General features: G+C 42.3%; 12 protein-coding genes and 4 long non-coding RNA genes across 59 annotated transcripts; 12 read left to right on the top strand and 4 right to left on the bottom strand.

Moving 5' to 3' along the window:
• The first annotated feature begins 295 nt into the window (after positions 1-295).
• LOC139609450 (abl interactor 2-like) lies at positions 296-18,687 on the top strand. Of its 16 annotated transcripts, none has more exons than XM_071464036.1 (11): positions 296-455; positions 3,888-4,055; positions 4,414-4,590; positions 6,230-6,333; positions 9,482-9,628; positions 10,939-11,060; positions 11,336-11,551; positions 13,205-13,369; positions 14,684-14,770; positions 15,734-15,919; positions 16,116-18,687. In XM_071464036.1, exons 1-11 carry the CDS (start codon positions 339-341, stop codon positions 16,289-16,291), a joined length of 1,665 nt encoding a protein of 554 aa, XP_071320137.1. In that variant the 5' UTR covers positions 296-338; the 3' UTR covers positions 16,292-18,687. The 16 variants fall into 16 exon arrangements, with proteins under 16 accessions (XP_071320137.1, XP_071320135.1, XP_071320134.1 ...); XM_071464034.1 differs by having other exon boundaries at positions 10,936-11,060; positions 14,687-14,770; XM_071464033.1 differs by having other exon boundaries at positions 10,936-11,060.
• Positions 18,688-19,163: 476 nt separating this feature from the next.
• On the top strand, positions 19,164-27,321 carry LOC139609448 (protein starmaker-like). 9 transcript variants are annotated; one of them, XM_071464030.1, is made up of 21 exons: positions 19,164-19,363; positions 20,020-20,169; positions 20,486-20,611; positions 20,703-20,863; positions 21,046-21,142; positions 21,333-21,428; positions 21,710-21,736; positions 22,169-22,195; positions 22,322-22,372; positions 22,463-22,534; positions 22,850-22,972; positions 23,122-23,319; positions 23,410-23,553; positions 23,719-23,916; positions 24,066-24,263; positions 24,354-24,497; positions 24,663-24,860; positions 25,010-25,207; positions 25,298-25,441; positions 25,607-25,804; positions 25,954-27,321. In XM_071464030.1, the coding sequence occupies exons 1-21, from the start codon at positions 19,297-19,299 to the stop codon at positions 26,052-26,054; spliced, it is 2,718 nt and encodes a 905-aa protein (XP_071320131.1). In that variant the 5' UTR covers positions 19,164-19,296; the 3' UTR covers positions 26,055-27,321. The 9 variants fall into 9 exon arrangements, with proteins under 9 accessions (XP_071320131.1, XP_071320133.1, XP_071320126.1 ...); XM_071464025.1 differs by having other exon boundaries at positions 19,165-19,363; positions 22,325-22,372; positions 22,463-22,609; positions 22,775-22,972; XM_071464027.1 differs by having other exon boundaries at positions 19,165-19,363; positions 22,463-22,609; positions 22,790-22,972.
• A 2,119-nt stretch (positions 27,322-29,440) lies between these two features.
• LOC139609466 (collagen alpha-1(XVIII) chain-like) lies at positions 29,441-65,978 on the top strand. 9 transcript variants are annotated; one of them, XM_071464098.1, is made up of 43 exons: positions 29,441-29,714; positions 50,525-51,066; positions 52,020-52,100; positions 52,174-52,233; positions 53,136-53,211; positions 53,721-53,780; positions 54,545-54,687; positions 54,792-54,809; positions 55,028-55,234; positions 55,319-55,345; positions 55,444-55,506; positions 55,590-55,673; positions 55,752-55,802; positions 56,102-56,242; positions 56,379-56,432; positions 56,607-56,651; positions 56,768-56,848; positions 57,182-57,313; positions 57,384-57,449; positions 57,537-57,563; positions 57,800-57,898; positions 58,005-58,040; positions 58,171-58,254; positions 58,452-58,484; positions 58,617-58,652; positions 58,738-58,797; positions 59,470-59,547; positions 59,666-59,701; positions 59,816-59,869; positions 60,023-60,094; positions 60,220-60,285; positions 60,402-60,432; positions 60,932-60,985; positions 61,092-61,126; positions 61,237-61,359; positions 61,453-61,600; positions 61,691-61,755; positions 62,211-62,339; positions 62,437-62,469; positions 62,553-62,966; positions 63,061-63,258; positions 63,519-63,628; positions 63,737-65,978. In XM_071464098.1, the coding sequence occupies exons 1-43, from the start codon at positions 29,612-29,614 to the stop codon at positions 63,945-63,947; spliced, it is 4,266 nt and encodes a 1,421-aa protein (XP_071320199.1). In that variant the 5' UTR covers positions 29,441-29,611; the 3' UTR covers positions 63,948-65,978. The 9 variants fall into 9 exon arrangements, with proteins under 9 accessions (XP_071320199.1, XP_071320200.1, XP_071320197.1 ...); XM_071464099.1 differs by lacking the exon at positions 29,441-29,714 and adding an exon at positions 31,709-31,835; XM_071464096.1 differs by lacking the exon at positions 29,441-29,714 and adding an exon at positions 40,920-41,580.
• Positions 65,979-66,129: 151 nt separating this feature from the next.
• Positions 66,130-76,045, top strand: LOC139609468 (NLR family CARD domain-containing protein 3-like). 2 transcript variants are annotated; one of them, XM_071464101.1, is made up of 17 exons: positions 66,130-67,817; positions 68,395-68,494; positions 68,974-69,087; positions 69,172-69,279; positions 69,571-69,649; positions 69,787-69,991; positions 70,491-72,282; positions 72,432-72,605; positions 72,707-72,880; positions 72,968-73,135; positions 73,380-73,553; positions 73,656-73,829; positions 74,222-74,395; positions 74,518-74,691; positions 74,778-74,951; positions 75,034-75,080; positions 75,162-76,045. In XM_071464101.1, exons 2-17 carry the CDS (start codon positions 68,409-68,411, stop codon positions 75,689-75,691), a joined length of 4,347 nt encoding a protein of 1,448 aa, XP_071320202.1. In that variant the 5' UTR covers positions 66,130-67,817; positions 68,395-68,408; the 3' UTR covers positions 75,692-76,045. The 2 variants fall into 2 exon arrangements, with proteins under 2 accessions (XP_071320202.1, XP_071320204.1); XM_071464103.1 differs by having other exon boundaries at positions 74,786-74,951; positions 75,162-75,303.
• A 33-nt stretch (positions 76,046-76,078) lies between these two features.
• LOC139609469 (PI-PLC X domain-containing protein 1) lies at positions 76,079-78,985 on the bottom strand. Its single transcript, XM_071464104.1, has 7 exons — positions 78,751-78,985; positions 78,439-78,575; positions 77,947-78,069; positions 77,678-77,833; positions 77,430-77,542; positions 77,190-77,260; positions 76,079-76,934 (listed from the first exon to the last, which is right to left on the bottom strand). Exons 1-7 carry the CDS (start codon positions 78,851-78,853, stop codon positions 76,600-76,602), a joined length of 1,038 nt encoding a protein of 345 aa, XP_071320205.1. The 5' UTR covers positions 78,854-78,985; the 3' UTR covers positions 76,079-76,599.
• A 4,525-nt stretch (positions 78,986-83,510) lies between these two features.
• LOC139609898 (four and a half LIM domains protein 2-like) lies at positions 83,511-88,520 on the top strand. Its single transcript, XM_071464940.1, has 6 exons — positions 83,511-83,632; positions 85,498-85,670; positions 85,900-86,074; positions 86,427-86,596; positions 87,357-87,543; positions 87,967-88,520. Exons 2-6 carry the CDS (start codon positions 85,515-85,517, stop codon positions 88,116-88,118), a joined length of 840 nt encoding a protein of 279 aa, XP_071321041.1. The 5' UTR covers positions 83,511-83,632; positions 85,498-85,514; the 3' UTR covers positions 88,119-88,520.
• Positions 88,521-89,233: 713 nt separating this feature from the next.
• Positions 89,234-96,045, top strand: cunh7orf57 (chromosome unknown C7orf57 homolog). 4 transcript variants are annotated; one of them, XM_071464131.1, is made up of 8 exons: positions 89,234-89,389; positions 89,982-90,047; positions 90,419-90,592; positions 90,997-91,084; positions 91,550-91,679; positions 92,544-92,608; positions 92,761-92,861; positions 93,155-96,045. In XM_071464131.1, exons 2-8 carry the CDS (start codon positions 89,990-89,992, stop codon positions 93,211-93,213), a joined length of 675 nt encoding a protein of 224 aa, XP_071320232.1. In that variant the 5' UTR covers positions 89,234-89,389; positions 89,982-89,989; the 3' UTR covers positions 93,214-96,045. The 4 variants fall into 4 exon arrangements, with proteins under 4 accessions (XP_071320232.1, XP_071320230.1, XP_071320231.1 ...); XM_071464129.1 differs by having other exon boundaries at positions 92,761-92,885; XM_071464130.1 differs by having other exon boundaries at positions 89,241-89,389; positions 90,000-90,047; positions 92,761-92,885.
• A 928-nt stretch (positions 96,046-96,973) lies between these two features.
• On the top strand, positions 96,974-131,215 carry LOC139609477 (plakophilin-4-like). 3 transcript variants are annotated; one of them, XM_071464126.1, is made up of 23 exons: positions 96,974-97,242; positions 98,014-98,199; positions 107,084-107,196; positions 108,822-108,856; positions 109,534-109,635; positions 111,614-111,768; positions 113,616-114,087; positions 118,995-119,090; positions 119,308-119,478; positions 120,285-120,486; positions 120,633-120,765; positions 122,556-122,769; positions 123,990-124,173; positions 125,697-125,814; positions 126,015-126,209; positions 126,546-126,719; positions 127,168-127,318; positions 127,769-127,961; positions 128,086-128,170; positions 128,899-129,016; positions 129,126-129,257; positions 129,352-129,425; positions 129,517-131,215. In XM_071464126.1, the coding sequence occupies exons 2-23, from the start codon at positions 98,074-98,076 to the stop codon at positions 129,772-129,774; spliced, it is 3,501 nt and encodes a 1,166-aa protein (XP_071320227.1). In that variant the 5' UTR covers positions 96,974-97,242; positions 98,014-98,073; the 3' UTR covers positions 129,775-131,215. The 3 variants fall into 3 exon arrangements, with proteins under 3 accessions (XP_071320227.1, XP_071320226.1, XP_071320228.1); XM_071464125.1 differs by having other exon boundaries at positions 109,534-109,641; XM_071464127.1 differs by lacking the exon at positions 118,995-119,090 and having other exon boundaries at positions 109,534-109,641.
• Positions 131,216-131,263: 48 nt separating this feature from the next.
• Positions 131,264-169,243, bottom strand: LOC139609478 (kinesin heavy chain-like). Its single transcript, XM_071464128.1, has 26 exons — positions 168,868-169,243; positions 167,031-167,118; positions 166,571-166,644; positions 165,966-166,070; positions 165,838-165,886; positions 165,687-165,742; positions 165,453-165,540; positions 165,150-165,274; positions 164,958-165,062; positions 164,727-164,875; positions 163,518-163,666; positions 162,642-162,823; positions 162,492-162,560; positions 162,159-162,365; positions 161,906-162,061; positions 161,631-161,828; positions 161,369-161,486; positions 161,205-161,275; positions 161,026-161,135; positions 160,821-160,922; positions 160,680-160,740; positions 132,925-132,996; positions 132,730-132,834; positions 132,415-132,631; positions 132,238-132,323; positions 131,264-132,145 (listed from the first exon to the last, which is right to left on the bottom strand). The coding sequence occupies exons 1-25, from the start codon at positions 168,991-168,993 to the stop codon at positions 132,244-132,246; spliced, it is 2,862 nt and encodes a 953-aa protein (XP_071320229.1). The 5' UTR covers positions 168,994-169,243; the 3' UTR covers positions 131,264-132,145; positions 132,238-132,243.
• On the top strand, positions 133,289-134,353 carry LOC139609481 (uncharacterized). Its single transcript, XR_011685231.1, has 3 exons — positions 133,289-133,611; positions 134,091-134,130; positions 134,254-134,353. It is a non-coding gene; the product is annotated as an uncharacterized lncRNA (long non-coding RNA).
• Positions 144,640-151,825, top strand: LOC139609831 (uncharacterized). Its single transcript, XR_011685369.1, has 2 exons — positions 144,640-145,781; positions 151,499-151,825. It is a non-coding gene; the product is annotated as an uncharacterized lncRNA (long non-coding RNA).
• LOC139609832 (uncharacterized) lies at positions 153,812-159,850 on the top strand. 2 transcript variants are annotated; one of them, XR_011685371.1, is made up of 4 exons: positions 153,812-154,162; positions 157,531-157,664; positions 158,530-158,569; positions 158,693-159,850. It is a non-coding gene; the product is annotated as an uncharacterized lncRNA (long non-coding RNA). The 2 variants fall into 2 exon arrangements; XR_011685370.1 differs by lacking the exon at positions 153,812-154,162 and having other exon boundaries at positions 157,373-157,664; positions 158,693-159,847.
• A 1,281-nt stretch (positions 169,244-170,524) lies between the features above and the next one.
• On the bottom strand, positions 170,525-196,742 carry mbd5 (methyl-CpG binding domain protein 5). 3 transcript variants are annotated; one of them, XM_071464789.1, is made up of 10 exons: positions 196,619-196,742; positions 189,149-189,781; positions 186,742-186,844; positions 184,631-184,802; positions 182,012-184,417; positions 178,113-178,333; positions 176,883-178,016; positions 176,261-176,334; positions 175,136-175,211; positions 170,525-175,002 (listed from the first exon to the last, which is right to left on the bottom strand). In XM_071464789.1, exons 2-10 carry the CDS (start codon positions 189,259-189,261, stop codon positions 174,940-174,942), a joined length of 4,362 nt encoding a protein of 1,453 aa, XP_071320890.1. In that variant the 5' UTR covers positions 189,262-189,781; positions 196,619-196,742; the 3' UTR covers positions 170,525-174,939. The 3 variants fall into 3 exon arrangements, with proteins under 3 accessions (XP_071320890.1, XP_071320891.1, XP_071320892.1); XM_071464790.1 differs by lacking the exon at positions 196,619-196,742 and adding an exon at positions 196,476-196,586; XM_071464791.1 differs by lacking the exon at positions 196,619-196,742 and adding an exon at positions 196,239-196,374.
• orc4 (origin recognition complex, subunit 4) lies at positions 196,582-203,557 on the top strand. 4 transcript variants are annotated; one of them, XM_071464796.1, is made up of 15 exons: positions 196,595-196,723; positions 198,864-199,005; positions 199,831-199,899; positions 200,019-200,095; positions 200,617-200,707; positions 200,834-200,909; positions 201,066-201,151; positions 201,237-201,285; positions 201,387-201,538; positions 201,632-201,805; positions 201,995-202,081; positions 202,203-202,311; positions 202,400-202,495; positions 202,753-202,820; positions 203,000-203,557. In XM_071464796.1, the coding sequence occupies exons 3-15, from the start codon at positions 199,843-199,845 to the stop codon at positions 203,180-203,182; spliced, it is 1,305 nt and encodes a 434-aa protein (XP_071320897.1). In that variant the 5' UTR covers positions 196,595-196,723; positions 198,864-199,005; positions 199,831-199,842; the 3' UTR covers positions 203,183-203,557. The 4 variants fall into 4 exon arrangements, with proteins under 4 accessions (XP_071320894.1, XP_071320897.1, XP_071320895.1 ...); XM_071464794.1 differs by having other exon boundaries at positions 198,864-199,009; XM_071464793.1 differs by lacking the exon at positions 198,864-199,005 and having other exon boundaries at positions 196,582-196,723.
• Positions 203,558-204,594: 1,037 nt separating this feature from the next.
• On the bottom strand, positions 204,595-248,278 carry LOC139609811 (activin receptor type-2A). The gene is made up of 11 exons (XM_071464792.1): positions 248,142-248,278; positions 230,159-230,366; positions 228,882-229,015; positions 226,968-227,122; positions 215,898-216,041; positions 215,599-215,742; positions 212,675-212,820; positions 212,448-212,562; positions 211,945-212,083; positions 211,705-211,835; positions 204,595-211,342 (listed from the first exon to the last, which is right to left on the bottom strand). The coding sequence occupies exons 1-11, from the start codon at positions 248,194-248,196 to the stop codon at positions 211,148-211,150; spliced, it is 1,566 nt and encodes a 521-aa protein (XP_071320893.1). The 5' UTR covers positions 248,197-248,278; the 3' UTR covers positions 204,595-211,147.
• A 679-nt stretch (positions 248,279-248,957) lies between these two features.
• Positions 248,958-250,895, top strand: LOC139609813 (uncharacterized). Its single transcript, XR_011685367.1, has 2 exons — positions 248,958-249,097; positions 250,216-250,895. It is a non-coding gene; the product is annotated as an uncharacterized lncRNA (long non-coding RNA).
• Positions 250,896-285,241: the final 34,346 nt, after the last annotated feature.

Raw genomic sequence — 285,241 nt, 5'->3', positions numbered from 1 at the left:
TGGATGAATATAAACATGAAATAAACATTTAGATTATTTTAGTAACCAAGCCTTCCCTGCTGCACTGTAACTGAATAAAAGAGGGATCACCCAAGGCAGATAAAATAAAAATACATAAAAATATGATTTCTGCAAACCACGTAAACTCAAAAGCATTTTACCAGTGGGGAGTCAGCTTTATTGCGTTTCTGGTCTGAGCATGATTCATTCTGGGAACCCCAGCTCTCCTCCAGCTGCTGGGAGAACCCCTGCAGTACCGCGCACGGCCGCGGCGGCGCTAGCGAGCCCCGCCCCCCCACACTCACTCACTCACTCACCGCTCCGCTAAAGATGTGAAAATGGCGGAGCTACAAATGCTTCTGGAAGAGGAGATCCCAGCAGGACGAAGCGCACTACTAGACAGTTTCACTAATTTGGAAAGAGTCGCGGAGTACTGCGAGAGCAACTATGTCCAGGTAAGACGGTGTGGCGTTTTTTTTGTTTGTTTTTTTTATTTTTTTGGTGGCGACGCCGCGGCGGGGCGAACTGATGCTGGGCTAGCTGTTGCTAACGCCGCCGATGTGGCTAGCTAGCCTCGGCTAAAGCGAAAACAACCAACCGTTAGGAGATTTTTTTTCCATCTAACAAAAAAAATCATGTGTCAGTCCCCATCCAGATCATGTCAGGCGGTATCAGCATTTCTTTGGGTCCATATTCCCATCGACATAACGGTGTGTGTGACTTGTACATCCATGGTAGGCTACCGTGCTGGCCAGGTAGCTTGCTAACCAGCTGCTCGGCATCACCCATGGTCTAAATAGCCAAACAGGCACCGTGGAAATCAATTCCTCTGCTCTATGCGGGATCAATCACTGCCACTACAGCAGCCAGCTGATCAGGCACCGGTTGGAGATGCAGGACGAGATACCAAGCCAGATTAATCTCTGCTGAGCTTTGGTTGACAGAAGATAAACCACTGATTTATGATGTTGGGCTCTTAATGCTGCAGCCACACATACATTGACATTATGCCTGTTCAAATGCTGAGGTTTGAGGTTGTTTTTCTTAGCTATGATCACTTATTTCCATTCATACCTTGAGCTTCTGGTTGAATAAGATAAGTGTAAGGTTGCGTCTCTGTGTTAGCATAGTTTAAATTGCTGGTGATTTGCATAGCCATTGGGCTTGTTTGTGAATGAGAGCAAATGCTCAGCCCCATTCAGATCCTTTTATTTGTGATATGCTGCAGGTGCAATCTCACTTTTTCAGCAGTCTTGGCTACCTGAGCTTCCTCTCATCCCAGACTTTACAGGCCTGCGTTGACAGGTGAGAAATTTGGGACTACAGTGTTAACAAGAAGAGGTTTTGACAAGGTGTGATGCTGAAACCTGACATCCTTGATGAACAGGACTGATCAGGTCTGACAGGTTGTCCTGTGAAGGAGGAGGCGGCGGCCACAGCCCTTGGATCTTGGCAGCTTGCTGTCTGGCAAGTTGCCCTGTTTTCTTCTCACCCTGCAAGGTTTACCCAGCTGCTGTCAGATGGGCATTACCACTAATAGATTAGTCAGACAGAAGTATCCATCAGGGGGATATTCAGACGGATACTGCATCTCTCTCTCGGCTCTAGTTCACAGCTTTGCCTGTTTCTATTAGTCATGTAGGGGTGGACACTTGTTGAACCTGTGCTTAAAGAGTGCTTGATAAATTCCTCATGTTTCTTAAACTGCTTTGATCAGGATACTGTAGTTCTTTAATTTTTTACTTTCACCTGTAATTTACATGTTAAAGGTGTGTGAACAAAAATCTCACCCTTATTTCCACAGTGAAGCATTAATCAAGTCAGACCAAGTGGATTTTATTAATATAGTCCAATATCTCAAATCACAAATTTGTGACATTCTGTACAGCGTGCAGCAACTTCTACCTTTAGACTTGTGATTTGGATCATTATTCTGAGTTTGTGAAATGTAGTTCATAGGAAGATGACGGTATCAACCTGTGTTTCCTGGAAACACAAACAAATATAAATAGTTCAAAAATTCCTCCTTTCTGCCCTCCAGGTATCAGCTATAGCTACACTCTTGACTTTTTGCCACATAACCCGTTTGTCCTCATACTTGGGAAATGCTGCACCCTCCACACACCTTTAAATGATGCTGTTTGTTTGCACACTGCCTGGTGATTTGTTAGATTTGACTGCACTTTGTGAATGAATTTTTCTTGCATCACAAGCACCATCTGTTTCCACTTAGGATGCTGCTGTTTCAACTGTCAGCTATATTGCCCTGCTTCTAATTATCTTCTGTCTTTTTCAGTTTCATATTATCTTATATCAGTTCAGCTAAATATTTTATATCAGTATTTATTCTGAATCCACTGACATCTTTATGGTAAAAAAAAAAAGAAAAACATAAAACAGACTGAGTGGCACTGTACACACATTTGACAGGTTATATCTTTATGACTGCAATGGAAACATGGAGAAATCTGTGGGATGCCCTGGATTTTTCTTGGTCTTGCAGCACAGCTATAGATTTAAATTACCAAAACCAAATTAAATCAATCAATCAGTCAATATCCAATCATGACTGAAAAGCTACTGTGTCCTGGAGCGTGTTTACTTTTCATCTAATCAATCTGCTGCTATGCTGTGCACACAGGAGGAAGTGCATGCTGGTTTGAAAACAGATGATTAATGTTTTTTGATTTAGGGTTGCAGATAATTTATTATTTAATCCATGAATTACTCTGCATATTATATATAATGGATTAAGATGTGAGAAAATACTAAAAAAAATGACACCTTGAAACGGGTTGTTTTGTCCAACCACCAGTCTAAAACCCACAGATAATCAGTTTATTGAAATTTAAGACAAGGAAAAGCCGCAAATCCTCATACTTGAGAAGATAGACGCATCAAATGTTTGGTGTTTTGTTATAGATTACTCATATTTAGGGTTTCAGCTAATGATAATATTACTTATAGATTAATTATTTTGGCTATAAAATGTCAGAAAATGGTGAAAAATTCCCTCACTGTTTCCTAAAACCCAACGTGGCACCTTCAGATGTTTCAGATTGTCTGACAGCAGTCTACAACCAGAGATATTCAGTTTACTGTCTCATTAGACAAATAAAATACTTACAGTGATTACAGTGACAATAAATTGATGATCTACATAGTTGCTTTTGCTTAAAGAATTAAGCACTCGTTGTCTGTCACAACCCAACCCTGCCTGCAGTGTCAGTGAGGAGCACAGTTTCCCAGCAGAAACATTAACTGATCCATCTGCTCTTTGATGTTCCTGTTGATGTGCCCACGCTGTGCCCACGGCCCAACCCTCTGCTTCAACAGACTCCTTTCACTCTGGCTGCAGCTGTATTACCTGCCACTCACTCCCTGGCCATTTAGGGTTTTTTGTAATTTCATTAAATTGTTGCTTTTTTGCATTGAAACCATGAAGCAGCAGTTTCCCATCATGTTGCTGCCACATTCAGTTTCCTGTCTGTGTTTAAATGTTTTGCTCTGTGATTGTTCCTTTTGTGTTCTTTACCTTGAGGATGATATTTATTAGTCTAGGTTTTATAAATCAAAGAAAGCACCCAGTGTTTTAGTTTTACATGTAGCATCTTATGTCTGTGTCACGGCAAAGGAAGGAAGTAGTTTTCACCAAGAATACTTTGCAACAGAAAGAAATTGAGGTCTCCAGGAAAGAATTGACTTTCAGCCTTTTTTGATTCTTTCAAAAATCAGTTTGATGGTAAACGTTATATTTTAAAATAACGAGAAACACAAAATGCATTGAAAATATGCAGAATATAATGTCAGGATGACTTTGTGGTGTACAGCGGCAGGTTTGATGTCAGATGTCACTCTTCTTCTCTCTTCTCCTTTCTCTCATTCAGTCTCCAGACAAGCAGAGGGCACTGGAGGAGACCAAGAACTACACTACCCAGTCTCTGGCCAGCGTAGCCTACCTGATCAACACGCTGGCCAACAATGTCCTGCAGATGCTGGACATCCAGGCCTCGCAGCTCCGCCGCATGGAGTCCTCCATCAACCACATCTCACAGGTCAGGAACGGACCTTTTCTTTGGCTTGAAAGTGGCAAAGACTTTGTTTAACCACTCAAAAAATACTTGACAGACTTTTATTCACACAGTTTTTGCAGAAAGTGAACATCATGTGCATCTATAATTCAGTATATCTGCAGTGCAGCCAAATGAGATGTAGTTTGTTGGCTCTCCACACTGTTCATTCAAAAAAAGTATTGAATGAACTTTTTCCTGCTGCATGTCAGTGTTAATTTTTGTTCCTAATTTTGATTTAGTCTTTTGATAAAAATGTGTATTAGTTTTAATTAGAATCCAGTGGTCAAGATGACAACAGAAAATCAAAGAAGATGTCTTGTCCTCTCCTTCTCGTCCTTAGACGGTGGACATCCACAAAGAAAAGGTAGCACGGCGGGAGATTGGCATCCTCACCACCAACAAGAACACATCCCGCACACACAAGATCATCGCCCCAGCCAATCCCGAGAGGCCTGTGCGCTACATCCGCAAGCCCATCGACTACAGCCTGTTAGATGACATGGGCCACGGAGTGAAGGTGGTCATTTTCTTCTTTCCCCTTAATTTTACCAATTAGACTTAATTGTGTGGAAGAATCGCTGCTGCCAGTCCAGAAAGCTCTTAATTAGGTTCCCTTGGCTTTTAGTGAAGATATTTAAAGTGGAACAGATGTGTGTGCACTAGGGTGAGAAGGAAAATTACTAGTGAGGAGGAAACGCTCAACTAAAGCCACTTTGTAAAGCATATTTCCATCTTTAAGATGATTTAAGGGATGGGAAATTGTAAAGAACAAGATTATACTTCACAAGATTTCATTTATTTTTCTTTAAATTTAGCTTTTTTGTACTTTGACCTTTTTCAGGCCCCTAAAATTATTAAAATTTATAATCTCAGAAGATAGATGGGATAAGAAAAGATTTTTTTTTAAGTTTGTTTTTTTTCCAGCCTATTTATTTTTTCATTTATTTTCTGTAAACTTCTGTGTAGCTTTATGTCTTTAGGCTTTGAAAAATGATTCTATTGAATAATCTGAGAAGCAAAACTTCACTCTTAGACTGAAATACTCCTGGCAATGCTCCTGGTGACAAGGGGTTGCAAGTACTTCATATTAAGGGTTCACATGCAAAAAGCTAGAGAATCACTGCTAATGTGATTTTTGCATTTAATTGAGACTTCAAATACAGTCTGGAGTCAAGTGTGGGAGAGGTGTGGCATCAGAAACAGGACTGTCTGTGTTGTGGGATTAATGAAGCCTATTCACTGCACACAATCTAATGGAAAGGGCCTTTAGAGGTCAAACAATCACGACTGGGTTTCAGTGACAAGTAATGTAAGAAAAAATCAATGACTCAGGCTTTTCACCAGTGTGGGAAACTAATGCGATCCAGGGTATAATCTCTGTTAAATATATTCTCTGTTTTTGTAAGTCTGTCACCTGCTACTGCGAACAGGTTCCTGTCCAGTCTGGATTTCATTCAATAAAAAGTTGGAAGTGGCTGATTTTGGAAAGCTAGTTTCCCACTGACTTTGTGAACAAAGACAAGCTTGTTTCCCAGCAAATCAACGGCCAAGCTTCAAACCTTACAAAGCTCTCAAAGAACAAATTCCTCCGATTTTAACACTGAGCCATTGTTGCTTGAATCTTACCAGCTCAGCTCTATGTATCACATGCATGAATAATTGTTGTTTTTCTCTCCTCCGTCACACACTAATCCTCCCATTTCTTCTCTTTCTCTCTTTCTGCTTGCCTAATTTTATCTTTATAATCAACCGTAGTGGTTGCAAAGGTTTAAGGTAAGGCTTTCAAAGTAAGAGCCTCAAACGAGGGAAGTGAGTTTGTGTTTTCTGAATGAGCAGTTTTTTGTTTTGAATTGCTGTGGGAGCAGTCTTTTTGTTTTCTTACACTTTTTTTTTCATTTTAAGGAGTCTTTTGGCTGTTAAAGGAATAGTTAAATACCCTTGTTTGGTACCACTCTCATTTCTGTCTGTTCAATATGAAGTACTGATCTTAACATCTTTGCCAGAAAGTGACTTATATTTCACTTTCCAGCTGGTATAATTCTCAAAATATTAACTGTTCCTTAAAAGACAGTTTTTATTTATATATTTTAAGTCTCTTTCTCAAATCTGCTGTGGTTAACCAACAACTAATTCTCACCTATGTCCTCCTGCCATAGGCCAGCGCTCAGAACATGAAGGCCGGAGGAGGTGGACTCCCTCGCACCAACCCCCCCACACAGAAGCCGCCCAGCCCGCCCATGACAGGCAAAGGGACCCTTGGGTATGTAAACTGCCCCGGCGCTTTGATGCGTGTTCAGATGGACGTGAGGAGGCAGAGTTGTGTCCATCAGAGGCTGAATGTGTGTTTGTGGCTTTGGGAAAGAAGCCACGAGCCCCTCAGATGGGCCTGGTTGCTCCCAAGTTACATCATCACCCCTTTACCTCCATGTTTAATTAGTGTCCTTCAGATGGTTTGAAATGCATTTCAGTGCCAGTTCTCATCACTCTGGTAATCTTTGTTTTGGTTTTTCATCTGTGCTGGGGAGTCAGGATTGGGAGTCTGTTGTTCTTTTTAAAGCTCCTGACTTAATTTGTTCCATTGCCCCTTTCTCTCTTTAATCAGGAGAGATTTTTACATCAAACTTTACCCTGAAATGTGCCTCATTATGGTCTCTAACATACTAACACACTGTACATACCTCTTAAAGCATAATTAGAGACTTTTTTTGAACTGATAGGACCTTTTTTAATTAGATATGTCTGATCTACCAGGCAGCACTAACTCCAGAATGACATGACAACATGTAACAGCGGTAATTAATTCACTCATTATCCATACACGGTTAACTCTCTGGATTAAAGGCTGGGAAAGGGAAATACTCAATGTTTGCCACTTAAAACAAGTTTTTATTGGGAGAAATTGGCCATGAAAAGAAGTGGTAAAGATTTCAAGACAAAGGAAATCAAGTTGTCTGGGCTCGTTGCCTACGAATTGTTTCAAAATCTGCTCCCAGAATTCACTTTTCCTTTATTGTCCTCGGATGGCCTCTTTGATTATGACACAACAGGATGCAAAAGCTCGGGCAGTTTATGGAAAATGCACTGGAGTCATTTTAATGCACGTGGCAATGAAGTCCTTGAATTGTGAAATTGGAAGAAACACGTTTTAGAGCAGATTTTAGTCCAGTGTGAAAGCAGCTGTCGATGCCTTTATATTAGTGGTTATCTCTAGAGGTTCCACCTGACTTGCATGTGTTCAGACTGTGGGAGGAAATAGTATCACCCAGAGGAAACCAACACAAATATGCTGACAACAAGCAAAGTCCTTCCTGCAGTGAGAATGCAGCTACCATTCTGCCATGGGCTAATGTTAAAGCACTGACAAAACTAAAAGGAGCATGAAACACCAGGCTGTAAAAATTTCAGCAGTTTGATTCAGTGTAATTGTGTCAGGAGAGTCTGAGCCAGTGTTTTGGCAGGATGTTGTGCAGGTGGTGAGCTCGCAGATCTCCCAGTCTTCAACCTTTCATTGGCATTTGTCTAATGCCAGGGCACAGGAGGAGCATTATCACAAAGGTCACAGTCAGGAATTCAACTCCTCTCGATGGCAGTACTGATCAGAGCGGGAAATTATCACTAGCCATCAGTCGGATGATGTTAAGTTTTGAGTTCACTTCAAGAGAATTAGAGAAAACTGCTCATTATGAGGAAACAAAATCCCTTAAATCTGCAGGAAATCTTTGAGACATTTGAGAAGCTAGAATTTTTTAATTGGTTCATTAAGCATGTTTTTCTTCTCTGCATTTTTTTTACTGTATTTTTGTTGTTTATGAACTTTCAGTCAAGTTTATAGTTAAAATCTACATTTATATTTACTGTTACTGTTGTTTTTTAACTTTACATATCTTTGTCACAGCTCTTTAATATTTAATGCATCATTTTCTTTTGTTCTTTGAGATTTCGCTCTGTGTTTGCTGCGGAGTATAACCCCTTGAGTGGCCACAGTAGATACAAGAGACAAATGACCAACATCTGACCAATAGTGTGTAGTTATTTCTCAGTGTGTCTGACTCTGTGTTAATAGGTTAGACTAACTGTTGTTGGTTTATGTCGTCTGTAAGAGGTTTTTGATGTTTTTCCTCTTCTGTGTCTGACTGTTGAAGGTATCTCTTATCCCACAGGGACTCTGCTAGTGCAGCGCATTAATGTCGTGTCCATGTCAGTCTTGGGATCTTCCTGGACGTCAAGTGTTGTTTGTGTGTCTCTGTGTATGTGGGGAAAATGTTTGCGTGTCTGTCTGCCCCCTCTCCATAACCTCCAGACTTGTCCGTATCAGAGTTTGTGAGTGATTGCGTCCATCCCTTCATACTGACCTTCAGAAGTGTGTGTGTGTGTGTGTGTGTGTGTGTGTGTGTGTGTGTGTGTGTGTCCCTTCACTATGCATGCCAGTCAACCACTGCTCCAACCCTCCATGATGCACCTCCTGCCGCAGCCTGTGGCTACGGGCCGACATCTTATTGAATTTATTGTTTCTTTTCTGTTGTTCAACTTCCCCTTGGTTTGTTTTTCAAATTTACTTTGAGTTGTGTGTTTGTGACCCAGCCCGCCCACTCCTGGCTGCCCCATATTCCTCATAGCAACGTTTTGCCATAGCAACAGTGCTCAGAGATGGGTCACCCCTCTGTGTCAGCTGGGAAATTCACGTGCCAAAGGATCTCTTCAGGCCCAGATCAATAAATCTCACAGTTTTGTTTTTCTTTTCCCCCATTTTCAAAACCGAGGACGTCATTAGCATAGCGCTGCTGTTGTGTTAAAAATCACTTTCTGTGTTTTTATGAATGAATTTGACCTCAGAATATGTAGGCAGGGATTCCCACTCCTGCTCAGGGACACATGAGAATTTAATTAATTCAATCTTAAACCATTTTTTTAATCTTTTGCCTCTTGAAAAAAAATTTTGTATCATTTCAGGATCACTTGAGCATAGCTTTGTCTGTTTTGTTGTTCTTGTTCCTCTGCTTTACTGACCATATGAAAGTGATACAGCAGTCAGACTGTGCCATGTGTCACTCCAGGATGTAACCTGTATATATATTTATCCTTTGAGTCCTTGGAGTGTATTAGATACTCGATATTAGTTTCACCACAGTAGACTAAGCTCGCAGTGCACATGTTGTGGAAGTGTGGTTTTTAGGCGACAGCAGCGATAGCGTTTTCGTCCTGACTTCGTCTCTGTTGTTTGCCGGACAACACCTGTGGACCCCAGCCAGCCCCCGATGTTCACCACCTGTCATACCCCATTTTTTAAGTTTGCACTTGTTTGTTTCTTGCTCTCCTCCTCCTCCTCCTCCTCCTCTTCCCCCCTCCCCTACACTTCTCTGTGGATCCCTCCCACCCCCTGGACTCCTGTCCTCCTGACCCTCTCGCAGGCGCCACTCCCCCTATAGGACGCTTGAGCCGGTGCGTCCGCCCGTTGTCCCTAACGACTACGTCTCGAGCCCGACGCGCAACATGGCGCACCCCCAGCAGAGCCCTGCACGCACTGCATCCGTTAATCAGAGGAACCGCACGTACAGGTACCCCCCTCCCCCTTCCCAGCATGCCTCTTTACACTTCTTAAACAAGCCCCCTTGTTCCCCTACCTCCACTCCCTTTCTTCTTCTCCTCTCCTACACTTGAAAATGCGAGTCAGCTTCTGAACTTTCCCCCTCTTCTTCTTCTCTGAAATGACTCATTGTGGAAAGTGTAATCATTTTTACTCCCTTCTCCCTTTTTTATTCCACCTGAACAGTTCCAGCTTCTAGGGAAAGCCCAGATTGACCCTTTATTTGGAAACCCCTCACCTGTGTGCGCTCTCCTCACTGCTCAGATAAGGACACAGAAATGAGGACGAGGTAGAGATCCAGAGCCGTATTTAGCACGGCTAGACACAGGTTCCTATGGTGATAGTCATTAAATAGGCAGCGTCGCCCCCACAGTCCTGTCAACCCAGTGTCAGCTTATCTTCCAAGACAAGACTCTTTCATCCCAAACACGGAGAGAGATATTCGTAGATTCCCCTGTCTGCCGTGAGAGAAGTAAAGGCATTGGGTTTGAGAGGTGGGGGACAACAACATGGAAAGTTTCGTCATTGCGCCCCATCTGTTGGCCAAATGTTTTGAATATTCCTGCTCCGGAAATAGACAAGTTAACTTTCCCTGACTCTCCTCTCAGCACAAATCTTTATCTGCGCCGCTCCATGCACAGCTCATTTTCTTCATCTCTCAGCCATGCGCTCTCTTCTGTCTGACAAGAAGTCTGCCCCATGTGTCTCCACGCTTCCTGCCTCTACAGCGTGTCATATCTTTGTCTTTGTCTTGTGTCGCTACTGCGTCACCCGTGTCATGTGTCCTTGGTGAGGCTTCTAGCTGCTTTTTTTTTTTTTTTTTTTATCACTGTGACATAGTCATTTCAAAGGCATAACGGCTCACGCTAACACATCAGCTCATGAGGATGCCACGTTATTAATCTGAGATACTGAGAAGCTAGGAAACACATGCTGAACGCAAATAACCACAACTCCATTCTAGGCTGGTTGTGTGTCTGTTTTTGTGTTGCAGCTGGAATATGCAGCGTTAGTAGTTCCTGATGTAGTTCCTAAATGTAGTTCCTGGGGTTTCATAGTCCCTGAAACTATTTGATCAAAAACAGCTATGTGTTTCAGGTACCGACATTTTGCAAAAAGATATATTTGCATAATATTTTCAAATTTAGGCCTTAATATCTTGATGTAGAGAAGAGTTACGTTAGAGGTGCAGCTTCTACCTGAAGTCTGAATGTGCGACGGCGTGACAGTGTGCGCCTGAGTGTTTGTTGTCTGACGTGTTTGCCACCCTACCACCAGCAGTGGGAGCAGCGGAGGCAGCCACCCCAGCAGCAGTCGCAGCAGCAGCAGAGAGAACAGCGGCAGCGGCAGTGTGGGCGTGCCCATCGCTGTGCCGACCCCAGCACCGCCCACCGCCTTCCCAGGTAATGCCCACTTCCTCTTTCCCCTCTGAGCAGATGACTGCAGGATAAATGAGTGCTTGACACCAACTAACTCCACTAATCTCTGTTCGGTGTTCAGGAGCTCTACATGCTCCAGGTCTGCAGTTAATTGTTTCTAAGTCAAATGAATGTGTGCAACCCTGGATCTGCTGCAGTCCTGTCCCCCCGCCTCACTCTTATCTTGTCTTGACCTCCTTCACCTATCTTTTCTCTCCCTCCTTTTTACCTCTTCAATCCCCTCGCCTTCCACCCCTCAGGTTCAGCCCCTGCCCCATCCAACCCAGCTAAAACTCCCTCCAACACTACCACCTCTTCCACTACCCCTGGCCCACCCACCTCTGCCCTAGACAGCCCCCCACAGGCCCTTAATCCCCCTGTAGAGATCCCGCCTGTCCCCCCGCCCCCTCCCCAGCTCCCCGCCTCTGCAGCCCCCACTGGCACAGGCCCCGCTCCTTACGGCAACCCCGCACAAGGTGAGTGTGACCTGGTGGGACAAGCTCACCCACTCCTCTGCGCACCCTCCATCCCGCCTCCCCTGGCATGCATCCTCCCGCTTGGAGTCCCAGATGTGTTCATCCACTGTCTGACAGCTTGCAACGCCTGTTCGTTATATCTGCTCCAAACCATTTCAGGCTTATCACAGTTACCTCTCAGGAAACATTTGCATCAAGCCAGAGGTTTGGCAGATGTGCTTAAACAAAATCAAGGCCAGTATTATTTAGTGCCAGTTTTATATCTGAGATAAATCAAAAGTTTAAAATTCCTTGAGACCTGCAACTAATGATTTAAAGTCTCAATCATTTGGTCACAGAAAATGTAAGTAAACAAGCTAATGTGGTTTCAAAGGAAAGCCCTCCATTCATCGCAGCCTTGGAAAATGCTCAGCAACGCAGTCTCATTTTGTCACCTACTTTGCTGCTTTGTACAAACAGCTGAGTGCTGAAGGAGAAATTCAACCTTAAAAGGTAATTTTTCAAGCACTTCACTGCAGAAAATGTAACCAAACTGTGGAAAATGAAAAGTCTGGATAACGTACAACCAGAAGTCTGGTTGATGTGCAGCTCCTCTGCCCCCCACCGCCTCAGACTTCTCCGCTCTTCATTTGTCATTCACACTATCTCATCAGCTGTCTGTGTTGTTGATGATGATGATGATGATGATAATGATGTTGTTCTGATCTATAATGCATGAGCTGTGTGGTGAAATGCTTCCACAATGAATTCCTCTTTTCGTGTGTTTTTATTTGGTCTTTTGTTTGTGTGTAAGTTCTGTGGCTGCTGGTTATTGTAATTATCAGTTAATGGTCAGTGCTGCTGTTCAGGGAAGAAGATTAACACTATTAGACAAATGTTAAAAATGATGAATTATGGAAATGGAAAATTATTCTGTCCTGCCACACATTCAGGCAGTTAATCTGTGAGGAATTCTGTAAAAAAAAAACAACAACATATTTTTGCTCAGACTTATCACATTTTATTAACAGTATGTGTGGTTAAAGATATAATTAATAGTTACAGAAATAGAAAATGACATAATTACAGGAGTGTGGTAATGATGTAGTGGTTTCTGTCAGTAAAGCTGGTTTTTAAAATTAAAATTCTAAACATTTCAGACATGACGAGGCTTTGTTTCCCTTGACAGTTGCATTCACAGCCATAAAATATAATGAAGCGCCAGCTGTGAGTCAGTCAGTCAGACTTGATTAGCACGTTTCATTCAGAGCTTTACAAGGCTAATAATAACACAGTACAAATATAAACAGGGAAGCAGCGGGAGAGTAATGTACAAGTTCAATAAAACATTTTAATCAAGTTACAAAAATATGTTTAAGTTATTGTTAACTAATTGTTGTCTTAGTGGCTTAGTTTGAAAATAATAATCTGAACCAAAGGCCTGTTTTTTATGATCTTTAACAAGGGTTAGGATTATTGAGAGACCCATATATCACCCTATTAAAATCAAAGTATATCATTGTAATGAATGTAAACACAAAAATCTTCCTCCAGGCTCAGTTCATTCGACCTTTAAAGTTTAGGACACCAGAGGGGAGACAAATCAAACCCCCTCCTGCTCCCTCGCCTTCGTTGAATGACTCTTTGCTGCCCCCTGGTGTTGTCTCGTCCCAGGTGCTCCTCAGTTCTACAGCATGAACCGCCCGGTGCAGCAGCCCCAAAACCCACAGGTGGGAGGCTCCCTGCCGTACCGCCGACCCTCGTCTGTCACCGGTCAGCCCAACGTGGCCCACAACCAGAGCCAGCTCAACGGTGGACCACACTTCGCCCAGAACCAAGGTACAGCTGCAAATATTCACACATTTATATCTGTGGATTTGTGGGTTATACAAAGCCATGCTCCATAAATAATCCTGAAATTCACTTAATTTACCCTTAAGGAAGTTGTTGATGCTTGTGTCTTAATTAAAAAGACGACAAACTGATTTTTAATGATACTTAATACTTTGATTACCTACACACAAACTAGTTTTGAAAAAAAAATCACATTATCTTCACTGAAACAGGGAAATTATTCCCTGAGAATAGGTGTTTGTTTGTTTTTTCTCTTGTGTTTCAAACCTCGTCGTCTGTTTAATGTAAAGATGAAAATGAGCCGTCTCTGATTCAGAGGGTCCAGCTTCTGTCTGAACCTTTAGATTTCGGAGGGAGCAGATCACCAGAGTCTGACTCTGCCGTCTCCTATCTGCATCTTTTATGAAAAGATGAGTCTCGCTTTGTGGTCTGTCATTTCCCATCAGAATAACCGCCTCCACTAGACTTCACCTCTTTCCCAGCTCTGTCTTCACAGCTCTCTGCAGTCCTTTGATCCTCCATTTGTCTCTTGAACTTGAGCTTTTAGTTTATTTCTGTTTTATAAATATATATTAAAACTGAAATGTCAGTTTGTATTAAAATGATGTCTGCAGTATTTTCTTACGAGTAATTTAGGGCTGCAACTAACAACTTTTCTCATAATTGTAGTATAGTCCACAATTTGTGGACCAAAGGTTCATCTTAACAATAAGATTAAACCATACAGGTCCGGTTCCACAGACAAATATGAAGCCCAGTCCTTAATAATAATTGATTTTGATGTAGCTGAAAGAATCTGGTGATAAATGAATCAACAGACAACTAATTGCATCATCTCTTTTGATAATCAAGTACAAAATGAAATGCTCTGACGTTGCCTTTAGCTCTGCCCCATTGTGACGAATAATTTTCACTATTTTCTGAAGTTTCTAAACTAAATTCATCAGTCAATATTTTGACTTTTTGTTTTTTAATTGATCATGAAACTAGTTGTTTGTTGCAGCCGTAGTGAAGGACTGCCTGACTGTACTGTTTGACATCTGATATTTCTTGTGAGTGATTCTGGACTTCTCAGGCCTGTGCTTTGCTCAAGTCGTTGTCTGAACACTGTAACTGCTGCGTTTATTCTCTGCACTTCTTGTTCCTGTTCTCCAACTTACCTCTCTGCTTCTCTTGTTTATTCTAACCTCATTTTCTCATGTCTTTGCTGTCCTTGTGTCTGTCCCACTGCGACACACCTCCCTCTCTCTCTGGCCCCGTCCTCCTGCGTCTCTGTGTGTTGATTTTGTTCGGTGATAGCAGGCCCGCTCGCGCCCCCTCCCCCCTCCATGCAGATCACCCCTCAGCTGCCTCTGATGGGCTTTGTGGCCCGAGTTCAGGAGACTAGTAAGTGGCTTTTAGCTCCTTGCTCCCTCTGCATGACCACCGTTTGATTTTAGTCCTCTCCCCGACAGTTAGTGTCAGTGATCCATCCTGTTGTGGTGCAATATTTTCTGACTGGATTAAACGAGTGATCGACCACCAACACCAGCTTGGACAGGGATCTGCGGTGTGCACTCTGGACACATTATATCATGATCTGTTTATTCTTCCTCCTGTTGTTTGTATGTCACAGAGCAGCATAAAACAACAGATGAGTGGCCCTACTGATGCCAATCGTTACTTTATAATTTCCTTTTTAGCAAATGTAACTCATACAGGAGCACAGGGAACTACTTTCAGCGGTGTATTAATCCACATTTGGTGCTCTAGTGAGTATTTGGGGTAGCAGGACAAATATGTGGCACTGAGTCCAAATAAACTACACTGTGTTCATGGTTATGAAGGAAAAGATGTATCAGGCTTTGGATACACACTCTGATCCCTTCGGCAGCAAAAGTTGGTGGTTGACTGCTTGTTAACAGCAGTGTGTTTAAGCAAAGAGTGAAAAAGCATGATATGAATAGAGAGGCATGTTTGTGTTTGTTCGTGAGCATGGTGATGATGTTTGTGTGTAATTTGTTTGTGTCCTTTCTGTGATTTTTCTCAACATCAAGTTCCCTCTTAAAGTTCTATAAAAGCACGTTGAATCAGTGTGTGCACCTGTTGTTCCTGTCGCGTCACCTCGTTTGTGTTTGGATTCACTGCTCTTAGAGCTCAGCACCAGTAACGTGCTGTGGTTATAAATATCCAAAGCACTGAGGGTTTAAATGTTGTCGTCCAGCATGGGCTGTTTCTGTCTCTTTCTCAAATGCATGGGAATGTCATTCAGTCATCTGTGTCCCTGACTAGTGATGTCATCTTGGAGCTCCTTCCCTGTCCTCTAATTGGTTTCCTTTTTCTTCCTGCCTGCCTGAATACTACTGTTAGTCTCAGACGTGCCGCCCCCGCCTCCGCCTGCTGAAGAGTCGGTGTTTGAGGAGCCTACACCACCTCCTCCGCCCCCAGAGGACTATGAGGACGACGAGGATGAAGAGGAGTCGGCGGTGGTGGAGTACAGCGACCCCTACGCTGAGGAGGACCCACCCTGGGCTCCACGCACCTACCTGGAGAAAGGTCTGCCATCACTGGTCCTTCTGGTTTTGTAATGACTGGCTGTTTTTGGTTCGCTTTAACTAGGGAAGAAGTCTTGGTAACCAGGTTTAGCATGTAGGAAAAAAAAAACTGCATCCTTATGTTTGGAAGTGGGAATGATTATTTTTAAGTTTGCTTGTTTTATTAATGATCTCCTCTTCCTCCCGCTTTCCCTCAGTGGTGGCCATCTACGACTACACTCGTGACAAAGAAGACGAGCTTTCGTTCCAGGAGGGCGCCATCATCTATGTGATAAAGAAGAACGACGACGGCTGGTTCGAGGGCGTGATGAACGGGACCACGGGCCTCTTCCCCGGCAACTACGTCGAGTCCATCATGCACTACGCCGACTGAACAATCCCCCCTCTGAGCGGAAGAGGAAGAGGAGCGGGAGCAGCGTTTGATGGGGAAGGGGAAGGGGAGGGAGGGGAGCCAAGGGTTTAAGGTCAAAGACTTTGATCAGACAGAGTATGATCACCTCCGGGCGAAGAGAGAAAAGAGAGGCGGGGGGAAGAGGATCAGTTTTTAAAGAATTTGCAATGTGACAAACTGATGCCCAGTCATTCTCTCGACATAGTCGCCATTGTAAAACAACCACTACTCTAGGTATATCCTTCCCTGTAATATTTCTTTCTTTGTTTCTTAATTTGACTGAGGAGGACTGGACGGTGACAGATTTATTGTATTTTGAGATTTTTGTGTTACATTAGAAGGCCACTACATTGATTTTTGTTTTTGTTTTACCATTTTGCCCTTATTTTAAACCATATTTATTTTGATTTTGTAGTGGGATAAATGGCGAGCAGGTAGATGGGGCTGCTGAGAAGGATTTAGTCGGGATTTCCACGCCGCAGCCTCGGAGAAAGGGCTGGAGGAGAATGTCTTCATGTGTAGATTTTCTCCTTAACACTCCAGAGACATTTTAGAGAAAAATACACCTCTCTGTATATTAAGTATAATGCAACAACAATATCCTCAGTGGGAAAAATAGTAGTTTCTGTACTTGACAAGACTTTTAGTTAGGTACCTCAGCAGGGAGTGTGCCAAAGCTGACATTCACTAAGAGAAGCACATCAAATGTCTTAAGGTGACACACACACTAAGCTTGATAAAAGTGGGTCAGAAAAGACGTCTGAAAGCAAACAGAAAGTCCCAAGAGTGCTTTAAATCCAGATTTTTTATTTTTTTTTCAAAGTTTATTTAATTATCTGAAATGTTTTGCGCCATGCAGGTCGGAGGTTTACCTTGAAGGGGCGAGTTTAGTCACTACAGTGCTTCACTTTTCTGGCCAGTGTGCATTTTTCGGTGAAGTAATCGTCCTTCAACCCTGGAATAAGAGAGGAAAGCGAGAGATCCTTAATTGCACAATGACCTGGATTTTGAAGTCTTACTCCTGCAGCTCCTGTCATGAATAATAGAAGAAATATATTAGCTCAGCTGGCGCACTAATCGTTTGCGGTGTTCATTCGAGATGAAGATTCTATTTATTTCTTTTTTTTTTTTGGTGTTATTTTTGGCATTTTACCAAGGGGTCCAGAATCGAGTTTTGCTCGCAGAGCGGCAGACTGCATGTTTCAACGAGGAAAAAAATGAAACTTTTCTTTTCTGCTCTACTGATGATTACTGTCTTAATATTTTTAGATATGGTGTGGTTTGGTTTTTGATATTCACCCACGACGACAACAATGCATTTAGGTCATTTCTAAGATGCTTGTGCCATATTGAAGTGTGTGTTGCTGTCCAGAGGTTATCACTTCATTTGCAATAAATTGGCCAGAGTGGGATGGATTGTCGTTGAACAACAAATCCTTTTTCTTTTTATTTAACTTTCATCAGTTTTCCCAAGTTATTTTAAATCAAAAGCACATACATTTGTAGTAAAAAGGTGTAGAAGAAGAAATAATATAAATGTGAGATGTATTATGTCCTCAAAACAGGACTTATGAATATGAAAAGAAGCCAGCTGTTGTGTTGAAATGGTTTTAACCGTCGCAAGCCCCCGATACTTCTTAACGGCGTCAGTTTAGGCATCGTTCGTCCTCCGTACCGTTTCCAATACGCTTGGCTGTTGGGTGTTTGCGAGGGCTCAGTGCTTGTACTTATGTCAGAATCTTTATTTTCTATTAAAAAAAAGAAATAATAACAAGTGGGTCTGTATGTGAGTCTTGCATGCCATTGTTCTTATCTGTACTGGTGTCCCAAAAACCTACGTGGCGAGATCACCCATTCTTAAAAAGACAAGCAGCCCTGCAGCTCTGACCAGGTACCACCAGCCTCATCCAAAGAGACTGTACAACTTTACTTCAAGCCCGTGTCCGAGGAGTCGCTCTTTGACCTGTGGGGGAGGATGGAGGGGAGGGACCCGGCTTCCTCCCCCAATTCATTGCGTCAGTGGTGAAAAATCCTGTATGTAAGCTGCTAGTGAATCCTGCGGACAAAGAAACCTGAGAGGCGGGAGGGAGATGAATGACTGAATGATGATGATGATAAATGTAAACACTCAAGATTAATTGCAAAGCTTGACTTTTGTTTTATAACACTCATAGAATCACACTGAAAAAAAAAAAAAAAAAAATCCCAAATAAGGCCCTTGTTCTGCAGGATTCACAGCCCCTGGAGTCACAGACGTCCCTCTGGATGTCAAGTTTAACAGTCCATATTGCCATTGTGTTGCACAGTTAAAGTTGAATTGCAGAAGTATCATATTTGTAAAATCATGAGAACAAAGACAATAAAATTATTAAGATTTATGGTGTAGTTATGTCTTGGTTCTTGTTTTTATGTATTTCAGCTGTGTATGAATTACTGAGGAATAATAGTATTAAAGTTAAAATCACATCCACAGGCTTCACAATCTAGGGATTTAGTGCCGTCCTGTGACAAAAATACCATATTTCCCTCTGAAAGTATCATTTAAAGGAAATATTCAGTATAAAATGTAAATGTACTTCAGATTAGTTTTGGAAAATGTATTTATTGGCTTTCTTTCCAACAGTCTGGTGAGAGGATTAATGCCACTTTTGTAATTGTGCATTAGTTAAATGTAAAGACACAGGACCAAGCCATCAGCCATGAAGCTCCAGATTTTTATTTTATTTTTATTTTATTTTTGGATAAATTAAAGGAGATTTTGTAACACTTCTGCTGAAAGAACTTATTCATTTATTTAAACATTGAGGAAGTTTCTGCTTCCTGTTTCTAGCCTCTCCATCATTAAAAAACATGCGTCACACAGCATCTTCCGCTTTCTTTTACTTTCGCTTTCACGTCCTCGTTTTCGAGGTTATCGTCCCTGAAAAGCCTCTAAACATTCAGAACAAACACCGCTGTCGTTTTCAGAGTCGCTTTATGGTTCAGTCATGAAGACGGGGATGTTATTGTCGGGGTTTCTGCTCTTTCTCAGCCGGCTGTGCGCGGCCAGTTCAGGTAAGAGGAGCAGCCTGTGTCGGCCTGTCTACCAAATTATGGGAATAAAGGATAATGTAAAGAGGTGTCCTGTCTGTGCATGTTTCACATTATTGTTTTTCAAACCTGCCCGCTCTTCATTCATATATTATACATTCATCACTGTGAGGATAGTGTGAATGTCCTGTTTGAATCCTATCAGAATAGCTTTATATTCAGATGAACTGCACATAAGGTGTGTGTATAATATCTACATGGACCTGGATACTGTGCTTAAATACAATTTTGAGGTACTAGGAACAGAATGACAGCATAAAAAAGAGAAGACAAACACGGAAATCAGCAAAAGAAAAAAAGAAAGAAAAAAGATTTGCATTCTGGGATATTGAGTCAGACAGGAAATGTTAGGCTCCCAGATACTGAAAAAGTGCATTAAAAAATGAAATGTGTGATTTTAGCTCTAAGGCTGCAACTACTGCTCATGTTCATTATCCATCAATCTTCTGATTATTTTCCCAGCTAATAGTTTTGCCTATAAAATGCTTGCTAGAGTTACCAACAGCCCATAACATTAGAGTGCATATACAAACAAACATAGGAGTGGATATAACAATTAATCATCATCAAAATCATTTCTAATTGTTCCATCGTCCGGTTGTTTTTATTTTGATTTGCAGATGAACCTGTCTACATTAAAGCAGGAGGCACAGCTCATCTCTCAGCGGGCTCTGTGACGAATCCCATCAGAAGCATAACGTGGAAACATGGACCTGACATCGCCATGGAGTGGTTTAAAGGCAACACTGATGCTTACCGACACTTTAAAGGTACGCTCAGACACCTTGACCTGCTGTAAATTAACATTTCACAAACACTTTCACTCACTCAAAAGTTAAACTGTATGCAATCCCCAAATATATTGCAATCCATCCCATTAAAAACCCTCATTACATGATTATGAATAGGTAAAATTAATTAAATTATGATTGTCTTTCATTGTCAATCTAAGGGAAATCAAAACTTGACTTTTATTGTCATTGAAAATATGTTCAATAACTCGTGTTTGGACTGTTTTAAAGTGCAGATTTCTGAGCTGCCAGGTGTTTAGTGCCAAACCCTAAGAATCTCAGCTCATATTTTTAGATCGTGGTTCCCTGAATGGCTCCACTGGAGTGATGACCATCACAGAAACGATTCGAAGCGACAGCGGCACCTACACATCAGAGATCAACGGCAAAGTCACCGGAGAGACTCGGCTCCTGGTAGTCTGTAAGTGGAGGAATTTTCTATGAAGTCTGGCCACAATATAAGAGCTGTTTGTTCAAATGACACGTCTCTCTGTTTGTTCCTTTTCCATCAGCTCCCGTCTCGAAACCCACTCTCTCCAAACGATGCAACGAAGACATGACCTCCTGTGTTTTCACCTGTGAAGGCTCCACCACAGACGCTGAACCAATCACCTATAAGTGGATGTCAGAGGAGCCGATAGGGACCTCAACCAATGAGCTCTTAATAACAAAGGTAAGAACTGGATTATGATGTGGATGGAAATGAGCATTAATTCACATTCGGCCATGTAATTGTTTTGCATCCTGTCGCTGATGCCATTGTTGATAATGTGGACATACTGAACCAAAACAAAGGCATCGGGGAACTTATTTAAGATTGACTGAGCTAATACTGGTTTTTCACCCAATATCTAGGAGGACAAGAGGCCTTGGTTCAGTTGTGCACTGCACAACCCCGTCAGCAACGAAACCAGTGATCAAGTCCAGAACCCCTTCAGCCTCATCAACGACAGTGAGTTGTCACACCAACAAACATCTGCTTTCGTTTAGTTTAGTTCATTCATAGTTGATATAATATGGAGAAAGTAGCATTTAAGATGTAAATGACAAGTAAAGTAAATGAGTGTGTTATTTCTGTGATCACACACAGATCAGCTGACAGCAATGGTTGCTTAATTTATTTTTTGTTTGTTTCTTTGTAGGTGATCGTAATAGGATAGGAATCATCATAGGAGTCATCACTGCCATTTGTGTTTTTCTGTGTATCTGTGCGTTTGCCCTATACATAAGCAGAAGAGGTAAGAAGCCATGAAAGGTTGTGTCTATATCACTGCATTAAATACGTATTGGTGCATTATCATTATCATCGTCATAAACATATTTAACAACAACTGCAGCAGCAACTCACTGAATCCGTGACAACATTATATTTCCTATTTATATCCTCTCAAAGCATTATGGGAATTGTAATACCAATAAACAATAAAACTAATAACAAAAACCAGGATTACAAATCAAAGCATGATGATTAATGATGTATTTCACTGAGTGAACAGACACTTTTTCATCTTTGATACAGGAAAACAGGGTCGTATGAGACTGGAAGGTAAGACACTACATCCTCTGTAAACACTGAATCCATGACAACATTATATTTTCTGTTTACATCTTCCCAAAGCATTATGGGAATTGTAATAATTTAAAAAAAAACAATAAACTAATAACAAAAACCAGAATTACAAATCAAAGCATGATGATTAATGATGTATTTCACTGAGTTAACAGACACTTTTTCATCTTTGATACAGGAAGAGAAGTTGGGGGGGCAGCGCAAAGTAAGACACTACATCCTCTGTAAACACTGAATCCATGACAACATTATATTTTCTGTTTACATCCTCCCAAAGCATTATGGGAATTGTAATAATTTAAAGAATAATGATAAAACTAATAACATAAACAGGAATTACAAATCAAAGCATGATGATTAATGATGTATTTCACTGAGTTAACAGACACTTTTTCATCTTTGATACAGGAAGAGAAGTTGGGGGGGCAGTGCAAGGTAAGACACTACATCCTCTGTAAACACTGAAGATAATTTTACTCATGTCTCTTCTTTAGGCTGTTTAAAATATGAATATTGTAAAATCAATATTCGGTCATGGAATATTTTCTTATTCTGTTGCAGCAGTCGGTTACAGATACAACAAGGACCCAGGAGGTGTCAGCAATGACACTGGTGAGTGAAATGTTATTGTATCCAGTGTTTTAACGACAGTAAACAGGAACTGACACTGTGTCGGATGTAATTCTTTACTTTCTTTGGCAGAGACATCACCATTGATGTCAAATGGCACAGCGACACCAAACCAGGAGCAACTGGTGGATGATCAGGGAGCAGGTTCACCAGATAACAACCAAACACCAGACCAGCCTCAGAAACCTGCTGCGTCTCCAGATACCAACAATTTAACAGGTGAGTAAAACATATTAATACCAAACAGAAGTGATGACCAGAACCATCACACTGAGACCAGAGACTTCACGAAGATCTTGGTAAAATGGCAGATTTCTTTTTAACAGGAATTTGCAGAGTTGACAGAAGAGTTGTGTTCCTGATGATTATTTCAACATTTGACAGAGAGTTTAACTACAGTTGCAGAGGTCCATGAAGTGACATTAAACCAGGAGCAAGTGGCGGATGATCAGGCAGCAGGTTCACAAGATAACAACCAAACACCAGACCAGCTTCAGACACCTGCTGAGTCTCCAGATACCAACATCACAGCCAATCAGGACCCAGGATGTGTTGTGTCCCACAAAAGCACCAATGAAACTGGTGAGTGAAATGTCATCATATCCTACAGGAAAAATAGTAAAACTGTGATGATGTAGAACCTGAGGCCCATTTCACCAAATGTGAACAAGACAGATGTGTGTTTTCCTCACTGAGTGTTTGGATGTGACTTTTATTATGTCATTTGACAGAGAAGTCTGCAGTATCAGTGTCAAGTGACCAAGAAACACCCAACAAGGACCAGCTAGTGGATGATCAGGGAGCAGGTTCACAAGATAACAACCAAACACCAAACCAGCCTCAGACACCTGCTGAGTCTCCAGATACCAACATCACAGCCAATCAGGACCCAGGATGTGTTGTGTCCCACAAAAACACCAATGAAACTGGTGAGTGAAATGTTATTGTATCCAGTGTTTTAACGACAGTAAACAGGAACTGACACTGTGTCGGATGTAATTCTTTACTTTCTTTGGCAGAGACATCACCATTGTCAAATGGTGAAACGACACCAAACCAGGAGCAACTGGTGGATGATCAGGGAGCAGATTCACACGATAACAACCAAACACCAGACCAGCCTCAGACACCTGCTGAGTCTCCAGATACCAACAATTTAACAGGTGAGTAAAACATATTAATACCAAACAGAAGTGATGACCAGAACCATCACACTGAGACCAGAGACTTCACGAAGATCTTGGTAAAATGGCAGATTTCTTTTTAACAGGAATTTGCAGAGTTGACAGAAGAGTTGTGTTCCTGATGATTATTTCAACATTTGACAGAGAGTTTAACTACAGTTGCAGAGGTCCATGAAGTGACATTAAACCAGGAGCAAGTGGCGGATGATCAGGCAGCAGGTTCACAAGATAACAACCAAACACCAGACCAGCTTCAGACACCTGCTGAGTCTCCAGATACCAACATCACAGCCAATCAGGACCCAGGATGTGTTGTGTCCCACAAAAGCACCAATGAAACTGGTGAGTGAAATGTCATCATATCCTACAGGAAAAATAGTAAAACTGTGATGATGTAGAACCTGAGGCCCATTTCACCAAATGTGAACAAGACAGATGTGTGTTTTCCTCACTGAGTGTTTGGATGTGACTTTTATTATGTCATTTGACAGAGAAGTCTGCAGTATCAGTGTCAAGTGACCAAGAAACACCCAACAAGGACCAGCTAGTGGATGATCAGGGAGCAGGTTCACAAGATAACAACCAAACACCAAACCAGCCTCAGACACCTGCTGAGTCTCCAGATACCAACATCACAGCCAATCAGGACCCAGGATGTGTTGTGTCCCACAAAAACACCAATGAAACTGGTGAGTGAAATGTTATTGTATCCAGTGTTTTAACGACAGTAAACAGGAACTGACACTGTGTCGGATGTAATTCTTTACTTTCTTTGGCAGAGACATCACCATTGTCAAATGGTGAAACGACACCAAACCAGGAGCAACTGGTGGATGATCAGGGAGCAGATTCACACGATAACAACCAAACACCAGACCAGCCTCAGACACCTGCTGAGTCTCCAGATACCAACAATTTAACAGGTGAGTAAAACATATTAATACCAAACAGAAGTGATGACCAGAACCATCACACTGAGACCAGAGACTTCACGAAGATCTTGGTAAAATGGCAGATTTCTTTTTAACAGGAATTTGCAGAGTTGACAGAAGAGTTGTGTTCCTGATGATTATTTCAACATTTGACAGAGAGTTTAACTACAGTTGCAGAGGTCCATGAAGTGACATTAAACCAGGAGCAAGTGGCGGATGATCAGGCAGCAGGTTCACAAGATAACAACCAAACACCAGACCAGCTTCAGACACCTGCTGAGTCTCCAGATACCAACATCACAGCCAATCAGGACCCAGGATGTGTTGTGTCCCACAAAAGCACCAATGAAACTGGTGAGTGAAATGTCATCATATCCTACAGGAAAAATAGTAAAACTGTGATGATGTAGAACCTGAGGCCCATTTCACCAAATGTGAACAAGACAGATGTGTGTTTTCCTCACTGAGTGTTTGGATGTGACTTTTATTATGTCATTTGACAGAGAAGTCTGCAGTATCAGTGTCAAGTGACCAAGAAACACCCAACAAGGACCAGCTAGTGGATGATCAGGGAGCAGGTTCACAAGATAACAACCAAACACCAAACCAGCCTCAGACACCTGCTGAGTCTCCAGATACCAACATCACAGCCAATCAGGACCCAGGATGTGTTGTGTCCCACAAAAACACCAATGAAACTGGTGAGTGAAATGTTATTGTATCCAGTGTTTTAACGACAGTAAACAGGAACTGACACTGTGTCGGATGTAATTCTTTACTTTCTTTGGCAGAGACATCACCATTGTCAAATGGTGAAACGACACCAAACCAGGAGCAACTGGTGGATGATCAGGGAGCAGATTCACACGATAACAACCAAACACCAGACCAGCCTCAGACACCTGCTGAGTCTCCAGATACCAACAATTTAACAGGTGAGTAAAACATATTAATACCAAACAGAAGTGATGACCAGAACCATCACACTGAGACCAGAGACTTCACGAAGATCTTGGTAAAATGGCAGATTTCTTTTTAACAGGAATTTGCAGAGTTGACAGAAGAGTTGTGTTCCTGATGATTATTTCAACATTTGACAGAGAGTTTAACTACAGTTGCAGAGGTCCATGAAGTGACATTAAACCAGGAGCAAGTGGCGGATGATCAGGCAGCAGGTTCACAAGATAACAACCAAACACCAGACCAGCTTCAGACACCTGCTGAGTCTCCAGATACCAACATCACAGCCAATCAGGACCCAGGATGTGTTGTGTCCCACAAAAACACCAATGAAACTGGTGAGTGAAATGTCATCATATCCTACAGGAAAAATAGTAAAACTATGATGATGTAGAACCTGAGGCCCATTTCACCAAATGTGAACAAGACAGATGTGTGTTTTCCTCACTGAGTGTTTGGATGTGACTTTTATTATGTCATTTGACAGAGAAGTCTGCAGTATCAGTGTCAAGTGACCAAGAAACACCCAACAAGGACCAGCTAGTGGATGATCAGGCAGCAGGGCCAGAGGTTAAGGACCAAAGCTGAAGAACTCCCTACATGAGTCGACCGAATGTTTTATCACTGGAGGTTAATGCTGTAAGCAGGTGAACTCCATGCAAAGATGCAAAGACAAAAGAAGCAGCATCAAACATTAGCAGAGTTTTTCACACATGGATAAAGGTCATGTTCCAACAAGTAGCCCAAAGGAACAAAACATTTACAAATTGCAACTGTTGTGAACTGAATCTGTTTTAGTGCCAGACACTACGCTGTAAGTGCCTATTTCAACATATCAGTGGTGCAAAATGAACATAGTATCTATGAAACTCTGTGATCTGCTTTTCTCAGCATTCATCACTTCAGTTCTTCCCTTTGTACTGTACTCAGTACTGTAGTATTCAGTACTGCACAGCACTGAAAACATTTTAAAGCTGCTAACATCTTTAAAAAAACACTCAATGGATGAACAGCAAGGGGAAGCTGAAGAGCATTTATTTATTTTATTTAATAGATGTAGAGGATTGTTTGATTTTATATGTTGTGTATAGTGTCCACCAGAGGTCCTCACACATTCAGGCAGTTACTGAGGTGTGTGCTCATTTCATAACGTGTGTGGAAACATTGACTGGATATATAGATTTAAAAACAGTGATGTTCTCATAGACACTTTTGTCATGGATTTATATTTTAAATAGTTATTTTATTTTATATATTTATTGTACCTGCTCCCAGCTTGCTGTTTGAAAATAGGCTTGACTTTTAAAATCACTAAAGATTCACACCACATGCTTATTCTGCCTTGCATGTCCATTAGATAGTGCAGTTTTAAATTGAAATGTTCTTTGTGTGTCTGAACCACTTGCATACCACAGCTCATGAATGTCTTGAGAAGGAATGACTCTCCTGCACTTGGAAAGAAGACTGGTTTTTAGATTGAGTTACCTGGACAATAGGAGGCTGTTCAGCTTGATCTCAGTTTGGGTTATAACATGACAAAAGTGACACCGCAGCCAAAGCACAGGAGTCCTATGGTTCATTGTCACAGCATCACTATCATGTGGCAGCACGTCTCGCTGACAGTATTCGCCTGTGGCAGTTGTTGTGTGTGTTTGCACTGTGAAATCACCTGTTGCTCTTCATTTTTCGAACCAGCTGCTTCTCTGCACATGAAATGTCAATTGTATAGATATTTTTAATTGAATCACTGAAATATGTTTTGGATTGTTGCACCACCTCCTGACATTTCATATGTTTGGTGGCTTCTCCTTCCTCTCCCTCTTGTATCTGACTGTAATAAATACGATACAAAGAAGAAAAAGTGGGTGAATGTTTTCATCTATATTTCTTTGCTGTTTTTCGCTTCCAGCATCTTCTTTGAAATGATCTCACTGTATGTGGTGTGGGAGTGGGTGGATGGGGCAACACAGGGACCATTTTCTGCATAATGAGGACTTTTATTTTGATATATTAGGCCAAAAATTCTATTGAATTTTTACTAAAGTGAGGTTTCCAGTGTCATACTGGCACTTGAAAGCATAAATACTCCTACCACTGCCCAGGTGACCTGCTGGCTGTTCACAGAGTGATTTATTAGCAGCAGGCATGAGTTTACATCTAAAACAAGACGGATCTGGATATTTGTGACTGTTTGGAAACTCACCTTCCTGCCTGGCAGCTGTGAGCACACAGCTCCTGTATTCTACTTGTTGCAGGAGAGAGAGAAACAAGCTTATATTGTGTGTCCAGACAAAAATGACAGACGTTTGTGAGTGTTGCACTCATTTACAGGTCACAACATAAGTGCTACCTTCAGGATGGCTCTTCCTGAGCTTTGACAGCTGAGAGCAGGAGAGAAGATGAATGGAATTTAAATTTGAAGTGTGAGGATGAGGAGGGGGAGGGTGGTGGAGGGGTCTTTGCAACAACACATGCCCTGAGAGAGGATAGAGCCGATGGCGCAGAGATGACAGAGCGGCGGGGGTGAAACCACAATGAAAAGTGGACTAACCTTTACGTGTGCAGACAGGATCGATGCTGAAATGAGGAGTGAGAGATGTGTCAGAGGGATTTTTCTATCCAGTCGTATGGTTCAGGACTCGGGGAGGACATGTTCTGACAAACCCTATTACCCTGCACCGACACTCACTTTCTTTCTGCCCAGTGAGCGATGAGAAGCAGCAGCTTCTTGCCTTTTACTGGGGGTGAAATCCTTGTGAATAAAACTAACTTTGTCTTGACATCATGCAGAAATATTGTGCAGCTTTCTATTAAAGGAAACATGGATGTGTGTGTGTGTGTGTGTTGTTGCAGGTATTTACAGAGCATCTGTCATCATGAGAAGCCTTTCTCTCTTTCAGGAATGCACTTTTCAGTCCGGACCACAGACAGGTGGCACACTGCAGGCAACATGCCTGAACAGAGACTCAGACACATGGAAAACTTATTTCATCCTCTGATGGAGAATTTCTGACTGATTTACTGTTAGAAGACTGGAAGACTTTTCCATGATCAAAACTCTCTACAGGACCTGTGGGTCATTGTATTGGTGGATTTTAGTGTCATGGATTTAACAACACATCCTCCACAGACTCATTGTACTTCTGTGCAAATTATTAATTTTAATGCATTAATTTATTTTATGTATTAATTAATTGATGTTTTTGCTTTCACTAGTGTTGGAGAGCACACCGTGGATTTATACTGTGATATCAATGCATAAAATGTAGTCAAAGACAGATTCACATTCAGTTTCTACTGCAGTGGACAGTAAAGTTGTCTTGTGTTTTCTTTTCCATGTTCTTCCCACATTTTTCTTCAAGAAACTTCATTCTATCTAAGTTTTATTATAGGCTTCTCCTTCTGCCTCTTTCCTATAAAATCCTGTTGCAAATAAACCTTGTTTTTGGCTGATTTGAAGAAACTTACTGATTTTTCTGTAGTTTTGACAGCTACTGGTTATTGATTAGATATAGTCAATTTAACAGCGTTTTGGAGCCTGAGGGGAAGAGTTCAGAAGGTTCAGACCTCAAACACTGATATGAAATGTGGTCTTCAATTCTCAAGGCTGTGGAAATCATTCAGGGAAGAATTGTCAAAATAGTAAGTAATAGGACAAGTAGCTGCTTTCAAAATAAACGTCTTTCCTTTGTCATGGGATAATCAAAATTGTGCCTTAATTTTTGGTAATATATCATAATTTGTCATCTTACATGTTGTGTTTTTAATCTGAATCTGCAAAGTAAGTAGTAACTTAAGTTGTCAAATAAATGTAGCGGGGTAAAAAGTGCAGTATTTGCCTCCAAAATATCCATTTGGATTTAGTGAAGAAAACATTAGTCGGTGGAGCTTTTACTTTGAAAAACAAACGCCGGAAGTTGTGGAGTGACTCTGTGTCACTTGACACCGGCGGCTCTGCACGCTGAGGTGCGCACGTCCCCCACAGGTAGACCGGGGGCCGGGGGAACTGCCCCGACGCTGGTGTGCTTTGCTCCAGAAGCCGCTGAACCAGTGAGCTGGACATGAAAACTCCTCCTCAGAGCCTCTGACGGGATTTTCTTTCTGTCTGTCTCTGCACAAAGTGGTGACCAGCGGGGAGCCGGAGGATGCGTGGAGGCGGCAGGTGCCCGGTGATGAGCCCGCAGAGCTGCGTCCTGCTGCGGCTGCTGCTGCTGCTGCTGGCCGCACACACGGCCCCACTGAGGAGAGGTGACCCTTCCTTTACTCTCTTTAGCAGGTTTATTCCCGGCTGTGTGTTACAGAAAGCCTCCCAGAAAAACCCCCACTTCCTGCAGAAATATTAATACTGCATATTTATTCCTAATAAATGCTGTAAAACTACTGTGACATGTTGTAAAAATGCACAGTTTCAATCCTGACATTTTGCTCCACTGATGCTGAGTTTCTGTGAATAATGTGCTGACACATGATCTCACAGCTTGGTTTTTCAGGCTGGAATGAGGCTGCGGTTGGCATGAATGTCTGGGCTTGTCTGTTGGGAGTTATGAAAAGCTCACAGCATCTTTTCCACTGAGCTGTACTGTGCTTCACTGTCTGATCCCCTTTGTTTGGTTTGTAAAGTGCACTGGAAACAGGAGGAAGTCACATCTGTGTCCTGCACAGACCTGTTCTTCTTCAACAAGATGCTATTTTTCATTTGATGATTTTGTCTGTGTTGTATTTGGGATCTTTTTCTCATGTTGTGTGGAGGCTGAGCTTCATTTTATGGAGACAGAGGGCCCCAGAAGGCCCCCACCCTTCTGCATAAACACAAAAGCACCACAGAAAAAGAGGTGCAAAATGGAAAAATGCACTTTTGTCACCTTGTCTATCTTTGGTGGTCTTTGTAGTTGTGTTGCATCTCTGTGTGGTGATTTCCTGTCGATGTGGTCATTTTGCATCTCCCTGTGCTTGTTTGCAACTCCTCGTGTTCGTTTTCATCTCTTTGTTGTCGCCGTTTCGTTGTAGTTGTAGTTTTGTGTGTCTTTGCAGTCATTTTGACTTTCCACTGAGAAATGTTAAGTTACTTTAAACAGAGGCCCTGGTCCTGGGGCCCCATGACTTGTTGGGCCCCTGAGCCTGTGTCTGGTGGGTCTGTTCAGTAATCCCTCTGTGTGTTTTGTACACGTGTGTGTGTGTGTGTGTGTGTGTGTGTGCGTGTGTGTGCGTGCTGAGGGTAGTGATTTGCGGTCTGCTCAGATTTTCCCTTCTTCAGGGTTCGTCAGTGCCTCCCACAGAAACAGATGCACTTCATTGCCTACCGTTACCTGGCTGTGCTTTCCCTCCTCTCCTGGCTGCGGCCACACACACACACACACACACACACACACACACACACACACACACACACACTTCACACAATGCACAAACAATATGCTGACATTCAGGCATGTCCACATATTCATGTGCAGACATAGTACTGTAGAAATTATCCAACAATCTTCACACCTACCCAGTCTTTTTGTGTATAAAACATCTTTTTCCTTTTGTTGCTCTGGTGATTTTCCTTATTTCTCACATGATATGATGCCGACATATTTGCAGTGCAGAGGAAGAAACTTCTCCTGCAGTCGCTCCCTGTAAACATCCCATTTTAGTGTCAGTCTCTCAGACCTGAAGAATGAAGCTTTATCTCTGCCCTCACAACAATCAGGCAGAGAAATGTAAACGTGAACCTTTAAAAGTCTTACCTTTTAAAGGTTGTACATGCAGCATACAGAAAACACTTGTTATATACTGTATATATACATTCCATAGGTGTGGGTGTAGGCGTGCTTCCTGGCCGTCGGCCAAAACAGTGCAGTGACATCCACAAGACCCAACGTGATCGGTCGGCCTCGTGTTGACAGAAGAGGTGACTGCAGTTACACTGTCAGTATCATAGATATATTTGAGACTGTATGTGATCATCCACACCCCCAGTGAAGTGTTGAGATAAGTGTGGCCATGCTGGACTGTAGTTTGACTAACGAGGTCCCTCCATGGATCGAACGCCCTGCTGCTAGTTCTCCCCCAACGTCAGTTACATTCCTGTTTGGTCAGAGATGTTTGGTTGCGTTCGCAGCCGGTTGTTTGTAGATGTTAGCAGACTCCACGTCTAAACTAACATCAGCTCGTGTCGCACACTGCAGGTGGTGCTGTAGGGGAGCGGAAGAGAGGTGTAGAGGCAAAGCACTCAGAAACATGAACGTCACATCCTTTGTCCCGAGTCCTTTACATAGAAATCAGTCCACACAGCTTCCTGGGAAATGTAGGAAGTAGAAGAGGCTGAAGCAGGATAATGGAAAGTGAATCCACCAAATAAGGAAATTGCAAAACTGCTGTCAAACAGTGAGCATCATAAATTTCTAATTTACTGTCTAACTGTGGGAGGATCTGGGGGTGAATTACTCCTCGGAGCAAATTTACATCCTCCTTGTTTTGTTTCTCTGCGTTGAACAGTTATAACACCTCTCAGATTTACTGTGGTTGTGTTTACATGGCGAGTTCTGTCCTCTGAAGCTACGCTGCAGCACAAACAGCAGACGTTCCTCCTGGGTGGCCAAACCTCCCCATTTCCAAAATATATGAGCCTATATTTTATCAATGCAGGCGACAAATGGGGCAAATAAAACCTGTGAGCTGTAAACGTGACTGCACAGCGAACATGCAGGATGTAAGGGAAATGTAACACAGGGGATCTGATGGTATAATTGCACCAGAGGGATGGTTTCAGGCTGTTTATTTCACATGATTTTACACTTTCTTTCCTGAATGCACAGCTGGTTGAGCCTGTCTGAACAGGAGGCACATTTCTGCCATCGATAATGTCTACGTTGCATTTTACAGGGAAATTTGTTGGCTCTTATTTTCAGCTGTTGATGCCTCGAGCTCAGTAAATGAAACCACGTGTTGAATGTTATAGTCTACTGGAAAAGTTCATCCATCTTATACATAGAGTGACATGATTAGGAATACGTTTCATGTTTTGAATGTGAAAATGAATCTTTTTATCAACCCTAATTTCCCTTCTTGGGATCAGTAAAGTTAATTTTATCCTAACAAGGATTTTGCTAAACAATTCAAGTAGTTTAATCAAGCAAAAAAATCCAAACATTTACTTGTTTATAGCTTCACAAATGTGAAGATTTGCTGCTTTTCTTTGTTTTGTATAATTTGAAATGGAATATCTTTGGATTTTAGACTCTTGGTCGCACAAAAGAAACTATTTGAAGACATATTAAGACACATTATTTGCACTATTTATAGCATTGAATAGACAGTAAGATTACAGATTAATTGATGATGAGATAATCATTAGTTGCAGCCCTACAAGGCGCACCTTATTTCCTGTACTATAGCAAATCTTTCCCACAAATAGCTGCTGAAAACATCACATACAGCTGGATCAAGGTGAAACCGCTGTTTGATTGCTATCAAGTGGGATGAAGCAGACATTTATTTACGTAAAAACAAAGCAGACTGGCACCTTCAGTGACTGTGGTGTCTAATGTGATTTATGAAAACATCACGCTGTGGTTTCTCCTCAGCCGAACCACTAATTACGGCTTAAATCTGGATGTTGTAGTTAAGCTGTGATGAAGACTCACTGTTTGGGTTTGGCTGGAAAACATGTCTGGATCAGCTGCTTTAGATATTGATTGTCCTTTTCTTATTAATTTATCAGTCATCTGTGAAGCACTTTGAACTGCACTAACCTCTATGAAAGGTGCTATACAAATAAAGTTTGATTGATTGATTGATGGATGATAACATGACACAAGTGTTTCATGTACCCACCTAAACCACACTAAGGTGTAGTAAAGGTTTTAATTGCAAGTCTCGAGAGGGAAGGGTGTGTGAAATGAAAGGGGACGGGACACTTTTGTCACCGCCACAGGAGCATCAAAGAGCTTTTTACTGGACAGGCAGTAGGTGGTGGTTCAGTTTGTTCCCAGCACTGTTGTTATCACAATTCTTGTTTTGACTCTACGTTTCTTTTTCACAGAATTTTTGCCTTAGGATTTTATTTTTGTCATATTATACAAAATTATAATTATATATTATAAATTATTTTGCAAAGACAGCTACTTGATTTGATTTGGGGTATTTTTTGGTTCAAAATATAGCAAAATATAGCACAATATTAACTGGTGATCCAGTGGTTTTGTAGATACTAAGGTGTCCTCAGCAGCAGCCTGCCACGGTTTGTTAACACAAGCTCCTCTTTATTTTCTACATCGCCTCGAGGACGCAGGTTACTCCCATTTTTATCTGTAATTACAGCTTTTATCCTGTGTGCAACTCAGAGTCAGCAGCTCTGCCTCAGCCGAGCCCCTCGGACTGACTAGACCTGCAGACTGTAACAAATGAAACATCAAAGCATGTAAATAAGGATGCCTTCCTATAGAAGCCTTTAAAAGCCCCATAAAGGCAGCTGTGGGTGTTTTCCACCTGCTGCCAGCTATTTCAAGGTGACAGCGGAAGTGTGGAGGTGTAGGCATGATCTCATGCTGAGGGGCGAGAGGATGTTTTGCTTCCCATCTTCCATCTCTCTATGCGGCCTATCTCTGTGCCATCTAAAGTGGCCGGTCAGGTGGTGCTCGCTGTGCCTGGGAAACGCTTTGTTTTCCCAGCTGCAGAGCTGGTGGCTTTGAGGTGGTGATGACGGCGGCTGTGGTTTGTTTCTCCCACCTGCTCGCCTCTTTAAGATCTAATCAGCAGTTATCCACAAATAGCATTTATAGATTCAGCTTGATTTCTGCCTTTATTTCTAAATGTAGGAATTAAAATAAAAGAGGCCAGATTTAGATTTAAACCTGCTACATGTCCTGAAGCAAGATATGTAATACCTCCTCACTCGTTGTCAGCCTCTGTGGATAATGACATCAGCTAAAAACATACAGTGAAGCCCAAGATTGTTGTTTTTCCTGATGATAATGACTCTTTGGTGATAAACGGAAAATAATTGTGCAGGTTTGCACTCAAATTGTTTTCCTTATTTAGTCTGGTGGAGACCGTGGCTTCAAATTTGTTGCATATATTCATATATTTAAGCCTAACCAACTGCTGCAGGTTATTTTAAATGTAAAAAAACAAAGATGGGTTGTTGGTTTGCAGCTGTCACAGTAAAAATCTGTGATATAACACCACGGGTTTGTTCAGGCCAAAGAGCTGGTTGTTAGCAGCTTAAGTCAAAGTGTCAGTCTGAAGCTAGTTTCTTGTAAAAGACCTTAAGTATCCTCTGTACACTTGAATGCACAAGCACAACAGAAAAGACATTAATCAGCAGCTTGTTTAGCGGCGCTCTAACCTCTAGCTGCCTCACAGTGAAACCTGACTGAGTGCCGGCTGAACTGCCCTCAACCCGAACCAGGGGTGACGCTCATGGGGCTCCATTGTCATCTTTTCCATTTGGTCATGGATGTGTTTCGCACGGCACATCCCATCAGGCTTGAAAGGCGCAGGGAGAGTGACATGAGGAGGAAGGGCTTTTAATCATGGCTCTATGCCCAGGCTCTATGCCCACATCATCCAGAGGGGCAGGGCCGGCTGCCAACACAGAGGCCGTGAACCTCTTAAGACTGATTCACGCTGCTGTAAATCAGCCAAGACGTGGCACAGACAAAGACCAAGCTCAGAGTTTTATGGATATGCAGATACACTGAGCAGAGGTTGATGACTGAACTTCACTTGTGCATGAAGTTGGTTTATGGTTGTTTGTTGTGCTTTGCATTCCAGCTTCAGGTCGGATCAGGGATGCAAGGGGAGGTGATGAGAGTTGTTGATCTTGATCTTGAACCACGAGCATGATTTTGCATATTGTAATCGTGCAAAGATTTTCTCTGCAGTCAGTCTGAGTCAGACAGATCAGGTGCATACCTGCCACAGTTACAAAGATTCCCATCTTTTGTTACTATTCCTTCACTGCAGCTCAAAATATGGGCACCAACACAAACCACACAAACTTTCCTCAGAGGTAAATCCCTTCTCTTTTGCAGGATGTTGAAATCTGATATTATTCTGGCCTGGTGCAGCTTTAATTTGTGTCTCCACTTTTTTGAGAAATGTCCAACTGTTAACTTTCTTCTGTTCACTGATACAGTAGCAGCTCTGGATGAGTCTCTGTGGTTTTGGATGAGACAGTGTGTGGTTTGCCCTTTTATGACTCACTGTGAGCATTACTGGGGTTATTAACAGTACTTGCTCTCGAGTACAGAATCTGGGATGCAGGAATTCAACCTCTCCTGCAGCACTGAGGCCTCAAGTTACGAGGCCTTTGCACTTGACTTGAATGTCACGTCTCTTCAGGCTCATGCTGGAAAAATGCATGTCTGACAGGTGAGATCAACAGAGGGCTGAGAAGGGACGGTTGTGTGAGGATATGATGCAGGATGAGTCTGTTAAGCAGTTTGAATTTTGTCAACACAGAACTAAAATTACCTTTAATCACTTTAAAAGCTCCATAATTGCTTTTAATTTTCTTCTGTCAATCACTTGATTAGAGGAGGCGTCTGTTCATCTCCTGCTGGAAAAAACTTTTCATTTATTTTGGCTTTTTCTCACATTGAAAAGAAGACACCACATTCACCGCAACACACCCCATTATTTCTTTTAAGAAACGTCCTCATTCAGCGATTAGGATTCTCCACACAAGGAGCCGACTGTCTTGTCCTCAAGCTCCCGTGTTGCTCAATGAATCGAGCATTGACGCCTGATAAGGGACCGTCGTGAACCGTCTCACACCCTCTCGTCTGAAAATGCCCCGCTTTTGTCCATGGCAAAAACCCACTTCAACATACCACAGGGTGTAAGGAATCGAGGAGGGGGAGGGCGGAGGGAGGACTGTCATGGGTGTTGATTTCTGCAGAGCTTCTGCCAAGATGCCCCACGGGGGACTTTTCTTTTTTTTTTTTTCTTGCTTCTTCACTTTGAAGAATTTGAGTTATTTGATAACTGGAGCAGTTGGTGATTTACAGAGCTGACAGGAGGATCTCTAGGTGGTGATACTGTGAAAAATAAACTGTATTTCACAGTTAAACATATGATTTGGTGCAAAGAGGCTCTTTTGTTGTTATCTCAATAGTACTGCAGAATTCAGACAACAGGTGGCACCATTTTATTTTCATTTATTTATTTATTTCGGCGTCTCCACTGCACCACAGACTTCTTCTATCCACTGGCTCAGCAGGAACCAGAAAGTCCAGGTTTTAGCTCAATGTAAAGTGCTTTTTGGAGAGTAATCATTCGCACTTTTTCCCAGTGCCCAAAAAGGTTTTTGCAGCTTCTCACATGAAATGAAACTTGAAATAAAGAGTGCATCAGTTTAAGCTGATTTTCAGTCACATTTTGTGTCTGCAAAGCCTCATGTTGTGTTTCCAGCTGCAAGAAAACACTGTAAACCACACTTAACAATATCAAGGCAATGAAATGAAAGCGTTGATGGTAGGAAGAGGAATGCAGTTTTTATTAGCATTTGACTTCAAGGCGAGAGTGTGAGCAATGATTAAAAATACAGTAACGTGGAGAAGCTCTGACCCCTGTAGCCTCAGTGCTGCTGCCATCTGCTGGTTCATGGAAGTACTGCAAGTATATGGATGAGTAACTACATGGCCAAAACTATGTGGACAAAATGCAAGCCAAAAAAAGTACTCGATAACTTTGTCTCACAGTGTGTTTTGGTATGTTACCAGCAACTACTACCCCAGTGCTGAGAGCATGTGTGTCCCTCCCCAGTGTCTTATGGTTAAGATAGATCTGAGCGTGTGAACCGTGGGGTGTCCCTCTGGGAAACAGAAACTTGATACACCAATTAAAACAGAGACAATGAAGCTGCTGGGCCTGATAAACTCCAGAAGGGACACACACACACATATATGCATACTGAGGTTATCCTACATACATATTTATCAGATAAAAGATGGAAAATGAGAAGAGGAATGTCCCAACCGAAAAGGTTAAACGAGGCAAAGATGTGAAAATGGCTGTAAAAGTCTGTTAACCTTTAAGTTGGTGGTCTGTGCACTTACTGTCTGCATGCAGGAGTTATACAGATGGTGACAGGCATGAACTCTGGGCCTCCTCCTCTGTGTCGGACAGAGACACAGTCCCAAACATGGAGATTTAATCAGTTAAAACAACCGAACAAGAGAATTATCTGAACACAAATACTCAAGTGATTTCTCTCTGTTTTGCATTAGGTCTGACACATGCACTCACATAAGTCTCCTGATGGTCGCACAGCTTGGGAGGGATCTTGTTGCCATGGCGATCAGTTGAGGTTGGGAAGATTTAGACTGGTAATTTAGCACAGCTGCAACTTCTACACTCGTTTTCTTAATTTACCTTTTTTCTTCTCCCACTCTCCCAAAGTTCAGACTTAAACCTCATGCATGGCCACAAGTATGTGGACACCCCTGTAAGTCTAATCCTGTTTCCTAAAACTTTTAATTATTCATTTAAAAGTAGTGTATGCTTTTTCGTTTTTTGGAAATATTCATTTTAAAAAGGAACAGAAAACCTCCTGAGGGCATCCCTCCAAAATAAAACCAGCATGTTCAGACCATGCATTTTCCAGGGGTTGTTGAAAGGCATTCTGTGAAATTTAAACACTCACTTTTTGGGCCTGAGAGAAAGTGAAACATGCAGTAAAAGTGACAAACTGCTTGTATCTAAGGAGGAAATGTTTTCTGACTCTGGAGCTTTAATATGCAGCTGCAGTACAGTAGAAGCCACTGGATGGGCTGCATAGAACTGCGTGTATATGTGCATATATGAGTTCATAGTACTCAACATGGAAAGCACCAGGTGGCTTCATAAACTGACATGCAGTGACTCACTGAAGCATAAAGCTGTGGTGTGTTTACTTACCCTGCTCGTGGCCCTGTGCAGGTCAGAGCAGCTGACAGCTGATAGTGATGAAAAGTGCTGGAAACACAGAGGGAGGGTTAACATGCATGTGGGAGAGTCTGCAGGGCATTTGTGCTGATATATTGACTAGTGTGTTGAACATGAACACAACATCTAGGAAGACCATGTGTGAGGGGAAGAGTCTGTCCACATATCTGTAAAAAAAAAAAAAATAGTTTGTATTTTTTATGCTTCTTTATGTCACAAATATCAACATTTTTCAAAGGAAACTTCGTAAACTGCGATTCCTGCTGTGAAAGAGGAAAGAAAGAAATCTCATGGCAGGATCAGCTTCACTAAAAAAAGAAACACTACCACACAGGAAATCTAGTTAAACAGTGTGTGTGTAATTGCTTTTGGTAATTACTGCAAGACTAAGGCACACGAGCTTTTATTTTATTATTTCTCCCAGAGTGTACGCGAGTGTTTCCTTGTGCTCCACCATATTTCAGAAAGAAATATTGTACTTTTTACTATTGTATAGAATGTAGTTCGATATGATATATAATATAATACCAGTAGTACAGGTAGGTAGTTCAGGTGGAACTGCAATAAGTACCAGTTAAAACTTATTAATGTTCAGTTTTTGTGATAATACATGAACTGAAAATTGTCATTTTTGAGAATGGACTTTGGTTTGGCAGTAAATATAAAAAAATGCCTGAGTCAAGAGTCACTCGACCAAACTATTAACAAGCTTTGAAGAAAAGCATCGACTGTCGTTGCTGATTTCTGAGCCAAAACTCTTAATCTCATTTGCTGTGTCTGTGACCGCTGACTTTCACACAATCAGCTCAGCGTCCGGCAGAACGCGGCGAGCACGTACGCTGACTGCAGTAGCGGTGTTGTATGAATGTAGAAGTGATCGAGAAGTGGCAGTTTCCAAACCTCCAAATGTCAAGCGTGGGCGTGGGAGGTCTGAGGGCTGGAATGTGTAACAGCTGGATGTCCTAGCTTGGCAGATGAGGCGGGTAGCTGGATGATGGGGGCACTCAAGGCCATGTGGAGGAGGCAGCCTGGGAGAAGAGGGGTGTACTGGTGGGTGGGTGAGGGGGGATCCCCTCATCTCGTATCGCCCATCTGTGAGAACCTGGAAGTGGTACATCTTCCGAGGATTTTCTGCGATGAGGCAATGGAGCCGTTCCCCCGGGAGAATCAGATCCTCCTCCCTGGCTGCCTCTCTGTCTCAGCTGCTGTCTTTCATTCATCCCTCACTCTGCTGCTGCTCTCCTCTCTGCCTGTCTCAATTTGACTTTGTCACACTTGTCTTGCTTTGCTCTTTCACCACTAAGCTGTTAATCACCACAAAACTCATCCCAAGGTACCTCAAAGTTGAGTCTGCAGCACTGTAGTTCCACGCAATATCACTTGTCGCTTCTTTGGTTTTCCCACTCTTTGAAACAATAAATCAGACAGACGTGTCCGCAGCATTGTGTAACTCAACACCACTTTTTTCCTGAAGCCCTCTTTTCCTTTTGTTGTTTTCTGAAACAGCAAATGAAATCATTTTTCATCTGCTGCAGCTAATATCTTCATGTCAGTCTCACTTTTAACCTGATATCCTGTCAGCTGCTGTGTTTATTATTCCTGTGGTTTCTACCTGTGTTGATTGTGTCCTCTCAGGTACATGTCCTCCAGTATTTTTCTGGCTGTTACATTCATCTTCCATTATCAACAACCACTTAGGGCTTCAGCTATTGATTAATCTACAGATTATTTTCTTGATTGATCATTTAATCTGTGAAATGTCTAAGAATAGGTCATCCTAACTTCCCAGAGCCCAAGTGACATTATCAAATTTCTTAATTTGTCTGAGCAACCGTTCAAAATCAAATTTACTATCATACATGACAAAGAAAAGGATTAAATCCTCTGGAAACAAGCGCAGGTTTAATATTTTTGCTTAGAAAGTGACAAAAATGATTAATTGATTATCAAAGCAGCTGCCAATCATTTTCTTTTCATTGACTGATGGATAATACGACTCATCAGCACTCTTTTCCCACTCAGTTTAACCTTTATTACTGTTTAGTTCTCCAAATTTTTTTCTGACACTTTCATACAAATTAACCTTCTCTGCAGCTGTTTTCAGAAATGGATCAGGAAAAAAACGTTATGCTGTTCTGTAAACACTTTGTGACGCCTGAGTTTTTTGCAGCTCAGCATTTTGCTCAAGAACATGAGATTGCTGCCCACTACGATGTGCATGACGGCTTGGAATTTCAGACACTGAACAAAAAGAGAACAAAACCTGTTTATTATGGTCAAAGCATATTTAAATACTCCATATTTTTTAGGTTATTTCTGTGCAGGATGGGTGTGTCGTTGTGGTAACAGGAACGTTTGCATGCTTTCTCTCCATGCTGCAGAAAAGGTCTTAGGGGAGCCACTCATCAACTTACACAGGGGAGGAGTTTAAGTGTGTGTTAGGGCATCTGCAAGTAACCAATGACTTCTAGCATCAGTATAACAAGCCTGCCTCCACACTTGGGTCTCCCCCTGTCCATGTACGTTTTTTTTTTTTTTTTTATGAGGGAGTTTGCAGCAGCCATGCACTGGGAGCTCTGGAGGGAGGGTCTCTGAGTGTGAGCAGGGTTTTTATGTCTCTGCTTTCACTCAGCGGATGCTCAGTGGCCCTTAAACAGCTTGGATCTAACTGTTGAGCGGCTGGCTAACAGGTGGCGCTTTGGGGGGAACAGTGAGAGCGCTGTGTGGAGTGCTGCTGCACGCTGAGACACTTGGAGAACTGTTGCAGGAGCCAGCAGCATGTTGGGGATCCAGACGTGGGTGCTTCTCTTGGTTCTCTGTGCTGGGAGCTTGGAGGCCTGGTTTTGGAACACAAATCCACAACCCACCACAGAAATCCCAACAGACACAACCCCAAGAGAGACGACCCCAAGAGAGACGACCCCAAGAGAGACGACCGCAAGAGAGACGACCGCAAGAGTGATGACCTCAGGAGTGACTACCCTAACAGGAACAACAGGTGCCGCCACCACACCCAGTGGCACAAAGAGGACAGAGGCAGTGGTGGAGGATGACAACTTGTCCGGGCTTGGGGAAGAAATCATCAATGTGGCCACAGGAATCCGTAAGTTTGTGGAGGCGTGGGACGCGACCCCAGCCAGCGGGACTACTAACGGAGGCCTGACAGAGAAGGTGGAGAGCGCTAACCCTAACACAACGGGTAATGCAGACAGGTTCAGAGGGGAGAGGGTGGAGGAGGGGTCTGGGGCCTGGGCAGGGGATCAATCTGGGTCAGGATCAGGGTCCATGGCTGATCTTGAGTCAGATGTAGAATCGGTGACAGTCTTGAGGGGTGATGAAGTCCTGCCTAGCAATGTAAGCGGTGATGTTTTTAAAATGAATGGGACTCTTGAGGGTGCTCTGGATTCACAGCTAACCCCCTCTGATAGTCACATCAATGCCTCCGCCCCGCCGTGTCTCCCCATGCCCTCTGATTGGCCCATTTGCTCGGGCAAAGAGCCAAAGTTCCTCACGCTGCCCAACTTCTTCAACCACACATCTGTGGAGGAGGTGGGGGCGGTCCTACAGGAGTGGGTGTGGCTGACGAGGGCGGGGTGTCACCCCGGCACAGAGTGGTTCCTCTGCCTCCTGCTGGCGCCCAGGTGCTCTACGCCCCCCGCTCCCCTGCACCTGCCCTGTCGCAGCTTCTGCCACGTTCTGCGGGACAGCTGCTGGGCGTCCCTGGAAAACGGGCGTCTCCCGGTGGAGTGTCACCTCCTGCCTGAAAGGGTGCAGGAGCCCGGGCATCCTGCATGTGTGTCAGTTAGTAACTGGAAAGGTAACCCCGGCGGGTTGGAATGTATCCAGTGTGCAGATACATTTTGAATCCGATTTCATGTCACTTTTTGTCGTGGATGTTTAAGCGTTTGTGTGCGTCCGTGCAGTGTTTGCTTTGGTAATACACACGTTTCTCTTTCCCCATCACATGATTCACTTTGAACATGATTTTGCATGTTTTTGCTGTTTGCAAACAAATACTTGACACTACAGCTGATCATTCTTTACACCAGACTGCAGTGTTTTCAGTTATCAAAAGTCTACCCAGAGGTGTTCCATCATGGCGAACATCATACCTGCTTTTATTGTTGTCAAAGTCACAGTACACATCAGGAGACCTTTAAGTGAGTGCCACCTCCCCTCCACTGTCTTCAGGACTAACTTCTCTTCCTGTCGTTCCATATCCAACAAGCTTTAAGAATTCACAGGAAATGCAACTGCAAATGAGATGTGAACACAGTAAAGTGAACAGAGAGAAGCAGCTGCAGGAGCAGACAAAGAGACGACAGATCAGTGTAGGATGGAGCATTTACATCAGTAACAGTAGCAACACTATAAATGTAAAATAAATGTAGAAAAATACTGCAGTCCTAGATATCCTGTTTCAGGGAGAAGTACATAAGTATGATTAGCAGAATGTGCTGAAAGTAAGCCAATCAGCAGTGAAAGTACTTGCAATGCAGAATAAAGGCCTCTAGTGTTACACTATTATATGATATTATGGGATTGTTATCACTGATGCATTCACAACACCACTGTGCAGACTGATTTTGTTACCACTCAGAAATGATAAAAGCAAACATGACGTTCACTGTGATGAAAGCTTTACCTCAAGCAGGTGTCAAGTCTCTGCAGAGATTAGGAACAACAGCAGAAACCACAGGACGCCCGCCCGGTGTCCAGTTGGATGGTTGCCAGTAACGCAAAGTCGGCACTCAATGGGTTAAAACATGCAAAAGCACTTGGTATGATGATGGCAGTCGTCGTTGCTCCTGTTGTGTGGTGTCACTTTCTGTCCCCCTGCACGGCCAGAGCAGGTTCATTAGCACGAAGGCGCATGAGTTCACGTCACTGTCCCAGGATGCATGCCACACTCACGTGATTGTCTCATCACAGCACAAAACTGCATCTGCAAAAGCATCGTTTCTGTGTGATAAGTCAGCAATGGTCAGCAATGCTACAGGTTACAGGTTCTCTGAAAGTAGTTGCAGCCAATACATTACACTTACATGATATATTATATTTCCCACATGTAGATAAGCGTTTGCTAGTTAATTTATACTAAGAAAAGCTTATTAAATACATATGATATACACACATTTCCCTGGGAATACACTCAAGACAGGAAGTGCTCCAGAGGCCCTTGTCTAGGCTTTTAGTGACTTCAGTATGAAGTCGTCTTTTGGGGGTTAAAAGTATGAACTCTGCTGCATTAAACCATCTTTATCATGTGTTTTCCCACAGGAATATTTAATGTAAATGTTCTGGGTTTAAGTGGGCAAAAGGTTTGTTTCTTTCCATGTGCCACAAGTAGGGTTCTTGTTTGGATGACCTTTAAACTCGGACATAAACTGTCCTTAAAGCTACAATTCATAGGCCTCTAAGTTGCAGATGTTTAATATTTTACCCCACAGTGGAGTGGACACATTGTACATTTAGTGCGCCTGCAGTACAGGATGTGAAACGTCACTATGCTCGTCATTAGGCTGCTTTTACTGGGTGTGAATTTCCAAGCACCTGTGCAGGTTCCCTCATTCATTAACCCGCACACAAAGGAAAAGAAGGAAGGAGGAATGAGGTGTTTCAGGTCCTGTGAAAATTGTCTCTGGACTACAAAGTTAGATGTATGAGTCCCATGTGTTGCATTTAACAGTTATTCAAGCTTCCCTTGTCATATTGTCTTTATGCTCTGTTCTCTTGGCTGGACAAGAGGATCAGTGCTTTCCCACATGCAGCATCAGTCTGGTTGGGCAATAATCCCTCTGTTGCTCTCGTCACGTCCTCCTCCTGCATGCCGGTCACGCATTTCTGTCCTGGGTTATCTCCTTGTCATCATATTTCATGATTTCTGATCAGCTGTTGTGGAATTCTGTGTGGATATAGAGGCAAATGTCTTAGCATCAAGAGGGGGAAACAATTGGGCCATCTGTGGCTGGGAGGGAGGGCTGAGGGTGGCATTTATGGTAGCTGCTGTGGGTGGGAAAATGGTGTGCTGTAAAAGAGTGTGGCGATTGTGTGCTCGGTTTGGGAGAAAGGGCATCGGTGTCGCACTCGGTAACAAGAGAGCCTTGTGACCGGGATGAGACGGGGAGGCTCAACTCTCTGCCAGGGGTCAGAGGGCACGGCCAGTCGCCTCCACCCTCCAAAACCAGTTAGCCTTGATGGGTGGTAATTGAGTGTCTGGCCAAGCATGAGAAGATACGCAGAGACAGAGAGTGGAACAAAGTGTGAGGGGGACTTTTATGCCAACATGGAATTACCCAGTCAGTGCACAGTATTCTTCAAAATCACTCTTTGCAATTAGCAATTATATGTCATTAACCAGCGTCTAAAACTGAGCCTGAGTCCTTTCTGACTTTGCTTCAGTTGGTGGTGAGCTGGTTGTGGCTCGGTGGAGAACAGTATGAGAGAAAGTGAAGGCAAAAAAGAGCCAAAAGTTTTAAATAAGAGGTCAGTTTATTGTCCATCGGTTGCACTAATAAGCTTGTGAAAATCAAATAGTTGCTTAATGTCCTCTGTGGTATCATATGGATTTATATGCAAATGTTAAATCCTGGAGTTCCAGAGAGGAGGATAGATTTAAAACTGTGAGTCCACAAAGGCAAAAGTGTCAGGTGAAAATGAAGCAGCTGATATCTGTGAGAAATCTGAGGGACCTGTTGCAGCTCATTTTTCTTCTGTCTGCCCAGGTTTAAATTTTTGAATTGGACCGCAGCCAGGACACAGGACTATTTCAGATTTTGATGCTCTAAGAAAAGACAGAAATCTACCTGATGTCACTGATCCCCCATCAGTCAGCATTAATTGGCTCTCAGCTCTCAGCTTATTCAAGCATGGATTAAAGTCTGACTGTGGCAGCTGCATCGCCTCTGTTTGCGTTAACTGATGCCACTCTGCTTCTGAGACGTGTGAAGTCCAGTTGGTGAGGTCCCAGGGGGGCAGAGCTATAGCTGGGAAGGTGGGGGGGGTTATGGTTGTTGAAATATTGAATGTCTCTCATTTGCTCGAGAGACGCTCAAACATTTTCTTCTGAACTTGTTTTAAGGTAAAGCAGCAGACTGTCCAAACTGTGCAAATACCTCAGATTCCTTATGAAGTATCATCGCATACTTTAATTAGTTTGTTATTGCAGCGCTTACTTCTCCAAATAAGGGCTGCAGCTTTCAGATGGAGGTGAAGTAGGCTCTTGTGGAGGCATACTTCGATAATGGTGTCATGATCTTGAACATTTTGCATGCAACAAACTAAAAAGACTAAAACAGAACATGCGTTTTTGTGTAATTATAGACGAGGAATGAGTCGGTATAGATTTTGTGCACAGGGACGTTTCAGGTCAGCAGAAGAGGACGGTTGGTGCAAATGAAATAACTGAGAAGCCAAAAACACCAAAACTCAAGTTTTTCCTGTTTTTTCCTATGTCACAGGCATCATTCTGGTATTGTTTTGCAATGTCATGCACCTGTCTCTGTAAATTTATATTATATTTATAATATATAGATTTTTGAGGCCCACCTTGTACGGTGGCCCCGACAGCTCAACACGCTGCAACTTGAGAAAACACATGCAAATAGACAAAATACAAACAAATCAACAGGGGTGTTTCCAGGGGACACAAAAAAGTGATGAACCCGACTGTGACTCACTGGCATGGATGTATTATAACACAGGTATCACGAGTTGTGTGTCCCAGCTGGTTCATCACTTTTTTGTGTCCCCTGGAAACACTTCCGCTGATGTGTTGCCAAGTTGATGAAGATGTGTTCTGATTTAGTGTGTGTTTGGTCTGTTTGTGTGTGTTTTCTTAAGTCGCAGTGCTGTGAGCCCTCAGGGCCACCGTACTCCTGTCTTAATATTTAGCTTAACCTCTAGTGAAACAGCTTTTCTCACCCCCGGGGAGACGCCTCACCCCCCTAAACCTCTGGAGGAGTCCATTAGTTCCACAATGACATTTCAGCCTGTTTTAGCTGGCATGTTGAGTCCTTGCAGGCTTTTGGGACTGATTCTCCGTCTTTGCGCTTCATCCTATTAGAGTCCCTCATGGTCCACTTTCCCATGGACATCTGACACGCATTTCCTCCCCGCCTCTGTCTGTCCATCTGTCTGTGCCTCTCTTCACTGGCAGTGACTTATTTTTCTTCACACGGTGAATTTCTCCAGGGCTGGAAAATACAGACATGGCACTGCAGTAATCCTCTGTAACAGAATACATGAGGTCATTTTTTTATTTGCCCATGCCATCAGGGCTGCGAGACATTGCTGTATGTTGTTCTTCCATACAATGGGAGCTGTCAGCATGGAGAGAGGGAGTGAGAGAGGAGACAGAAGCAGGGCAAGAAGCCATAAGCAGACATCTGGGTTAATGTGATGGTGGTTTCCCACGTTGGGCTGCTGTGCCAGCTTCCATCTGTCCTCTGGAGTTAACCAAACAGCTGATTATGGACTTGAATGGACAGTGTTGGTGGCAGAATAGTCATATTTATCAGCAGAAATGGTAAGATTGTGACCAAAAGTATACGGACACCCTGCTCCACAGCTCCGACACCATGAACTGGACCAGCGACAGCATCAGTGTCGTACCTCGCTAAAGCTCCTGTGTCTGGATATAGAACAAATCCCTGCATCTTGGTTCCAAACCTGAAGCCAGATCAGTGGAGGTTGTTGCGGCTCCAGATGAACGACCATCGTCTGCGAGGTCTTTCAGAGCGAGAACAGTTCCTTTACGTCCCTGGCTTTGTGCACAGGGGGATTGTCATGTTGAAACAGGAAAAGACTGTCGTGAAGAGTGAACTAGCTCAAAGTTCAGTTCACACAGATTAAAACTGTTCTGTGTGTACTTCTATAGAATAACAGACAGAGAGTTCTTTTAAAAGCCAAGAAAACCACTTAAACTATGTGTCAGAACTCAAAACAGATTGGGTAACGAATGTAATTCAGCTCTATACGTGTTTATTTATTACGCTGAACGTGAAATAAATGATGCTGATGCTGTAGATGCTGTAGACACCTTCAGGTGTGTGAACAGCACTCAGTCACGTTCATGATCCTGTTTGATCAACACGTTCTTTTAGCACATCCATGTAATTGTTACTAAGGGGCCCAAACCATGTGTTTGTGTTGTTGCTGATGCATTCATGTGCAAGCAGGATTTTTAAGTTGCGCCAGGTGGAGATAATATTTGCATAATTCCTTTTTTTCTATAATATCTATCTATCTATAGAATAAACTGAGGATAATCAGACCATGATTTTCTTTTTTTACACATCAAAGTCAGTTTGGAGGTGTTGGAGTCCTGCTGCACATGTGAAATAAGTTGTGAATAAGTGAAAAACTGCCTCTAGAGGTGTCAGTTGACCACATGTTTTAAATGATGAACAAAAGAAATCTAGTACAATTACAATGGTGCATCAGTAGAACATACCTCACCTTACATGCTCATCATCGGTTGTAACCTAAACCTTTTATTTTCAGAGGCCTGAAGAAGTCCAGTCATTTGTTAGCCTAAAAAATAAACATAATTTTGTGCTGCAGAGTTTTTTCTGGTCTGGCTAAGTTTAATATTGTGACCCTGTGTGCTGCCCCCAGGTTGGAACCGCTGGTATTTGTCCCGCGCTTTGCTTTGCAATTAGTTTCACAGGAAAACCATAATTAAATTCAGAGCCTGAGACTGAGATTACAACTCTGATATAGAAATTAGAAAAGTGTGTGTAGTTGTTATGTAACCACGCTGTTCCTGGTTTGGAAGAATAGTTGGCAGACATTGTTCATGTTCATGGGAGTTTACTGTTGCTGCCTGGTTAATGGGAGACCTGTGGTCAGACTGGACGGCTTCCAGATGTGAAAGTGAATGAAATTAAACTTTGAGAAATCAATGTTCAAGAAACTGTCCTTGGATAAAGGTTAGAAACAAATGTTTCCTTATTGTCATTTATCACTATCAATTAAAAAAATAATTCTACATACATAATCTGACCCACCTGATTTTGTGCAACAGCTGCAGCAGCTGTGTCAGTGTGAGATTAACCAATAGCAGGTGCCGTCAGTGGGAAGTTGACCACCCGGCGCGCCCTGCTCCAGCTCCAGCTCCAATTGGACGAAATCCCACAGGATCCAGGCTTAGCTGTGGCAGTGCAGGTCGAGGCAACACAACACCCACCATTCATACAGCAGGGACTGTGTGTTTGTGTGTAAGAACATGTGTTTAGGGTTACTCCCTGCCAGCGTCGGGCTGGCGTGTGCAGATGTGCACTTTGTTATGAACTGATAGTCTCATAAATAACTTTCTGTGGCAGAGTGTTGCTCAACATCATGTGACTTTCCTCTCAGCAGGTAGAAGGTGAGCGACGCGCTGTGTGTTGTTTGAAACAGTAAAAAAAACACATGTAAGGATGAGAAATGTTTCCCAGCTACAAATTATAGAGAAAATGATCCAGTGCCAATTTTGATAATTCATAAATCAAATCATTTTTCAACCTAAATGTTAGAAAGATTTTTTTGCTCTTTTTTGTTTCACATCTTTCTAAATTTAGTATATTTGCATTTTGGACAAAGCCATCAGTCTGAAGACGTCAACTTTGGCTCTGGGAGTTTATGTTTGGCACTTTTTAAATTATTTTCTGACATTTTTTCGGACTATTACTCAATTAATTTGTGGAAATAATCATCAAAATTAATTTATAATACCGATAATAGTGAGTTTATCAATGTAAAACAGCCATAATGTGTTTGGTTCAAGCTGGAAAATGTGTTAACTCAGAGATAAGATTGAGTTTAGCAGCTAATTGTTTTCTGTTTGACACTTGAAGCCACCGTTGTGAATCATGCTGTTTTAACGCTGGTCTTTCTCTGAGTTATCGCTTCCTTTACCCTCTGGACACTTAACAAGCTGCGTTTGATACTTTCACATCATTTAGAAACTCGGGGAAACCCCCATGACCGCTGACCTCAGCGACCCGTCGTTGCATTGACAGCACTTCTTGGTCAGCTCCTCTCATGAATCTGCGTTGACAGGCCATCCTCAGGAGATCGCTGTGCAGAAGCGTCCGCCAACCCAAAACGTTTCCCCCCTTGTGATGGCGATTTATGAGAACGTAACCGTGGGTCTCGAGGCGGCTGCTCCTTTTTCCTTTGGGTAATTTTAGTCTCTGGGAACTGAAATCATTTGACCGACTCCTCCAGTTTCACATACACTGTAGCATAAATGTAGAAACATTGTAAAACTGGAGTCCAGCATTAGTTAAACCACCAAACCAGTCAGTCAGATGTAGTTTCATTTAAAGGCTCATTTCACAAAGAAACTAAATAGGAACAGATTTTCTTATTTAACTTCTAGTGTCATTGATTCATGCAGATAGTTTTGGTGTTTTTGTCCACATACTCCTGCCTCCTCTCCAGCCTAGCATCATGGGAATTAAGGTTCATATCGGGTGATTCTGCACCTTGCTATTCACCTCTAATGCTAATGTAAGGGGCTGGGTGCCCTTCATGTACTGAGGTGTGGTGATTGGATGCCTGCAGGATTTTGCAGACATGCAACTTGAGATATGATCTTTCCTGATCATTAACCGAGTGTTTTAGTTGATTTCATGTATAATATGGAGAGGTGTGGAGGGGGGTTTCAACAGAGCACCAAGTACTTGTATTAGAGTGTGAGGACCTTAAAACCCCCTGCACAGCGGCCACTGACTGAATCTGTGGTTTGCTATTAGACCTGTGGTTGTACAGTGTATTTCTGTAGACTGGTAAAGCTGTCGTCCAGATGTTATGCTCTGCAACACTAAAAGAACTTGTGATTTGCTGATCATTTCTGTGCTTCAAACTGACTCTGTCTTTGATCCTCGTGCTGCCTTCAAGTGCTCCTCCTCAGCTCCTGCATCCGACTCATAAATGTGAAATAAATGTACGCATCAAAGTGATTTTTTTTTTTTTTTTGAATTTGTACCAGAATAAAATTTGTCTTTGGTGGCTGATTGTGATTTTGCTTCTTTGTGCAAATGAAATTCTAGAAAATCAAATTAAATGTGACAGAAAGCTGCAGCTGCACTTGAAGGCAGGGTTTGACTCCAGCTTCAGACTCTAAGTTTTAACTTCCTGTGTCTCTCTTGTTACAGAGGAGAGTGGCATCACCTTGCTCCAGCTGATCGGAGACCCTCCGCCAAGTGACATCACCAGGGTCTACGGGCCGAGGGGTCAGGCCGCCTATGTCTTCACCTCTTCGGCAATGTCGGGCCAGCCAGCTCTGGCCCATGTCCCCAACCCTTTCTACCGCCACTTCTCCCTCCTCTTCCACGTCAAGCCCTCCACTCCCGCTGCCTCCGTCCTCTTCTCCATCACTGACGGGTCCCAGAAGCTCATGTACGTCGGTGTGAAGCTCAGTGCGGTGCAGTCCGGCCGTCAGAGGGTGCAGTTCTTCTACACCGAGCCCGACTCTGAGGCTTCGTATGAGGCGGTCAGCTTCGACGTGCCGAGCATGGTGGACTCCTGGAGTCGCTTCTCGCTGTCTGTCTTTGAGGAGCAGGTGACTTTCTACCACGGCTGCGACTCTGAGCCACAGGTGGTGAGGTTTGAGCGTTCCCCGGACCCCATGGAGTTTGACAAGGGGGCAGGGATCTTCGTGGGTCAAGCAGGAGGAGCCGACACGGACAGGTTCCAGGTAACGTCTGAATTACAAATGTGTGCCTGTGTAGCCTAACATGCATTGTGCACAGTGTGATCACTTTTACACAACACTAGAATCTGGGGGGGGGGGGGGGGGTATTTTCTAACCATAAACTCCAGGGTACCAGCAGAGGAAATGCTCAAGTGCTGAAGAGATGTTTTTTCATCACATCTCTGACAGAAATGAGTGAAAAACAGCAATGAATCCTCCTCCAAATGTCACCCACGGGATCTGGGATTGTCAGAATAATACACTGTGTGCTAAAAGAGCAGGTGTGTGAGTGTGTGTGTGTGTGTGTGTTTCTGTGTGGAAGTGTGACCTCTCTGTGGGATCAGATCTCTCTCTAATATCTCCCTGTGGCACCTCATGGCAGGTTTGTCTCTGGGTCAGTGGCAACAGGAAGGGCAGACTTGACCCTCCTCTTCCTTGTAAATGTATTACTTGACCTCTCTCCCCTTTGACCTCTGACCATTACCCAGTGGGCGACCACATGGGACAGTCACATGGTTTTTGAAGTGGAAAAGTGGAGAAGAAATTGATTTAATTTAATATGTGGTAAACTTCAAATTGTGTCTCATTTTCAGCTGCAGCCTTTGACTTTTTCTGCCTAATTCAACCAAAAAAGTCGTTTTTCAAGGGTACAACTGGTCTCTGTTGTCAGATATTCACCTGTCAAGCATCATAAAGTCCACCTGGACTCGAAACTGTCTGTATCTTGTTTAAAAGCCAGAATCCAGGCTCTTAAAGATCATCTCAAGAGTGGCAAAGGCAGCTGACACAATACTCTGCTCTGCATGAGTCACTTCTCTCATGTTTTCCAGCTCTGGAGGTTTGAGAGGAAGCTGAATTCATGCCTGATTATCATCATGGTGAAATAAAATGCATTCACCTCCGTGTGTGTGTGTGTGTGCGTGTGTGTGTGCGTGCGTGCGTGTGTGTGTTTCTAGGGGGAGATCGCGGAGCTGAAAGTGGTGGGAAACCCTCAGGCAGCTGAGCGCTTGTGTGACGACGAGGACGACTCTGACGCTGTGAGTATCTGAGTTTGAGGACTGTAAGTGTCACGATGCTGTTGTGTTTCATCTTTTTCTCCGCGTCTCTCAGGCCTCTGGCGACTTTGGCAGCGGTGACGGTGAGGGCAGACGGACAGGACACACTGCAAAGGTCAGTTTGTCTTCTGTCATTCACATTCAAAAGCTGCTCATCTGATGTGATGGTGCAGGAGTGACAGTGTAGGGAGGAGTCTGGCAGACAGCTCACACAACAGCTTAGATCAATGTGACTCACTGTTTCTCAATGGTCTCATAGGATAAAAACTGTTGTGGTGATTCATTGGAGGCACTTTACTGATTTTACACATGAAGATCAGTTTACTCATCATGAGGAATCCTGAAAACAGTTACATAAAGTCCTGTGTGGCTCAAGAGGCAGCTCTCCAAAACTCAGCCTGAGACCTACAACAGTGTGACAACCTGCAGTGATGGGGAAGACGAGGGCATAATGTTGTAGAGAATATGTGTTGATCACGTTTAGCATTTTAAATTATAGTCTGAGTGGGTTTCTTATATAACCTGCCACAAAAAGTGGAATTAAAATTTATTTGTCTTTGGTAATTGTCCAGTGAGTGTAGTTTATTTATGTTCACAAGCTCTTTTATTGCTGTTTGTCATCATCTGATTGTGGGAAGCAGTCAGATTGGCTGCTGCAGATGCACCAATGTTTTTTTTAATGCAGCTTTTCAGTTAATTACAGGAGAACATGCACTTTGATGAAATTCAGTCAAATACTTAGATGCATGAAAAGGTTTCCTGTGTTAAGTCTGAAACACTGAATAAATGTCATATATTAACAACAGATGCAGCTTCTGAGCAAAAATATTAGTGGGATTCATCTAAAATTTATGAGAAGTCCGAGTTGCAGCTCGAGTTCAACAACAGTCACAAATGTAGAAATAAATCAGTGAGAAAAGTTTTGATATGGGACATTTAATTTAACTCTGCCACTGGATAAATCCAGGAGATGGTGCCTGCAGATGTTTTCAACTTTTCTACTGTTCTACTTTCCAGACCACCCCAGCCCCCTTCCGTCCAGTACCTGAGCCCCCGCTCACATCCTCACAAGGAACCACAGTGAAGGAAACAGGTAAAATAATAATAGTCTAACAACAGTAGAATCACCTCCGACTGTAAATCTTCAGCGTGCGCCTGCCAAGACGTTGATCACAGTAAACACACTGTGGAAAAGAGTAATGGAAGTTTTTAATCATACAGCAGCCGCAGCCAAAGAAACGTCGTGTAGAAAACTCTGTTTTTATCCAGAAACATGTGCATATAGCTGCTTGTCTGGACCTGAGTGTGTGGGGAGTTTTGCTGCAGGGTTTGAGTTTGCAACAGGAGTGTAACTGGAAACTCTTTAGCTCCCTCAAGTGGGAAAATTCAAGAAGCAAAGCATTTTTGTTTAAGTGGCTCACAAGGCAAAAGAAAACTGGCTTTTGGCTCTAAAAGCAGACGTTAGAAAGTCCTTCATCACCTCTTCCAAAAAATTCAGACAGAAATGAACCGGGCTCTACAGTCCCTGCTCTGCAAGCCAGCGCTCGCAGGCCTCGTGCAGCCGCGGAGCAGCAGGTAAAGTTGTGTTTGTGTTGACTTCAGATGCCAGGCATTGGCAGCCGTCAGTGGACTACAGTCGGCCCGGATCGCCAGGCCCGAGAGGTGGGTCGCTGGGGGCAAAAGGATTCTGATTATGGCTGTCAGAACGCAGATTAGGATTGGATCCTAATTGTCATGTGGCCGTCCTATCACAGCATAGGATGAGCGTGGCGTAGTGATTTCTCATCATGTTGAGGGGGGCCTGGGGCTGTGAGCTGTCGGCATGTTGGTGGAGGTTTGCTGACATCCTGTTGCTCCTGTGGTCTAAACTGTTCAACATGAGAAGATTCAAAGCAAATGTAAATGGCTTTTGTTCGAGGTGATTTGAATATGCTTTGCTTAAACACAAACCTGACATGATGATGGCTTTTAGTTTCCTAAAGATAAGAATCTAACGTAAATGTACGACATCAAACACATGAAACATTAACCAAATTAAATGAAACATAAGGCTCAGTGAAGACTGTCATTGTTTAACAAAGCTGTTATTATTTCTTAATTATTGACTTGGAGCTTCTACATTAAAAAATCACTCAATCACTGATGGGAACATGCAAATATACATGTACAAGTGTCGTCCACCTAAGTTGCATCTGTTGGACACATGGAGTGGATCAGAATTATGCAGCAGCGCCCTCTGCTGCACAGAGGGTTTCACTACAGACGTGTTTTTTGCACTGTCTGACTGTTTCACCTTTTATTCTCCTTCATCAGTCGCTGCTTTCTCACATGTTATAGTTTCAGTCTGAATTTAGCAGTGATGGTGGTACCTCTCAGCTCACAATGTGTCGTCGTTCCTAACTCCTGTCACATGACACATCCTTCAGGTCCTGATGGCGCTAAAGGTGAGAAAGGTGACAGAGGAGAGAAAGGTTCAATGGGGGAAGTCGGCCCCGCAGGACCAAAGGGAGATTCAGGGTCCAGCTTTGGCTCTGGTGTCTCCTCTAGTGGTGGAGAACAAGGACAGAAGGTAAATGACTGTGCATCACCTGCCTCACACACACACACACACACACACACACACACAGTGACATATGATTGACACTATAATTTGTCTCTTTGTATTTTTTTCAGGGTGAAAAAGGTGCAAAGGTATGTTCACTGTCTCATCCTCTACACTACAGTGTTCATCACCTGTGTGACGTAACACAAATACACAGGCTAATATTAGCTTCGTCACAACAATAAAATACAAAAAATACACAGTTTTTCATGAGTTTCAAGGCTTTCCCATGTTATATAAATTAAATTACAATAGCTATAAAAGTAACATTGCTGCATAGTTACTCATATGATTTTTTTCTTACCAGGGGAGCTCTGGTTTTGGATACCCTGGAAATAAAGGAGAACGTGGGGCTCAGGGGCCTCCCGGGCCCCCTGGTCCTCCCGGACCTGCAGCTGAGGTGGTCAGACTCGGGGATGGCTCTGTTGTGCAGCAGGTGGCTGGACCCCCTGGACCTCCCGGACAGCCTGGGGCAGATGGTGCTGCGGGACCTCCAGGAGCTGATGGGGAGCCTGTGAGTGGAGAGAAATCCTGACTTCCTGATTTGTTGAGTGTTTTTAAGGTTCATGTTTCTCACTGACTGTTGACGGTCTTTCAGGGTGACCCAGGAGAGGATGGGAAAGTTGTAAGTGACTTTGATTTTACTGAATAATTCAAATATTTCTGTCCAGATAATAAAAAAAAAAGATCAATCTAATTGTGTTCTTTTACTTCTGTTTCCAGGGTCCTGCTGGTCCACAAGGTCCCCCAGGAAGTCCAGGAACCCCTGGTGCCCAAGGCCAAAAGGTTAAGTAGACAGTGGACACAGATGGAGTATTATTGCATCACTTTGTTTAGTGTCATAATGTGTGGCGTCTGAATCTTTGCAGGGTGACCGTGGAGAGGGGCAACCAGGACCCAGAGGGCCCCCAGGGCCACCAGGACCTCCTGGACCTGGCACTGGTGATCGCCCAGTACGTCCACACTTGGTTTTCTTTCAGTGTTTAACTTTTCAAGACACATTTGTCACTGTGTTTTGTTGATTTCAACAGACCTTTGTTGACATGGAGGGCTCCGGATTTCCAGACCTGGACAAAATCCAGGTATGTTTACTGTGACTTCTAATGTTCGTCTGGTTTTTCTGGGCTTCACTCGCTTTCCCAGAGTTCAGGCTGTTTGGACCCTCACGGTGTTATACAATAGGTTACTAGGCTGTTGCTGGGGAAACGAAGGTCTTCTAGATAAGGATGCAGAGAAAAGCATAAACTCAGAGAATACTGCCCAAACACAGGGGACAGAACCAGACACATGTAATATTAATTAGATAAAAACATGTGACAATGACCAGGTTTACATCACACAGCCTTATTCAGGTCACATCACTTTGTGGTTTATTATCCAGGGGCCCCGCGGTCCTCCTGGTCCCCCAGGTCCTCCTGGACCTCCTGGAATCCCTGGTAATTCAGTTGCACTGGGACCCAATGGTCCCATAGCCTTTGGACCTCCTGGACCACCTGGACAAGACGGAGTCCCTGGTCTGCCAGTGAGTATTTTACTTTGTCTGACTGTGACCGTAACGACTTACAGACCTAAAATATTCTATATTACTTTATTACTTTTGTGAGGTTGTGAAAAGTAAAAACACTGACTGTTTGTGTGCATCGTGTCTGCTGTTTCAGGGCCCTCCTGGTCCTCCTGGTTCACCTGGCCAACCTGGACTCAGAGGAGAGAAGGTGAGAATGAAAACTGCTGAATATTTCTCACAGATTTCAAATAAAATATGTGGCGTCATTTTTTGAGCAGGTTTTTGATAAAAGCAGAAACCTGAGTTAGGAGTCATGGCGGCCCATCGAACTGCTGTTGAGATATTATATGAATGAATTTTTTTAAATCTGTTTTTTCTCCAGGGCGACTGTGGTGAGCTCGGACTTCCAGGACCAGTTGGAGAAAAGGTAAGTTGAGCTGGACTTTTTATCCTTAAAACTCAAATCTGTGATTCATATGAACGAAATGAATCAAGGATGAATTTGTGGCGGGTGCATCCAGATAGATTCTCTCTCTCCTTTAGCAAGAAACACAAGACTCCAGCTTTTTCACCGGCCTCTTCTCTTACTTTACTCCATCCTCTCCGGTGTCTAACGGGTCACAGGTACTGGGGGGGGCTCTGCCTTGGTGATTTCCTGTCCCTTTCCCGCGGTTTCTATTTCAACCTGATGATTTGTGAATGATTCCAGATCCTGATGATTTAACCCGCATCCCTCAGGCTACATGTTCCTAACCTGAGAAGACTTTTGCTCTGTGGTTTGGTTAAATGTTCTGCTGCTTACTTTAACTTTTCCAACAATAACATCGCACTCTATCTAACAATGTTAAGATCACTGAACTCTGCTGATCCTCTGGTTTTCTACCTCTGCATGTGTCTCTTGCATGCCACCTTCTTCTTTAAGTATAACCCATCCACTTTTTTCCCCACCCACCTCAGGGTGCTCAGGGTGACCTGGGACAGACGGGTCAGCCAGGGCAGACTGGGCTTGCAGGGCTTCCAGGCCCCATGGGACCAGTTGGACCTCCAGGACCCCCCGGACCACCGGGACCACCTTACCGCATCGGCCATGTGAGTAGAGGTTTCTTCAAAATCTGGATCATAAAATATGGGACCTTTAAAATCTATTTTCTCCTTTCAGAGTGACGGGGATGGATACGAGGTGATCAATGGCGTACCTGGAGTCAGAGGCCCACCTGGACCACAGGTACACATTTACCCACACATGACATTGCTGTCACTGTCTTCACAGTACAAGTACTAACTCTGTGTTTTCCTGTGTCACGTCTTCCAGGGACCACCTGGAATTGCAGGTCTACCTGTAAGTACAACAAAGACTTATTGTAATTTGTATTAAACCAAAAGGAAAATAAAAATATAAATCTCTGGAGTCCAGGTTTATTTTAGTAAATTTCTATGTGTCTCCTTTTTTCAGCTCAAACTCAGCCACAAGTATAAAGCTGCCAGGAAATATGGCACAGACACCTATAAAAGAATCCCTCAAAATGTTATTATAGAGCAGGACTGTGGTGATATCATTTCAACTTTGATTTCTAGGGTAAGCCAGGTTTGCCAGGTAACCATGGAGACAAAGGAGCAGAGGGACCAAGAGGAGCACCTGGGATCCCAGGCGTGGACGGATTTCCCGGACAGCCGGTGAGTAGCTGGATAAACTGCTTCTTATAGACAACATAACATATAAATAAGACACAACCGCTCTTTGTTTTCATGGTAATAATAATCTGTCGTGTTCAATCTGTAGGGTCAAAAAGGAGACACAGGAGAGAAAGGAGAGATGGTGAGTTATATACAAAACATACAGGCTGTAATATGCACATGTATTTTCATTATTCAAATCATCTTGAAATATTCTCCATGTCAGTTTTTACTTCCTCTTATGGATGATTTTCTTTCTGTTTGTGTTGCAGGGTCTTCCAGGGCGAGACGGTGGACCACCTGGACCTCCAGGGCCTCCCGGATCTCCAGGACAGATCATCTACCAAACAGGCGATGTGAGTCACAGAGAGAGAGAGAGAGACTGATCCTTTAAAATAAAATAACCTGCACATCGCAGCTTGCCAGTTAACTGCTCATTCACTAAATCACTGATTGGAGCTGAGTTGTTTGAGTTTCTCATATCCACTAACAGTCACTGCTCGCTTCGTTTGTTCACCTGCTCACTAACTGACCTAACTTTGTCTTGCTGTAGTATAACGACGTATATTGGAACGAAGGGTGGGAGGTGAGTGGACACACCCTTTGGTCCCGTAACCCATCTTACTACAAACCTTACTAAACTGAAGTCTGAATTTTAACGTGAAAACAATATATATATATATTTTTTTTAAATGCCATATTATTCGCTTTTCTGCAGGGAGGTCCTGGTATTCCAGGTCGAGCAGGATTCCCGGTACGTATCCCTGTCATTATCACGCAGTTCAGCGAGGAAAAATACAAAAATGGAAGTTAATTATGTGTTATGTGTTTTGATCCAGGGGCCCGTGGGACCAAAAGGAGATAAAGGAGATTCTGGTCCTCCAGGATATGCACCTAAAGTAGGATAATCCAGCTTTTAATCAATTCATTTTTCATTTTGCTCACTCAAAGATTAATATTTTTACAAAATTATACACTGTAAAGATATATTTGTCCTACTAATGAGCTATATTTGAAAAAAAAATCTGCATATCCACAAAGAACACAAGGATTTCTTTCAATAGACCATTCTTTTATTTTACTTTGATAATTTCTAATTTAAGATAGATTCTCTTGTTTTTCTTTGCTGTGATCACAATTAAAATATCTTATTATCTCAAGTTAATAAAGTCACAGTTTTGCAGATATCATATGACAGGTATAAAGTGCGAGTCTCTCTGTTTATTAATCTCAACAACATAAATAAGTTTTTGTCAGTTAAAATGAGACGTGTGAGGACTTTAAGGCTGAGCTTGTTGGGACAAACATGAATTTTTTGTTTTCTGGACATTAGCTTTGTCTCCCAGAAAACAATGTTGATATCTTGGCCCTTTCAAAATAAATGCAGCACATCAGTGTAATTCAATACCTAGAGATCACAATCATAGGAAAATAGTTTGATACCTTTAGATAATGAAACAATTACATTTTAATATAAAGGTTATGGGCAGTGGCAGCTGCTCCCAGCTGGCATAAAGCATTTTTCCAGTGTTGGTTGTAAATGTTTGTGTTTAAAACATTGTTTTATTCAGGGACAGAAAGGAGAGCCTGGTATCATCATGGGGGCTGACGGGAGGCCCATGTACCTGGGTGGCCTGGCAGGACAGCCGGTAAAAAGCTTTCTGCATCACACCTTAAATTATATGATATCTAGCACGATTTCTGTCATGTTAATGTTCATAAGCGTCTACAGTACAGTCAGTGTTTACAGTTTGTATGTGTTTACAGGGGGAGATGGGACCTCCTGGCCCTGTGGGACCTCCAGTGCGTACCACATTTTTATTTTCCACATTTAGAGTGTTTTTGCTGATATTATATAACCTCACGGTATCACATCAGTGTAATAAAACCGTATGACCCTTTTTTTTCTACCTCCAGGGTTCACATGGCCCTCCAGGCCAGAAGGGAGAGATCGGGCTCCCGGGCCGACCGGTAAGTGCGTTTCTTGCAAATGTCAAATCACATTTTCACATCAAGTCAGTTTAAAATGGAACAAACAAGCCCACACTACCTCTACACTTAGGGGCCTGTTAATATTTAATGTTATAGGACTTAATTATGGTTGTGGATGTGTGTTTTCTGCAGGGCCGGCCAGGGCTGAATGGCGTGAGAGGAGAGAAGGGAGATTCAGGCAGTGGACCCGGATTCGGATACCCTGTGAGTATCACAGATTTTGGCTTATTTTTCTATTTAGTAAAAGTCATCACAGCCTGAATTCAGTCAGCTTGTATCATCGGTCCATCAACACACACACAGAGTAATCAACATTTGTTGTGTCCCAGGGTGCTCCAGGTCCACCAGGCCCTCCTGGACCTCCTGGACCTCCTGCTCCCGTCGACAGACTCAGAGTGAGTGGAGAAATCTTTACCACAGTGATGCAGCAGTTGTGGGTCCTGTGGGATGAAGGGTGAGATGGGGTATTGATTTATGGATGTGATAGATTATCTCTGTGTTTTCTTTTCAGGGATATGACGATTACTCCAGATATTACCCAGGTGAGATCAGCTCATACTGTCAATGACCATCAGTTTCTTAGCAATACTCAGAGGAGAAGACTGATACCACTCTCATCACAGTAAGGAGAGATCACATGGAAGTGATAACAACAATAACAACAGAGAGATTTGGTGATTAGACTCCATCGATGAAGCATCTTCATTAAACCCAAATGAAGATAAGAGATGGGATAGATCCCCAGGAGTCTAGACCCTGGTGGAGGTGGAGCAGAGCCAGCAGGCGGCTGATAGACGAGAGTCCCCGGCTGGGAGCTTTACAGCTGCTGGTTGGCGGATGTTGTTGCCTTCGGATTGAACCAGGAAACTAAGCTGTTTCCCCTGCTTCCACTCTTTATGCAAAGCTAAGATAACCAGCTGAGAGTGATATCAAACTTCTTCTCTAACCCTCAACAAGAAATCAAAGATGTCAAACTACTCCTGTGAATGTGAAGCTGCTTTGTTTAACTTCATCCATTGCTGCTGTTGCCTTCGTTTGTAGCTGTAAAGGGAGAGAAAGGAGATCGGGGACCACCAGGGATACTTCAAATCCCAGGTAGCACTAAAACCTGCTCATACATGCAGAACAAATGTAAAGTAAAAGTTCTGTATTTTCAGCATTTAGACAATTTTAAAGCAAGGCCTTTTGTTTTCTGATCCAGGTCTGGGGACGACCTATGACATTTACACTTTAAAGGTGATCGTCAGCTTTATTCTTTCATCACACTTTTGATTCTACGGATCAGAGTTTACGGTTAAACTATTAGCACCAGTAAGATTTTTGCTTATCTGTTTGTTTGTGTCCAGAATGAGTTGAAAGGTGAAGTGGGAAGTCCTGGCTTGAAAGGAGAGAAAGGAGAACCCGGAGGAGGATATTATGACCCCCGCTATGGCGGGGGTCATGGAGCCCCAGGAGTGCCTGGACCTCCGGTAACATCAAAAACATAATGCAACTTCAGGATTTGCATAATTATTGAATAGCTACATCTTAAATTATAATCTTCTCTGCCCTTGTCCCATCAGGGCCCTAAAGGTGACTCCATCCCTGGTCCACCAGGCCCTCAGGGGCCACCTGGTCCACCAGGAAGAGGCTATGATGGGCAACCTGGACCACCAGGGCCACCTGGGCCTCCAGGAGCCTCTCTCCCTGGATCCTACCGAGGCACACAGAGTGAGTTGTAATCATAAACACACCCAAATACTCAAGATTAAGTCTGTGTTTAGTCTCATTCGAGCTGATGTGACTGTCTTTAAATGACAGCTATCAGCATCCCTGGGCCACCGGGACCACCTGGAGTGCCCGGACTGCCGGGCTCCTCCTCTGGGGTAAGAAGACCTTTGACTCAGTGATATTTCTGCTTTACTTCCTTATTAGCTTCAAGACAGAAATAACCTGGACTCACTACACTGCTACCAGACTTTGACTCACGAGCACCTGTTGAGTTAGATAAACATCAATTATCGATTAATGTTTAATCTCAGGGAGTAGAAAATCATGATATGCAGTTAGAATCCATTGATAAAACTATTTTTGGGTTGCCAGATTAGCGTTTATCCTCCTTGGGCAGGATGCTACATCTGTTCAGTGTATTTAATTCTTTGATGTAACAGGTGATTGATTAACATCATTGGAGTTGCTTTATTGATGACTTTAGCATTTGTAACTACAGGATGTTGAATGTTGAGATATTTTACACCTGTTGGAGGCAATAGAAGAAAAGTCACCCAAAAATTATCACCCAAATCAAAAAGTGAGTGTATGTTTGTGTTTGTGTTTGTAGGTGACAGTGCTGAGGTCCTACGATACCATGACAGCCACTGCTAGAAGACAACCTGAGGGCTCTCTAGTGTACATTTTAGACCAAACAGATCTCTACTTACGGGTCCGAGATGGTGTTCGACAAGTCCAGGTAAACCTTTATCTGTATGATGAGCCTAACTCAACCAGACTGACACAAAAATAAAGTTTTCCTTGTGTATTAATCCAGCTTCTCCTTTATCTTTCAGCTCGGGGGCTACATTGCTTTGCCCAGTGAGGATGTAAGTGTAATCTAGTCTTTTTTCTCCTCTCCAGAACACACAGCTCGCCCTGTGTTAACACATATCATGTACGTTATCTCCAGGGTAATGAGGTTGCAGCTGTGGAGCCCCCACCAGTCGTCCCCTACACTCCAGACCACCACTCACACACTGACTCCCAAAGCCCACCTGACAGTCACTCACAGCCTGACGCGCATCATCCGACACACGCAGACCCTCGATACCCGCCGAACCCCGATCCCAGATACCCAACCCACCCGGACCCCCGATACCACCCTGACCCACGATATCAGCCGGATCCACGGTACCCGGCACCAACAGATCCAAGGTTTCCAAGTTACACAGACCGCATAAACCAACCAGACGGTAGGTATTCTGTCAATACCGCCCAGGAACGCCCCACGTACCCGGACACTCGCTACCCAGTCACCCCTCAGCGAAGACCACCTCCTCCTGTGCCCCAGACTCCAGTCCACCACCACACTTCAGGTCCAGGGGTATGAGAAGCCACTTCTAACCTGTCACACATCTAAAGCTGCGCTCGGTTTTATCACAGACGTATATAATGTTAGCATGTTGGTGTTTCCACAGCTCCACCTCATCGCCCTCAACACCCCTCAGACCGGCTCCATGAGGGGCATCCGCGGCGCTGACTTCCTGTGCTTCACCCAGGCTCAGGCCATCGGGATGAAGGGAACTTTCCGGGCCTTCCTGTCCGCCAGACTCCAGGATCTGCACAGCATCGTCCGCAAGGCAGACAGGGACCGTCTGCCAATCGTCAACCTGAAGGTGCTGAAGCGAGGTTTTCTAACCAGTGACAGGAAATGTTTGACATTTTGGAGCATGCATGAGTTTGGAAAAGTCAGATCAGTACCATGAGAACAGTGTGTAAAGCTCCAATAAAGGCTGCCAATGCAAATCCAAATCCCTGCTTGGATGTACAAGGAGCTGTCACACTCCAATACTTTAGATTTTTCATTTCAAAAAACACAAAACATAATTGCACTACCAGATTTTTTGAGCTGCTCGTGTTGTCTCATCTCTCTCAGGATGAGGTTCTGTTTGACAGCTGGGACGCCATCTTCAACAACGGCAGAATGAAGGATAACGTACCGATCTACTCCTTCGATGGCAAGAATGTTCTCACTGACAGCACGTGGTGAGCCAGAGTCGCACACATGCAGTGGATGACTTTAAAACACTGTTATACCTTCATTCCGCTCACGAAAAACCGTCTTTCCACTCTACCCTATCTTTGATATCCCAGGCCGGAGAAGATGATGTGGCACGGGTCGACCAGCGAGGGTCAGCAGCACGTCAACGGCTTCTGCGAGACGTGGCGCGTGGGCGAGCGGGCGCTGAACGGCATGGCGTCGGCGCTGCAGAGCGGCAGTCTGCTCCAGCAGAGCTCCAGCAGCTGCTCCAGCTCCTACATTGTGCTGTGCATCGAGAACAGCATCGGCCACTCAAAGAGATAGACACTCACACACACATTTAAACACACAACACTGGACAAAGGGAAACCCAAAGCCAGGCTTTTGTCCACACACGCTCTCGTCTATCTTTGCACTGTCTGTGGTGCTTTGTAAATACGTTTTTTTCTAATTAATAATTAGTTTATGTTTGTTAGCCCCTCTTATATGGTGCTATACAGGATCATCCCACATGTTGAACCTAAGTTAAGCTCAGGTGACCTACAGTAACACACCCTCTGGCAGCCATATTGGAAGTCTGAACCTTTTAGTGTCCTTAAAAGCTGATTGTGTTTCCAAAGGTGCAGCTTTGTCAACACTTTTTAGTGTTTGTGACTTATCAGCTGGTATGTTGATATGAATATTGAGATGAGCATGTTTGGTGCTAGGTAAGGAAGCCATGATTTTATTTTTGATCTCTGCTTTGACCCCAGAACAGTGGAGGTGAATTGGTTCTTGTCTGTGGTTTTCACAGCTTTGGAAATTCAATTTAGAGACTTTAACAGTGCCTTATGTCCTGTTTCCTCTGGGTAACTGACAGAACACACAGACTGAAAAACTGTTTTCACTGGGACTATTGGTTTGGTAGAAAGTAGTTCCAGAGCGGTGGATGGGTTCTCCAAAGTAACAGGGCCACAGATGCCTCTTATTTATCACCATTACATTCAAATTACAGAACTAAGCATTCATTTTTCTAAAAAAGTAAATATCCAGCAACTTTTAAAAAAGGTTTAACAAGACTTTTTGCTACTTCTGAACTCCTCAAAGACTCTTCTGACCATCTGGATGGAAACATGTTCAGTTTGATCCACAATAAAAAAGATTTCTAACCTGTTTTCTAACTCATTTACTAATCAAACAATACAATATGAAGCAAAACTAATGTGTTACATTTGTCCCAGACAGAAAAACACACATTATTGTATTGAAGAGGAGGCAGAAGAATCTTGGAAATGTTATTTTCTGAACACTCTTGTTAAACAACTGTCTGGGTTTTTTAAAGATAGCTGGATGTTTATTTCTAAAGAAAAGTTTATATTATGTGAGTAAATTAATGGTAATATCTCAGAGAGGGGATACACCACTGTGATCATACATGGAAATTATATCCTCACTTCCACAAAATAACCTTGGAGCAAGAACTCGTTTCCTCATCCTTCCTGTCTGCGTTTAACCAAAAATATAATTAAAATATCAACATGACAAATTTACAGCTCAAGCACCTGAAAATCAGTGTTAAAAATCATTTAAACAAGGTATAAATATGACACTTACTTTCATATACAGTATTTGCTGCAGTGGAAAATAGAGAGATTGAAATACTCAGATGATTATAAAACTGTTTATCTGTTCAAACAGTGCAGTCATCAACACATTTCAGCATCCAACAGTGGGATAAACATTGACTATGAATTGTATGTTGTTTTAACTTCTTCTCTGTAACCCACAGCACTTGAGTCATAACCTTTTCATTTGTCTTACATGGGAAGATATTTTCAAAGCATATTTTTAGCAATAACAAAGGGATATTTATTTTTTATAAACTGTGCTTTTTTCTAGTTCAGCTACCACGTGTGATGTGAATGCTCTCACAGAGAACAATAACATTTCCAAATGTATCCAGCAAATGTGCAAAACAAACACAAACATGTTGAATACGTGTTGTTGTGATCCTTAAAAACGCAGGGAGTTTCCCACTGATATAAAGTTAGTTTCAGCAAACAAATAAAATTAATGTAGATATATCTGGAAAGAATTCAGCCATAAATGTTTTATGCACTGTTGCTTGTTAATTGTTTAGCTTCTTATTTGAGAGCAGTACAGTAAATGCACTGCAGCTAGCTTTCTGTGGACACTGGGGTGTCGTTAGTCCGTTTCTGAAGGCTAGAAAGACGTTTTCATGTACTAACAGAGCCATAACTAATGCAGTAAGCTGTGTATTAACCCTGCAGATTGTAACCTGTCTCCTTTTTTGTAATGTGAGCAACATTTCTGAAATGCTGCACCTCATTGAATAAATCTGTGTGGAAATTGTGAGTTATGTTCTCAGCTGATGGTTGTAGGGAAAACATGCGGATGTTACAGTTTTACCAGCTGAAAGCACATTTAGAAGTCTGCTCGATTCCTGCTGAATACTTGCACAGTGTGATGATAAGATCTACTGTGAGGGATTTCTCCTCTGGCCTGAGGTTGGCAGTGGAGGACGAGTTCGGCAGACATCAGATCTCATGATGGACAAAGCTTCGACCTTTGTTCTCATGTGCACACACAAACACAATAAACTCAAATGACCTTTAACCTCATTTGATGACGTTTAACTGCCACAGGGAAATTATTCCACTGTGTAAGGACTCACCTTGGGAGAGAGATAAAGCCATATAATCACAAGTTGAGGGCAATATGATACAAGTTTGTGTATGTTTGACTGTGCAGGACAAAGACATGTGGAGGTCATTAGACAAGTCCACCATCCTGATGGCCTTTTTCGTCTGTGTGTCTGCAGAAGTGTTTTCCTGAGCGAATAAGTTGGTGTAGTCTGTTTGTGGAGTGTTTCATTTAGCTTTCTAAACTCCTGTGATCCAGATAAGGAGCCGTGACTCATGAACATGTGCCATTGTGTGAGACAGCAGCCAGTTAGCTGTTGTTCATATCATGTGACTCAAAGGCAACGATCGTCTTCCAGGAACACAAGTCGCTACCTGCAGGATGCAAAGGGCTCTGGAACATTTAGTTCTTGTACAAGATGACGCAGCAACTTTATATTAAAACGCAACAGACAAAATTAATATAACAGCAGCAACCCATCCCCCGAAAATGGGTTTCAACACAGTGCAAATACGTGGCAATGAATTAGAGAGTGATTAAAGAAGAAACATATCAGTATTCAATAGACAACAGTTCATATTAATGCATTTTTTATCCTTTTTATCCATTTTTATCCTGCTCTTCCCGATCATTAATGGCTGTCACAAAGTGTGTCCAAATATGTTAAAAATCAAAATTAACCTCACAAAAGTATGAGAGGAAAATTTTGATGGATAGTAGTGAAAATTGGTTGGAAAAAAATATATTTATGACCTGATAAGACACTTGAGGGAAGGTCAGGGGTCACCAAAATCGCAAATCATCTTCTGGGGAACTGCAGAAATGCACAACTCAGCATTCAGTTTTGCAGATAGCTGGAAGAAAGGGACAGCAATAAGAAATAAAAGGGGGAAGTTTTCAGTGTGAGGCGTGCAGATAGTTATTTTAGTTATTTTAAGGAATTAAAAAATACAGAAGAAACGACTCTGAAAGCAGAAGACTTCGGTGCTGAATGTCCAAAAATGTCTTCTTCTTTTTTTTATAGGTGGTGGTTTCTATGTACAGTATGTCTGCTCATAGTCTTAATCTCCAGCTGCAGGAAGAGGACAATGTAAACACTGTAACTGCACCTTTCTTAAACAGGTTTCATTAATTCTTCTGTCATGTCTTAGGTCCCGTGTGTTTTTTTGTTTCACCTGTCAGTGAAACTGTACATCATTGTTTCCAGTTCATAGATGTGATGTGTATTTATTTGCCCTTGGCTCTGCCTTGAGATAGACCTCCCTCTTTAAACACAATGTTTAACACATCCTCAAATCATACAAAAGAGTTCTACCTTTATTTTAAGCAGCTGTGAGGGTAAAAATACCATGCGGGTGATTGAGGTACTTCCGCCTCAGGGTAAGGGGAGGACACATCCTGTCTAGCTGCCTGCCAGTGTCAGCTCAGGACACAGCACTCCACTACAAGACTGTAGGTTAAGTAGAACCAGTGGGGTGTGTCGCTGCAATCTGTATCTGGTTGTGCTTGGTGCAGTTTATTTCCCCTGACACTGTCTTCACCATGGAAAAGGTAATGTAACACACAGTTTCATCTCTTTTCATTGCGCTTTATTGACAATTATCATTACAGGTGTAACAGTCAGAAATATCAACCTCATACAGTACAGTGTTTAAGTCAGGACAGCCCTTGGTTGTACTGTTGCTTTACTCTAGTAATTCTACAATATAAAATATATGAATTATATGAATTAATAATAAGGTTTGTAAATCCTAATTTTGCCAACTACTACAGTAGGTTTTTGCACCCATTACCCTTTGACCTGAGCTGTGTATCCAACTGCTCTTGGGTCAAAAAGTTTCAGGTTCCATTTTAAATAGTAAAGAGTAAAAATATAATAATTATTATATTAAAAAACATGAAGTGATATTTCTATCAAATAATATTATGAGGAGCAAGTGTTATTCTTAATATATTATTTTTAGGATGTTATTATTATTCATGATTTATCCAAGATTTTATGTTTGGAGCCGAAACAGACATGACCAAATCAAACCCGCCTTTGTCTCTTTCTGCCTTTATCCAGACTTGACAGAGTAGTTTCATTTTCACTCTGACGCAGTATTTTCTTCCGTATGTTTGTATAAAGGCATAGGCTCGACTATGGATCTACCTGAGGGGGTAGATGAGGGGATCCTCCCCTCAAAGACCTCTGCATGTGGGGAGCATGGCTGCAGCAAAGCTCAGAGGTGAGCAGCATTTACACAAACCTGTACATACAGTCCAGTTTTTCCAGTGTTTTACATGTGGATCACACGCTAATGTCTGGGTAAAGGTCAAATTATCCAGTCATCTTTTGTTTGTCTTGGATTTTTTCCCCGTGTATTGGGAAAACAAAAGAACAAAAAGAAAAGAAATTTGTTTTTCTCGCAGTCTCTTATTAGTATGAAAAGCTTAAAGGGCAAGCCCAGAAAATATGACGGTGATCAGCCATTTTCTTTACCACACCCCCTCCAGAATTCATCTTGTCCTTGATATCCCCCTCTTAGATCAATTTTAATTATAATTATGGATTATATATTATAATTATTATAATATAATTATTATCATTAAAGAAACTCTCACCAGGAGCCTTTTACATATCATTCCCATCCTCTTCAGATATCCCAAGGCCTGGAACTTTTCTTTCCTGAAATGATTATTAAATATTAAACAACTTGTGTTGAAGCCCTGAGCAGCAGCAGGAGAGAGCAGCCTCCCCTGTACCCAGCTGTGTGTCCATGAAGAGCAACGATTCAATGGAGCCACCTCTCGCTTTCCAAAGACACTCTTCTGAAACCAAGTGAGTCAGCACACTCTGTTAGTATTAACAAGGCAATTTTTAGGTTGGAACTACATTTCTTTATCAATTATTTTTCTCTGTTAGGATCCAGGAGAAGAGACCAGACACTCCAGTATCAAGCTGTGTGTCCATGAAGAGCAACGATTCAATGGAGCCACCTCTCGCTTTCCAAAGACACTCTTCTGAAAAAGAGTAAGTCTCTGTGTTATCAATGCAAAGAACAAGTATGTAGTAAAATCTCTTATATTGATCTTTGTAAAGTTATGATTGAAATATCTGCAGAGCATGCAACAAAACGCTTGGTTCAGACTGCATTGGCCCAAACACTGAGCCCTGTGGTGCACAAAGACTCCCGATTAGATGCTGCCAAAAAGATTGAGAGCCAGTACTCTCTCCACAGTGATCGATCATTTTTGTTTCCAGTAAAACCAGAAATAAGCCAGTGTGAAAATGAATGTTCTGTATGCTGGTTCTCCTCCACAGACAACAACAGAAGAGTTCAGAAGATGACAGTGGTCAGTCTGTCCTGGAAGGTCAAACAGACGTGGACTCCATATTTATGGTGTGTACACATATAAGCGCATTAAGAAGCAATCATAAACGACCATTCTTGTGCTAATGCTCTCCATTGTACCTTCTGTAGACAATCAGGCTTTCCCCGTCTGACAGAAAATGTGTTTGTATATCATTGTTTTCCAGCTGCTCGAGCAGAACATTGTTAGTTTTGTGAAGAATGAGCTGAGGAGGATGCAGAGGGACTTAAATTCAGTGTGTTTGGATGATGGGGTGATGATGAGCGAGGAGGAAGAGGATATGAGGAGCGGCAGGGAGGCGTTTCTGAAAATCGCGCTGCTCTTCCTGAGGAGAATGAAGCAGGAGGGACTGGCTGAGTCTCTGCAGAGCAGTAAGAAGAGTGTTATTGCTGTAGCATGGTGGAAAGGGAAATAAGAAATAAGTGGGGAAGAGGAAAAGTACTTTACAGATCCAAAGCTGGAGATGGATGTTTTATATTGAACAGTTCATGTGGGTATAAGATAATAAACAGAATTATAAAAGAAACTGACCACTTGCTAAGCCCCAAACTAACGTAGTCGTGGAAAATTTGGTGTTAAAAAAAAAAACCAAGGTGACAAAGTGCAATGGAAACAGACTTGGCAAATAGATCATGTTTTCATCACCTGTTGGCTGGTGCTCTTTTAATGAGGTCGTCTTGTTGCACCCTCTTCTTCTGCTCATGTTGATGCACTCCACTCCTAATATCCGCAGAATTAGAGTGAATAGAAAAGTCCATTAATTGACATTTTCTTTACTGATTTTTTTTTTTAATTGTGATGGAAACTCTGTTGTTTTATATGCACTTCACATTGATTGTACCTTCGACTTGATGTTTTTTGTTCATGCAGAATCTCCTGCCATGTACCAGGGTAAACTCAAATCTAGTTTAAAGAAGAAGTTCCAGTGTTTGTTCGAGGGGACTGGCAAAACAAACCCGACCCTTCTGAACCAGATCTACACAGAGCTCTACATCACAGAGGGAGGGGCTGGAGAGGTCAATGATGAACATGAGGTCAGGCAGATTGAAACAGCTTCCAGGAAACCGGCCAGACCAGAAACAACCATCAGATGTGAGGATATCTTCCAAACCTTGCCAGGACAAGCTCAACCATGCAGGACAGTGATGACGAAGGGAGTGGCTGGCATCGGGAAAACAGTCCTAACACAGAAGTTCACTCTGGACTGGGCTGAAGACAAAGCCAACCAGGACATACACTTCACATTTCCCTTCACCTTCAGAGAGCTGAATTTGCTCAGAGGCAAAAAGTTCAGCTTGGTGAAACTTGTTCATCACTTCTTCACTGAGACCAAAGAAGCAGGAATCTGCAGGTTTGATCAGTTCCAGGTTGTGTTCATCTTTGACGGTCTGGATGAGTGTCGACTTCCTCTGGACTTCTACAACACTGAGATCCTGACTGATGTCACAGAGTCCACCTCAGTGCACGTGCTGCTGACAAACCTCATCAGGGGGAACCTGCTTCCCTCTGCTCGCCTCTGGATAACCACACGACCTGCAGCAGCCAATCAGATCCCTCCTGAGTGTGTTGATGTGGTGACAGAGGTCAGAGGGTTCACTGACCCACAGAAGGAGGAGTACTTCAGGAAGAGGCTCAGAGATAAGGAGCAGGCCAACAGGATCATCTCCCACATCAAGACATCACGAAGCCTCCACATCATGTGCCACATCCCAGTCTTCTGCTGGATCACTGCTACAGTTCTGGAGGATGTGTTGAAGACCAGAGAGGGAGGAGAGCTGCCCAAGACCCTGACTGAGATGTACATCCACTTCCTGGTGGTTCAAGCCAAACTGTGGAACGTCAAGTATCGTGTAGGAGCTGAGACAGATCCACACTGGAACCCAGGGAGCAGGGAGATGGTTTTGTCTCTGGGTAAACTGGCTTTTGAGCAGCTGCAGAAAGGAAACCTGATCTTCTATGAATCAAACCTGACAGAGTGTGGCATCGATGTCACAGCAGCCTCTGTGTACTCGGGAGTGTTCACACAGATCTTTAAAGAGGAGAGAGGGTTACACGCAGAGAGTGTGTACTGTTTTGTTCATCTGAGCATTCAGGAGTTTCTGGCTGCTCTTTATGTCTTCTTGACTTTCACTGACTCCGGCGTCAATCGGCTGTCTCAACCAAAAACCTGGTGGTCCAATCTCTTAAGGGACAAATCCAAAATATCATACCTCTTCCAGAGTGCTGTGGAAAAGGCTTTACAGAGTCCCAATGGGCACCTGGATTTGTTCCTCCGCTTCCTCCTGGGCCTTTCATTGCAGACAAATCAGACACTTCTAGGAGGGCTGATGACACACACCGGATCAAGCTCACACACCAGTCAGGAAACAGTGGAGTACATCAAGAGCGTGATCAGGAGAAATCTGTCTCCAGAGAGAAGCATCAATCTGTTTCACTGTCTGAACGAGCTGAACGATCGTTCTCTCGTGGAGGAGATCCAGCAGTACCTGAGTTCAGGACGCCTCCTCACAGCCAGCTTCTCTCCTGCTCAGTGGTCAGCTCTGGTCTTCATCCTGCTGTCGTCAGAGAAGGAGCTCCACGTGTTTGACCTGAAGAAATACTCTGCTTCAGAGGAGGCTCTCCTGAGGCTGCTGCCGGTGGTCAAAGCCTCCAATAAGTCTCTGTAAGTAAAGAGGAAATCATTGAATACATTCATGCGCTAATCCTGAAGATTAGAACCATTATCTGCAACACTAATAGAAATATTACATAAGTAGAGTATGAAATGATGAGTATTTAAAATAACACTTGCTTTCATTGTTGTTTGTTCAGGCTGAGTGGCTGTAACCTGTCGGAGAAAAGCGGTGAAGGTCTGGCATCAGTTCTCAGCTCCCAGTCTTCTAGTCTGAGAGAGCTGGACCTGACTAACAACAGTGTGAAGGACTCGGGGGTGAAGGTGCTCTCTGTGGGACTGGAGAATCCACAATGTCGGCTAGAAAAGCTGAGGTTCAATCATATTGTGATGTAATGTTTGTGAGCTGTTTGCTGTATCAGCTGTGGTTTTAGGCACTGATCCAGTTAAATCATGTTTCTGTTCATGTTGCCAGGCTGAACCAAAACAACCTCACTGAGAAATGCTGTCAGGACTTATCTTCAGCTCTCAGCACCGAGTCCTCTTGTCTGAGAGACCTGGACTTGAGTTACAACGACCTGCAGGACTCTGGGGTGAAGCTGCTCGCGGCTGGATTTAAAAGTCCACACTGCAGACTGGAAAAACTCAGGTCAGGATATGTTATGTTGCACAGGTTGTTAATGAATCAGTGGCATGACTCTTACATGCAATTAGACTGATTGAAATTCTTCTTCAGCCTGATTGGCTGTAATCTAACAGAGAGAAGTTGTGACTTTCTGGCTTCAAGTCTCAGCTCCTCCAGTCTGAGGGAGCTGGACCTGAGTAACAACGACCTGCAGGATTCAGGAGCGATGCTCCTCTCTGCTGGACAGGACAGTCAGCACTGTAGACTGGAAACTCTCAGGTAAGACCACATGACACCCTGGTTTAATACTGTGTCCTCATTATAATGTCACATGTGGGGCTTCACTTCTTGTTTTTTTAATTATCTGTTGTCCGGTCTGTGTCGTTCTCACAAATGCTGTTGTTTTATGGAAATTATAATTGTAATTCTAGAGATTGAGAAGTGGTTGTAGTGTATTAAAGCACAGTAGCTCTACAAACACTTGACATACTGTATAATACAAAAATTCTTGTCATTTTATCAGGTTGACTCAAACCAGGCTCACAGAAAAATGCTGTCAGGAGTTCTCACAAGTTCTCAGCTCCCAGTCCTCCAGTCTGAGAGACCTGGACCTGAGCCACAACGACCTGCAGGACTCAGGAGTCAAACTTCTCTTTGCTGGGCTGGCAGGTCCACACTGTAGACTCCAGACTCTCAGGTTAGATACAGCTTTTTGGAAAATGGGCTTATTCGCATTCTTACTTGACTTATTAAATATTATACTGTAAAGGTACTGTAAATGTTTCTGTCTCTTTGTCAGATTAAATCAAACCAACCTGACTGAGAAATGCTGCCAGGAGATCTCATCAGCTCTCAGCTCGCAGTCCTCCAGTCTGAGAGAGCTGGACCTCAGTAACAACCACCTGCAGGATTCAGGAGTCACGCTGATGTCTGCTGGACTTCGAAGTCCACGCTGCTCACTGGCAAGTCTCAGGTCAGGATTTTACAATTTGTAAAGTGTAATACAGCAAATGTGGCCTATTAATGAAAGCAGCCTCCTAAAGGTATTCGCTCTCTTGGTCTATCTCTCTCTCTCGCCCTCCACACATGTCATCTTCATGCATTTTCTCAGTTTCTTGTAATTAGTTAAAATGTAGAAATGACTTCATGAATAATTCAGTTCCCACACTTAGTGCCAAAGTGCCTTCTCATTAGTCCTGATATTAGTCTGTTGTTATTCGGGTTGTGACCAAAAATTTCAAATTTTAATATTTCTTCAATTACTACTAACAACTTCTCACGAATCCAGCATATTCGTTTACTTCAAAACATTCTGGGTTAAATGTTCTTATGCAGTCTGTAAGTTTACGGGTTGAAATCCTTCAGGCTGAGCGGCTGTAAGTTATCAGAGAGAAGCTGTGAAGCTCTGGTCTCAGTTCTCAGCTCCCGGTCGTCCAACCTGAGAGAGCTGGATCTCAGTAACAACCACCTGCAGGACTCAGGAGTGAAACTACTGTCTGCAGCACTGAGGAATCCACACTGTGCTCTGGAGACTCTGAGGTGAGATCTTATTTTCTGAACCCTTTTTTTCACTGACACTTGGGAAAGCTAAAATATAAAGAATAAATATAAAGAATACAAATCTGAACCAAAATATAAAGGGAAATGTTTTCATTTTTCAGGTTGAATGAAACCAGGCTGACAGGAAATTGCTGTCAGGATGTGTCATCAGTTTTAAGCAGCAAGTCGTCCAGACTGAGAGACCTGGACCTGAGCAACAACGAGCTGCAGGATTCAGGAGTGAAGCTGCTTTCCGCTGGACTCAGGAGTCCACACTGTACACTGGAAACATTCAGGTAAGCAGCAGTTGTTAATATTATTCACACCTGTGCTTTTCCTCCTGTTACAAATCAAAATGTTCAAATGTTTTGTATTTGTGGAGGTTGTCAGGCTGCTTGATCACAGAGGAAGGCTGCACCTCTCTGGCCTCCGCTCTGAGGTCCAACCCCTCCCACCTGAGAGAGCTGGACCTGAGCTACAATCATCCAGGAGACTCAGCAGTGAAGCTGCTTTCTGCTGGACCGGAGGACCGACGATGGAGGCTGGACGCTCTCAGGTATGGAGGGGAAATAAAAGAGAGGATGTTTATGAAGGTTAATTGTCTCCATGCTCGTCTGACTTTGTTTTCCTTCTTCCAGTGTGGATCATGCTGGTGCTCAGTGGGTGAAATCTGGTCTGGCAAAGTGTAAGTGTGTGAGGTGAATATTTCATCCATTCAGTCAGAGCCTGCAGACCTGATCTACACATATTGTTTTTTCACCTTCAGATGTGTGTGAACTCACTCTGGACCCAAACACGGCTCACAAGAACGTCGTCCTGACTGAGAACAACAGAAAAGTGATGCTGGCGATAGAGAAGCAGCCGTATCCCGACCACCCGGACAGATTCGACTGGTGCTACCAGCTGCTGTGCACAGCTGGCCTGGCTGGGCGCTGTTACTGGGAGGTGGACTGGGAAGGAGGGGTTGATATCGGAGTGACTTACAGGGGGCTCAGACGGAGAGGAGCCCGTGACGGTAGCAGGCTTGGGTGGAATGAGATGTCGTGGAGTTTGGAGTTGACTGATAAATGTTACTACGCCTGGCACAATAACATAAGGACAGCTCTTCTCACCAAACCCCCCGCTGCCTCTCACAGAGTCGGGGTGTATCTGGACTGGCCTGCTGGCACTTTGTCCTACTACAGTGTCTCGTCTGACTCACCAGTCCACCTGTACACCTTCTACTGTGCTTTCACTGAACCTCTCTACCCAGGATTTGGGTTCTTATCACTGGAGTCATCAGTGTCCTTGTGTTAGAAAACGCATGGAGAAAAATGTCTCCACTCAATGAACAATAATTTCTGTAGTTTGATATCACAGCTGCACAAAATCCTGTAGCCTCAGTTTTCATTGAATTCATTCAAATACACTAAAATTAGTAAAACTGTTTAAATCAGTTTCACAGCAGAATAACTCTTAAGAAACTACAACATAAATCTGATGCTTCCTTTGACAGTTTCCTATAATATTTTGTCACTAAAACTACTCTTCTGTACTGTACTGTTGTACTGATGGCCGTTTTTATTCAGTGTATTCTTTTTGTATTTATTATTATTGACTGTTATCTGTAAGCCAGACTGCCCCTCAGGGCCATTAAAGCTTTACTCTCTGCTGAGACCAAATGATTACTAACAACATGAAACATCATAATACATGAAAAGTATTTATTTACATAATGAATGAAAGTGTATTCCAAATGCAAACATCTTAATAACATGTAGTAAAAATAGGAAAAATAAAAAAATGATGTACAATATGAAAGTATACAAGGAAGAGGAAACACTTTAAGCATTTAATAATTTGATTTGTTTATTAATGTATTTGTCAGCAGCTTCTCCTATGAACACAATAGTGGAAACATAATAAATGACAATATATAAATCAGTTATTATAATAAAAAAATATATCTTCTATATATCTAAACATAACATGCTAAAAGCTGCGTACAACTACAATAAAAACCATTTATTAAATGTTTGTATACTGTTGAAAAAATGAAAACGAGTGAGACTCACAGTTTAAGTGCTACCAGAAAACCTGAATATGTGCCATTTGAAAATAATACAATAACGATACTGAGCCCAATGTGCAAAAGTCTGACGACGCGTTCACAGTTAATCAAGTTAAAAGTAAAGAAGGAAAGTAGGCGAAGATGTTTTTGTATGCTAGATCTCAGACACAGGCTTTGTCAATGCAGTTGCTATGGCAACAGCCGATGGCATCTCCCAGTGTCCTGCAGACAGGACAGGCAGCGAGCGTCCGGGCCTGCCCAGCAGCTTGTAGTTCAGGCCGATGACAAGCGAGCAGAACCGACTGACGCCCACGAAGTCGCAGCAGACGATGTTGACTCCGCCCTCCTCAGGCCCTGGACGCTGCTCGCTCACCCAGCTGAGCAGCAGCGAGAGAGCCCTCGTCGTCATCCTCCTCATGGTCTGGAGGGGATGGAGGAGGATGTAAGCAGCGTCCTCTGTCAGGTTCAGGCCGCTGACGTAAAAACCAGCTGCAAAACAGAGGCAGTTAAGGCAGAAATGTTGTTCTTTTTACTCCACTACATTTATTACAGAAATATGATGCATCGTTATAGATTCAACTACCCAACAGTATATTAAGTAGTAAAAATTTGCATTAACTTCACTGACAGGGCTTCAACACTTTTACCTAAATAAAATTTAAATGCAATCTCAGGTCTTGTTATAGTGTAACTTATATTTTTACTTCAGAAAAAGATTTGAGCACTTCTTCTACCATTGCGTACCTGGTCTCCCTCTGCGCTTCTGGTCCTCCAGGTACGCGATCACCTTCTTAGGGTCTGGGCTGTCAGCATACCTGGAGACAGAGAGCACCCACATGTGGTGATGGTGTGTGATAAAACTGGGCTTATGCTTGATTTTGATGATTAACAATAAAAGCGTGGTGTGAAGAGCATGTAATTCTAAATCAGCATTAGTATTAGTATTCGAGACACAAGGTTAAAAAGCACCACTGTGCATTTTACCAGTAAGGTACTCCAGTCCACAGCTCAGGGTGCTGCAGCACCACCTGCTGGTTTCCATAGGAAACGATGACCTGCTGACCTCTGGACCAACAGGAACGCAGGGTAGGAGTGTCCTGCACATACATGTAAACTTCAATCATAACAAGATAATAATACACTTTTATAGCACTGTCTATTCATGATCCAATCATTTTGGCACGATGAAAACAGTTCCCTTTCTTTACCTCTACCTGCTTTTCTCTTTTTACCTCTGAGGAGCAGAGTTTTTCTCCAAACAGCTTGATGATGTACTCCACGAGACAGGCGTGATCTTTGTCAGTCAGCGATTCAAAATGTGAGCAGGAAATGATTACAATCTCTTTAGGATGAGCGTCCAGCCAGGTAGCCAGTTCATCCAGAGCCTCCTGCATACACACAAATATTACTGTTACTAAAAGCTGCTGTACATCAAGGCAGCATTTGGCTCTGTTCAATTTCAATGAGAACAGATTTTCAGTGATCATTTGCCTTCATGTACCTTGACAGTCATCAGTGTGTAGATGCCATGGGCGAAGAACAATCCGCCTTCATCCGGCTTCCTGGCGATCCGCAGGTCAAAGAACCGAATACCAAGATTGCACTGATAACTGAGGACTGATTGCTACACACACACACACGCACACACACAGGGAGAAAGTGAGAGACAATAAATACAGACAGATGAAAGAATGCACAACTTCAAAGATTTTCCACAAAAAGTCTTTTAATTAATTGCAGGTAGCAGCAATTCCAGTTCTTATGTAAATGCCTTGCTTTGCAGCAATGGCAGAATTCATTTTATTCCGATATGTATGTATGCACACATATATCTGTTGTCGAAGAACTGGACTTTATTACATGCTTTGTATTAGTGTCAACCACAAATTGCAAAGTGTTTAAGCAATGATGCACCTCTCATTGGAGAGGATGCTGCACCTCTGCAGGCCCCTAACTCGGGCCCTTGGCCTGCAGTATGTGTGTGTTCCTTTACCTGCGTGGTGGCCCAGCGGTAAATACAAGGACGGATCCAGCAGGGAAACAGCCTGTCAAAGACTCTGAGGAGGCAGGGCTCTGATCTCAGCACCGGAGTGGAGACATCCAGACAGAAAGACATGCTGTCATGGCTCCCTAGAGAGACAGGACACAATTAGACGGGTGTCCAAATACTTTTGGCCACCACAAGAAAATATATATTTACTTTTTGCAACAGGAAATTAAATAGGAAATTAAATATTGACACACTTTAAAAGGAAGCTATTGATGGGTGTGTTTGCAGTCTGTTGAAAATAGGTGTTAGTTTTACCGGGTATGGCCAGGTTCCACAGCGGGACATCCAGCAGCCCCTCGGGCAGACAGGACATCCAGTCCGGGTTCCCTCCGAGCTGCTGCCGCTGTTCGCCCTCCATGTTCCGGACATCAGGTATTTCTTTACCATCTCATGACGGAGCTTTAAAATGCCCCGTTTCCTTATTTTGAACGCAAACACCGTTTATTTACAAAGTCTTCCGGGTTGACAATCGTCAAAAACAAAGCGACACTTCCTGTTTCCATTTTCAAAATAAAACCGGATACACTTATTCAAAATAAAAGCCATATTCACCAAAAAATGTTACATGTAAATAGTTGTGATTTTTTAATTCAGATTTTTGAATTGCCTAAACTATTACTATTACTATTTTAGTCTAAAGTATTTTTTTTAGTTTAGACTGTTTAGATTAGACTAAACAAATTTTCAAGACTCTACCACCAGCCTGTAAAATAAAACAGAAATTATAGCCACAATTTAAGCAGTTACAGTTGTGTTTTATATGTAATATACAGTAATATACTGGAGTGAAATATAATAAAATAAGAATAAATTATGAAATTGATAAATAGATTGATAATTATAATGTGTATTTTATTTTATGTGTGTATAAATGTAATGCAACAACATAAATATACTATATGCAGATATATAAAGGTCAGAGTGACAAGGAAAAGTACCGGGAGCCCTACTGTACCTCGTCTCTCCACATGATCCCCATTACTCCAATCAATGTACTATTAGATTATCCAGCTATATTTACACACTTTGTTGTTGTGGAACATATGAAATGCTGCAAAATCACAAATTTTATTGCCTTGTTTTTGTGCCAGTGTACTAAATTTAAACTTACATGATGCAGCAGAAAATCTAATTCTTAATAAATCACAGCAAACTGTTAACTAATGGCTCTGTTTTAAGGTTTGTGCCTCCTCAGCCATGTAAATGTCAACCGCAGCACATACTGACGCTCATTGGAGTCACACATGGACCGATTACTCCAGATTTACCTTTTAGTCGCAAAAATAAGGCTAAGGACAAACGAGTGGCTGCTGTTTAGTACTTAGACATTATGACATGCCATTTCTCTGAACCATTAAAAGAAAGGGTTTTTTCACAGATGTGAATGAGCTCTAGCTCTCCACCAGCCAGGTTCAAATGAGGCTTGTATGGCAGAGCTTCTATTGTATAGTGGAGCATATTTTTCATGATTTGACCAGATTAAACCTTTATCTAATCAATAAAATCTTGTTAGGTGGAGAGCGCCTTTTCATTTAGAGATGCTTTCCAAGATGGTACCCAATGAATCCTATGGAAATAGAAACAAGCGAGGCAGTCATATATGACAGGTCATCTCACGAATCCCGCAGTGGCAGAATGGTGAAATGAAGAGCGTACAATAGCTATATTGTCTTTAAACTGGACAAAGTCAGTCTGACCTGACCTGCCTTTAAATGATCATCAGAATAAAATTAAAATTAATTTGATTCAATCCAATTAGGTCAGATTCTTTTCTCAGTCACACTCTACTGTTAACTTATGGAAAATCATGAGCATATCTTCATATGACAATTGCAGATCCATGACAAATTAAAGGAAAAATCTGAAAAACTAGAGGGAACGCAAGACCCACTGAATGGTTTGCTGAGGCCTTCGCACTCACCAGATCTCAGCCCAGTTGAACATCTACGGGAGATTTTGGAGCAACGTCTTAGACAGCGGTCTCCACCACCGTCAGCAAATGAGGGAATATCTTCTGCATGAATGGTGTTCATCTGCACACACTTTACTAAGACACTTTACTTTGGTTTTTCCTTTAATTTGTCACTGTCTGTATTTTCTTACTGTGTTCACTGCACGTTCATGCTGCACAAATAAAAGAACTACCTTGTGTCACTGTTTACGTGTGTGTGTCCAAGTGGCTGAATCTCCTCCTCTGTGTCTTCTTCCAGCTGGCAAACATAACGCTGTGAATCACAACCAAAAACAGGTTTGAAAAACACAGAAGAAAATTGGGACAGACAGTCTGGTTATTGAGTCTCATCTGTTCTCGCCCCCTCCTGCTCTCTGTGTTGTATTTTAGTGCAGTAATGTAAACAGGAAGTCACGGCAGCATGACAAGAAAACTAACTTCCAAGAAACTTGTTATAGTTTTGAAGTTGTTCTGTCTGCACGCAAGACTTTCAGAGCGTGTCTCGATATACTGGCACCGACGATAACAGTACTATTTAAAAAATGAAGTATTGATATCGTGATAATATTACAAATACGATAATAATGTGACGGCAGATGTTAAACCTTGTGGTTCACCTGGTTGCCTTTTCACTGTCCACACTGTAAGTGTAATTGTTCTTTTTGTCCTCTGAATTTAACTGGTGGCATTTTTTATTTTTTATTTGCTATAGATATTGTGATTATATCGTTATTGAATTCTTCCAGCCACCTCATCTTGTGACCTTTTAAATTACAAAGTCTTGTGACTGCTTGGGAGGTCCCGACTCCCAGTTTGGGAACTACTGCTTCAAAAACATTCAGTAACTTTAAAGCTACTTAAATAACAATATGTCTGCTGTGCATAAGTTTCAAGAATCCAACTCAGTAATGCACTAATGCAGAGAGGACAGCCTTCACTAATAATATAACAAGAGATCAACAAGAGGGGAAATGAGCAAGAGAGCTGACTTCTCCATCCTAACGTATTAAAATACATACCTTGTGTTTAGTGTCCATCTATATGGAGGCCAGATGGAGGACTAAACACAGTGTCCCACTTGATTCACTGTGTCCTTCATATGTGATGAATCCAGGACATGAGGTTAAGTGAGGTAAAACGAAATGGAACTCAGCTGCATCTTTAGGAAACATTTATCCCACTTCTTAATTTTGTAGTATTTTTATCATGTTTCAAGCCATTACAAAAAAACTTTTCAAACTTTGAGGGCGATGTTGTAAATTCATAAGCCAGACTGATTTGTGGCTTTTTATTAGATTCTTATTTAATTTTTTGCATCGTCCATGTAATTTGATCCAAGAATTTGCAAAAAACAGAAATGTTTATGTTTCATATTCAGTTAACTTTCCTGGAATTTGACTCTATCATAAGATACGTTGGCCACATACTGTGAATTATTTCTTTTAATCACCCACTTCTAGTTTACAGTCAGTTTGTTTTCAGGACAGCACATTCTCAACCCTTTTAGAGTAAAGCATAGTACAGTTGCTTACATTATCTAGCAACCCAGGTGGATCATATGTAAGCGTTTAGTATAAAGTTTAATTTATGTTCGTGCTCTTTGCAGGTGACAGCATATCCCCAGACATGTATGATATTATCTACATGTATATGTATTTGTCCATCTATGCACACACCTGATAACCTGCATCCACTGTTTGCAGAGCTGCAGACGTCACACTGTGTGAACCAGGGCTGTCATTTTCTAGAAGCATGCAACAAATGTCATTTTCGTTTTATTTTTAGGTTGCACTTTTTATTTTTGATGACTAATAAGCTAAAATGAAATAATCACCGTATACAGCAGTAGAATTATATTGTTGTAAGTTTAGATTCCTAAACTTATCTGAACCCTGTTGTTCAGAAATTACTTTAATGAACTTGTGATCCGCACTTCATGTCAAAGATGAGTAACACCAGATCTCATGGACTCAGTTCACATGAGGACTACACATCCAGGACAGTGGACCCATTCACTACAAACCTGTGTTCTTTTCGGGTGTTCACTTCAAATACATGTTGTCTGCTTCATTTTTCATGTCGTTCTCCTCTTTAACTGAGATTTATCATGTTATTTGTCCTTTTCATAAATTGTTTTCTTGTTTCTGCTGCTGTGTTCGCCAAGTCTCCATTTCAAAATTGTGGTACAAATTTGGATAATCAAAGCCTTAATGGTATTACAAAATGGAGTCCTAGAAAGCACCCAGAAAGCACACACCTCTGCCAAGCTTACATAGTTCACGGAATCAGCAGTTCCCATCCTTTTCCAACTCATGCACCACTTGAAAATCTCAAGAAGCTCAATTTTTCTTTTTTTTTTTCATTGACGGGGAAGAGATCAGTTGTTGATTCACCAGCCGTCTCTCTCTCATCCTGTTGCTAACCAGCTATTCATTTAGATCTGATGTGCAACAACATAAAAAGCTCCTATCATTGGCTTATCACAGTGATGAGCCATAACACAAGAAGAGTAAACAACAATTAAAAGGGTTTTAAACAATATTCATGTTTTTAGGGATCATTCCATAAAAAAAATTGTATTAAAGTATCAGATCAAAAACTCTGTTTCTGAAATACAATACAAAGCTCAACACAGTTTCACTGCTTTGTTGTGTTGAAAGTTTCATGCATGTTGCACGTGTGCATCACTGCAGCAGCGTGAGGAGTTCAACCACTCGACCTGTAACCTTGAAAGAGCGACTTAACGGCAGCAGGAGGTCAGCAGTTATAGTATATATAGTTATGGTTGTGCTTTATAAATGGCAGGACTATATGTAGCTAAAGACTTATGACTTATTCCTTGGCCCCTAGCAAATAAAATGAAATCTGTAAAATCCTCATAAATAGCAGATAAACGCGAAGACGTTGTGTTTATCTTCATAAGTTGTTTTTATTACTGAGTGCACGTTCAAGAGTTAAAGAGTCCCACATTTCACTGTTGGATTAGTTGGGATTTTGAGCATTTTAGCTTGAATTTATAGCAGACTGAATATAAACTGGCCTGCCCACTCTGGTCACACCACTGCCTCCACCTTCCTGGGTCACTGCTGTAATTTTATAAGGCAGATGGGCTACAGCACTTGACAGACACCTCTGGTCTCAGTCTGCAAACAGGCTCCTACTCTGACACTCAGGCTGCACTGACAGGTAACACCTCATCTCTATATTTCTGGTTTTCCTTCTTTTATTTTCCAGTTGTTCATAAGTTAAGAGATTGAATTCCTGTATCAAATCTGGAATGTGATATTCAGAGGTTCAGAGGATTATTTGAGCTTCTTGTGCAGGTTTTTGCTTCATGTGATTGAAGGAATAGGGTGATATAAATTGAAAATAGAGGGGTAAGGCTCATAAAGGGATTTCATAGAAGCGGGTAGTGGATTTAGATTAAGGGTAAAGCATGGTTTAAGGGTTTTTTTATTGGGGTATAGAGGTTTACAGGGGTTTTATTTGGGTGTATAGAGGATTTATACAAGGATTATAGAGTCTAGAGACGATTCAGAGAGGTCGTAGGGGGTACAAAGGATCTATAGGGGGTACAGAGGCTTTACAGAGGGGTTAAAGCTGATATAAGACAGTCAAATAGTTGTGCTACAACCTAAAATGTCTTTGCTGTACCATTAAATTTCCCACCATCCTTGTTCACTGGTCGATATATTTTCCTCTCAGTTCAGTTCTCTGTTAAAAGTGAGTTGGACAGCTGTTGTGTTGCAACATATTTTGTACCCTAACATACTTAGCTGAGCATAATCCAGGATTTGTGGAGGTTTAGAGGCTTTTTTGGAGCTGCTCGCTCAGGCCTCCTTAAAAGGGGGAAACAGAATGAGAAGTTTTGTACACTCTGTCATGAAATACTATTTTTGCCCGGAAAATATTGCGTTGGTGAAAAAGGCTGAGAGATGATTTCTGATGATTTAAAAAAAAAAACAGTTATGTGGTTGAATCAACAGTTTTGTCCAAACTTAAATGTCCCGGGTTCAAATGAAAGTCATTCACAAATTATCTGCTAATGAATAAATCACATTATTCAGTTAATCCCAATTAGGAAAAGAATATTTTGCATCTGTTTTCTGCCTGTGCCAATGCACTTTGTTTGTAAGGCAGCTTTACACTTTCAGTGACAAGACAATGATCATCATCTCATCTGTCTGATGTGGTGGTTTGGGCTTATTGATGTTATAGCTCCCCCTTTACAGACCTCCCACCTCTCTAAACAGGATGGATTTCTTCCATGAATTGATTTTCAGAGGTTGCGTAAGATTTTATGGAGCAATCCTTTTTTTTAATCTGATACATATTCAACCAATATTTAAACCTAACTTTGATGATGCTGTTTGGCACTGTTTAGTTTAAAAAGTCTGCATGAGATGATAATACAATCATCTGTGTTTCATTTCATTTCATTCCTTGTCGATGGATTCTTTCCTCCACTTTATCTCAATTTTTTTTTTAATTGTTCCACTTCTCCTCCTTTTTTCCTCCCTCCCTCTTTCATTTAATGCTCCTTATTCTTGGTCTTGCACAGAATTTCTCAAAACTAATTTGCTGAGATGAGCAGTGACATTCATTTAATGGAATCAGAGCTAAATCTGACTTAACTTTGGACTTTTGGAGCCAGTAAACCAGATTTTAAAGTCACACTATCTCCATTAATAAAGCGGAAAGTATTTACTCTCCTGTGTGTGCCCTTGTGGGGACGGTTTGCCACATTCCTTAGCCTAATTTGTCGTATGTAGTACTCAATTACGCCTCCAGTATCCTCAGAAGGGCCAGCTTCTGTACCTGGTCATGGAGGCATGATGTCATTTATTGGACCATGTGATGCTGAAATGAGATACTGCAGTGTTTGTGTAGAAAACGTCAGCTTACCAACTACAGGAGTCCAATCCAAGTTTCAAATTTTACGTGGTGATCGAGCTTGTGCGTGATTCCTATTGGCCAATTTGGGAAAGTTTTGGCTGCAGCTGCATCGTCTTTATGGCCCTGTTTTTAAATGTCTCTATCTCACATGGCAGGGGCTGTTTTAGTTAAGATGACTGAGCGCTACGACTGCACAGAGTGTAACGAGTCCCTTTATGGGCAGAAATACATCCTGAAGGAGGAAAACCCGTACTGCATCAAGTGCTACGAGTCACTTTTCTCTCACAACTGTGAAGTGTGCCAGAAGCTCATTTCCTGCACCAGCAAGGTAACATTTCAACTGTTCATCTTTTATTTGCACCTATATTTATATTTTCCCATCAGTGTCTGCAGCTGTCAAATGTCTTTATTACCTTTTGGTTTGGCCCCGTTTTTGTCCCATGTGTTGGTGTTGACAGTTATTTTAATGTTTGCAGGTGCTGAAATGTTTCCACAGACCACACCTTTCTCTTATTTCTAATCAAAGCAAACACTCACTCCTTTCATTCACTCTGCAGGATCTGTCATACAAGGATCATCACTGGCACAGCGACTGCTTCCTCTGCATCAAGTGCAGCCGATCTCTGGTGGACCGGCCCTTCGCCACCCAGGATGACATGCCGATGTGCACTGACTGTTACAGCAATGAGTATTCAGCCAAGTGCCATGCATGCCTGAAGACCATCATGCCAGGTGGGGAGGTGGTAGCCTTTAAATCTTACTGTACAAAGTGTTTTTCTAGTTTACAGTTTTAGCAGCTTGTGTATCATCAGCAAATAGTCATTAGCTGTAACTGGTTGATCTGATTCTCAGGTATAAAATGGCTTTTGTCTGCAGGGACACGTCAAAATTGATGACGTAATGGACATGTAATGTTGTTATTGGGCTGTTGAAGCCATTTAGCTTTAAACCGACACATCAGCACCATGTGGACGGTGTGCTGACATGCAGGTTAAGTTGAAAAATGGGATTTGTGAGAGAACTCCTCTCTCTTCCTTCTCTTTCCCTCCCACTCACTCTCTTTTTCTCTCTCTCCACCCACCAGGCTCTAAAAAGATGGAGCATAAGGGCAACAGTTGGCATGAGAATTGTTTCACCTGTAACCGTTGCCAGCAGCCCATTGGCACCAGGAGCTTTGTCCAGAAGGATGCCAGCAACTACTGCCTGCCCTGCTACGAGAAGCAGTTTGCTCTGCAGTGCACCCACTGCAAGAAGGTAAAACAGCACTGACTGTGCTTTACATCCACTTTACATCTCAACATGCACAAAACAAGCTCTGATTGCATTTATGGTGTGTGGTCGTCTCCAGCTGCCCTCAATTAAATTTGATCATAAAGCTATAATTTTGCTTGTGAGGTTGCAGAGAGGTCTCTAATGAGCAACTCCTCCACCTGCTAGATGATAACAACATCAATATTCTGTTTGAGAGACATTTAAAAGCAAAGTTAACCTCTTGAACCGTGATTTTTCCCCGAGACGTCCCCTGGGTGGCTTTAAAGTTAAAGACAAGTACTGTGATGCTACTGAGTGAAATATACGAGTCCAAGAGGTCATGTTTTTTATGGCTGAGCCGTCCGTTCAGAGGATGTGTTGTGTGCATAATTTTAAAGGAGCAAAATTTTAGCCTGGACATCCAAATCACTGCTGATGGTGCTGTTATGAAAAGACATGCAGTGAAGGAGGGAAGAAGACTGTTGTGGTTTAGAACAGTCATCGGCAGGAAACAGATGGATAAGCAGGCAAGAAACAGGCATCTTTTTGTGCTAGAAGCTGGTAGGTGAGACAGCAGTCATCTGTGACTAAGCCAGCGACAAACAGCATAAAAGATGGAGAAATCAAACTGCATGATCCTGTGCATACATACAGAGGAGCTCTGGAGCTTTGTGTGGCATTTTAACAGCAAGTCTTTACTAAATCCACCACAGTACAAAAAGGAACCGTTTTCAACTTTTCTGTTGTCTCGAAACACTTTCAGCCCATCACCACTGGAGGAGTGAACTACCGCGACCAGCCCTGGCATAAGGAGTGCTTTGTTTGCATCGGCTGCAAGAAGCAGCTGGCCAGCCAGAGGTTCACCTCTCGGGACGACTTTGCCTACTGCTTCGACTGCTTCTGCAACCTGTTTGCCAAGAAATGTGCTTACTGCACCACCCCGATCAGCGGTAAAGCTTAACCTCAACTTGTGTCTGGAGTACCACCCTTGAAAACCTAGTTATACATATCCTTTGAATTTTAGTGAGGGCTGTGTACCCAAATGTGTTTGGAGCAAAAAAACAAGAAGCAAAAAAAACAAACTTGTAAATCACGTAAATTGAAGAAATGAATAATCCTGTTTCAAATGGCCTGTCTGGTAAAGGTCCAAATAGTTCAAAGTCTCCAGGCTTTCAGTGATAAATTTTTAGTGAGTTGTCGTTAAATACAGAATAAAATGAGGTAAAAGCACAGTAAAAGTAGCACAAGTTCTAAATCCTGCATCCTGTGTATCCAATCACCATCAATTATGGGGTTATTGCATTACAGAGATCATGAGATTTCCCCTTGTGCAGCAGATCACTCATGCCTCCACTTTGCTGCTTTTGTTTCAGGTCTCGGAGGCAGCAAGTACATCTCGTTCGAGCAGCGCCAGTGGCACAACAGCTGCTTCAACTGCAAAAGGTGCTGCGTGTCTCTGGTTGGCCGAGGCTTCCTGACGTGCAAAGACGACATCTTCTGCCCTGACTGTGGCAGAGACATCTAAGTGGTCTCCAAAGCTTGTCCGAACCGGCTGCCAGTCAAAGTGCACTAGTGTTACGCTCCTAACCCGACCTTTGTTGCATTATTTGCATCACTTATTGGGTTCTTACTCATTAACCTGTTCCTCCTGCTGAGGTGTTTCCTGCATGCGCTGATGATACTGTGTTTTATGTAAATAAGTTGAAGCCTTCATTCCAAAATGTAGTTTTTTTTCTGTCCCCTTTTGGAATGAAAGTCTGTGTGTGGCATCAAAATAACCACTTTTCATTTATATTTCAGAAAGATTTAGAGCAGTTATTTCTTAACAGAGTTAATATAATAATACTAATGCTATTTGTTGTAATTTGATGAATTCTGTTCAATGAAATCTAAATATGTGAAGCACAATAAAGATTATTTGATTTCACAGATGATTTGACCTGTTATTGAAACACTATTGTGTTGGAGATTATAAGGAAAGTGTGCATTTAAACTATCATGTAATATTAGTTGTGGGAAAAATACTCTGGTTTGTTGGTAAAACTATAAATACTAGATTGGAATAACACAAAATTGTACACATAGTTAAGAAGCCTGTGCCACTTTTATAATAAGGAACCATTAAATTGTAACTAATGGCGTTATTAATGGTTCATGAATATTTACTAACGTTTTCAAGTTCAGTTTTATCTTTTCTATTTGCTTATAATATAAATGCTGGTATAAATCCATAAGTAAACATTAAAGTAGTTGTAGTATAATACTCCATTACAAGTACAAGTCCTGCATTTCATTTTAGTAACAAAAGTAAAAGTACAGTATTTCCATCTGAAAAATAATGGAGTAGAAGTATCAAGTAGTATACAATGGAATGACTAAAATAAAGTACAAATACCTCAATTTTGTACTTTTGTAAACGTACTTTGTCACGCTCCACCACTGGCCAAAGATCGTCTCCTAATATATTAACTGAACGAACAATAGAAAGAGCTCTCACTCTCTCCCATTTCAAGATCTGATCTCCACTCTTTACTATGAAACGCTACAACACGACTACAAATTTACGTAAGACGTCGTTGCGTATAGACGATCTTCGGTTAGCGTACCGGATGTCGACAGCAGGTGCCACCGGAAGTGTGTGCGTCCAGCCCTGCCTGCAGAAGAAGAAGAAGAAGAAGAAGAAGAAGAAGAAGAAGAAGAAGAAGAAGAAGAAGAAGAAGAAGCTAACGGCATTTAATTCCAACAACCCAGTAACAACCTCTTAGCAATAACAACAAAGCAAAAATAACAGATAATGTAAGAAGTGTGTTTGATTTTATGAAAGTAGCATCGTTAGCTGGTTATCTAAAAAGTAGCATTGGTGCAGCTCAGAATAAGGTTTGCGCTGCTACTGCGGCATCTAGCTAGGCGGCTAACTAACTTAGCATTGCTTTGTTAGCCACATTGCTAAGCAAAACTATGCTATCGAAAACACTAGAAAAGATGCTTGTTGTGTGTTTCATGTATTCACCCTCTGCAAAGTAGGCTTTCTTTTTATTAAATGTGTGCAAACATTAGCCACTGTGGCTTATTATCGGTGCGATAGCTCCACTTGTTAGCTAATATACAGCTTTTTTTCTGTCTACACGAACGAATCCTCCTTTAACTGTATTAACAGCATAATAATTGTCCCTCTTAATTCTCTTAAAGTTTATTAATTTAGTTATTGTGCAACAAGTATTACTTTTTTGATTGTATGTTAATTTGAAAAAGCTCCTGCTGATTTTTATAAGCTTGATTAATGTGTTTTATCTCCTACGTCAGGCAACAAGCATCCTAACCTCAAATTTCGGTCTGCATTTGAGAAATGTGCTCTTACAATCTATCATTTATTCTTACTGATCATCAGATTGTAATATGTCTGCAGCTGAAATGAGCACCGCTGTCCCCAACCATCGAAGGACCAAGCCTGGAGGTAAGTCTTGGGGCATCTCTGATGGCATCTCGATAAATATTTAATTGTCTCATGGGTAATTTAGAGACAGCATGTCAAAATGTCATGGAAAATTCAGCTCCAGCAAGTATTTTTATGCATTTTTACATTCTCTGGCTCCATCACCTGTAATACACTTGAATACTCAAAGCAAAACTATCCAGCAACTCTAAAAGTAAGACATTTCCTACTAAAACACATTAGAACTCCAAACTCCTTCCAGTTGACGGACTAAACATGCAGTGTACTGTGGCTGTGCATGTAGGGTATACGGAGAGGAACCATTACTTAACTTGCAAATGCAGCCACACACACTAGCAAAGCCAGCAGATGTAATTCTCAGTTCATTGCAGGCATAAAGCCTGGGGTTGTGACCAGCGGCGTGACTGGACCGACCTCCCAGATCCCCGGTCTGTCCCAGAGCGCTGACGAAAGCAGCCCAGTGGAGAGGATCAGCGGCCGGCGAGTGGGCATATTTGAGTCAGATTCCGATTACGTCAAGCTTGCTAAGCAGGGAGGACACAAAGGTAAAGGAAACCAATTCAAGACGTGTGCACACAAAGGCTCAAAGTAAAGTTGATGATGTTGTTCCAGGTGGATAAGGTTTTGTTTTTCTAATCACTATTATCGTAGCAAAACAGGAGGATGGTGGGGAGATGGGAAATGGCAGCATGGAAGAAGAACATTGTAAATCCTCACTTAAGCTGCTTAAAAGACAGATTTTCAAAATTGTCTAGTTGCTGAGTAATTGTTTAGCTCCTGAGCTGAAAAGACTGCAAGTTAAATGTCACATTGTGCTTTCAAAGGTGAGATACAATGTTCATAATTGCTTGCAGTGTTTCTGTTACATTTTGAATATTGTGTGTGTGTGTGTGTGTGTGTGTGTGTCTGTCTGTGTCTGTCTGTGTCTGTCTGTCCCACCACCATTCAGGGCTGTTGAGTCATGATGCTGACCTTGACAATAAACCAATGAAAACCTACAATCCACCCAACTGGTTTGGAGGTGATGAGTCAAACGGGTAAGAAGACTGGTTAAACACTCTAGTAAGAAATATAACATGATGAAGATGCATTTGTGAGCGATTCAAAACCCAGGAGAGCTTGTAATGTCTCCCAGCACAAACTCACCTCACATTTTTTAACCTGGAGTCTTTTCTTCATCATGTTGATGGACTCTCAAGTAAAATCTAGTTCATAGTGTCTGTGTAGAGACAGTTAAGAGTCTGTAAAGTGTGAATGTTCGACAAACATTTGGTGTCACAGAGGAAAAACGTGTCTCTGGGTTTGATTTGAACGCCTGATGAACTGCTTTGATGTTTTCAGCAGCCAACTCGCGTTTCAGGATAAAACACAACTTGTACAAATGCTTCCTGAGCTCCAGAGCGCCGCGTAGAACGCTAACAAAGCAGCCAAAATTTGTCACAATGTGATGAGTGGCGAGCAGTAATTTCACTTAGTATGTCACCATGGTTTTGTGCTTACAGTGGAAGCAAAGCAACGTCTCCCAACAGCCAGATGAAGGGGGGCAGCCAGGCTCTGGCTGCACCGTTTGGCACTGATAGCAATTCATCCTGGGAAAGAGAGACTGATAAATTTACCCATGGTAAAGATAAGGTGAATAAACCAAACTAGTCACCCCCAACATGGACGCCATGCCGATATCTTCCATGCTCTATTTTTTTCATTTTTACCATCATCATTCCTTATTTTCACATGATTTCGCTCCATTTTTGCATTTGCATTTTGTCTAGAATTAATTTGGGTTTAATTTTCTGCTGGTGCTTTGGCTGTTTTTGGGAAATATTGATAAAGTCTCAGGTAAGGTGAGTGATGCTCTGAAAGTACCTGATTGAAAAATAAATTCATTCTTCTTATTTTTCTTTTATATTAAAGTAACTGAAAAAAATATATGAGAAGAAGCTGTATCGTGACACTATGGAGGTTGCATACCTAATGCAGTGTTAATGCAGTAAGAAGATTTACATGAGCAAAGAATTTGCAAAGGAGGTTATAGTTTTTAGACATTACATGTTGTCTAAATGAGGCCTGTTTTTTAAATATACATTCATCAAATGTTTATAGGGTAATATACATATTATTTAGTAAAATATTTGTTGACCTTGTGCTTTAACAGGCTACATGTAGGATTAAAATGAGCTTTCTCTGGTACAGTGAGTGAATAGAAATTTACTTAGTTTGCTCTTTGGGTTCAAGCTTTTTTTGTTCAAGACAGTTTCTTTAATCCTTTGCATTGCATGACTTAAGTTTTCCTCCATCATTTCATCCTCTGCTGTATCACCCAGATCTGTTTCACCTGCATATTTGACAGTAAAGTGACTTAGTCTTGCTGTGATTTTGCAGCATAAAGATCATAATTATCCACATTTTCATTTGTTGTCTAATAATATGGGTTCAGAATCAGTTCAGATTGAGATTTGACGTATAACCAGGAGGTTTGGTAACTTTTCCATCATATAGATGTCTCCTGATGGAGCTGCCGATCAGTTGGAGGGTCTATCCATGACCAACAAATACAAGAGAACGTGAGTAAATCTCTTATATGCCACATTTGAAGAATTTGTAGGCAAATATTAAATACTTGCACACTGTGCTGTGAACAGGTAGAAGCAAAATAAATTCAGTAAAGCCTCAAATTAATTCATACTGATGGTGCCGTCTCCTATCTCCTCTGCAGGTCTTACGATAAGAAGGCCCCCCCAGTCAGCATGTCCAAGCTGCTGAGTCATGGTTATGTGGAGGACCAGAAAAAGTCTCCTAATGACGACGATGCCTCAAGTACGGTTACAGGCTCATTAAGATGTATGTACAGTAAGGTTAAGCCCGCTGAATAGTAAATGTGTTTTTTAAACCCTTTGTGCAAAAGTAAGTTGTCAGTATTTCAGATTTCAAGCTTTTTCACAAAGCTGGAAAAACAACCCAAAAACATGCTTATACAGAGGCAGAGGTGTAGAACTGAGGCAGTAATTCTAGTTTCAGGATGGAGTTAGAGGTTATTGTGAAAAGATTTGTGAAAAGTTTCATTGGCGATAATTTTTGCCTCAAAAGTTGCTGTCTATTTTGTTTTCTAGGTGTGACCTCAGAACAGACCAGCACCATTGCAACGGAGGATGTGGACGATCTTGAGTAGTGCGTACAGGTTCTCGTCTGGCGGGCAAAGGGGTCGTCCTAACACTGGTTCATGGTGTCACAAATTCACAAAAAAGCCACTCCGCCCCCTCTTGGATTCACTTACATTTATTGTACATCCACTGATTCTTAGGTTTTGTACTTATGTTTATGCAAAAGGTACTGTCATTTCTATTTATTTGCTTTAAGTTGTAAAAAGAATTCACGCATATTTTGCTGAGTAGATGTGTCGGTGATTGCAGTATTTTTTGTTATTTCTTTGTTGTTGTTCCTCGATTTGAAAGACGAGTTGTGTGCAGGGCAGGAAACTAACATTTTGGTTCTGTTGTTTTACCAACTGGTTTGATTTTTAGAAATCAAAATGAGAGACAGCCTGACCTGCTGGAACTTAAATTTACCTGCATTCTGCTGGCGGCTGGTGTTAGTTTCCCTCCCTGGTTGTATGAAGATCGAGTTAGTAAATTTAAAAAGTGTTTGTGCTAATGAATTGTGGTTCCAGTGACGTGAAACATTATTTGTTTTGATCAAGGGCTCCTGCTCTCTGAAGGGATGTTAGAGGTTTGTGTGTTTTCGGCTGCGGGGGCGGATACGATCATTCGTTGAGACAGCAGCCCCGCAGCTGTGACCACATGCCAAAGTGCATACTGAAGGCCACAGCTACAGCTGTATGTCTGATTATAAAGGGCCAAAAAAGATTTTTAGGTTGCTGCTCTGCAGAAGGTTTTTCTTCTCTTATGTTCCCCACAAATTCTGTTGCTTTGGAGTCCCTGAAGTAGAGAAACATGAACTCGTGTAGCATCGTTTTACTGTGCAAGCTGCATTTTTATGAAGGCTTTTAGTCCAATAATCAGAATAAAAGCCCAAAATTCACACAGAAGAAAATGCTCAATTAATCGTGACATTTGATAGTTTCCATAAGAGCACTAGCAAACGCTGTAAATTTAGAATTTTATTATCACTGCTTATCAGTCAGGACGCTCATCAGTAAATCTGTAATAGTGCCAAGTGTTTGATGCTGGTCCAGATAAGTCAGAGGCTTGCTAATGATAGAACTAAATTAGACGTATTCTGCATGTTAAAGCCTTGCATTCTCCTTCAGCCTAATAACCCCAAGTTCATGCAACAACAGAAAAAGTACTCTGGGAAATTGTAGGAAAGAGGCCACCACCTTATGCAGACTGACAACCCGAAAGTCAATTCCAATGTAATTCCCTGTGAAGATTAAGGCAGACGAGTTTTTAGAAAGTGAGTTCTGAACATGCCAACCAAGCATTTTTTCCCTGCCCATGCAGTGTTTTGACTTAGTAGACACCAGTAGGAGAAGTTAGTGTTAGTGCACAGCCTGGTCACACCAAACCCTCCATCTCATGACATGTTTATCTGCCTGATGGGAGATTATTCAGCTCAGATTAGAGAAATTGTTACTGCTGCATCATGTTTACACATAAAAACTTGACAACCAATCCTGGAAGCAGTGAAAAAACATTGCCTGCTGGTCAAGTGGTTGAGACTTGTAGCATATAACAGCAGTGTTTCCAGTTTGATTACAGATGTGGACTTTTGTTTCATGTCATACTCCCCTCCCTTGTCGCGTATTTCCTGTCTGTCCCTTTAAAATCAACTAAATGATCCATCATGACTAAATCAGAGAGTTGGCAAAAAGCTGTAAGTTTAGTATGTATAGTAAATCCTCAAATAGAAGCCGGTATTTAAGGAATACCATTAAAAAAAAAGTTAATAATAATGTCGTGTATAGTTAGAAGCCATTTTTATTTTTTTTATTTTTTCCTCTGTGAAGTTCAACCCTTAGATTTTATTTAGGTTTGGCCATACTGCTCACAAGTCACAGCTGTAAACACAAATGTCCCCATGTCTCCTGCTTGTTTATGCAGTTGCAACATTGGTCAGACTGTCAGGAGGTCTGGAAAAAAGTCATGGATTTCTTTGACATTTGATTGACAGCTTGGCCTTGAGCCATTTATGGTTATAATTATTTTTTTTAGCGTAACTGTGAACCAGACTGTGACAGTAAAATCCTAATCCCACAGGGACATTTGTCTGGTGAAAAAAATGCTTGTCAAATGAGTAGGATAGGATGATGTATGTGGGTGTCACAGCAAGATTTAAGATGAGTTTGTCCTAATAAATCCAACACATCCATCACCTGTGTCTCAAAATGATGCAGCAGTAACAGACTCTACAGAATTTACTTAGAAACTCTTACAAGAGATGTGTCATGTTCAAGACAACTGACCGGTCATCACTTTTCTCAACGCAATATGTCTAAGCAGTGATGCATAAATTATCTGTACGTTGTATTAAAAAGTGTCAAGTGTTGTTCCAAAACTAGACGCTTTACTGTCTTCAGTGACACTGGATTTTATTTTTGCAGTGCAAGGAATGGCGAATGTATCATCTTTTGATGTTGTTTGCGTTGAAGAACGGGTTTATTTCTATGAACTGTTCAATATTCAGGTACAGTATTTACATTTAAGACGAGTGTTTTGTCCAGTTTATTCCTCCTCTCCCTGTTTACAACCGGTAGTGGGAAGCTTTAGTGGCTTAACTTTGCAAAGTCCTCCCCTAAAGTCTTGTCACTTGTCTGCCAACCCCCCCCCCCCCCCCCCCCCCGCTTTTTATCTGCAAATGGTATTAGTTCATTTATAAATGGAAATGTACTAGAGGAGAGTGAAGAAGGCAGCTTTTAAACTGAAGATCCCTCAAGTGTTTGTAGTGAGAAGTCTACCTGACACAACTCCATGTAAGACCCTGCTTATCTTGACAACTTCACACAGACTCTTATCATTTAAATAAATGGGCATGTGCATGTAAATGTGTGCTGTTTTATTTTTCGTCTTTACCTTGTTGGTACAGCTGATGTTGAAATCCAAACTGAAGTTAAGTTTCTGTTATTTCAATTTAGTCTCTTGAATGTAGGCAATGAATAAATAAATAACGAATAAATAATACGCTTATTTTTGTTTAACAAGGTTCAAAATAATGTGATTTTTCTAATTAATTTCCAATCAGACCAAATGAATCTCTGTGAAAAGCCATTATCAAAGCGTTTACACATATTTGGGTATTTATAATTTACATTACGCATTAATCTGCTGACAATTCTCTCAATGAATTGCTGAATCCTTTGGGTCTATAAAACGTGAAGCTATTTGTTTTTTTGTTTCCAGCAGCTGGAAATAAAGCTTATTTTTGGCATTCAGCTTTATAAATGACTCCAGTGACTAATGTATCATCAAAAATAGTTTTGTTGATGGACTAATCGATTAACCAACTAATAATTTCAGCTCTTGTTGGAGATTGGTGTCAAATTTATGACATTTTATAAGTTTGACTGCTCCTTTGCATGCAAATTTTTATTTATTTTTTAAATAATTTCTAATTTTAAAGACTTAAAAAGTGCAGACTGAAATATTTCTCAAACTTTACTGCTACATCTTCTTTTGGGAATCCCTCTAAGACCAATCAGGCCTTTAGCAGGATGCACAGGAGAGAAAACACACACACACACACATGCACACGGCGGCCGCTGCAGGCTGCATCCTTCCTCTCCAGCAGCTCTGTTTCCTCGGAGCTGCCGCGCCGCATCTCACTCAACGCGGCTCCTGCAGCTGCAGCGGCAACGCATGCAGCGGTGCATCCGATCGGCAGCTGATCGATTCCTGTATCGGATAATGGTCCACAGCCGCAAGGTGACGTCACGCCGCTGATCGGTAATAGTGGCTGGGCGGGTTGGTTGGTTGGTTGGTGGGTGGGTGGGTGGCTGGGTGCCGTGCGGACGCCAGGGGTGGATGGGTGCATTGAAACCCCACAGCAGATAAAAAAAAATAATAATAAAAGGAAATACACTCAGGTGTGATCTATTCCACGAGGAGCAGGTGGACTGTTTGTTTTGTTTATTTGTCGCGTGGGAAATGTAGGAGCTGTCACGGACGCCCGTGGGAGGAGGATGGACGCGTAACCGCTCGGACTGAGCCAGCTGTGGCCTGCTTCTGACGGCAACATCTGGCCGGTGAGTCGCACCGACAGCCGCAGCCGCAGCCGCTTGCAGTCGGGCGGCTCGGCGGGTGTGAGGGGAGGGAGGGTCGGTGTGAGTGCAGCTCACCCCCCCGGTCTCCGGTCCGGTGAGTCGGTGTCACCTCGTCCTTGTGCGCGTCTGACTGACAGGCTGCATGTGACATATGATGAAGGCTCAGCTCAGATGGCTCAGGCTGTAATATGGAGAGGAACATGTTGTGAAATGCCTGCTGTGCTGCCTGCATGCAAACCTGCAAATGCAATGCATAACCTTTAAGGTAAAACTATTGCTATTGTTTTTATGGAAAAATCTGCAATTGCATGCGTCAGTGAAGGGTTAAATCCCTGCTTGATAACCTCATAATACCAGCAGAGATTAAATATAAATCTATATTTATGAGGGAAAGCACTATAATCTTATTATTGAGCCTCGTTATGAATCCCTATAGAAACTGATAGTTAAGGTCCAATCACACTGCGAGCTTCAATAGGAGCGCTTGTAGGAATATTCAAGTGGTATGGTAAGGTCACCGTACATTCACCGAGATCCCCACAGGGATATTAGAGAGGGTTAGAAAACAGACTAGCACAGATCTTGAGGTCAAAGTCAATCCCTGCAGGATTATCATAGTAGGTAAAACAAAATATGGTCCCTGTAAACGCTCACTCTGACACGCTCTGAGGTTCCCAGGCCTATGACAGTGATTTTCTGTTCATTGTTTCTCCACCTTGTCCACATCCTGACTGACTTGTAGTCCTTCTGCAGGGTCAGAGAGGGCGCCTCAGCAGCCAGCCGGCTCCGGACTACAGCGGGCAGGTGGAGGCGATGGAGGAGGGGGACGCAGAGGGGGAAGGGCCCATGGTGGTCAGAGAGGGGCCGAGCGATCGTAGCCTCCCGCCGGACGCCAGCAGCACCACAACCACCAACCTCCTGGCTTCTGTCAAAGAGCAGGTAAGGAGGGAGGAGAGTTTTGTGTTCACACAGAAGCTTCCTGCTTGATTCTAGAGCTCGTATCTTATCTTCTTTAGATGAGTGATCTTCTCCAGGATGAAATGCATGGGTCCCATTCTCTCTGGGCTAGAATTGTCCAAGGACCTTATTACACACAAACACAGGAGGTTACAACGCCCGGGGCAGAAGTAGAAACTTTTCAGTGAGGGGGCACAGACTCAGAGAGGGGTATGTTTGTAAAATGAGTACAAATGTCAAGTTAACAACATTCAAATATGAAATTGTATTAATAAATAGCTGCTGTTTGAAAATGCAAATAGCCTAGAGCCATGGTAAGATAAAGAGTCAACAGGCCAGTGGGCTCAGACTCCTGCACCCCTCCTATAGAGCAAGACCCCCAGACTGAAAGACAACTACAAATGGCGTGATTACATGGTTGTTTTGTGTCTCTGTAGTCATTTTTCATCTCTTTGTGGTCATTTTGTGTCTCTCTGTGGTTGTTCTGTGCCTCATTTTTAGTCTCTTGGTAGTTTCAAGTCTGAGTCACCCAAATTTACTGATCAAATCCGAGTATTATCTCCAGATGAGACTGAAATTTAATGGGTCTGCCAAAATTCCATTAAAACTCTCATTAATAATTTCCACAGGGACTTCCATAGTTGTCTACCTTGAAGAGGACGGAAAAGTGAGAAAAAATACTTAAAAACAAACCGAAACAAAACATTGAGGTGTTACTGAGTTATTCCCACAGGAGTAAATGTTTCAGATGACTTCAGTGTTGGTGCAGTGGAATCTGTGCAATATTAAGAACAGAGACAACTTCTGCATTTCTTACAAATGGCATGAGGTCAGCAGGTGATGTTCAGCCTGTGTGAATCGAGCTTTATATGAACTGACAGCGGCGTTTTCAAAGTGTGATTTTGTTTCTGTTTTCTTTGCTTGTTTATCACACGTTTCAGTTGGAGTTTCTGTCTTCTGGTTGTGACTGAACTGAAGCATCTCCCCTAATGTTTCCACCACAGTATTTCACTTTCTCTGCCCATATTTTTGATCTCTTTGTCGTCCTTGCTCATCCAGTGTGACAGCGATTGCTCCAGTTGTCTCTGGTTACATGATGTAAAGTTTAATTAACGTCTCAGAAACAGTGACATATTTTGATTTGAGTGCGGCGCATTGACATGAACTGACAGCCAGAGATGTCGTCCATTTTTCTGCCACTAACTTTTTCTTATTGACACTCATTGAAAACAGATCTGTGTTAGATGGTGGTGGGGGAAAATCACAATCGAGACACTAACAGCTGCAGTGAGAACACAGCCGCCGTCTCTCCATCTGCCTCCCTCCTCCACTGTTATTTTTGTGTCCCGTCAACATGGGAGTCTGTCTGTTCCCCTTCTCTTAATTATGCCTGGACACCGGCCATGTTCTCAACTCAGTCCCCTGATGTGCGCCTCTGAATCAGGCACACTGCTATTTAAAGGCTTATGATGTCCAAGAAAAGAGAATCTGCTCTTACTTTTAATCTGCAATTTATTCGCAGCTAACAGATGAAAACGTGGGCTGCAGATTGCTCTGAAGCCTCGACTGATGTGGAGTTAAGGAAAAGGTTGTTACAGCTTCCTTGATGTTGCTTTGGTTTGCGTTGTGCACAGCGGGAGCTGCTCTGTCACCCCTTGATCATACTTAGTGCCTCAAAAGCTCTGCTTGCTTCTGAAAACTCATTTCATTTCACACGAGAGATTGCATGACTGCTGCATCATGGCTCCTGTTGATGCATTGTGTTGCAGTATATTGGCTATAATGTTGTTTTACTTCTGCAATAGCTGTCTGTGATGGACGAGGATTTTCCTCATTTATACTAAAATTAATAGTCACCATTTATACAGGAGCTTCATTCACAGTCAGAACAATTACAAAAGTACTGCAACATAGCAGTAACAGTAAAGCTTTAAAAATTAAATAAAAAATTGAATCAGCAAAGCAGCAGTATGTAAGTTTTGTTACTGCTACATAGGTCATGTTAGCATTAACAGCTGTTTACTTACCAGTCGAGAAGAAAAGCTGTGAGCTCAGCATCAAACTTCATTCCTTTACTGACCAACAGCTGATCTAGAGATCACGTTCAGCGGCAGAGAAAACTTACAAACTGAAAAGATGCACATTTTATATTTTTCCCCAGCATTTTTCTTCCACTGTCAGAAATTGCCCCCCAGAATCAACAGTTTTAGTTGCTTTAATTGAAGCATTTTTACATTTTCTAGACAAGCGACTCCTTGAACTCAGAGGCAAAGGCACAAGTTGTGTTGTTGTATTGCTGCCAAAGTTGTAAGACGGTGATGTTGTGGGAATATTTCATGTTAACCAGAGCAGTAGCCAATTTAAAATGACAGATATGGACCATTTTTGGAACAAAAAATGTAAAGTTTTACCTCATTAAGATATGAGGACTTGTTAGCATGATAGGAACACCACATTAGAAAATGATCATATGGGTTGTTTAGCAAGACAGGGACACATGATCTGTTTACTTATGAGGAGAAAAGTGAACTAGGCAGCTGTAATATGTCTGCTCCAGAGAAACTGGCGGATTTCTTGGTTTCTCTAATGAGTGGGTGCAAGCTGATAACAGGACAGGAAGAAATGGATGATTAACAGCTAACGAAGTAAATATATATGTGTACAGCACGACGGCATTTTAAACTTGGAAGTTGCCAGAGAGTAAACACTTTATCATGTAGCTTGTCTCAGACTGTTGAACAGGCTGCTAGCAGAAAATATAATCAAGCTGCTTTACCTTCCTCTGTGTTTGGATGCAGGCGGCAGCGCTGCTGAAGCGTCAAATCTACCGCCTGCAGTTCCTCCACAGAAATGTCAAATTAGACGTGCTAAATGGAGCACATCAGTTATTGCCTTCTATTGTGTTCAGGCCCTGATGCTTTTCCACTTTGCTCTCATTTAGCCCATTAAAAGTAGGAGAGTGATAGACGTGAGCTGGGAAATACAAGAGCTGGAGATGTGGCATGTTGGAAACCTAAAACCTACATGGTGTCATTGCAGTGTTTAATTTTGTCACTTCTCGAGCAAACATGCTGAGATTGATTAGATGTTTAGACAACAGCCTGTAGCAACGTTGCTGCAAAATGAAAGATGAGACGTCTGTAGCTGCCATCTGCATTGTTCTGCGAAATCAAGACTGAAATATGTCCCTGATAACAGCTCTGATCAGTTCACAGGGCTGTCATAAATTATTTTTACAATGCCACAGCACTAAATTTTAAGATTCTGCACTGGTTTGGGTTGACATTGAAATTGACCTCCAACTACCAACCCTCTTCAAAAGAATTTGTATAGAGGTGCCGGTATCTCCACTGCAGCATTACATGAGCAAAATAGAGCATTTCATATTCAAGGAGAAACACTTATTTGATTCTTGTGGAGAATATCTGTTTAATCTTAGGCTACAATGAGCCACCAGTTAGCTTAGCATAGCACTAAAGTGGTTGCTTAGACAACCATAGACAACCTGCAGAGACTCCAGGAAGTAGTCTGTCACATAAATCCCGTACCTCCAGCTATTCCTTCTTGTATTTACACACAAATACTTTGAAGGGTCTGGAAAATACACAACCAAGCACCACAATTGGCACAAAAGCATTAAGTTATAAACTTTTTTCCGTGCTGTTTGACAGTGAGCTTATATCTGCAAATATCTGTAATTCAATCTGACAAATTTGGTATCTGAGGAAACTTTGTGATTTTTGGATACAGTTTGAAATAAAGCTTTGGGAGTTTGAAGAATGCTTGGCTCCACAGCTTGAGCTTGTAACGGTGGACCCAATAACGCTGGCATGGGTGCAGGGGTTGATAAACATCAATAACATCACAATAATTCTCTTGTAGGTCTATTTTTTTATACAAAGCAACTTTATCTTTAATTAATTATAAAATATAGAGGATCTCGTCTGTCAAGATGTTATCAGATCTCCATCTGAGGACTTGTTAGATTTTCAGTTGCAGACAGTAGTTGTCATGCAGGGCAGCTCCCAGGTGTAAAGGCAGGGTCCCACTGTATGAATGTGAAGCATGGTGCTGCTGAAAAAGAACGTGCATGCTCAGCAAACCCCGTCACAGGATGAAGGGAGGAGACAAAAAGCTCAATAAAACAACAACTGGGCCACGTCAGCGCTCTCCACACTTGGATTGATTTCGACGATTAGAGCCAGAAACGCAACACGCAACGTCAAAGCAAATTCACAGAACGGCCGATCTCGATGTGGATGATTGACGGCCCTGCGTGGCTGCTTTTCCGGCTGAGGGTTCGTCTTATAAGAGCTGCAGGGTCACAGTCTGAATCTGTGGGTTAAACCAGCTCTGTCAATCCAGTTATGTCACTGCCCGCCGCTGCCCTGCCCCTGATGATATCTGAAGCACAAAACTGTAGATGTTTGACATCTGCCCGAATTTGAATGCCTGCTCTGTGTCATATTTTTGGAAAGGCAAAGCTTATGATGGCCTGTTGTTGCAGTCTGCCTTGTTGACTCAAGATCACGGATGCCTGAGGTTGCTTGTCATGTTAGCGTTCTGTAGAAGAGTCACTGTGGTGGAAGAGGATGCTTATTTCTCTTTATCCACAGTGCAGAAATCAAAGAGGAACATCCACTCTGGGATACTGTTTCAGATCTCGCCAGCCTGTGATGTCCGCCGCATTTCCATTTACTCTCTTAGTAAACCCACTTTGCCTCCCCCTGCCTCATGTAGTTAAGTGACTTCCCCTGGCTCCTGGAATACCTTTTGACAGCCTTCAGAGAATGAGCACAACTTGTTGCTTTCCATCAAAGGTGGGCGTTTGGGTGTATAAAGAGACTGAAAGTGTTTTAATCCATCTATGGGTTATATGTGTAGGTGGAGAGAGCAAGAGAGATGGAAAAACAAAAGCAGGATGCATGGCACACTGATCTATTGAGGCTTCTGTGGGTGTAGCAACTGGTATTTGTGCTTTTCCTCTGATGATTTCACCGTTGATGATTGTTGAACTTTACTGCCAAATGCTGCCCTAGAAATAGAAGATGTTGACGATTAATATAGCGGGAAAATTCCCTGCTGTGTCAGATGAGTCTCATAGCGTCACTGACAGTATGATGTCCACGTGAGGGAGAGATGCTTTTCCCGAGCAGCAAAATGGGCCTGAAAATGTTGAGCTGCAGTCTTTAAGAGTGAATTCTCCCTTTAAGATGGCGAGTTATAGCATGTGTGTGTTGCAGTAGCAGAACTAGGCCGAACATTTCACAGATATCACAGATGCCGTCTGGATAAACCAAACTGCTGGGCTATGATTAGACACGGCAAGAAGGAATAAGACGCAGAGGTCTGCGGTTTGTGTCACTCGATAAAAGACAGAAAAACACTTTGTGACGGCGCACAATAAGCCGTGGCGAATCGTCCGGTAGCCCCCAGCTGGTACGAGACATTGCCCAGCACGGCTTTACATCGGCCTGGCAGGGCTAGGCATGTTTCCAGACATCACGAGGTGACGGGCGTAGGGCACCAATGTGGTTCTGTTTGTCCCCTGAGGCGTGCCGTAACGTGGGGAGGCTGAAACAAGGAGAGCTGTGTGTTCCTGTCCTGTCTCCGTGCTGCTCTGAAGTGATGTAAGGAGATGCAGGGGCAGAGGAGGGCAGAGTCAGCAGTGACGCTGTGAAAGTGTGCCGCACGTTTGAGCACCGCCTTGTTTGAATGGCACGCTGTTGTGTCTCTGACAGTCGTCAGTGTGTCAGTAACACATCTGACACTGTCACTTCTACTTTAGGTGACATCTTGCTCTTTTCCCACATCGTATGTGTCTCGAACCTCTCCACAATCAACTGGTATTCCACCACGTTGTCTTTTTCTCTCATCCAACATCTTTTTGTGTCTTTTTTTTTTTTTTTTTTAATAAGCTCCTCAAAAATTTTTACCTCACACCTTATATCTGCGATTCTGGTATTGTTTTTTTGTGTCACCATGGAGACACAGTAATTGAGTGGACTGAACTACACAACAGTGTCAACACTGTTTAGAGGTGGGCAACATCCATCTTGCTGTAAAAATCAAGGAATTGTTTTCAGATCTGCAGAGTTTATTGTGATATTTTTAGTGTTTGAATACAGTTGCTTTCTTTCAGTTCATTTCCTGTATGACTCACCATTAAGCACCAAGGAAGCCTGAAACTATATTTTGCGTTTGCAGAGCTACAGCCAGTGATTATTTTCATTATTGATTTATCTGATGATCTTTTTCATCGTTGATGTATTAATACTGTCCAAAACCCAAATATATTTGATTTAATATCAGATATGACAAGGAAAAATGTGGATAATGTAAAAGCCATTCAGACAGGTATAATCTGGACTTTTGTTTTTTTTTTTACTTTTTTGTAGTTGTGCAATTAATTAAACATTTTGTGATACTTTCATGCAGCCGCCTCAGAGCCACATCAGCCCTTTAAGTGGACAGACATCTCTCCAATTAACTCAGAATAATTGCTGCAGAAAAACCAACACTTAGCACTGCCAAATTAGCTCCATGTACCCAGTTTCCTCATGGGAATCATTAAATTTTCATGCAGTCTGAGCTAAAGTGATATTGTATAGACAGTCCCGTGTTTACATGTGTCTGCTACACTTCTGAAGGTGTCAAACTATTTCTGCATTAATGTCTTTTAAAAGAACTTATTTGTGTGAGTTCAATTAGATTTCAGCAGCAGCCTCGTTCCCTCTGAACTCGAGCCGGTTTACTTGGTTTTTGCCGTCAACTGCTGCTGTAGCATGCAGACCTCTTCAGTCTGTAGTGGGTGAGACACAAGCAAACAAACAACATGATGAGACCATTAACTAAATCACTGTACACCATCTGACTAAAGAGACTGTCAAGGCTCCATGCATCACATGGCCAGAGCTGACCCAAATACAAAAGAGCTTTTATCAAGAGACGTAAACAGATGAAAAGCTGCCAGCGTGGATTTAAGTGTCTTTTGTAGTTTTTAAAGGATTATGATTTGAATGACTTTCCAACTACTGTACTAGATGGTATAAAAATGGAATAGATGGATGGATGGATGGATGGATGGATGGATGGATGGATGGATGCACTATATCATTACACTGTGCTATACAAATTTATACCCACTGACAAAACAGCATGAAATTTTTCAAAATGTGGTAACAAACAACCAAACAGCAGGGTGGGGTGGGAGTGGGGGGTAGGGTTAGGGGGTTATTGGAGCCATGAGTGAAGCTGTAGTTCCTTCAGCATGGGGTGCTTGACTTGGGTTTAACACCTCTGCAATAAGTCTGGGCAATCTAGAGAGGAAGAGGAAAGATGAAGGTGACAGTGAGCTATGATGAACAGATGTGTGTCTGATAAACAAGAAGTGAACCAGTTAAAAATGCAGTTTTTTTTTCTTGACCCAAATTACAGCTGTGAAATTTAAGAAGATGTTTACCGTTGAGAAGTTTACAACAGTTTACAATGTCACAGTAAACGAATCAACCACGTCAGACCTTTCACTTTGACAGAGAACATTTCCTGAATTACTTCACAACACGGTTTCCTGGGAAGTGGTGTGTTTTCCAGCCGGGTTGTTTTATATTTAGATGTTATTTGCAGACAGTTAATTCTCCGGTGGACCTCCGAGATGACACCAGCTGTGGTTCCTCGAAGATTTATGAAGCAGCTGGGAAGCCTCTGTGTTATGTAACAGAATACAAATGAGTGAGTGCCAAAGCTACCATCCATTCAGCCACAGTCTGCAAACATCTGCTCCACTTTCACACCCTTGGGCAAGGCATTGGATTCCTACCAGCTCACTGGGCTTTAATTATATGCATTTTAAATTGTTATGGTGTTTGGATTTCAACTATCACATTGTTTCTGTGCCTAATCACTTTTTTTGAAATGTACAAACAACTAAGACGAGTTGAAAGAATCTTTCTGTTGCTCTGTAATCATATGCAAGTTGGATTTTCAGGGGAAATGAGACATTTGACCCATTTACTAGTGATTCACTTAAATCAGAAAGTATTGAGCTGACAAGCAGCTTCAGATTCCCATTAACCTGCAGTACACGTACTCATTCATCCATGGTTTTGTAGGTGGCACAGACTGAAAAGAGAGAGCAGGGCCAGAGAACAAGGCAGACCTCAGACTCTTTAAGTGAATAAAATCATATTATCCTCACTCAAAACCTTCTAAACACCATTATGTACAGTCTGAAATCCATTATCTTTAGTCTTACTATAGATGCTTATATTTTATTTCTATATCATGGTGGATTTATTTACTATATGGACCAAACTGTTAATTGATTACCCTAGAACATAACTGTAAGATCAATAATGAAAGCAAGTATTAGCTGCAGCTGTACTACAGGCTGGACTTGCGTGTTTCTGCTTTAACATCTCAAGGCTGGACCCAGTAAATCCCAGCACATTAAAAAAAAAAAAAGCCACAGGCAGGCCATGCATATTTTAGATATTAGACATTTTCACTAAAAGGGCTTGGTCTCACTTAGTAAACTATGGCTTTGAAATCTATATCTCATCATTCTCTGCTCAACCATCAGTGATTTGTGCGGAAACTCTTAAAATGTGTTAATACATTATCTGAATGGAATTAAACAGTTTTAGTATTTTAAATCTCAAATCCACTTTAGCAGGTTTAAAAAAGGCTGCAGTCCCTCAGCGAGCTCACAGCCGGTGAGAAATCAGTCAAGTCATGCAGACTGAATACAAAATGGGTTTTACATTTAATTCTAACTGGCGTCAAATAGGTCTTAAAAAGAAGGCTTAAATTGCTGTGTCATGGTGGATGTCGGGTTGTAATCACCACCATAAATGTCTTGCCATAGGAGCTCCAGTTTGAGCGGCTGACACGGGAGCTGGAGGAGGAGCGGCAGATTGTGGCGAGCCAGCTGGAGAGGTGCATGCTGGGGGCGGAGTCACCAGCGGGAGACAGTAGCAGGTAGATCTGGTGGCGTGATGCCCCATACAATGGAGTTCGGATGGCTTTTGTATCTTAAATACTGTTATGTTATAAAAACCATGTATTATCTTATCAGAATAATATAAAGTTTGCTTATGTTTTCATGAACACCTCCCACTGAGACACAATCTCCCAGTCTTAGCTTAGAAACCAAATGCTGAGAAAACCAAAAATGAAAGGAACAGATAAAATAGTGTGTTTGAGCTATTTCCCTCCAGATGATCCTGGAGGATGAGTTTAAGTTCTGTGCAGCTTTTTCTTAGATTCAGAAAAGTTTACACGAGTTCTTATCCTAAAAGCCTTTTCTCTTGTAATGGTGAGAGTAGGGCTCCAACATTTGATCGATTAAGTGATAAGATCATTGGCAGAAAAATAATTGGCAAGTATTTCAGAAATCAATTAGTCATTTAAATAATTTAAAAAATAAAAACATTAATGCTTTAACAACCAAGTACACTTTGACCTCTGTGAAGTTTTTTATGCAGCAGCAGGAGTGATACAGCATCTGTAACACATCATCCTGGATAATCTTCACGAAAATCAGAACATGCTCAGATTAAGTTAAACTCTGATTTAAAAAAAAAGAGTTTTTCTTTAAATGATGTTGATGAAAGAATGTTATTCTTGTTCCTGATGCCTCTCCCTTCTGACCAAATATAATCTTGCATGACCAATTCCAAGAAGGATTCAGCTGACTTTGTCATTTTAACAACATATCCCCTTAAAATGCCCCCTAAAATAATAATAATTGTTGTTGTTATATGGATTACAGTTGGCTGTAAATCATGCATGGTTGCAGACTTCTCTGTCAAACCACATAATAGTAATGTCTGTATTCATGAGGGATGTCGTCCAGCTAGTTGACAGTCACATTGTGCTGCCACAACCAGCATGCATCACTCTGCGCACAAACAGAAACCTTAAGATCTGCAAAACCACTGAATTCAGAACTGAGGCTTGGACTGTTTGCATGAAAAGGGACTTAATACCTCTACATACATAAAGTTTTATTCATGTTTGATCCTCTAATGTACCTGAAAATACTCAAAATGTTGGTTGTAGATGCAAGAATGTTCCTCAAATCATCAGATTTATTCAGTAATCAATATCACAACATCTAATCAGTCGTAGTGCTTTGGTTTTGGTCATAATCCTGCAGATAATAGTATTTATATGTCCAGGTGAAAGTGTGTTTGTTGGTCTTATCAGTAGAAATGATTTGTTTCCAGCAGCAGGTGTTTTCTTAGCCCAGATAACAATGCAAGGCTTTTCTTTAGGTTAGATTACATGTCTGACCCCCAGCTGCGGTCAACTGACTTTCATTCTTTTTTTCCAATTTGTTAAGTGAATTGAAGTTCACACTATAATGACATAAATTTCATCTCTTCAAGTTGCTTGTAGATTGAAAGTGAAGAAATATTTTTGAGGCAAAAGGCTCTCAAGATAGATTTTTATTATTTTCTTTTACATTCAAAACACTGTCTTCTCTCCTCTGCCTGGTCTGATAGCATATAAAGTCTAATACCATGGCTCTGATTTGATTTACGTCTCTCTCTGCTCTCGCCTCTCCTCCATTTCCTCCACTTCCTTTTCTTCTGCTGAAGCTCATCTGAGAAGTCGTTTGCATGGAGATCTGCAGGTATGTTTTCTTATTTTTAACCTTTCATGTTTTATTATATAAAAAAATGATGAGTTTGCTGCTTCAGGTTTCAAAACCAAAAGCGACAATATAAAATGTTACCCTTATGTGCTGGAATCAAAAGGTCCTGTGAAAGCAAATAGAGAGTTTTATTTTCATGCCAGCAATATTTTTTAAAATAGTAAACACTACAGCTTGAAATGAGATAAAATGTGTATCACTTTGGCTCTAAAGATGATGTATTAAGATGTATAAAAGCCATTTTAACCTCCAAAGGGTTGAAAATTGCCAGAATGCAGCACCGACCGATCAAGCAAGGCAAAACAATGTTTGCTCCGGTACATATGAGCTTTGAATTTACTGCTCTGTCACAGATCCCTCTCCTCCATTTCCTCACCAATTCTTCTCTGCCGGCTTTCCAATAAACAAAAGTCCTGCTAGACAATGCTGTATTCTTTAGTGTCAAAGAACTGCTGCATGTCATTACTTAGATGAAGAGGATCCTGTCTGCGAAGGTGATGTTATTAAATTGACTGTTTTTTATATTTTGTGTTGCTGTTCTGTAGGGAAACTTGTCACCTTGTCAGTCCGTCAGTATCTACATCGACAAATAAATGACTAACTGTCCCTCCAGGACTTGCTGTATGTTTTTAACTATATGACAGATGCTTCTTCAGGCGGAGAGTCGCAGGGCGGAGCCATGGAGGCGTCCGGTCGCCACCTGGAGGCTGAGGAGGGACTCTACCTGCCTGAACCGGACCGCGCCTCCCTGCATGACAGTGAGGGTCTGTTAAATGTACACACCACACGGGTCTGAACAAAGTGACTTAAGCACAGTCTGGAGAAAAAGAGAAAGAAACATCATTTATTAAGAGCACTGTTGTCATTTATAGAAAAAGCTTGATGGATCTGAGATGGTTTACTGTTGCCAGGGCTTAGATCTATGGTTCATTGTTCCTTCATTTCTTTACTGTCTAATAGATGGAAGCCACAAATAACTGGATTTTGACTTTAAAGTCTCAGTTAATGTGCTACATCAGGAGTGTGTTGGTGTGGTCTGATCTCATTTGATTGACAGCATCTTGGCAACACAAACAACTCAACAAATGGCATCTGTGGGAAAAAAAACACCAATAAAGAAATATGTGGTGTGAAATAATCAAAGCTGTTCTAACTTTGGCAGAAAATTGTGTGTTAATGAAAGACCCCATTTCTCAAAGTTAGAGGCTGAAGAAAATATGTTTTCATGGACAAGGACAACAAATCCAAGATTTGCTGAAAAGACCAAAACCAATTTACCAACATTTTAGTCTCTCTCAGTACTGTACAACTTGTCTATCCTGTTGATGACACCGGGCACCATTGGTTCCTACCAAAGATGTAAATCTTTAAAAGCTGATCACTGATCAGATTTAATTTGATTATTAAAAAAAGGCTCAGTAATTTCCTTAAATAGCTGTGAACTGTAGTTCTTAGCAAACATTATTCAAACGGGGAAGTAGTGCATTTGTAGGGGACTATTTTCAGCTGTGGATTAATCCACATTTGGTGCTCTAGTGAGTATGTGGGGCAATAGGACGGCGTGTGTGGGACTGAGTCGAAATAAAGTTCATGGTGATGAAGGAATATGTCACCCAGTGCAGCAGCATGGCTGACTGATGTGTTTTTAATAGGTTTTGGAAACAAAGGAGCTCTGTGGCTCAGAGGAATAAGATACATCAGGCTTGGCATCAGGCACCGCACTTCTCTTTAACATCACGTCCAGTATTTTACCAACTGATACAAAAATCATCTAAAAAGATGAGGAAGAGAAAAAATTACTGTTGGTCAATTTGCTGCCATGGCTGTCGCACGCATCAACACACTCTCATAGTTGGTGATGCCAAGTGGGAGAAATCTTCCATAACAAATCCCACATGTCCCACCTGTAATTAACACCACAGTAGGAGGCTGACATGCATGTTTTTCACCACCTATTCAGTTCAGCTTAAATCACCCAAAACATGAAGGCTGCCTCCACTCTGCTGTCTGAATTAAATTCTTTATTTTTGACCATCTTGTTGGAGAAGTTTCACATATATTCACACCTGGGAGCTCTGCAGTGAAACCACAGCCTGTCGCTGTTGGGCATTAGGCATCTTCACTGGAGCGGTTGACATTTCCGTCCATCAAGTTTCCTCAAAGCTTGTGTTAAACCACGAAAGATGGGAGGCTGATGGAGCGGAGCGGGGATTCTCATGCGTGCAGGGACATTTCTTTGAAAAGATATAACTAATTTAAAGACCAGTGGACCCTCCTCTTATTACAATAAATTTCATCATAAACAAACATATAATTTCTGAGTAGCTCTTTGAAATGTTAAAAACAAATTTGCCATTGGCCTTATTTATATTCCTTAGACTTGGAGTGGTATGATAGTATAAAAATACCCTGCACATGCAGCCTCCTCCTTATCCTATAGGAGAAAGTAGGCCAGTATTATTGGAGCTGTACAGTATATGCAGATTGTTCCAGGAGCAGCAAAAAGGCTTAATGCAGATATGCATGCGTATGTGTTTATATGCATAATGCCTCTTAACAAGTTGAAAGCCAAGTGAGATAATATGCAAATCATTAAACCGACATGATGGTGGTGCACGGTGATGCACGGATCAGTTTGATCACAACTCACCCTGCTGTAACGTTTCTCAAGAAGCAGTGGGCTGTGATCATGTGTATGCAGTGTTTCCTCACGCTCTTATCTTTCTTTCCTCTCAGGCTCAGGAGGTCACTCCGCCCAGATGACCTCATATTCAGACAGTGGTTACCAGGACAGCAGTGTTAGTTATTATAGCAACCAGAATGTGGTCCGTTCAGAGCCCCGGCCCTCGTTATCAAGAAGCCCACGAGCTGAGGGTCAAGCCTCCGGGCAGGTAGGCCTCCACTCCACTGGCTTACAGCACTCGTTTTTTATTTATTTATTTATTCATTTATTTTTTATTGTTTCTTTGTTTGTTTGAGTTAATGTTTTTTTCTTCTCCTTAAGAAGAGCACAAACATGTGCACACTTCCACAAGTCTGAAAAGTTACATATAAAAATGTTTCTGTGAAGTTTGGCTTGAAAATTGGACCAGAGAATATTAGAGATTATAAAGAAAAGACACAACGGTTACCTCATTGTCCATTTAGCAGCTGTCCCAGAGCTTTTGATCATATCACAAGATCTTCATCCCCAAACAGCAATTGTCCAATTGTACATAAATCCTTTAAGTGCTCAGGGAAGGAAATGCAAACTCCAGCTGCTGATGAAGATCATATACCATGATCGAAAGCTCCAGTACAGCCACTTCATCGGAGCTCGGGGTTGAGACTTTTCTCAAATGATAAATCACATTTTAGTTCCCACATGCGGCTATTTTTCAGACTGGTGTCAACAGAAATATTTGGGTCTTCATCTCTGAGTAATGACAGTGAGTGGAGGCTCAATAATCGCCGTGGTGAATGATGAAGAACATCATCTAAAGCCATCCAATCAAATCGAGTCTTACCTTAAAATTGTTAAGACTCCAACGCTATCAGCTCCTTTTGCTGTGGCTAATAATGATATGCTCTTTGCACGACAATGGAAGCAGGAAGGACAGATAATGGTGAGCCCATTCGAATTCTCTCTTGATTTATTCCTAACCCAGCAGCCTCGCTGGATTGGCTTACACGTCTCGGCTCTTAATTTTCCTTGGAGGCGTTTGAGCTTCGATGGATTAAGGCAGCACAGATCGGCATCCAGTTGGCTGAGTCTGTAATTGAGGGACATTTTACATTTGGTAATAAGGAGTGGAAAGCAAATGTTTGCCCCCATAAACATGAAGGATTCTGTCAAATCTTCCCTGAAATGTAATATATGCACTACTTGGAGAGCTCAGCCTACAGTATAATGAATTTAGACATTTATTCAAAGCCACGCGCATTCAGTTACATGGACAAATGGAAAAGATAATGATGCCCTTCATCAGACGTGATGAAGCATCCTGCGTCAGAGTGTCTCCTTACTGGTAATTGGCAAATATATTTGCAGATGGAAGCAGTCCAGTGCGTGTGACTCTCCTGTTCAATTTTCAGGTATTTATTCAGAAAACAGAAGTGTTGAAGTGATTAATTGTCAGCAGTGTTAGGAATATTATACTTGACATTTTAGTTATTTGAGGCCTGGAGTGCACATTGATGCCAGCAATTATGGGACTGCTAATTAGAAATCAGTGAAATGTCATTAAATGTCATTTAATAAGGACATTGGAGGACCTTTTAGATATTTTAGATTCATTTCACAAAGTTTGGAGCAGTGAGTCCTTGACTGTCATAATTATCTCATGTCAACAAGTAGGCACAATTCCTAGAATTATGTCGCTCTAATAAATAATACTGATAAATAGATCTGCAGAGGTTTGTGAAGCATTTCTATTTCAAACCTTTAATGCACCCCATAAGGTCGAAGTATGTGTTCATGTTTAAATAGTTTTTATTCTCCAAGTTCCCATGTATCGTTGATTTTTCTGTCATCATCATAAGAGTGGGCTTCGAAGCATTTTACTAGATATCAAACACGTGCTTAACTGTGTACATAATTAAATTTAATGGTATTTGCACAAACATAATGACCTGTGGAAATGAAAGGGCATTTTATGAAGCTTTGATAAAAACAGGTGCCTCATTATCACACAACAGGAATTAAATGTCACATTTACAGTACCTGGAAGCTCTAATCTCTCTCCCATCTTCTCCCCAGGCCTCCAGCCGGGTGTTGAGGAGGATGGCCTCCCTCCCCTCCAGGAGCCAGTCTCCTGGCTGTGGCACCGCCGGCACTGTCTCACCCTCCCGCATCTCCCTGCGAACATCCCAAGGCAGCACCTACGACTCACCCATCCTCTCTGAGCCCAAACCTCTTGCTGCCGTGTTCCCCGGCACCACCATGCCGCCCTCCTGCCCGTCACCGACGTCCCCGACCAGCGGCACACAAGCCCTGGGTGGCGGGGGAGGAGGTGTGTTAGGAGGGGGAGGAGGAGGTGGACGGCTGGGCTCCACCCTCTCTCTTGTTGAGGGGAGGGGTCTGACGGGGTCACCTCTGCGTCCGGGGATGACGGCGGTGCCGCAGCACTACGGCTCCACACTGCCCAGGCAGAGCCAGCCGCTGGCCTACGGAGCTGATCCATACGGCCTGTACCAGAGGAGCGCACTGCCCCGCCCTGACAGCCTCATAGGTCAGTCTGACGTCCACTTAAATATGCTGTTAGCCGGCTGAGTACGGGTGCGTTCACATTAGATCAGTCCAATAACACTGCACCAAGAAAAGATGTGATTAGAATAAAATAGTGTGATATTCCAACACTGTAGAAGCTGCCTAGAATAACGGATTCTCCGTTTCCAAACAGATTATTACTGCTCCTCTTGCAAATGGCTGCCACTTGTCATAATAATGCAACACATTTTCTGGCTCAGACAGAAGCAGGGGTGTGCCACGAAAAGAAAAATGACCATTAAGGGCTGCTGTAGTTTCAAAAAGTTTTCAAACCTCTGGCCTGTAGATGCACAAAAGATTGGTGACACTTCTAGAATAATAAAGTCACATTGGTGAAGTAAACTTTTCTCACATTTTACATCTCAAGACCACACAGATTTATCTTGTGACCCACTGGTTTCTCTGTAGTTTACAACAAAAAGGTCATGTTATATTAGATTTTCTTTTTAATAGCACATTTAGATCATTTAATACTGTAGTTGTTCATGATTAGGCTGCTTTGTGGAGCCAATTAAAAATCTAGGCAACATATTATAAAGCCAAAAATCATGAAGTCGTTCTTTATTTTAGTTCTGTCACTGTCCCTGAAGGGAAACAAGTCATATGACACATTAAATTCAGTGGCATAATAAAACTGTTACAGCTGCATTAAACTTCCATGAGAGAATATAAGTACATAAAAAAATACATTCTTCAGCTCGAGCTGTGATAAAATGGACAGTTTATCTTGGGCGTAAACTGAACAGTATCTTCACATTCAGCATCCCTGTAATGGTGGTTTGATATTGTGTGACACACACAGGCTCATGAATGCATATTGAGTGAACGGTGCAGTCTTTCCGTGCTCCAGCTTTTGAATCAGTGAAAGTATTCATGGTTATAGAGGTCAGCCGGGACCCTGGAGGGTTGACGGGTCAAATCCAACCAGGTCAGAATCTGGGCCGGAAAAACTCACGTCAAGTTTCCTTTGAGCAAGTCGCAGCACTGCAGTTCAAAGATGATGCGTGTTCATGCACGTGTGTGAAATGTTTTCAGCAAACTTCCTTGTAAATAAACAAAGCCACGCTCCACAGCCTTGACACCATTTCCTCTGTTGATTTAATAACCTTCCCTTTGTCTGGGGAAAGTTGACTGAGCAGCGCTGATCTAATATTGTAGCACGAAACATTTTTACTGAGCAGGAACTCCGCAGAGTTTCCTGTATCTCTGTGCAGCAGTGAGAAATATTAAGAAAAGCTGCATGTTGAACAAAATAACTTTTAGGCAAACTGCAAGCTCTGCAGGTGATTTTATCTCAAATCCAGGCTTAGGGAGCTCATTTCATGGAGTTTTTAGTGGAATTATCTTACTGCACTGGCAGATAATGCTGCTGGGTTTGATAAAAATTGTATTTGATGCATGCTAGTATGAGAAATAAGGAATGTAATCTTTGAGGGGGAGGATTTCACTTGTACCTGGTAGATGTTTTGAACTCAGACTTAATTCTAATCTTGTTGGTGGCTGTGATTGATGTGCAGTGCAGTGGAAAGGAAAACTAGACAGAGAAAGATCACAGTAAAGAATAAAAAACTACAGAAGGAATGAGCGCAATGCAGTGGATCAGAGGTGTACACAGCTTCCACTACAATTTCTCTCTTGCAAGCAAATTGATGGCTGAGGGAACAAACCATGTTAGTGTCTATTGGTCTAATATGAAGCAGTCGAGAGGAAACAACAGTCCACTTAGGCAGCAGGAGCTGTGTTTCCTCCAGAAATATTTCATGCAACTGAATCCTAACTCCATACTCGGATGTTGATTGAACTTTTAGCACCCTTGCAAATGATGACATATAGCAGATACACACATGAACACACACACACACAGGAATGTTTTGTGAATAGGCTACAACATCGCAGTGTATAGGCAGATAATAAAATGTGAATAAGAACATTTTAAGCGTTTACACACTTCAAATGGAATCCAAATGTCTATATGATGCTTTAAAATGCTAAATGTGAGAGGTTAAAATAAAGGCAGACTGTTCCTTTGAGACATGGCTCCATACATTATTGTTTCTTCGTTGAGTTGAAAATAGTCCGTTTTTGACATTTACTCATTAAGCTGTGGTTGTTAAGCACCAGATTTTTTTTTTTATAATTTAAAAAAAAGGTTAATAAACGATATAAAGGTTTCATCAGTTCTCAGAATTATCCGGTAATCGATTAATCACTCCAGCACCACTTAAACTCTGCAGTCTCCCAGCAGGGAAGGCAGCAACGATGCTAAACTTGAGGTGCATAATAATGACTTAGTAAGAATGGTGATGACGAGATGACTGACATTCCTGGAGATCAAACCGTTGACTTTGTGCTGCGTTGATTGGTTAAGACGGCTGAGGCTGGCTCAGAAACTTGAGAAGGGATTATTTCTGTGCTGCTGCCAGCCTCTTCACTGAGCCTGGCTTACAGACGCTTTTGAATTTCAAACCAAAAAGAAACTTTCATTGTGTAGCTTTGAACTGGATGCATTAAGCGTTGTCATCGGGGTCGTGCTGATTTTAAAATATATCACCTTTCTTCTGCAAACACCGGGACATTAAAGAGTCTCTTCCAGCTTGTCCTGTCTTACTAACCGGTCATCGACTTTCTCCCCAAACGCTGCTGTGTAGCCGCTGGAGGATTTACTGTCGTAGAAGTGGTGCTGATGCTGCAGCGACACAGATTTATTCCTCCATCCTGCCCTCTGTCACTTTACTAAGCCGCTCCCACTGACCCATATAGGGGTGTTTCTATCACAAAGCCCCCATGGAGCATCAGCATGTGACGATCAGCTGACGGCACTTTATTATGCTGCGATCACCGTGTGCCTGGTTTAATTTAGTCCATTTTCCTGTGACACGTGCCCGTGTGTGTTTCTCTGCAGACTCTGCATGTGTGTATGAGGAGTGTTTGTGTGGATGTCAATGATGAGCATATGCATTTATGCACCTTTTGTGTTGTGCTGTTGTTGTGTTTGTGCATGTGTGAGAAGAGGATGGTGGAGGGATCGGTTGTGTGTGTCCATATATAGATATATGTGAGTGTGTGGGAGGCAGAGTCAGTGAACTAAATAAAATGCCTCCTCTTCCCTAGCTGTGATTTTCATCCTGCAATGCTGCTAAGTGGCCTAATATGTCGCCTAAGTCCTTATTCCCAGTTATCCCGCAGATCCAACATAATCCCAGATTACATGGGGGAGATAAGCAATAGATGGATATACAAGATTAGGCTATTACTGATCAGTGACACTCGTAGCTTAGGTAGTGAAACCTGGTGAACAGTCAGAAGACAAACGTAAGCTGCGAGATGAGCTTTTTTTTTTTTTTTCTTCGTGAAATCAATTAAACAAATTGCGTGGTTGAGGTTTCGAACCAGGATCAAGTCAAAATCGAGCAGAAGCGTTGGATGAGAGTGGAAAGTGGGAAACAGATTCAGTCCTATCTGTGAAATAGTGCAGGGATTCTCAGCCAGGAGTTTGTGTAATCCAGGAGATTTAAAGAGAGATTGTGAATTAGCACAACACATGGCCCAAGAGGTCTAAACAGTTTGTCTAAAGAAAAGATGGCTATCGATAGCTGCAATAGCAATGAATTATCAATTAAAATAGCTCTGTAAAAGTGACGATAAATGGCCGAAATGTCCAAATTCTGCAGTGATAGTAGAAAGCAAAGTTGACCAACATTAAATTGGCTTTAGTGTCATCAAACTCAAGGGCAACAATTTTGGTTTGTGTCCTTCACTGCCAAAGAGCCCTTCAGAAAGACGCTCGGGTCCAGATTCAACACGATTGTGTCACAACAAGTGCACATTTTTATTTTCTTCCAAAGGAGTGTTCTTGGCGATAACGGACTAGAGTTTCAACCTTGCTCACTACAAAGTGGAAATCAAGAAAGGAGAGCTGCAGAAGCCACAGCACCGTCATCACCAGCTTTAAGTGCAAATTGTGTGTTTGAGCTGTTAGACTGATCCACCAAGGCTGCCCCCCCACCCCCCTTTGCCCTAAAGCCTCTTTATAATTGGAACTGATGTGCTCTGAGATTGGAGGATGGAAAAACCCTCTGCTCGGCTTGTTTGACTTGCTGATGACGATGCCTGCAGCAGACTCTGAATGACCACAGTCTTCATGCATTTTATAAGCACAACACAACAGTTGGGATGAGTTGGCATTATGAAATACAGTATTTGGCACGACCTTGATTTGCATGGCCTCATCTACCAATGACAAGCATGTGAGCCAAATAATGAGGTGCACATATCGTTTATGTGTGACCATGACGAGCAGAAACAGGCTTTGCTCCATAGTTACTGATCTTGTGCTGCTTTCTTTCACAGTGAGTGAATTCGTATTTGGTCATTCTGCTGATGAGCCACACTGTCACTGGTCCTGTGCACAGACATGGTTATTGAGTCATAGTCAGGCATGTGCCAGACCTGTGATGCTGTTTAAAATTCATATCTGGGCTTAAAATAAATAGGTTGTTATTCAACTGGTTTATTCATCCATCCATTTATTCATTTTCTGCTGTTTACCCCGGTGCAGGTTGTGTTTAATGAGTAATTAACAATATTATCAGGAGTTATTATTATGTACGACTGTGATGTGCAAACAAAAATCAGATGAAAAGCCCTCTAATTATTTACTTACCATTTATCTGTTAGTTTTTCATTCATTTATATGGCAGAAATTGTATTCTGTGTGGTACTGAAAAAGGTCGTCAAAAGTCTGATGTTTAACTTGGTGAACGCTGCATAAATGCTGTTTTTATTTTTTTTGTTAAGTTGTCATTGAAGTTATTGTTACATTGATTATTATGTTACCCGTGCAACATGTGCTTGTGCCCCTTCATGTAGGTTTCTGTCACCCACCACACCCGATTCAAAAGCAGAGACATTTGACACAAGAAGCAAACGTCCCAGCATCACTGCAAGAACAGTGCATAATCTCATGTGAGCAGCAGAACAGTGTTTAGCACAAAGGTGGTTTGATCAGATTAAAAAAATAGATTTTATTTAATTCCAAATTACATTACCATACTTGAATTCCTCTCAGTAGTGGTATAAAACATCTATTTCATTTTCAGTTTTGTTAGTTTGTGTTCATTTCCTTTCATTTGGTTTTGAAAGAGTGCAGTGTAAATGTCTTTGCTCTTGCTTGTACCTGCAGGGCTCCACAGCTCATACGCCGGTCATGCGGGGCAGATAGATCCAGAGCTGAGGGCGGCGTTGTCCCCGGACTGCCACATGACACCCGTTTTCGATGAACGATCCTTCCACAGCCCCCTGTACCACAGCCCCACCCATGACCCACAGGGCACCCTCTACAGGACAAACACAGGTTCTGCACCAACACAGAAGTTTTCCTAACAAGCAACTAAACAAGTCTAATTTAAATCTATTATTTAACATGAAAATCTGTTATTTTAGAGAATAAATGCAGTTACTCAAAATTAACAAAATATTTTTGCTCCAGCAATAAATAAGTACATTTGAGGACAATAAAAAATGTCCTCAGCATGAATACTGACACAGGTACTAGTGCTGCAGCAGGAGTTAGAGGAGCAGCAATCTACCAAATCATTTCCACTGTGCAGATCCCCCTCACGTGAGTTTTAGCTGCCTCATTATCATCACAGAGAATTACTCAAACAACCCAATTTTTCACAGCAGTGACCCCCTGAGGAGCCGCGGTCCCCAGGTTGAGAAGTCGGGCTCAGTTTCACATTTGCTTTAGAGATTATTTCCCTAAAATCTGTGGTGGAAATCGCGGTTTACAGGGACAGGAACTGTTGTTATTATCATTCCCTGAGGTCAGAACTTAATTAGGCTGAAACCTTTCATGTACTCTGCTGCTTCTTAATTGAAGCCTTTGCAGAATCATTTCAGGCTGAAAGCTCTGCGGAGTTTGATAGTGGAGGATCTAAGGAGCCATTTTAGTTTCGTTTAGTCAAGATTTAAACAGGTTTGGCCTGTGAGAGAACTCGTGCATGTTTAATCACTCATCACATGATGTTACTTTGCCTTTTATGTGACCTTGGATGGGTTTTTTTTTTTTTAATATAAAAAGCCTCCAGTCATGATGCTGCTTTTCTGTACTGCATTGATTTAAATATTTGCAAAATCAAGTTGTGACTTCACCTCCAGGTATGGGGACTCTCCCTCGGACCACAAGCCATTGCGGCACGCTGCCATACCAAAGAAGCAGCTATGGGCTGAGCTCTGCAGCTCTGTACGTCGACTCCTACAGGGTCTCTGGCGAGCCCGTCTTCTCCCACCGGCACTCGGGACTGGTGGACCGAGTGGCGACGCGCACCCCGTCCATCGAGAGCATACACAAGGACCCCAGGTACTCAAACACACACTGTCTGCGTCTCAGTCCTTCTCAGTCAACCAGTAATTAAAGCTGCAAAATGACACAAAATGACTCTAGATTGAGGATTAAAGTGGAGCATGAACGAACTCTGCTGAAAGCTTCTCCCTCATCCCCCTTAGGGAGTTTGCTTGGCGTGACCCCGAGCTGCCAGAGGTCATCCACATGCTGCAGCATCACTTCCCTTCCGTGCAGGCTAACGCCGCCGCCTACCTGCAGCACCTGTGTTATGGAGACAACAGGGTCAAGGTGGAGGTAAGGTGATGGGACACGCTGGGCAGCTATCTGGGTAAAAATAACAAGATGGACGTCATAGTCATGAGTCACTCCTCATGTGGAGGAGGGTGCTGCCACATTCAGAGGTTTCACTCCAGACCTAAGGCACTACTGTATCCTCACACTGTATATATGCAGTCAGTCTGTCCTAAAGAAAACATGTGACAAAAACATGTTTAAAATATCCTCAGAGTGCAGTCAAGAATTAGAGAAATGTAAAATTTCAACACAAGAACCAGAAAAGACAGTTAAATGTTTAATTATGTTTAATTAAATTCTCCTATTGTATCTGTATACTGTCTCTAAGAGTGTATTCTCAGCTTACAGGGTTTGAAATTTTTTTTTTTTTTGAGATCTTTGCTGCCAGTCTCTGAGCCAAAGCGCCATCTGCTCCAACAAAACTTTAAGTAACGTTGGTGCCAAATGCGCCGGGGCTCCGACACACACTGAAACGCTGCATGCTCACTCTTTGCTCTGCTTCCCGTGCAATAAATAACTCCAGCACAATGGTGCAGCTTCACACAAGAGCCATTTTAGTGCCGTTTGGTTTGTTTGGTGATGAGCTTTTAATTAGCCTTTGAAGCGGCCTGGACAAGCGCCTGCTCATTTAGCCAGAAACAAATGTTTTCAGTGACGGTTTGAAGACAGAATCAGAGGGAAATGCGGCGCGTCTGCTGCTCTCCTGAGACGGGTTTATTTCGAGATGTCATAAGAAAGTTTTGAACATAACTGCAGTGATGCTCTGTGCAGGCTTTCTTTCTTTTAAATTGATTTAATTCTTACATTTTTGTAAAGACACGTCTCAAAACTGACCAAAATTTTTATCTGTTTGCTCTAATAGTTTTCATGACATCCATCATTTTAAAGAGACAGTTTTTTCAGGTGTTGTATGTTTACATTGCCCATTGGTTTTGTGAACTATAATCACCTGAAACAAACCACATGAGAAATTAAAAATGCACAAAGTGATGGTTTTGAACAAAAAAAAATCACAGATATTTATTGAAAATTGATGTTTTTTCAAAGCAAAGTAATGACCTAACAACTCAAAAATACTCAATAGAAATGCAAATGTTTTTATGTGTTTTAATGTCTAACAGGTGTATTCATACAGTAGTAGTGGCAGAGCAGTCAGTTAATCACAGACAAAAACAAAGGTAACAAATTTAAGGCAGAAATAAGTAGAGCAATTAATAGAAAAATTATAATTGAACGAGCAAAAGAAAAAAAAGGAAATACTGCGGATTTTTTCCATTATAAACAGATCTTCTCATTGTGAAAAGTAAACTGAACACACTGCACTGAAGGTGACCTCCTGTGAATTGAAAGCATTAAAGTTTAAATATGATTGGTCACAGTGACACTTATCCCTTTGAATTTGAAAGACATAAATCCAAATCTCACTCAGACTGCACAGAAAATGCATTTTTTTCGTTTCTATCTTATGATTAAATTTTTCCTGTGATCTAAAAATTGGAGGAGGGAACGCTCTTTGCTTTGTGTGTGAGCCTGTCTGCAACGTTTGGTCCTCAGCCAATAGCAGCTGACCAGGAAGCTCCTCTGTAAGATGGTGTTGAAGAGAAGAGTCGACATGCAAGGTTTTACACAAGAAATAACGCGAATGCAAAAGTTATACTTTCTGTACTAATGATGACGATGACGACAGGAGGCTTAAAGAGTAATTTAACACCAGGCTAGAAGGCAGTGTTTCTCTCTGACTGCACTGGCCTGGAGTTCATCCTTCTCTGTGATTGGTCCCCGGTCTGCAGGTGTGTCACCTGGGAGGGATCCAGCACCTGGTAGATCTGCTGGATCACAAGGTGGCAGAGGTTCAGAAGAGCGCCTGCGGGGCCCTGAGGAACCTGGTGTACGGCAAGGCCACCGACAACAACAAGGTGGCACTGAGGAACTGCGGCGGCGTGCCCGCCCTGCTGCGCCTCCTCAGGAAAACAACTGACAACGAAGTCCGTGAGCTGGTCACCGGTACGTCTCATCAGGCTTAGTTAAAGGTACTCTGTGTCACCAAAAATCATTGTGTGTCTGCTACCTCATCAAACATCTGGAAAGCCATAACTGTCCATAAGAGATCAGTAAATAGAAAAAATACAATTTAATGGCAGTTCATCAAAAACAAAACACATGAAAATGTAAAAAACATAAACCAAGAAAAGAAAAAGATAAACAATTAAAAACTGTACAGACCTCAGGCAGAATATCTGCTGCAAATCTAAGGCTAATGGGGATCTTAATTAATAAACACACAAAGCACAGAGAGGGCAAGTGTTTCTGCCAAGGCCGCACAACTGTCTGAGTTAGTTATTTTAATAATACACAAGTGGAGACAAAAATCATGAAATATGTGGAGGGTAATTTTCTTTTTCTAATCTTTTTTATCCCTGAGGGGAAAATGCAGGTGAGGGCAGCATCCACATTGTCAAAAACAGTTTCCAAATGCAAAACGTGACGCATCAAAATCCCGCTGTGTTGTGTGTGGGCGTTTGCCTGCTAGCGAGGCTTGTTGGCGGCCTGGCCAGCCGGCCAGCTTGCTGGCTGGGCGTCGGTGTGCATCGCCGTCTGACTTGCTGGAAGTGTATTAATCTGTGTATCGGCTGTTCTGTGGGAGGTGAGAGCGGCTGCGGCTTAAACACTCAGCGCGCAGTGTTGACAGAACAGATCTCGGCACAGTCCTCGGGACAGATGCTAAGATAATGTGCTTTGGAAACAGGACGCTGCTGACAGCTCTGCAGCCACGCCACACAGACTGTTTAATACCAGGAGATATGAAGCTGCTAGACAACTCAGCTTCTCAAGAAAAACACAGAAGAGAGGCCTGATTCTGGTCTGAAGCTGATCTTGATCTACCATAGTCCTTCATAATGATAATAATATGCAGAAATATTCCTGCAAATTGACCCATTTCCAAAGGATGAACAAAAAAACAGAGCACCCCAGCATCTTGAAACAGTTTTCTTCCTGGCACAGCAGCGAGCTCTTTCAGGCCTGGAGAGCATGAAGTGTTTCCTTATTTAGTGTAGTAACAGTGTTCAAGCCCAGTTTGTATCCAAGTGAAGGGTCACTACCTCAATACTTTTAATAAAGTCAGAACACAATAAATCCTAAATTGTCAAATGATTCCTTTTACAACACAGAAACCTTCCAGTGTAGTCAAAATGATGACATTCAGTGGTTGCCCTCACCCGCAGGCGTCCTGTGGAACCTGTCGTCCTGCGACGCGGTGAAGATGACCATCATCCGCGACGCTCTCACCACACTGACCAACACGGTCATCATCCCCCACTCGGGCTGGAGCAGCGTCTCGCACCGCGAAGAACACAAAGTCAAGTTCCAGTCCTCCCTGCTGCTGCGTAACACCACCGGCTGCCTGAGGTGAGGAGCGAATCAAACACACCCCTCACTGATGAGTTCTCAGAAGAGTTTGGTGATTTTACTTTTGAAAAATAGATATGTAACATTTTAACAGAAGAACCAGTTGTGCCACTTTTCTAGATATTTATCAAAGCACATAATAGCATTGATGAGCATGCTTATGCATATTAATCACCACCCTGCTTCACATTTACACAACGCTACAGTCAGATCTGTCCCAAAACGATATAAATCCATTCTCATTCCTTAATGGAAATAGATTTAACAAAATCTTCCGCCTCCTAAGCCTGTTGAGTTAGCAGGCGTGCCGTTAGCTCATTAAATCCATTCTCACTTTGAAATGCAAGGATGACTTTTGGATTTATTGGTCGTCTGTGCTGCTGTTTTTCTGTCTGCTGTTTATCTTAATGACTCTGTAAAACCACAGCACATAATCACTGTTGCATAATCCATCAATAAAGAGGCTCTGTAATGGAGATTTTATGCAGACATGAAGTCTTCAGCGTGGCTGACGGAGGCAAAGACCAGCAAAGTGATATCTGTGTGTTTTAAAACTCAAGTTTAGATTTATGATGTGCACATTTCTGTGTGTGATAAACTTAAAGTAACTCAGTTCTTGGCTCATTTGAAAGATGGAATTTGAAATAGAAGCTAGTTTAATCCCATAAGACTCATAAGAAAACAGATCTTCATGATGTTTTGTAAATAACTGTGCATATGGCAAAATCGCACGCACGAGGCTCCAGAGTAACAGAGGAACAAAGTTTCTAATTTCTCTGAACATCAGTCCAAACCTCAGCAGCAAATTCTCACATTTAATAAGCTAAAGCCAGCAAATGTTTTTGCTTGGAAAGCAATAAACTGATCAAAATAGCTGCCGATTGATTTTCTTTCAATCGACTGATCTCATAATCCCACGTGACGTGAATGTGGCATCAGGAAGCCACACCTGGCACCTGACACCACATTTTATTTTATCGAGGAAACAAAGAAATAAGTGGTGGAGATGCAGAGTTTGCCACTTTGCTTCACAATATTGGAGTCTGATTGGCCACAGTTCCTCTGAATCAAATGAATGAAACCTGCTGAGTTTAGTGTCAGGAGCCAATCAGGACCAAGGCCAGGTGTTTTTCCTGAAGTAGGTCTGTTACTGACGAGAGAAACAACCTTGATTTTAACAACTGTATTGCACATTTTTACATCATCCATTTGGTCTAACAGGGCAACTTTAAAACAACATCTCTGAGCACACAAGCCTCCAGCATCTCCCTGCGCTCAGACTAACTGAGGCTGTAGATTGATGGTATAGAAATGCATTGTGGGAGCTCTGTGCTGTTGTGCAGTCTTCTCGTGTCAGCTCTCCATTAGCAGCAGCTGAAGGTTCCTATTGGAGGAGCAGCCTCCTCCTTTACTGTATCCAGGCAGGTTTTAAGCCACCCTGTGGGGGAATCCACACACTGCACCTCAAGTCTCAATTCACGAGTGGCTCTGTGTGTGTGTGTGTGTGTGTGTGTGTGTGTGAGGAACCTGAGCTCAGCAGGGGAGGAGGCGAGGAGTCAGCTGCGTTGCTGTGAAGGTCTGGTCGACTCGCTGCTGCATGTCCTCAAAGCCTGCGTCAACACCTCCGACTATGACAGCAAGGTGCTGCAAAAACACACACACACACCGTCACACACGTGGTTTTGCCACAGTTTATTCCTTGACTGTACCTGAACCTAAACCTACACCTACAATGTAATAAATGTCACGAGTCCCCATTTCCTTCCCTCTAGTGCCACCCTCAGGCTCAAACCTCAATGTACTGATGTCAGAGATGTTACGACTTGAATATTTCTCCTCAGATCGTGGAGAACAGCGTCTGCACCCTGAGGAACCTCTCGTACCGGCTGGAGGTGGAGATGCCCTCCTCTCGTCTCCTCAGCAACCAGGAGCTGGACACCCTCCTGGGCTTCTCCTTTCCAACCAAGGAGCTGGACTACCTCTGCTGGGGGAAGAGGAGGCGCGGCAGGAAGCGGGGCGGCTGGCCCGACGACAAGGTGCGAGCACAGGGGTGTTCACGGCCTGGAAAATTTATGAAAATACAAAAGGAGATTTCCAGACCTGTTTATAAAAAATGTTTTGTGTACTAGAGAGAACTCATTCACTCACATGAATAAATGCAATTACATACACCCTGATAGGGAAAGGTTTAACAAGGAACAGCTGGAGTTGATAAAGTTAATTAAATGAATGTGAGCTAGACCCACATAAACAGCAGAAAGTGGATCTTTCCCATTATGAGTCAGTGTCAAGTCTCCTGCAGTACAATCCACTGCTGCACACGTCCCACCTTTAGTTTATGGGTGTGTAACATCTCTTGTTGTTTTGTGCAGTGGGACGACATGGGGCCGATCCCAGGCTTCTCCCAACCTCTGAGAGGAGCGGAGCTGCTGTGGCACCCGATGGTGGTGAAGCCATACCTCAACCTGCTGGCCGAAAGCTCCAACCCCGCCACGCTGGAGGGTGCTGCTGGGTCACTGCAAAACCTCTCTGCTGGAAACTGGAAGGTAGGACTCCTCTATTTTTAACACAAGCGAGGCCTAGATAAGTATATCACTCACTGCAAACAGAAATTCAGCTCAATTAAAAAAATATCCTCATCTCAAAAATGATGATTTAATCCTAATTAAAATTCCAAAAATCTACTTATTAAATGTAAAGTAAGTTTTTTTTATTTCAACATCTTTATGATCCAGTGAAAACCTCATGGTTCCAGTTTTGTAGCTTCTGCTTGGAGCAAAAGTCTCTGTCTTCAGTTTTTATGAAACTTACTGGATGAACTAAAATGAGCCAAAAAGGCAGTTTTTCACCCAGTTACAGCAACGTGCAGTAAGATCTGCCCAGAACTGTCCCATTTGTTGCTTAAAATTATGTTTTCAAGTAGAAACTGATTGGGGAAATAGTTTGTCAGGGCCTTAAGACTGTGTGTGTTTGTGTGTGTTTTTGTGTGCGCAGTTCTCGGCCTACATCCGAGCGGCGGTGCGTAAGGAGAAAGGTCTGCCCATCCTGGTGGAGCTGCTGAGGATGGACAACGACAGGGTTGTCTGCTCCGTCGCCACAGCTCTCCGCAACATGGCGCTGGACGGCCGCAACAAGGAGCTGATAGGTCCAAACATACACACACTTACACACACACACACACACACACACAGTGAACATGTTGATCCCAGCTCGGCTGAGAAACTCAAACTGTGAAAAGATCATCTTCACACTTCAGTCAGGAGCATCAACAGCTTGTTCAGAGCAGGTTTTTATATCAGACCACAGTGTGACACAAGTCCCTTCACATCAGCCAGACTCTGCTCTGACAGTGAGAACACACCGCCCCCTCGTGGACAACACTGATGCAGCTGGTGAAATAATTAACCTGCCTGCAGATAAATCGATAAATCACTGATGTCATCATCCATATAAAAAAAACACAAACAAATGTAACTGGGGGCAACATGCATGTGGAGAATCTGCAGGATACATCTTTACAAAAACATCATATTTTCTCTGTCTGTTCAAACGTTTCTGTCCAAATCATTGCTGTGTTCCGCACCTCCTCCTGCAGGAAAGTACGCCATGCGGGATCTGGTGAACCGACTGCCCGGCAGCAGTCCGTCAGTGCTGTCCGACGATACGGTGGCGTCGGTCTGCTGCACGCTGCATGAGGTCACCAGCCGCAACATGGAGAACGCCAAAGCTTTAGCCGACAGCGGAGGCATCGAGAAGCTGGTGAACATCAGCAAAGGACGAGGGAAAGGGTACAAAACCTTTTAACCTTGATTACTTTGATTTAAAAGACAAACTTCTTTTGTCTGGAAAAAGGCAGAATCACCATTTTTAAGTATTTTACCGGTGGGGTCGGTTTGTGATGTGTCGTTACAGGTATTCCATGAAGGTTGTGAAGGCAGCAGCTCAAGTGTTGAACACACTGTGGCAGTACAGGGAGCTGAGGAGCCTCTACAAACAGGTCAGCACCACAGAAGTTCTCATGTCAAACTTGAGAAGCTTAAGGATAAGTCTTTCCAGGGCATGATAATAAAAATACATCAATACTTTGAATTTATCGGTACCACTCTATGAAACAGTTTTGAAACATGATGCACAAAGAGCCTAAATTAACTTGGCAAACCAATTACAGAGTCAGATTTGTCCCAGAATAATTTCTGCAATGCTTTGCAAAACATTAAAAAGAGCATTTGACACAGATTCATGTGTTAGATTTTACAAAAGCTCTTGTGTAATAATCATTATTTTTCCACATTATCCAGACTTAATCTAAGAGAAGTGAAGAGACTGATAAACACTTCCAATTCCACGAATTATTGTTAAATTACTGATAAAAAAAAAAATGAACCAAAAGAAGTTTATTGTGGACATGATTGCACATTTTGATATGTGTGTAAATGTGAATCATCAGGAAGAAACTCCCAGCACAAAAACTTTTACATAAAATGCTTTAATTTATACAGTATGATATATATTTCCGAGCTATAAGCTGTAATATGTAACAACACAACACACACACACACACACACACACACACACACACACAACACACTCTTATCTAAGTAACATAACAACATAAATGGTCTGCAGTACTTTTAACAGCCTGTTAAAGCACATATACAACCACAGACAGAATGTTAACATCACTGTTTTCCTCTTTCTGACTGAACTGATGTAAACTTTGTGCAGGACGGATGGAACTACACCCACTTCATCACTCCCGTCTCCACTCTGGAGCGAGACCGCTACCGTTCACAGCCGACCCTGCCCACCAGCCCTCTGCAGATGTCTCCCGTCATCCAATCAGGTGAGAGGTCCGGCGAGTGAGGTCTTAAAGGTATTAAAATCATCCTGGTGATGTTTTGAGATTGTGTGAAAAAATTTCATTTGTTGTTGTTTTTGTCGTTTCTGCTCAGGTGGTAGTGCAACATCCTCACCAGCGATGCTCGGGATAAGAGGACACAGTTCAAACTACCAGAGGGCGCAGTCATCTATGCAACTCGACACCTATTACGGAGACAACAGTTTACACAAACAGCAGTACACAGGTTTGTATTGGTTAGCTCGTATCTTATGGTGATGTCCCTCAGATGAAAAGTTTATGCTTATGTTTTTCTCCTGTCTGCGCTCTTGAATCTTCAGGGTCTGAGAAGAAAACACCATATTTCATTGGGACGTATTCTTCCCAGTCAGGGGAGGATTTGAGAAGGTCCCAGGTAAGAACTTATTGACATTTATCTATTTATATTTGCATGAAAGCACTGAATCTAGGTTTGTCCAGCAATCACTTGTTTGTTCCTCTCTCAGCATCCAGAGCCATTCTACGACGAGCCCGACAGGAAGAACTACAACAGCTACAGAATGTACCTGTCGTCCCCTCAAGGCTTTGGAGAGGAGCACTACGAGGACGAACCGGTCCACCTGACCCCAAGCTCCCCCGACGGCTACGCCAGCCAGACGCTCCAATTCAAAGCCAACACCAACTATGTGGACTTCTACTCCACCACACGGAGGCCTTCAAACAGGGCGAACAAGTTCACCGGCTCCCCTGACTCCTGGGTGTAGATACAAAGTGGACGCCGTGTACGTTGAGCTTTGCAGTTTTGGCCATCTGTTTTCCGTGGGCGTTGGTGTGTGGGGAGTGCACATGGGTCTGCCATGTGGTTGTGTGAAAGGTTAAGGATGCATGTGAATGTGTGTGCATCTGTGTTGAAACTGTACTGAATGACCAGGGCTCGGTTTGCTATGTGCAGCTTTTGACTAAGTTAGAACATGCTCTCAATAATACAGAGAAATAAAAACTATTCATTATTTTTGGCCTTTGCTCCACACAAAAAAAAAAAAAAGTTTGAAGCCTAACTGGAGACTTGTAATATTTGCTTTAACGTGCAGTTTATGAAGCCAATTTCCTGTAAATGTATTGGAAACCTCTGAGCTTTAAATAGAGGTGAAGGTTGTTGCCATGACACAGCCTTCTCTGTTGAGTGAAGGTCGTTCACGTCTTGACTCATGTGACTCTAACACCTCTCACATGACTGCCAGGTGGCCGAACAGTGTAACCTGTGTGAATGACCCTGAGGTTGCCATGGGAATCCTCACCAGACGTTCACATAAGAGGCAAGAATCTAAAGTAAGTTCAGTTGGTTTTGAGTTTAGATGAGGCCTTCAGACATTTTTCTATCGTTGACATTGTGTGGAAAAGATTGGAAAATTAAAAATGTATAAAAACACCGGGTGGGACAAATATTTTCAGCTTAATCTGTATTATTCTGAACAGGGACTGAGCTAGTCAAAAGATGCTTTTTGAAAAAAAAACCCAGCCCTAACTGTCGTTTACCAGAGTGTTTGTTAATGTCAACTGATTTCTCTGCAGTTAAAATGTGCAGTGTGTTGGCTTTATAACATAAATATTGTTCGCCAGCATCATCTTGAATGCGAGAGAAAAATAAATTATTGAAGGTGAGGAGAAAAAAAAAAAAAAGAGAGAAAAGAAAAAAAAAAACACAATGAAATACCACACCAGGGCCAAATACTATTTACCAGTAATTCTTGGCACTAAACAGGACAAAAAGTCACTGTAAAAATGATTTCTAAATATTATTTGACCACGGTTTGGGAACTCATCAACGAGGAGTGTCCTCACTCTTGGGGACCTTTAAAGAACTCAGAGAACCGGGGTTACATCTGTAACCCTTTGCTTTTCTGTAACCTTTGGCCAAAAGTGCAGTATATCAAACAGTATGTGAAATATGTGACAACAACATGTGGAAATCTATTTGTACATATACAATGGTTTAACTGTCCTGTTATATTGTTGTATTCAATATGTAGAACTTTATATGTGATTGTGTGAAGAAGATTTTTCTATTATTTGATTATTTTTCTTAATTTACTTGTGACCTGACCAAAATACGCCATCTGTCTGTTCTGTCCAAAACTGATGATAATGTGCAATGTTACAGAGGGAAATATATGTATAGGGATTAAAGATTATATCATGACGATATTTGAGAGTCGTGCCTTTCATCTTTCTGACAGAAAAAAAGGACAGAAATGAAAGTTAAATAGATATATCTTTATTAGCTTTAATTGCATCTGTCGTAGGTTTTATGCCACAGCCAAAAGAAGTGAAGGGAACTAAAAAAGCAAACATTTTGCTTAACTCCAAATGTACATCGTGATGAGGTAATTGCCTCAGTTTGTCCTCCCTGAGCATGCTTTAACACAAGCTCTAGTCCATGCAGTTACATTCATTTATTCAGCTGCTCACTCAAAACAACCACAATTGAACAATTAAACACAGTTGAGAGCTATCACTGCTTTCAGCTGCTACATGTATGTTCAAAAACATGCTTTGAAATTATGATGAAATGTCATTAGAATGTTTAGTTGGACGATATTCTTGCAGCCCATTTATGTTAATTTTAATTTACCTTTTGCTAACAGGTCTTTTATTCCGGTGGTTTCTAAAGGCACGAGGTGTGGCAGAGTGAGTTTTCACCCAATCAATAAGCTGATCGTTAAATTTGTCTGTTTTTTTTTTTGGTGTCCGTTTCATTATTCCATCTTTTTCTAAGTCTTTGCAGAGTGCAGAACATTACAACATCCTGAGCAGCCCTGTCCTGTTCTTAGTCCAAGGAACAGCTGATTGGCTGGTCAGTGTTCCTGCGGGGACTTGAAAACATTTTATGAGCCAATCCCATTAGCAATCCCTGTTTATGCTGCAAGTGAAGAGCGTTCCCCAAAGTGAGTATTTTGCTGGTTGAAGATTAAATTGTGTGTTTTAATCCTTCAGAGAGAAATTTAGGACATTAACACAACAAGTTATAAATGAGGCCTTATGTTTCTTGATGACAGTCTGTTGTGATGGTCTCCCACTGGTGCTCCAGCAGGAGGGGGGTGGTAGGCATGCTTTGAGTTTTTGTTTATGGGCTGTCTGCAGAAAGAAAATACCAAAATCATGATTGGCTAAATTACCAAGATGTAAAAGGTTTTTCAGAAATTTGAAAGGGCATCAAAAGAGCTCACGTGGTTTTAGTTGGCGGTGGCTCCAGCTCTGATGCAGATGCTGATGGGGGGTGACAGTGGATGATGTCCTGGACGGATTGGCTTTGCTGCGACACAAAAAACAAATGGCTATTCAAATTCTCTGTAGTTTCACCTCCCTCTACACTCGTTGAAAGAAAGAAACTAAATAAATCTCACCAATCTGAGCAGAGTAGCCCCTCTTGGCCATCTTCTTGGCCCGGACAGCCTCTTTGATGCGGTCCACCTCTTGCTGGTAGCGCTTGCGGTCCCTCATGGCGTTCTCCTTGGCCTCCTTCAGGGCGTTCTCCAGGGCTTTCACTCGCTCGGCCGTGGCGCGCAGACGCTTCTCCAGCTTAGGCAGCTCACATCGAAGGTCTGCGTTGTCTCGAACCAGCTAAGGGCAGTGAAGGAAGTACTTAATATTAATACTTGAACATAAATTATTGTACTTAGTTTAGAATTATACTTAGGAGTGGTGCAGTGGCAGTTTACCTGCTTGTGGACCTTGGTCAGCTGCTCCAAGTTATTCTCCAAGAATGAGATCTTTTGTTTCTGGGCAACATTACCAAGTCCTTCCTCACAGTCCAGTTCTGCACTCTAGCAAAGAATAAATATAATGACATATAATGATATATATTTAATGATAGAGTTAGAATAATAATGTTATATAATAATGTTGCACTGTACCTTCTTGACCCGTGTGGTGAGGTCCTGAATGAAGAGTTTGCGGAGGCTGTGCAAAGTCTGCAACTCTTTTGCCTAAACCGCAAAAGCAACCAAGAAAAATTACGAGTCGATTTGGGTCCCTGAGCCAAGTCTTTCGTCAAAATTTCTCTCTCTCTCTCTCTCTCTCTCTCTCTCTCTCTCTTAGAAACAGTACTTGAGGCACGGCAGGCATGGAGTCTAAAATCATCATCCAGCACAAGACACAATTTCAGGGAAATTACAAGGGGATTGCTAGCTTTTATAATACAGGCAGCATTAGGGAATAGGGTGTAACCATCATCATTATCAGTATTAGGAATAATATATTTTTGCTATTTTTATTCTTTTTCTTCAGGATTCACTTGATCTAAAGCCATGACACTACACACTCTCACACACTGGGTGGCGATATCCACCTTTTAACATACACTCAGCCGCCAACAAACACACAGAAGAACAACAACTCCTCAGGTGTGCTGATTGTGCACTCATCACCCCTCCTCCCTCTCTTGCTGTCTGTGTTTGCCTTCTCAGACAAACACATTTTCTGAAGGAACTATTTACTTTGGAAAATATCATCCATGGAGCCCAAAAAATCGCAGTCCACGCTGATATCAATCAACACAAGGTGAACACAAAACCGGGGGGGTCAGCTTTCAGCTATGACGGGTGAGTTTTCATCTTTTAGACCTTAAAACTATCTCTATGCATCAAATCTTCACTGTGCTTCTGTTTGTGGTTGTTTTGCATCTCTTTGTAGTCATTTTGCTTCTGTTTGTTGTCCTTTTGTGCTTCTTTCTTGTCCTTTGTGCTTCTTTGTCGTCATTGTGCTTCTGTTTGTTGTCCTTTTGTGCTTCTTTCTTGTTGTTTTGCTTCTGTTTTTTGTGCTTTTGTGCGTCTTTGTTGTGTCATTCTGACACTCTTTGTGCTTGTTTTACATCTTTGTAGTCACTCTGCCTCTGTTAATGCTCATTTTGCGTCTCTATGCACTTATTTTACATCTCTTTGTGCTCGTCTTGCCTCATTTTATATTTTATTTTATTCAAACTACATAACAGTAAAACACAAATTCCACTTTTTTTGCAAAAATCATAAAAAAAAACACCAAATCAAATTGATTAACACTTATTTTGTCTTTTGCTTTGTAGATGGCTGCAGAACAATTGAACATTGACAAGGAGCCTTCAGGTCAGTCCAAATCCACAACAATATGCAATTTTTTACGTTGACATTTGAGTTTCAGCTATTAATTGTACAAAACTTTCTTATTGTTCAATTTTTGACTCTCAGCTTTCTTGTGCGTTAACTCAGATGCTGCACCGGTCCAGTGCCTGGAGGGGACCAGAGACGCTCCACAGAGCCACGGACGGACGGACGGAGAAGACAGCCTTCCTGCACTCCAGCTCGAACGTAAGATACAAAATATTTCAAATGTTGACTTGTTGCTTAAAGCCGCCTATCTCAGGCCTTAAAGCAACAAGTCAACTTTTGAAATATTTTGTATCTTACCAGCATGCCTCCCCGCTGGGGGGCATGCTTTGATTCATGTATGTTTTAATAAAATATAACAAATGCGTTGTGTCACGTAATCCCCTGCTTTTGCCTCTCCCAACCTTGGGGAGGGGGACATGGCCCCCTCACCCATTCCCTACTGCGGAACTGGGTTTTTGTCGTTTGGACACAAGCTGGCATCGAACCGGAGACTACGGGGTTGGGGAGGTGGGGACACCGCCCCCTCACCCATTCCCCACTGCGGACTTGGGTTTTTGTCGTTTGGACACGAGCTGGCATCGAACCGGGGACTACGGGGTTGTCGCCCATGCGACCACATTGTGAAGAGGAACTTAACCATTATACCACAAGTTCCTCCGTGAATGTAAAAGTTTTCGGTTTGTTTTTGAAGCTACTCTCTGGGTGTGGGGGGACTTTAAAAGTGTGACGTGTAAGAGTTACATCTTTGTGTGGGATTTGAACCCAGGCTCTCCAACAACAAGGTAGAACTCTATCCCTCTGAGCTATCAAGCTAGTCATAGTTACTCAGACTTTGTTAGAACTTTTGACTCTTTCCTTTGAGCGCTGTCCCATGAAGTTTAAAAGTTACATCCGCCTGTGGGATTTGAACCCAGGACCTCCAACAACAGGGTAGAGGTCTGACCCTCTGAGCTATCAAGCTAGTCATAGTTACTCAGACTTTGTTAGAACTTTTGACTCTTTCCTTTGAGTGCTGTCCCATGAAGTTTAAAACTTGCAAAAGCCCTCTGTGGGATTTGATCCTACAACCTCAAACAACAGAAGTAGAGATCTATCCCTGTGAGCTATCACATCAGTTCTATGAAAACTACTTCTTTGAGCAATCTGTAGACTACCCTCTGGGTTCTGGCCTTCAAAAAAAGGATTGAGTCAGATGGGATTTGAACCCTTGCCTTCCAATTACCTTGTGAGGGACTTAACCCCTTGAGCCACCAGGGCTGGAGTTTTTGCAAAAAAATTTGGCCATTTGATTGAACCAACAGCCTCAAGCTCTCAGGCGGTGTTATCTGACCATTTTCTGTTAACATTTGAGTTTTCAGTCATGGACTACACAGCATCTGGGGAAAAAATCCATTACAGCAGGTGTCTGTCTGACAATACCGTTAGCAAATTTAAAGAAAGGATCTCATCAGTACTTAGCCCACTGCCATGTATCAATGCAGTAGGGAACAGCTCTCTTAACTTCATATCCACACAGGTTGATGAGCTTATTGACAGTACTGTAGCCTCACTGCGTGCAACTCTAGATACTGTGGCCCCTCTGATGAAGAAGGTAGTGAGTCAGAGAAGGCTAGCTCCGTGGTACAACTCAGAAACACGAGCTTTAAAGCAAAATTCAAGGAAACTACAAAGAAGGTGGCGTTCTACTAACCTGGAAGAATCTCGAAAGGCTTGGAAAGACAGCCTATTGGCGTATAAAAAAAAGCCAGAACATCCTATTGTTCATCGATAGAAGAAAACAAGAACAATCCCAGGTTTCTGTTCAGCACTGTAGCCAGGCTGACAGACAGCCACAGCTCTGTTGATCCATCTATTCCTTTAGCCCTCAGTTCTAATGACTTTATGAGCTTCTTTACAAATAAAACTGTCTATGTTAGAGAAAAAATTCACCATCTCCTCCCCACAGCTGGCTCAGATGTACTGTCCAGTTCAGCAGCCTCAGAGTCCACTGTAACTGCCTTATAGTTTGACTCTTTTACTCCTGTACATCTCTCTGAGCTCGCTTCAATCGTTTCGTCATCTAAACCATCGACTTGTCTTCTAGACCCTGTTCCAACAAGGCTGTTCAAACAAGTTTTTCCTTTAATCGACACCTCTTTATCAAGTCTGATTAACTTATCTTTATCAACAGGTTATGCACCACAGGCTCTTAAAGTTGCAGTAATTAAACCTCTACTTAAAAAGCCTACTCTTGATCCTGATCTTTTAGCCAATTATAGACCTATATCCAACCTCCCCTTTATTTCCAAAATCCTTGAGAAGGTTGTTGCAAACCAGTTATGTGATTATTTGCACAGAAATGGTTTGTTTGAAGATTTTCACTCAGGTTTCAGAGTCCATCATAGCACAGAAACAGCTCTGGTTAAGGTTACCAATGATCTCCTCATAGCCTCAGACAATGGACTTGTCTCTATACTTGTCCTGCTAGATCTTAGTGCTGCATTTGACACCATCGATCATAAGATTCTATCACAGAGACTACAGCATATGGTCGGCATCAAAGGAACCGCACTAAGCTGGTTTAAGTCATATCTGTCAGATAGACTCCAGTTTGTTCATGTTAATAATGACTCCTCTGTCATCACAAAAGTCATGTTAGTTAGTAAAGCTTATAGTGAGGGCTGGCTCGGGTATGTCCTGACCCATCCCTTAGTTATGCTGCTATAGAGCTAGACTGCTGGGGGATTCCCATGATTCACTGGGCGCTCTCTCTCTCTCTCTCTCTCGATGACTTCATGCCATTAACTTTGTATTTTTTTTTCTCTCCCGTAGTTTGTGCTTCTCCTCTCTCTCTCTCTCTCTCTCTCTCTCTCTCTCTCTGTCCTCATTCTGCAGGTATCTCTGCCTCTGGAGCAGCAGGATCCAGATCCACCACTACTCATCTTTACTATTAACCACTTTTACCTGTCATTATTATTGATAACACCATTACCTAAACAGCTGTTCCTGGTCTTTCTCTCTCTCTCTTCTCTCCTCTCTCCTCCCCCCACCCCCTCTTTTTATCTTCTCCTTAACCCAACCGCTCAAGGCAGACCCCCCCACCCTGAGCCCGGTTCTGTTGGAGGTTTCTTCCTGTTAAAAGGGACTTTTTCCTCCGCCCTGTCAGCGAGTGCTTGCTCTTTGAGGGAACTGTTCGGTTTTTCTCTTTAACAAAGTAAGGTCTTGACCTGACCCTGTAAAGTGCCTTGAGATAATGTATATTATGATTTGGCGCTATACAAATAAAATTGAATTGAATTGAATTGAACACAGGTGCTGCACCAGTCCAGTGCCTGGAGGGGACCGGAGACGTTCTACAGACCGACGGAGAAGACGCCGTTCCAGTGTTTAGGCTCCCATGTAAGATACAAAAGTGAGTGAGTGAGTGTGTGAGTCTAACTGTTGTAGATACAAGCTGGTACCAAGAGAACATCAGCAACTTAGAGCTCTCCCTGCTTCTAAACTGTTTCTGACAGAAGATTTTGGTATCTTTGACTTTAAGCAACAACCAATTATTTCAAATATTTTGTATCTTACATCGGAGCCTAAACACAGGAACGGCGTCTTTTCTGTAGGTCTGTAGAACATCTCTGGTCCCCTCCAGGCACTGGACTGGTGCAGCACCTGTGTTAACGCTGCCTGAGAGCTTGAGGATGTTGGTTCAATCAAATGGCCAAATTTTTTTGCAAAAACTCCAATCCTGGTGGCTCAAGGGGTTAAGTGCCTCACAGGCTAATTGGAGGGCAAGGGTTCAAATCCCATCTGACTCGAAGAAGCAGTGTCGAAAGGAGTGACATGGTGGCTCACAGGGTTAGTGCTGAGTTTTCAGGTTGTGGGTTCCATTCTCAGTTACATTTTAAGTAGAGCAAGTAGAGAAAAAGACTCAGAACCTTACAATGACACTTTCACGGTGTACCAACACCAGTGGTTTATGGTGTTAGTGGGCTACTCAAAGGTTGTAAGTTCAAATCTTCCTTATTCTTTTTACTTTTGGCATCCAACACCCAAGGACAGACTTGATATATTTAACAAAGAATGGATCATTGTGTTAACCCCAGTGGCTCAGAGTTGTAGTGTGTTCCACTGGAAAGTGAGGGGTTGTTGGTTCAAGTCTTGGTTAATCCAACCACATCATTTTTTGATGTCAAAAACTGGAAACCTTTTAAAAAAAGACTTTTTATTTCTTCATTTGAACTAGTTCCAGAGCTCAGAGTGTTTGGGGGCTATTTTAGAACATTGGAAGTAACCTGTTGGCTGGTTTGCTCCAATACCTAGATGACAGAAAATGTCAAAGATCATTTTTTCTCATATGTAACTTGGTAGCTCAAGGAGCTAGAATACTCTTCTCTAGATTTTAAGGTTGGAGGTTCAAATCCCCCAGGGAGAAATGCAACTTTTAAACTTCATGGAACAGCAAAGGAAAGAGTCAAAATGTCTAACAAAGTATCGGCAATTGTGCCTAGCTTGATAGCTCAGAGAGATAGATCTCCCTCTTGTTATCTGAGGTTATGGGATCAAATCTCACACAGAAATGCAACTTTTAAACTTCATGGGACAGCGCTCAAAGGAAATAGTCAAAAGGTCTAACAAAGTCTGAGTAACTATGACTAGCTTGATATCTCAGAGGGATAGAGCTCTACCCTGTTGTTAGAGGTCCTGGGTTCAAATCCCACAGAGATAAATGTAACTTTTAAACTTCATGGAACAGCACTCAAAGGAAACAGTCAAAATGTCTAACAAAGTATTGGAACTTGCGGCTAGCTTGATAGCTCAAAGCGATAGAGTTCTTCCCTGTTGTTTGAGGTTATGGCATCAAATCCCACAGGTAGATGCAACTTTTAAACTTCATGGGACAGCGCTCAAAGGAAAGAGTCAAAAGTTCTAACAAAGGCTGAGTAACTATGACTAGCTTGATAGCTCAGAGGGATAGCTCTCCACCCTGTTGTTGTAGGTTTTTGGATCGAATCCCACAGAGGGATGCAGTTTTTAAACTTCATGGGACAGCGCTCAAAGGAAAGAGTCAAAAGTTTTAACAAAGTCTTGGCAAATATGCCTTGCTTGATAGCTCAGTGGGTCAAACCTCTACCCTGTTGTTGGAGGTCTTGGGTTCAAATCCCACAGACGGATGTGACTTTTAAACTTTATGGGACAGCGCTCAAAGGAAACAGTCAAAAGTTCTAACAAAGTCTGAGTAACTATGACTGGCTTGATAGCTCAGAGGGATAGAGTTCTACCCTGTTGTTGGCGAGCCTGGGTTCAAATCCCACACAAAGATGTAACTCTTAAACTTCACACTTTTAAAGTCCCCTACACCCAGAGAGTAGCTTCAAATACAAACCGAAAACTTTTCCATTCAGGGAGGAACTCGTGGTATAATGGTTAAGTTCCTCCCCACAATGTGGTCGCATGGGCGACAACCCCGTAGTCCCCGGTTCGATGCCAGCTCGTGTCCAAATGACAAAAACGCAGTTGCGTAGTAGGGAGTGGGTGAGGGGGCCGTGTCCCCCCCCTCCCCCCCTCCCCCCCCAACCCCGTAGTCCCCGGTTCGATGCCAGCTCGTGTCCAAATGACAAAAATGCAGTTGCGCAGTAGGGAGTGGGTGAGGGGGCCGTGTCCCCCCCCCTCCCCCCCCAACCCCGTAGTCCCCGGTTCGATGCCAGCTCGTGTCCAAATGACAAAAACGCAGTTGCGTAGTGGGTGAGAGGGCCGTGTCCCCCCAACCCCGTAGTCCCCGGTTCGATGCCAGCTCGTGTCCAAATGACAAAAACCCAATCGGGCAGTAGGGAGTGGGTGAGGGGGCCGTGTCCCCTCCCTGAGGTTTGGAGAGATGAAAGCTGAGGGTTATATTACACAAAACAATATTAACCTTCCAGTTGTTTTAATAAAACATATCAAACAAAGTTATGCAGCCCCTCCACTTGAATTGGGTTTTTGTCATTTGGACAAGAGCTGGCCTCGAACCGGGGACTACGGGGAAGGGCCCCCTCTCCCACTCCCCACTGCCCCATCGGGTTTTTGTCATTTGGACACGAGCTGGCATCGAACCGGTGACTACGGGGCTGGGGAGGTGGGGACACCGCCCCCTCACCCATTCCCCACTGCGGACTTGAGTTTTTGTCATTTGGACACGAGCTGGCATCGAACCGGGGACTAAGGGGTTGGGGAGGTGGGGACACCGCCCCCTCACCCATTCCCCACTGCGGACTTGGGTTTTTGTCGTTTGGACACGAGCTGGCATCGAACCGGAGACTACGTGGTTGGGGAGGTGGGGACACCGCCCCCTCACCCATTCCCCACTGCGGACTTGGGTTTTTGTCGTTTGGACACGAGCTGGCATCGAACCGGGGACTACGGGGTTGTCGCCCATGCGACCACATTGTGAGGAGGAACTTAACCATTATACCACAAGTTCCTCGGTGAATGTAGAAGTTTTCGGTTTGTTTTTGAAGCTACTCTCTGGGTGTGGGGGGGACTTTAAAAGTGTGACGTGTAAGAGTTACATCTTTGTGTGGGATTTGAACCCAGGCTCTCCAACAACAAGGTAGAACTCTATCCCTCTGAGCTATCAAGCTAGTCATAGTTACTCAGACTTTGTTAGAACTTTTGACTCTTTCCTTTGAGCGCTGTCCCATGAAGTTTAAAAGTTACATCCGCCTGTGGGATTTGAACCCAGGACCTCCAACAACAGGGTAGAGGTCTGACCCTCTGAGCTATCAAGCTAGTCATAGTTACTCAGACTTTGTTAGAACTTTTGACTCTTTCCTTTGAGCGCTGTCCCATGAAGTTTAAAAGTTACATCCGCCTGTGGGATTTGAACCAAGGACCTCCAACAACAGGGTAGAGGTCTGACCCTCTGAGCTATCAAGCAAGCCATAGCTGTCAAGACTTTGTTAGAACTTTTGACTCTTTCCTTTGAGTGCTGTCCCATGAAGTTTAAAACTTGCAAAAGCCCTCTGTGGGATTTGATCCTACAACCTCAAACAACAGAAGTAGAGATCTATCCCTGTGAGCTATCACATCAGTTCTATGAAAACTACTTCTTTGAGCAATCTGTAGACTACCCTCTGGGTTCTGGCCTTCAAAAAAAGGATTGAGTCAGATGGGATTTGAACCCTTGCCTTCCAATTACCTTGTGAGGGACTTAACCCCTTGAGCCACCAGGGCTGGAGTTTTTGCAAAAAAATTTGGCCATTTGATTGAACCAACAGCCTCAAGCTCTCAGGCGGTGTTATCTGACCATTTTCTGTTAACATTTGAGTTTTCAGTCATGGACTACACAGCATCTGGGGAAAAAATCCATTACAGCAGGTGTCTGTCTGACAATACCGTTAGCAAATTTAAAGAAAGGATCTCATCAGTACTTAGCCCACTGCCATGTATCAATGCAGTAGGGAACAGCTCTCTTAACTTCATATCCACACAGGTTGATGAGCTTATTGACAGTACTGTAGCCTCACTGCGTGCAACTCTAGATACTGTGGCCCCTCTGATGAAGAAGGTAGTGAGTCAGAGAAGGCTAGCTCCGTGGTACAACTCAGAAACACGAGCTTTAAAGCAAAATTCAAGGAAACTACAAAGAAGGTGGCGTTCTACTAACCTGGAAGAATCTCGAAAGGCTTGGAAAGACAGCCTATTGGCGTATAAAAAAAAGCCAGAACATCCTATTGTTCATCGATAGAAGAAAACAAGAACAATCCCAGGTTTCTGTTCAGCACTGTAGCCAGGCTGACAGACAGCCACAGCTCTGTTGATCCATCTATTCCTTTAGCCCTCAGTTCTAATGACTTTATGAGCTTCTTTACAAATAAAACTGTCTATGTTAGAGAAAAAATTCACCATCTCCTCCCCACAGCTGGCTCAGATGTACTGTCCAGTTCAGCAGCCTCAGAGTCCACTGTAACTGCCTTATAGTTTGACTCTTTTACTCCTGTACATCTCTCTGAGCTCGCTTCAATCGTTTCGTCATCTAAACCATCGACTTGTCTTCTAGACCCTGTTCCAACAAGGCTGTTCAAACAAGTTTTTCCTTTAATCGACACCTCTTTATCAAGTCTGATTAACTTATCTTTATCAACAGGTTATGCACCACAGGCTCTTAAAGTTGCAGTAATTAAACCTCTACTTAAAAAGCCTACTCTTGATCCTGATCTTTTAGCCAATTATAGACCTATATCCAACCTCCCCTTTATTTCCAAAATCCTTGAGAAGGTTGTTGCAAACCAGTTATGTGATTATTTGCACAGAAATGGTTTGTTTGAAGATTTTCACTCAGGTTTCAGAGTCCATCATAGCACAGAAACAGCTCTGGTTAAGGTTACCAATGATCTCCTCATAGCCTCAGACAATGGACTTGTCTCTATACTTGTCCTGCTAGATCTTAGTGCTGCATTTGACACCATCGATCATAAGATTCTATCACAGAGACTACAGCATATGGTCGGCATCAAAGGAACCGCACTAAGCTGGTTTAAGTCATATCTGTCAGATAGACTCCAGTTTGTTCATGTTAATAATGACTCCTCTGTCATCACAAAAGTCATGTTAGTTAGTAAAGCTTATAGTGAGGGCTGGCTCGGGTATGTCCTGACCCATCCCTTAGTTATGCTGCTATAGAGCTAGACTGCTGGGGGATTCCCATGATTCACTGGGCGCTCTCTCTCTCTCTCTCTCTCGATGACTTCATGCCATTAACTTTGTATTTTTTTTTCTCTCCCGTAGTTTGTGCTTCTCCTCTCTCTCTCTCTCTCTCTCTCTCTCTCTCTCTCTCTGTCCTCATTCTGCAGGTATCTCTGCCTCTGGAGCAGCAGGATCCAGATCCACCACTACTCATCTTTACTATTAACCACTTTTACCTGTCATTATTATTGATAACACCATTACCTAAACAGCTGTTCCTGGTCTTTCTCTCTCTCTCTTCTCTCCTCTCTCCTCCCCCCACCCCCTCTTTTTATCTTCTCCTTAACCCAACCGCTCAAGGCAGACCCCCCCACCCTGAGCCCGGTTCTGTTGGAGGTTTCTTCCTGTTAAAAGGGACTTTTTCCTCCGCCCTGTCAGCGAGTGCTTGCTCTTTGAGGGAACTGTTCGGTTTTTCTCTTTAACAAAGTAAGGTCTTGACCTGACCCTGTAAAGTGCCTTGAGATAATGTATATTATGATTTGGCGCTATACAAATAAAATTGAATTGAATTGAATTGAACACAGGTGCTGCACCAGTCCAGTGCCTGGAGGGGACCGGAGACGTTCTACAGACCGACGGAGAAGACGCCGTTCCAGTGTTTAGGCTCCCATGTAAGATACAAAAGTGAGTGAGTGAGTGTGTGAGTCTAACTGTTGTAGATACAAGCTGGTACCAAGAGAACATCAGCAACTTAGAGCTCTCCCTGCTTCTAAACTGTTTCTGACAGAAGATTTTGGTATCTTTGACTTTAAGCAACAACCAATTATTTCAAATATTTTGTATCTTACATCGGAGCCTAAACACAGGAACGGCGTCTTTTCTGTAGGTCTGTAGAACATCTCTGGTCCCCTCCAGGCACTGGACTGGTGCAGCACCTGTGTTAACGCTGCCTGAGAGCTTGAGGATGTTGGTTCAATCAAATGGCCAAATTTTTTTGCAAAAACTCCAATCCTGGTGGCTCAAGGGGTTAAGTGCCTCACAGGCTAATTGGAGGGCAAGGGTTCAAATCCCATCTGACTCGAAGAAGCAGTGTCGAAAGGAGTGACATGGTGGCTCACAGGGTTAGTGCTGAGTTTTCAGGTTGTGGGTTCCATTCTCAGTTACATTTTAAGTAGAGCAAGTAGAGAAAAAGACTCAGAACCTTACAATGACACTTTCACGGTGTACCAACACCAGTGGTTTATGGTGTTAGTGGGCTACTCAAAGGTTGTAAGTTCAAATCTTCCTTATTCTTTTTACTTTTGGCATCCAACACCCAAGGACAGACTTGATATATTTAACAAAGAATGGATCATTGTGTTAACCCCAGTGGCTCAGAGTTGTAGTGTGTTCCACTGGAAAGTGAGGGGTTGTTGGTTCAAGTCTTGGTTAATCCAACCACATCATTTTTTGATGTCAAAAACTGGAAACCTTTTAAAAAAAGACTTTTTATTTCTTCATTTGAACTAGTTCCAGAGCTCAGAGTGTTTGGGGGCTATTTTAGAACATTGGAAGTAACCTGTTGGCTGGTTTGCTCCAATACCTAGATGACAGAAAATGTCAAAGATCATTTTTTCTCATATGTAACTTGGTAGCTCAAGGAGCTAGAATGCTCTTCTCTAGATTTTAAGGTTGGAGGTTCAAATCCCCCAGGGAGAAATGCAACTTTTAAACTTCATGGAACAGCAAAGGAAAGAGTCAAAATGTCTAACAAAGTATCGGCAATTGTGCCTAGCTTGATAGCTCAGAGAGATAGATCTCCCTCTTGTTATCTGAGGTTATGGGATCAAATCTCACACAGAAATGCAACTTTTAAACTTCATGGGACAGCGCTCAAAGGAAATAGTCAAAAGGTCTAACAAAGTCTGAGTAACTATGACTAGCTTGATATCTCAGAGGGATAGAGCTCTACCCTGTTGTTAGAGGTCCTGGGTTCAAATCCCACAGAGATAAATGTAACTTTTAAACTTCATGGAACAGCACTCAAAGGAAACAGTCAAAATGTCTAACAAAGTATTGGAACTTGCGGCTAGCTTGATAGCTCAAAGCGATAGAGTTCTTCCCTGTTGTTTGAGGTTATGGCATCAAATCCCACAGGTAGATGCAACTTTTAAACTTCATGGGACAGCGCTCAAAGGAAAGAGTCAAAAGTTCTAACAAAGGCTGAGTAACTATGACTAGCTTGATAGCTCAGAGGGATAGCTCTCCACCCTGTTGTTGTAGGTTTTTGGATCGAATCCCACAGAGGGATGCAGTTTTTAAACTTCATGGGACAGCGCTCAAAGGAAAGAGTCAAAAGTTTTAACAAAGTCTTGGCAAATATGCCTTGCTTGATAGCTCAGTGGGTCAAACCTCTACCCTGTTGTTGGAGGTCTTGGGTTCAAATCCCACAGACGGATGTGACTTTTAAACTTTATGGGACAGCGCTCAAAGGAAACAGTCAAAAGTTCTAACAAAGTCTGAGTAACTATGACTGGCTTGATAGCTCAGAGGGATAGAGTTCTACCCTGTTGTTGGCGAGCCTGGGTTCAAATCCCACACAAAGATGTAACTCTTAAACTTCACACTTTTAAAGTCCCCTACACCCAGAGAGTAGCTTCAAATACAAACCGAAAACTTCTCCATTCAGGGAGGAACTCGTGGTATAATGGTTAAGTTCCTCCCCACAATGTGGTCGCATGGGCGACAACCCCGTAGTCCCCGGTTCGATGCCAGCTCGTGTCCAAATGACAAAAACGCAGTTGCGTAGTAGGGAGTGGGTGAGGGGGCCGTGTCCCCCCCCTCCCCCCCCAACCCCGTAGTCCCCGGTTCGATGCCAGCTCGTGTCCAAATGACAAAAATGCAGTTGCGCAGTAGGGAGTGGGTGAGGGGGCCGTGTCCCCCCCCCTCCCCCCCCAACCCCGTAGTCCCCGGTTCGATGCCAGCTCGTGTCCAAATGACAAAAACGCAGTTGCGTAGTGGGTGAGAGGGCCGTGTCCCCCCAACCCCGTAGTCCCCGGTTCGATGCCAGCTCGTGTCCAAATGACAAAAACCCAATCGGGCAGTAGGGAGTGGGTGAGGGGGCCGTGTCCCCTCCCTGAGGTTTGGAGAGATGAAAGCTGAGGGTTATATTACACAAAACAATATTAACCTTCCAGTTGTTTTAATAAAACATATCAAACAAAGTTATGCAGCCCCTCCACTTGAATTGGGTTTTTGTCATTTGGACAAGAGCTGGCCTCGAACCGGGGACTACGGGGAAGGGCCCCCTCTCCCACTCCCCACTGCCCCATTGGGTTTTTGTCATTTGGACACGAGCTGGCATCGAACCGGTGACTACGGGGCTGGGGAGGTGGGGACACCGCCCCCTCACCCATTCCCCACTGCGGACTTGAGTTTTTGTCATTTGGACACGAGCTGGCATCGAACCGGGGACTAAGGGGTTGGGGAGGTGGGGACACCGCCCCCTCACCCATTCCCCACTGCGGACTTGGGTTTTTGTCGTTTGGACACGAGCTGGCATCGAACCGGAGACTACGTGGTTGGGGAGGTGGGGACACCGCCCCCTCACCCATTCCCCACTGCGGACTTGGGTTTTTGTCGTTTGGACACGAGCTGGCATCGAACCGGGGACTACGGGGTTGTCGCCCATGCGACCACATTGTGAGGAGGAACTTAACCATTATACCACAAGTTCCTCGGTGAATGTAGAAGTTTTCGGTTTGTTTTTGAAGCTACTCTCTGGGTGTGGGGGGGACTTTAAAAGTGTGACGTGTAAGAGTTACATCTTTGTGTGGGATTTGAACCCAGGCTCTCCAACAACAAGGTAGAACTCTATCCCTCTGAGCTATCAAGCTAGTCATAGTTACTCAGACTTTGTTAGAACTTTTGACTCTTTCCTTTGAGCGCTGTCCCATGAAGTTTAAAAGTTACATCCGCCTGTGGGATTTGAACCCAGGACCTCCAACAACAGGGTAGAGGTCTGACCCTCTGAGCTATCAAGCTAGTCATAGTTACTCAGACTTTGTTAGAACTTTTGACTCTTTCCTTTGAGCGCTGTCCCATGAAGTTTAAAAGTTACATCCGCCTGTGGGATTTGAACCAAGGACCTCCAACAACAGGGTAGAGGTCTGACCCTCTGAGCTATCAAGCAAGCCATAGCTGTCAAGACTTTGTTAGAACTTTTGACTCTTTCCTTTGAGTGCTGTCCCATGAAGTTTAAAACTTGCAAAAGCCCTCTGTGGGATTTGATCCTACAACCTCAAACAACAGAAGTAGAGAGCTATCCCTGTGAGCTATCACATCAGTTCTATGAAAACTACTTCTTTGAGCAATCTGTAGACTACCCTCTGGGTTCTGGCCTTCAAAAAAAGGATTGAGTCAGATGGGATTTGAACCCTTGCCTTCCAATTACCTTGTGAGGGACTTAACCCCTTGAGCCACCAGGGCTGGAGTTTTTGCAAAAAAATTTGGCCATTTGATTGAACCAACAGCCTCAAGCTCTCAGGCGGTGTTATCTGACCATTTTCTGTTAACATTTGAGTTTTCAGTCATGGACTACACAGCATCTGGGGAAAAAATCCATTACAGCAGGTGTCTGTCTGACAATACCGTTAGCAAATTTAAAGAAAGGATCTCATCAGTACTTAGCCCACTGCCATGTATCAATGCAGTAGGGAACAGCTCTCTTAACTTCATATCCACACAGGTTGATGAGCTTATTGACAGTACTGTAGCCTCACTGCGTGCAACTCTAGATACTGTGGCCCCTCTGATGAAGAAGGTAGTGAGTCAGAGAAGGCTAGCTCCGTGGTACAACTCAGAAACACGAGCTTTAAAGCAAAATTCAAGGAAACTACAAAGAAGGTGGCGTTCTACTAACCTGGAAGAATCTCGAAAGGCTTGGAAAGACAGCCTATTGGCGTATAAAAAAAAGCCAGAACATCCTATTGTTCATCGATAGAAGAAAACAAGAACAATCCCAGGTTTCTGTTCAGCACTGTAGCCAGGCTGACAGACAGCCACAGCTCTGTTGATCCATCTATTCCTTTAGCCCTCAGTTCTAATGACTTTATGAGCTTCTTTACAAATAAAACTGTCTATGTTAGAGAAAAAATTCACCATCTCCTCCCCACAGCTGGCTCAGATGTACTGTCCAGTTCAGCAGCCTCAGAGTCCACTGTAACTGCCTTATAGTTTGACTCTTTTACTCCTGTACATCTCTCTGAGCTCGCTTCAATCGTTTCGTCATCTAAACCATCGACTTGTCTTCTAGACCCTGTTCCAACAAGGCTGTTCAAACAAGTTTTTCCTTTAATCGACACCTCTTTATCAAGTCTGATTAACTTATCTTTATCAACAGGTTATGCACCACAGGCTCTTAAAGTTGCAGTAATTAAACCTCTACTTAAAAAGCCTACTCTTGATCCTGATCTTTTAGCCAATTATAGACCTATATCCAACCTCCCCTTTATTTCCAAAATCCTTGAGAAGGTTGTTGCAAACCAGTTATGTGATTATTTGCACAGAAATGGTTTGTTTGAAGATTTTCACTCAGGTTTCAGAGTCCATCATAGCACAGAAACAGCTCTGGTTAAGGTTACCAATGATCTCCTCATAGCCTCAGACAATGGACTTGTCTCTATACTTGTCCTGCTAGATCTTAGTGCTGCATTTGACACCATCGATCATAAGATTCTATCACAGAGACTACAGCATATGGTCGGCATCAAAGGAACCGCACTAAGCTGGTTTAAGTCATATCTGTCAGATAGACTCCAGTTTGTTCATGTTAATAATGACTCCTCTGTCATCACAAAAGTCATGTTAGTTAGTAAAGCTTATAGTGAGGGCTGGCTCGGGTATGTCCTGACCCATCCCTTAGTTATGCTGCTATAGAGCTAGACTGCTGGGGGATTCCCATGATTCACTGGGCGCTCTCTCTCTCTCTCTCTCTCGATGACTTCATGCCATTAACTTTGTATTTTTTTTTCTCTCCCGTAGTTTGTGCTTCTCCTCTCTCTCTCTCTCTCTCTCTCTCTCTCTCTCTCTCTGTCCTCATTCTGCAGGTATCTCTGCCTCTGGAGCAGCAGGATCCAGATCCACCACTACTCATCTTTACTATTAACCACTTTTACCTGTCATTATTATTGATAACACCATTACCTAAACAGCTGTTCCTGGTCTTTCTCTCTCTCTCTTCTCTCCTCTCTCCTCCCCCCACCCCCTCTTTTTATCTTCTCCTTAACCCAACCGCTCAAGGCAGACCCCCCCACCCTGAGCCCGGTTCTGTTGGAGGTTTCTTCCTGTTAAAAGGGACTTTTTCCTCCGCCCTGTCAGCGAGTGCTTGCTCTTTGAGGGAACTGTTCGGTTTTTCTCTTTAACAAAGTAAGGTCTTGACCTGACCCTGTAAAGTGCCTTGAGATAATGTATATTATGATTTGGCGCTATACAAATAAAATTGAATTGAATTGAATTGAACACAGGTGCTGCACCAGTCCAGTGCCTGGAGGGGACCGGAGACGTTCTACAGACCGACGGAGAAGACGCCGTTCCAGTGTTTAGGCTCCCATGTAAGATACAAAAGTGAGTGAGTGAGTGTGTGAGTCTAACTGTTGTAGATACAAGCTGGTACCAAGAGAACATCAGCAACTTAGAGCTCTCCCTGCTTCTAAACTGTTTCTGACAGAAGATTTTGGTATCTTTGACTTTAAGCAACAACCAATTATTTCAAATATTTTGTATCTTACATCGGAGCCTAAACACAGGAACGGCGTCTTTTCTGTAGGTCTGTAGAACATCTCTGGTCCCCTCCAGGCACTGGACTGGTGCAGCACCTGTGTTAACGCTGCCTGAGAGCTTGAGGATGTTGGTTCAATCAAATGGCCAAATTTTTTTGCAAAAACTCCAATCCTGGTGGCTCAAGGGGTTAAGTGCCTCACAGGCTAATTGGAGGGCAAGGGTTCAAATCCCATCTGACTCGAAGAAGCAGTGTCGAAAGGAGTGACATGGTGGCTCACAGGGTTAGTGCTGAGTTTTCAGGTTGTGGGTTCCATTCTCAGTTACATTTTAAGTAGAGCAAGTAGAGAAAAAGACTCAGAACCTTACAATGACACTTTCACGGTGTACCAACACCAGTGGTTTATGGTGTTAGTGGGCTACTCAAAGGTTGTAAGTTCAAATCTTCCTTATTCTTTTTACTTTTGGCATCCAACACCCAAGGACAGACTTGATATATTTAACAAAGAATGGATCATTGTGTTAACCCCAGTGGCTCAGAGTTGTAGTGTGTTCCACTGGAAAGTGAGGGGTTGTTGGTTCAAGTCTTGGTTAATCCAACCACATCATTTTTTGATGTCAAAAACTGGAAACCTTTTAAAAAAAGACTTTTTATTTCTTCATTTGAACTAGTTCCAGAGCTCAGAGTGTTTGGGGGCTATTTTAGAACATTGGAAGTAACCTGTTGGCTGGTTTGCTCCAATACCTAGATGACAGAAAATGTCAAAGATCATTTTTTCTCATATGTAACTTGGTAGCTCAAGGAGCTAGAATGCTCTTCTCTAGATTTTAAGGTTGGAGGTTCAAATCCCCCAGGGAGAAATGCAACTTTTAAACTTCATGGAACAGCAAAGGAAAGAGTCAAAATGTCTAACAAAGTATCGGCAATTGTGCCTAGCTTGATAGCTCAGAGAGATAGATCTCCCTCTTGTTATTTGAGGTTATGGGATCAAATCTCACACAGAAATGCAACTTTTAAACTTCATGGGACAGCGCTCAAAGGAAATAGTCAAAAGGTCTAACAAAGTCTGAGTAACTATGACTAGCTTGATATCTCAGAGGGATAGAGCTCTACCCTGTTGTTAGAGGTCCTGGGTTCAAATCCCACAGAGATAAATGTAACTTTTAAACTTCATGGAACAGCACTCAAAGGAAACAGTCAAAATGTCTAACAAAGTATTGGAAATTGCGGCTAGCTTGATAGCTCAAAGCGATAGAGTTCTTCCCTGTTGTTTGAGGTTATGGCATCAAATCCCACAGGTAGATGCAACTTTTAAACTTCATGGGACAGCGCTCAAAGGAAAGAGTCAAAAGTTCTAACAAAGGCTGAGTAACTATGACTAGCTTGATAGCTCAGAGGGATAGCTCTCCACCCTGTTGTTGTAGGTTTTTGGATCGAATCCCACAGAGGGATGCAGTTTTTAAACTTCATGGGACAGCGCTCAAAGGAAAGAGTCAAAAGTTTTAACAAAGTCTTGGCAAATATGCCTTGCTTGATAGCTCAGTGGGTCAAACCTCTACCCTGTTGTTGGAGGTCTTGGGTTCAAATCCCACAGACGGATGTGACTTTTAAACTTTATGGGACAGCGCTCAAAGGAAACAGTCAAAAGTTCTAACAAAGTCTGAGTAACTATGACTGGCTTGATAGCTCAGAGGGATAGAGTTCTACCCTGTTGTTGGCGAGCCTGGGTTCAAATCCCACACAAAGATGTAACTCTTAAACTTCACACTTTTAAAGTCCCCTACACCCAGAGAGTAGCTTCAAATACAAACCGAAAACTTCTCCATTCAGGGAGGAACTCGTGGTATAATGGTTAAGTTCCTCCCCACAATGTGGTCGCATGGGCGACAACCCCGTAGTCCCCGGTTCGATGCCAGCTCGTGTCCAAATGACAAAAACGCAGTTGCGTAGTAGGGAGTGGGTGAGGGGGCCGTGTCCCCCCCCTCCCCCCCAACCCCGTAGTCCCCGGTTCGATGCCAGCTCGTGTCCAAATGACAAAAATGCAGTTGCGCAGTAGGGAGTGGGTGAGGGGGCCGTGTCCCCCCCCCTCCCCCCCCAACCCCGTAGTCCCCGGTTCGATGCCAGCTCGTGTCCAAATGACAAAAACGCAGTTGCGTAGTGGGTGAGAGGGCCGTGTCCCCCCAACCCCGTAGTCCCCGGTTCGATGCCAGCTCGTGTCCAAATGACAAAAACCCAATCGGGCAGTAGGGAGTGGGTGAGGGGGCCGTGTCCCCTCCCTGAGGTTTGGAGAGAATAAAGCTGAGGGTTATATTACACAAAACAATATTAACCTTCCAGTTGTTTTAATAAAACATATATCAAACAAAGTTATGCAGCCCCTCCACTTAAATTGGGTTTTTGTCGTTTGGACACGAGCTGGCATCGAACCTGGGACTACGGGGCTGCGGAGGTGGGGACACCGCCCCCTCACCCATTCCCTACTGCGGACTTGGGTTTTTGTCGTTTGGACACGAGCTGGCATCGAACCTGGGACTACGGGGTTGCGGAGGTGGGGACACCGCCCCCTCACCCATTCCCTACTGCGGACTTGGGTTTTTGTCGTTTGGACACGAGCTGGCATCGAACCTGGGACTACGGGGCTGCGGAGGTGGGGACACCGCCCCCTCACCCATTTCCTACTGCGGACTTGGGTTTTTGTCGTTTGGACACGAGCTGGCATCGAACCGGGGACTACGGGGTTGGGGAGGTGGGGACACCGCCCCCTCACCCATTCCCTACTGCGGACTTGGGTTTTTGTCGTTTGGACACAAGCTGGCATCGAACCGGGGACTACGGGGTTGGGGAGGTGAGGACTCCGCCCCCTCACCCATTCCCTTCTGCGGACTTGGGTTTTTGTCGTTTGGACAGGAGCTGGCATCGAACCGGGGACTACGGGGTTGGGGGGGAGAGGACACAGCCCCCTCATCCACTCCCTACTGCGCAACTGCGTTTTTGTCACTTGGACACAAGCTGGCATCGAAGCAGGGACTACGGGGCTGGGGACACGGCCCCCTCACCCACTCCCTACTGCCCAATTGGGTTTTGGTCATTTGGACACGAGCTGGCATCGAACCGGGGACTACGGGGTTGTCGCTCATGTGACCACATTGTGGGGAGGAACTTAACCATTACACCACAAGTTCCTCCCTGAACAGACAAGTTTTCGGTTTGTATTTGAAGCTACTCTCTGGGTGTGGGGACTTTAAAAGTGTGAAGTTCAAGAGTTACATTCACCTGTGGGATTTGAACCCAGGCGCTCCAACAACAGGGTAGAATTCTATCCCTCTGAGCTATCAAGCTAGTCATAGACGCTCAGACTTTGTTAGAACTTTTGACTGTTTCCTTTGAGCGCTGTCCAATGAAGTTTAAAAACTGCATCCCACTGTGGGATTTGATCCAACAACCTTCAATAACAGGGTGGAGATCTACCCCTCTGAGCTATCCAGCAAACCACAGTTGTCAACACTTTGTTAGACCTTTTGACTCTTTCCTTTGAGCGCTGTCCCATGAAGTTTAAAAGTTGCATCCACCTGTGGGATTTGATCCCATAACCTCAAATAACAAGATGGAGATCTATCCCTCTGAGCTATCAAGCTAGGTACAATTGCCAATACTTTGTTAGACATTTTGACTCTTTCCTTTGCTGTTCCATGAAGTTTAAAAGTTGCATTCCTCCCTGGGGGATTTGAACCTCCAACCTTAAAATCTAGAGAAGAGCATTTTAGCTCCTCGAGCTACCAAGTTAGACATGAGAAAAAAATGATCTTTGACATTTTCTGTCATCTAGGTATTGGAGCAAACCAGCCAACAGGTTACTTCCAATGTTCTAAAATAGCCCCCAAACACTCTGAGCTCTGGAACTAGTTCAAATGAAGAAATAAAAAGTCTTTTTTAAAAGGTTTCCAGTTTTTGACATCAAAAAATGATGTAGATGGATTATCCAAGACTTGAACCAAGAACCCCTCACTTTTCTGTGGAACACACTACCACTCTGAGCCACTGGCATTAATGCAATGACCCATTCTTTGTTAAATATATCAAGTCTGTCCTTGGGTGTTGGACGCCAAAAGTAAAAAGAATAAGCAAGATTTGAACTTACAACCTTTGAGTTTCCAGAGTAGCCCACAAACACCATAAACCACTGGTGTTGGTACACCGTGAAAGTGTCATTGTAAGGTTTTGAGTCTTTTTCTCTACTTGCTCTACTTAAAATGTAACTGAGAATGGAACCCACAACCTGAAAACTTAGCACTAACCCTGTGAGCCACCATGTCACTCCTTTGGACACTGCTTCTTCGAGCAATCTGAAGACTACCTTCTGGGTTGTGGCCTTCAAAAATGATTCAGTCAGATGGGATTTGAACCCTTGTCCTCCAATTACCCTGTAAGGCATTTAACACCTTGAGCCATCAGAGCTGGATTTTTTTTGGAAAAAACTTTAGGTATTTCATTGAAATGACAGCCTCAGGTTCTCAGGCGGTGTTAACACAGATGCTGCACCAGTCCAGTGCCTGGAGGGGACCAGAGGCGTTCTACAGACCTACAGAGAAGATGCCATTCAAGTGTTTAGGCTCCCATGTAAGATAAAAAATATTTGTTGTTGGTTAAAGTCTGCGATACCAAAATCTTCTGTAAGAGACAGTTTAGAAGCAGAGAGGGGGAATCACAAGGGGATTGCTAGGTCTTATAATACAGGCTGCATTAGGGAATAGGGTGTAACCATCATCATCAGTATTAGTATTAGGAATAATGTATTTTTGCTATTTTTATTCTTTTTCTTCAGTATTCAGTTGATCTAAAGCCATGACACTGCACACTCTGACACACTGGGTGGCGATATCCACCTTTTAACATACACTGAGCCGCCAACAAACACACAGAAGAAGAACAACTCCTCAGGTGTGCTGATTGTGCACTGATGACCCCTCCTCCCTCTGTTGTTGTCTGTGTTTGCCTTCTCAGACAAACACATTTCCTAAGGGAAACAATTTAGTTTGAAAAATATCATTATTTCAGCTATGACAGGTGAGTTTTGCTCCAGCGGACACATCTTTCAACATTAAAACTATCTCTGTGTAATCACTTTGTGTTTAGCATCCTGGCATTTTACTTATTTTTCTGCCTTTGAATGAAGAGTGCTCTTTGTGTATGCAAAGATCATTAGAAACAACATTCACTACATCATTCACTTAAAATTGCTAGTGAATTTGCATCTGTTGATTGTCATTTTGCATCAAATCTTAGTCACTGTGCTTCTGTTTGTGGTTGTTTTGCGTCTCTTTGTAGTCATTTTGCTTCTGTTTGTTGTCCTTTTGTGCTTCTTTCTTGTCCTTTGTGCTTCTTTGTCCTCATTGTGCTTCTGTTTGTTGTCCTTTTGTGCTTCTTTCTTGTCCTTTGTGCTTCTTTCTTGTGGTTTTGCTTGTGTTTTTTGTGCTTTTGTGCGTCTTTGTTGTGTCATTCTTCCACTCTTTGTGCTTGTTTTACATCTTTATCCACATTTTTTGCAAAAAAAACACCAAATCAAATTAAATAACACTTATTTTCTCTTTTGTTTTGTAGATGGCTGCAGAACAATGGAACATTCACAAGGAGTCTTCAGGTCAGTCCAAATCCACAACAATATGCAATTTCTCACCTCCACATTTCACTGTCAGCTATCAATTCCACAAAACTTTCTTATTGTTCAATTTTTGACTCTCAGCTTTCTTGTACGTTAAATCAGATGCTGCACCGGTCCAGTGCCTGGAGGGGACCACGGACGCGCCACAGAGCCACGGACGGAGGAGACGGCCTTCCTGCGCTTCAGCTGGGACGTAAGATACAAAATATTTGAAATGTTGACTTGTTGCTTAAAGCTGCCTATCTCAGGCCTTGAAGCAACAAGTGAACATTTCAAATATTTTGTATCTTACCAGCACGCCTCCCTTACCAGCATGCTTTGATTCATGTATGTTTTAATAAATATAAAAAAAAAAAAATAATTTGAAATTTAACTGTTGTGGGTTGCATAACCCCCTGCTTTTGCCTCTCCCAACCTCAGGGAGGGGACATGGCCCCCCTCACCCATTCCCTACTGCCCAATTGGGTTTTTGTCATTTGGACACAAGCTGGCATTGAACCAGGGACTACGGGGTTGGGGACCCGGCCCCCTCACCCACTCCCTACTGCCCAATTGGGTTTTTGTCATTTGGACACGAGTTGGCATCGAACCGGGGACTACGGGGTTGTCGCCCATGCGACCACATTGTGGGGAGGAACTTAACCATTATACCACAAGTTCCTCCCTGAATGGAGAAGTTTTCGGTTTGTATTTGAAGCTACTCTCTGGGTGTGAGGGGGGGGGACTTTAAAAGTGTGAAGTTTAAGAGTTACATCTTTGTGTGGGATTTGAACCCAGGCTCTCTAACAACAAGGTAGAACTCTATCCCTCTGAGCTATCAAGCTAGTCATAGTTACTCAGACTTTGCTAGAACTTTTGACTGTTTCCTTTGAGCGCTGTCCCATGAAGTTTAAAAGTCAGATCCACCTGTGGGATTTGAACCCAGGACCTCCCACAACAGGGTAGAGGTCTGACCCTCTGAGGTATCACGCAAGCCATACCTGCGAAGACTTTGTTAGCCCTTTTGACTGTTTCCTTTGAGCGCTGTCCCATGAAGTTTAAAAACTGCATCCCGCTGTGGGATTCAATCCAACAACCTTCAACAGCAGGGTGGAGATTTACCCTTCTGAGCTATCAAGCAAGCCATAGTTCCCACTGCTTTGTTAGACCTTTTGACTCTTTCCTTTGAGTGCTGTCCCATGAAGTTTAAAACTTGCAAAATCCCTCTGTGGGATTCAATCCTACAACCTCAAACAACAGAGGTAGAGATCCATCCCTGTGAGTTATCACATCAGTTTTTTGAAAACTACTTCTTTGAGCAATCTGAAGACTACCCTCTGGTTTCTGGCCTTCAAAAAGGTTTGAGTCAGATGGGGTTTGAACCCTTGCCCTCCAATTACCCTGTGAGGCACTTAACCCCTTGAGCCACCAGGATTGGAGTTTTTGCAAAAAAAATTGGCCATTTGATTGAACCAACAGCCTCAAGCTCTCAGGCAGCGTTAACACAGGTGCTGCACCAGTCCAGTGCCTGGAGGGGACCGGAGACGTTCTACAGACCGACGGAGAAGACGCCGTTCCAGTGTTTGGGCTCTGATGTAAAATACAAAATATTTGAAATAATTAGTTGTTGCTTAAAGTCAAAGATACCAAAATCTTCTGTCAGAAACAGTTTAGAAGCAGGGAGAGCGCTCGGCTGCTGATGTTCTCTTGGTACCAGCTTGTATCTACAAATGTTAGACTCACTCAGACTCAACAAAGCTTTTCAATCTGGTCTCTCTCTCTCTCTCTCTCTCTCTCTGTGTGTGTGTGTGTGTGTGTGTGTGTGTGTGCGCGCGCGTGCACTTGTGTATGCTCCACCCCAACTCCTCAGGAGTGAAAAGTCCAACAAATCTTTGTCAGTGGTGTAACACTCTGGAAGATATACAACATATACTCATGCGTTGTAGGAAATATTATTTACAGAGGGAGAGACCAAGAAATACAACTTGAGGCAGGGCAGGCATGGAGTCTAAAATCATCATGCAGCACAGGACACAATTTCAGGGAAATTACAAGGGGATTGCTAGCTTTTATAATACAGACAGCATTAGGGAATAGGGTGTAACCATCATCATCATTATTAGTATTAGGAATAATATATTTTTGATATTTATATTCTTTTTCTTCAGGATTCACTTGATCTAAAGCCATGACACTACACACTCTCACACACTGGGTGGCGATATCCACCTTTTCACATACACTCAGCCGCCAACAAACACACAGAAGAACAACAACTCCTCAGGTGTGCTGATTGTGCACTCTTGACCCCTCCTCCCTCTCTTGCTCTCTGTGTTTGCCTTCTCAGACAAACACATTTTCTGAAGGAACTATTTACTTTGGAAAATATCATCCATGGAGCCCAAAAAATCGCAGTCCACGCTGATATCAATCAACACAAGGTGAACAAAAAACCAGGGGGTCAGCTTTCAGCTATGACGGGTGAGTTTTGCTCCAGCGTACACATCTTTCAACCTTAAAACTATCTCTGTGTAATCACTTTGTATTTAGCGTGCTGCCATTTTACTTATTTTTCTGCCTTGGAATCAAGAGCGCTGTTTGTGTCTACAAAGATCATCACAAACAACATTCACTACATTATTCACTTTTTATCGCTCGTCAATTTGCATCTTTTCATTGTCATTTTGCATCAAATCTTAGTCACTGTGCTTCTGTTTGTGGTTGTTTTGTGCTTCTTTGTTGATGTTTGTGCTTCTTTGTTGTTGTTCTGTGCTCCTTTGTTGTCCTTTGTGCTTCTTTGTAGTCATTTTCCTTCAGTTTGTTGTCCTTTTGTGCTTCTTTGTTGTCCTTTGTGCTTCTTTGTAGTCATTTTCCTTCTGTTTGTTGTCCTTTTGCGTCTCTTTGTTGTTGTTTTGTGCTTCTTTGTTGTCCTTTGTGCTTCTTTGTTGTTGTTTGTGCTTCTTTGTCATCATTTTCCTTCTGTTTGTTGTCCTTTGTGCTTCTTTGTTGTTGTTTTGTGCTTCTTTTTTGTTGTTTGTGCTTCTTTGTAGTTATTTTGCGTCTCTTTGTTGTCATTGGTGCTTCTTTGTTGTCCTTTGTGCTTCTTTGGAGTCATTTTGCTTCTGTTTGTTGTCCTTTTGTGCTTTTTTGTCATCATTTTGCTTCAGTTTTTTGTCCTTTTGTGCGTCTTTGTTGTGTCATTCTGACACTCTTTGTGCTTGTTTTACATCTTTGTAGTCACTCTGCCTCTGTTAATGCTCATTTTGCGTCTCTATGCACTTAGTTGAAAACTAATAAATCAAATTTATTGAGATTATTAACACTTATTTTCTCTTTTGCTTTGTAGATGGCTGCAGAACAATGGCACGTTGACAAGGAGCCTTCAGGTCAGTCCAAATCCACAACAATATGCAATTTTTCACGTTGACATTTGAGTTTCAGCTTTTAATTGTACAAAACTTTCTTATTGTTCAATTTTTGACTCTCAGCTTTCTTGTACGTTAACTCAGATGCTGCACCGGTCCAGTGCCTGGAGGGGACCAGAGACGCTCCACAGAGCCACGGACGGACGGAGAAGACGGCCTTCCTGCGCTTCAGCTCGAACGTAAGATACAAAATATTTCAAATGTTGACTTATTGCTTAAAGCCACCTATCTCAGGCCTTTAAGCAACAAGTCAACATTTGAAATATTTTGTATCTTGCCAGTACACCTCCCTGCACAACTTTGATTCATGTATGTTTTAATAAAACAGTTTGAAGGCTAATGTTGTTTTGTGTAATATAACCCTCTGGTTTCATCTCTCCAAACCTTGGGGAGGGGACACGGCCCCCTCACCCATTCCCTACTGCGGAATTGGGTTTTTGTCGTTTGGACACGAGCTGGCATCGAACCAGGGACTACGGGGTTGTCGCCAGGCGACCACATTGTGGAGAGGAACGAACCCATTACACCACAAGTTCCTCCCCAATTGGAGCAGTTTTGGGTTTGCATTTGAAGCTACTCTTTGGGTGTGGGACTTGAAAAGTGGAATCTTTAAAAGCTGCATCTTTTCTTGGGACTCGAACCCAGGACCTCCAACAACAGGGTAGAAGTCTGACCCTCTGAGCTATCAAGCAAGCCATAGTTGCCAAGACTTTGTTAGACATTTTGACTCTTTCCTTTGAGCGCTGTCCCATGAAGTTTAAAAACCACATCTGTCTGTCAGATTCGATCCAACAACCTTCAACAATAGGGTGGAGATCTACCCCTCTGAGCTATCAAGCTAGCCTTAATTATCAAGAGTTTGTTAGACCTTTTGACTCTTTCCTTTGAGCGCTGTCTCATGAAGTTTAAAAGTTACATCTTTCTGTGGGATTTGAACCCAGGACCTCCGACAACAGGGTAGAGCTCTAGCCCTCTGAGCTATCAAGCTAGCCACAGTTAGAAAGACTTTGTTAGACCTTTTGACTCTTTCCTTTGAGTGCTGTCCCATAAAGTTAATTTTTTTTTACCACTGGGTAAGGGGCAATGTTTATTACAATTTCTATGAAGTATTCTATCTTTCTTCTAAGTGTTGAACTTTAAAACGTGCATCCCTCCCTGCGGTTTGAACCACCAACCTCAAAACCTTGAGTTTAGTGCTCTATCTCCTTGCACACAAGAAAAGATGATCTTTAACATTTTCTGTCATCTAGGTGTTGGAGCAAACCAGCCGACAGGTTATTACCAACGTTCTAAAATAGCCCCCAAACACCCTGAGCTATGGAACTAGTTAAAATGAACAATTAAAAAGTCTTTTTTTTAAAGGTTTCCAGTTTTGGTCATCAAAAGTAGATGGACTACCCAAGACTTGACCCTAGAAACTCTAACTATCTAGTGTAATGCTTTACCACTCTGAGCCACTGAAGTTGACACAACAGCATGCTCTTTTTTCAAGGTTTCAAGTGTGTCCTTGGGTGTTGGCTGTGAACAGTAATACGAATAAGCAAGGTCTTTATCTCTCTCAGCAACAAATAGACCCACACACCAATAACTGGCCTTGAACCCACAACTTCTGCATTCCCAACCACCAACACAACACACTCTTGTACACCAACTGACACTGCATGTCCATCAACTGTCAACTTTACATTCACAAGCTCACATAGCAAACCAAAAAAAAAAAAATTGAATCATTCTCAATCCCAAGCCGTTTCTCTCTGTCTCACCTCTGAAGACATGAAGTGGCCCATCCCACTGTGGGCGCCCACAAAATAACAACCACAAAAAACAACACTATGGGTGACAGGAATAGCAGCAGGGACTTAAAGCACAAGGGACTAAAATTTTTTAGAATTTTATACAAATACCATAAAAGTCCACAATTTTATGAGAGGAACCCCATTCAGCATAGTGCCAGACATTATATGGAAGAACTGCATTTACACATTTAACACACAAAGGCATGATTCTACAAATTACTTGGAGGAACTACATTTAACACGCAAACACACATTATTTTGTTCAGCAGACTCACCACAGTCTCCTCCAGCCCCTTCAACTCCTCTCTGGCCAGTTCTCTTTGTTCATTCTGCAGCCTGGACACACAAACACACATATTATGACACAAACAACAAAACATATTAAGCTGCTCCATCAACTGTAAACTGGCACCTACATGAGTTTCTGCAGCTTCGCATCCTTCTCCTGCTCTTCAGCCTTCAATTTCTCATTGTCTGCCACGAGTCTCTCCTGCTCCAGTAACAAACCCTGGTTTAGACTTTGACAGAAACAAAAGAGGCAAAAATAAATACTTGAACAACATGACAGACTTTGTTGTTCTTGGCAGGGAGTATATTTATACTGTCTTGATGTTTCCTTACTCTGTCAGCTCATCCAGCATCCTCTGCTTGTCTTCAATCTCGTCTCGGAGGCGGCTGAGCTGCTTGTGATGAGCCTCCTTGTGGTTCTCCAGCTGCTCCTCCAGCGTTTTCTGGAAGAAAGAACACATTAGTGACACAACCAGTTCCTGCTGTGAGCAGACTGTGTTTTTTTAGGTCACCTTCATCTCCTCGCCTCCATCCAGTCTGCTGATGTCCTCCTTCTCCAGCCCAAACATCTCATGTCTTTTCTCTGAGAAATAACAAAGAAAAAAAAATAAACCAATAACAATTTTCTGAAATATGAGCGTATATAGGAAAACATGACTTTGATTAAATCGCTCACCCTGCGCCTGCAGCTTGGCGAGCTCCTCTGTAAGCGCATCCTGACTCTCCTCCAGCTGCCTCTTCTTCTGCTCCATGTTCTGCATGTAGTCAGTCAGAGACTTGATCTTGGCCTGGTGCTGAGCACAGAGGTGACAACATGGAGTTTGATTGATTGAGGAACAACCGAGGATTAAAACCCGCTCAAAAAGAATTGACTCACTGACCTACAGCTTTTGACGGCGCCCCTATTACACACCCTCAGTTACCAAGGTGACAGTTACCTGGGAGATGAGCAGCTGACAGGACGCCAGCTCCTTCTCATTGACCTGGATCTTCCGTTGGGCGTCGGCCTGAGCGCTCTCCAGCTGCTTGCTGCGGTTGACCAGTGACTTCACCTCCGACTTCATCTTGCTGATGTAGAGGCGAGCAACAGTGAACTCCTCCTCCACCGCCAAGCCGTTCCCCTTTGTCTCTGAGGACTGAGAGCGGAGGCGCAGGTTAGGGTGTGAGCTGGGACACGATGAATGTGTATGTAACTGTGTGTGTTCATCCTCACAGCAGCAGCAGCCTTGACATCACTGGTGCCAATGATGGCGCCAATGTCACTGAGGTCTCGCAGCAGTTGGTTGAGGACCTCAGCAGCTCTCTTCCTCTGCAGGCCATTCAGCTCCTGCAGCTGACTCAGCTCCCTCTGCACTGCCGACAGCAGCACCTGTCACACAAACACATACACACATACAAATCATTGACACAACACCTTAAACATCATGAAATGCATACAGGATGCATATAAAACAAAGCTGACCCACCGTCTTGTGCTGCAGCTCCTCAGTCAGCTGTAGGTTGGTCTGCTCTCTCTCCTCCACCTCCAGGCTCTTCCGGTCGTAGTTGACAGCCAGCTCCTCCAAGGCCTGCAGCACCTCCTTCACCTCCTCCTTGGCCAGCTCGTTCTCCGTCTGCAGCCGGCACAGCTCCTCCTGGATCTTCTCGTAGTCGCGCCGCGTCGACGCCAGCAGCTGAGATGATGTAAGGTGTCAGTAAATACATGCAAAAACAAGAAAAATGTGTATGTTGAATAAACACATACACATACACATAAATAATCCAACAACATCAGTTTGATACAAACAGAAAGGACAAACCTCCTCCTGATCCAGCATTTGCTCCTTGAGTTTCTCAGCCAGCTGACTGTGTTGGTTGATCTCATCATCCTGTAGAAATATATTTAATAAACCTTTATCCACACATATCCATGACATTTCAGAGAGGTATATATATGAAGGAAGCCTCACCTTATCATCCAGCTGTTTGTACAGGTTGCTGATGTCCTCCTCGAACTTGCTTCGCTCCTCATTGACAACTGAGACGCCTCCTCTGGCTGGCAGCAGGTTGTCGATGATGGGGGTGTTGTCGTACGGCTCGACATTCTTCTGGTCTTTAGAGCTCAGCTGCTCCTCCTCAGGAACGTTCTCCCCTGCAGGTTACACTCATCTGTTAGCTCATTTACTCATTCATTCACAATATTCAATAAAAAAAAATCACAGCATCACAGTCTTGTGATTGCATTGTATAGGTTTGCTTCAATAGTGATTAAAGCCACCAGCAAATGACAAGATGGAGAAGAGGAGAGACTGAAAAGGTAAAGTCATTAAATGGCTCAGCAAGAAGCCAGCGGCTGAGTCATGACAGAAACACTGCATCAGCATACTGCCTGTGTGTGTGTGTGTGTGTGTGTGTGTGTGTGTGTAGAGCTAATTTGTTGCTAAGGAGGGGGAGTGTTATCAGAATCCACAAGGGAATTACAAAATAAAAAACAACATCCAGAGAGAGGTAGAGAGGGATCCAGAGAGAGAGAGAGAGTGAGAGAGAAAGAGAGGAGGGTAGAGAGACACGAACACAAAGAAGAAAAGGGAGAGGGGGAGGAGAGGCTTCAGTGGTTGCCATGCAACAGAGATGGGAAAAAGGCAGAGGGATGCTGTGCAGGAGACACTGCTCAGCAGAAAGGGAAGAAGTGGCTACAGACAGTACAATGGCCTGTAGTGTGTTCAAATACAATCTGCCTGACATCTGTCGGACACACTGTAACACACCAGACTGGGCAGGTGACACAAAAACACACAATCCCCAGCCACAGTGGCAGTGTGTGTCCCAAACTCTTTATATCTCACCGTTCCTCCAGCGGTTGAGCTCGGCCTCCAGCCTCTGGATGATGCTTTTCAGGCTCTTGTTCTTCTCCTTCTCCTTCTCGTATTTCTTCTTCCACTCCTCGGCCGTCAGCTCCAGGTTCACACACACTGTGTTCTTGATGGTCTTGGCTCTAAACAGTTGTAGGCCGAGAGCAGAGTTATATTTGTAGTTGAATTGAACAGGTTACTTTAAAGCTCCTGCACACACACACACACACACACAGTCCACCCACACAGCTGTTTCAATGGGACCTTCACTTCATCGTACTGCAGAGCTGAGCTGTCTGTTCATCTTTGAACTGTGCAAAATGACTTTAAATCTGTTTAATTTAACATATGGGAAAAAGTTGCTCTTCTGCCCCCACAAGCTCCTTTTTTAGTGTTAACTGTATTTATCGTTTATATAATTCTGCATGCTCACTGCGCAATGCACAGATTGTGAGTCTGACATGTTGTTCTCTTCCAGAAGAACTCCAGCCCTCCAGATCTTTCCTCTAATGATGGAAATCTGATTGGAGACTGAAACTTCTCATTTCCGCTCCAAGGGCAGATGGCTCATCAGTCATCTCCCATCACTGCTGCCACTGAATGCTTTATTACGTAAGCGCTTTGACCTTGGACACCGTTGACACTGCTGGATTTGTTTGCCGCTGCACACTGGCCACACAGTATTTCACTCATGAAAATGGAGACATGATGTTATCTTGCATCCAAAAGGAAAAATTTTACCTCGTGACATTATAGCACCACAGTGGTGGATATTCTCTCCAGATGCACAAAAATACTTCAATAAAACTGCACTGTCATAGTGTCACTGTCTGAATTAATGAAATAGCTGGTGGTGGCTCATCACAGGGATCTTTAAATAGGAAAAAACCCAGATGCACAGCAGGAAACTCAGCGCCATCTGGCTGCTAGTTTCCAGCACTGACGTCAGCCAGAGTCCTGATGAGGACCTTCACACACACTATCAACACACACACACACACACACACTGTTGATTTGCTTAAGTCTCAATGAAAAAAAAACAGGGAGTAAACTTTTCTATCCACAGAAACACCTTGAGTCAAGATTTTGTCGTAAATATGTGTTTTCTGTTTCATTCAGTGCTCTTGTTGTCATTTGTTTGACTGATGCCTTCTGCTTTAAACACCACCACCAGAGGAGCCACATGGTCGCTCTTGCACGTACCTCTGTCCAAACATGAGCGTGGACTTGGTCTCAGCTTCGTTGTAGATGGACGGCGAGCAGCAGATGATGATGGTGGTGCGACAGTTTCCTCCCAGAGAGTCCTGCAGGATCCGGGTCATCTTACTGTCTCTGTACGGCACGTGGGTTTTCTGAAACACACAATTCAGCAGGTGTTGGATTGGTGTTGCGTTTCTTCAGATACATGGGGAGACAGGATGATGATTAACTTACTGTTCCTTCGGCCAGAGCTGAGATGACGTTTCCCAGCGCAGACAGAGATTTGTTGATGTTCTTGGCTTCATCCAGCACTGCTCCTTCAGCTCCTGTTTTACTGACCTGTTCAAACAGCCAATTTACAGCTTTTACACTTTTCAATTCATAAAACTCAACCGGAACAAAACATTAACTCCACCTAAGACTGACCTTCTCGCTGCCAGCCAGGTCGACCAGGTAGAGCTTCCCTGACAGCTTCTTCTCCGTCTCGATGTTTTCCTGTTTGATGTTGATGAGGAAGATGCTGTGGCTGCGAGAGCTGTGCTCATTCATGTCTGGAGAATGATAAAAAATAATAGTTACAGCCACAGCAACCGCTAGCAGCTCCACAACCATCTCATGGACTGAAGTTGTGAACTAACCAAACAAAAGAACAACACTTACAGAGACCTACATTATCATTAGTGTGGATGAAAGTGGCAAGAAAGACATTAAAATGACACAGATACATACTGGTCACTGCCACGTGACGATTGGCTTTGCCCTCATCAATGACATCCATCACCTCCTCTGGACTGGACACAAAACGCTCAGTACAACCCTGAGAGAGACAAACAGAGAGAGAGAATGTGCTTTATTCTGAAGGGTCTCTCTTCAGTGACAGTGATGTTAAAAACAATAGCTAACAAATGTAGATTGATTAAAGATATCAGTCTCAACTCTGAATCTTATCTCAAGTCCACCAACCTTGACATAGGGCACTCTGTTTTTGTCTTCATGCACAGAGAGGTTTGTCTTCGACACTTTAAATAGAGCAGAGATCACACAAGTCACATGCTGACACTTGAAAATTACTTTTAACATATTCTGACATTTATCTTGACTGCTGCACACTCACCGTCCAGCAGGTCTCTGATTTTGTCCAAGTAGATTTCAAAATAAGAGACCTGCACAGAGAAACAGGTCAGTAACAATCACATTTCCCATCCAGGTTTGTGCTGTGAGAAACTTTTTTTTTTTTTTAACCTTGATGTGAAACTCGAGGTTCTCGTCCATGGAGTAGATGTGGTCGAAGATGTCGTGGGCGATGCGAGGGATGATTCCCATCAGCTGGGGGTCGTGCAGCTTGCCCTGAACACAGCAGTGGATATTGACATTTTAATACAAAATGTACATTTACTACAACATATAAAGGTGAAGTGAAGCAGAGGTTCTTCATCACAGTTCAGAGAATTAAACAGAGGCTTCAGGCTGTCTCTGTGGATTAGTCTACTCGCTGAAGTCATTTCCACTCACGACGAACGATGCAGGATGCTGATCTCCTCTTTGTCTATTTTCCCTACTTTATAAATTACACTCACAATTAAACAAAAACTCCTCAAACACAGTGAATTTGGACATCGGTGCCTTGCTGAAAGGCTTTGCTGTTTGCAGGAATTAAACCCTCCTGGTGCAGGACGGGTCTGCACTGTAAGACCTTGTATGGATTTAGTGTTTGGAATAAGTCTGTTACACAATGGCGGCTGAGCTCTAAACTTCTGAGTGGAGAGAGAGACTCACAATAAAGGTCACTGCCTACTGCACTGCCACTCTTTACTCGAGGATTGATCAATCATCTCTGAGTCTCTCACCTCCATGGTGTGCGTCTTCCCCGAGGACGTCTGTCCGTAGGCGAAGATGGTCCCGTTGTAGCCGCCGAGCACATCTGGAATAACACAAAATCATTATAAGCATATGTGTTCTTAGCTCAGCACAATAATACGCAGAACTGGGCTCCTTAGAACCAAGTCTGACTCAATTCTTAAAATATCTTCTTTTCACTGCAAGGAACTTCATATATAAATAATTATTAAGGTCAATAAATAAACAATATAGACAAGAGAAAATATTGCACAAGTTAGTGCATGTGTCAAATACTCTGCCTTAAAGTCAGTTGGATAAAAAGTCATTTCTACAGCTGCATCATTAGAGAGTTGAGGATAAAAGATGGAGGACAGATTAAGTCTGGGTGCACATATACAGTAGATTAACGTTACGTAAGGACAATGTTTCCTCCGCCTCCCTCCAGCAGCTGTAACCTTCCTACCGTACCTTTAACTATCTGTTTGGCACACTGGTCGTACACTTGTTCCTGCGACGTGTTTGGAGGCAGCACGCGGTCAAACACGTAGGGTTTACCCTGTTTCAGACCAACACACACATTAACACACATTAATAACATGACGGTGGACTGCAATACAACAAACATCATCACCACCAACGTAAAAATAACATCTTATTTCTGTATTGTTTTTATTGTGCTCCATTGTCTTTGTGCTACAAATAAAGTCTGAGTGATTGATAACAGCTCTAAAGTAAATGTAGTACAGTAAATGTATATTATAGTAATATATTATACTGGAAGTACTAAAGTAAAAGTAGCTCAGTATTTGAATAAGTGTATTTAGTTAATATTCCACCACTGTGCACAGAATCCTGAGCTGTAAACGCTCCAATAACTTCCAGGATCTGTCAGTCTGACCATCCATCACTCCTCCTCCAAGAACTGATTCTATGTCTCTGGGGAAGAAGCATCACTGCTGTGAAAAGCAGCTCTCAGCACTTGGAAGCAGCAACAGCAGCACTCTCGCTCTCTTTGAACCCAGAAAACGAGGCGGAGAAACCACTGACACCGACGGTACCAGAGTGTGCGGCCTCTGTAATGTGTTCGTGCAGCTCGTCCTGGCAGAGCAGGAGTGTGAAGGGCTGCTGGTGGCGAGAGGGTGGACAGACGTGGAAAGTACAAACAGAGCCTCTCAGGTACAATGTCTGCAAGAAAATCTCACCTAAAAGACAAGGGTGGGGGGGTGGGGGGTTACTGAAGAAAGGATCAAACAACCTTTTGTGGAAATAAATAGAAGCTCCACAAAGACAGAAAGAACTCAGTTTTTCAGACTGGATATTTTGAGAGATAAAAGTAGGTTCAGGTATTAAACAGCTTTGTCATCATCTGTGTTACCTCCACCCACCTGGAACTGCAATGAGCAGAAGCTCCCTCTGTACAGTGACCTGTGTATGGTTTCACACTGTGGTTAAGCACAGTATTGATGTAACCTTCCCTAACTTCCTGTGGCCTCCTGAATCAGCACTTTTATAATGGCGAGTCGGTCTGAGCATAACCTTTGACCCCCTCCAAATGATTACGCCCTCACAGTGATCCTCTGCAGCAAATCTCTGGATCAGTTTTAATACAAAAGCTCTGAACGTCTGAGTTAGAATTAAAGTTCAATTTTCAAAACACAAAATAAAAGACTTTTAAATCTGTTTGTCTCCTGTGGTACCACTGTAACATTACATTAAAAAAAATAAACATTTTCGAGACTTAATTTAGATTTAGATGTAAACACATAAGAATATCAGTTTGTCTCTGGTTTTTATTTCATCGAACTATTGGAAATGTAGATTGTAAATGCTGCAGTGAGAAGCGGAGTCTGTTGAGACCTAAAGTATTCCCAGTTGTGTTGACAATGAGTCAGTGTTTGTGCCCACGGCTGCAGAGAGACACGACAGTCTGAGATCCCTCTTGTTTGAATATGTTGAGGAAATATTGAATTATTAGATTTAGGGTCAGTACGGCAGCAAAACTGATGCTGACTGGAGTTTTATTCATCATCACTCAGCCTTTATAGAGAAACCTCGAGAAGCGTGAGCTGACAGGAGATCACTGCAGAATTTATCCACTGTGCCGACACTATCTCACCGTGATGCCGTCTGAAAGAAATGTTCCTGTGAAATCTGCTACAACTACACAACAGGCTTGTTGCGCACTTGGCACCCCCGCCTGCCTGCAGAGCTCCAGGACACTTTCCTCCTCCAACACACTGCAGGGTGTGTGTTGTTCACCCCCTCCAGCATCACAACAACAACAACAGTGAGAGGGCACACTCACCGTGATGACCACGGTGTCGTCCTCCTTGAATTTGGGGATGTATTTGTCTCCTCTGGTGATCTCGGCCTCATTCAGGGGCCTGAAGCGGCACATCACTCTCACCCCGCACTCCGCCGCATCCACCATGGCTGCTGGCTCTGTTTACACCGCCCCTCCAAGTGATGCTGTTAACACACACACACACACACTAACAAGCAAATCAAACAGGCCAGGAACCAGTCGAGGAAGAGTCTGTCTCTGGCAGGGTGTTGCCTAAAGTGAGGTTCAGGGACCTTCAGCGGGGCCTTGATAATTGTCCCTGCGTCCCGGGCCAGCTGAGAGTTCACAGGTCACTAAATCACAGGCTCAGGTCCTGACTGGCAAACACACGCTGTCCCTGCGGCAAAGCGTCGGGCCCGCGGGCTTCCTCACGGCGGGGAAGTTCAGAAGCCTCCGATGCGCAGCGCGTCCTTCAGCCCAGCCGAGCAGCTGCGTGTTTCCCCGGCTGCGCCATGGTCTCAGCGGATCGGCCGCAGCTCACACACCGGCCCGCGTCCCGGTGCAGCGGACACACGCACGATCGCGTCGGCGGCGGACCGAGGCGTGTTTGTGTCGGTTAACGGCGGCGGCTGCGGCGGGGGCTGCCCGGTCAGCAGGAGGAGAGCCCGGAGAGGATGCGCAGAGACAGCCGCATCGCCCTGACTTGCAATACATGCGCGCTCCCGTGCCCTGCATCAGCACCACCGCCGTCACTGAGCTACTCGTGCACACGCACAGAAAAACCTGCACTATTTTCTTACAAATACAGCAGCTTAGAAAGCGGAAGGACCTTTAATATCTACATGAAAACATCACTAATTATAATCTTATATATAGGCTATATAAAAATATATATTTTATATAGAGATATAGTTGCAAAGTATAAGAATTGTTTATGCAGAACTAAAATGGCTCATAGACTAAGTTGTCTGCTGAAGCTTTCTGTTCATATTTTAATCATTTTACATGTGAATTCAGACATTAAAATGAAGGTAACCGAGGATGCTTCTGTAAGCCTGCACATAAAGTGTCCTGTCATGATTTATTCTGAGGTTCAAAGTGGAAACCACAGCTGAAACAACAGTCTCACCACAAGGTCCATTTAGTGTTCGAGCTTCTGATTAAATCACAGGATTTTCATCAGTAAACGGGGTTTTGCAGAAGAAAATGCAACAAGTTCTTCAAGTGGTTTGGAAAATTGTTTTTATGAGGGCAAACCTCATCATGTGACAAATCTAGAACAGCTACTAAATGGACCAAGACCATGAGGACTGCATTTTTATCTATATTCTAGATATTGAGCTGAGATACTGAGCTTTACAGTTCATTATCCATCTAATCATTCATTTGATCTTTCAATAATGTCTAGTAATGTGTTTTTATTTCACATTTCCTACCATTATCTTATTATTTAATCTGCTGGGGTATGCTAAGTCAGTCCGAGGACCACATTAAAATTGTGCTCTTCTATTTGCCCACTAGAGGGCAGAGTGCAACAAGAAATCCTGGCTTTAAAATGATCCACTCAGTATTGTTTGTCTATCACCAATATCTGCTGCATAAGCTTTTTAAACTGGGAATAACTCAGAAAAGTCAGGAGACGAGAGACGGGGGACATAAAAACACGTTACACACCAGATTATTCAAGTAAGAGTGACCATGTTTTTAATATCTTAAACATCTGTGCAACATTGTTCAAAATGTTACATCACTGCATGACCTGTAATGTTTCACAATATTTACAAAAAATGCTGCTTACATCAAACCATTAAAAAAAAAGTCCAAACAATCTCAAAATAATGGACTCTGACACACTATCCCTAGCCCACATTAATGCAAAAAGAAAAATAAACAAGAGCAATCAAGTGCACATCATACTTCACGCAAGTCTATTTTTTGTAAAGTATATATTAGTGAGAAAATATATACTTAATTACAAGTTGAAAAAATAAAATACTGACAAGGAAAGGGTGGAAAAGGGAAATGAGATTCAAAGAGCAGAAAACAAGTTCACCAGAAGAAAAGAAAAAAATTCAAAATAAAAAGCACACTCACACTCACACACACACACAATCACAGGCAGGAGGAGGAAAAAATAGACTGCACAGACCATCTCAAACACAAAAAAATGCTTTGAACTCTTGACCACAAATAACATGAAACTGATATAACAGATCCATAGCACATGGGTTCCCAACATGAGACCGGGTTCCTGCATGTCATTGCACAAAAAAACGGGGGAAGAGAGGCAGAATGAACTTTACCGAAAGAGCTCATGTGTTCTCGACACCAAACGTCACATTTTGAAAAGGCCGGAGGACTTCCTTGCCACAGATTACAGTAAAAATTCAACTCTGAGGTTCCTTAAAAGTGCACACACTGAGAAAACTGGGACATTTTTGACTTCAAAATTTAAAATTTGCACCATCAAAAGTGGAAAATCACCACACTGGGTTGAGCTAACACCAATGTCTGATATCCATCAATGAATACTGACATTTTCTTGATGTTACAGGCTTTGTTGCTACAAATCCAGGACAGAAACTGAACTTCTTCAAAATGCCCTTGAGTTTTTCAGTGTGCGCATGACAACAAAGGTCAGAAATGATTTGAAATAAGTCAGAGATCTCACCAGAAATTACAGTACAAATGACTTAATGGTTCTTAAAGGTTTGCACACAAACAAAGTTAGAGCTGCTGAAATTGCTTACTTGGCTGTAATACATAGTTTGACTTTGAAGCTCCTGGTTTAGAATATTTCTCAATGCTTAAATTATAAAACTACTGAAATTATTTGGGCCATGAACTAGGGTGAAACTGCGTCTTTTGTCATCCAGAAGTTGTGGATACGTCTGACAGTAGTGTTTAATGTTTTACTGAGTGAAAGGGGAAGAATCTCTGTGTAGTGTATGATTTGGTTTTAAGGGTTCAAAGTTGAAACATCGGCTCCTTAATGTAAACGCAGGTTATTTTGCCTGAAAAGGTCAAGTAACAGCTTTTTAGTAGAACTTGATTTTGGAGGTTTAGATGTTTGGGGGCATCAGATTTTTAACAAGGGTGGATTAACTTAGTACAAATTACAATGAAATTTGCTTGTGGCATGTCTGTAAAGGTAAAGCTACAAATAAATTACTACTTCATGGCTCTTGAAACAGATTTGAAACAGATGAAAACGGGGAACAAACTACAGTCCGAGTTGTTAGAGGTGTGTACAAAAGAAAAAGTTTCAAGCAATCAGAGATGCAGTGTTTCCAAAAGGTTGATCTTTGCCATCGACTGGTATATTGCACTTGATAATTCTGTATTGATTTCAGGTTGTTGGTTGATTTTGATCTGGAGGAGCACCTGTGTGTGTGTGTGTGTGTGTGTGTGTGTGTGTGTGTGTGTGTGTGTGTTTCACCTCTTCCCATTATTGTGCATCACGGTTGATTTTCAGACTAATCAAGTGATGAATCTGCTTTTCGGCTTGAAACTCGTGATAGTTTGTAGTGTTAAAACTGCATTTATTACCAACATAAACGCCGTCTGCCTTTTCACATGTGCATATTCATAAATAGTGTGGTACTTTCTTCAACCAAGAAATCCATGACACAATCTGTAACAAAAACAAGTAGCTCAAAAAAGCCTCACTGTAAAAAAACAAACAAGTGTTATCTGTGATGTTCACTTCTTAAATAAAAGGGAACAAGACCTTTGTAAGGGACTATGAATACATGATCTATTCACTTGTTAAAAAACAAAAAAAACAAAACCAAAAACAAAAAAAACATACATATACACATATAAGGCTTGAGTTCTCAACTCTTGGTAGTATTATTGCCATCTAGCATATTTGTAAAGCTTAAAATAAATATGGAGTACTGTACATAAATAATTTACATCAATAAGCAAAACAGACAAATAAAAAAACAACACAAAATAAAAACACAAGGCCCCTAAATGCAAGAAATGCTTTGACCGCTCTTGAAAAGCGTGTTAGTGTTACTGTTTGATAATCTAGACTCTGCCTCTGGGGTTGGCTCCTCTACCTAAAGCTATAGTTGTGGCAAAAACGACTACAGTCATGAAAAAAGAAAAAAAAAATCACTGTACAAACGAGCACTAGAACATGATCACAACATCCAAATGAAATAATTCATCAGCAGACTGTGATTCTTGGTTGGAGGCGAAGGAAAAATCCACCCAGCTACACCGTTAGTGATTTTATGTTGCAGTTTGGAGTTTTACTTCTTCCCACAGGAGTAAAGATGAAGCCAAGGTAAACTATTATATTTCCAGCTACAGAGCTCTCTGTGAGCTTAAGCATCAACGGTAAGCAGGGCCTTATTTTAAAAACATCAATTTGTACTAATGTTCAATAATAAGAAGGTGAATTCGTCATAGATGACGCACAGATGCCAGATTCTGCACCAGTTTATAGCTTTCTCCAGGGAGCCGATTTCTGAAACACCACGTAGCACACAAGTAGTCTCCAGACATCCAAATGAAAATTCAAACACAGGAAGGAAAAGCTGTCAGGAAGCAGCATCTTCTCCCACTGACACAGTTAAAGTACGTAGGAGGTAGTGGAGAAATCTGAGCACTGATCTGCTGCACGTATACGCAGCGTCACAGTAACCAGGTAACTGCAGCGCATGTAAACATACTGAGAGAAACAGCTACAAGTTAGCTAGCTGGGTAGCCATCAGGTGGCGCTGATTATCAATTAACCTGCTGAATACTGTTCTGATGAATTTAGTCAATGTAACGCTAACGTCCCAGAGCCAAGTGTGATGCCTTCAGGGTTCATCCTTTTTCCCCCAACAGGCCAAAACCTGAACATATTCAACTGACAATGATATGAAACAGACTATGCTACGCTAACTATTTTTCTGTTGATCGACTAATCAACTAATCGTTTCAACCCAACCACTGTGAGTTGTAGGAATTAATTCTGGAAAATCTTGGAAATCATTTTTGCAAAACTCCTGAAACTCAAACAACACAAAATGACACTCGCCAACATAAAACTGCCTGAAGGTGGATTTTTCCTTCTAAAAACGTCAGGTGACCAACTCTCTTTTGTCTGCCAGTTACGATGATTGGTAAACCCAAAAAATTCACCTGCCAACCAGACTTTCTTTCTTTTTTTTTTTTTTTTAAGCACAAAACTGGATCTCCCAACATCGTCATTTTCCCGTCAAGGTGACTGGTGGAGCAGATGAAGATTTACCAACATTCGCCCGGCCGCTGGTCGTTTCCCGCCCCTGCTCAGGGGAACATTGAACACTTTCAGCTGGTAAAGTTCATTCTGTTTTTTAACTTTTTTTTTTTACCCACACAAATGAACACTTAACTGGTGTGATCGTAATGGAGAACTCATATACTCGTGCCTGTTCCACTGCTGTTCCCTTACATAAAAAAACAAACAAATAAAACATGAAAATTAAAAAACAAAAAACAGCACGTCTTACAGTTCATCATATAAAAGCTTTAGGCTGTATTCTTATTTATCCTATGCATGCGGCCGTATGCAACCGCATTTCTGAATAGAAACCAAGACATTGGTACACTTCTTCTGCTTTGTTTTTGTACAATAAAAGATAAAATGTGCATTAGGTACGCTTGTACATGACATTGTACAATATTTACATACATTTCTTAATAGCATGAAATTTCAGGATTATCTATATACATATTGAAAATGTATCAGAAATATTTGGACTGTCTATTTTTCTTAAATATGTAAGGTAATGCTTGTAGCTTTTTTTTGTTTATTTTACTATCTTATACTAGAAAAAAATAGTTAATTCAGTGAGCTGTAGACAAATTGCAACCATTTTGATGTTTTTCTCTATTTTTTCTTTTTTGTCTTCTACAGTTAAAACTGTATTGGTGATTGGAATATCCAGCACCTTCTGTGGTCAGTCATTAAGTCAAGTTGATATCATGGAACAACGATGTACCACTGAAAGTCCATGTGTAGCACCTGTTAGAGAGCTCAGATCGCATCAAGGCTGAACGGGCAAAGACTCCGAAGGCTTTGAGGACGTTCTTGGGCCGACACATTCAATGTTATCTGGATATTTTCCTCCTCTTAGGCTTGGGGAGCTTCACCTGACGATCTCTTGACGGGATCTGATGGCAGAAGGAGAGAAAGAAACATCATGGTGAAGGCTCGACTGCTGGGTGGAGAGACAGCAATCCTTCATCGGGAGAGACATTATTTGGTCCATCTCTCCCGGAGATCAACAAAGGTGTAAATACTCACTGTGCCTGACATCTTATCCAGCTCGCTCATGGCCTCGTGGATAGCAGCTTCCAAGTGATTATTCAGTTTCCCCGGTCTGTTGGACAAGATTCACATTTACATTATTTACATTGAAGCCGATGCAATCAAGCAGGAATTCAGGTGGTTTTGCTCTGGGACATTTGGTTGCTGCAGAGACCAAAACCACTTCTCAGGACATCTGCAACTAAGACAAGACGCGTCTGTCAGGCTTTGCCTTACTCTTGGGCCCGAAGTAAGAGCGACCGTTATTATCCGTTCCAAAACCAAACACAAGAGCAAATGTGGCTGATCGTTGGATCTGATATTCAGCGGTGTTACGGGCAATGTCCCGCCCACAGCAGCATCTGATTGGTCATATTAGCCTATCAACACTGAATTCTACCGTGTATGCAGACGGGTACAGACTAGAGAAGCAAGACAAGTGAAAGTTTGTGCAAAAATCTGAAGAAATTCCCTCCAGGCGTTCCTGAAATATCACGATCGCAAAAAAAGGGACGGACGTGAGGTCACAGTGATCTTGACCTTCGACCTTTGACCAGCAAAATCTAACCAGTTCATCCTCGAATCCAAGTGAATGCTTGTGCCAAATGTGAATTTTTCCTCAAGGCAGGACAGCTGTGGCCTCCAACAGGAGCTGGCATAGCACCAGTCCTGGATGATAGTTTATCAGAGTTTAGCACAACATAACTGGATCTGTCCTGCTGTGTAGTGGATTTAGGGAAGTTTGCCTGAGATTACTTGAACAAATGCAACATTTGCATCATGACAAAACTGCTTATCATGGACTAGAAATGAGAAGTTGCATTTGTCTTCCTGATATCAAGGCTTCAAAATTTACCATAAAATTCAAGTGAGATATCTGTATTTCATCACTGTAAACAAGTGCAGCAAAAGAAATGGAAAAGTGGAGCTTAGCGAAGGGTCAAAATGAGCCAGACAGAACGTGGCCAGACGAACATACGTAAACGCCTCGTTCAATTTTTTGGTTGCAATCTGCAACTTCAATCATGTTCAAAACACAACAAACATCATGGACCATCTAGTGTGGCGCTGTAAAATTATTTATTGAAGCCACAGTATCAACTATTGGGCAGGTTTACTTACTTCAGGCCCCTTTTGGCGGCTCGGTCAAGTGCCTCCAGGTCGTGAGTTAGTGTTTTTAGCTTCTCCGGCTCTACCTGTATGAAGACCAGAAAAAAAAAAATCAGAGTACATTCAAGACTGTGTAGGAGCAGACTGAGAATTTCTCACAAACCAGAATGATGCATCATTTATCAATTTGTTGTGTCTACCATTTAATTTTACAGTCATAAGTCAGACCTTTTCTATTGTGAAATTTTAATTTGGCAGGTAAAATGGTGTTAAAGTGCTCGGAGCATTTTGGAATCCATCTGCCTCTATGGCCAGAGGACAAAATATCTTGTTTCCTTCTGACTTTTCAGAGTTGCAATAAATTTCCGTCTGAGGAAAAATTGGTTACAGTCAAATATAACTTATTCTCTCCTCTTCACTTTCTGGCAAACACCATCTTACACTGGAAAATAATTTTCTGTAACCTAACACTCTGCAAAACTTTTAATATGGCTTTATAGGGAACACTGCTGGCTGGTAAGTTTGTAAAGTGTACTAGCCACTGAAATCTGCCGTCAGCAGGCAGTTTTATGATGTCTGAAAATTCAGGTTGGCCGGTAAAATGATGACAGGTGGTCACACACTGCTTTCTCACCTTGGCCTGCTCCCGCAACTGCATAGCAGCGCTGTGCACTTGTTCGTCCCCGGCCAGCTTGGCAGGCCAGGGTGGAAAGCCCTTCAGCTGGCCCCAGACCAGCTCTCCCATGTTGAAGGTCCTGGACCGGTAGTGAAGCAGCTCTGAGGAGGGAGAGTCTGGCTGCCGCAGGTCCTCCTCGCTGCTCAGGCTCTTTGTGTCCGAGGGGCTGGGCGCCATACCGTTGAAGTGGCCGTTGTAGTGGCTGTAGTCTTTGGCTGTGGCCAGGGGTCCCTCCAGGCTAGTGGAGGAGCTGGGTGACTGGTCGTCCCCCGTCAGCTCCTGCCGTGGCGGTCCCAGGACTTCTCCGTAACCCCGAGTGTTGAAGTGGGGGGTGGCGCCGTTGATATGGGCGCAGCGTTCCACCGTCTGCTCCAGACGCTCCTTGTAGTTCACAGGTGTCCGGCTGCAGTTGTTGAAGCGATAGCCATCGTCGAGAAAGGCCTTATCGTGGGCCATGGCCAGACCGTGGTCGTTCGACCCCTCGGTGGGGCAGGGTGGGGCGGGGGCCAAGCTGGCGGGTCGCTCCATGCAGGGACTACTCCTCACTTGGGTCGAACACTCCAGAAACTCCTCGCCTCCCCAGGCGCTGTTGTTGCTGTGAGCATCGAAACCTCCCCCGTGCTGCGTCTCCCCGTCCCATTGCCCCCTGGGAGTCCCACGGCCAGGAGAACGGAAATAGTCGTTGGCCTCAGGGCCGTCTGGAGTGCTCTTCCCTGGATCCATGTTCTTCTGACCCCGTCCTGACCTCACCTGCCTCGGCCTGGTTTGCTGGGGTAACGCCTCCCCTTCCTGGTGCCCGTGCAGGACTGCACTAACTGCCTGGGGGAGGTTGACGGGCTCCCCTATGGAGGCAGTGAAGGCACTCATGGCGCTGAGGGCAGGCACAGGACTCGCCTGTGTGGTCCCGCTCACTGTGGTAGTTATGGTAACATGCATGCCCTTGCTAGCGGCGTCCACCACAGCTCTGTAGATGGCATCCACGGACTCTGGGCCTCCACCGGGGCCCCTGTCAGAGCCAGGTGTACCCGCTGGAAGCCCCTCTCCCTGGGGCTGTTGCCCCTCCCCAAACTGTGAGTGAGGCAACATCCCCTGCTGTGGACACAACAGCAAGGTCACAACATTATGAAAAAATGCCTTTATGAATGTATCTAGAAAGCTAGAAAGCCAAAAGGTGACGCATCATCCCACCTGGTAGTTCTGGTAGAGGCAGGCCATGGAGCCAGCGTTGGCGATGTTGCTGTCTGCGTAGGGTGGGTTGTCAGGAAAGTGCTGCTGGCCCTGGTAGGCTGGGTGGGAGGCCACCCCCTGCTGCATGCCCTGGTGGACCTGCTGCTGGTACATCTGACCTCCGCCAGTGTTGACGTGTGGCTGCAGGCCTCCCACACCGCAGCCAAGGGATGATGGGTTTCCTGCAAAACCATTGGGACATACAAGTCAAAAGGATGTCGGTGCAGTACCTTTAAAATAGTGACTCTGACATTAGAGAGCAAACTGTTCTCACCAGGCCAAATACAAGGACAAAAGCTGCCAGTGACCCCTGTGCCTGAAAGTACAGGCACTGGCCAGGATGAGATCTGGCATTTCTTTACTTTTTCATGAAGCTCACATTTAAGGAAAATGATTTAATATCGACATAAACTATTGTTATTAGGTATGCCTATTATTTTTGTCAATACACCAATTCCAAGTCAAAATAGCACAGCGGTGAGACTGTTAACCATCCCTTGTTGCTCGAAAATTATGCCTTAAATGACTTGAATCCATGGTTTCTGACAAGATGAGCATTAGTTTGTTTTGTTTTAGGTTTTTGCAAGTGATATACTGTATAAAAATACCAGAGAAATCTTATTGTGTGAAAGCAAATCTATTTGGGTATTGGAGAAGCTTTACAACCCTGAGTATGATCCAATTAAAATCCATATACATATAATTTATATATATCTTTTCAGATTAATTGTGCCCACCAGAATATAAACAGCAAAGCTGAACATGTGTTTCTCAATAGAGACTTTCACAATAAAAGAAAAAAGTTGCACATTAACAATCTGTTGCACCCAAAACTAACAGACATACACGCTGCTGGATGTGTGATACAGACTGACTTTTGCAAAACACACAAGAACAGAACATGAACAAAATATATCAAGGCCACAAATGTATCAATGAATGAAGAGAAAGCCCAGCAGCAACGTTATGCAGACAAAGCCGAAGCAGATACGAAATCTCAAAGGCCTAACGCTGCGTTGTGTGTGTGTGTGTGTGTGTGTGTGTGTGTGTGTGTGTGTGTGTGGATGAGTGGCGACTGGAGCAGCTGGTGCGATGCTACGTAGCTGAAGGGCAGCTGTGTGTGTTCTCCATTTTTTTCTCCTCTCGTCTTTCTTCCCCTCTCCCTCCTCTCTAACGCTGAGAGCCACGACTCGGCCAACCCCCTCCCCCGTCCTCCCCACATCCTCCGCTACTGCTATGATATAGTGACGGCTGTTGCCGAGGGAGGTTGCCATGGCTACCGGGTGATGATTGGTGGTGCTGTCCGCTGCCAGGAAGCTTGTTGGGGGAGTTGGGTGGGTGGATGAGGGGGGTTACGAGGGTCGGGTGGTGTGATTTTAGCCTGCTGGGGGATGGGGGGCAGTCAGCTGGGTGGCAGGAGGTCTGGGGGGGTTTACAATGAACTTTGGAGTATTTGTTGATGGCAGGAGCGGAGGGGGGGTGGTGTTCAAAGCTTGCTAGCTGTCTAGAAACAGATGCTTAGAGGCTAATGCTAAGAAGCCACTGACTAGGACACTTTCAGAGAGCTTTCAGCGCTCTTAAGATCCCTAACATGTCATCCAAATTAGCTTCAAGTGCGGGAAAATCTACAGAGCTACTCGGCAGCACAACACACATCTGCCATTTGGTGACAAAATATTCTTTTATCCCAAGAGCCTCTGAGTGCTTTTGCGCTTTCGCCACCAGGGACCCTGGACAGCTGAATGACCTGCTTCAAGAGCTGAGTTAATTTGTGCATTGGTCATCTGTGCGATTCTAAATGTTTTTTTTTTTTTAATTTAAAAAAACCCATTATTTTTGGAACACTAGAGGCACTGCAGAGCGACGTTTTTATCCACTTAAAAAGTATTTTGCTTATAGTGCTTAGAAAAAGGAGACAAGTGGGTAGTTTTCACAGAACATATGCAGATGTTTGGCATTTCACTGGATATGTGGCTGATAAAACTGAACACATATAGTTGTCTATACCCCAAACAAGCCAACAAAAAAAGTCAATGGATCCAAAAGGATTAACCCCTGAAAATTTGTAGAAAAACGCAGATAACAGATTAGCGGATACATAACCCTGAATAATAAAAACAGGCAAGACATAAGCAACAGGAGGACACAACAGGTTGCCTCTCTTCCTCCTCAGAGTTGAACTCCATATGGTGTTGAGTCAGACGTCCCTGCATGTTGGTTGTGTTAGAATGAGAAATATATCACCACCATGGCCGTATTTACAAACAGGGTTGGACACATCAATCTTTGTTTCATTTTTTTTAACATAGGAAATCCAAAGTAAGGCAAGAGCTTGGACTGAAGAGGGCAGGTGTTGCTTTCACAAGGTGTGTCATTATTTTTCCCTTTTTTTTTTTCATTGCTTTCTCCAAAACTAGGACATGGAATATGTTTAATCTGAGCACTTTCGGCATCGAATGCAGAAAAAATATAACTACACACCTGAAATATGCTGTTTTCAATGAGTATTGCTGGAGTCACTATGACGATATCAAAAATGTAAATGTCAAAACTACAATTTACAATTACTTTTTTCATCTGTTCATACCCCACTGGCAACAAACGTCATGCTCTACCTCCTGACCCACACTGGACCACCTGAATTTCAATGACTTGACTCAGGAGAAATACAGAATAACAAGGCACCTGGTGATAAGAACAGGTGGCCTGCAGCAGACCTCGGTGTTATCTCCATTATAAACCATATGAAGACACACAGATGCATGATGAATACATAAACTCATAGCCCAGTCCCACGGCAGACAGGGAGGGAAAAAACACCATCTTTTCATTGCTTTTAAAACAAACTGAAACATGAATGTGCCTAAACAGACACACACACACACACACATACACAGATACACAAAAAGACAGTCACACACAAAGTTATTCATATGCACACAAATAAACAAGATGAACACACACTGTAATACACAAGGAGATATGCACACACAGTCATTCAAACACACACACACACACACACACACACACACACACACACACAGGCCAAAACCCTCATCAAAGGCTTCACTCTGGTCTCTATTCAGGGTCCATCGTTACTATAGCGACCAGCTAGCTGGGAGAAGCTCTTAAGAGCGCCCTATCTGGGCTGTTTCCCTTAAAGCGTGATGCAGATCGCATTTCCATCTTCTTACACCATTGACTGATGCTAGCATACAAATAAAACAAAGGGAAACACTGGCTGACTGACAATTAGCTGAGCTTCCAAAGATGAGGGGCCTGCTCATTAGCTCAAAGATACTGGTGGAGCCAAACTGTCCAGGCTCAGGGCCTATCACCTAAATCCTTTGCTTTTGGGTCACTCATAACCATAGAAACCACATCTTTATCCAACCAGTAGCTTATCACCAGGAGGGGAGGAGGATACACACCCATAGCAGAAATGTCACCAAACCAACCATCGTTATTAGGATTATTTCTATTAATGGGGCTACTGAGGATTATCAAAGTCGCTGTTCAGTATTTAAATCTACCAGCTGAGTAGATGTAACCAGACCTAAATTTAGTGTTCATGACATTCATCAGTACAAATCGGACTCTTAGCATCTTATTTCTTACGCTACAATTGCAACAATTTAGAAACGTAGGTGCATGTGCTTGTACATATTGTAGGTAAATTACTGACAATGAAAAAAAAAAAAAAGAATGTTGTGCCTGTTTTGCTTAAAATTAAGACACTATTAACCCTGAGTAATTGGTAAAATGACTGATGTTAAGTTGAGATAGCATTTTAAGCACTATCGTCATTCTATCTTTAGACCTGTTAGCAGACGTGATGCACTGTAGTTCTGCTGGCTCACCTGTATCAGAAATAGTCTGTGTACAGCTTCCATCACCACCTCCATGTGGCATCACCACCATGTTAGTCCGCCCCATACTGTGGAGGAGGTTCTGCTGTGAGGGATGAGGGCCAGGATGGGATAGCGGTGGGGGGTTAGTGTTGGGGCGTCCCAGTGGCATGCCATCAGGGCCCACCGGTCCACTGCCTGGCCCCATAGGCCCACAGTTACTCATGGCGGATGCCTGCATTGGGGCCATCATGTCAGGGAACTGACCTGGACGAGAACCCAGATGGCCCCCAGACGGGTCCATGTTCTGGCAGTGCTGCATGGCATCTCCCGGACCCCTCAGCCTCTGCTGTGCAAGGAGGTTCTGCTGAGGGCCACCAGAGACCATGCCTGTGCTGTCGTTGTAGTGCAGCTGCGCAGGTCCTTGAGGACCCTGCCCTGGCCCTGGACTAAGACCTGGACGATGGCTGTTCCCAGCCAGGTTGTGGGAGCTCTGGCAGCTCATGGACTGAAGAAGCTGAGCCATGGAGGTGTTTGGGGGAAGGTTTCCGAGTCGGCCCACCTTTCGCAGCTGCTCAGTCGCACTGGGCCCTGGCATGTGGGGTCCTCCCATGCCTGATTTGTTAAGCATGCTGTAGACTATGTTGTTACTGTTGTCGTGGTTTACAGCACCGCTGCCTGACGACTGCTTCCGTTTGCGCATAGGGTCCCTCTGCTGGGCCATGAGCTTGTCTCTAAGAGCCGCCCGACCACTCTGGCCCTCAGGAGTGTTGAGCAGCATGGTGGAGTTTGGCGGGAGCATGGGGTTTAAAGTGCTGTGTCCCTCCATGCCTCGAGGGCCGCTCATAGAACCAGGGTGCCCACCACCCCCACCATTACCTCCGCCACCTGCCCCCATGCCCGCCATACCAACTCCACCACCAGCCATGCCAGCAGTGCTGTTGCCAGCAGCGCTGAGTTTGTTTTGATTTGCTAGCTGTGCTTTGGCTGCAGCTGACAATAGACTGCTGGCGGGGAAGGAGGCAGCATTCTGTTGGCTGAGGATCTGGTTGAGGGGCATCCCCAGGAGTCCTGGGTGGCCCTTCTGGGAAGCGCTGGGGGTTGCCAGAGAAGAGGATGACGAGGAGGACGAGGTGGGTGAGTACATGGGGTTGCCGTGCTGCTGGGTGCCAATCGAGTTGCCCATCCCGGGCAGCAGCTGGGAGTCTTTGTACTGGTGGAGTGGGTCTGTTTTGTTGGTGGAGGGGCTGGAGGGCATGGCTGGCCTGGGAGATCCCATAGCCGACCTGGGGGAACGAGGAGGGACCTTCATGGTGCCACATGGGGCCTGGTGCCCAGAGGGCATTGCAAAGTTCCCATGATCAGAGGAGGTGGAGGATGAGCGGGAGCGATGAGGAGAGGCCTCCACTCTCCCGAGGGCAGGCCCGGCCATGTGGACAGGGGAGGTCACAGGGGAAGGGGACATGGAGGAAGCCGGACCACCCTGTTGAGTCCTCTGAACATGGCCACCATGCCCCACAGGCCCAGGCTTCACTGTGGGTAAAGGTAAGTTGCTTGGCAAGGGAACAATGGCGGGAGGGGGTATGTTTACATTCATCATTGGTACCTGAGAGTGGATGTTAGACTGGAAGTTGGAGGGGTTTGGGGCATTGGCGGGGGGCTGGCTGACTGGTTTGCTGGGGATGGGGTCCAGGATGCCTAAGGGATCTTTTTCAGAGGTCAACTGCCTTTTCTGTAGGGCACAGGAAGGTGGTATGGATGGAGGGGGTGGCACAGGGTGCACAGGGGGCTGTGTTTTATGGTGAAATGCTGCACGGGGCATATCCACACCAGGGGGGAAGTTCCCCCGTGGCATGTTCATGTTCATGACAGGGCTTTTGGCAGTGGCCGTTGGGGAAAGGGGCGTGCTAGTCCTCCCTGTCATGGCGCAGGATGGCTGGCCCGCAGGGGAGCCATGGAGCATCACACTGGGTGGGGAGAGAGGCGTCCGAGTATTCCCATGGATGGAGGCTGAGCCGGGACTGCCAGCTCCTGGAAAACCACAAGGATTGGTCCTTGGAAAGCCCTCAGGGCTGCCCAGAGTGTCTGCGCTGGGAGACTGTGAGCCATCGCCATACAGTTTAGCACTGGAGGGAGGTGGGCTCAGCATGCCTCCATATCCGGCCCGGTAGGGGGATTTGGGGCCTGGCTCCCCACTGCCCAGCCTCTGCGGCCTGGGGTACCCAGAGTAGATCTCAGGTTGCTGGGCTCCACCCATCTCCTGGGGTGGATACAGTCTCTGCTGCTGTTGTCCAGCTGCCATCATCATCTTGAAAGGACTCTTGCAGTCGGGGCCAACAGCATTGGGCTGGCCATCGTGGGGTTTAGTCCTTATTGCTCGTTGAGTCGTGGAATGCACAGCAACCACAGATGACGTACCTTGAGGCCAAACAAAGCAAATTTGAGTTTAAACAATCCCAACACCTTGGACAAAATGTAAGGCAGGACAAGAACATCATTATGAACTGAGGCCACAGTGGCTGGTGACCCAAAAAAATGATCAACTAGTTAATATCAGTACTTAACCAAAATGCTTGATCTCTAGAACAGAAGGCTAAGTGTGTCAACTGAGAAGAAAAAAACACGCCATACCTCCCCCTGGACTGGTCAGTGTCAGAGGTGGGTGCGTCTCCATGCTCTTGTGCAGCGTGGCCACAGCCAGAAGCTTCCTCTTGTGAATGCAGAGTTTGGTGACGTCTTCATCTGCTTTCACATCCTCCGCTGTCCTCTGCTTGACAGCTGCCCCTGGGTCGAAGTTGAACACCTGAAATTACATGAACAACAGTTCACGTCAATTTTTTTTCTTTGCATTTGTTTTGAGTACAATGATGCACAGAACTGCATCATAGTACAAACAAAACAATCACTGTGGTCATGTGTTCAGAGCCAAATGTCTTCATAGACCATACTAGAATTAATGGCACCTGACTGAAGGTGATGCCCATACAAATCTTGCAATACCTTCATGTTTCATTCTTTGCAGATAAAAGCATGACAGTTTGTATGCATAACACATTGCGTGTGGACTGTACTGTACATAAACTAAAATCTAAACGAAGAATTTTATACACACACATCAAATTAATGTTTGGAAATGGTTTTAATCGCCATTCTTGGTCAACAGAAGACAGTTTGAGGGGCATATGGAGGAGTAGTGGGAGGAGAATGTTTTAGGACTGGTGGGGTTTATATTTGCTTTATTAAAACATCAGTCATAGAGCAGAGAAGCCAACATCACAGATGAGATGATATCAGCCTGATTATGGCCTGATCGGACAGACAGGGTGTGTTGGGGACAAATTTAGCTTCAAGAAGGATAATCGGTCGGATTACTCCATGTAATGTGATACAGTGGGTGCTTCAGAACACCCCGACATTTGTAGATTGGTCCTTCACAGAGATCAGCAGAAGTGGTCAGTGTGAATTTATTTTATATGTCCTGAGCATATGAAACAGGAGCGGAGAAGTGGATTATGCTGCAGAAAGTGGTTTGAGAGCTTTCTCTGGACATTTTAATACTTTTTTCCACCGTGAAAACTGGTTACTATTGGAATTCATTCAAACAGACATTAATTCAAGTGGACCTCAGCCACCAGGCTCCGTGAAGGACAAAAGTCCAAACTTTTCACAGCCACCTTTCGGGCTTTTTGATACTCAAAAGACTATTTCACCAAAACAAAAGCCTCACTTTAACAATAGCCTGTCAGAAGTTGTTTTCACCTTGGTTTGACTAGAGTGACACAATTTCCTCCTCATTCCTCCCTCCATCTCCTTCCCTCCTTTCTAGCTGCAGTCATGAATGTCAAATACGTAATGTGTCCTATCTTGAGGCCAAGACACGTCAAGAGCTGATTGTCTGCTCTGAATTAAAATATCATATAGTCTGAAGAGCCATTTAGCTAACACTCATTCTCAGTGACTTTGAACAAGTGCAAATTTTCTTGATCACCAACATCATCACATCCGCTCTGGATGTCAGTCTCTTTTTACAAGCAATTACCAAATGAAACAGTCAAGTGGCATTTAATTCCTGCAAAATAAATTAAATATCAAAATTAACAAACCTTAAAATTGTACCAAGCTTATGGAATGTTAAATTAAATGTTTTCCCATCTGTGTTCACTTTGCACTGAACTAGATCAATGAAAGGTATGAAACACAAAGTCTGCAGAATACGACTGAGTGGTCAAAATCCCTGCACAAGCAATCATGCAGTGTCTTCACTGACCTTTACTTCTCCTCCATGAGTAACTATGAGGAAATGTACTAAAGAAACAAAAATCTTCTCCTCACAGTGTGACTGTGAAGCCAACCAGAAAAAGCAGGAACCGGATCAGACATATGATTCCCCAAACTAAACCAAAATCCTTCTTGACATAATCTGCTACTGCACACTTAAAATTGCATGTGGTTCACGTCCTTTCTCTTTTACCTTCACTGTTACCCTGCAGTGAACAGCTGATTGATGAAGCTTCTTAGAAAAACAATGACCACCATGTCACATACATAAATGCCACCTGCTCGTGCACATTTAGATTTGACTGTTTTTAATCCGTTTGGGTGGGGCCTCGTTTAGCTGCAGTTTTTGGACAACAGCATCTTAATTTCGTTTGCAGATTGTGACCTCCACCTTCATCTTTAATTACACTGTATTCTGGAGCCAAGTTAAAAGGCAGCTGGAAAATCACAAAACAAAAAATTACCTTGTGGAGGATGAGTGGGCACTCCAGGCCGCATTTGCAGGTTCCATCTGTCAGCAGGTAGGTCTTCACCTGCTCCAAGCTGGACAGCACTGAGCCACTGGGACTGCACACAGAAAACAACATTAGGCCGAGGGCAGACTTCAGCTGGTGTGGCTCCAGAGCACAAATACTCCTATGATATCACAAGTTGCAGCACTTATTTGCATTGTTTGCAATAGGTTGTTGAATAATATTTATTATTTTTGGTCATAAAAATGTAGCATGTAATAGCAATATCTTCCCACTCCACAGAGCTACAACACAGTGGAATTCTTTTATCCATATGAATTAAAAACATTTTCGGTACCTATGGAGAAGGAGAAGCCTGTGCCATATTGGCAGTGGACAACAGTGACTGGACAGTATCATTTTGAATATAAAGTCCAAACTCGCCCAGCTAATCAGAACATCAATATATCACTCTAACCCTAGCACTGATGAATATTTAAATATGGAGGCAGTCATTAATAAATCTAACTGTGAGCTTGGGCATCTCTCTACAGTGCCATTCATTGTTGTTATTCATGCATTTTATATTATTTGTCCCTTTACTACTTACTAATGTAATTTTACTCTCTCTGTTAATGTTGTACCTTTATCTAAGATGTGTAAAGGATCCAATTGTGTGTTATTGTGGTTTCTACATAAGGGACACATTTAGGATTTCTTTTTTTTGCCCAATCAGAGTAAAATTAAGACTATTGGAGGACTAAATATGAAAAAATTGGAAGCTGATCTTTGTACACGAAAACCTGAAAAATACTTCCTGTGAAACACTTCAAACTTGCCACCAATGAAAGAAGAACACTATGTACCATTGGTTGCTATCAAACGCATAACACTGATAAGTTGACAAAACAGCCAGCGACTGAATCATCAGTCACAGCTGCCGTGAAAATATCTGCTGTGAGGATCTGTCGCTGCACATCCCTGAAGCAAATGCACATTTTAAATGTTAAGAATATGAGCAAATCCAAGTGTGCGGTGACAGTATCAGGCCACGGTCACAGAAGTAGACAGGATTCTTTCCAACACCCAAAATAAACCTGACACCAGCCAACCGCTTTAGTTCATTGTAGCTGGTAAATACACGTACTGGTGTTCATTTGCCGGAGAGGACAGTCTACATGACACAGTGACTGTCAAAGGGTCCAGCTCATTAGTCAAAGTCCACGTTGCACCAGTTTACTGCACTGGACAAACGAATGACTGGTTTATTTAAGGAGCCAACAGGCTTGTGAAATTTGCCAGCCACATCCAAAATTGAGAACATGTGTAGGGTGCTATTTACCTGCATTAAAGGACAGCATACAACTAGATTTCAACTGCTGCAGTTGAGAGAATAACCATGACTCCTAACAGTGAGCAGCACCATCAAAACAGCAGCTATGTTTCTGTCCATCTGCTGCAGAGCCAATCAATTAGAGGAACTGTATCCATGTGTAGGAAGTAAACAAACCTATAGGTGCTCTTTGATTTGAAAGGAACAGACACCAAAAGCTGACGTTTACTTGAAATATCAGAGCTATGATTTTGTACTATTAAACTCATCTATATTTGGCCACACTAGAGATGAAACAGTTAATTGATAAATCTGACAACAATATTTTAAGATGAGTTTCTGGCTTCCCAGATTTGATGATTTGCTTTTCTGTTTTTTCAAAATTTAAATTGACTATTGCTGAATGTTGGACTCTTGGTACAAATAGAGCAATCTGAAGATGTCAAAACAGAACAAAGTCTTCAAGAAACTTCAGAATTTTTAAATTACATTTAATCTAATGGTTATAATTGGCATGACCAGATACAGTTCTGGCAAATTGTCAAAATTCTGTCTGCTTCCTTAATTTTCTTGGTCAAAGGACCCTCACTAGGTGGCTGAAAATTGGTCAAAATATTACAACTACACACAAAAGCTCTTTGGTTACATCATCTCTAAATTAAAAGAAAAATTGCACTAGCCTGTTTTTCCACAATTTTTCAACATTTTATGAACCAAATGACTACTTGAAAATAATCATTCCCTTCTGCCCTACCATACACTTGAAACAAACTTGAGTTCTGAAAGGCAACATTCAGATGCTATCATAGTTGCTTTTTTTTTTTTTTTTTTTAAATCAGTGTAGTAGTTAAGTTTTGAAGCTCTAACTATGCCCTTCATAATTTGAAGTTGAAGAGAAAGCTTATCTTTCTTGGATAATATTTTTTTCCCCAAATCAAGCCTCACTAAGTTCCCAAAACTGTCTAAATTCTGGTGACCTTCTAATCAGTAGAGTGTTTTGAAATCTACCTCCCCTGATAGATTTTTCTCAAGTACCACTTGTCTACTGTCCAACTTCTGATGGTTTGATTGTAGGATCCGTCTTACCTTATGTATACGACCCCTCCACCGTGGTCCGCCTTACGCTGCCAGCCAATGGGGACCTGGACAGGGACGGCCTGCCTCTCATCTCCTGCCTCACAGTCCTTTCCGCCATTCATTGCTCCACTGGTTTTACGCTCGACACCTCAGAGGTATATTTATCAGACATCAACCAGTGTCTTCGCAATGCACGTCATGTTCGTCTTCCAAAGCCGTGGTGGAGGTGGTGGTTGAGGGGGGGGGTGAAGAGGTGGGTAAGGATGCAGGATTATGCTTCAACGTGGGACTCTGCTCTCAGGTGGAGCTGAATGGGGTGGTGGATGAGTGGGTGGTTGGGTAGGGTGAGGCGAGCTCACGGCAGACCCTACCCTTTGAGCTGCTTCATGGTTACAGTGCTGAATTGCACATGGACTTCCATTACTGCATCTTGTCACTCGGAGCCATCCGACTCAGGAAGATGCTGGCTGAGGGGAGGATCGGGAGTTGGCGTGCGCTGTGCTTTCAGGGGAAAGTCCTTTATTACTAGTTTTTCACCATTTGTCTTCTGCTGCCCAGAACACCGTCCCTCAGTCAGACAAGGAGAATATGTTCAACATATTGGTTCCCAAACGCAGTTGGGTAGTGGTATTCCCATGGTTCCTGTGAGGGCAGAACAAGAGTGTAAAGTCCATTATTTAATCTGCTCTGGGAACAGACAACATCAATGGTATACAGGCTCCTTCAATTTCTGACATCAGTGTTTTCATTTACAATATTAAATTAAGGACCAAATTCATAAAAACATTCGCTCACAAAAATGGGGCATTGATACGGTCTGGTAACATTTAGACCCAATAAAAATTAAACCCCTTTGTTATCTAGTCCTGATACTCATCAGTCTCTTGCTGGCCACCACACATTCTCACAATTACACTGACTTTGTCTGAATCGAGCCACTGCTTAGCTGCCTGTTCTGCAACTCCACACAAAGAAGCAGTCATTATTTATATGAAAATGTCCTTCTGTTTTAAATGAAACCATTTGTTATAGGCTACTAATGTTTTTTTTACCAGTTAAAGTTTAGTTATACGCGTGGTGGGAAATATGGTTTAAATCACTATCCTGATGGCAATAAGTAGAACTGCAAACAACAGAACCAAATGGCAGATGAATCGATAATGAAAATAATTGTTAGTTGCAGTTTTGTGGATAGACCTATGACAGAGTTTAGCTTTCAAATGTAAAAGCAAAATAAAATGTAGCTTAGCCAAAATGGACAATATTGCAATTTCAAGTATAATTTTCATGACAATCAATTAACTTAATTATAATCCAGGTCCTTTAATACTGTATTGTATCTGCCATGATAAGACCAATTCATGTTGTCTTAAATAAAATTCAGCGAGTGCCTTGCAGTGCAGTACATGCAGATTTAAAAGCACAACTATACAGATCAGTATTCAGTATCAGCAGATTCCGAGTTGAGGAATGGGTATCAAGAGTGAAAATGTTGGCTCAGTGGACCTTTCATAATACTAGGGGTGCGCTGATCCAATTTTTTCCCTCTAAATTCCGATTCCTCAACTCAGGGTATCAACTAATACCAACTGCCAATGAGATACGAGGACTAGAAATGTGAAAATCTGTATACCCCACTGCGTGTGCATTTCCATTTTGGATCTGGTTCCACGTCGATAAAATACCTGGATTTGATTAGCTGTGCAGCCACTTTTCACTTGCACTCATCAGAGAAAAAAAAAAAGACTGACATATATAAATGATAACGCATGATAACTCAGCAACTCTGTTGTTGACAGCAAACATGGCAGACGGGCTTGAACGTGCCGGAGTCAACAAACAGAATCTAATATTTGTGGGAGGTACGGCAAGTCCTTCATTTATTTATCCAACATGTTAAATTACGAACCACACAAACTACTTCAGAAGACTGGATAAGCAGATTTGGAGCAGGACTAACTGTGTGGAACTCAGCTGATATCTAATGGGCTTCATAAGGTCAGTGCAAGGACTGATACCCATCCAGTGTATCAGACAAGTACAAGTAAATAAAAACCAATTTAGAAAAGACACGTCCGGTGAAGATATTAATTCAGTCTGCTGGCTGGTGTCTGTTTGTTCATGTTCAATGCTTCGAGTGTTTGTTTTACAATAAACGAAGAATTGAAACTGGACAAAGACTATCTGCAAAATGTCTCAGAAAATGCCTTAATTGCCCCGAAATAGCAATTCTTCAGATCTGCTCGGGATGTCCCCTCCTATATCTTTTTATCTCATGGTGCAAATATTGCAGGTTTATGATAAAACTTGTTGTAAACCATTTAGACATTACAACTGTCATTTAGAAATGTTGTCTCACCAAAAGATGACACACAAAAAAAAAACATATAATTTTTATGCAGTGTTACTGGCTGTTTTCCCTCTCTCTCAGACAATGATTTTCACAAGTAGGAGCCCAACAAAGCTGATAAATCAGGCTGAATTCAGTCTATAAGTGATGGAGATCCATGTAAAGCCTCCTCTCAGCCGCCAATGCTGCTGACTCATAACTGCCCTGTGAGCTGCTGAGACCGAACCCAGCGACACTACCACAGAGAGGCAAGGAGGGTACTGCTCACCGTGGCACAGTAAAAACGAAGCAGCAGTTAAATGTATACTGTTTATCTGGGAATAGGCAGCTGCAACAGTCGCACCTCTTCATCTCAGGAGAGGTCTGTAGTTCTATCTTAGAAACCACCACATCATTAAAATCTCATTTCCCACAACTCCATGTTTGGAAAATGCAGAGGTAACAGAGAAAACATAATTTCTATTGTTGTGTTCACACTGGAGGAAAAAGCTAATTATTTTTCCAACAAGTGCTTAGTGCAGCATTGGATGTCTGCAGCTGTGACAAATATCTCACCTCTATCTTTAAGATGTCTGTTTGGTATTTTGTCTTTTTTTGTTCAGTTGAATCAGATAAAGAAAGAGAGAAGGATGATAGAGAGGGAAGTAATGTACATTTTTTCATCTTAACATTTGGCAAACCCTACACTCCCTGAATGTGGCACATTGCTAACGTGAAAGCATAAATTAAAGCTCAACTTTTACCATTTTTCTGCCCGTCTCTCCCCGCCATTTCCTGACTCATGACTCAACAATTACCACGTCCAAATTACATACGGTATTTACTAATCTCCAACCTTTTACTGCAGACTGATCTTTTTTTAAGATTACGCTTTTGGCCTTTTCACATTTACTGTTCACAGCAACAAGAAAGAGGCAAACAGGTGCAAGGAGGATGGACAAAGAGGAGCAGAGAGGTGGCCAAACTCAGGACATCGTGGACACATAAAAATCTACTAGAAATGCAACACGAATTCAATTATTCCTGCACTGGAAACATCTTAAGGTGAATATTTTTTAATTTAAGAGTCCTTTGTGTTACAAAGATGTAACTACATGATGGGGCTACAGCAGCTATGGAGATGCGCCTGAAGCTGCGATTCCAAAGCTTGGGACGCTTTTGTTTTATCCTGCAAGTTTCTGATGCCGAAGACAACATAAGTTTCTGTAACTCAAAGCTAGAAAAGTGTAAACCTTATGACTAACGCTCACAATCTCAGTAAAAGGATGAAATGTAGAACTGGAGAATTCACCTATGTAGTAATAAAAGAAGCCAAAATACAAGTTATGCAAATGCAACTCCACTTTAATGCATAGCCCACCATTGCTCCATATTGCAAAGTGAATGAAAAATGTAACTAAAGCGCAGCATGGCCTGATGATGTACCATAAATCTGTCAAGTGCTACAGCAGTGCCATCAATGCTTGAAATCCAGTGCTGAACTATAAATCAAAAGCTATGCCATCGGTCACTCTTCAAATGAATTTCATGCATCCTCTTTATCAATAAAATTGGAATTAGCCAAACAAATACACTGGCTATCGGTGAACTGCCGAATCTATAGTTTGTGGACTTTTTGGGCAGATGAAGACAATCGAAAGCTGACATATTTCAGCCTCATCAGGACACAAGGCATCAAATGTTAAGCGAATTGTGTGTTAAGTGTGCGGCACCAGCAACGTGAAAGTTGATTAACTAACAGCCCGTTCCTGTACAATCTGCTACACAGAATTAAACCAGTCACATGCAGAGTTCAACCGCAGCTTTTCAAAAGACAACGAGTAGGTATGTTACATTCAAGGGTTTGTAATGAAGTAGCATACTGCTCTTAAGTGCATGTGATATGCAGAACAGTACGTTCAGGACACTGTCCTGTAAAAGATTTGAATATTTATAGGAGGCTTAGATCCAACAATCCTTAAAGTGAGCTTAACAGATCTTCAAAATTACTACTAATAGCAAATTGGAAGACGGATGCCATAGAAAAGGGACACACGTGATCACCAGACCAATTTTTTAAAGCTTGATGCACTTGTGGATCGTGTACGAGTTAGGTTAGGTGCCAAGAAGGCATTACAGCAATTAGAGGAGATATGATAAGTTCAAGGCACTGCGTAAACACTCCTACGATAAAGAAGTAAGGAAATAGTGAAATGTCATCAATTATTGTGCAGCAGTTCAACACGATTTTCAGTGCACATCAGCAATTGATCCGGCTGTATCAAAAAGAAAAAAAAAGGATTTGCCCAGAATTTGGCTCAGAAAAATAAATATGGAAGTGGATCCTGAATTTAATCCTATAATAAAATGTTCCCCCCTGTCCTCATTTTGTCCTCCATCACAAACGATGTTGGGGAGAAATGCCCTTAATAAATGACAAAGGAGAGTAATGTGGAGCCTGACAACGTCACTGCAGAGTCACTGATGTCTGTGATTTGAGACAAGGCTGCAAAAACGGTGCGAGTGTCATACATTTTGTGGCACCAAGGAAGCAAAGCTGATCAATTTGATGAGGTGAAATTTGAAAACTGAAAACAATCAACCAAAATCTATATTATTTCCCACTGTCCTCCAACTCTTAATATTAAAGGAAAGACGCAGCACCACTGGGAACATATTTTGGGGGTAAATAACCACTTTTGGCACAAAACTGCCTCACATGTGATGGTAATTCAACACATTTTGGACTCAATCCAGCTGCAAGCTTTATACAAGCAGTATGGAAGAAGACGAGGACTCAGGGAAGAGGTTAATGCAGAAAAAGACATAAATACAGGCACTGGGGAGTTACAGCAATGCTGTCTCAGAAAGAAAAAAATATTTTAGATAAGAAATCACATCAAAATGACTAGTGGAAGCCAAAGCCAAAGGTTCTTGAGTAACTGAATTTGCGGTCCATTAAGGATGGCAGTTTATGTAAATGAAACTGTTCTAATGTCCAAATTTCAAAGAATATGATCAGACAAAGTAGGTTGTGTGCATCTCATTACATGGTCAAGAAGTAGATTGCTTTCTCTGATGATATATTATTCAAGTGGTTCTTATTGTGATATTTGGCATGTTTTGGTATTTTACAGTGAAATTATTGCATCATAACAGCTCTTTATTATTGTAATGATCATTGGAGCTGCAAGTCTGGTATTAACTTTGCACATAACGAATGTCTATCCAACTCACAATCACTTCTAATTGTCTTTAGTGATCCTGACCAGACCAAGGAGACAAACTTAATCTACTAGCTGGTACAGCAGCTGGTAACCTTTACCTGCCGACTCATGATGCAGTTCAGAAAATAACCTTCAAACGATGACTGCAGGGGAACACAACAAAAGTTTACCAGCATTTGGACTGCATTAAATTCTCACCTACTTCTGTCCCAATGGGAAGCCTTAATTCTTCACTGCGTGCCAAAAGAATAAAGCCGATTAAAAGTGATAACAGTGAGAGGACAAAATTTGTCAGACCTGTAAAATCAAGGCAATAGAGTCTCAGTCCTCCACGTCTTAATGTGATTTAAAGTCTGGTTAATTTGTCAAACACTATGTATATCCAAATAAGACCTGTATTTGGAGCCAGCTGGCATAGCTAGGCAGGTTACACTAAGATCAGAAATGATCTCAGGTGCTTTTAATGGATCATTTAGGGTCAGATTTTGCTCACATTTCATTTTAATCTGTTGGATTGCTATTGAACAGAAAACCACAAAAGAAACTGGAGGCGTGTGGTGCTTTTATTGTCACCTTGAACATGGCTAGCGTTTGAGAGGTTTATTATATATTATGCTCAAAGTGAGGTTATCCAGGGCATGTTATAGCCACAAATGTCCCTGACTACTTCAGAGCATGGATCCTTATGCATTTTTGTGGATTTATAAAGCTGTGCACTTGTAATCAGATCTCTAAAAATGCATATAGGGGTCTGTCATGGGTTGTCAATGAAAGCAAGAGTTGAGGAAAGGTAGCAGTGCCCGCACAAAGCATTTACAGTTTGTGTGAACATGATAAAAAGGCATAGGACACAATCTGTGCAACACCACAAAGGTGAAGCAGCCTGTCCTGGTGTTCTCACACTGAACTACAAGCTAGCAACCACTGCTCTTTGAGTAACTGGCTCGATTAAAGCCATTAATTCTCAACCTAGCATTTCAATCTTGCTATAACCCCATGGAGTTGGCTAAAGCTAGCTTTAGGGGTAATTTAGCCATATTGCATTTGCAGCAGCCTTCAAAGTTGACAGCTACACAAGTTGGCTAGTCAGATGACAAGACTTCCCCCCTGAAAAACTACATGACAACCAGCTTGCACACATTATCAAAGCGACCAGAGGTGCCTAAACGTTAGATAACAGCTAATTAGCTTGGTGAACATTAGCCAGTCTGCCTATCAATAATAATAATAACGTTTAAACGACAACCCTGCTCAGTTCATCATCGGGGGAGACGTGCAGCTCCAGCTCCATCGCCTGCAGGCCTCGGCGTTAAAAAGTGACCGTGTCAACAAGCGGAATCAGTCCTGTCTGACTGGGCTTTTTGATGCATTGGACACAGCATCTGAACTAGCTGGGGGTTAGCATGCCAAGCGTCAGCTGTCTAGCTACCGTTAGTTGGCTAGCCAGCTAGCTTGTTGTAACGAAAATGAATTAGAGGGCGAGCTCAGGTACGCTAATAACATTTTAGCATTTAATTGGTGAACCGTAACTAAGGCCCCGCACCTTGAGGACCCGCAGTCCGGATTCCGACCTCAAACTGTCGAAGGAAAAAGCAGCTAGGCCCGCGTAGGGGTTTCGAGCCAAGGGGCCAGGCAAGGCCAGGGCCAGGCCGAGTTAGCACGGGTTAGCTTAGCATGCTAGCTAACAGCCGTGCAAACCCGTTGCGTTCGCAGAGAGAGAGAGAGAGAGAGCGAAGAAGAAGAAGAAGAAGAAGAAGAGAGACGCTTTTCAGGCACTAACGTTTCTCTCTGCGTTGAATCAAACCGTGAACCGCCCGCTCCCGAACCGGGCAGGCCGGCGAACGCGTACCAGTGCTGAGACACTGAAACGAGCGAGCAGCGGTGCCTTTCCGAGCTCAGGAAAAATAAGAATAAGAAGCCTACCCATTAGTTCTCCTGCCTCTCTGCTGGTTCTCCTACACTGGGATATTGGAAATGATGGAGAGCCGCACCGCGCATGCGCCCAGGAGCAGCCAGCAGATGGGAGAGGTGATGCACGTTTTCATCCAGTTACACATCACCTCTGCACACAAAGTTAAGAGTCCAAATATTCAGTGAATGAGGGACAGCTGGAAATATGCAACATTTAGATTTCCACACTATAAAACTGCTTCACTACAAGTAAATGTCCTGCAGAGAAAATAAAAGTACACAAGCTTTTAAATCTTCTTTAAATTAAGAATTAAAGATCAAAGAATTGTTTAAAAATTGTAGAAATTGCTCATTAATTAATCATCATTAATGGTTTAAATTTTAATTTTATATATTGTCAGGTAGTTTCATATGTTTTTTATGCAAAAATCTTAATTCTATAAAGTAACTAAAGCGCTCAGGTAATTGTAGGGGAGTAAATAGTATAAGATTTCCCTCTGAGATGTAGTGAAGTAGACGTGTAAAGTGTCATACAATAGTAATACTGCAGTAAAGTACCTCATGTTACTTCATTAGTCCTGTGATAGAATATAAGATCACGACTTCTGAGACAAGCACAAATAATATCTGCATTGGAGCTGCTGGTTAATGATAATAAACATGGTGCAGAATTACAGGAGTTTTGTCGACTGACAAGGTGAAAAAAGCCTGAGAAACAACATTTAACGAAGGACATTTCAAATTAACACTAAATGTGACGACGTGTAAAATAAAAAATAAACAAGAGAGGCTACAGGCCGTCACATATAACATCACATTCATCCTAAACCTTAAATAATTCAAGTGTGAATTCACACAAAAAATAAAAAAATCGCCTCTCGTTCATGTAATAAAAGTCACTAATAATCTCATTAACAGGAAAAGAGTTATTTTGCTAATAGCTTGGAGGTATTGTGTCACGTTTAATGAGGCACATTGTGTTAACAAGGTTATTACATTACAAGCTGCAAATTGTTGTAATGTTAATAATTCATTGCATAAATTGGAAGGTTTCACATAAAAACTTTTATCACCCACTGTATCACCTGGAGCCTTTTTATTATTTTATCAACCATCATGAAGCAATGCTAAAATATTGTAAATGTATGAAGAGACTATAGTTCTCTCCAGAAAACAAATAAACAAATACCATATAACACCCAAAAACCAACAGTAACTAACTAAGGTGTTTTATTGTGGTCATTTTCCAGTTAAGAATATATTTAAATGCATGAAAATATAAAATGCAGTGGTACTGGAGCCCTGCAATATAATTTCCCTGGATAAATACCGGTCGTGAAAGCTCAAAAAACAGTTAGTCCAGTGATCTGAAGTGAAAAAGAGACGCAGCTCAGGGTGCAAATGCTTGAATTTTGTCTGAAGGTCAAACCTGAAGAGACGTTCAATTAATTCGGTGTATGGCTGCTGTAAAAGGGCCGCTTCATGTATTTTTAAGGGCAAACACAGAGCTGAATGCGTGAGCAGAGAGTCGTATTTCAGAATAATGTGACAGGCTAAACGTGATCAGAGGCTGGGAGACAATTTGTGAGATATCTGGTGGTTTATTGTGCTTTTTTCATCAGTCAACCAAAAGCCACAGGACGTGTTTAAGTATCTCCAGAGCTTTATCATCACTGTGAAGGAGTAAAAGATGTTGTTATGCAGGCAACCCTCCTAATTTTCTCTAAATCAAAGCAGCAGCAGCAGTTACGTCTTTACAGATTAAAAAAATCGATTTATAATTACATATAATTGCAACCATTAGGCTAATTTTAGAGAAAATGGCACAGGTTTGATCTAAGACGATCATGATTATTGTTATTTGCTCCACTTTTGCTCAAATTCAAGAGTAAAGAAAAATGTGTACTGGATGGAAAATGCTTAGAGACGACCATTTCAAAGATGTTTTTAAAGACAAAAATGGAAGGAAGATGGATGCAAGAAGAATGGACTTTCCTGATTTTTTTTTTTTTTTTTTCTTTGGCAAAACTGTAAAAAGCTAAAATGTGGTTTTATATTTCTATAAGGCTGGTGAAGCCGAATTAAACAGTGCGTTTCTTGGGGACTCTTTTCAGCTGCGGACTCAGAAATAAAGTGTAGTAATCCCTGTCCTGATAATATTTTTGTGTATATTTTAGTATATATAATGATCAGCTACAAGATGCTGCATGTGATTGTACCTTTCTATTCTATTCTATTCTATTCTATTCTATTCTAGTCTATTCTAGTCTAGTCTATTCTATTCCGAGCCTCAGCCAATCAGGAACAGAGATCAAACACACGCCGGAAGTCGTCATAGCTGGCTGAGCTGTTTTCCCGCGAAGATTGAGCCCTTTCCGTGAGAGAATTACTGTTTTTCTTTAGGTATGTGTCGTTATTACTTACAATTACTAACTAATGTGAATGTAACCGCCTGATCTAAGTAATTTTACCTCGCTAACACGAAGCCTGCTGCTAGTTTGTCTCTGCGGCTCACATCAGCGTGGGGAGAAAGTAATACCAAAGTCCGTTCCTAAATTGTGACAGATTAGTTCCTTCTTAGTCGCTGGCAAATATTATTACAATCTTCAATACAACCCGTGTCTGCTTCTGAATAATTAAGAGTCACTTTATAATTCGGCATACATACCATCCACCAAGACTTCAGGGATTGTATTAAATTGTAAAGGTTACAACTGTATTACTAACAAACCTTCTCGGCCGATCATGAACAGTCTTAGTCGGTTATAAAAATTGAAATTGCATCCAAACAGATGTTTCCTGTTGCATTAGCCATATGCCGGATTGAATGGTAGTTTGTGTTAATCAATAACAGACCCGAAGTGATGTTACAGTGCAAATGTATATTTGTAAAAGGGGAGATCACATTTTGTTTTGACGAATATTGAATCGGAGATTGGTGGAAACCTGTCAACGCCCTTTACAAAATCAGTCAAAGGAGCTGAGGCCGTGGTAGCCACTATGTTAGTGCGTTTCATTTACACTTCAATGCAATTTCTAAAGGTTTTACATCTGCTTGAGATAAATACAGAATTGTAGCTGCTTGTGAGAATCTTTTTTTCTAATTTTGTGCTGGTGCTGGATCAATAAAAGCCATGGATGTCATTCAGGACCCCTGAATTTTGGGAACCATTATGCTCACTGTCATGCATTTTATCCATTGAACAACATGTTTTGCTTTTTAGAGTCCCAGCATCATGAGCAAAAGAAAAGCGAAAGATGCTCATCTGCCTGTAGGAGAATGCATCACACAGGTTTGTATCAACCATCATTTATCCTCTCTCAACAATTATTTACATGCTCAAGAGCTACTAGATACAGGAGTCATTTCATGATGTGTCAGTGTAATGTGTTTATTCCCTGTCATTTGCAGGTTCAGAGGATTTTAAGGGAGCGGCTTTGCCATCAGCAGCTCCCTGACAAGCCGGAGGGAGTAGAAGCTCAACAGAAGTAGGTTTATAACGTGTCTGCCATCATCGATTGACTGGATGATTATTCCCTCAGTTCATGGTTTGGTCTATAAAAAAGGATTTAAACAATGAATCCATTGATTCTGATAGTTTCAGATAAAGATTTGGGTAATTTACAAGTCTTGAATGGCTCAGAAATGACAATTGTGAGGAGAAATCTTTTTACAAAAGGATGTGGTGTCTTTAGAAAAACTCTTGAATACTTAAATAGAAACTGTAGTAGAACTGACATCATTATAAAGAGACAATGTGGAGCTCAGTGTGAGTTACAGTGACCCAGTTCAGTCTTACCTGGCTGACAGCACTGCCCCAGTTTGGAGGTTGCAAAAGCTCCCAGCTACAGCACAAGCGTCCCGGCTGCTGCTCAGGTGGTGAAATCTGCCTCCAACCCTGAGGATTTAATAATTAGTACTAATTAAATAATGCAGAGCTTCATACTCATTTATATTTTGCAACTGCAGGAGCATGATGGGTATTGTAGTCAAAAACTTGTCTTTTCAGACACCTCCTGGAGCTGCTGAAGCGGACGGCCGTCCACGGGGAGAGTAACTCAGTGCTAATCGTCGGTCCCAGAGGAGCGGGAAAAACAATGGTGAGCTTAAAATGGGCTTCTGGGGAAAAGTGGTTGAAAAGATGATGAATTGTGGTGAAGTGCGTTTAAATCCTGGGAGGGTTGTAGCATCTGATGGGGTCTGTGTTTGTGCTTTTGTGTCTGCAGCTGCTCAAGTGTGTGTTGAGAGACCTGCTGGAGGAAAAAGAAGCGCAGAAAAACCTGCTGCAGGTTCATCTCAACGGTACAGCCCCTCATTTTATTTATTCAGAATTTAAGTACCAGTATCAGTAGATATTCCACCAGGCTTCATACAGGAACCAGAAATAACCTTGCATCTGTTCATTTAAGCTGCTGAAATGACAGATTATCAGATACGTTTCCTGCCTGTTTGCTGTAGGTCTCCTGCAGACTGACGACAGGATAGCACTGAAAGAAATAACACGGCAACTCCACCTAGAAAACGTCGTGGGTGACAAAGTGTTTGTAAGTAAGAGAGAGTTTTATCAGCGGTTTGGTCATTAGCAATACAATAAATCTGCCGCATGAACCTGTTTCTGTTTCATTTCAGGGAAGTTTTGCAGAAAATCTGGCGTTCCTGCTGGAGGCACTAAAGAAAGGTTCGAAAATTTAGATGAGATTTTTGCATCATTTTAAACCAAATTATCCAAATGCAACAGCATCAAAAACAGTAAAAGTGTGGTTTAATGACTGAGTCTAGGTGATCGCAGCAGCAGTCGCCCGGTGCTGTTCATCCTGGATGAGTTCGACCTGTTCGCCCACCATAAGAACCAGACGCTGCTCTACAACCTGTTTGACGTCTCCCAGTCTGCCCAGGCGCCCATCGCTGTGGTCGGCATCACCTGCAGACTGGTAGGCCTCAGAGTCCTCTTTCATTTTCCATCCTCTCAAAAAAACTTCTCCACTGTCCCTAAAGAAGTTTTTTTATGGGTCATTTCCATCCAGGATGTTCTGGAGCTGCTGGAGAAGCGGGTGAAGTCTCGGTTTTCCCACCGTCAGATCCACCTGCTCAGCAGCCTGACGTTCACTCAGTACCTGGAGCGGGTCCAAACCCAGCTCAGCCTGCCAGAAGATTTTCCAGACACCAAGTTCGCTCAGGACTGGAACGACAGTATAAAGGTGAACTGATCTCTCCTCAGTTTAAACCAACTTCAATCACAGATGGCAGTTTAGTCGTCAGCTTACTTGTCTTGCTCGATGTAATCTTGCATTAAAAATACTAATGGAGGCAGTTTTATTATGTGCAAATTTTTTCTATGTTGCACCAGCAACAGTACGACTTCTCTCAACAACCTCTTTCACTTTCAGACTTTGGGTGAAGACAAATCAGTGGAGGAGGTTTTACAGAGACATTTCAACTCCAGCAAAGACTTCCGCTCAATGCACATGCTGCTGGTGAGAGCAACGCACCTGAAGAAGAAGACGTTAGCAAATAAACGTGGATGTAAACAATGCAGGTTTCACTCAATGACAAGAAGTCTCTAACCATCAGTATTTCTCTGTTTTGTTCTTGCAGACATTGTGTCTGAGTCGGGTCTCTGTTGCCAAACCTGCCATCAAACCTGCCGACCTGCAGGAGGCCAGCAGACTGTGTTTTGCCGACGCCAAGGCAAACATGCTCCATGGTAAAATCAAAATAAAAAGAGAAGTGACTTTAGAGACACCCTCCACAAAGTCTGCATCAGTTGTGTTTTTGTTTTTTTCTCTTTTTAGGTCTGTCCATCTTGGAGCTGTGCCTGATCATCGCCATGAAACACCTCAATGATGTCTACGAAGGAGAGCCGTTCAATCTCCAGATGGTTCACAACGGTATGAGCAGATACTTCACCTGGTTTTTGGTTTGTCATAAAACACGACAACTGGATTTAAAAAAAACAAAAAACAAACACCTGAAAGAGCTGTGAAAAGCATCAGTCTCCAGAAATCAGAAAAACAACTCAACGAATCAACAAGGGAAATAAGAGTTTTAGCTGTGAAAATCTATCAGTCAAAACAATCAAATCTCAACTACTTCTTACTTGTATGAGATTATTTGACCTTTCTACTGTGCATGTCCCATTACTCAGAGTTTAAGAAGTTCCTACAGAGGAAGTCAAACTCCATGTACAACTTTGAGCAACCTGTCATCATGAAGGTTTGTATAAAGCCCTTTTCTAAGATCTTTTAAAGTCTAATAATACTAACTGTACTGTTTCAGAGGCTCCCCAGACCTGATAGGAAGAAAATAGTCAATGGCAAAATTCAAGCACATTCACTCACACCGGTTTCCTAAGCAACCCCTCACTCATGCTGCCTGCTTCTCTTCATCCTCAGGCCTTCGAGCACCTGCAGCAGCTGGAGTTGATCCGGCCGGTCGACAGCTCCTCGGCCAAAACTCAGAGGGAATACCAGCTGGTGAGGCTCATGCTGGACCACAGTCAGATCATGGAGGCCCTGCAGAAGTATCCTCAGTGCCCCACTGAGGTCAAGCAGTGGGGCATGTCGGCGTTTGGCTAGTGCTCCACGTACATCTGGACTTTATGTGGACGCTGATTTGCTGTGCACCAGCACTGTGAGAGAAAATGTTAAATTATACCTCAAAGTTTGTGAAGTTAAAACAGAAAGAAGCTGCTGAGGTTTCTGTGGTGAGTCCTACATAACATCACTGGCATGGACTGAATACCAGGTGAAATGTCTCAAAGGTTTTAAATGGAAACAAGCACTACAGCTTGAAGCAAGGACCAAAATTAACCAAGGAAAAAAAACATGGCTGCCACCACCTTGTACTTTTTCAACAAACTTTGAAATCACTTAAATGAATTTTCTGTTTTCCTAAGAGCTTTGAGAGTTTGTAAAATGTGTGGATTTGACAAAATAAAGATTCTGAACATATACATTTTTTTTTAAACGACCAGAGTAATAACACTGTCAGAAAAACAAGACATCTGTTAGTTAATTTTGTCCATCTTCTATCTTAAATTTCTTCCTGGATTTCACCTTCAAGAGCACGTCATCTGTTGAATGCTGCCATCTAGTGGTGGATGTCTGCAGTCAACACCACCCTGGACAAGAGTACAGAGATCTTTATTACATGAAAATTAAGAAAAATGCCATATTTATTTCTGGCACTAAAAGCTGAAATGTCACACATCTCATCCTCGTGAGTTTATAGGACTACAGGCAGAGTGAAATAGTGAAATATGCTTCAGTTTAAAAGAGACTACGCAGTTTTACTATCATGTAATCCTGTAATGTAATAAATAAATTCAGGTAGATATTGAGATATTTGGACACTTCACACTCTTGAGTACTGCTATTTGTCATTAACCTTTTACAGTTAATCTGGTATAATTACTCTTGGGGACTTTCCTATGAATTCTACTTAAAAATAATCAAAAGTAAAAAAAACATTTTAAAGTATTGATTTCTTAACCTGTTGAATGTCTATTAATTGTACCTCGATTGATTATTTAATACCCAGCAGTGTTTTAGATTTCATTAAGTCATTACTTTTTCTACCCCTCATGGTTAATCTTTATTTTACAGCACTGCAAATTCAATTTTATTTCCATATAATTTAGCAGCAATTTCCTGAAACAGGAGATGTAATTTGGTATTGATTATAAGGAAAATAGAGACTGTTCAACCGGTAGAGTTTAATTAATCAATCAAAAATAATTGCTATTGAACAGTTTTAAATAATAGAATAAATGTCTTCTTGTGTTTTCTTTAAGGAATTTTGCTTTTGAACTAAATTAGTGCCAAATTACACAATGCTTTCTCTGTTTAATTCCAACCAAATTACAATCAAATGACAAAATATCTGTTCAAGGCTTCTAACTTTTAACAGCAGTTGTCAGATAAATGGAAATGAAGTATCTCCGTCAGACTATGTGATTCAGTCAGTGAAAAAAAGAAAAACATCAGCATTCACAATCTAAAAACACATTTATTTACATCACGTGGATCTCTTCAGCTGCTAAAAACCATGGCCGGCTAACATTAGCCGCGAGTCACAGCTCTGATCAGGGACCAGTTTTGTCTCCTCTCTGATAATGTACAAAGGGTTTCTGAGGATTTTACTCTGCTATAATACTTTGCAAAGGGATTTCTCTTTTCTCTAAACCTCCTTTGTCCCTTCACTGGGAGGTCAAAGGTCAGAAAACAGGGTGAGAGCCCTGGAGCTGGTAAAAACTCACTCTAGCTTGAGAACACCCAGTAGGATCCTTTCGTTGTTCTAACCATTTTCCAGTTTGAAAATCCAGGCCTCGGTTTCTTTGTCCTATTTTCACATTTTTGTCAGTAACATAAAACATACAGTCACATGTATCAGGAGTAAAGAAACAAGACAATTTCATCATTTTCGAGATGTTTTTTGAAGACCACCCACTAAAAAAATGATTACTTTCTTCCAGCCTTAAAAAACCAGAAACCCTTTGAGCATCATTACCATTAGAGGCTGCGTTGGCAGATCCTGGATCAGCGATGCAACTCTTGAGCCTCGAGAAATGTGGGGTCAAAAATGCTTGTAGTGTTTTTTTTTTTTTGTAGAAATTTCAGGCCTGGCAACCAGACTTATCTTTCTGCCAAGACAGTCCTAGCGGCGAGGTCATTGGAGTTCAATGTTTCCTCTAAAATTCTTACCAACAGTGGGAAAAAGCAGGAGACTGAGATGCTGGAAAGAAATACCTGTAGTGGATGATTGTATTATCACATATGGAGTATTGCAACTGCTCTTCAAGAGCTTAAGGGGTTCTTCAAAATGCATCCATTAGTAAACCCAAATGGGTTCCTTGAGGAACACCCTGGGCTGAACATTACTCATTCATTTAATTTTTTTCTGCTGATGAACCCCGAAGTGCTTTCTTGTTTTCCTTAAGTACACCAACGAGCCTCTAGCTTTTAGCTTACACAAAGCTCAACTTTAAGTTTTTTTTTTTCGCATAGTGAGGGACAATTTTTATGCAGCCGGGCCAGACCCCGTTGCTGAGTCATAACAGAAGAAAAGTATACATGAATGTAGAGGAAACACTGAAGTTCAACACGCACTTATAAAGATTCAGCTCAGAGTATATAGTTGATACAGGTATTTATGTTTTCATGTCTGTACAGGTCCTAGACTGCTTAAAATAGTGGGGGCAACAAGACACAAATGTTTCACTGGTAGTTTATATGCACAGCAATGTGAGGTGCTGGGCTGGAGGAGGTCGATACAGAAAAACGTAAAGCCTGCACACTGAGCAACCCATTCATACACCTTTAAATGACTACGTTCAGATTTATAGCGTCAGATCAGGTTAGTTAAGATAGTCAAGACCTGAGATGAAGCTCATCTGTGACTGGTTTGACAAAACGGCAGACAAGATCGTCTCACCTTAACCAAGTGTTTTGAGATGGTCATATGGATGCAGAGCCAGAAATTTATTTTGGACAGACTGAATATTTTTTAAAGTTAAGGAGGCTATGAATGTGGAAATGCTGCATTGAGATTCAAAGAAGGGTCACAGCAATGGGAAAGCCGGAAGAAGAGGTTTTTTTTTGGTACAATAAAACCATAAAGGTTTGATCCTTCTTTACAAAATTTGCCTTTACTGTTTGTTTTTCTCTCTGGTTGGACTGTATGGTCAGACGGCTAGCTCACTGCCCATAGAGCAGGTACTGGTTCACATCACGAGCAGGTTACCACACAAACAAGAGGTGTATGAATGGCTCTCAGGGTGCATCGGTTTTACTAGTTTCTATAGCGACAGGGCACAATCACACGAAACCAGCCAAACGCAAAGCCCTCTAAAGTTACACAGGGCCGGGCTCAATCCATCAAAGTACACACAATACTGGAATCCAGGAGTCTGAAGAACATTCATTCTCGGTCGTTTGTCCATAGACTGAATAGAAAGAAGCATGTTACAGTTTATATCTTTTCTTTTTGAATTAATGAAAGTATTTCCTGAATTACAACCAAACACCCACCCCCAACCCCCCAACAACAACCATAAATCGTGCCAACTCTTACAACTTTATTCTGAGTTGCACCTGAGCTCTGATCCCCAAAACCTCAGGCCTGTAAATTAAAAAATAAATACAACATATCAATATGCAAGGTCACGGATTAAAAAAAAAATTAAAATGCTACAAGTTATTTGTGTGTGTGTGTATATTGAAAGTCACTCCTGCAGTTGATCCTACAGAAGAGTAGGGTAGTTTGCGGCACTGGTTGCATATAACTCGCTAGAACTTAGAAAAGCATAGTACTGAATCCCTGAATGGTATTTGTTGGTTTGGGACGGTTTCTCAGGTGCAGTTTAAACTCAAGTTGTCAAACATCTTCCACCATCTACCTAAAGTACTGAGATCTAACCGCCAACCAAATGCTGGCCCGTTTTTTTTGCTGCGGTTGAAAGGTTTGTCGACTCTATCAACCACTTTGGCAGGCAACCAGCCAACATTTGGAGGTTCTTTTCAAAAATCCACTTGGCTGCTAAAATACTGGTGAGTAAGTTTTGCATTTGAGAACACAAACATGGGCAAAAAGTGTAATACTGGTGTTTTTCCTTTACAGTTGTGCCAGTCCGGGTATGTTGAGATGTCAAGGATCTTTTTCCTTTTCAGTGAGAAGCCTTCTGCTATTGTTAAACCTTGTGTAGTAATGAAAAACTTTCACAGAACGAGATAATACATCACAGTAAAACTTTTTAGCCTTAATTTACTTCTGTCTCAAACTTATGAGGGAAACTGGAACTTTACCCCAATTCAGGAACTCGGGAACTTGAATCCCTTTTCTACTCGAGGAACCTGGTTGAGATTTTGGTTTATTTGCCACACTTTCTACCCCGAAGAAATCCCTGTGAGTGAGGTAGTACTTATTGAAGGGCTGCTGGGGTTTGCAGTACTGATCGTCCCTGACTGTTCAAGCTTCATAAGGACCTTAGATATTGGCTGTTTTTGATTAGCAGTTAGTTGAAAAACAGCAGCAGCAAAACGAAGCGATATTGATGCAAATATCGTACTCCTGCTACAGTAAGTAAATAAGAAGATGATGGCTTCAACTTCCTTCAAGGTTTGCTGTGTTGTTGCAATAGTCTTATCGTGGTATTATGCTGAAATAATATCTCAACCTTGTTGCACCTGTCACATCCTCCTGACTTACTGAATCTGCACCTGAATCTTTTAGGGGTGAAGCAAGAAGCAAATACACTCTCAAGGAACTTTTAGAGTTGCTTTTTATTTCTTCTAGTTCCTAGGCTTTTTGGTGGAAAATGGCCCGTTGTTAGTCAAGACAACTATGAATCTAGTTTGGCCCTGTACAATCGGTATTTTAGAAAAATGACCTAAGAATCAGTGGTTACAAAACTGACATAAATACTGCATGTATTACAGAATGGATGGGGTACAGGTAAGTGCTCAAAACAAATATAGCTCAATTATAAACAATTTTATTTGCCGTGCAGGACTGTTCAAAATTTGTGCAAATCATTACCTCTGTAAAACATACTGAACTGATCTGCACCACACTCGCTGGAGGGATGGGTCACTGGCCAGGGAGGAAGCCGTTCAATTTTGGTGCCGATCCAGTTAAAAGGGTGGATCCAGCTATTTTCTCTACTGAGTACCATTCTAATTGTTTCTGTGTTTTACTTTTTTACTTGGCTCTTTGATTTCCTCAAGCACTGTAGTTCAGTCTTTTCTTAAAATGCAAAACATTTAAAAAAGAAAGCACAGTTATGCACTGTCCTGAATAAGAAATTGTTTGGTGGGAAGAAGTTTCTTCATGTTTTAAATATTTCCAACTGCACCACTTGACTTTAAAACACTTGATTTTAAACAGCATGCTGTGAAACCGTCCCAAAGCTTGAGGAGAGACTGCAGGTCTGCCGGCACCAGTGTTCAATGTCCCTCAGGAAATAAAGACTCAAAAATGTCATTGCTACCTTCACAACAATGACAGATACATCCGTTTTGCCTGACATCTACAAGAGTAACTAATATGGATACGTAGAAATGGCACCAGGATGAAAGAGAGAAAGAGAGGTTCCTCGTCTAACTGCGGTTTGCCGTGCAATTGTTTGGTTAGTGTCAGAAGGATTTCAAAACCATAAATGTCAGCCCTGCATGAGGAACATAAAACTGCACCTAAAAAGCAGTTCATCTTTTTAAAATCACATGCATATTTTGTGAAAACGGTTGAATCTGTTAACTTAAAGCAGCTTGTGTCTAAATCTGAAGAAAGACATGAGACATGCCGTCCATCCAGCGAGTTGTCCAGGGGCAGAGGTCTGATCACTTTCTCAAGAACTTCAGGGAAACAAATGACCACAGATGTCTCTCTTGTTCAATCTAAAACATCAACACAAAAAAATCTAATCTCAACAAGGTTGGTGTTAACACTGAGAACGGTAGAAAGACTGGTTAACTATGGAGATGGTGAACACATGGGGCAACAACTGAGGTGTGTGGGGTAATGTTTGCGCAACATTTGACTTAACAAAAGTGGAAACACTTCTTGCAAAATAATAAGTTCTCAGGGTTAAGTCCAGACCAGATGTTTAGGCCCACAAGGGAGGACCAACTAAAAAAACATATAGGAATGGGCAAGATTCAGCTAGGTTCTGAAAGAATAGGCTACAATTGAACTGTCTGATTAGTGTTAAGATTAAATGTCAGCAGAGACTCTGCTTTTGCGTATGACAGCACGGCTAAACCCTTACAAGTAGAGACGAGGCAAGAAGGTGACAGAGGAGGCATAAGAATCAGCGAGAGAGGAAGTACTCCAGTCCAAGACAGGTGAGGATGAGGAGGGAAGAGGTGGAGGATGTGAGGAAGTGGTGAGTAGCAAAGATTCCTGAGGTGTATCAAAAGAGAGCAGAAACTCTTGATAGTAATCCAGAAAAAGATGTGTGCAATCAAATCAAAAGCAAGCTGGCTCAGCTAAATACAGGTACAATTCCAAAGTAGAGCTGGGTACCCCTGGAAACTTCCTCAAAACTGCACTTCAAATCTGATACCTTTCCAAAATTTAACACATTGGATGATTTATTTTGTTAATCTGCTTTTTTTTTTCTAAATAGAATCAGACCACACACAACTGATTTCACAAAATGAAAAGAACAAGAATAAGCTCCAAGAGTCTGGCAATCTTGAAGCATTTTACTACCTTCTGATTTGGTACTGATACCAAATATCAAAGGTGTCATTGGTTGGTACCCAGCGCTAATCCAGAGATATAAATACATATAGTGTATATCCAGATCTCACGGCCAAAATGAGACTTGTCAGCGATAGATATCATTACTCCGTTGACAGTTGACACGGCAAACCAAAACGGAAAAAATCACTTTAAACGACGACTTCGTCATGGGGGTATTTTTTTTCCATTATCAGCACAAAATCTCAAAGAGAAAAAAAATAAACAAACTAACAGAAGGAGAAAGTTATTATTCAGTCAAAAATCAAAGTGGAGCAAAACTAAACGTGAGACTGAGAAAGGGGAGGAAAAAGGGAGCAACACTTGTGTTTACGGTGTGTATGGCCATGTATATCGAGACTTCGCTGACTCCATTACCCATGAGTGTCATGCCTGACAGCAGATTGTTTGGATATCATGAAGAGCCAAGGTTGTGGAAAGTGTGAGCTTTGACTGTGAACAGGGAGAGGGACTAATTTAAACTGTGTCCATCTGAACTGAGGTATACCTGGTTGAAGGAGGTTTATGGTTTTTATCGTTGTAATGCTTGAAAATGGACCCCCCCCCCCCCCCCTCCCCCTTCCCCCTCACCCCTTTAAAATAAGCTTGATTACCAAGTTGTCTGGGTCCATAATACACTATGTACAGCAGCATTACACTATAAACATTCAGAAGCCGTTGCTTATTGGCAGAACGATAGTCGTTTCTTCAAAAAAACGCACACAGGAAAACAGCAAATGTATCGAGAGCCGGGTATTTGTCTTTTTTTTTTCTCTTTCTTTTTTTTTTTCTTTTTTATACACTAAAATGCACTGAGAGTTCTGTGAAATTCCTCTGCAAGATCTCCTCTCTCTGTAGAAAACCGAGCAGAACAGGTTGCCCTCCTATGTGTATGTATGTATATAAAAACAAGACATGATTAAAAGTGTTGAGTGTTGTCGTCCCAGCGTGTCAGCACTGTCACTCGGTGACGTCGTTTGTCATTGGAAATATCCTGAATCGTTTGCTTGGGATGAGAGAGAGCGTCGACCGTTAAAATGTTAAAATCCTTAGGCACACATATCAAAATGAGGTGGATATAAACTGATGTGGTGAGGTGGGCGCAGGGTGTTTCCTGAACGTGAGTAGCGGCCCGCACTTAAAGGAACGAAAAAAACCCCAAAAAAATAAAAAACAAAAACGGAAAATGTAAAGAAAGAAAGGGAAAAAAACCACTACGCCAACCAACCAGGGTCAGCTGTTCATGCCCTCGCGTTGATCCGTGTTTCTGTGAGCTCATCCGGTGTCATCTGATTGGCCGATCATAAGCTGGACTCCTTGGGCGGGAGGTCCACATTGGTCACCATGGTGACCACAGTGACAATCTCCTCAGGACCGATGATCGGGGCTTGGCGCTGCATTTGGCCGATGCGCTCCTCGACGCAGCCGGCGGACAGGCGAGCCTCGGCCTCATGGTCCCAGCAGTCCTCGATGGTTTCGCAGAGCATGGTCAGACCCTGAGGGAGAGAGGCAGACCAGTGTCACAGACCTTCTCTGATGAGTTTATGGTCCTTTTATTTCTTTGGTTGGTATTTTCCAGAAATGCTCAGAACGAAAGAGCAAAACGACAACTCTTCCTTTTTGCTTCAGTCAAACTACTTTGGATTATTTTCCTAAAAATGAAATGATCAACCTGATCATATTTCAGGTTTCCTTCTATATTTTAGATGCTTGTTTTGGCATCCCTGCTGTCTTTATTAAAAATATTGACACCAAATTTGGCACAAGCTCTTATGTGAATCAAACCTATGATCATTCAGTTCGAGGGCAGACTCTTCACGACAAATGGCGACAACAAAAGGGTCTTCTCGTTGCTCACCGTGTGTTTCTGCCAGCAGTCTCGCAGGCAGGGCCGCAGTTTCTTATGCACAACAACCTCCTGCATGTCCTCCAGAGACGGATGCTGACCCACCTCCTCTTCAAAGGGGAGCATGTACTCATCCACTGGGCCTGTTCACACACAACCACATGTCCACAGTTGAAATCTGGAGTAATGTAACACAATGGGAACAATCTGATTGCAGCATTTTCTTTGGTGTTGCATCAGTCTCAGTCTCACCGTCAGCGGCTGTGCACCGTGACGCGAGCTCCCAGAGGACGAGGCCAAAGGCATACATGTCGATACGCAGGAAGGAGTCGCGCTGGAAATTGATGGCCCCCTCCAGGACTTCAGGAGCCATGTAGCGCCGTGTTCCCACCTGCAGGTAGAGTTCAAGAGGTCAAAGGTCAGCATCAGAACAGAAATGTGATTTTAGCACATATAACAAAGAACAATCAACATCTCATCCTAAATCTAATCATCTAAAGATGTTTTTAAGTGTCTTCCTATCTTTTTCAATCTTCACATTCCTGCTTAAGTACAGAAAAATGCTCTCAGATTTTGGTGACTCAGTACGATTACCCACAGTACAAAGGACTCTAAAAGGTTCCAGTCAAAACCTCTAAAGCATTATAACGTCTTTCATTTATTTGTTGGTTTGAGAAGCCAGTGCAAACCTAAAAAGGCAGCAAACATGGTATAAAGGTGTGGTAAGTATTCTAACATTTAACTGTAAGCTGTACCTGTCCATGTGTGTCTCCTGCTGACTTTCCAGCCTCGAACTTTAGGGCAAGGCCAAAGTCAGCTATGCAGGCTGTCAGGTTATTCTTCAACAGCACATTCTTACTCTTAATGTCCCTGAGATGGAAAAAGAAACAATGAAAACATTTTCAGTGGAACAGGTCAGAACTCCTCTGATGCCAAGGTCTTGATAAAAGCTGAAAAACTCCCAGATATTTCATCTGCATACCTGTGAGCAATAGAGGGTTTGTGTCCATCCTTGTGTCCTGGGATGTCTTCGTGGAGGTAGGCGAGGCCGCGGGCCGCCGTCTGGGCGATGTGGCAGAGCTCGTTCCAGGACACAACATTGGCCTTCAGGTAGTCTGTCAGTGACCCCTGGAGAGGGGAAGAGACAGGAAAGACACAGTCAGTGTCTAGAAAGCAAGAATGTGTTTGAATGAACAAATAACTAATTTGTCCTGATATTATTATATTAATAGATTTCACTTTGCTGTAAAACATTATTATAATAGAGGATGAAACAAATGAAAAAAAAATGCCAAGCATTATACCACATATATGAATGTAAAAGCACAAATAATGCTAAATAACAGTATAGTGACGATGATTCCCACTTCTCTGGAGCATGCAACGTTTCCATGGGAACAGCAATACCCCGAATGGGTTGAAATTCATCTAAAGCTTGTGGGCAGTGTTGTAATTCACAAGGGACGCAGCAATAAAACAATTTCTGTACGACGGCTTGTACGGCAACAGATATGTGAAGTTTTGTTTGACTGTGCAGAACAATATTGAAACTTTAAGGAAGATTATCACTGAGGAAGAATTCCTCTGGAGCTTTCCATATCAGTTCACCTACCACTCAGTAACCTACTGAGTGTCCTCTTAAAAAACACAGTGAAATCCTTTAGCCACCTCTGCCACCAGGCCAACTTCCTGCACATTTACTGTTGATGGTGAATAATAGAGCTGTGATAAATGCTATTCATTTATCTGCTCGCTGACTGTTCTTTAATCTCTATTTATCAGGGAGAGGTTTGCTGATCACACAAGCTCGTTATCGGCACAGACTTGCTGAAACTTTGTAGAGGTTCATCTTTTACTTCTTCTTTGTATGCATGGTCGCTGAGCTCTTGACTTTCTTATCCTTTACGCACAATCTTAGTTCTTACATAATGTATGTCAAAATGACACAAGGTCACTTCTGGCAAGTGGCCACATGGACGTAGTGTAACTGTGTCACCACTAGAGGGCAGGCAGCTCCAACAGATGAAGGAAAGGCATCCAATTTGATCAGTTCAGTTTTTGGATAAATATCCCTGTATGTGTGTAATTGTGTGTGTGTGTATTCAGTATTTTCAGTGCTGTGTTTATTTTACTTAAATTGTGAAAATACAAGGACAAATCAGACCACATCCCTTTGAAAGACACCAGCTGACAGCTATTATTATCTACATATTGTCCAAAAATATGAAAAGATGCAGACACAGGAGTTTTGGAGGGGCTTGTGTCCTTTGAGGCGAGGTTTCAAACAGATAATCTGAGAATCCTAACACACTGAGCTGCTTCGATGCATCAAACATCTAAGGGTAAATCAGCTGTCAAGGAAACGCTGAACTCTGCAATCACTGTTCCAGATGTGTTACACAATCTAAGGTCAGTCCAAACCGAGGTGTCACATTTTGATGCTGCTCAAGAGGGAAAAGCTCTTTGTAGGTCAAAGTCTTCTACAGACTTACAAAATAATTGCAAATGGTTGACAGGGCTCTGATATACTCCCAGTAGTATGACCTTTCCTAAAACGCCTCTAAAACAAATTCCTTTAATGTTGTTTCCACTTGGAGAGCCACCACAAATCAGAGTACCACTTTTAGACCCGCTCCAGGGTTAAGTGGCTACGAGGTGGATTGCTGGGTTAAAGCCTCCATGCCATGCCCACAACCTTTAATTTTGCAACCTTTATCCACGCTGGGAATGTTTCTTAAGCACACAGATTCAAATTCTTGGCCTGGCTGGGAAAATTGCCTGAAAATCGCTCTCCATTCTGTCAGTAATGACCCTCAAAACACAGAGGCACTTAAAGCCCCAAATGCTGTGAAGACTGAGAGGGTGAGTGAAGCACGACATGGCTGACAAAGCTCCAGTCTTCCTTCTCTGGGTAATTTTGGCTTAAAGAACAGAATAAAAAACTGCAGCATGAAGTGTATTGTAATAATGATTTAGCTCCTAAGGCACAAAACAGAATCAATACAATGTGAAAGTTTCACGCATGGTTTTTGACAACTTTGTTACAGTGGCTGCCGGCCCAGGAGGTTTTTAGATCTGTGCACAATACACTCAGCGCACTACATCACTGTGGAGACGCATATGTAAACACAAGAGATATGGACACAATCTGGTTAGTGGAAGAAATCAGGCAGGAAATCAGAGGACTTGTTTACATGCACTGTTGTAAACGGTTACAGGAAAACAAGCGTTTACATGCAGCTGGTCAGTAATCCGATTTCAGCACCAAGATATTTCTGAACCAAGGCGGGCCCATTTATTCTCTATTTTTATTTTTTTTTGGAACTGTGACAGTTTTTTTTTCTTCCTATGTGAATGTGTGTGAATCTTACAAATACCCTACTGTTCAGCTGTGGAGACTCGTGTTCTTATTCAGACTTTTTTTAGACATTACATTGAATTATTTTAGACACAAGGATGCATCACTATTTCACTTCTCTGCATTATTGATACAGTGATACTTTCCCTGTTTCATGTCTCTGTCAGGTGCAAGAAGTGTTGAGTTAAAGCTTTGGTTTGTCAGGTTTAATATGAAGCTTAGAACTTGTTTTAAAATCATCTTTTGGACTTTTTCTTATTATTGTATAAGCTTTACTTACATGTACTGTTTAGGTGAAAAAGTTAGAAGCATTTAATCTGAGGAATCTAAAACCTGAAACATTCATAATTAATGTAAGAAAAGCGCTACAAGCATTGGTATCCCTCAAAATATTAGCTATTGCCTTCGCCTCATGTTGAGGCAGCTAAATCTAAATACAGTCACTAAGTTAACAGAGGAATTTACTGCTTTGTGATAAAAGTGAATCAAAAGATTCAATGAAATTAAGCTGTTTGCAGGTGGTACATTTCTCCATCCTGACAGCTTACCTTGTCATGGTAGGCGGTGATGAGCCACAGCTCCAGGTCCAGGTTGTTGTTCCTCTTCTCCACGCCGATAAAGTGGAGGATGTTGTCGTGCTTCATGCCGCACACGCTGTAGATCTCATACTCGTTCTGCCAAGACAGCTTGTCCTGCACAAGAAACAGAGACAGAAACAGATGTTATTTCTGTTATCAAGCTGTCCAACTGACAAAAGTAACATGTATGGATTATGGAAGGAAAGTGAGAGAGGTGAAAAGTAGCGTAACGAAAGGAAAGGATTTTAACAAAGCATCCAGCTGCATACCTGGATGGGGAAGATCTTCACGGCCACATAGTCATTCAGCAGCTGGGCCTTCCACACGCATCCGAAGCGCCCCCTGGCTTTCACCTCGATCAGCTGCAGTGGTTTGTGTCCCAAAATGGGGGACGGGGGTGAGGGTCCGGGATCCTGCAGAGAGCAGGTGGACAAAATAGAAAAAGAAGAACAGGGGACAGGGTTATTCTCTTTTCTTTTTTTTTTGCAGAGCATTAAAATAGCAATGGCTTCCACTGAAGGTGACCGGGCTCTTGGCTCAGCGACAACATGCCTGAGGAGCTCAGGCCAGCAGAATCAATATCATTGTCACATCTTAAATCACATCTTACAACTTACATTTATAGACTTGCTTTTATGTGATGATGCTCTCCTATTATTTTTTTGCCAACATGCTGTTTTTAGCCTCTTATCTCATTTTTATGCTGTGGTGCCTATTGCTTTGTTTTTTTTTTTTAACTTGCTTTATTTATTTTATGAGTCAGTTTGCTTTATTTGATTGTTAAAGCACTGGTTTAGGAAGTGCTGCATTTTTGAATTTAGAAAGATTATTACTGTGAAATTTCTCAGCGGTGAGGATACAGCATACCAAGCAGGGTTTGGATTCATTCATTTTTAAATTCAATTAAACCCTGCAGGGCAACATTTGCTTGAGTTTAGAGAAGCAGGATTGTAGCTGGAAGGTTGCCAGTTTGAATCCAACGAGCCACTGAGTAAAAGTGGGTGGAGAAAGATTTAAAACCTTTGACTTCCCGTGAGCAAGGCACACAAAGAGCAGACGAGGCTTCGACATGAATGAATATGAAACAGGGCAGACTCAGCTCCTGATTAAAATGGACAAATGGTGAAATAAAAACACGTAGGAGCCATCGTGTCTAACTTCGGTAGGTCAAGCCTCATGCGTGTGTGCGCTCATGCTAATCCCATAAACAAAAGTGAAAGCAAGGAAGCCAAGTGTTCCAAATCTAAAGTATGTTAAACACAGCTGGTGATCGGGATTAAGCTGATCACTTTCACATGTGACTTCACAGAGAAGGACACAGGGTGAGTGAGGATAGAGAGACAGAGAGAGAGAGAGAGGAAGGTTAAAAAGAAGCATGCAGCGAGGGAGTCACATTTCCACAGGATAAAAGGTAGAGGAGAAAGACTAGCACATGACTGATGGCGTTTGATGAAACCAGATAGGCTGCTGTAAAATCTCAACTTCACTTCCGTGCCTCTGTATACCTGCTGTCAGTTTAAAAAAAAAAAGCAAAAAAAAAAAAAAAAAGCCAGCAACGTTCATGTTTTTACTTGAACTGAAGCTTACAAGGTGCTTGATAAGCCACAGCAAGTTTCAAGACCCGAGGCCCACAGGATCCACTCCAACCCCATGACAATATATCAAAAGTGCACGCTTGTCAATCCGAGCCTGCTTCTCTAACTTCCCATAAAATGCCTCTCTTTGAGTTACAAGGTTTGCTACTGATATGAGTGACAGAGAAGATTTAACAGATGGAAACAACACTCACACCAACTTTGGTTGTGTGTTTTGGCACCCACCCTTTCTTAAAGACAGACCTTGGTGATATCCAGAGCTAAAGTGGAGCTTGCACTGCTTTTCACTGCATGTGTAGTAAAACAGGGTGACGTGGCTTCAGCTGTTACCACCTGTCCTGACAAGGTTATTGTGGCTACAGAAGCAAAGTGTGTCATTTAGCAGCATTTATGGGTTTGATTTTTATCAACTGGAAATGTTATGCCCGGTTATGCCAACATTGGCCTTCAGTGCACATAAAAAGAGGATACTGCTGAAATGGATACCTTAGATGCAAAAAGATTTTGTCATTTCACACTAAAATTTCTTTTAGTCTCATTCTCGTTACTATAAGAATTTTGATTGAACAAACTGAACTCTGTTTGCCGTTTATTCATGGAGAGGCACCTTTTATAATACGTATAGGGAGAAAGGAAAAAGTCATTTAAAGGCTGGACTTTGCAGGTGAAGGACAGTCCACCGCAGAAAAAAATGCTGCTCAAATGCTTCTGAATGAGAATCTATTCAAACTACTGTCTTGAAATAAAATCAACAGGGAACAGGCAAAGTAAACAGACAAACATTGAAGACAAAGGAAGCAGAACTTTTGTGGCCTGCTCTCATAACACAGTTATTTAAATGATTATGCAGCCTGTTACATATAAGTTGCATAATATTGGGTCTGTTCAAGCCAACAGGGACTTCTATATTACCACACTTTATCCTCTGTACCACTGACTACAACCTGTCCTTCTGTTAGATTATCATCAGTCTTTTCTTTTGTAACTGTTTATTCTTTAGTCTGAAATATTCAGCACGAAAAATAGCAAGAAATTATCTAAATTTCATCCAATCTAATCTGTTATTCAGGCTGTAGCGGTGCACATTCCTGTAATAGCATTTGCAGATTCCTGCTTATTTAACAAGCTTGCTTATTTAAGCTTATGTGAATAAAGGGAAAAGTATTTGTTGTTGTTTTTTGGTATAAATATGGAGCAGGCTTTCCATGCGGGCAGTGAAGGGGGGGAATGGAGGCTTTGAGTGGGAACTGGTGTGTTTACTTAAAGCCTTTTCCCTCTAACAGAGAGCTGCGAGGCAGACCTGCTGTCTCTACACTCTGCTCTCACACCGAATGCCAGCCAAATGATGGGGAAAATTACACACGATGGTGCTGAGGCTGGATTACAGGATGACCCAAACGGTCCTAAGTTGACACACTGAAAAACAATGTGATAGAAGTTACTACATTTAGCTTAGATTTCATGACCAGAAAGAGTGCACTCCATTAAAGTGATATTTACCTCATTGTGTCAGAAAGTCACCATACCAATAAAGTTGAAGGATTCGGTGCTTGGCAGGCTGTAATTTTAGACCTTGTGCATGGTGCGTTTGGCAGCACTGTTTGAGATTGAAGAATAACTGACACCAAATGAACTGAGATCTGGTTGGTTTCAGTTTGGACTTTGAGATAAACCTGCTGCTGTAGAAAGATAAAAGTGGCTTCAGTTTGCGTTTATGTTACGACAAGTCAAAGAAAATACATTAATAAGCCTATGTGGAACGTAGCTGGTAACACCACACTGCTGTAATGTGTAATTAAGATAATACTGTAATAATAAGCACATCTATATTGATGGTATTTGTTCGATAAAAGATTTGAGCTTTAGCATGTAAACAATTGGAAGAATGTAGTCAGTTCACCAAAGATTAAAATCTTCTGATATCAAACATAGTTAGAAATATGTAGGAACAACTTTGTAGTATTGTGAAGTTTGTAAAACTATTTAGTCAATCATTTCTCCAAGAGATGAGATGAAGATGAGAATTTGTTGGCCTTTGTTCCCTGATCTGCTTTAACTGTGACAGCACAATGTGCCTTAAATTCTTGATTAGCAACACAATAAGTAATAAATACTAAGATCTGCACAACATCGAAGCAACTGTGACCTCACAACATATACAAAGTTTATGTCTCAAGTGCAAGGGGAAAGATGACCAGAATGGTATCTCTGCAATCTGTACATGTGGATTCTTATCAGTGACAGTAGGACAGGACTCCCTTTGTACCACACATGTGGCCAAAAACAGTTTACACTACATTTATTGAGCTCGCCATCTGAAGTTATTATTCTCATCATGATCTGTTGAGGAAATTAGGGTATTATCCGTCTCATCCACCAAAGCCAGCAGTGTTATGTATCCATTTATTCATTTAACTGCATCTCTGTACAGAGTCCTGTATGCTTATTGTTATTGTTAATTATAGGATTTCCAATTCTGATCATGATCTGGACACAAAAAAGATGACTGAAGCACTTATTTTATCATCAATTAGTTTGCAGAAATGCAAGTGAGAAAATTTCCACTGCATCTATTATCCATCCATTCAGTAGCTACACTAGAGTCACAGAGGAGCTGGAGCCATCCCAGCTGACACTGGGGGGTGAGAGGCAGGGTACATACCAGAGACAACCATTCACACTCCACATACACCTACGGGCAATTAAGAGTCGCCACTTAACCCAACATACATGTCTCTGGACTGTGGGAGGAAGATGGAGTACCTGGAGGAAACCTGCACAGGCACCAATCAGCCGTCAGGTTCAAACCCACAACCTCTAAGCTGTGAAGGCGACTGAGCTAACCAATGCAGCACAGTGCAGCCCACATCTATTATTAGCCTGGTAATTATGGTTCAATTTGCAATTTAGAACAGAAATTTGTCATCCAAGGACCGTTTTACTATGCAGGTTGTTTGTAGATTACTGAATTCTCACTGAGACAATTTCATGTGCATTTTTTTACTGGAGATAAAAGCAATCACAAAGTGGAAATAATTGAAAGGTACACACGTCTTCATGAAATTTACCAGGACAAGTTTCTGTATTTCATGCCCTTAATGATTAAAGTTTCTCTGATTCAGGAAAAGATGTGGTTAAGAAATCACTAATGGCTGCAGCCTGTTATCTTTTCCCGTTCTGTCCGTCTCCACTGCGTTGTGTTACAATGAAAGTCACCGGTATGTCTGCACAGATGTCTACTGAGCTTGGTGAAATATGTGATATGACCTCTGATAATGATGTGCATGTGAAAATGATCACTGAGGGACTCTGTCTGTCTAAAATACCAGTGTTTTTCATTGGTGCACTGCAAGTCATCGTCAAGTCTAAGGTCAAGGTGAATTCCTGCACAGCTACGATGCCTGGCAACAGAGTGGCTGCCTTTGACCATGATTTTGATGTGAATGATGACTGATGGGTTTGTGGGTGACAGCCTCATCCTCAATACCACATGCTTCATGTTACAATGCCAAGCAGCATCCTTCTGCTGGCATTTGAGATAATTCTGATGACGATGTGGTCTAAAAACAAGTTATTGCGGGACTCTTTTCTTTCCTTGTGCCTGCATCGTTTCTGGAAACTCTTGTCTGTTTTCCAGGCTTCAACCTGATGAGGCGGCCTGGCCCGGCCCAGCCAGGCCTCCCCAGGGAGTCACTGGATCCCTTGTCCGATCACAGGGCGCCGTGGCCTCAAACGGGGACGCATTACACTTAGTCAGCAGACCACAGGAAACAGGAAAACAAAATCTGCTGCTTCACGCCGTTCTTCCCAACCCTCAACCATCTCCTATGGCCTAATCAGGTTACGCCTTCATCTATTACACCCTAACAGGTCCTTTACGCCTGGTTTGGTTTGTCCTGGGTTTAGGTGCAGATGAGTATACAGAGGTAACAAATCCATATGTCAAAGTCCGATGGGCAGTTATCCTGGACTCATATCTTAAGGTCATATCAAACACAAAAAGTTGGAGAGGATAGAGTCTAAACTCTCTCAGAGAGTCTGGGTTTTATTTTGTGAGCTACCTACTCCGTGAGAGTTTTCAGTGATATCTGCAGCCTCACTTCTATTCCAATTTCTCCAATTTTGAGCCAAAGTACATTTGCAAAGGCTTATGCTCCTCTTGTACTTAAGTAATTTACACTCTCTGACTTGAAAAATGTTCCAGATAAGTGGCAACACTCCTACTTATGCAAAATGTATCTGCACTCCTCCTCAGTCTGCATGTGAAATGGAAGAACATGCTGCAGATTCAGTTTCAAACACCTTCAGCTTTGTGTCTCTGCATGAGAAACATGGTGAGCCATAGGTCTAGCAGATACCATTCTGGAAACTGGGTCACATCACACACAATAAGTTACATAAACATCACAGATGGACATTCATACAAAAAAGGGGCTGCATTCGGAGCCATGTTGGCCACTTTCCACCATGCACAATACATTTTCAGCAGGGAGCACAAAAGACATCCATCCATGCAATAAACCCAGGCAAAAAATAAAAAACCAAATGTGTTACGAACTGAGTAAACAAGATGCTGTCGAAAAAGCAAAGACAAGAACAAAATGGTGGTCTGAGTTTGAGATGGAGAATTCATACCAAGCTCTGAACCCAAAAGGGGGGGAAACTAATAGTGTTTCAACTTCAGTTAAACTGCTCTTACCTCTACCATAATGTGAAAGGCGTGCTTGTTGAAAAGGAACATAAGAAGCAAACAGAGAAATTATTGCTATTTTCTGTTAGTTAGTGGATGAAATAGAGGCTGGTAAAAGGCAGGAGATGATGGGTTGTCCCTGAACAAACTTTTGTTCCCCCTCGTACTCCAGACCAGGGCTTCCAAAGCTATGGTCTGAGATACACAAAGAGCCACAGGACTGTCTGTTAACAGGCACGGCACCAAGGGCAAGATGGTTCATTTTATGAACTTGAATGATGCACTTCCACAAAAAAAAAAGAAAACTGTCTGAACAATGTGTAAAAAATCGCAGTAAAAAACAAACACACACAAACAGAAAAGTTCACAATGACAGCACCCTGATGACAGGCGCATTTATCCATAAAAATCATGGAAAACAGAAACATGTTGGGTTAAGAAAGTGAATGAAAGACCCTGAACTGAAGATATGAATGCAGAGCTCAGACTGTACAAACTCAGACACCGAAAATAAGGCTAATGTTTTACTTTTTTTGTGTGCTGATAAAATTTTTGAGAAACTCACAATTGAACAAACAACCAAAAAAAAAAGCTCAAATTTAAAAAAAATAAGTCTCCATATGAGAACAGCTTTCTGAAGCTGCTCATACTTTGCTTTATACGTGGCAACACATGTGCATAACAGCTGCATTTGCCCAGTGAGGCAACAATCAAGTGGAAATCAAAACCACAACTGTTGAAAAAGAGAAAAAAATCATTTATATTTTATATAATTTCAGTGTCTTTAACAATATGTGCAAAAGTAGTTTGCAAGCAATTAAAGTTTCTAAAAAGAGTATGGTTTTGGGGGCTCTTGATGATATTTAGAGCCCTTTAGGACTTCTTTGGAAAGCTGCACCCAGACAAACAAGATGTTAGCAGCTTCACAATAAAGCAAGTGGTGAGACTTTGGTCAGATTCGATCGCTAAGATGGATAAAGATGAGAAAAAAGGGTCCAGGTTGAAAAAAAAAAAAAAAGGTCCGACTTATGTTTAAGTGCTCCAGGTCTCACCGTGTGAAAGCTGTGGGTCTGTGTACTCAGACAGAATCAATTCCAGTTTGCCTCCACTTCGCACTGTGGTGTGAATAATGGAGACTTGGTGGCAAATATGCAGTCCATGATGGAGCACGATCACAATGACATAATGACAGTGTGGAATAAAGTTACTTTGCCACACATAATTTGGGATTTGAGCTTACTGTGAATAGTGAAGTGAGTATGTGTGCAGAAAAATCAAACGTGCTTCATTGGATGTAATAAAAACCCTTCTTTTTTATGGACTCCACCCAGCGCCCCCACCTCCAGCCTGGCCTGATGTAAAGCTGACAACTATATGAGAAAGCACAGCGGCAGCTCTTTTCACAAGGTTGGTTTTCTTTCTTTCTTTAGTGCCTTTCCATCATAAAATTAGAGAGCCACGATAATGGGCCCATTAATGATCATTAAGTGGGAACAATTACTTTTGCATCATGAAGACTGCATGTTTCATTAGCTTGCAAAGAAAACTCATTCGCCGCACAGAAAGATGTGACTGAATTCAGTGTTGAAAATGCAGTGATTAAGCATGAGAGATGGCAGATTTCTGTGTATGTGATTCTCTTGGTGCTACTAAATCTAAATACAGTATGCACCGATTTATCTTTACACTGTCTGAACTCCAGTCCTTTATCTTATCTTATCCCATTGCTTATTTCCACTTTGTGCATCAGTAGCTTCACTTGCTGGATCATAAACATGAAAAACAGCTGTTTTTAAGGAGTTCAGGCTTCAGTGCTGTGCTATCCTGAAGCTAACGGCATGGTTTCACTAAAAACCAGAAACCACTGCTGTGTATATGTTACGTGTTTGTCTCGGGCTCTGTTCAGACAGCTGCTACTTGTTTATGACATAATCACATTCCTACTCCTTTTAATTAGAGATTTAGATTAAATGTGCACAGTGTGATGCAGAGCTCTGCCATTTTAAAAGAGCCAGCGTTGTAGCTGCCTCGTGGATGCCGTTAGTGAACGGGGGAAAACAAAACATCATCTATTACCACCAACACCTATGATGAACACTTATAATGACTTCCCATCCACACAGGGCACTTTAAAATCTAACTAGCAACAGGTGTGGGCAATCTGTTGCCGTCAAATTAAAAATACATGACTAAGCAGCGAGCATTATGCTCTGATGAAAGTAGTATAGCGGAGGAGCAAGCACGATGAAGCATAAATAAATGTCCAATCGATTGATGCCTTTTTTTTTTTGACTAAATCTATGAATCAGTTCTGTTGTTTGAAGTTTCAAAGAGCTGCTGGAAGTTGATATGAAACATGAGAATGAGAATTTGTCATGATGACTGCAAAGTGTTTTAACGGCGCCAACACAGTGAATTGCAAGAAGCCGTCCACAATTTGTTAAGTGCCTTTAAACAACACTTGCATAGAGAACAGCTTAGAGGAGCAGGTCAACATCAGCTGAGAGTTAGACGGGAAGACTGATCACGCTCATGTCAGAGCGTTTAGTATTGGATTAGTTTGAATTCATGCACCGAGTCATTATCAAGAGTGGTGATGATGATTGTTATTATATTCATTTCAAATTTCAGACGTCTTACTGTCAAGAAAAAGTCCTGAAGTGTCTTTTATATGCTCTGTTTCATTAGACAGGTGTTCCACAGACAGAAGTCTGACAGTCTAAGAATTGCAGGAAGCTGTCCTTGATGACTTTGCAAGAGTGAGCTATTGAGTGATCGTGAGAGTCTTTTTTTTTTTTTTTTTTTACAGCTGGTGGTGCAACACAAAATCATCTTCTTCCACAACAACAACAACAATAAAAAACTGATATAAATGAAATAAATCCCTCCACATCTCCTCTCCTGCTGCATCCATCTCTCTCCCCTTTCTCCATCTACTGTATTGGTTTAATCAATCACTAAAGAAGTTACTGATGCCAGCCAACTGTATGTGTATGAAATAGTGCTTGCAAATACGTCTGTGTTTGTCTTAGCTTCCTTCAAGCAGCAGGTAGAAGCCGTTTACAACATCACCTTCTCCAGAGAAGCAGGGAGCTGACTTTAAGTGTATTCATGTACAAATTACCACCTTTTCCTCTCCTGTCCTTGCACACCTACTCGTTCATGCACTAATACACTTCTGTACAGACACACAGGTGATTATACACGACTGTGGCATGACTTCACTCTCTCCATCCTGGCTATTTTATTTCATTTCATTTTATTCCCCCTGTGATTTTATCAATTATTTTTTTTAGGTATTTGGTTTTTTTCCCCCCAATGTATCATCATTTTTTATCTGATCCACCCTTCTTTGGCCGCGATCTTTGTTTTGTTTTATGCTGTTTATTTATTCATTCATATGTTTCCAGGTAAGATGTTTCATAAGCCTCTTAGCGGTGTTGCTTTTCCAATGCACATTAGCATTTGTTTCCTGATTGTATTGTGTCAGTGTCTTTTTATCTCTTCCCTACTGTGTTTTAGCACTGTGCAAATAGAATAACCAAGTTGAGAGAATTGCATGTCTCCCCTCAATCCTTCCCCCGCATTACCCACCCACCTACCCACCCACCACCACCATTCTCCGAGGCAGAGCTGCAAGCGTCTCTGTGTTTAGTTTTGTTTGCCTATATAAAGCCTCATCAATAATGCAGAGGCCCCTGACTCCTCTTCCATACGGTGGAAGCTCTGCATGGGCTTTCTTTTTCCCCTGCTGCCGAGCAGCAGAGAATGTAGCTGTACTGCTGTCGAGTTAAAACCGCCTCGGTGTCAAAGAAAAAAAAACCCCAAAAAAACACTATACTAAATTAATCAGGAATTTGGAATAACAGCCTTACTCTCACTCCCACAAGAATGAAGATTTGAGAAATGTTAAAAAGGTTTTATAAAAAGGTGATAAATCTGGTGATTCAAGTGGAGACATGAAAGAACTAAGCAGCAGTGTAAAAGCATGTTAGAATAGGAAAAGAAGAAAGGACTGAGTGAGTAAGCGGGGAGTGATGAAAGGTGAACGAGTGCACGATCAGACGTGGATCAAAACTCTATTTTACCTACAAGTATTTGAACCTGAACGGCACAATATTCACTCAAAATGTATGCATGATTCCAGGCCTCTCTGACAGAACTTGAACTATCCAAATTAAATTCATCTTCTGACACTGGTCTGGTGCATTAGAAAAAGGTCTGAGATGTATTTGATCTAACAGAGACTCGTGGAAAGAGAAAAAGACAGAACCAGAGCGCCTCTTATCCTTCAATACACCTCTGAAAGAAGAAACTGAAAAAGCAATTATCCCAACGTTAACTCTCCGCACAGTGTGTCCTTTCTGGTTGACCGTAGCTCTGTCCTGCTGTGCAGGGCAGGAAAGGCCAAGGCTGTTTCAGCCCACTGAGAAACTAGATCAGTGGTGAAGTTGAGGGTTGGTTAAATAGAGGGGGCAGAGAAGTGTTTTTAATGTATCATACTGCAAACTTCAACAATACAAGAGTGGTTTTATGGGAGCATCTAATGTGCATTGACTCATGTGGGAAATAAGCATCCAAAAAATCAACCAGAGTTGAGTCAGACATTTTCTGCAATAAATGATCTTAGACTTTATTAACCTGCTTGCTGTATGTAGCCTTTGGTGCATAGCAATAGTTCAGCAAATACCATTCTGCATTTTATACAGGTAACTTTGAACTACATTGGTTATTTTTATGCTCATCTCCAAGTTTTGTGTTTGCACATGCATGCGTTTCCAGGAAAGAAATCATTTACCGCTCGGAAAACCAATTAAGTTTTACATTTACTGTTTGTTTACAATTAACTAACTGCATCTATAGCAACTTCATACAAAGAGGATATCACAGTCCACGCAAGTGTTTGATTGACGGGTCATTTCTGGAAACACACTACAGTGATGAGACCAATAGATGGATGACAAGAACACAGACAAGTGGCCATGGATTGGACTTGTGTCAGAGTAAAGGAGGGTTTGATCTGGCTTTCATTTTCTCACCCTGGTAAGACTTACATGTGTGGGGACGAGGGCAGCTGGGTAGGCCAGTTTGTGATGTCTCCACATCCAGAAGGAGAAGAGGACGACAGCAGCCAGGCCTATGATGGGAACCAGGGAGTAAAGGAGAGTGCTGAAGAGCTGGGGCTTCTGGGAAAAGGGGTTGGAAGTGGCTGTTGGGAGAAGAAACAGATAGGGCAGTTAAAAGAAGGATTATGTGATCTGCATGGCGACAAAAATAAAGCAATTAAAGATCAAAAATGATGGTCAGGGAGAAAACAGACAGTAAAAAGAAAGATAGAGAGAAAAGCAAGACAGAACAGCACGCCTGATTGGCTTGACATTGTGCTACATCATCTCTAAGTGCAGCACTAACCCTGCTTACAGCTTACTGCCACTGTGCTTAGGGATCATATCAATGCACGCACACAAACACACACGCACACACACGCAGCAGGATTAGCAAATCCATCTCGTGACATAACGTAATCCGCCTGCCAAAAATAACAGAGCTCTGAACTGTGCCCGACCCCTGCAGGAGTCGCTTGGTGACGCCTGCTGGCTCAGCCCGTCCTCCCATCATAAGGTGTGACTGTCTGATTCGGCAGCGCTGTCAAAGCGCAGACACTCGGACGCCCAACACCACTGCCGTCCTCGGGGTGGGGATTGGAAGAATGGGAGGGAGAAAAGGAAGGGGTAGGGGCCGATGGGGCTGCACCAGCTGCATCATGGGACTCTCGGGGTGTTTGTCAGAGACATTGTGAAAAGTTTTTCTCTACAGGGTGTCTGCAGGTTTCAGAAAGTCAAATTTAAAGGAATACAAAGAGACAGACTGGCCTGTTGGACAATTTAAGGACACCATTGTCAAACCTGTATCTCTAACAACGCAGGAGTGCCATTATTGTAATAAATCTATGATAATATAGTACCACTATTATCTATCTAATATATTAGACATACACTTTATTTGGATTATACCTAAGCAAGTGAAAGCAGACTGCAGGCTAACACTTCAGTTTACACTATATTATGTAATTGTAACCTTCGTGTGAACACCTCTGATCTAAACTAGGCTTCATGCAACATGGTGCTCTTCAGGTGAGAACATTTCAACTCTGGCAGAACAAAATAAAGCACAGACGCGTCTTTCTCAAACCTAGACTGTGTTACTGCTGTTGTCCGACTAAAATCTTGAAATATTTTTATATATTTGCGCTCAGAGGCTCAGTAGCTGGCAGAGGACCAGAGCAAAAGTACCTTACATCACACACTTTGCACAGGACTATTGCAGGTCTTCAAAGTAAAAGCCTGGAGGTTCTGCCCAAGGTAGGAAATAAAGTTAAATATAACTACCTTTAGAAGTATTTGACTAAACGTATTTACAAGTACCATGACTGCTTGTACCACCAGCGGTACAAATCTAAATACACATATCATACTAGAATTACCACCTCACAGTCATATGCCTCCACTAACCAGATAGTTGCAGGAAATATGGTCACAATCTCCTGTTCCTGAGTTACAGCTTTGAGTGACAGCCAGAGGTGCTTTTGCAGAACATTATGATGTCACAGTGAAGCAGACCTTTGACCATTTGGATATAAAATGTCATCACTTCATTTTATCCTTTTGACATTTAACTTAAATTGAGTCATAATTAGTGAATGAATTTGTGAGTTATGGTGAAAAACCTGTTTTGTGAGGTTACATTGACCTATGACCACTAGATTCTAATCAGTTCATCTTTGAGTCCAGGTGAATGTTTGTGCCAAGTTTGAAGAATTTCCCTCAAGGCGTTACTGAGATATCGTGTTCACAAGAATGGGACGGTCCTTGCTGGCTGTCGCTGGCGTGGAGGCACAATAAGAAAATCAAGGTGTGGCTGCAACAGAAACCTGAGGTAAAGACATTATCAGGATGGACTGTACATACTGTAGGCAGTTGATTGGCGCAGGTCGCTCTGCGGGGGCGCGTCAGGGGTGTATAGGAACCTCTCGTTGCACATGTTGCCTTCACAGCAGCAGAAGAAAACGTCGGGACTCTCCTTCTTCTCCACACACTCGTTACTGCAGAAGATATGGAGGTGGAAATTGAAAAAAATATCACACACAAATGCACACACCAATTCTGTATTTCCTCTATGCCTCCTGCAAAGGACATGAAAGCAATTCATTCTTTAAAGTGTGAGTAAGTGCACACATGCAAACACACACATCATCTGCATGTGCAGGCAGACAAAAAACACATTTGTGCAAAAATGAAGCTCACGTATTTCTCCATGTACTCGCTGCAAAAGACATGTTTTCTAAAAGCAGGAAGACACACAAACACACACTTCTAGACCATACACACAAATACACACAAACATACACTCCTCTCCTTCCTCTCCATTCCCTCGCTGCCGCAGAGGACATGAAAGAAAAACATTTATAAAATAACTCCTACACACGCCAATATACAGACATGCAAACAAACACACATGTATGCTAACAATCGCACACACACACACTCACTCTCTCTTTCACACTCACACAGTCATCAGATAAAAGCCAAAGGAAGTGGCAGCCGCCCTCGACTTGCTCTGGACTCTCCAGGGAGGCCAGGCGGCGCCGGCTGAGGAGAGGTACCCAAACTGTGCGGGCTGCAGAATCTACAGCAACTTCATTGCTCAGGAATCAAAGGAAAACACTGGCAGAACTGGCTCAAACCAGCATCTGATGCCAGCTTAACGTTCCAACAAGGAAGAAACTATAATAATAACATCTATTAATACCTGCTTACTGTCCTGGCTTTGGACATTTGGGTGGAGATTCATGCAGCAATTTAAATTTCATCTGTCTGTGCTAATTAAAAATGTGGCCTTGTGCAAGTCGTTCAGAGGGAGAAGCTCACAGAGGGACAAAGACTTTGCTCAAGGTGATTTTAAATCTATTTACAGATGAGTCTTCCTCATGATGTGCAGGCATGGTCTTGTGTGAGAGACCTGTGCTCTTCTGCTTTGTGTCCAAAATCAATGTTCAGGTTTTTGGGAAGGACATGCACCATGATTAAAATTTAACTGATTGATAAATAAAACTCTTCATTTTTGCAAGGAATGGATGAATACATATGTAGTCTTTCATATGCTTAATCATTTAGTTTAATATTTCTTTTTTTGGTTTTCTGATGATAGTTTTTTCAGGTATTATTTGCCGTGTGCCTGCGTTTACCTGTCGTAGCAGTTGACGTCGTCCAGCCAGCAGCCTTGCTTGACTACTTCCACAGTGCCAGAGACATTTTTCCACGTGGCGAAGCAGTGCCGCCGCTTGTCTTTCTCGCCATAGCAGGGTTCGATGCCGCTGCGGTTGGTGCGCTCCTTCTCCCAGCTGGAGTTGTAGTACACGCACTCCTGAGTCTCCGAGCGTCCTAGAATGGCACCTGGAGAGGACAAAGGGGACGTTTTTACGTTTCTTTGAATTTGAGGGTGACTGCCATCATTAAGGGAGCATCCATGCATTTATGACTTTTCCTGGGGGAGATAAAAGTTAAATATAACAATTTTGCTGTTAAACATTTTGCCAGGTGAACCCTCAAAAACTTGTGAAAGCAGCTTTGTTCGGGGCAGTTTGGGGATTTACAAGCTGCTGTGACTGGGAGATGAAAAAGTTATTTTGCTGCTCTGTCACTGACAAAGAAGATAATTTTAATTCTGTTTCAAACGGACGTTTCTTTACATCCTCAGAGTATGAGATACAGTGCAGCTGTAAAACATTTAGTAATCATAAATTCCACTTCTGTGTTTTTAAATCAGAGTTCCCTGGTGCTTTAAAGTCAATACACCAATGAAAAATGAAAGCTTTTTCAAGATGAACAATAAAAACCAGCCAGACTAGTGACAAAAAGAAGGTTACAGAGGAACAAACAAGCAAAGAAGAGAAACCTTTCTCGTCCCATGCTCTGCAAAACCCCCGCCAAAATAAAGGAGACTCTGGTTTCCTGCAGATGAACGCACGCAGCAGGTTTTCGCAAACCGATATCCAGGGAAATGACTGCATGACAGCTTGTCAGTTTAGCATTGCTGCTGCCGCTTCTCATCACCTGTCAGACACTTAGTCCAGTTTAGACTGCTGACAAGACTGAAGAGAGTGGGCTTCTGTTTGCCTGCTTCCCGGTGCTGCAAAACAAATGGTTCAGACACACAGGAAACCAGGATTGCTTCCTACGCATCATTTCTTTTGCTCTAAAGGTGCAATAAGTACAACTTTGCTGTTCCAAGATAGTTACTGTTGACTCTCACTCATCCATATGCATTACCTAGATCTCAACGCCATGAGAAATGTATTTTTTTCCTTTTCACAAACACATTTTCTGCTTCCAGCTTACTACTCTCTGTAGTGAAAATGTGACTTGACTCATTTGTGTAACAGACAGCTCATCATGCTCTGGAAAAGGAGAGCAGTGCATGTCTCGGTCAAATGGTTAGAAACTTCCTCAGGTTGTTGACATAAGTGAAAAAAGTTAGTTAAATCACACACTGTGCTCAATGCCTCAATGTAAATGCACACAATTTCTGTCTATAGTGTGCATTTATATTGAATGATAGAAATTCATCATGTGAGATAACCCTCTCTTTTTTTATTCTATTTATTCCTGTACTCCTGTTTTATTCACTTCAAATTCCCTGTATTTTTTTTTTTTTTTTGCATGTGTCCACCGGGCTAGTATTTACACGCAGCTTACCAGCTTTTATTTACTGTTGCTTTTAATGTCTGAAAAGTGCTCCATAATTTACCATAAAAGTGCAGCAAAAAGAAAAATGCTCCAATTTATGTGATCATTACACACTATTCTCTGCCAGTGAAATAACACTGCAGAGGAGAGGCATCCTGTCTGCCCTGACTGTGTCTCCAGTCACAGGAGCTTCCAGAAATTAGGGCTTAGCTTGCATAATGGAGGTTAACTTCAGGAAGATCATGTATTTTTCAATAAAATGGCAGCTTAAGTCAATCCAGTTAATGCCAGCCTGGACCCCGAAAGCGCTGCAGGTCTCTTTTCAACGACATTAACAGCTGCAGATGGGAGTGAGAGGAGAGTGGCTACTTCGCTGGAAGGCGAGGTCACCGTGCCTCTTAGCAGTGCTGACGGCATTTTCTCTCGTCAAATCCATTTCCCATGAAGCCCCAAACTATTTCATAGCAACAGGTGCAACTGTGAACTGTTGCCTGTGTGATTGAGAGCAAATGGCTGAAGTAAAGGGAGAGGAGAGAAAAAATAGTCTGTGCTGATGGCTGATGAGTGGCACCCAGGAGAGCTGCAGTATGTTGAAAATGCAGAAATAATTGGTTTAAACAACAAAGCAGGTGCATTCACATAGAAACACACATGAGCACCAAAAAAAACCCAAAAAACTGGCAAGTAGACATGGAAGCAAAGGAAAAACATGAGTAAACATACCTACACAGCTGTACCATACAAAAATGAAGGTTTGCCCAAATGAGTACATAAGCATAAATAATGGCACAAGGAAGATTACATCATTTGACATGTGGTTCATGAGGTCTTGAGCTAACTCCCTCCTAGAGACTCCTTGTAAAATGTTTTAATGCAAACACATCACCTTCCAGATTTGTTTGTAATTGTGCATTTTTATTAAAAAAAAAAAAAAAACATCTGTCCTCACTGACTGCACCAAATTGATGTGTGAGTGCACAGAGTTCAACTCGCTGACTTCGTCTGTCAGCAGAAACTACCGCCAAGATTACCTTGAACAAGACGCTCAAATCTGCTGAGAGTAGGAGTGAAGAGGAGCTGCTGAACAGACAGCTCTCCCTGACAGAACCATGAAATATCTGCATGAAATACTGCAAGAAAATAACACAAACAATACAAACAATACATACGGTATAGACCCCAAGTACTTGGAATTAACCTCATGATAACCCCTCATGCCTTGAAGGTGTTGTCTGCCTTCAGTAGAGTTCCAACTACATCTGGAGGTTGAGAAAATAAAGACTTTTTAGTGACCGGTGATGAACGATGGATAATAAAAAGGTGGGTAGACAAATCACCTTCAGGCAACAAAAGATAAGAAAACATATTTGATGTTTCCTGTGAAAGACTCTGTCCTCAAATAACCTGCTTCTGTGTTATATTGCTGTACAATGATGTATGGGCTACTATTAATTTGTTGAAAAATAAGGTGCGAAATCCCTGGCTGGGTTTGGCGTGTTTATCCACTCCATCATGCCCTTTAGCTGTTCAGAGTCAGCTGTATGGCGCCTGGTTTCTATACTTTCTATTCTTCCTTGATGGGGATGAATGCATCGCTCCCTGCGATAGCCCTCATGGGAGATGAAGGCGCTAATGATGGAGAGGTACACAAAGGTAAAATGGAAGGTTAGTTCATTAGCCATTTCTGGTGTAACTGCATCAGCCGTGCTCGCGCCGATCCCCACAGACGGTGTATAGAGGTGCATGCATATGGATTTCCATTTTACAAGCAACTGATAATAATGAGTGTGCAGCAGACAGAAACGGGTGCAGCAAATACCGTAGATTTATTCCAATGATTTTTTTATTATTCAAATAGTTGCAGATTCATTTTTTGTCTGGCAATTGTTGCTCTAGCTTTGAGATGAGTTGGCTTCTGCTGTCACATTTATGATACCCTCCGTCCCCTGAGCACAGAATTCAATCAACTAGTTGTTTTAAACTGAGATCTTCCCTCTAAATCAAAGGCTTAGATATAAAGTATCTGCACTAAGATGAACTTCACCTCATGCAAATTGACAGTGAACTGATGTATTTCTAAATATGATAAAAGCAGGATATAAAGTCTGACGTCTTTGTTCTCCAGCCAAACCGAGCAGCAACACCTCATCAGCTCCATTGATAACGCCTCCGTTCCAGCATTACACTGTGTTAGAAAGAGCTGCAAGCCATGTGAACTGCAAATACACAGCTCTGTTGTAAATACAGCCGTTAAGCACTCAAATCAATCACTTCCCTGAAATGAGGTGACAGTACAGGCCGGCTGCCTATAGAGTCGTGGGCCAAAGGTGGGCAAGAGCTGCCTGGCAGTATGGCGGATATGAAGGATATAAAGCAGAGAAATCAATCTTCTGACTAAGTCGCAGCTCAGAGTTCACTAAAGCGGATAATGTCACAGAGTGCAGAGCCTACACAAGCGATTGTGCAAGGACATACAATAGGGCTTCCACCCACAAGCACATATCCAGGCAATAAAGGGAGAAGCCTCTTTGTCTCCAAAAGATATTTCATGCATAGAAATGTCAAACATGAGGGGCACAGGCTCATTTTGTTTGTCGTAATAAGGTTAGTTGGAGAAAAAGATTGAGAGACAAAAAGCACTGGATGACTACAGCCACATGCTGTATATGCACGGTCGTTTTCTATGTAATGACTCTAGTAACGTGTTTAATTCATTACACACTAAAGGAGAATGTCACAGTGTCAAAGTGAAAGAATGAAAGCACAGGAAACAAAAGAGGAAAAGTAAAGCGATAAAGAAAAGAGAGTAAATAAAGAGGCTAAAAGACAGGGTATGGTATTTAGTCTTAATCAACATGTTAATTGATAATGGCTGCTTGTGGAGACCACGCTGGAAGGCAAACTCATAAGGGGGTAAGAAAAACATCTATTTAAACTTCAAATTGAGTCGGTGCAGACCTGCATCACTGTGAGGCCACTTCTGAGAAACCCACAACAATAAACCAAAGAGCATTTGTGATGGTTAATTGATCATCTCCCATAAAAGAAACGGGCTGTATCACGATGAATATTTGCTCACACCTCGCAGAATGCATGTTTTCCCCCGACACAGTTTCCTATCCTCTCCTGAAAAGAAACGACCACATAGCATTTCATAGAAGCTCCTTTCTTTCTTCGAGTCATACGAGAGATTTATCAAGGTTAACCGCGACCTACTTTAGCTGCGGATATTTAAGCAATGCCCCCAACCCCCCACCCCTGCAAAACGTCTAAACTCCCGACCCACTTCTCAATCCACTGGGGCTTTTTGAAAAACTGCTTCTCACCCCTCGCTAGCTGCCTGGTGGCTCTGGAAATTCACTCTGACATTTTAAATTTTGCATTTTGGGCTTTTAGTCGATGCTCTTAGCCACAGTGATTAAGCTCCTGATTCCTATAGCAACGAACTTACAAGAAGTAAAATGTAAGGGTGGAATATATTCCTGTGACCACAGAATGATCAGACCAGGCTATTAGACAGGATTTCTTAAAGAACAATTAGACTGCAAACAGTGGATGTCATTCACTTAAGCGAGTGCAATATGAAGATGGAAAAGATGGTGAACTTGGCAGAGACACTGCAACTGGAGGAGGATACTGATTATCTGCTCTGAAAATTCAATCTTGTCTTGCAGCCAAGAGGTCACATTAGGTAGAGGCAATTCAGAGCACCTGGATCTGAGCGGTACAGTGAAGGCACTGACACCGCGAGGAGGAAGACATGGACGTCGATGTATGCCCTTTGATAGCGAGGTGCACCGTGACAGACCTGAAGGTTGACAAACAGCCAACCGACTGCCATATCCACAGAACTGATTTCTCAAAGCTTAAATGTTCAATTACTTGGATAAAATTCACAGCAAGGCCACCAATAACTGAATCACAATAATGATAGAAGCTACAATAATTGCTCAAACTTGCAGCAATGCCAGCTTTAAGAAATCATTCAAACATTTTTTTTAAGTTTTCTTTCATATTTTGTTTTTGAATAAACACTTCAAAAGTTTGAAGTAGGCCAAACTTTCAGCAGCAAACCTGAAAAAGTATTGGCGAGTGTTCAGTCTGAAAACAGCACTGGATTCAAGAACGACCAAAAGACGAAGTCAATCCAGGAAGTCTGCTTTGAGTAATATGTCGTACACAACTAGACAAGATTTTATAAATATTTCATATAATATTTTTTAAAGATTTGAATAAATATGGTACGTTAATACAGCTACAACCATTTTTATCCCCCATTTCAACAGTTGGAAGTTAAACAGTAGAATCAGGCAGTTTACACTGCAAAGTATTTTACCAGAAATGCTAACTTTTTTGCCGTATGAGTATTTATATATATATATCAATGAAGAGGCTGTGTATTTTTTGACGCAGTTGTAATGTCTGAACAGGCCGTGTACCATATGTTGCAGAATTATTTAATATGGCATAAGACACAGGTTTGAAACATCTCAAGGAACATTTTAATCTTGTATGGCTCTGTAAGAACTCTCCATTTTAAAGCATGTTTGAAAATCTCAAGATGCAAAGTTTGGGTTTTGGAAAGCCAAATCTTTTCTGCGTGCAGATGGCTCTTCAGTGAGATACTGTATTATTTGTCCTTTCCATTATTTCCCTGTCCTAACAACAGTGTTTCCCCCAGGATTGTTTTTGAGCAGTGTCGGGATGGGCCCCGGGGTGGAGGGAGGGAAACTTTGACACGCACCAATGTGCTGTTTCTTTTTCTTTTCTTTCTCTCTCACCTCTCCCAGGTGTCACACATCTCCATCATTTCAAATCAAAAGCCCTCTGCAGAGTGTAATTGCGACTTCAAGACATTGCAGCGATGGCAATAATATTACAGTGGAGGCTGCTGCTGCAAAATGTAAATAAGGGCAACACTGAGCAAATGTCTACATTGGTGAAATACGACCACAGGCAATTTCTGCTTGATGCATTTTCTTTTATGCGACAGTAGTTAGAGCTGAGTAATAGCACAAATTCACTGTCTAAGTCAGATGACATGCACTCTCTCAACCACCGCTTCTATCTAAAAGACAAGGCAGAGCTCCAAATAGGAAACAAAAATCACAAGGGAGAACTACAACAGATCCTGTGTATTGGCACATGTCTCTTTATTAGCCAAGTGAGAGGGCTACAAGGTAGGAGCCACGCAACAGAGATGGTTCTGGTCTGATCTGCAGCCAGGGCGGTGAGGTGCATGCTGGGTGGGAAATGACCACCAACCACCTGCCAAATGTTGGAGAAATTTCGACTAAGCCACTCTGGCAGGTAGCCAGCCAACGCCCAGGGGTTTTGTTCTCTCCACTCCAAAACTAAAGCTGGCTGCTGAAACAGATAAAGTGTCTGATTAATTTAGGAGTCCTTGAGCCTATGTGGCAGGAAGGCAGTGTAGTTTTGTTCCTCTGAGTTTTAACAGCAACACTAACTGTAAGCAGAGAAACAACAACATCTGCCAAACAGGCTTTCTTTATATAAATAAATGTATACTTGGCTCCTCTCCATCACCAGTTGTATTAACACCACAGTGATTCAACCTTCATCGTGTTCAAGAAAGCTTTGCAATCAGCTTTATCCTTCATGCCTTCACGTTTCCGGTTTCAATGTCAGATGATCTTTGCGTTGAGCAGTGCGGAAGACGCAGAAAAAAAAATTAAAGAAATGCTAAAAAAGAAAGAAAAACAGCACAGGTGTGTTTATCAGTCAATAACTGCATTTAAATGTGACATTTCAGACTCAAAAACTGTCCATCAGGCAGGTTTTGCCTGACAACTGCCGAGGAACACAGGAACTAATATCAAATTTCCTCTCTGTGGCTGGTCACAGGGGCAAGCTGTGCTACACTCAGCTCTGTAGCCTCATAATGAAGTGGCATTTTGGCGGGCCAAGCCTGCACTCGGCACTGCGTGCACCGAAGAAGGTAAACAACTCATTCATCAAGGCTTTTTTGTGTGCCTGCCAGGAGTGGGGATTGTTCGTTATGATGGAATTTGTTCTAAGGATCAACTTATCATCTGCGTCCGGGCAGACGTGAAATAGATTTGAGGTGATGTATGGGTGTTTGGGGCGCTGGTTTGTGTGGGAATATGTGCAACCAGAGCTAAAAACAAATGTGAGTGATGGTTTTTGAATAGTGTTGAATAAAGAAGTTAGGCTGAAGCCAGGGGTCAAAATGTTGTCTGCAGAGCTGGCCTCTTGGCTTGTCAGCAATGCTTGTTGTTGCTGCTGATGCAATTTGACACTCCTCCCCCACATAACTGACTCAAGACACAACTAAATACAGCTTTTGCATGTGTGAATAACCACATACATTTAGCAGAAAACTTCTAATCCTAGTAGCGTTAACACCTTGCTGCACCCATTGAAAAAAGCAGCAGTAACGTCATTAAGTCTTCCATCCTACACACAGCATTTAATAAAACCTGCACTGGTTTTCTCGTGTTGTGCAGCAGAGCAGTCGAAGAAGAGACTCTGAGTGTGTATCGGAGAGACAAGTAGGGAAGGAGGGAGAAAGATTTGATGTGGCTTCAAGGTCAGGTTGGGTTCAGTCAACACATTTTGTAAGCTGTCAGGCTTGGATTGAGCTACAGCCCTAAACAAATCAGGCTGAAATTTCAGGCCTGTGTTGTTCTCCTCTGAAGGTGGTTTATTAAACAGGTAAGTGGCATTTCTCTGGTTACAAAAACATAAAAGCTACATGTGTCTTTGAGTTATTTTCCTGCAGGCTAACAGAAATGATGTTTGAAAATCCTGTGTGAGTGGATGTTGATCTGCTGAGCCATGGGAGATCACATTTAAAAAAAAAAACAAAAAACAAACTACAAATCATTTTAATGAACTAAATGTAGCTGTAACTCTTTTTATACCACCATCATCAATCCTTTCTCCCTGACTCGAAAACGTGGGCACTGCTGGTTAGAAATGCAACCCACCACTTGCCTTTAGGGCAGCTCCTGGCCGGTTTGGATAAAGATTTTTTTACACCATTTATAGCTGTTTGACTATCACAGGCATTAGGCACCTGAGGCAGCATGGGAGACCACTGGCCCAAGGCGAGGTTATCACCTGAGTGTATACTCTGCACTATTTTAGAGCCAGGAAATGGATTCCCAAGTCCCACTGCACAGAGTTTATTAAGCAGTCAGCCTTGGTGCTTAATCAGAATTTCTGTGAGGCGAGAGAACTTCATCATCTTCGAGCATCTGATGGTAATAATCATAAAAATGATAATAGAAAAGATGCTGGGAAAGAGATAAGAGCAGAGATGAGCTCAGAGACAACAAGTTTGCTCTTCAATGAAATGTCTTTTTAAAAAAGGAAAATATGGCAATGTTTTATTATTATATTAATTCCATATTTTCTCCAGCTGCTGTGGTAATGTCTGCAGCTGAATGAATAGAGAGGGAGCAGTCTAGGCTGCACACAGAGACACTATTTTGAAGTAGATGGTCATTTTACAGAGCAACCTGGGTCTCGCTGGAGTGCTGCGTTAATGCTCAATCGGATGGTGCCGTGACATGGCAGGAGTGGTCGGGTTGGCACGGGTGAACTGGTCACAAAGACTGTACTCTTTCCATGGCCAGGAGGAGGGGACATGGTGAGGGGGGGGCATTAAAAACCACCGCACTCAGCAACTGAATCCAATCCCCTTAATCCTCGCTGGTATGCCCGAGCGACAAACGCCCATTGGTCTCCGCCTCAATTAGCGCTGATGGGGCCCGTTGCCGGACAGGTCAGGGGAGCGCCTGGGTCTCTCACCGTGAATCACCGCAGACTGTACGGTTTGCACAGGGAGCACATACCAGCGTAGCCCTGTGTCCCTTGTGTGTAATGGGCTCAAGGCGGCCATTGCATACCGTACATTCTTTACAGGACGAGCAATTTAAAACGCCTCGCTATCTTTCACAGGGTGCTGTAGAAGGATCTGGAAAACCCCCTCTAACTCGCCCCCATCCTCCCCAATCCCCTCTGTGCTTGAATTGTTTGGATTTATTTGAAGGGTGTGTTAAGTGCCACTTGGGCTTAAAGCTGAACTGTGTATTGAATTTGCAGTGATATAGCAATATCACAAAGCCTGCAGCATGGGCAGTTCAATTCATTTTTATAAAACAAGCAATCAATGAGTGAAGAACGGAGGGAGAAAGAGGGAGGGAAACACAGAGAGGGAGACTGGCAGACAAGCCATTATATATATGAGGAGATTGGTCCTTTGAGAGTCCAGTCCCGTTCAGTGGGAGAGATTTTCCATAATCCACTGCTGTAAAGCTATGAATGTGCTTCAAGCACCCATTGCAAGGTAATGCAGACACTGAAATGGCGTATTGCAATTCATATCGCAAACACCATCCCTGTCAAGGTAATCAAAATGTGATATTGTGTTCACCTTCCGCAGCTTTCCTTACACTATAAACCTAAATAGGAGAGAAAATCTCAGAGAACTAGAAGTGTACAGAAATACACTCAAGGTTAGGTCCCACTACTTCTCAGGCTGCTGCTGCTGCTGTGTATCTGATGCACCGCCCCATTCCCAGTCATCTCACATGGCCCAAGATATGCTGTCTGCCGTTCAATTATGTTCACTGTTTGCACCCGGCCGCTTCACATTTATACAAGACAAACCAATAAACTTTGGGAGTCAATAAATCCACCCTCTTTCATCTATCCAGCCACCCGACGACCTCGCTGACTCCTGTCTCATCTTTATATTTAGTGTAAACTAATGACACACACTGGTCACAAGGCATCACAGCCAAAATAAATCACCAACACTTGTGTATTTTTAATTGAGATTATATTACAGGTGGAGCAAGCTAAGAATTTGACTCCCCTGATGCAGAGAATAACCATAATGTTTCTGCAGGGTTTATAGTTTTGTTTATCAATACCTATGATGATGACTCAGTGACTTCCAGGCACAGCTGAGATTTCAAAACTATCTTTGCCGTTAATGCTGCCTGGGAAGAAAAACATGTCAACCACTGAGAGATTAAAGGTTGAACAGTTCCCCTTTCCACATCACTGGCGGGTTGGTGCTACAAGTGAGCCACAAGTGTCAAAAGACAAGTCAGCAACAAGAGCTAAAAAGCCTCACAGCTGAGGTAAAAAGGCACTTTTATTATTCTGGTTGCATTCTGATAACTTATTCTTCTTTCAGTTTCTGTAAGAGTATTGTTTGTGTTGATTGCAGGACAATAAATGTCGGGCCAAAGACCTGTTGATGTTCATGCTGTTCACATCATTGCTGCTCAATGACATTTGTGGTTTATAGATAGCAACGCAAAATGACAGCAACAATAACGTCACGATGACGAGCCAACAATATCACGAGCAAACAGCATCCACCCGGCCTGCAGGGTCCCCGAGACACTGTTACCCTTTAGTGGTTTTGGTGATAAGAGGTCACAGTGACCTTCATGACAGGGAGGAATCTTGGCGAAGAAGAAGAGGAGGAGGAGGAAGAAGGAGGGAGCGTAAAGCAGGCGAGGACCCTTGAGAGAGCCTGAAACAAGAGCATGATGAATGTACAGCTCGCAGTTTTTAATCAAGGATCAAAGCAGGGCCTCTCCGTCTGAGCAGCCAGCCTGTCTAGACTGAAACTCTCCCCAGCACATAAAGCAACATCTGCAGGATGCATTAATTACAGTAAAGGCCCATTCTGGACTGTTCTCTGGGGTACCAACACATCAAGCAGCATAGACTAAGATTAAATAGTCCTGTTTATGTGAATAGTTTGAGCCAAAAAGTTACTACACTCTGACAATCTGATATCTCAAGTTCATCTGCTCAAAAAATACACATCAACACTGAAGGTGATGAGTCTTTTAAGCCCAGACTTATCGTCTTCCCCATCATTTGTTTTCATTCAGTCAGTAATGGTTACAGAGGCAATTCATCGACTTCCCATTTCAGAGGTAGGCATGGCCTGCATTTACATTTTAGGCTTTTAGCTGATGCTCTTATCCAGCACGATTTACAATAAGCTGAGCAAGTAAGGTTCTGCTCAAGGACGCGCTGACAGGACGAATACATGTAGTGATGTGGAACATGTGACCCTCTGGTTACCGGGTGGCTTCTTGTTGGCCCCGATGACCTACCTGTCTGCTACAACTACAGAATTAATCAAGTAAAGCCACAGATCACATAAAGTGACTGATTACAAGAACTGAATGTCTTATTTCATTAAGGCACAAGGTCAGCCATATTCTTTAACTATCATTTCATTTCATTTATCCTCCCTGAATCCATGATGAATATGTCTATTAAGATGTGAAAAGATTAAAAAAAAATTATGCTCTCAGTCTGATTATCACGTGATTTATAACAACAATTACAGTATCAAGCAGAATAATCAGAAGCCTCATTTTAGCCTAGGATAGTGCCGCTCAAACGTCTTCCTCAGGTTCCTTCCAAGCCTACACCTCTGCTTCCTCTGAGGAGGGGAAAGCTGTATTAAATATGTATGTTATTTTAGTCCCTTCACTGCTTCTACGCTGCTGTTATAAAAAGACCCAGAGCCTTACAGCATTTGCAAATAATCCTTTGCATTTGCTTTGACTCGCTTGCAGCACCTAAGATTTACTGCATCAGATGGTGTCAGCCTCAGAAAAAAGTGCACTAAACTGGCCTTCAAATGATTTCCTCTAATTACTTAACCTCTGTGGTGCTTTTTCAGTGTACTGTCCTGTGTGGCAATACTCAGCCCAATGATCCTGGGAGCAGGTTGAAACAAATCGCTGCCACTGAAGAAAATCCCCTCAATAACAATAATGGTGTTTTGATGATTCGTAATTGTAGTGAAAGTTTAGACAGTCATTTATGTGGTGAGTGTGTTTTAAGAAGCCTCAGGCCTTCCAACCCTGCTAAAAACATCACTGTCTGATTTTTAAAAGCTTACGTGCCATGCCTTCCACATGATAAACACTAGAAATTGATTCATTTTCAATGTAATTCAGTAACCAGAGAAACTTAGGCAACATGTAAACAACCTGAGCTGAGTAAATGAACTTTCTGAAGGTCACCTGCTCTCCTGTTTTTCCTGTCTATTGCCGTTTAGTTTGATGAACGCCTGTCTCATGCAAAATAATGGACATTCAGTTCACCACAATTTCCTTTTGCAAGAGAAAGCTTTGACCCATTGAAGGGCTTTTTTGGAGATAAACATTGGCTTCCACCTTAAAAACACTACTTTAACTGCAATTTCCTCAAAGTCAATACCAAAACTGTGTGCATGAACAACAAATGCCACCACTGCTGATTCTTCGCTTTGATTCGTCACCAAATTGCACACAAAAACTATTCATGTTGCTTGCAGTGTGTGCAGAGCATAAAACACCTGGCCATGGTCTAAATTTAACCAGTGCTCTGACTGGTGGAAGGTCAAAATATCCCCAGCTGGACCCCGCACCGTGCTGTCTTTGGTCACCAGCCTACCTCCATGACAACGAACTGGTGCGGCGCTTTGTTTTTATAATGTTGAGGCACAGAATGATACACGGCCCTGGAAGGAAGCAGTCTGGCTAGTTGGGCCCGATGGGACATCAAGGCTACATCTGGCCTTAACAAATACACCTGTGCTTTTGGAGCCTAATGCATAATGCAAGAGAACATATTAGAAATAGATAGGGGGGAAAAAATGGGACAGAGCTGGTAGGCGCCCTCTGACTGCTCTAGGAATCACCCAGAACACTGCAGCAGAAGGGTACAGGATGGTAAGTAAGAGTGGTTTAGTCACAGCTAATGTGTTTAAATATAGATGCAAATTACCAACCATGCATACATTTCCAACAGATTTTACACTTTGGAGTTGATTTAAATAGCAATTATTGCAATAAACTATACATGCGTGTATGTTTAACCAGCCACGAGAGCAAATATATGGAAAGTCAACACTTTTTTTTTTCATTTCTTTAAACTGACTGGTTAATATTTCACCAGTTGATAAAAAATACTTATGTTATTCTCTTTGACAAATGCACTAAATTTACAGAATAAATAAATATTCTGCTCAGTCTGCCTTTAGTTTGTTTAGTTTCAGATTTTAATAACTGTATTTTATATTTGTTTCTGTTCATAGTGTGTCTGGGTTTTTTAGTTTTAACATTAAAACTTCATGTCTACTAATGATTAACTGCGTCTGGGAAGGTGTGCTGAAGGCAAAATTTTCACCTTGTCTGACAAACTAAGTTGTACAGAATCGTACTCAAATGATTAATTGACTAAAAGAAACAGGTTTATGGTTCCTACCCAAATTTTAAAAGTACTGTCTATTAATATCTTGCACTTGTTCACATTTTAACATCAATAGGATGTTTAACGTTTTGAGGTGAGGGACCTTCCAAAGCAGAGTTTCATAATCTGATAATTAATTGCACGCTAGAGGGAAAAGTCTCTTATCTCTATAAATCCTCTACAGGAAGGTCAGAGGTCACGGTCGACGACAAAACACCCACCTTGGAGCTATGAGAGATTTAGCGTCTTGCTAAAAAGCGCTTGACCAGCATGTACTGGGGAGCAGTTGATGACAGAGAGGCTTAATCTGGTGGCAGATGAATTAACCAAACTGGTAAATGTTAGTTTTCCCCAGTTCAATGAGACAGAACACAGATGTCCCAGACTGATGATCAACTTAGTCCAGATACCGTTTCAAGTTGAGTTTGATGTGTAGCAGAGCTGAAACTGAATCATCAGAACTGTTGTGCTGCTGAGGATTTTTTTTTAAAAACCCGGAGCCGCTTCATCCTCGCCATATTGATGTAACCTTACACTGGCATGCAAGAGGATCAATGTCTGTGTGAAACTGCTGCAGTGTACAAAACAGGAGGCCAAATGCGAAGGCAGAGCACGAGACTCGACTTATCTATCTATTGGCCTGAGCTGTGGAAACATGCAGAAATCCAAACAGCCATTTTCCTCAAACTACCTGCCAGACGTGACTTTTACGACAGCATATGACCTGGAAAGCTGGTGGCTGATTACCTGACTTGCATTCACATCATGTCAGAGGAAGAGAAACACAGCAGAGTCTTGTTGCTTCAACTTTGCTACCCATTCACACTCATTAACTCATTAGAGAAAATGAGGCGGTCATGAGGTCAAATGGTCATATGATGGGAAAATACTGCAGTTATGGACCATGTAAAAATACACCAGATACTGCGTGCTATTAATATACATAACTGTGTTAGCACCGACATAATTGATCATCTGGATTATTATCTAATACAAGTGTCAACACACTTTCACAGTTTCTGACAGTTAACAGTTTACATCAGGGCCAATAAAAAAAAATATTTGCCACGTGTCTAACTTTTAATCAAGGTTTCTCTCAGGCTTCGGCTCATATTCACAATAAATCTGACAGGATGTGAACGTGCTGTAGGGCAGCACAGTAAATATTTACCAATTTGCAGCTGAAGCTCACATGGGATCTAAGGCAGAGGTCACCTTTCAAACAGATGACCTGGGGCAAACATGCGCCCGCTGCAGCGTCACATTATCAGGTCCTTGGAAGTAAAATGTCACTTTCCAGTTCAGCACAGGGGTGTTTTCAAACTCAACCCAAAGCAGCAAACAGTACACAAGAAGTCCATTTACTATCCTGACACATCAACGCTTCTGCAGACAAGCTTGACCGAACATTAAACCAGTGCAAATTTCACATTTTTTCCTCTTTTTTGTGAACACAAACACCTCCTCTCCCAAAATAACGGGCTGAATATTCATAAATATCCCAAAATCCTGTTAATGGGATTTGTTAACTGCATATAGTGCACTAATAATAATGATAATAATGCTAATAACTGCAAAAAATACTGAATAATTGCTGGGCATAATTTCTTAAACCATACAATCATTTAGGGTTGCAACCAACAATTATTTTATAACTGATTAATCTGACAAATACTTTGTAAATGACCCAACTGTTTGGTCTCTAAAATGTCAGAAAACAGTGAAAAATAACAATCACAAGTTTGAAAAGCCCATCGTTATATCTTCTAATTGCTTGTTTTCCTGGAAACAGCAATTAATTAACCACAATTGTTTTGCATCAGTCAACCAGTCATTTAAGCTCTTCATATTTTTGCTGCATTTCCGAGTTTCATGCCACTGTAAACTGAATATACACATTACTCATTACTGTTAAGGAGCTGTATCGTTTCATTACTCCCTGTCTGGCGAAAAACACATATCTAACGCTATAATTTAACTTGAACATAATAAAAAGTCACATAAGTTGTTATTTGCCAGCAATTGTATTTTTTCCACTGACAGGTCCTTCTGCAAGTTGAAGTCTTTGAATAAAAATCTCAGCGTTAACTTACGTTTTTTTGGCATGGTGCAGTAGGCCTCATCAAATAAAACCACTCTGGGCTAAGTGCCCTGCCCTTATCAGAGGTTTCTTGGTGTTACCTTGAGCTGTGCCAATTCAACTTGGATTTCATAGAGGATTATTACTCCTCCTCAAGTAGGAACCATTCATTTCCCCACTTCAGACAGTAATGAGCAAGTGGAATAATCATCTGCTGCACTGTGCAATACCGACAGCACCTGGCTTTACACTCTAACCAACCCCAACTATTACCCTATTTGAGAAGCCTTTTAATTTCTACTAGAACGCTCAAAGACACCCCAGAGCTCACTGCTGAAGGACAATTCCACTGTGGCTTGAGATTTTATTTTACCCTTTCCATTTCTTAAATCTTAATCGCTTTTATAAAAAGGTGCACTAGATATTTTACAAGCCAGATCATTTGCTGCCATTTACTTACAAACCTAACAGCAGGCAAAGAACAGGCAATAACATTTTTAATTTTTTAAGGAGAAACAGGAAAAATTCTGCCTCCAGGTCCGATTCTTGTTCTGTTTTACAAATGAATACATCGTCATCTGTGGTTGCACAATGCTCTGCATCCTGTCATCACAACACAGCCAAACCAAGAGGTAAAGTGGCAAACAAAGTGAAACTATTGTTGTCTGTGTATTAATGTGTGTGTGTGTGAAAGGTTGTTGTTGTTGTTGGCAGCCTGGACCTGTCGGTATTTAGGGCGTGATGGAGGTAAAAAAGCACTGGTTTACTACTTGTCACCTCTCTGTCATGTGATGAAGTACATCACAACAAGTTCAGGTATCATGACACTTGTCTCAGTTTCCCAATGGCATTTACACTTTGTTGACCCATTTGAGGAACTGCCTGGTCATGGATGTTGAACAGGTTCACTAATTTTCATGGGCTGGATCCACTGGAACATCAAGTCCATGAACTAAATAAAAAAAAATATTACAATCTCTATAATTAAACCCAAAACAAACAGTAATCCTAACATTACAAGCTTCAAACTGATGCCCTCCTTCCTCCTTTTTATACTGATGTTTAGACAGCGTCTCTTTCCAAATATGCAGTCTAGTAAAAACATCAAATATGCTCAGGCATGAAGAAAGCAGGATGAAAATGCTTTTCTATGTTATTAACCAGTGAGAGCATTTTTCCCACAGAGGAACTGATCTTTAGGTCCACCCACAGCCATATAACCAATATGCTTTGCAGGAGGAATAGCACTCCTGGGTTGACCCCTTTCTCCTTATTACACCTCACTGGCCCCACAGACATTCATTATGCATCCACCCTTGGGAAAAGAGAACATATAATGGATGTTGTTCACCAACTCAAGGGCTGACAATTGCTTTGCTGTGGTGAGATTTTACCATAGCGAAGTTATAATAATGACTGAATGTGCAGAAAAGAGAGTTAATCCTCTTTTCAAACTTTCCGTAACCTTTGAGCCTATGTCCTCTTTTACCAACGAGCTACATTTCCAGTAATAACGACATGACAGTAAATAAAAGCTTTATAATGGACTTTTGAGGCAGATATTTTTCATAAGTACAAAGCCCTGTGGTGTTTCCAGCTATGGTTTTTTCGGCATTAACCACTGATTATTTACACTCTGCTAGTGTTTACCCACTGTACTTCATATTAACCCCATCTGATGATATATTTGACTTGATAATTAATAATTACATAACTGATTATCCTGCAAGTTGGGAGGGGAGATAAAGCAACCATCCTGATACAGCTCTATACCATCCCTTCTCTTCTCTAAACGATATTAAGATAAAGAAATAAAAACAAAAAAACAATTTGTACTGACAGGAGCTCCTCAAGGGCCCCTTGAGGTCCCCTGGCCCCATTTTGGGCTCACTACTGACATCTGCAACGTGAATGCACACCCCACACATGCAGGATGGAGGATGCAAAGAAAGGACACCAATAAGGAGGCAGAATGGCAGAGTGGGATTTCCCCCCCCTTCCCACAGGATTGCAATGCACTGCATTCTCCACAAATAACAACAAGCTATGCATTGCATTCTGCAGAGGTAACAATAAGCGCTGCACTGAATCCTCCACAGCTGACAATAAGACATGTACAACCCCTCCACACCCACCTGAAGAGCAGGAGATGAGGAAAACGGCGAAGGCCAGTTTGGTGGCGTCTCCCATTTTCCATCCGAATCTGATCCTCTGACTAGAAAGAGAATTAAAAAAAAAAAAAAACCCCAAAACCCCCAAAAATCTCAAAACGACTGAGTCAAATTAAATGTCCTGCTGCTCCAAGGAGCACTGTCTCTGCAGAAAGGACATCTTTAAAATGTCGAGATCGAGTCTAAATCCGAAATATCCCAGGTAATGCAAGCCTCACTAGTCCAAAAAAAGAAGTGAGGAAGAGGAGAAGGATGAAGGAGAGGAGGGGATGGTTGGTGGGATTTCCAGGTTCACAGACAAGCAATGGAGGTGGACTTGTTGGCATTCAAGCCAGGGCTGTCATGTACTTGCAAGGTCTGCAGCATTGTTATGAACAGACGTGTTCACCTGGAGGTTTTTAACCTGTTATTGTCAGAGCAGCGGAGCAGAGAGCCGAGCCACAGCCGGACAGGGCTAACATCCATCGGACTGGAAATCAAGCGCACTCCGCTCTCCAATCAAACTTCTCCTCGGTGAGCTCCGTCGCACAGCTATAAAATGTCAAAACGCGAGCATTTCCACTCCCTTACAGAGAAAGCTGCAGGTTTAAATCGCTGTTGTTGTTGTTGTATTCCGTGTAGAAGTGTTGGTGTCGTCCGACAGTCCGGCGGGGCTGCCCGGCCACAGCTCCGGCGACGAGGCTCCCTCCGGGGCGCTCACCCTCTCCGAAGTGGGACAACCAGCCTCCCCCCGTCGACGCGAACCGAAGGAACAAGTGGAAAAACTATCATTTGAAAGCAACAACCGCCGAGGCTGCTGTGAATCCCTGTAGCTAACGCAGCTGTCGAGTTCAGGACGAGCTGGTTTTCCCAAGTCCGTCTCCTCCTCGCCTTCTCTGCTCGGGACAATTTCAAGATGGCGTCACCGTGACCCGCGTCAGGTCAGCCAAACTGATGTGTGAAGTTTCCGGTTGAGCATTTCAAAATAAAATGTCACGGTAGAACGACGGCTGGCAAACAACATAAAAAAACAAGTCAGCAAACATCAGAAATGTTAAAGACTTAAAAAAAAAACAAACAAATAAAAACCCTTAATCATATTCCTTAAATGTTTTGTACTTTGTGTTTGGTATTTCCAGTTTTCTACCCCCAAAGTTTTGTTGATACTGTTGCTTTACTTTCATTTTGAAGGCAGAATTGTTCAACTTCCCTTACTAATCTGGCTCACTCTGGCAAACCAGACACTGCTTTACGGGCTAGGGATTGTTTTTGTTAGGGAGGGGTGCTCGTTTTGTACCCCAGCGTGTGCCCTTGCAAGAAAAGACGGGCGGCCAAAATAGGAAATATCAAAAGGTTTTATACCAGGTACTATTATCACATGTATTTGCAGATGAAGGGCTATTGTAGGCCACACTCTGAACATCTATATGCGTATTATTATGCACTTATTACTCCATTCTTACTTCATTCACTTTACTCATGTCCACTTTTCTGTTAAAAATACAGAAATACAGAAGAAAAACAATATATAGGAGATCTAAACCACATCCTTCGCCAATTTTAGTGATAGTTTATTATTATTTTGTGTCAACAATATGTTTATCACATATAACCCACCACCCCATGTAGGTCAGCATATAGCTTCATGCTGATATGTGCTACTATACGACCACATATCAGATTTCAACATGGGTTGAGTGCTCAGTAATAAATGCTGAGAATACCATGAAGTACAGATATAGGCTTGGCCCATTCCCAAATCTGTGTGACACTAATCTCTCTAATAGCCTGGAGCAGATCTCCAACCATAAGCGCTGCTAAACGATTAGGAGGTCAAAGGTCTCAGGGGATTTCTCTGCCAAGCTGGAAGCTGAGTCACCTGTTCTATATTGGACTGTTGGCGCTCATCTTGAGTAAAACGCACAGTCCTGTATGTAGCACTAACACGGGGCAGGTGAGGAGCTCAGTTCCTGTACATGTTATTCCCCTGGCAACGATTTTGAACTTTCATCACAAATGAACTCTCTCTCTCTCTCTCTCTCTCTCTCTCTCTCTCCAGAAAGCACGAGCACAGCCCTCCTTCGTCCTGGAAATGTGTGGGATGTTTATCATTTCACAGATTACTCACTCAACGATATCAGAACCATGCCTCAAATGACTGATTTCTGATTATATACAAGTACACTCGAAGCATAGTTATGTTCAACAAGCCGCTGCATAATAAGATTACACATCATTGTTAGATTCCTTTGTCTTGCGTCACAATTGATTAATTAATTTATAGGAATTTAGGGTGAACCCTGCATGAACTCTCGCTTTAACACTAGCTGCATGCTCACCTTACACTTCACCTGCAGGATTTGTACCATGAACGTACTCAAAGTATCATCAACACTTTAAGTGAAGATAATATTTTAGCATCAAGGAATCTTTAGTATATCTTTAAGAGAAAATAGTCAGACACAAAACATGTAACAACTGAAAAATACCCAGTTTCACCAGAGCAGATGCATTAGGTAACACCAGGTCATCACTCAAGCACAGTTTCATTAATAACCTGTCACTTTAGTCTATGAATCAGCTCTAAAAGTCTCCTGTTTTTGACAACTTAATATCTAATCAAAGGCGGTCCCACAGAACGGCACCTGCATCGAAGCCTTGGTGTTATACTGAAAGGATTTTTTTTCCAATTCCAATTCACTGTTTATAAAATGATGTTGCATTAAAGACTCAAGATGATGTTCATGATGTTTGATTGTGTGCCAATGACAAAACTGAACGGACAAGATGTTTTTTATTTTTCCAAACTTACTGTGGCGACACTATCTGGTTCACAGCATGTAGATGTACACCCTCAGTGAGGATGACACTGATGTAATCATCCTTCCTAAATTAAACACAAGCTTCATTCCAGGACTATCGTATGTTGGAGGATAAACATATTTACCCTGTTAGCAAAGCATACGTGCCACTCTGGTCTGCAGGACTCACTGCTAATGCAGACGACGACTGATTCAACGGTGGTGTTGTTGGGCCGCCATGAAGCATTCTCATGTCATCATTAAGTTAGACACCCCACCAAAATAAGAAGTTAGCACTTCACAAAAAATATACAAGATATGTCAAAAAGAAGAGAAAAAAGTCTGCTAACATAGAGGAGAAATGCATGTCTTGCACTGCACTCTGTCAGGCTGCAACGCTTTGAGCTGTGACTCAGCTTTTTAGGACAATGCCAACATGCTACTGTTGAGCTGGTATGGCCACACTATGTTCCACATCTTAGTTTAGTGTTGTACAAAATGAAAGTTCGACCTGATACAAAATCAGAGGATCGTGAAACTTATTACGCTTCACCCCGAGGAGGACGTGAACGCCTGTGCCAAATTTCATGGCAATCTATCCACAAACATCAACCTGCTGTAGGTGTTAGAGGAGAAGCCACGGGATCACCAAAGTCAGTAGAATACATTGGTTGGGAACCATGAAGGTCTGTATAACATTTCATAGCAATGCATGTGACAGTTGTTGAGCTATTTTAGACTGGACCAAGTTGGTGGATCGACCAACAGACTGACATTGGCATCCCTAGAGAACAGAAGTGGGGCTTAGAAAGGGAAAAGAAAGACCAATACTATAAAGAATAGCAGCAGCACTGGTTAAAAAGAAGAACCAAACTTAACGTGAACAGGAAGGTCTGCGGCGATGCAAAAGTGCAGATCATTTCTCTCCAGTCACTATAGTGCACAGCTTCCCCAAAATAAAAGGAACATATACATTGGTAAGCATTCAGCCATGACACAGGGATGACTTGCATTATGTTCATGTGCAGAGGGCCGGATGGGTTGTGTGTCTATCTGTCTTCCTTTGAGTGGGGAAGACCTACAGTTCTGGTCCTGGAGACTTACTGCCCAGCTAATCCCATTACTCAACTATCAGATGCCAAATCCCCTCTAATGGCATTACACGTGCCAGAATTACGTATGATGCTTGCTAATGAGAGTTCAGCAGATATACCTTACTGGAACCAGTGGCCCTTGCACACAGAGTAGCCCCATGGCTCTGCGGCTTAATGGACTCAGTATTGAGTGTCGAGGGAAGTCAAATTTATCGACAAAGTGCTTTTAACAAAAAGCAGGTTGCTCGCAGAGTGCATTGCAGAGCAACAAAGGATGTAAATACATCTAAAGCTGCGAGCAAACGTGTCGAAATTTTAATAGCCAACGTGTGTGTTGTTAGAGTGTGGGTGTGCATGTGACAAAGAGAGCTGCAGTGCAACACTAAGGGCAAATGGGCACTTTAAGATGCAAGCATGAATGATGAATGGAAGGATGGAGTTTCCCATACAAACCTCAAATCAGGCTGATGCTGCCTTGTCCTCTGCTCCTGCAGCGTCTGAAAAGGAGCTTTTCAGGCGCTGATATGTCCACAGATTTATTGTTGATTTGATGTTCAGATAACTATCATCTTTAACACAGTGGTGGAAGGAGTTTCAGACCTTTTAATGAAGTAACAGTACCAATATTGCAAAACAAAAAAGGTTAGTCCCGCTTTGAAAACGTCACTTAATCAAAGTAAGCATGAAAGGAAAAATGTGCTCCAATGATTCAGAAAAATTGTGTGTGTCATATTATTACACATTTATTTGCTTTCTTATTACCATTTTCACATTGTAGCAGGGAAAAACATACACCAGACTTCAGAGGAAGAAAATCTAATTCAAAGTAAATGATCCAGATCTGCCCCATGTTGGTTCTGATTCTGGGAACACTGAGTAAACCTGTCCCAGATGACCTGGGAAAAATCCATCCTTTATTCAGTGCAGATCAAGTGAAAACACGACCTCCTTGGCCGGGGTAATTAGATGATGTGGCCAAAATTATATGGACAACCAAAAAAATGAAACCCAGAGGTGCTTATTTAACATGTCACTACAACACCATGGGCATTGACAGCCTCCACTGTTCCAGTTTCAGACCTGTTACCAGATTTTGGAACCTGGCTTCAGGGATTTGCTCCCATTCAGCTGCAAGAGCATTAGTGAGGTCTGACACTGGAGTTGGGTGATAAGACCTGGCCTGCAGTCACTGTTCCAGTTTATCCTAAAAGTGTTGGATGGGGTTGAGGTCAGGGCTCAGTGCAGGCCAGTCAAGGTCTTTGACACCACACTGGGGAAAACCACTTTGTTGCTGACCTGGTTTTGTGCGTGAGGACATTGTTGTGTTGAAACAGGAAAGGGCCTTATCCCAACTGTTGACACAAAGTTGGAAGAACGCTATTGTCTAAAAAATCCTTGTGTGCTGTTCCATTAAGATTAACCTTCAGTGGAACCAAGACCAGGAAAAGAACACACTTTGGCACAAATTGACTCCAGTTTTTGTTCCTGGAGTACTAAATGAACTTATCCACTGAGATTAAGAAGCTGTTTTGCAAACATAAACACTGCAGAGAAAATATGCAGCCCAGCACAGGAGCAAAAATAGAATCAAAGTCGCATTAGAGAGACAGTGAAGTTCTACAGTGTGTGTTTCACCAGGCGGGAGTCCAATATCAAACCAGCAGCCTCCTTAAGGGCCGAAACTGTTGAAACCCTTTTTGAGATTCTTCAGCATCACTTTAAAACTCAGCAAGAGAGCAATTCTACATCATCTCTGCACTGTGCTCCACTAGAGCGGGCGTCACACGAGAAGCCCCTCTTGTCTAATTTAGCACTCGTGATTAAAAACAATACTATCAGCAGGTAGTTCAGTGGCTGGGCAGCATGCCGGATATTTGGACTCTATCTTAGCAGAGGCTCCTGCTAAAATCAAAGCCCCTACTTTTGCTCTTAAAGCGCCCAGGAAAATGATTCATACGCCTGCTTTCGGCTTGTCGCGATGCCACTCAGAGCGATTTATCTTGTCTTGGCTCTGGCTCTCTGTAGCAAGAGCAGGCCAACCTCCCCCTCCCTCCTTTCTGTTGTTTCAGCATGAATGATCTTTTCCATTGACAGCTTTGTTCGTCCCTGCAGGCAGATCTGCACCTGTAACCAAAGCCCGGTGGATACCGGCCTAATTACCGTTCTCATCTGGCACCCAGCTGCCTTCCTTGTCCTCGCACGAACCCATACAGCAAACCAAATAAGAAGAGACATTAGTGAGTTAAAAATGAGCCTTCATCGCTGTGTGAAAACCATGTATCTCCAAGGCAGCACAGATGAAGCTGCAAAGGAGAGGGTTTTGGGGTTTCAAGGACAGGAGGACACACTGAATCAGCCGAAGAAGAGGACAACACACTAAATTTACAGGAACATCATCAATCGTTTCGTGACAGTTCACGCTTATGTCATGGAGGCAGGTATCACTGACTTCTTAATCCCCAGTGAGCCTGCTGTCATGTGTAACAGCTACTGTTTTTACACCGAGTCATGCAAGAGCTGTCAGCAGCAGAGCCTCCAAGCATCAGGCTGTGAAGGCTGAGTGAGAGGGGAACGAGTTCCTTGTGCCCTAAAGGTTGATGGGTTCACTCAGAGCAGAACATCAGTGCTGGACAATGCCACAACAAGGCAGAGAAAAGCTATTTTACTGAGTGAATACCAGTATGACAGCATATAACTGTATGTGGGCGCTGAGAAATGAACATGCAACCTTGACTGAAGGTCAAATAAACAGTATTTCCTGTATTGGAGCGAATATTTCTGTTTTTTATGGTCATATTGAACTGGATGACCACAGACCAGATGATGACGCACGCAGCAGTTTCACACATTGTATGGTATAAACTCAGCGAAGGACAAACTTACTGTGAGGCTTACAGCTCTGGCATGAAATGCTTTTCATTAATTCTGTCCATGCAGTATGCACTCATATCAAGGCCTGCCACTGCAGCATTTATATGCAAATCTTGACCTTTGTCAAGCTGTTAGATGAATACTGTACATCTCCTTGTTCTCCCACTAAACACTTGTTTGCATTCAGACTTGCAGAATTTACCTAGCCTAAAAGTTACCAAGCAGCGGCCGCTCCTCTGAGCCTTGTTTTGAGGTTGAGTTCAGGATCAGTCACCAAGTGGCCGAATGCTCTTGAACTGAACTACCTCTCCTGAAATATGACTTGTTCTCTTTTTTATTTTCCTCTCTGGAGGGATTTGGCGGGTGACACGGTGCTGACAGCTCTAAATTTAATATGCAGCGGGCCAAAAATACGCGTCGGCATGACCAGGCTAGTTTGAAAATAACACCACGCTAAGGCTGAGGCGGCCCATGCTCCGAGCATGACGTGACTCTTATGCAATCGCACAATGAGACCATGATATTTGGGGAATGTAACTCAATACCCCAAAACCTTTATAGACAAGTTGTTGCCAACGTTTAGGAGGGGGAAAGAGATTTCAGGACTGAAATGGAAATTAATCAAACCTCACTTTTTGATTTGGACAAAGACTTCCTGAGTCAGTGGTTGTAAGTCCAAAAAAATAAAATAGGTTTTGTACTTTTGAAAAAGGCAATTGCATTATTAATGAAGTGATACTGAATTTTATAGGTTTTTTTTATTCTTCTGATGATTAAATTGTAAACCTAAAGGTGATCCCTGCCTGCAGTGGTTCAATAATCCCTTTATGATGCTTAATGAAGGGGCTCAAGTTAAGCTTTAACTTGACTTTGCAGTCAGTTGTATTTGGCTGAATTACATTAAAGTGAGGCCGAGTTGTATTTATTGAAAAGCTGTGGTTAAGAACATGTTGTAAATAGTCTTTCCATCTGAGACTTTCTTTATCTTTCTGAATACACTTGAATAAACTTGAACATTTATAGCGCTGCTCCCATTAGATTATTCCTCTTTTCTTATTGATCATAAATAATCCAGTTGGTGAACCTTTGTCACAGCAAACATTTGGGCTTGTGATAACAGGAAAGTGCAGGTTTAAGTTCTAATGTTAGCAGCTAATAATGTCTATTCAACTTCAGTTCGTCCTCTGTACTTGGGGTAACACATCTCAATCAACTGTCACCTTTCTGATTTTACACACTTTTATACCTGATGATTGATATTATTATTATTATAATTCTCTTTATTATTATTATTAATTAATTGCAGGTTGGATATTTCTAAATGTTCTCGGATGGATTTACTTTTTCAGATGGAAGTTTATGAGCTGCTCTTCTTTGGCGTCTCAACAAAGTATAACTGAATATTTCCATACTTTACTGGCGTCCTGAAGGGATTTCATTTAGTTTTGATTTCTGTCCTATGCTTGTGACATGTGACATCATTATGAGGATGAATGACCCCTCTGGTCCTGCCTCAGTCTGACTGAAACTCCTCATCTGAGGCTTATTTTAGTTCCCTGCCACAGCAGCGTTTTCTAAACCTGGATAATATGACGTGACGCTGCCACGATTATAGACGGCGTCATGTTGGGTTTCCTTTCAGAGGTCAGCAAGTTCAAAGTAGTAGGTTTCTCATTGTTTTAGAAACAGATGAAAGGAGAAGAAAGTGTTAATGGAGTCTCCATTTAACTGAACCTGCTTGTCTTTGGATTGTTGGAGTACCTGGAGGAAACCTGCAGGCACAAGGAGAACAAATCTTCTGTGCAACTTTTCAATAAAGCATCAACATATAATAAATAATGATCAAATTAACCTAATTCTGATTTACTCTCATCAGTAGAACCTGAAAAACAAATAGTAACGTAATAATGTAAACACGTGAGAAGTGAACCCAGATCACTGGACTGCAGTTTTTAGAAGATTAGCTCATCTGAAAAGTTTAAACTACTTCAGTGTATGATACTGGTATTTACCACAACACTTAATGCGAGTGCAGTATTGTAAACAGTAGACAAGTGGTCTCTCAACTGGGATACAGTGTGTGTGAGGCAGGGCAAGTTTATTTATATAGCACCATTCAGGCACATGGTAATTCAAAGTGCTTCACAGAGGCATGGAAATGCATTAAAATAGAACATAAAGATGTCATTAAAATAGCATTTAAAAACAACTTTGAATAAATAAGAATAACAATATTTGAGTGAGTCATATTGAGTGTAGATGTTGTGCGACAGAGGGTTGTTCATCACATCCACTTGTCATGAGAACCTCAGGGAACACATGTTTACACGACTAAAAGGGGATGAATTACTGCCTCCTGTTTGTGTCCAATCAGACTGTGTGGAGACCTATTCAAAGTGTTGTCGCTGGCTTAATCCCTGCAGTGAGTGTGTGTGTGTGTGTGTGTGTGTGTGTGTGGGGGGGGGTGGGGGGGGGGGTGGGGGGGGGGGGGGGGGGGGGGAGATAATAGTTCTGGCCTTCCTGAACACTGTGACAGCACTCAACAGCTGTACAAGTGTCAGCCAAAGACCTCCTCTGTCTGTCTCTCTCTCTTTCTGTTTCTCTCTCCGTCTTTCTCTGTGCTCCTCTCTTTTTCTTCTTCCCTTTCTTCTCTTCATTTTATTTTCTATTTAATATCTGTTTTTAATGCATTTCCATGCGTCTTAAAGCACTTTGTATTACCTTGTGGCTGACTCCTGCTATATACATAAAATTGCCTCGCCTTTGTTTTTTCTCATCTACTGAATTAGATGCAGGTTTTTAAAAAGCATTAAAGTGAATTGGGTGCATCTCTGTCAGCTACTTAACCTCCCTAATCTTTATATACACTGAAAACCATCCAGTTAAGTACAAGTCCATAAAAGAAAATGAAACAAGTCCACAAGAAAAATGAGAGGAATCCTTCCAAAATCCATTGCTGTTGGATAATGCAAATGTTGGCGACAATTTAGTGCTTTTACATAAGACAGAAATGAATGCCAACAAATACTCAATAGAGTCCTGCACTGGCCTATAACTGAGACTAATGCCTGGCCTGCAGACAGGTTATAAACCCAACTTGTCTCATCACAAATGGACAAAGACAGGGCACAGTCGGAGGGAGGGAGAGAGAGAGGAACATTTTTGCAGCAAAAATGGCAGGTCACAGATGGCCGTACAATCATCACAGAGGCTTACATTTATCATTAACAACAAGTGTGATCATTTTGGGGAGGTCAAAGTGTGCAGAGGTGTTCAGACTGAAAGTGGCGTTTTAAATTACTGCATTGTTGAGGACATGCAGACAAAATTTTACAAGTGATCACAGCGTCCTTTGACAGACCGGCCGTGCAGGGAGCTGCCAGATGATGTCGGTTTGCATTGTGGCAAAAGTGTTGACAGAGTCGACTTTGTTGCCGGACCCCGCCGATCCCGTGTTTTCATACCGGAGCCCTGTGCGTCAGGAGCCCCAGAGTGCCAACGCAGTGGTCTCATTGAAATGCTTTGGTTGTGCAGCATTCTGTCACAAACAACCTACACATGACACTCTCAGCCAAATATTCACAAACAACAGAGAAGAAGAAGAAGAAAATCATCATTTCTCCTATACAAATGAATGAGAGGGCTGAGGTTTTTCATCACATAACCTTTCAGACTAAAGTTCAAGACTTGCACAGCTGAATTATTTGTCTGCTTCACATATTGTTCCAGTTCCTTTGTTTAAAGATGCACTTGTGATTCTAGTTTCCTCATGAACAAAAACTCTTCTAAATAAAGTTTCTTTCCTGACTCTGACGACATGAAATCTTTCTCTGTCTTTCTGCCTTCTCTCCTTTTGTTCCTCACTTTCTACTTTTTTTTGTCTTCCTCCGTCTTCCACTCTTCCTCCGTTGTCTGCCTCCCTCTTTCTCTCCCTGGATAAAACATTGCTGCTATCCTGCAGCAGATGGCTGTGCTCTAACACCCCCACACCCACAATGCACTGGGACCCCATGTGGGAGTTCAACACAGGCAGTAACATGGCCTCTGCTTACACATACATCTCACCTGTACTACTATATACAGTCACATTTACATATGCACCCTTGCTGTGGTGGATAGTTTATCATAAGAAAGACATGGCATCCAAAAACAGGAGATGCTTCCATGCAAGGAGCGTTAGCCACTGTTGTGAATGCAAACACAGTCACAGCATTAGTCAAATATCTTTGTCATCCCATGACCTGATTACTGAACAACTACCAAGCATTCATGTTATGTTTTTACACGTGTGTGCACCATTTCCATCCTCATTTTAACCAACAGTCAGTGCATGAGAAACATGGCCTTCCAAGAGGCAAACAGAGACAAAATTAACATGAAAAGAGCCTTTCTTTCTGCACAGTGGAGGAGGATTTTAATTAAGTCATTTTGTCCTTCTCGAATTGAATGTTTTTGAAATATTTCAGTGATTTTACCTTGTTACAGTGAAAAATTATCCTGCAATTTAGTAGAAAAAAGGTGAAAAAAACATCATTTTGTGTTGCGTCATTGAATAATTTTATGAAATATATATTTGCTTTCCTATCAGTCAGATGTTTTGTAACCCATGAGATTTTTCTTCTGACCCCGTGACAGAAAATGGATTGATAAAAGATTCAAATTCACCCTCTAACATGTGAGAAGTATCTGTTTTATTTCAGTTTTTCATAACTGTAAACTGAATCTTTTTAGACTGGTGGTCAGACTAAACAGGAATCTGGAAATGTCACATTATAAGAAATTATGAATCACTATGTTTTTATTGGACTTCCCAATCTGAAAAATAGTCTAGTGGTGAATACAGGATGAAAATAGTCATAAGGTGCTGCTCTGATTTACAGAGAAGTTGGTGGAGTCACTCATGAGGCATTCACATCCTGTATATGCCTCATGTACCATGTACCATTTGTAGTGCTGTTGTAGTTTGAGAGTCTCCAGTTTCTCAATTTTGCTTCTCAGCTGCTTTTCATGATGGTTTTGTTGAGTTAAAAGGAGCAGCTTCACCGTGTTTTGGAACCAGACTCCTCACTTGGCATTTTTCTGTCAGGGTGAAGGGAGGGATGGAGGGAGGGAGGGCGGAGATTTCTCAGCCCAGAGCCAGTGACATCAGCAGTGCTTTTAGTGCCACTTATCTCCACAGGATCTCCCAGCTGCCCTGGCATTTCCTGAAACACACACACACACTGTAAAACTAGAAAGATTCAAGGAACCTTTCGGGAGGGTTTCACCCTGAAATCACACAGAAACCCAAGAGAGTCTGTGATGTTTTCATGATCATAAATGATCCATGTGAGCAAAGACTGTGTCCAGTAATGTTTCTGGTTTTAGCAAGAAACCTCAGCGTGTGTGCGTCAGATGTTTTAGAGGTCAGTAGATCCTCAGTTATCAGAGTGTGGCTTCCCGTATTTTTTTTCACTTTTCCACTGGTGTACACGTTGTTGTTTTTGGGTGAAGACTTGTAATCTCAAATTTGTCACCTTTAATTGAAAACACCCTCCACTTTCCTTTATCGTTATCGGTCTTACATGCTTACAGGACAATGGTTGTATGGTTGTCATATAATAGAAATAATATATATATATAATAGAAATGAAGCTGCTGGAGAAAAAAAGACTGAATAAATATTCAACTTACCACTGTTTAGAAAAATAGCAGCTCATTATTGCTGACATTTCTTAAAACACAAGGAAGTAGAGAGGACGTTATGACTCTCAATCTGGTGCTGATAATATTAAGAAGTAATAATTCATGGATCCAGATGTGAAAAGTCTGGACTGAATTGTCAAGTACAAAAACACTTTACAAGAAGTTGAAGAAGATCCGGTTTATTCTTGCTAAAAGAAGAAAATTGCAGCTGAGCTGGCTCCGTAATGAACACTATCATAAAGCATTTCTGATCCACCATTGTTTTTTCTGCTCTACTTTGCTTGAAGGTGACAATCCAGAGACGCAGCGGAACAATGAAGTTTAATGTGCACCACCTGTTTGTTCCTGGATATGTTAAACGAAGGCGGATGGGCGCCAACATTAAATGGAACATACATATTGCTGCCTATCCTGTTTTGTAATCACTGTGTCACATCTGTTTCTCTCTGAAATGTTGCAATACTTAAATAGACGTATTGCAGTGTTCAGATTTTATGTCGACATAAATGCTTTCAAATGAGCAAGGTGTTTGTTTTGCAGCTGTTTGCAGCTTCACTTTGTCTTGACATTAGAAGAACAAACTGCAGTTTAACTCAGGATGGAACAACAGCTTCTCATAAATGAAGTGACAGAGCATATTATCTGTGCAGTTTCCTATCTATGGTTCAGGTCTCTTGGTGAATTTAGGCACCTACACTATCACGATGGAAAGATTATCATCACTGTTACAGTAAAAGAAATGTTGTTGTAAGCACAAACATCCACCCATCCCCTATTCTATGATGCTTTACAGCAATGTTATGTTACACTACATTTGTGGAGGACAGTCATTCTTCTGTAAACATAATTCCTCCAAAGCATCCAATGGTGGAGGGAGAGAGGAAATGCTTCCATTAAAACAACAACAGTGGGGGTCAGAATACATGAAACGCATATCTAAAGATAAGAAAGCCACGATAGGTGAATAGGTGAGCGTGGTGCCATCAGTTCCCGGTGACAGACATGTCAGACAAGTCAAACCCTGGTCAACCATAACTGCAGATCTTTCACAATCTGCACGACACGCAAAGATGACAGTTTAGAGGAAGACTTCTGGGATGACGAAGCCATGCCATGGCGTCAGGAAGCACTTTGTTGATGTGGTCAAACTAGTTCAACAAAACAGACCCATCTCAAGGTCCACTTACTCTCATTTCCTTTCAGCCATATCACACAGTCTTCAGTAGCAGATGGAGTTGGCTCAGTTGCTATGGAGCTGGATTGATTGACATGCAAGCACAACAGCTATTATCACTGAATCTGCAGGACTTTTAAGGACATCTTGTGTTTGACTAAAGAATCCTAACTCAAGGTCACCTTACTCACTTTTTTCCTCTGTTTTCAACCACATCACATGTTGTTAATTTCTGTAAAATGTACCTTCTAAATGAAATGGATTTAAACAACACCTCACTGAAAACAACAAAAACACTGGGACAACATTATGATAGTAAAATATAGACATAGTTTCTAGGAGACAGGTTTGGTTTAAGTCAGTCTAAACTATTCTGGTCTGCCAGTGTTTTCTGTATGAACCTAAAGAGGGGTCCTATCAATGGAGAATGGTTGTGACACATGGAGGCATCACCAGGCTGAAATCACGTGGTCTGACCACAGCTTAGTAGTGATGTGAGAGCTCTAATGAAGATCCTCAGACAGTTTGGATCAAAGAGTCAAACTCTGGTGAGGAAAAGGGAAGATTCAACTACTCTGACACAGCGTGGTTCTTCCGAAGATTTCTCACTGGTTCTCAGACAGGAACCTTGTCTGTGTTTCCGTGTGAGCTGAACCCCAGCTGAGCTCACACTCCCTGAGAAAACAAGCGAGGCGCAGCAGGCAGGGAGGGATGAATGTGTGCGACAAATTGGCTTTATTGAAGTTATTTACTTCGTTTAGTGAGCTTGTGAGGCTTCATCACAGGAGGAGTTATTAGTGACATATAAACGACCTCTCTTTGCTTCTGGTTTACTCTTGTTTACTTGCTTTGGCTTGTTTACCCTCTAACCCACTGACACTTTAAATGCTTATTTTGAATCCAGCAAATTATGATTAATTCAGCGTTGAAGCTTTTGGAGCTTTAACGCAGTTTAAGGAATATTTTAAAAGTAAAAAAAAGCGACTCTAAAACACTCTTCCTCACATCCCTGTTTATCTCTTCATTAGTGTCACTTACACAGACAACAGCAAAGTTTTGAAAGCTTCACACACATGAACAAAGTGAATTTCAAAAACCCAAGCACATGCACACGACTCAGAACTTCACACATGCACACACATGCAGTGATGAACTTAAGCAAACCAGCTATGCACAACAAGAAAATCCCAACCTTTCACACACACACACACACACACACACACACACACACATGCGCGCACACATCGCTGCCAGCACAGCTTGCCATTAGCCCGAGGTTGGCCGACTCCAGACGATGTTTCCAATCTCCTGCACCATCTGCTCCTCGCCTCGGTGCTACCGAAAGGAGGAAGAGTGCAGCTTCCTCTTCCTCCTCCTTGTCCTTCCTACGAGGCTGGCCATCTTGTGTGGAGGTGTGAAAGCTCTGGGACTTGAAACCTCCTGAAAATATTAGTGATAGTAATGTGTTTGCACGTGTAAACTTCTTTACCATGTTTTTAGTCTCTAAAAAGTTTGTCGTCCTTGAGGTTCCATTTTTTAACCAGTTGTTGATCAGAATGACTTATTGTTCTTTATTGTTTCGATCCTGTTGCTAATTTTTCCGTAGTATCAGCCTCTTATTGGTACAACAAGCCTCTAAAACCAAAAGCAGACGACTCACACAATCAATAAAACACTAAAGACAGGACACTAAAAACAAAGTACCATTAACATAATAGATATTTGCAGGTAATAGCACAATAACATCAATAACAGTTGCCATTAATTTCCTGGAAATGATGACTTTGATGGATTTTATTCCTCTTGCAGGAACGATAAGAATAGCTTTAAAAGTATCAATATTCATCTGTCACCTACTGATGAATGTAGCTTTTAACAATGCTAGTATGTATTAAATATATATGCGCATATAACTGGTCTTGCTGAAAGACAGCCAAGACAGGCAGCAAATGTTTTGTAAATCTAAATTAATAAATACATTTGTGTTCATTTGCTGTCCAGCTTTCATGCAGCTCCATCAGTCGCAGGCCTGGGCACCCATCCGCTCCTGCTTCAAGGTTGGGGATGGAAAAATGAGAAGGATGTGTTCTGCAGAATATAAAGCAGAAGACAGAAATACTACATGAATCATGTGTGGTGATATTACATAATGTGCTCGAGTTCCTTTTCTTCCTCTTTTCTCAGCGCAGCTTAGTTTCACACAGCTTCGCTAACGCAAGACTGCTTTCATGTTGCTTTATCGATTTCTCCTTCAGTCCTCTTTAGGGATGATTATTTTCCTTTAATGTCCAATAACTGTGGAGATTATTGTCAGTGCATTTCTTGAATTTTTTACATAAAATTGTCATGCTTTGGTGAGAAAACAGTGTTTGCTAATAAGACTGAAAATCCACTCGTCACCAGTGTAATGGGTGATTTGTTTTCCTTTTTCTTCTTCTTGTAGATGTTTGGTTTACGTCTTCACGCACTGAAGAATGAAGACAGGCAGTTTTGAAGCACATTTTGTCATCAGATATCATCAGTGTGTGATGTTTTATCTTGCAGTGTAAGTAGGTAAGTGGCACTAATTTTGTTCACCTTCCTTAAACTTCTTCAGTTTGTCATTTCCCAGAAGACCTTACAGCGAACCCTCACAAGGCTTGAAACTGTTTAAACATTTAAACTATCCATCCTTCCTGCCATCCATCCGTCCATCCTCCTGGCCAAGTCTCCCCTCTGACTAACTTCCTCCACCTCCTGCTTGGGGATAACTCTTTGCTCCCAGGCCAGCTGGGAGTTGTAATCCCTCCAGCAGGTCCTGGCTCTGCCCTGGACTCTTGGTCCTCCCAGGCAGCAAGGACAGAACAAGCAGCCAGGAAGTACAAGCTGATCATTCAGGAAATGTTCCTTGTCCTGCATTAAATCGCACTGTGCTCTCATTTGTTTACAAGCTGTCTCAGGTAGAAATGCAAACTATGACTACTATGGTTGTAATGCTTGTGTACCTGTGAATGACGCAGCATCACCGTATTGTGTCCAGGGAGAGTTATGCACCTTACTGCCAAGTTATAAAGCGTGGTGTCGAGCACTGAGCGAGCTGCCAGGTCGACTTCTCCTCCGACTGTCTCAAAGAAATTTCATATCATGTTTCTTGATAGTGTAACATGAAGCAATAAAAAGGGAAAGAGTCACTACAGACCTTTGAGAGCTTTTGGCTTTATAATTTCCCTGCTTTGCTTTTACTTCTCAAAGCTTTTACCCATTAAAATGTTTCTGTCACTGTTCAGTTCCTCTGGAGGCCAGCAGGCTGTTTCTCGGTCGCTCATGTTTTAGTCTGAAAAGAGTCTTCATATCTTAGACTAAATAACAAAAAAAAAAAAGACACTCAAGGATATGTGCATCGTGAATACTTTATGAATCCAGACCTTTATCTCTTATTTTTTGCTGCTCTTTCAATCCTACTTTCCATTTTCCTGTTGTAATAAATGCAGACCTCTCTGCCCTTTTCTAGTTCATTCTTCATGGACGTGTCTCTCTCTCATGTTTCTGCTGCTTTTGTTGAGCTCGTTTTCTTTTGTTGACAGAGCCTGGCTTCTCTCTTATTTCTCCTTTGCAAACCTGTCTCATTTTTCCTTCTTTCAGGTCCATTTTCTCTCTGTCTTCTACAGTGCAATGTGTATTTTTCCCTCTTGCAATCCTAATTGCTTCTTTTTTTTTGCATTTTCAACTTCATCTTCTGCCTTTCTCTCTAGATGCAGCACCACAGCTTGTGTATCTTTCTTTTCCTGTCTTCATCTCTGAGGCCATTTGCAGAACTGTCAGCATGGTTGACCACTTCCAACAGACTGTGGTAGGCACCTGTAGTGACTGCAACATTATGAGACTGATTTATCTGCTGCTGTTAATTGAAAACAAGAAAGCCAGCAATTACACTGACAGTATTGCAGTTTGATAATGCCATTTTCTAGGACACATTAGGATACACCAGGGTCTTGTCAGTAAGATCAATTCAGGGTTGCTCAGCCTCAGCCTCCATCAGTTGTATAATATCTCACCTCAGAGGGAACACTCTGCTCTGGCCTGTTCACCACCCCACAGTGCATCCGGCAGCAACCTCTTAGCACTGAAAGCATGTGTGTGTGTGTGTTTGTGCAAGTGTGTGTATCTTCCACAGTGGCCCTGCAGACTCTGGAAGGTGCTGTAGAGTTGCTCTCTGGGTGCGAAATAGGGTGCAGAAAGCAGAACCACAAAATCACTTCAACAACAAATGAAACAAATTATATAACCAGAGAAACGATCTCCAAACTTTTAAGTTTTCAATGGCTTGTTGAGCTCACAGTGAGTCCAGAATGTGTGACTCTCTGGTGAAGCAGACTGCCAAAAAATTCAGCTTGTGTAAATCAAAACTGTTTTGGTGGCACAAATACATTTTTGCTAATGAGAACTACTTCAGTCCGCCCACAGTTAAAGCTGAAATCTGTAACTTTCTCTACATAGTCACCCTTTCCAGCACTTAAATGTAAGTGAAGTGACGTTTGAGAAAGGCCTGCTGTTTGTCTGAATCAGTCAAATCTGCACCAGTGAGCGAGGTGTGACACTACGAGGCTCATGGTGCTGATTTTAGTGTACACACCGTGTAAAACCTCCAGCGTGCTGGCTCGGTTCTGAGCCGATTTCACCAGGACAGGTGCCAGCACACATGCTGATCAACATTTCTCAACAGCGCTTCCAGCCACAGTAAATGTGACAGTTTTTGTGCTTTCAACAAACAGATGATGTGTTAATTAAAACACTGCAGCTAGACTAGCTTTAAAGTGTTCAAGAGGGAAAGTTTTGGGCACTGGGAATTAAATTACAATATTGTGCTGTGAGGAAGAGCCACATAATGAACTGGAATCCCAAAATGGAAGAGGTTAATTATTCAAACAGGCATTTAATTGAAATGGTAAAAATAATTGTGGCTTTCACATGGAGTGGCTCTCCAGGAAAAAATGGCTGACAGCTTGCTTGTCAAAGAAGGCGCTTTTTTGCCTCCAGTCTCCAGGGCTTTCAGGATCTCAAGCATCTTTCCGAGAGGATTACCGAACATGAAAGCAGCGGGAGTCAAAGACAGTGGGTGAGCGAACATAGCTTCCCAAACTGACAGCACATACAAACAGCAGCACAACAGGAAGCTGAGGAGAACAGGTATATGCTCACCTGAATTAAACAGAAAGTGTGAGTGAGAAACTGTGTAATTTGCATCTGTCCATAGAAGTTGTTGGTGCCCTGCCATTTTTTAACTGCTCCTCAGTCAGTTTACCAAATTAATTCAGCTAAATAAGCAACTTTTAGAGAAATTTTGCATCATTAGACAACCACCAATCCATCTATCCATCCATCCAGATCTGCAGGAGGCTTTTGCTCCCTCTGACTGGGATAGATATAAGAGGCGCCAGTCTGCCTTTAGGGCTTTAAGGCTCTCACAAATCTTTCTGTTCTCTGCCTTTGAAAGAAGACACCCTCCCTCCACTGAGTACAGACCACCAGCAAACACTCGGCGAGGTGTTGAAGACCCGTGCAGAGCAAACCAAAGGCCACAGACTTGCATAAAGTGCATAAAGTGCAGCAGGATGTAAGAAAAGTGAGAGTGAATCGAAGAAAAAAAAGTGCAACACATATGATTGAAGGTACTTCTTAGATACTGTTGTCCACAATGAGAATGAAGTTGTGCATTGTTTGATGACAGTGATGTGTATTATATATAGCTGCTGGTGTTCAGGAGACGACTGCTGCTCCCTCGAGATACTATTTTTGTCACGGGATCAGGTGAGGCACTGACGGGTGTGTGTGTGTGTGTGTGTGTGTGTGTGTGTAGTGCAGTAACACAGACATACACATATACAGTGTACACACACAGAAACGGCCACTTTTGTCTTTGCTGTCTCCAGCGATGGTAATCTCAGCTGTCGTGCTGTGTCTCGCTGTATATTCAGAGTGGACTGCGATAAATCTGTTTTCTCTATTTTAATTCCACTGGGTTAGACTGAAATAGAAGTGACAAACTTTAAATATAGAATTCATAACTTCAAATATTTTCCAGGTTAGACCTTTTTTTTAATGAGACTAGGCCCCCTTGTTTTAGTTTATAACTTAATCCATCTTTTTCTGAAGGATCACTTCATCCAAATGACAAAAAAAAAAAGATTTTGAGAGACTCCAAATATAAAAATTAGGAATTAAAGCACATTTATGATTCTCAAATTCATTATTTAGAAAACTCGTTATTCTTTAGTTTATTCTCAGTATCAGCTTTCAAGAATCTGATTAAAAACCTCACTCTGATACAAATTAAAAACTTCTATTAACTTTTATAACTTTTTGCATTTACAGGAAAGCAAGAATGGAAGTTATGATTGTGGCAAAAGAGGTGAGGAAAGAGGTGGACGCCTATAAATACATCACTTATCAGTTTAGTTCATTCATACATTTTGACTTTGTTTTTGTTGAATCATAAAACATTAACGCTGGAGTGAACACTTTTTCCCAGAAAGTGGAAATCATCAAATTCCTCTATCAGGATCTGAACGTCACCCATAGAGTGAAGGCTGTTCTTCAAAGATCCTTCAGAACTTGTTGAGGATCCTGAGACGGTTCCTCAGGGAACTTCTTCATTCTCTCCCATGAACCTCTGGGCTCTGTGAGGAACCTTTGAACAAACCCTGAAGTCTTCAGAAGTAATCTTCACATTCTGGAGGCTAAACTTTTGGCTCGAGAAGGGGAGCAATTCCACCAATACAAGCTCCTCAAAGGGAAAATCAATTCTCAGCCTTCTGCTCCAGCTTGTCTGGAGAGCTTTTGTTGTTCAGCAACAATAAGACAAACCTCTGAGTTTTGGAAGGCGTTGCAGTGATAATCAATTTCGGCTTTCTATAGCCGGCACATCTGCAGCACCATGGGGATCACTTTTATTAATACTACAGTGTCTCCAGCCGTGCATCAGAAATCACCTTCCTTTTCTTTCCAGCTCTGTTTCAGTATGTTTTTCATAGCGCTGTGTTGCTGCTGCTGGCTGAGAGCCTTAAATCTCCAAAATATCAAGTTTTGACAGGAAATGATAAAGGGAATAAGAAAAAAGATGCTATAACATTGTCAGTCCACAGAGGAGAACCTCAGCTTTCAGTTGTTAAAACATAATTAAATCTTTAATTACAACATTAAAAGTGAGGTGTTATCTCAGCACCAAGTCATGAAAGAAACCATCTACTATTTACTTGACATTTTGTTGTTCTTTTCTGCCTTTTTTCCTATTTTTGTGACTGTTTTATCTCAAATTATCAAAACCACTTTCTCTCCCCGTCAGTTTTTCTTTTCTTGTCTCCCCCATCTCACGTCTTCCTCTCATTTCCTCCGTCTCTCTCAGCCCTTTCTCTTTATTCACCCGTCTCTTTCTCCTTGCCTTGAACATTTTAAGCCTTGCACTATTTTTGTCTCTCTTTTCTGTATGTAAATCAATGGATGCAAAGAGCGCAGCAGAGTATGCTTATTATGGCAGCAGTATTATTCAGATACAACACTCAGGCCTGTGATCATGGAGTTACAGTAGAGCTGACATGGTGGTGTAGTGTCTGTGACATCAATCGGACATTTCTGTGGGGATAATTTCACACCATCTTCACACCATCTTTGCCAGTTAAACTCTCAGTGGAGTTTAGAGATGGGCAAGTGTGACAGGCTCCTGTCAATCAAGCAAACAAGCCTCCATAGAAATCCTTGTTTAAATTATTGGGTCTACTTCTCATCGAAAGGGGATGTCTGCACATCATTTAAAGTCATCTGCTGTAAGATTCTGCCTTGTGTTATGCATAGTTCCTGTTTTATTTTGTCGTAGTCACCTCTCTCTCGTCACAGTTTCCTGTCCTGGTGTTTCTCACCCTTCATTAGCTACACCTGCCACCTGCCCCTGATTATCCTCATGGTGATCCCTGTGTACGTGCACCTCCCTGTTCCCATTCCTCCTTGCCAGGTTGCACCCTCAGTTTAATATTTTGTTCCCTCAGTTGAAATTGGACCAATAAATATATCATTGTTTAATTGTGAGTGGTTCAAAAATAGTTGTGGAGACTGAAGTCAAACAGCCCTTTTCCTCCATCTTTTCTCCCTCTTTTACCTTTGTTTCTTTCAACCCTTGCTCCTGCTTTCCCTCCTCTTCCTCCTCATCTCTCTGCCTCTTTTCCACTCTCTCTCCTCCTCTTGTTCTTTCACCTTTAAGTGTCTCTTTAATAATGCTTCGGCTCTCTCTCTCATTATCATGGCGGCTGTAACACCTACGCCACTGTGATCAATCCAAATTAACAACTTAAAGTTAACCTAAAATAGAAAGAGTGGAGCAGAGGATGAGTGTGGAGGGATTTGCCTCCTTCAGTGGGTTTCAGAGGAGAAACACTGGCTCTGTTCTGGTTTTTTCCTTTTGTTGTTGTTGTTGTTTTCATTTCTTTCCTTCTTGGCATCTCGAAAAGAAAGCAGCAGTAATTGAAATTAATGTCAGTGTTTGCATCAGCAGTGTGTGTGTGTGTGTGTGTAAGCACATTCGCATGCATTTAGTTGAGGAAATTTGTGCACATACAGACATGCAAATACATAGAAAGTCATGCTCTCATATGCATTGGCAAATACACACTGAGTGCACGCACACACACACACACATACACACAGACACACACACACAGTGGACTCCTGCTCTGACAGTGATGAAGTGGAGAGTGTGTTGGAGCCTGGCAGAGAGGAGTGATGAACACGGCTGCTGAGACACAAGGAAACCACCTGGGGGAAGTGTGTGTGTGTGTGTGTGTGTGTGTGTGTGTGTGTGTGTGTGTGTGGAGACAGTGTATGCGTGCAATGTGTGTGAGCAGTTTTTATTTTCAATAATTCATGAATTTGTGTGTTTATTTTTCATGAATATTGAAGATGAGGAAATTGATTGATTTAAAACAAGCAAACAAACAAAAAACACGAAACGGAAATGACATTTTTAACTTTTTGGTCCATAAACAAACGACTGTATTTGCTCTGTATCAGCCTCTATTACCTGAAGCATATTCTGAGCTTCACTTGCTGCACGAGAACCTCAACTGTTCAACTGTGAAGTGAAGTGATCGGCAGCTTCTTAAGGCACAATATTCAAGTTTTTAAAAAGAAATGTGTCTGTGTGAGAGAGACAGACCAGGCAAAGGGGAGGGTGAATGCATTATACTTAAAGGTAATGTGTGTGCATGTGTGTGTGCAGATCCTTCCAGGAAAAAGGCAGACTGAATGCAGTATGTACTTTGTGTGTGTGTGTGTGCGTGTGTGTGTGTGTGCGTGTTCCTGCAGACAGATAATGTATTTGAGAAGTCCAGTCGTCTTTCTGACTGGCTGCAGCTCTGAGCATGGAGCCGACTGATGGAGCGAGCCCCAGCAGCTCACTACTTCTGCTCTCGTTTGTTGTGCAGGAGACATCTTCGCATATGTGTCTTATTAAAGTCTAAACACACTGTGATCTTTTCATATCGAACCTTGGTCTGTTAATGTTTGATGACTTTTTAAATGACGATTTAAATTCCTGTTTTTGAAGTTTTAGGTTGTTTCTTTTTCTTCTCTACTGATTCTCCTCTTAAGAGATATTTGTCTTTGGACTTTCACCTCTGCTCCGCTGCACAAATATTCATCTTGAAGAGACACTCAGTCTATTATTGAGTCTTAAAATCATTGTCATGGCTGGATGCTTTATACTCTGTGGATCTTACATTCCCCACCTGAGACCAGGAATCCAGCAGAAGAAGAGATGTAGAGATCAGTGTCTTTTTTACACAAGAGCAGCAAGTAGACCAGAATCCATTGCAGCTACACAAGACAGATTTAGAGTTTGAGAGAGGGTGTCACAGCGCGTCACTACCTGACACAGAAGTGGACGAGGCAGGTCGAGAGGTAAATTGTCCCACTTTATTACCAAACAAGTCACAGATGATGAGAGGAGCCCTTGCAGCGTCAGGAGGTGTTCTCCATGTTAAATTCTGGCGATTGAAGGGTTGCAGGTTGAACCATCAGGCGCCAGAACACCAGCTTCGTCCTCTACAACAATCCTCCTCATCTGCCCGGAGTGCCCGCGGCACTTGGCCAGCATTAATTGCATTTGGAGTCGAGTCAGAGCATCGTCTCCAACCTAAAGAGCAGCTCAGCAGTCTGCCTCGCAGCACCCAGACTCCTCTTTCTCTCTGTTTCTTTTTGTCTCTCTTATGTAATTAAGCAAATGTGGTTACCGTGAAATCACTCCCTGAGCTCCCAAAATAGGAGGGAGGTGTTAATCGAGGAAATGTACATAAGCTGCCTGTGGAGAAGGCGCTGCTGAGAATAGGATTAACACATCAAAACGGCATTGTGGAGGCCATAACACCTCATCTCCAGATGTTTCTTTCTCCACAGCATGAAGACAAGGAGGCATCTAGCTCCTTCCTCTCTCGCTCACATCCATGTAGTTGACGTGTTTGACATCACACAATGAGTTTGAAGGGGCATTTAAGACAAAGAAAGTGCCTACACAGCAGTTACATGGTCTCAGATCCATCACTGCCTGGAGAGATGATGCAACTGGTTTTTAAGTGCCATGCTTGAGGGCACATAGAGGAAGCAGAGCAATACAAGCTCATAAAAATGAAATTAACACAAATTAAGTAAAGATGACATTCCTTCACCATCACAGAGTGACAACAGCACAATGCAGCATTTTCCTCTCATGGTTAACAGTTCATTTTAATGCAAATTTTGCTTGTTGGTAAATAGATGAAACAGAAAATTTGTTGTTGTGAGTTGGGAAACTACATCCTCATGTGTCCTCCAGTTAATCCAATTTTCTGCCGGGAAACACAGACTGTGCTATGTTTGCATTTTACAACATCATTCTCATTTCATGCATTTCCAGCCATGTCACGTTGGATTGTAAAAAACCCACCGATGCTTTTCTGCAGACTTGAAATCGATTGCTCAGCTTCAACTCGGATACTTCAGTCAGTGCACTCACTGGATCCTCACTGGCGAAGTGCACAGTTGTGGACTCACCATAAATGATGACAGCAACATGTCACCAAGATTGTTGCCCGCCAACATATCTGAACATTTTACTTTCCTGTGTGTACCCTCTGTGCCATGCAACATGGAAATGGCACCACCATCAGCGCCAATAATGCGTCCTCCTTCCTCTGTCAGCGTTTTCACTAGTTTGAAAATACATTGGCATTTTTTTGACTACTTTTGGTGCACCGTCCACGTACTCATACTTGTCAGTTTGACTGCACTTTATACGCTCAAAACAGCAAGAGTGAGTACAGAGGTACAGAGGATTCAAACCAGCAACCCTGCGGCACGAAGATGAGACAATCAGAGAATCAGGAGGATCATCAAAGTCAGAAAAAGAAAGAAGAGATAAAGCAAAAATATATTCCAGCACAGCCTTACTTGCTCCTGTGTATGCACCAAAAACAACAACATAAAACTATAAAAGTAGACATTTTTTAAATATTGTGCTTGCTTTATGTTTGCTAGTCTTTATTTAGACCCATAAGGCTCCACAAAGTAGTTGCTGTGGTCTTCCTGAGGTCTACATTAAGTATGAATACAATAAAACAACAGTGATCAACAACAGTGAATGACACAGTGTAAATGAAACAAAAGGAAAAAGTAGACAAATATATCAGAGAAGGATTTTGAAGCAAACAGACAAGCAGAACCAAGAATATATCACCCACTGCAGGTAATATATGTATGGTTGAAAATAACACACACACTCACACTCACACACAAGCTGCCTGGATTCAATGTCATGGGCTGACAGATGCTGTGAAATCAGATGAACTAATTTCACAATCAACACGCAGCACAATGAAGAGTCGTTTTATTTTGCTGTCTGTCATTGTACATCGCTTCACGTCTGGAAAGAGAGGAAGAGATGGAGGAAGAAGAAGCGGTGCTGGCAGCCATACTGGAGGAGAATGCACATTTATATACATACATAACGTGTATGAAATACAAAGCAGTGTTTATATAATCAGTGACTCAGGGGACACAGCGTGACTAACATGAATAGACTGCATTTATTCATGGAAATACAGTACGAGAGTTTCCATTATACAGCGCTGAGTGCTGATATGCTCTCTCTGCACCAACCTGATCTCTTAAATGTCACGTTAACAAGAAATGCAGTTCTTCACATGTTTAACTGAGGTCTGACTTTTATCCATCTGTGTTATTTCTGGGGTTCCTCATGGAGGATATGAAGAAGTTGAGCAGCTGAGTCAAAAATGTCAATTTTTTTTCCTTTAAACAAGACATAACCCAAAATAAATCACAAAAACACATCTGACATCTGTATATCTGCATCTGCAAGTTCCTCACTGTTCCTTAAAAAGCATTACAGTGATTACAGCGTGGAGTTTGACTGTAAACCACATCTTCCTCTTGCTCTATATTAATTCACCCACCTGCTCTGCATCAGCACAGAGAAACATATCTCATGTGTCCTTGCAGCTCTCAGCCTCAGACGTTTCATTTCCATATCCACATGTCCGGCCGCCCTGTGGGAAGGACCTTGTTATCTGACGAGCCAGCGTGGGGGATGACATGCAAACCCGTGTACATAACGGTGAACACACAGGAGCCTGCAGGCTGTTTCACCTACTGTATTTCACCCGTTTCACTGCAGCTCTGTTTCCACTTTTTGGGTCAACCTTTACTCTGCAGGACTGGTGACACATTTGCATTTAGATTTTCAGAGCTGAACTCCTGAACTTTACGGTTTACACCTGTACAGATCAACGTCATGTTCCTGCAGTAGGTTTTGTGATGTTACATGTGTCTAGTACCTTTAAAGGTTCACTTACTGGCTTTTCTCATCTTTCAACTACAGCTCCCAGTCGGAATGCTTTGTTTACATGTAGTGTTGTGCACTAGCATACTTTGTGTGTATCTGTAACATCTAACAGTCATGTTAAATGCATCCTCTCCCTAATAAATAATTTGCACTCCAACTTCTTCTTGTTGTTTTGAAACTTACATTGACTTCCAGGTTACTTCTCTTGGTTTATTGCCAATAACCAGCATCAGCCTTTACAGCTCTCTGCACTCAGCCAAGTGTGGATCACGTCCCTCTCACTCCTGTGTATGTTTCTGACTCTGCAGGGTATCTTAAAATACAGCATATTGTGCAGATGCATTGCATTCTGGTCTATTTCCTGCTAAAGAGGGAGTATAAAGCTCCTCCTGTATGATTGTTGAATGTCAGGAGAAAGTGCAGCTGAAAGATCATTGTTGAAGGTCAGGGGGAAGTGGCGGCTATAAGAACCAGGAAATGTAAAACAACCTGGATAAACATAAATGCTCCTGATCAGTAAAAAGCATGAGCCAACCAGTGACAATCAGAGGAATATCAGCACAGAATGATGAATAAAACATGTGATTAGAAGTCGAGTTTGTGCGTTCAATCAGACTCATTTGTGGAGTTGGGGTGGGGGTGGGGGGTTAGCTCAGTGCAGCTCAGTACAGATCGATGTTTGCTGGAGCGTCTGAAAGCACAGGGATCCTTTTGTTAGCTGAAAAGGCTTCTCGCGCTCTCCCGGCCTTTCATCTTTCATTTGGGGCTCGAGGCATTGATTGAGTGAGCGGGGAGCCATTGACATCAAACCTGGACACTGCCTTTTATTCCCCCTGTTTTCACTGAAGCGAGGATTTACAGGTACTCCAGTCGTCGGGTTGCCAAGCTACAACGCAGGATTTACTTCAAAAAGGCGGGATTATCCATCACATATGGCAGAGAGAATGTGTCCTTCAGCTAATGTGCAAGGATGGTTCATAGCTGCACAAATCAATGGGCGATTTTTAAGAATGAAAATTCAGAAATCCAGTGTAAGACAAAAGCTGCTGGTTTAAATCCTTACAGACTTAGTTTGTTACAGCAGAGTGTCATTTAAGTGTGAGCCTGAAAATAACTGAGATCAACTTCACTACATTCATCTGGTCTTTTGCCCCTGACCCATTATCTCTACCCTGTTCTTTCATTTTCCTTCAGATCCTGTTTGAATACAAATAAAAATGCACAACACTGTGCTCACATGAAAAACAAAGTGAAAAGAGCTTCTGGATTCTGTTTGGATTCTGGTTTGAGATATATACATACACATGATACATCACCCCTGTAAGATAAGTCACTTCAACCCAGAGCATCAACTTAATATAAATATAACGAGTGCATTCAAGGTCACAAGGAGCAAACATGTTGTCAAATATCCCTCTCCAGATGTTTTCTTTGACACACTATCAAACTGATGAATTTGTTTGCACGCACGTCTTCATTAGGCTCTGGGGTTAAAACCAAAACCAATCAAATTGCTCCCTTAATTGTGAACTTTATTGGAGGATTGATTATAATTAAACTTGCTTGATGGGAAGTTAATATCTGTCAATTATGCAGGAGACAACGGAATAACAAAGATGAAACACCGCTCATCACTATTCCCCTGCTGATGGTTTGTTGGGAGTGGAGGATGACAGAGACTCCAGGCTGGCCTCAATCTGTCTTCAAGAAGAAATAGATTTGAATATTAAATACTTAAACAAAATCTGTATCTCTCCAGGGAGGGTTGTCTTGACAATGTGTGCTCTTTTAAAGCATTTGCTTCTTACAGAAAGTTCTGCGGAAATTGTTCAAATTCATATGCAGACCCAGGACTCAGGACTCAGGTGAAGCGCCTTTGGCAGCGGTTACAGCCTCCAGTCTTCTTGGGCATGACACTTCAAGCTCTGCACATCTGGATCTGGGGATTTTCTGCTGTTCTTCAGATCCTCTCAGGCTCGGTCAGGTTGGATGAGGGCTGTCAGTGGACAGACATTTTCAGGTCTCTCCAGAGATGTTTGATTGGGTTAAAGTCAAGAATATTCACAGAGTTGTCCCTGAGATACTCAGGGTCGTTGTCTCATTGGACGGTGAACTCAGGTTTTCATTAAGGAAAACACACCCACAGCCTGATGCTGCCACCACCATACATCACCACTGGGATGGTGTTGGGCAGGTGAGGTTTCCTCCAGACATGACACTTAGAATTGAGGCCAAACACTTCAGTCCTTGTTTCACCACAGCAGAGGATCTTGTTTTCACTTCAGGTGCTTTTTTGCAAACTTTCACTGAGGAGAGGCTTCAGTCTGCCATCGGTCGGTGTCGTGCTGCACTGATAGCTGTCCTCCTGTCTATGACCTCTGCAGGCAGTTCCTTCCTTTTTTTTGCTCTAATTGTCTGCTGACTTTCCTTCATCAATATGTGGTATTGAGCATAGATTGATAAGGGAAAAAAAAATCTTTATTTTATTTTAATGGAGGCCTGCAATGTAACAAAATGTGAAAAAATGGAAGAGGTCTGACCACTTTCTGTATGCACTGCAATAACTTTCTTTTGTCTGTCTTTCAATATTTAAATAAAAAGGTATTCAACGCCTTCAAGTATTTTCCTATTGAAGATAGAATCATTCAGTCTTTATATAATTTTAATGATTTCTTCAATAAAATGATTATCCCCACACTATAGAAAACAGATGGAGAGGAACAGCCTTGTAGATTTTCATACTGAATGCTTCAGAAAAAGCTACTGTACAGTCAGTTAATGAGAATAAAACTAATTATTAACATTCGGCTTTGATTTGAAGAAGTCACGGACGAGTATTATTTCTTTAAGGGAGGAGACTGTTGTGTCAGAGTCAGTCATGATTTAAAAGACGGAGATAGGTAACCCCGAGCCTCGCCCTGAACTTCTTCAGAAGCACCTGCATTGTGTGAGCAGCTGTACTGACGTAGCCTACAGTGATCATGGAGACTTTGAACTCATTGTCAAATCATTTCCATTTTCCCCTTTCACAGCACAATTTTACACTTGCATTAAGTTGTCAGGGATTTCAATTCTTTCTTCCCATGAATGGAAAAGATTTTTTTTTTTCCGATTACTGTTTATATGGATTTGAATATTCCTCCATCTTTAAGAATTTAGCAACCCCTCCAAGGGGGAAGACAAATCTGAGGGACTTCTACACAAATCATGCCATCTCATTTCTCTAATTAGTGTTTTTTCCCTTGTTTTTTTTTCTCTACAATGAATCATACCAAACAATCTGAGGAAAAATAATCAGTGTTTGAACTGACCATTAATTGTAGGCACATAAAACTTGTAACATACACATTTCTTCATTTTAAGGGGCCACAAGCCAAACAGTTTGTCATCAAATGACATAAAGATAATTTTCCATTCGAGGAAAAAGCAGCTGTTATATAAACTCTTATGCAATATTTGTAATATCTAAAACCTGAATTCACATGTGCTTTTGTGATTTTAATTGACTGTTTCATACTCCACAGAAACTTCTTTTTATTTTAATGTGAGGAAGTTTTCATGTTCAGGTTGTCTCTAACGTGGTACCATGATCAGAAATGATGCAGTACAACGTCCTTAAACAGGCGAAAAAGTCAAAATTAAGAGAAGAACGTCCTTTAAAACTGAATATGTTTGTTAACCTCTACGTTGTGAATGTTGACTGTGTGTATTGTTAGACGACGAGAACTGTTTTCTGAGTGTTACTGTGACAGAAGGGGGAAAGTTCAAAATCAATTTCCACAAGCCACAGTGTGAAAACGTCTGTGGTCGACTTAATACACTGCAAAATATGGCGATAAGCACGGGGCATTCACAGCGAGCCGGTGGGTCGGGCTGATTACACCCCGCAGACCACAAGACAACAACACCAGGAGATTATCCCTGCACTACAGTGTGCAGCTGCAGACACACACTTCACATCAGGAAGCTGCGTGGACACTCCACATGTCTCCACAACAGGGCAAAGGATATTTTTACATTTTGCTTGTTTATAAACCCTCTGGTGATTTATGAAGACATCATTTGTCCTCACGCATCTGTGTTTGAGTTTACACAACAGTGTAAGGGAGGACCTCATTAGAAGGTCAAAGGTCATCTAAGCAGTATGGTGATACGGTATGATGGTTGAAATGAGGTGAGAGGAAAAGTGTTTGGTCTGATGGTGGAAACACGCTCGCACACACACACACACAAACACCTCAGGCTGTTTACACACACTCTCTGTTGGCTGTCCTCTGTTGCTCTTTATGAGTGTGTGTGTGTGTGTGTGTGTGTGTGTGCGTGTCTTGGTCACAAATATAGCAGTGGGATTCCTTTCCCCTGGCAAACCCGCTTGCTGAGGGCAAAGGTGTGTGTGTGTGCTCTTGTACTTCTATCTCTGCTAGGTCCAGTTTGATTTTTTTGTCCAGTCTTTACTCTTAAAAGACTTTTTAGACTTGGTTTTGGATCTTGTTAGAATTACGTTATGCTTAAGTCCGGGGTTTCCACTGTTTATTTGTGCTGGGTAGGGCTAGCGTTAGCGGTAGCAGCTGGGGAATCTCATAAATCATCATCTAACATGTTTGTATGAAATATATATTCAGAATCATTTAAGACTGTAAATGTCAGAGAGTAAAACACAGGATTCAGATTGTTGTATGTCTTCCTGGATTATAAATATAAACCAATTTCAAAGGTAAATGAGTTTCCTTAGTTAGCTGTATGACTGACTCTTCCTGTGTTTTGTTTTGTTTTTAATTACCATTTAATATTGTTTTTCTGTATGGTTGCATATTGTTCATTTATTGCCGTATGTCTTGTGTACGGCGTGTGGTCCTGGAAGTCCTGCAAGTCCCGCCCCCCTCTAGCTGTCAGTCATACTGAGCTGTCATCAGTCAAGTGCCTCAGGTAACCGGTGTCCTTAAAGCCTCTAAATTTAATCTGACATTGGTGATCACTTTGTTTCTCAACATTCAGCTTCTTTGTCTTCTTTGTCCTTTGCCTCTGGGTTGTTGTTGGCAAGCCCATGGTCCTGGTTTACACCAAAAACATCAGAGTATGACTGGAAACCTAAATAAAATAAAAAAAATGCAAATGAAACTTTTCACATCATAAAAGATGCATTTTACAGCTCCAAGGTGCAGTCATGTTTTATTCCTCTAAAAATGGACATATAGATGTCCACATTTGGCATTGGCACTTATATTTCTCTGATTCCAACAGGCTTCAACCTTGAGCTGCAGCCAGAAGCCAGACAGGCGCCACACACCAACACACACACTCAACACCACTGGTCTGAGGCCAGCTTCCAGCACTCCCTGTTTGTGCCAGCGCTGTCATCGCCGCTCCAAACACGCTGCTTGATAACGCCGGAGAGAGACAGGGAGAGCTCCTGCCAACACGGTATCTGATCTAACTATGGCTTCATGCTATTAAACCGCAGTGATCGTCTTATGTAGAGACCTGGCACGGCTGCTGGAGGGAAGGTGGGGGAGGGCATGTAAGTCATTGGGTTATTTGATTAGGCTCCGCCAATCACAGATGCTTCATTGATTTAGGCCTGCGGCACCTCCAGAAGGCTCAGCAGTGATTTTTATTATTTCAGTTAATAATCTGTGACATTTTTATACAAGCTCCCCTTTACAGCACTGGAAAAAAAGCTTGGATAAAGGCTGAGAGGAAAATGCAATCAGGTCTTAATGGTTTTTCATGGCCATTAATACTTGATTTTGTTCAATTAAGGAAGCATATAATGTCAATGTTCAGACTATTGAGCTTTAAATTGAGACTGACACAACACTCTGAGAACATGTTGCTTCTGAAAAGTGGTTTATGTTGAGTAATGTTTTGTGTTGAGTGTTACAGAGACACAGTGCAGAGAGAAACCATTCAAACACATAGATATTAGGGAGAAAAAAGCTGTTTGTTCAGGAGCACTGTAATAATTCAGACTTTCAGAAACACTGAAGTCCAAATCCCCCAGAAAACAATCAAAAAAACTCTTCTCCCTTAACTCCTCTCAATTAATTAATTCATTGAACTGTTAAATTATGGCTTTGTTGAGTTTTATCTTCCTACCTGATCATGAAAATACAGTTTGAAAGCCTTCTCCAGAGTATTATTCTGTTGGATCTTTTTTATATATTTTTGATTCACTTCAACTTTTTCCATTAAAGGTAAAGGTGCTTTGTCTAAAACGATTAAGAGTCAGCCTTCAAAAACCAGCCAGCCTGCAATGAAAAGTCATCTTGTTGTTTATCAAGGACACAACCACAGTGTCCTCAGAGGCACTTTGCTTCTACTTTATAGGTTTAAGGAACCATGAAAGACACAATGGCTTCTAGGGAATAAAGTCATTTAATTTTTACCTTAAGATACATTCTACTGATAAGCTGCTGTGTGTTTATGCTTTTTTAATTTAATTATCACTTGAAATAATTAAATTAGGTTGTGTGATTGTGACTAATGTTGTGTTGCGTTTGCTGCACAGACTTTCCTGATTATTTTATAATAAAAAGAAGTTTGCTAAAACCTATTGCTCTTTTTTGTGTTCATTCTTTTCCCTCTTGTATTAACGTATGCCTGTGTATCCTTCTGTGTACAATGTGTGAGAGGAAGAAGTCAAATTGAATCAGCCGACCCTCCACAGATGTCACGGTCCCACCCACACTGTTTGACTGACAGCTCATCCCCAGTGTGATACACTTTACAATAGATTTTAAATCAGTCTGCACTGTCTCACAAACAAACAAATAAATTGAAATGACTAATCCTGATGGCTGGACTGCATTTCAAACTATTCTCAGTATTGACTTCTTATTGCCTCAATCTGCATCTAACCTTCATTTTTTTTTTTTTTTTTTGTTGTTCTCATTCCTCCGACTCTCCTGCGACTTCCCCGAGCATCATTAAAGTTTCATCTCATTGATATTTGCACATTCCTGAATGTTTAACAAGGGAGATGCAGATGTTTTGCTGCTGATATTGAACTGCATGTTCAGTGAAAGTGCAAGAACACACACACGCACACACACACACACACACACACACACACACACACACACACACACACACAAACACACAAACACACACACAGACTGTAATTTAGTTGACTCTAATTCCAGGCTCTGACTGTCTTTTGTGAACACAATGTACTTTCTTAAAGGGCGAGTGATGCTAATCATATGAGTGTGTGTGTGTGTGTGTGTGTGTGTGTGTGTGTGTGTGTGTGTGTGTGTGTGTGTGTGTGTGTGTGTAGTAGATGAGTGGTAAGCAATGCCCAATTCATCTTAGTCTGACTGAAATAAGAAGTGAAACGAGGACACAACATGGCTGATTTGTGCAGCAGCCGGCTTCAACAACATGGTTGGGTTAGGTTAAACGAGGTCAAAGGTTTATCTATCTATCTATCTATCTATCTATCTATCTATCTATCTATCTATCTATCTATCTATCTATATATCTATCTATCTATCTATCTATTTATCTATCTATCTATCTATCTATCTATCTATCTATCTATCTATCTATCTATTTATCTATCTATCTATCTATCTATATATCTATCTATCTATCTATCTATCTATCTATCTATATATCTATCTATCTATCTATCTATCTATCTATCTATCTATCTATCTATCTATCTATCTATCTATCTATCTATCTATCTATCTATCTACAGTGTTCTTGAAATCTGCCTGCTCTGTCTGTTTCTATCAGTTCATCTCTCTTAGAATAAATGGAGAGTTCATGTTGGGTAAAATGGCTAAACACACACACAAACACACAAACAAACACACACACACACACACACACACACACACACTCAGAGAGGTTGAAGCAGAGCGAGGCTGACAGCTTTACAGCCCCGCTTGTGTACAAACAGCATCCTGAAGCACCAGTGACCTCGACAGTTGTGTTTCATTTTTAGATATTGTCATCTTTGTCGCTGTTTCCTCTTCACAGAAAGACCACATATCCCATCAGCTCTGTTGCTGGGTGCAAAAGGAGAAACATCCCAACAATCATACTTCTACATAAACGACTGAAATCCACCCAAAAACAAAAAAAGAGCTTTTTAAGTGGATGTTTTTGCACTAATCTCATCACCGTTCAGATGTACACACACCAGTAAGTGATCACATTACTTTCAGTGTTGTGATGCTGCTGAATCTAAGCAACTTCAGTCTGTTGTTGGCTGCCTATGTATTTTTCAGTTAACCCAGAAGTAACATACCTAACCTCACAGCCATGACCATGTGGACTAAAGAACAAGTTGTCTGACTTTTGATCAGAAGATTGATGGTTCAATTCCTTTCTGTTTTTGGAAACTGCATCCTACCTCTGTCCGGTGGTATAAGCATGTTTTTTGCCTAATTTTAGCATTTGCCTTTAATTTTATTTATTTATTGTCCATTTTGGGCCTTTATTTAATAAAGACAGACAGAAAAAGCAGGCAGAGAGCACAGGAAAGACATGCACCCAGTGGTGTGGTCAATAGGGAGTCAAACCAGGAACCCACTGCTCAGGACATGTGACCCGCTGGGGTATACACCACAACCACTGGGCTCTCAGGTCACCCTGCGTCTTGCCTTTATTCTGCCGGTCTGGAGATCGACCAGGGCATCCTGCAAAGCTGAATTTCTAACTTCTTTTTTTCCACGACAAGAAAGTTTAATTTAATCTAATCTAATCTGACAATGGTGCTTTTAGTCATGGGTAAGGGGAACCCAGATGCTGAAAGCTACAGATTTGGTCGGTGACAATGGGAATCAGCTTGAGGATTTGGCGTTAAAATGTTGTGTCCTTATGCCTCCAGTTTTCCTTCAACCACTGAAAAGATGTACATTTGTTGATGTAGTACCTGAGGGTTTCTGAAGAGTCTCTCAGAAGTATTATTATTCTGTACTGAGGCTCCAGATGTTTACAAGTGGCATCAAATTCCAAGCATTCTTACTATGAGAAAAGGACAGGTGCTTTTCACAGTATAGAGGCCATACTTTAACACAAAATGTGTGATTTTCCTCTTTGAGTCACCAAGGCTAATTACACACATCGCAGTGGAGGGTGTGGACACTTGAACCGAACATTACTTCACCTTGTGACCCCTGTGTGTTCACTTTCTCACGGTAAGGTCTGACCTGTGACACGCTGAACCAATTACCACATTTTAAACTCCGTGACAGTCTCTGCTCTGAAAGCTCGTAGCAGAAAGCGGGGGATTGGACCGTGGTGATGTAATGCACCTGATGAATGCACCCGGCTCCTCCTCCTCCGCCTCCTCTTCCTCATTGTCCAGGCAGCCGGCCAGGCAGCATGAGCTCATTCGTCCTTGGGAAAAAAAAGGGCGGGGGGGCATCTTTCATTCTGAAGTAGCCCCTTGACAAATGAAATGGGACTGAGCCACTTTTTTTTTCATAACACCAACACTTCACAGAACCAGAGCTGTTATTTTAGACTGCATTTCATCGATGTATTGAAGGCTCATATCTAAACAGTGGAAATAAAGCTGTCGTGCCTTCTTCAGCATTATTTATGAGCAATAATGACAAATGACAGTGAAACATTGAAGCAAAAATACAACTAGAAAATCATAAATCTACCTGTTGCACTTAGCTGGTACTTTTTTTAAAGAGCTTGCCTGCCCAGTAGAATGAAAATATACATCTAAAACCATGGTTTTGTTAATTAATCTTGAGAAATACCAGGAATCAGGAATCATCTCTTGCCATTAGCAGACTTTACTGCTCCTGGGTGTGAAGGCTGAATATGCAGCTAAAGGAATAGTGGGTAAATTTAAATTTGGTCGGTACGTTTTTCAGACATTCCTCTGCTTATTTAAACATTTATACATCCTGTCGACCTTGATACTGAAGACAGACATCGACTGATTAATTTATGACATTTTTACCCCAGTTTGATTAATGCAACAATGCTTTCTCAGCTATAAAATTGCCTAGAAACAATAGTGGCAATGAATTCTGAATGTAAGCTGTAATTCAGTTTCACTGTCTAAATGAGAGTGCTGCACTTGAGGTTCAATATTTTATTAAACGCTGACATCTACTGGCTGAATATTTTAACTTCACCTAAACACCAAACATGCTGGAAATGATTACTTTTTTCAGCTCAGACACATCCACTGTTACCAAGACATAACATTTACTCTTCATACTGTCAAAACCACAGCTGGTGCACATATTTTAAAATAGATGTAGTATTCAGTGTATTTTGATATAATGGAAAAATCTTAAATGGAGAGGGGATGAAATACTGTCACCTCATGGTCACAGAAAACATAACCAGCTGTTAACTAAAGCTGAAAAACTGAATAACTCGCACAAAAATCTAGATATGAAAGATAAAAACATCTAAAAACCTCACAATTGCACATTTAAAAAATAAGATTCAGTCAGGGTGTGTATACTGTTACCTTGTTTTGGAAGTGACTGAACAATTATTAATTGAAATTAATATTGTTTGTCACAGAAAAAAACCTTAAAACAGTCATAAAGAAATTGGGGAGGATTTTTCATTCATTAACCAGACTTTTTAATCAGAAGAAGCATTTCTGGGCTCAA

The sequence above is a fragment of the Trachinotus anak genome, unplaced genomic scaffold, assembly GCF_046630095.1.
Source record: "Trachinotus anak isolate AG129_WGS33_773 ecotype Australia unplaced genomic scaffold, CSIRO_AGI_Tana_v1 ptg000026l, whole genome shotgun sequence".
Lineage (NCBI taxonomy): Eukaryota > Metazoa > Chordata > Actinopteri > Carangiformes > Carangidae > Trachinotus > Trachinotus anak.
Note: the sequence above shows the minus strand (reverse complement) of the source record. Positions and strands in the feature narration are given on the sequence as shown.

Coding starts and splice junctions, on each gene's coding strand:
- LOC139609898 (XM_071464940.1), top strand. CDS start 85,515: ATGACTGAGCGCTACGACTGCACAGAGTGTAACGAGTCCCTTTATGGG. Junction 86,075..86,426: donor CCTGAAGACCATCATGCCAG/GTGGGGAGGTGG, acceptor TCCACCCACCAG/GCTCTAAAAAGATGGAGCAT. Junction 87,544..87,966: donor CTGCACCACCCCGATCAGCG/GTAAAGCTTAAC, acceptor CTTTTGTTTCAG/GTCTCGGAGGCAGCAAGTAC.
- cunh7orf57 (XM_071464129.1), top strand. CDS start 89,990: ATGTCTGCAGCTGAAATGAGCACCGCTGTCCCCAACCATCGAAGGACC. Junction 92,609..92,760: donor ACCAACAAATACAAGAGAAC/GTGAGTAAATCT, acceptor TCTCCTCTGCAG/GTCTTACGATAAGAAGGCCC. Junction 92,886..93,154: donor GGTTACAGGCTCATTAAGAT/GTATGTACAGTA, acceptor TTTGTTTTCTAG/GTGTGACCTCAGAACAGACC.
- LOC139609448 (XM_071464024.1), top strand. CDS start 19,297: ATGAAGACGGGGATGTTATTGTCGGGGTTTCTGCTCTTTCTCAGCCGG. Junction 21,737..22,168: donor GGGTCGTATGAGACTGGAAG/GTAAGACACTAC, acceptor TCTTTGATACAG/GAAGAGAAGTTGGGGGGGCA. Junction 23,917..24,065: donor CAAAAGCACCAATGAAACTG/GTGAGTGAAATG, acceptor GTCATTTGACAG/AGAAGTCTGCAGTATCAGTG.
- LOC139609478 (XM_071464128.1), bottom strand. CDS start 168,993: ATGGTGGATGCGGCGGAGTGCGGGGTGAGAGTGATGTGCCGCTTCAGG. Junction 165,541..165,686: donor ACAGAGTGCCCTATGTCAAG/GTTGGTGGACTT, acceptor TGTCTCTCTCAG/GGTTGTACTGAGCGTTTTGT. Junction 160,923..161,025: donor ATGCTGGATGAGCTGACAGA/GTAAGGAAACAT, acceptor TTTCTGTCAAAG/TCTAAACCAGGGTTTGTTAC.
- LOC139609811 (XM_071464792.1), bottom strand. CDS start 248,196: ATGGGAGACGCCACCAAACTGGCCTTCGCCGTTTTCCTCATCTCCTGC. Junction 229,016..230,158: donor GACGTCAACTGCTACGACAG/GTAAACGCAGGC, acceptor TATCTTCTGCAG/TAACGAGTGTGTGGAGAAGA. Junction 212,084..212,447: donor CAGGAGACACACATGGACAG/GTACAGCTTACA, acceptor CTCTACCTGCAG/GTGGGAACACGGCGCTACAT.
- LOC139609450 (XM_071464033.1), top strand. CDS start 339: ATGGCGGAGCTACAAATGCTTCTGGAAGAGGAGATCCCAGCAGGACGA. Junction 11,061..11,335: donor ACCGCCCACCGCCTTCCCAG/GTAATGCCCACT, acceptor TCCACCCCTCAG/GTTCAGCCCCTGCCCCATCC. Junction 13,370..14,683: donor ACACTTCGCCCAGAACCAAG/GTACAGCTGCAA, acceptor GTTCGGTGATAG/CAGGCCCGCTCGCGCCCCCT.
- LOC139609466 (XM_071464092.1), top strand. CDS start 41,667: ATGGCTGATCTTGAGTCAGATGTAGAATCGGTGACAGTCTTGAGGGGT. Junction 57,314..57,383: donor CACCTTACCGCATCGGCCAT/GTGAGTAGAGGT, acceptor TTCTCCTTTCAG/AGTGACGGGGATGGATACGA. Junction 57,899..58,004: donor ACGGATTTCCCGGACAGCCG/GTGAGTAGCTGG, acceptor TTCAATCTGTAG/GGTCAAAAAGGAGACACAGG.
- LOC139609469 (XM_071464104.1), bottom strand. CDS start 78,853: ATGGAGGGCGAACAGCGGCAGCAGCTCGGAGGGAACCCGGACTGGATG. Junction 77,834..77,946: donor ACACACTGATGACTGTCAAG/GTACATGAAGGC, acceptor GTGTGTATGCAG/GAGGCTCTGGATGAACTGGC. Junction 77,261..77,429: donor TGGACTGGAGTACCTTACTG/GTAAAATGCACA, acceptor CTCTGTCTCCAG/GTATGCTGACAGCCCAGACC.
- orc4 (XM_071464793.1), top strand. CDS start 196,670: ATGATGGAGAGCCGCACCGCGCATGCGCCCAGGAGCAGCCAGCAGATG. Junction 199,900..200,018: donor TAGGAGAATGCATCACACAG/GTTTGTATCAAC, acceptor TGTCATTTGCAG/GTTCAGAGGATTTTAAGGGA. Junction 201,806..201,994: donor ACTGGAACGACAGTATAAAG/GTGAACTGATCT, acceptor TTTCACTTTCAG/ACTTTGGGTGAAGACAAATC.
- mbd5 (XM_071464789.1), bottom strand. CDS start 189,261: ATGAATGGCGGAAAGGACTGTGAGGCAGGAGATGAGAGGCAGGCCGTC. Junction 184,803..186,741: donor GCCCACTCATCCTCCACAAG/GTAATTTTTTGT, acceptor ATGTAATTTCAG/GTGTTCAACTTCGACCCAGG. Junction 176,335..176,882: donor AGTTGCGGGAGCAGGCCAAG/GTGAGAAAGCAG, acceptor GTCTTCATACAG/GTAGAGCCGGAGAAGCTAAA.
- LOC139609468 (XM_071464101.1), top strand. CDS start 68,409: ATGGATCTACCTGAGGGGGTAGATGAGGGGATCCTCCCCTCAAAGACC. Junction 72,881..72,967: donor TGCAGACTGGAAAAACTCAG/GTCAGGATATGT, acceptor ATTCTTCTTCAG/CCTGATTGGCTGTAATCTAA. Junction 74,396..74,517: donor TGTGCTCTGGAGACTCTGAG/GTGAGATCTTAT, acceptor TTCATTTTTCAG/GTTGAATGAAACCAGGCTGA.
- LOC139609477 (XM_071464125.1), top strand. CDS start 98,074: ATGGAGGAGGGGGACGCAGAGGGGGAAGGGCCCATGGTGGTCAGAGAG. Junction 98,200..107,083: donor TGGCTTCTGTCAAAGAGCAG/GTAAGGAGGGAG, acceptor GTCTTGCCATAG/GAGCTCCAGTTTGAGCGGCT. Junction 129,017..129,125: donor GTCTCCCGTCATCCAATCAG/GTGAGAGGTCCG, acceptor GTTTCTGCTCAG/GTGGTAGTGCAACATCCTCA.